Genomic DNA, 288,358 nt, shown 5'->3' with positions numbered 1-288,358 from the left:
GGACAATATTTCTTTAATTCAAAAGATTTTCTAATCTCTCCAGTTAAACGATTGACCTGTTCAATGGTGACATGATGTTCACGGAAACCAAATTGGTGTACTGGGATAATGTTTCCATCATTCAAAAAAGGTATTATCTTTTCCTGGAATATTTTCTCGAATATCTTCGACAAACAAGGGAGTAGGCTAATAGGTCTATAAGAAGATGGCAGGGTTGAATCTTTACCCGGTTTAGGTATCACTATTATTTGAGAAATTTTCCAATTTTTTGGATAAATTCTTAGTTTCAAGATCGCATTAAACAATATAGATAGCACAATTATTGCCACATTTGGTAGGTTCTTAATCATTGATGGCGTTATTAAATCATATCCCGGTGATTTTTTCAAGTCTAATTTATTTTTAATTACTCTATTAACATCCTCAGGACTAATATCGAATTGGGCTGCATTAGCCATTGTTGAAGCTGGCAGTTCTTCTAGTTCAAACTCATTAGCCGTGGAGTTGGGTTGAAATACTTCACTTAAATGTTCAGCAAATACTGAGGCTTTTTCTATAGCACTTCGTGCCCAGGTTCCGTCAGCTTTTCTTAAAGCGCTTTGTGCCTCTACCGGTGGCTTAATGTTCCTCGTTGCCTTCCAAAGAGAGAAATTTGTGTATTTTGTACTCGTCAAACTTTTAATATAATTTTCGTTTATGCGATCCTCTTCTAAATGAAGGGCTCTTTTCAGTTTTCGTACTGCTGCGGACAGCCTCTGCTTTGCAGCATGTGATCTATTATGTTGCCATTCTCTTCTGAGTCTTCTCTTTTCGAGAAGAAGTCTTTCAATATCCGAACTTGAAATAGGCGTATTAGTTTTTGGAGGGATCTGGCACGTAGAGTTTTCCAGAGCCGAAACAATCAATGACGTGAAGTCATTGACGGTCCTATCTATGTCTTCCTCACACTGTAAATTAGGATTTGTGTGGATATGACTGCTGATATATTTCGTATATTTTAGCCAATTTGTCTTAAAATACAAAGAGTCCTTAGGAAATCTTGGGATGTTGGGTCTCTCACAATAATTAATAATTACAGGAGAGTGGTCAGAAGATAGATCATAGGATATTTCTGTGGATATTGCATTCCGAATAATATTTCTGCATATGGCGAAGTCTATTAGATCAGGAATTTTTCTAGGATCAGTTGGCCAATAAGTTGGGTGTCCAGGAGACACAAAATCTAAGCAATTTTTGCGATCAACTAGAGCTTTATACAGCTGTCTACCTCTGGGATTTACCAATCGCGAACCCCAATATGTATGTTTGGCATTGTAGTCTCCACATGCCAGAAACCGATCTCCTAGTGTTATAAAGAATTCTTCAAATTTCTCCTTGGTCATCGAAAAACGTGGTGGGCAATATATAGAGCTCAGAGGTAAGTCTCCAGCTGGGTATTCAAGGCGAATAGATGTTGCTTGCATATAATCCTTTGAAAACGCATCTAGGGCATAGTGTCTCAATCGGTTTCTAATTATGATACCGGTACCGCCATGTGCCTTACCATCCGGATGGTTTGTGTAATAAAATGAGTATCCTGATATATTAAAGTTATATCTATTTGTAAGATGTGTCTCCGAAATTAACATCACATCGATGCTTTTATTTAACATAAAATGGAAAATTTCCGTTTGCATTCCAGAAACATATCTTCAAAAAAATTCATTTTCTTGTTAATAGAATTTGAATCATTTGGTTCTGTGCTCTCAGAAGCTCTTGTATTGTGTTTTGCATGGATGACATGAAGTTAGTCATATTTTGATTAAGAGAGGAAATATTCTCAGTAAGTGTTTGCATAAGGTTTTCCAACCCTCCCATATTTTGGGGGACTTTTGGCTTTTGATAACTCGTTTTTAAAATACTGGCGTATGAGATGGCTCCAGCATTAATTGTGGCTCCCTGGCCATTTTCCTGTGATACTGGATGAGCCGCATTTATTTTTTCATTTGAAAAATCTACTCCAGAGCTTAGTGGTCTAGATGTAGATACCGAATTTGTAGGTGTTGATTCAACTATTTCACCTCTCAACAGCTTTTGCCTCTCTCTTAATCTTTTTAGTAACTCCTTGTAGACTGGGCATCCGCGATAATTAGCGGAATGATCTCCACCGCAGTTACCACATTTCCTACTGAGACCATTCTCAACTATATCACATTGTGACGAAGAGTGCAGTCCTCCGCATGCAACACATACTGTGCGTAGGGTACAATAATTACGTGTATGTCCAAATTCCTGACAATTACTACACTGAACTGGACGATAACGCTTAAGAGGTTCCTCTATATTTACTCTACGATTCAACAAATATCTTAGAGTGTATATAGGGTGAGTTTCATTATTTTTTAATTTCCCATTATCAGGCTCTAACTCAACCCTAAACATTGGCTGAGGAACCTTGTCTCTATTAAAGATATTGACTACATTCTTTGTCTGATAGCCCAATTCTTCCAGGGCCTCCTTGATTTCGTTTGTATCTACACTGGACTCTATACCTTTTATGACCACTATCAAGCCCTTGCAATTCTTAAGTTGATATGTATAAAAGTTTTTCTTACTGTCATTTAGGTGTTGAGAGATTTTTCTATAACAATCCTCAGTGTATACAACTATTTTTGTCTCTTGCACACCTCCTTTTCTTATTGGAACAATATGAAATTATTTTTTCCAATGAGTTCAATAAATGATTTCACTAAGCTATTAGAGCTAGTTTCACGAAGGAATATTGGTGGTGGTTTTAACGGTTTACGGATGGATTTATCATCATTTTTTTGATGATTAGAATCTTCCTCACTCAAGAGAGCAAAACGGTTACTTTTCAAGGGGTTATCAGTAATTTTTTGCTTTTTCTCAGAAGGCAGACTTTTCTGGGGACTTAAATTTCGCTTATTAATTCTTATATATCTAAGCATGTTTTAAACTTGAAAAATTAATTATTTTTCAAACAAAAAACTTATGTCTTGAATTTATGTTTCATTTATACTCAATTCAAAATTCAAATGCTTTACTATAATTCAAGGCTTGAATTGCACTTGCTTTCAACTTGAATGCTTATTGGGGTGTATGTTTTAATAATAGTTTTGATACAAAATGATACAAAAGTAAAATAATCTACAATACAAAAATATGGCTCCCCATCCATATAAATATTGCCAAATGTAAACGAACTAGTAATTATCAAACAAATAATAATAATTTTATAACTAAAGGTTGCTCCAAAATTAATATCTTGAAACGATATCCAATTCTAAGACTGAATATCATTAAAATATTCTAAAAGTTTATTCTTATTACCCACATGTCTGGTTAAGTGTTAACTGTTACTGTCGGTTAAAATTATTTTTGTATGAAAACTGTCAGTATAACTATTAGTTAACACATAATCAGAATTCGTGTTAATGGGGGTATTATGATAAGAATAAGAAACAAAAGTTTAAGATCGTTATGAAGTAAACTCTAGTTGTGGTGGATTCTTTTCACAAAACGATTAAACACAGTAAGATATCCCAGAGGAATATAAATTTCAATATTACGTGTTGAGTTTATAAATGAAAATTCATTTGCTAGCAATACAGGTCGTCCAGATTTCATGACCATGTAGAAATCAAGTAAATATATATATTTTTAAATTATTGTTTTCGATATATACCGTTATTTCGAAAATGAAGGAGGTTGCACAACATAAATTCGCGTAACTCATAAACGGTTTAGTTTATTCAATAAACCAAAAAGGACAGAAATTCCGCAATAATATTACCTTTGAATAATGATAAACTTTTTCTAATATACGCACGCAGTCGTTTTAGAAACATATTTTTTTTGGCAAGATAAAATAAATTTTGCGTAAAATTTATAAAATAGATCATGACGGAAATTTTTACTGTTTTTAGGTAAATTTAATAATATTTTACTATAAATTGCACTATACTTGTATTTTCTAATGAATTAGTTCAAGGCGTATTAACAAGGTGAGTGCATAAAATCAGCTGTTTCTTAATTCGCTGTGGTTTTATGTACACTATATGTCAAACATTGTTTATGTTTACATTTGTTATTGTAAATAACATAGTAATATTTTAATTCGCCTTGATTTTGACATTTAACGTACATTTTAACAAAAACAAATTGCCTGTTGTTTTTGCATTGTTGTATTTGTTGCCGGGACGCACTCACCTTGTTAATACGCCTTGAATTAGTTCGAAAATGTTTGTATAATAGACATACATACATATTAGAGTGTCCCTTAGAATTAAATGTTTGAAATGTTGAAACGGTACCCTCAGAATACTTTCGCAGTGACCTATAATACTACCAAAATTTAGTTTAGCTTGTTCTAAGAAGGGCAACCAGTTCGCTCGTCGCTCAAAGTTTTGAGGTGCATTTACAAGGGGAAAAAATGCAATTTTTTTCAGTTTTTGTAAAAATGTTGCTATTAAGTTATTACTTTTGCAATTTAATTTAACAGAATCGAAATGTGTACGTAATTGTCGCGACATGTCGTTCTAATGAGATATAAAAGACAAAAAATGGTTAAAAGTTATTAAAAATTCGCCAGGCCACTAGAACAAGAAATGTAGGAACAACATTAATATACTTTGAGAAATGTTAAAATAAAAGCTCATTTTTACTTAAAATATATCCATATTCACTTGTATATGAGCTTTTGTCTTCGTAGGATACCTGTTGAAAAACATAGCAATCAGAAAATTTGTTTAAGAAAATTTTGTCAGAAATTTTCATTAGTTCAAAAAATATTGTAGAAGTTATTGAACTTATTTTTATCATATTTAATTAAATTGTTTTTTATAAAAATAAAATAACTGCCTTTTAATTGTTTAATATATACTGAGATTACAATAAGTTATGGGCGACTCAAAAGAATCTAAGGGTATATCACAGTTTAACGGCTCTGGTTTCGATGATTGGCAGTTTCGTGTCAAATTGCACTTGGACTCTTTGGGATTATTGGACGTTTTAACTGGCGTTCCTCCTACTGATGCTGGTGCAATTGCTAATTTTATGAAGAATGATAAGAAAGCAAAATATCGATTGGTTGGATTTTTACATTCAGATTGTTTGTGCTATGTTCGTGAACAGAATACGGCAAGAGATATGGGGGATAGTTTGCAATCGGTATTTGCAAAGAAGTCCTTGGTAAACCAATTACTTTTGAGGAAGAAATGATCAAGAATGCGTATGAATGAAGGTGTTAATGTGACTGCCCATATAATGGCGTTTGAAAATATGATTCGTCAGTTGAAGATGGCAGGTGCTACAATTGAAGAAGCCGATTTGTTAGCACAATTTTTTCTAACCCTCCCAGAAAAGTTTGATCCATTGCACAGTGGATCCGCTTGTATGGAGCCCGGCCAAAAATACTTCTAATGGTAGTAGAGTGCTGAAATTTTCTCCAAGGCTCTTAAGAAACATTTAAAAAATGTGGTAAAAAGATGGACATGATTTGTCGTTGCACACCGTCCCAACCTAAAACCCACCTATAACCATAACCAATATTTGAAGAATAAGGGAAACAAGCTAATTATAAAACAAATATTTTAACACTTTATTACAAAAATTTATAATGTATCTTCTAGCAACCCATATACAGATTCATGTAACGTTGAATTATCCTTTTTTCCAAGCTACCTCTATCCGGTTATAAATGGATCGGACCGTAAAAGGAGCGAATTCAAAATGTCGGTGTTTGTTATAATGCGTGACATTTTCCGGCTGTGATAAAGCTTCCTCTGAAAGCTCTCCAATTGATACTATTGCATGCTCTATCACATCAGATCCACGAACTAACACCTAATGGACTGTAGCTGGCAAATAGTACCATACTCTTTGATTAGTTCGTTCGCCGTATCTAAAGCATATTCATTACATTTGTAGGCATCAATTTTGTAGTAGATGCTATAGCTTGAAGTAAAGTGGCACAACGACGGATCAGATTTTCATTAACACCTGTAATTTCTGAAGCCAATTTTGGATTAGAAAAAAATTTCTAGCAACATTTTCGTCGTTGGATGATCCTCTACCTCCATATCTGGGCTTGTCTACTATTAAACCAATTTTTTTTCACGAAATTCCTTATACGAAAATGTAAAATGTATTCAAATAACCGTATTTTTGCATGAAGTGGAGATAGATAATTATTCGAAATATTTTTTGTTTACGACTTTGTTTAAACATTTGACCATTATTAATTATTCATTTCTGTTGGATTTCCACCACATATGTAACATTTGGCAGTGTATGATCACTTCTTGTAATTTTTCTGCGTTGGTGCCCTTTTTTGTGCACCATAAATTAGTATATTGTATATTACACGTACATCCGCAAATTTCCGCAACTAACCTCAGCACTTTTATTATCTTAAGAATCTGATTAATACAATGAAAAATAAAGCTAAGGGGGAATCTTTGGGGAACACAACTAAAAACTTAAGTAAATATAATGAAGTTTTATAAAAAAAGAACAAACAAATAGGTTAACTAAAACATTAATTTCACAATAATTACAACACAAGTTAGTTTTTATTATTTTATAAAGATAAAATAAATACCTTTAACTTACAAATCCATTAAAAATAATTTAATTTTGTAGACTACATCAATTACAAGACCGTTTTGAAGTTCACTTTTGCTTTGAATTATTCTTCCAGCGTTCAGCTGCGCTTTGTAAATGAATATGTGCTCATGCTTTTAATTTTATTTTTAAAAAGTCCCGTTAGATTTCCAGCAAAAACCGGTTTGCCATTAAGAAGATTGGATATTTAAGAGACAATTTTTTTGCATTTTGTCTAAATATTTTGTGATCGTGTTTTTGATTTTTGGCCTATGGGCGGAACCATTGTGCATTGGTAGGTAACAGCTTTACAAAATGTTGAAGATGGTAAGCTAACATTTAATTTAGTTAAGGAGAGGCTAATGTCAGAAGAAGCCAAAATGTCAGACAGAAATGAAGAAGATATTGAACAAAAAACAGGATTTGTTGGAAAGAAATTCCAAAAGTTCAATGGGAAGTGTTTTAAATGCAACAAATATGGTCATCTGGCTCGTGATTGTAAAACTACTGTTGCTAATGTTGCTAATGATAAGAATGTGTTTTTCATGGTTGGCAGGAATATAAAAGATAATCAAAACAAAAATATTGTGACCAAGTGACCATTTATCGAATGAAAAATGGTGTTTTCAAAATTTGAAAGAATTCAAAGAGCCAGTGGAAATAAATATGGCCAAAAATAAAGAATTTATTGTAGCAAAACATCATGGTGAAATAAAGGGTGTAACTAATAAGAGCGTTCAAGTAATTATGAAAGACGTTTTATATGTGCTGTCAGTTAGAAAACTTACAAATTCTGGTATAGAAGTAAAATTTATCCGTGATAAAGCAATTATTTTGAAAAACAAAGAAGTAATTGCTACAGCTTTTTTATGTGGAAATTTGTATGAACTGACCATAAATATAAATACATCATCTTCTTTATTAAGTACTACTAATGATATTGTCCTATGGCATCGTCGACTTGGTCATATTGGTGAAAGTGGCCTTCAAAAATTAGAAAAAACGAATCTTATTAGAGGACTGAATTATAAGTCGAAATCCCTTGGTTTTTGCGATGTGGGTGTTGAAGGTAAGCAGTGTAGAGAACCTTTCGAAGATACTCGGGTAAGAGCTAAAAGAGTGTTGGAGCGAATACATTCTGATGTTTGTGGTCCTATTGATCCAATTGCATGGATTTGAAGTTTGAAATCTCAAATAATATACCAATTGTTGGGTATGTTGATGCAGACTGGGCGACTGACGTAGTTAATCGAAAATCTGTAAGTGGATACGTTTTTAAAATATTTGGATGTACTGTTTCATGGTGCAGCAAACCGTTGCAAAATCTTCGAGCGAAGCTGAATATATTACTCTTAGTTTAGCTACTATGGAAGCAATATGGTTAAAGGGACTACTTCAGGATCTAGAAGTCATATCAGAAGATACGCCAGCTATAATGTATGAAGATAATCATGGTTGCATTGGAATGGCTACAAATTTAGAAAGTAAACGCGCCAAACATATTGACATAACTCATCACTTTGTTCGTGATTGTGTGGCTAATAACAAAATCAAGATTAATCCTATTGAAACAAATTATCAATTGGCAGATATTTTTACAAAGGGTACAGATCCAACACGTTTTCAAAACTTTAGAAGAATTCTTGGATTATCTGATTGGGAGGGGGTGTTGAAAAACATAGCAATCAGAAAATTTGTTTAAGAAAATTTTGTCAGAAATTTTCATTAGTTCGAAAAATATTGTAGAAGTTATTGAACTTATTTTTATCATATTTAATTAAATTGTTTTTTATAAAAATAAAATAACTGCATTTTAATTGTTTAATATATACTGAGATTACAATAATACCGTTAACCTATTCGCAGGTATGACTAAAAAAATAAAAAAATTTAACGCCAGTTTCAAACAAGATTTTCAAATTTTAAAAAATTTTATTAAACAAATTTCACAATTTTTTGATCATCTCGTTGGGATTTATTGAGAATATAATAGAGAATTAAAATATGAAAATATCTCCTATAGTTTTTCCTTACCTGCGATTTAAATTTTAAAATTGTCGATAAAAACTAATTTTTTGGGCATATTTTGGCGAATCAGCCTAATTTCCTTACAGTTATAAATTTTAAGTAAAACCTGTTCAGAATACTATAGTCCAGATAATTCTAAATTACTCTGAAAGTTTTACTAAAATTTGAAAACGTTAAACATTTGGAATTTCTAATTTAAAGATATCAAAATGTTATTTATTTTTGGGCCGAGCAGAAAGAAAATTAGTGTCCAAACAAAGTTAAGGATAGGCTCGAATTTTTAATTGGTGCGATGAAAAGAGAGTTGGAGATGATGAAAAGAGAGTTGGAGAAGCCTGAAGAGGAGCTGTTGCGAAGAGAAAACGATCTACTTAAGAAAATTGCCGAAAATTAAAATAAACAACAAAAAGAAATGGATAGAATGGAGTCTGATAATGAAAGGCAAAGAAATTTAACAAAGAATGCTGATAAATTGGGGAAGACTTTGAGTGTGGCTACACTGTGAAGGAAAGCTCAGATAAGATACTGAAAGAAATTATAGAAGTTTTCAGTACAAAGGAAAATAAGCTTATGATGAGACGCAATTTCGTAGCGCGCAAATGGAAATATGATGAATAATTTATAGACTATTACTTATAACGAGAAAGTTATGCTGTCTAACAAAATTGTAGTCGATGAAGAAGAGCTTGTTGATCAAATAATTGAAGGCATTCCCGATACTCAGTTGAGAACACAAGCTAATCTACAATGTTTTAATGACAGATCAAAGTTATTGAAAGCATTTTCTAAAATTGAACTTAGTCGACCACCTCAAAAATTTCAAGGAAATTCCGGTGTTACAATAAGGTTTTCTATATATCATACCGAAATCGAATACACCGTTTGATGTTGTACATATAGACCACTACGGACCGGTGGATAATGATAGAACTTGAAACATATTTTCGTTGTAATTGATGCTTCTACCAGTTCGTGAGATTATACCCGACGAAGACTGCTAATACGAAGGAGGCTATTATGGCTCTGAAGGAGTACTACAGATCTTATGATCGCGGTGCTAGTTTTACGTCCAAGGATTTTGCAGATTTTTTGTTAAGTAACAAAGTCGCCCATATTTTGGTTGATACTGGTTCTCCTTAGGCAAATGGTCAGGTGGGAAGGGTCAACAGGACGATGGTACCAATGTTGGCAAAATTGGTGGATCCTGAATGGGTAATATTTTGGGAAACTGTTCTTGAACAGGTTGAATATACGCTTAATAACACGGTTCATAGGGCTGTTGGGGAACACCCCAGTGTGATGTTATTTTGATCAAGTCAGAGGAGGAAGATAATTGATTTCGTAAAGGAGGCTTTGGGGGATACCTATGGTGTTTGGGGGGAAGATCTTGATACGATTCGACAGAAGGCGGCCGAGAGATAGAGGACATTACAGGATTTCAATGAAAGGTATCTTAATAAACGTCGGAAACTCCCAACTGAATATAAGGATGTCGACTATGTTATGGTGAAAAACGTTGATTCAACTGCCGGTGTATCTCGAAAGCTAATCCCAAATTTTAAGGGACCCTGTAGAATATCTAAAGTTTTTCGAAATGATCGATACCTTCTTGAGAACGTAGATGGATTTCAGAAATTATGTTATTATGTTATTTTAATTACTTTATGTTTATACTGTTACGAAATTGTACTTGAATTCAAATATAACGATTTTAAGGGCTGATTTAAAAGTAGCATAATGCTTTCAAATAACAGTGCTGTAATAGCAAACTGTAACATATCTGTGGGCATTATTAAATAAAAGCTTTCAGTTGACCATTGATCGTAAGTTGGCAACGCTGTTTGAATTCGAATATTCAGTTAAAGAACATTGTAGAAAGTACACCACAGATGGCGTATGTATTAGTAAGATCTAGAATATTCGAACTTTGACAGTTAAAGAGCAATCTAGAGTGCAGATGGCAGTGTTATAAATAGTGGCAGATGTTGCAGTCGTTAGTGAGTTTATCAGAGACGCTTTTCGAATAAACATCAACTGAGTGCCTTAAAGTGTGTTGTATTTTTCAAGTGAATTCGTATAAATTATAAATTGAGTATGTATTTCTGCGAATTTATAAACGTGTATAAAAAAACATTGAGTGAATATTTAATTCTGTTTTTGTTGTACATTTGAATAAATAAAGAGTTGTTACCATTTTCAAACTACTAAACGGCTTTTATTTGCAATCAAAAGTATCCGGTTTATTTAAAGGAAATAAACAAGCGTTTTGAAAAGGTTAAAACGTAACAATACGTATAACTTAACAAATATCATAGTTGATAAGTACCAAATTGTATCAAGATGGAATAATATAAAATTGTTTTATTACAATTATAAATTGTGTAATATATGTGTGTGTATTAAAAAAGAGTAAATATTTAATTGTTGTACCATTTTGTTTTAGTTTAGGGGTGTGCACTATGTGCACTTCCTCTCGGAGACTTTGAGGTCCATTGTGGTTCCCTTCAATAGATATAAACAGTGAGAATAGATTATGAATAGAAGAAGAGTCCAAAACCGCCATGTAAAAAACAAAAAAAAGGAGGAAAGAAATGAAACCTACTCAGCTTTTCAGCCAGCAACATTGCCAAGTTCGTGCAGAAATCTATTTACTAGCCATTTAAGTCTGTGACCCTGTAACCTAGGACAGTTGCACATGATGTACTCTACTGTCTCTAGCTCCTCTACATCCCCACACGCCCTACAGAAGTCCTGCGTGCTATTTACCCCTAAAGCCTCCGATTGAGCAATGACCGGTAATCACCCCTACTAGAATCCTGTGATTATACCTATCCATCTCTATCAGTGTTCTGGTTGCGTTTGCATTCAGTTTTGGCCACAAGGTCCTGGACACTTTGCAATCAGTCCTACTGCTCCAGGATTGAATTGTATAGTCACGGAATCTTTCATAAATTAACCTGTAGTAGTGACATATAGGTGGTTTTACCCCACGTTCCCTAGTATCATGATCTAGATCAGAACCATGTCTAGCCAGTTCATCTGCTTCCTCATTTCCCTGTATATCACAGTGCCCCTGTACCCAACATAATCTTACTGAGTAGTGTACCAATAACTCCTCGAGAGCTCTCCTACAGTCCTCCACTAGGCTGAAGGTAATTAAGTAACATTCCAGAGCCTTTAGTACCGCCTGGCTGTCTACGTATATAGTCACAACAGACCCTCTATTTACGTGTGCCTTTGTCAATTCTGTGGCTTTCAAAATCGCGAAGATCTCTGCCTGGAAGACGCGCTTAATATTATTGTCGACCAAATAAACCCCGGCCCCTGTACCAGAGTCCATCTAGGATCCGTCAGTGAAAACTGCGCACCCATCGAACAGTTAAACGGATCCAACCCAATTGTCCCTACTTGGAAACTCTACTGGGGGTGATGCACCGAAGTTGAAGGTCGCGACCCTATAGTCAGAGATTCCAGATGGAATAATGTCCTGACCTATAAGACCTGCCTCATACAATATCCTGCTGTCACCTGCCCGCAAGGTTTTTACCAAAGACTCTGATAGTCTAAGTAAATTCCTTGCTGCCACACTCTCTACATAGTTCTCAATGGGTAGTAGGTTTAGGATTATATCCAAGGCCACCAGCGGGGTGCTACCAAAGGCTCCTGTGATGCCCAGACATGCACACCTTTGACCTTTATTGAGTATAACCCTGTAGCTACGTTTCCACATTGTCTCCCACCACACTGCACAACCATAAGTAATAATAGGTCTAACAACAGATGTCTAGATCCAGTTAACCATACTTGGTCGCAAGCCCCAGTTTTTACCAATTGAGTTCCTGCATGTATAGTAGGCATTAAGACCCTTCTTTAATCTTTCCTGCGTATTTATTTATATTTATACAATAAATTGTCATGGAAGGTTCCTAAATATTTAGGTGATTTATACGGGTCTAGTGACTATTTCCTCAATATGTCTAGCGTCGTGTCTAATACACTCAGGCATATTAGCCGCCTGTTCGTCATCCCTAGTGCCTGTACCTTCATAACCAGGAAAGTGCGTTTCCATGAGTAGGGAGAGTGTTTCCGAGCTGGATTCCGTCCATGAATTGTCATCTCTTTGAATATACCCTATGACCTTAGGGCCTTTGGATAAAATTCGCCGAAACCTTGACAGCTCATTGACGCTATCAACGGATTCACAGTAATTCCTCGATGAACTCCGATTTGCTCTTTTCATATCTCCCTTGTACTTATTGAAGCACACCTTATAGTTGTTCCCGCCTACTTGTAATCCAGTGAGCTTCGCCCTATTAAATGATTTCCTAACCGTCGACCTCCGAACTCGAATTTCCTTAGACCACCATTTAGGCTGTTTACGCCTCCCTGGAAATTTTATTGGGCATGATGATTCATAGCTCTTATTAAGTAAACGAGTGAAATTGTTCACCGTATGTTCGAAATTGGATGGTACCAGTTCACGTGGAGTTGACTGTTCCATCCCAATGCGAACCTTGTCATGAAAGGTTCCCCAATTTGTCCGCCTAGGATCCCTAAATGATGCCCTAGCAGACGAATTGAAATCCAAGGTGAAGGTAATCCGACTATAATCCGAAAAGGAACAGTCCACGTATACCCTCCAATCTCTAACGAAATTATCCCTGTGGTTCGTCAATGTCATGTCTATAACCGCCTGTCTATCTTTGTACCTGAACGTGGCCATATTGCCTTTGTTACAAATTACTAGATTATTGACAGTTATAAAATCAAAGACGCACTCACCTCTTTTATTTATATCAGCACTGCCCCATTGGCTGTGATGGGAGTGTTTGTTTTAAACAAGATTTTTATAAAATTGTAAGCTTTTTAATTTTTATTTTTTCGAGCTGAAAAAAGTTATTTTTTGATTTTTCTTAAAGCAAACATGCAATTTTTTATTAGCTTCAAGTTTTTAAACCATAAACAACCCTTTGCCAAAAATCTCCATATTACAATAAGTATGTACGTTTTCTCTATCCGTCTAATTAAAAAAATAACACTTATTTCTGATCGAAAAAATACAAATTTTAAATATTTTTAGGTAAACAAAATTTAAAAAAAAATTATTTCAAAATTTAAAAAAAAAATTTTTGTCGAAGTTGTTTTTTAATTTTTTTTCCAATTTTCTTTTATTCTTAAAAATACTTACCCGATACGCAATTTGATTTTTAATTTTTATTAGTGAAAACTAAAATTTTTTTGAGAAGAAAAATTTGGTTTAAATACTATGGCCCATACGATGGGTAGTCATCTTGACGCGATGTAGAGGCTTAAGTGCGATGATTCGCGTTGGCCATGCTGGAGGGGACAGTTTAACTTGAGTTGGCTGTCTCTGGCAGGGTCTCCCATTCCAGAAGGGCACGCGTTGAGCATGATACTAAGAACTACCCTCCCTTTGTCTGATAGCGTCTGTTCTCCTCTGGGGCGGCTATCAGATGTTATTTCCATCGAACCATTTTCCCCTCATTGAGAGGGGTGGTTAAGGTGGATAGTCCGGCTGGTCCGTAAGGACTCTTTAATGTCCGTCCGAAATCCACCAGCGTCTGTTTCCCATATTGGGCGGCTGGTGGTCTGCGTCTGTTTCTCCAATGGGGCGGCAGTTATCTCAACACCTGGCAGCAGGTATAAAATGCAAGTAATTGTCCATCAGGACACATGGAAGAGGATAAGGCATGCCCCATGTACCCGGTCGGGGGCTTCATAATCTCCGGGGACCCTACTCCCACAGCGATGGTTTCGGGCTGTGGTGAGTCGAATGCTACTGCAACTCAGGCTAGTCAGGTGATCACACCGGGCCAGACTAGTCTGCATGCTACTGGTGTCGCAAGAGGTCAATCTGGCATACCCAGATTGGCTGATTGTAAAAAATCCAAGGCAATAGGTGGTAGTGACCTAAGCGGCGAGGTACCTCTGGACTTCTCTCCAAGTACCTCCAAAGCCGCGAAAGCCCAAGTCGTCAAGGCGGCTAAATCCCCTGTTTCGGGTGCCTCTAAGGGGGAAGCGACTAAGTCGCCCCTCACGGATGCTTCCCATATGCCAACTGTGCGCTCAGGTCTTGTGAAGGAATCCTCCTGTCCTGAAGACGCATCACCCCTGGCCAATCCCGGCTCTGAAACTAACCCCAGGCATAAAAACCCTGCTAGAAGGGCTGCTACCACCAGGCGTTCCGCTTACCGCTTTGTTGAGGCACTTGGCTCGAAAAAAGTCGAGGACCTCACTAAGGAGCAACAAGCTTCGCTTTCCTGGGCGAAAGCCTATATTGCTGGTCTCAAGACCGCTCCTCCTTCTGCTGAATTACCAGCGGGGCCTAAACGGCAACGTTCAGAGGAGGATACAGCGACCAAGAGCCAGCAACCGGGACCTAAACGTCCCAAAGCGGCACAAAGGTCGTTAGCTAAATCCTTTAGCGAGATTGTCAAAGACAGTCTTGTTAGGGCGGTTATCGACCGGAGTGCGAATGACGGATCCATATCTCAATTGAATTGGGATATGGTGAAGCAAAAACTGGTAGGGGTGTTTTGGAAAGTTCTCAAAGAGAACCCAGGCACTCCTCCACAATGCGATGACGCTGGTTGGTACCAGGGTCACGTAAAACTTATGTCTTGTGTAGATGAACGCTCAGCGTTGCTACTAAAGACTGCCGTCGCATCACTGGGTGAGGTTTGGCCGGGGTCTAGGCTTGAGGTGGTATCTGTGAGTGAGATACCCCGAAAGCCTAGATCCATAGCTAAAATACCAGCTGAGCCATCTAGCCCGGAGGAGATCTTGGAGATCCTTCAGTGCTGTAACCCACAGCTTCCAACTCAAGACTGGAAAGTTGTTAAGGTTACGGACGCTGAGGGCTCTTCAAGGAAAGCGATCGTTGTCCTGAATAAGGACTCTTTGGGGCCGCTAAGGAAGGCACAAGGGAAGGTCTACTATGGATTTGGTACGATCATCCTGCGTGTCTACCGTAGCGACAACAAAGGCGATACATCCTCAGGTGATGTAAAGCCCATGCTCTCGGAAGAGGGCATGGATTGCAATGACGCCACTGATCCAGCCGACACTGAAGATACCAACTCAGTCTCCGAACTAGTTGGTACATTCTTTGAACGGATGGATGAGGTGGTGGACGAGGACGCCCTCCTGAATTCTGACCAGGAGGACGCCGACGTCACTATTGTAAAAATGGAGCATGGTGAGGGTGACCCAGATAAACCTTCACCACTCTAAAGCAGCATCAGCTGCACTGCTCCTCCGAATTGCTCAGAACGGGGAGGAGCTAGTCATGGTCCAGGAACCTTGGGTCCATCAGGACCGTATCTGTGGACTATGTTTGAAGGGCTATAAGCTCTACTTCGCTAAAGGCGCAGGTAAAATTAGATCCTGTATATTGGCTAAAAGCTCTTTGAAAATCTTCATTCTGTCTGATTACAGTAATGAAGATACAGTAGCAGTCTCATGGGAAACTAATGAAGGCTGTTTGTTATGGCTGATATCCAGCTACATGGCGCATGACCACGGGGAGCATCCACCAAACGATGATATCCGTAGTGCTGTGAAAAAGGCGAATGAGTCCAGGATACCATTGGTTATCTGTGCTGACGCTAACTCGCACCACATTGTATGGGGTAGCAGCGACACCAACACAAGAGGTGAGAGTCTTTTCAGTTTCATACTTAATAGTAGTTTGGAAGTAGTTAATAGAGGTTCAGAACCTACCTTCATTGTTTCAAACAGAAGTGAGGTACTAGACTTAACACTTGTGAGTGCTGAGCACCACAGTATGATTAACAATTGGGCTGTCTCCGACGACTGCTCTTTTTCTGATCATCTATATATTGATTTCAATATCAGTGTAACTTATAGGAATGATAATACCATTCTAAATAGGAGGAAGACCAATTGGGAGTTGCAGAGTGATGTACTCTCCCGGTCTCTACCAAACCCGCCCACTATTGAAAATAGGGACGATATTGAGGTAGCAGTTGAGGCACTTACAGAAGCGTTCCAATCAGCTACTAATTTGGCCTGTAAGCCGAATATCTGCAGGGGTAGGAATAAGCCACCCTGGTGGAACCCTGAGATTGCACACGCAAGAAGGGCGTGTCGTAAATTGTTCAACGAGGCAAAGAGGCTGGGTAACTGGCCGGAATATAAGTCCTCAGTGAACCACTTTAAGAACCTTAAGAGGAATGCGAAAAGGAAAGCCTGGAGGGACTTCTGTAGCGGCGTGGAAGGATCCTCTGAGACTAACCGATTACGTAAAATTCTATCAACTTCACCGGTTGTACCAAGCTATATCCAGAAACCCTGTGGTAGATGGACTCTGAATAGTAAGGAAACACTTGAGGTCCTATTAGATACTCATTTTCCAGGTTGCCTTCCAGTCGATGATGAGACTATGAATGGGGCTGCCGATTCTGTTGCTCCGGGTGATAACTCTGTTCCGATAAACAGGGATAGAATCCAATGGGCAATCAAAAGCTTCGACCCGTTTAAATCTCCTGGGCCGGATGGCATTATTCCTGCTGATCTTCAAAAGAACGAAGAAATAGTTGTACCATGGCTCATTAGCATATACACAGCGTGTATTAGATGGACCTATATCCCCACATGGTGGACGAGATGCAGAGTAGTCTTCATTCCTAAAGGTGGTAAGGCGACTCACACTAAACCAAAGGATTATAGGCCAATTAGCCTTGCATCCTTCCTGCTGAAAACCCTAGAAAGGGTGATTGACGTATATCTGAGAATGACCATTCCGTCGGAACTCATCTCTAAATCCCAACATGCCTACACCAAAGGCAGATCTGTGGAAACAGCTCTACATTCGCTAGTTGGCTCCATTGAGGAGTCGCTAATACATAAGGAGTATTCACTTGTTGCCTTTCTCGATATTGAAGGAGCTTTTAATAATGTCAGGCCCGATGCCATCCTATCTGCGATGGATGAACTGGGAATTGATCTATGTGTTCGCCGACTAGTCGAAAAGATACTCGGTTATAGAGTCATTTGTGCTACTTTAGGTGGTGTAAGTGTTTTAAAAGTGGCCAATCGTGGAACCCCGCAGGGGGGTGTTTTATCACCACTTCTGTGGAATTTGGCTATGAATTCCCTGTTGATCAGGATGGACAACAGAAGGATCAAGACAGTCGCATATGCTGACGATGTTGCAGTTTTTATATCTGGTAAATTTCTGGATACAATATCCAGTTGTATGGAATCAGCATTAAGTACACTGAGTGAGTGGAGTATTTCATGTGGACTTAGTGTGAACCCACAAAAAACGGAACTGGTTCTCTTCACTAGGAGGTATAAGATCGATGACTTCAGACCACCTAGACTGAATGGAATCAGTCTTGAGATTAGAGATAATGCGAAGTATCTTGGCATCATTCTAGATAAAAGATTGTCCTGGAATTTGAATATTCAAAACAGGATTAACAAGGCTTATGTAGCCATCTACTCCTGTAAGAAGGCAATTGGTACAAACTGGGGTATTATGCCGAAGGGTATCAGTTGGATCTTCAAAGCAGTTGTTAAACCCATCTTGTTCTATGGAGTGTTGGTGTGGTGGCACGCCTTGGATAATGCTACTCACCGTAAGGCTGTGGAACGAGTTCTCAGGACTATTGCGATACTGATTACAGGCGCTATAAGGACTACCCCCTCTAAGGCACTTTTTACTATCCTGAACTGGTTACCAGTTGATTTGATGGTGATACAAATGGCTCTCAACTCTGCTGTGAGACTAAATGCTGGATGTTCGTGGTATGGTAAAGATCATGGGCACTCTAAGATACTGAACTACTATGGGTACTTACATAGTAATGTCGATTACTGCATCGCAAAACCATTTTTCGATATGCATTTCCATATTAAGATCCCGAATAGGGATTCATGGCAGCGCGGACTCTTACCCCCTGATGATGTCATAAGGGTATTCACTGATGGCTCAAAGAGGGGCAATAGGGTCGGTGGTGGTTTCTTTATTGAGAACTATGGGATTAAATCCTATTTCAGGCTACCTAACTTCTGTACGGCTCTTCAGGCGGAAATTACGGCCATTAAACGTGCATCCAACTGGCTGAGGTTTTATCAAATATCTGGTGATATATGTATATTTACCGATAGCAAGGCTGCCGTTAAAGGAATAGCGGGTGTCTTTACGACATCTAGGTTAACCGAGGAATGCCGGGTATCCCTTAATGAGATAGCGAGACATTCTAGGATAACGCTTATATGGGTCCCTGGCCACGATGGTAATCAGGGTAATTGTATAGCTGACGAACTGGCCAAAATGGGGGCGATGATGGATGATGATGAGATCGACCCCTTTTCTGGTATTTCCCTTGCTATATGCAAGATGGCTGTTCAGCGGACACTATATGAATCTGCACAAAGCAGGTGGACCAATGAGTCTTCCTGTGTTACAACGAGGTCTACTTGGCCCGTATATGATGCCAGCAGGACGAATCTACTTATGGAATTTCGTCGTGAGCAAATAAGGCTAATTGTATCCTTCATTACAGGACACTGTATAATTGGGACACATGCTAGGAGATTGGGCCTACGGTATAATGACTACTGTAGGAGCTGCCATAATGAAGAAGAGGATGAGACGGTGTCACACCTATTCTGTCAATGCCCGGCTCTGATAAATCTGAGGGAACGTATCTTCGGAACACCATTCCTATCATGCTTAGATGAGCTATCAAGGATAAGTCTTAGACGAATCTACTCTTTCATCAGAGAATCTGGTTGGTTTAGCCTGGAAACAACGGACGTATAATTAATACCAAGATGTTTACCCCTTGGGTATCACAATGGGATCAGTTTTGAATGGACCCAAGTGAGCTGCTTGAAGAGTGGCTACCCATGGAACCTAACCTAACCTAACCTATGGCCCATAATCATAGTCAAAAATAAAGTACATTTTAAGAGAATTAAACTCGACTTTACTTAAGAGTGGACTTTAGGTCTATCATAGACAAGTTACAAAGTATACAGAGGTGTCAAATTTGACAGTTCAAAAACACTAAAATCAGCTTTTTTTGAAATTGTTTCGATAGAAAGAGAAAACAAATTTGCGGTTTAATACAGACAGTGCGTTAAAACAAACAACTATATAAATAAGCACAAAACCAAACCAGTTGAAATTGTTTCGAGCGAAAGAGACAAATATATTTTTTTGCCGTGTCGCCTCTATACTTTGTGGTATACTTCTGACGCTGAAGTCGACTCTAAATATAAAACTAGCTGACGTTGTTTTTAACTCGTTTAACAACCATCAGCTGTTCTTCGCCGAGTAAAAAGGTTCGTCACAAAGTAAAAAATGTTTAAGTTACAAGATATTGGTAGAGATTTTGCAATTATAGAACTGTTATCAATAAAATTAGTACCAAAATATTCTAATTATGATATTCATCTTATATATTTCATTTTTCCACAACAAACAACTTTTTTTCTTTAGTTGTCCCGGTTACTTTTATTGCTGTTTACCTTTTTTGTTTTTTTTTTAATTTTATATGTCAGCTGTTCAGCGTTGCCACTTGTCTGTATTTTGTTGTATATTGTATGAAAACATTTTCTACATTTGCGGTGGCACCCAGTTAAAGTCGGTTCAATTTAAAACATACTTTAATTTTGACTATAGTTGCAAAATAATTAAAAGCAGGTTTTATTTTTAAAGTTGTTTCTAAAAAGAACCGACTTTAGTGTTTGACTATAATTATGGGCCTATATTTTTAGGTAAACAAAATTTAAAAAAAAAAATATTTCAAAATTTAAAAAAAAAAAAAATTTTTGAAATTGTTTTTTAACTTTTTTTACAATTCTCTTTTTATTCTTAAAAATATATACCCGATACGCAATTTGATTTTTAATTTTTATTAGTGGAAAAAAATTATGAAAACTAAAATTTTTTGGAGAAGAAAAATTTGGATTAAAAACTATTTTGACCCATTGTAGTTCCAACTTACTATATAGCCTTATATACATCGTTGCAATGGACTTTGAAATATCTATCATTAAATATCCACATTGTCTATATTACTGACTTAGTAATAAAGATATAGATAAAAAAATAGGTAAAAAATCGACGTTGTCCCGGTTTTTTTTATATCAATGTAGAAATTACAAACGGAATGACAAACTTATGTATACTCTTGCCACTCATGGTGAAGGGTATAAAAATAATTCTTATTTTAGCTCGAAAAATAAAAATCAGGAAATAACTTTTATTTCTGCTCGAAAAATCAGAAAATAACTGTTATTTCTGCTCAAAAAAATAAAAATCAAAAAATAACTCTTATTTGCTGACTTTTATGATAAAAGTCATTCCGAGTTCAATTTGTTTTACAGTTGAATTCCAACCAAAATGCGTATTGGGTATTTCAACAAAGTTTTTGATCTGGTAACACTGTATCAACGTAAACAAAAGTAGTTGTTGTTTTTGTATTAAACATATTTTATTTATTACTGTATTTGAAGAAAATCTATTGGCAAGAAAATAAATACATCCACCAATGGAAAATATATGTCGCACATGCATGCTGAACAAGGCAGAGCAGCCAGAAATGGAACAAGACCTGAATGATATCAAAATGATACCGATTTTTATTGTGCTGGAGGAGGCCAAAAAGGAAAAGCTCAGCGTAAAGGAATTAATTACAACCTCAGTACCACAAATAAAAATTGAGGAAAATGATCAGTTGCCAAAAAGTATATGCCAAAAATGCTTAGAAAAAATCCAAGATATTTATAATTTTCAGCAAAAATGTGTGAACATTGAAGAAAAATTCTATAAAATGTTATGTGAGGGTGATTCAATAGATTCATTGAATTGCCCAGAATATCCAGATGAAGAACTTATTAAAACTGAAATGGTAAAGAATTATTTAAGCCAGGATGATTCTATGGATTATATAGCTGATAATGACAGAATTATGGAAGATGAAATAAGTGGCGTGGATATCTGCAATAACTTTGTTGAGTCAGATTGTGATGAAAGTAACGGAAGTGATTGGGAGGAAATGCATCAACAGAGGTAAATATTACAAAAAACAATATATTATTGGTAAGAATCGGTCCAAGATTTCTCCAATATAGTTCTATATTATTAGCGGTATGCATTCAACGGCTAGGGAGCCTACAGTAAATGAATTATTATTGTATATAATATGTGTATATTATTTTAGCTCGTTTGTCTGCTCATTTTACTGATTTCTAAAATTTCCTTTTACTCTTTAAATTACAAATTTGTTAAGATTTATTTACTATATGTTCATTAAAATAAACTATTTTTTAAATGCTTTAAAAGTTCAAACTACTATAATGCTAATACCAGTATAACTACATTTTTAATTTTAAAAGTACATCTAAAAACGACACGAAGTCAAATTCTACAAAAATTAAAAAGAGGGAAAAGAAGACAAAAGAAAGCCCTAAAGAAAAATTAAAACAAACCTCCAAAAAACGCAAAGTTAGATCAAAAGAATCTAATACTAAAGACATTTATCCCTGCGGAAAATGTCAGAGAAAGCTGATATCTAAATTATCATTTATAAAACACCAAGAAATGCACTTGAAAAAGGACAAAGAAGAGCAAGAATTGAAATGTAGCATTTGCAAAGAAGGTAAATTTAAATAAAAATAAGTGAAACATAAACTAAAATTACTTTATTGTATATATAGAATTTACTGAAAGAATCGAGTTTAAAAATCATCAACAATCACATATAGGTAAGAAAATATATACCCATAAGTATATTTGTGTACGAATAATTAAATTAATAGCTTTAAGCATTAAATTTTTATTTTGTAGTCGATAAACCGTTCTTATGTTCTCAATGTGGTAAAGGATTTGCTTCAGCCGGAAGTTTAAAACAACATTCTTTTCGTCACTTAGACAAGAAACTATATCCTTGTTCAGATTGTCCCAAATCGTTTCCTACTAAAAATGACCTACTTTGTCATTATGAAATTCATAAAGCCAAACCACGAATTCACGTGTGTGATGTATGTGGACGTGGTTTTCACAAACCATTCCTATTGAAGCAACACCAGAGGTATCATAATGATGAAAGACCATTTGCCTGTGAATTTTGTGAAAAACGGTAAGCTTTTCATTTATCAAGTAAGTCAGTGTCAACTTAATCAATTTTAATCTTTGTTTTATGTAGATTTGTTACCAGTGAGAAACAACAGCGTCATATGCGAACCCACACTGGTGAAAAACCATATCGTTGCAAATACTGTGACCGAGCTTTTGCTCAAAGTAATGATTGCATAAAACATTTGAGACAACATCTGGGCGAAAATGTTTATCAATGTGAATTGTGCCCATTGAGATTTCCTTTGGCCAGAGATTTACGTGTGCATTTCGCCAGTCATAAAGATGACGATGACGAAACCCGTGCTCGAAATATTGATGCTCGGATAGAAGAAGAACGAAACCTGCAAATTAAATTAAGTGCTCAAGATATTTAATCGCCATTTAAACTTTTTTGTAAATTGGAAATTTTCTTAAGTAAACAGAATGTAATGAATGAAACGTATATTTTTAAGAAAGGCTATGTCCTCTTATACAACGAAGATATTGGAAGGCAGACAACGAAGTTTGTTGGCGAGGGTTTGAAGAGGTAGAGTGGTTAGTTCAAAAGAGAATGAGAAAAATGTCTGCCTTTCAATTTCTGCATTGCAAAATTGGACTATGATCGGTAGTTAAGTATTTTTTGTTTACCAAATATACGTCACAATTTTAAAAAATTTTTATTTTTCATTTACCAGCAGTTTAGAAGAGACAGATTTATTAACACTATTTTTCGGTTCGACCCACTGTGCCTAATATCATGGTTATTGGGATTAGCAGATGCTAAGAGACTGCAGTGAGAGAGGCAAATGATAATATTTATAAAAACAGAATTAACATTGTTCATTTTTAATTTTTTTTTCTCCAATTTTAATGTTATTATATCCTTTACCATGAGTGAGTGAGCCTCAAAAGTGAGTAAACACCAACAATTATTTGATTTTTTTTAAGATAATGAAAATCCTAAAATCTGTCCATAGATTCAAATTTAAAAGTTGAATAATAGATTCGGTCAAGGCGAATTTATACAAGGTGGTGGTAGTTCTACAAAAACGACAAATGGTCTTAACAAATGTCAAAAAACAGAAATTAAAAATTAAAAAAATATGTATTAAAACTAAATATAGTGTAGATAATTGAATAGTGAGGGCTTTACTTATTTATGCAAAATATAAATATTTTGTTAATTAGCTTAGAATATGTAGATATTGAAGTATAAAAACAAGCTTTGACAGGAGTTAGAACCAAACAAGCGAAAAAAGAGTAATCAGCAGATTGACTGACTCCACCTTGTATAAATTCGCCTTGAGATTCGGTTCTGAAAAAAAGATATAATTCGGAATTTAATGATTTTTATGATCTTAAATAATCAAAAAATTCACTGGTGTATACTCACTTCTGAGCAGAGTTCGAAAATAAACCGTACCTTATTCGTACCGTACATTTAAAGAACACATACATATACAATATACCGTACACTACATTTGTGAGATGCTGTTCGCAAACACTACGAGAAAGGTACGGAACATTCTACACAAGGCGAATTAATACAAGGTGGTGTTAGTTCTACAAAAACAACGATTGGTCTTAACAAATGTCAAAAAACCAAAATGAAAAATTTAACAAATAAGTATTTAAACTTAATATAGTGTACATGGCGTAATGATTATAAGGTGTATGCGTTACGGCAACAAATACAACAATACAAAAACAAATAACTTTTATAGTGTCAAAAACAACTGACATAATGTATACAAACTACAGCAAAAAAAAATTTTGACAAGATTGAAGTTGTAAACAAACTCGAGCAAAAAAATAATCAGCTGTTTGATTAATGTCACCCTGTATATCATTACACCATGATTGTGTAGATAATTGAATAGTGAGGGCTTTACTTATTTATGTAAACAATAAATATTTTGTTAATAAGCTTAGAATATGTAGATATTTAAATATAAAAACAAGATTTAACAATTGTTAGAAGCAAAAAGCGAAAAAAAAAATTATCAGCTGTTTGACTGACTCCACCTTGTATAAATTCGCCTTGATTCTACACATTCACTACCTCGTAGCGTTTATGTACTTTTCGAAATGTACACTACGTTTAGTGTACTTTTTAGGGTAGATTTTAGCGTACACGTAGTGAACTTTTTAGGGTACATATAGGTTTTCCATGTGTTTTTTGTTTTTTCCTTTTACTTGTATTGTCTATTAGAAATATATGCATGCCGTTGTTAAATTTTTCATTATTTATGTGAGTAAATAATTTGTTTTTAATTAATTTCTCCATTTCAATAATTTGGAAAATGGTAACAACTCTTTATTTATTCAAATGTACAACAACAGAATTAAATAGTCACTCAATGTTTTTTATACACGTTTGTAAATTCGCAGAAATACAGACACAATTTATAATGTACACGAATTTACTTGAAAAACACAACACACTTTAAGGCACTCAGTTGATGTTTATTCGAAAAGCGTCTCTGATAAACTGACTAACGACTGCAACCTCTGCCACTATTTATAACACTGCATTACCATCTAGAAAGCTCTATTTCTACAATGTTCTTTAACTGAATATTCGAATATGCCAACTTACGTTACGATCAATGGTCAACTGAAAGCTTTTATTTAATAATGCCCACAGATATGTTACAGTTTGCTATTACAGCACTGTTATTTGAAAGCATTATGATACTTTTAAATCAGCCCTTAAAATCGTTATATTTGAATTCAAGTACAATTTCGTAACAATATGTACATAATTTATGATACTGACAGCTGTAAAAATGTGTGGAAACCCCCAAACATGAATGAATGGTATTGATTTATTGCCTTTGTCAAACAAAACTCGTATGTGTAAATTTTTTGTGTTTTTTAGTTTCCGCTCTATGAACAGTTCTCTATAAAAATTCAAAATATAAATTATTTTTGATAAAAAATTATTTATAATTATCTAAAAAATAAAAATCTTTATATGATTTTCGATAATTCATTCCCATTGTAGAATTAGCAAGGTACAATTATTAGAAAGTATGCTCTCAATTATACATTCCCTATAACGTCAAACAAAAGAAAATTAAAAAATATAAAAAGGAAATGCCAAAAAAAAAATAATTGAATTTAAATTTTTGTTACGAAAAAATTCAATTTCAACCACAAATTCATTAATAATTGAAGAAAAACTATATTTTATTAAATAAATGTGTACTAATTTCAATTAAAACGTTAAAAATGTATAAAATATCGCGGTAACAAATTGAAAAAAGGTAAGTAATTAAACACATAGTTTGACGTTTTAGGGTTGAATAATGAAAACTCTAATAATTGTACCTGGTAACTGATTGTACCATGATTCATTCCCATATTTTATTCAAGTCCTATTCAAAAGCAAAAATCTACAAACATATCTTAAAAAATTATAAAATTTTTCGCAACATAAAAATACGAAATGAATTTACAATTAAACACATATATAAATACATATCTTTCAATTTTATTTCTTCTCTGTCATTATCTACAAATCACTACAAATTTACTATTGCCATTCCCTGCAGGGTATGAATTTGTTGAGTTTTTGCAACTGTTACTTGCATTAGGCTCCATTAGTCTTTGCGTTCTGTAACGTTTCTGTTCTGTGCCGTTCTGAATGCTGTTATATTGTAGTTAGTTTTTCCGTAAGATCGTATCAGCTGTTTTTAAAATGATTTTGTTACTATTTTTAGTGTTTTTTGTATTTAGACCTTCAACATATTATTGTGAACATTTTTATAAATACATACATATATTTTTTGTTAATGATTTAATTTAAACTAATTTTTTTACATACATAGTACATACATTAAAAGAAATTTATTTTATTAAATTTCAATGTTTTTTTGAAAATATTATATTTTTTATTCTTTTTTTAAAAAATGTTGGCACCACTGCTCTCATATTGTTGGCATTTTTGTGTATATATGATATCAGCTGTTTTAGCTGTCACTTAACGTTGCGGACAAAATTCTGTTTTCAACAGATTCATCCGCCTTTAAGGCCTTTAAGGCCTAGTTAGTTTGTACGTTCCGTTCCGAATCAGCTGTTTTGTTTTTAGCATAGGGAAAGTTGTGTATGTCGTTAGTTTTTCTGTAACGTTGCCGTTCTGTTGCGGATGAATCTGTTGAAAACAGAATTTTGTCCGCAACGTTAAGTGACAGCTAAAACAGCTGATATCATATATACACAAAAATGCCAACAATATGAAAGCAGTGGTGCCAACATTTTTGAAAGGGAAATATTTATTATTTACAAAAGAATAAAAAATATATTTTCAAAAAAACATTGATATTTAATAAAATAAATATAAATATCTTTTAATGTATGTACTATGTATGTAAAACAATTAGTTTAAATTAAATCATTAACAAAAAATATATGTATGTATTTATAAAAATGTACACAATAATATGTTGAAGGTCTAAATACAAAAAACACTAAAAATAGTAACAAAATCACCAAGATGGTTTTTTGGTTATTATTTTAAAAACAGCTGATACGATCTCACGGAAAAACTAACTACAATATAACAGCATTCAGAACGGCACAGAACAGAAACGTTACAGAACGCAAAGGAGCCTTAATTCGGCTGCAGCGGCAAAACCAATCGTGTGGCCGTATAGCTGTGCCACAAAGTATACAGAGGCGTCAAATTTGACAGTTCAAAAACACTAAAATCAGCTTTTTTTGAAATTGTTTCGATAGAAAGAGAAAACAAATTTGCGGTTTAATACAGACAGTGCGTTAAAACAAACTACTATATAAATAAGCACAAAACCAAACCAGTTGAAATTGTTTCGAGCGAAAGAAACAAATATATTTTTTTTTGCCGTGTCGCCTCTGTATACTTTGTGGCTGTGCTGTCGTCAAAAGAATCGTCTTCATATAAACGTGTGTATTCTAATTTTGACAGATTGTAGTTGGTAGCCTGCTGTCTTCAATGTGTTCAATGCATAGTTATTGGGTTAGTGCAAACGTATAAATGTGTTCAGTTACTTACACTGTTACTTGCATAGAGAATTATACATTGAGACGAGACACTCCGATTTGTCAAACAAAATTACAACAAATCATATGTCTGATAGAACAACAAAATACATTGACTAGCATGTATTTTGTTGTTGCCAGAGATAGGTTTTTGACAACAGACTTAGGTTTTTGACAATTACGTCTCGTCTCTATGTTACTCTATGGTTACTTGCATGTGTAAACGACAGGTTAAGTAAATTTGCCGCTAGTAAGAACACAAATGAAGAAACAGTGTTACCAAGAATGAGTTTTTTTTTTATCAATTACTAGAACTTACTTGGGGCTTACACGATCAATTTTTAATTCACTCACACTTTTTTACTAATACACTCACAATTTTATGAATTGAAACGAACTTGCCAAGGCGAATTTATACAAGGTGGTGGTAGTTCTACAAAAACAACAAATGGTCTTAACAAATGTCAAAAAACAGAAATTAAAAAAATATGTATTAAAACTAAATATAGTGTAGATAATTGAATAGTGAGGGCTTTACTTATTTATGCAAAATATAAATATTTTGTTAATTAGCTTAGAATATGTAGATATTGAAGTATAAAAACAAGCTTTGACAGGAGTTAGAACCAAACAAGCGAAAAAAGAGTAATCAGCAGATTGACTGACTCCACCTTGTATAAATTCGCCTTGAGATTCGGTTCTGAAAAAAAGATTTAATTCGGAATTTAATGATTTTTATGATCTTAAATAATCAAAAAATTCACTGGTGTATACTCACTTCTGAGCAGAGTTCGAAAATAAACCGTACCTTATTCGTACCGTACATTTAAAGAACACATACATATACAATATACCGTACACTACATTTGTGAGATGATGTTCGCAAACACTACGAGAAAGGTACGGAACATTCTACACATTCACTACCTCGTAGCGTTTATGTACTTTTCGAAATGTACACTACGTTTAGTGTACTTTTTAGGGTAGATTTTAGCGTACACGTAGTGAACTTTTTAGGGTACATATAGGTTTTCCATGTGTTTTTTGTTTTTTCCTTTTACTTGTATTGTCTATTAGAAATATATGCATGCCGTTGTTAAATTTTTCATTATTTATGTGAGTAAATAATTTGTTTTTAATTAATTTCTCCATTTCAATAATTTGTTGATCTATTTTAGGTCATGATTTATGATTTTTCGGATGTTATGTTCATCCCGTAAATGTTAGTTCCCTCTTTTAAAAGTGTAAATATATTTTAGATATAAAATGAAGGCAAAATAGAACAATTGGATTGCCTTGAAAATTATTTTTACTAACAAGTTTGTGGATTGCGTATAGGTATCTTGAATAAAATATTTTTAAAAAATGCAACTGAATACAAGAGAGCATTGTTGGGGAAAATTTAATTTTATTATACTACCTGTTTCAATCAATCCATTATTTTGTAACCATTTCAAAAGGGTTTTATGGTACTTGTAAAAATTCCCAATGCAAATTTCATGAAAAGTGTTTTTCAATATATTGTTACGTTTTAACCTTTTCAAAACGCTGGTTTATTTCCTTTAAATAAACCGGATACTTTTGATTGCAAATAAAAGCCGTTTAGAAGTTTGAAAATGGAACAACTCTTTATTTATTCAAATGTACAATAACAGAATTAAATAGTCACTCAATGTTTTTATACACGTTTGTAAATTCGCAGAAATACAGACACAATTTATAATGTACACGAATTTACTTGAAAAACACAACACACTTTAAGGCACTCAGTTGATGTTTATTCGAAAAGCGTCTCTGATAAACTGACTAACAACTGCAACCTCTGCCACTATTTATAACACTGCATTACCATCTAGAAAGCTCTATTTCTACAATGTTCTTTAACTGAATATTCGAATATACGGTCGCAGCAAACAGCGTTGCCAACTTACGTTACGATCAATGGTCAACTGAAAGCTTTTATTTAATAATGCCCACAGATATGTTACAGTTTGCTATTACAGCACTGTTATTTGAAAGCATTATGCTACTTTTAAATCAGCCCTTAAAATCGTTATATTTGAATTCAAGTACAATTTCGTAACAATATGTACATAATTTATGATACTGACAGCTGTAAAAATGTGTGGAAACCCCCAAACATGAATGAATGGTATTGATTTATTGCCTTTGTCAAACAAAACTCGTATGTGTAAATTTTTTGTGTTTTTTAGTTTCCGCTCTATGAACAGTTCTCTATAAAAATTCAAAATATAAATTATTTTTGATAAAAAATTATATATAATTATCTAAAAAATAAAAATCTTTATATGATTTTCGATAATTCATTCCCATTGTAGAATTAGCAAGGTACAATTATTAGAAAGTATGCTCTCAATTATACATTCCCTATAACGTCAAACAAAAGAAAATTAAAAAATATAAAAAGGAAATGCCAAAAAAAATAATTGAATTTAAATTTTTGTTACGAAAAAATTCAATTTCAACCATAAATTCATTAATAATTGAAGAAAAACTATATTTTATTAAATAAATGTGTACTAATTTCAATTAAAACGTTAAAAATGTATAAAATATCGCGGTAACAAATTGAAAAAAGGTAAGTAATTAAACACATAGTTTGACGTTTTAGGGTTGAATAATGAAAACTCTAATAATTGTACCTGGTAACTGATTGTACCATGATTCATTCCCATATTTTATTCAAGTCCTATTCAAAAGCAAAAATCTACAAACATATCTTAAAAAATTATAAAATTTTTCGCAACATAAAAATACGAAATGAATTTACAATTAAACACATATATAAATACATATCTTTCAATTTTGTTTCTTCTCTGTCATTATCTACAAATCACTACAAATTTACTATTGCCATTCCCTGCAGGGTATGAATTTGTTGAGTTTTTGCAACTGTTACTTGCATGAGGCTCCATTAGTCTTTGCGTTCTGTAACGTTTCTGTTCTGTGCCGTTCTGAATGAGTTAAGGGTCCATTAGTCTTTGCGTTCTGTAACGTTTCTGTTCTGTGCCGTTCTGAATGCTGTTATATTGTAGTTAGTTTTTCCGTAAGATCGTATCAGCTGTTTTTAAAATGATTTTGTTACTATTTTTAGTGTTTTTTGTATTTAGACCTTCAACATATTATTGTGAACATTTTTATAAATACATACATATATTTTTTGTTAATGATTTAATTTAAACTAATTTTTTTACATACATAGTACATACATTAAAAGAAATTTATTTTATTAAATTTCAATGTTTTTTTGAAAATATTATATTTTTTATTCTTTTGTTAAAAAATGTTGGCACCACTGCTCTCATATTGTTGGCATTTTTGTGTATATATGATATCAGCTGTTTTAGCTGTCACTTAACGTTGCGGACAAAATTCTGTTTTCAACAGATTCATCAGCCTTTAAAGGGCACCATACACACGCAGCTGAAGAAAACAAACAGGCCTTTTTGGCAAACTTTTTTTACAGAGTTGCAAAAAAAGTACTTTTGTTTACATTTTGTTCGAAATACATAAAAAATGTAAACAATAAAAGAACAAAATTTAGTTAAATTAATGTAATCACCAACAGGACAATTTTGAAGCTAATTAAAATTAAAAACTGGGAATCAAAAGTACAATAGCCCTATAATCAAATTCTGTGTTGGTCACTTTCGGCATTTGAACTATATGATCAATAATACACAGTTATTTGAATCATATAAAATTTAATATTTTTATTGATAAAACCAAAACTATTCCGCGTGCACATATCTCGCTAAGAGTCATCGATAGGGCACTAAAATACGAATCTATAGTGATATAGATCATTTTCCAAGAGACTTGGGTTTAGAAGTTATATACTAACAAACTTTATAAAATTGGTAAAATCGCTAAAAAAAATATGAAATATAGTTTTTCATTAATAACTTTGAAACTGTCCCGCGTGCACATATCTCGCTAAGAGTCATCGATAGGGCACTAAAATACGAATCTACAATGATATAGATTATTTTCCAAGAGACTTGGGTTTAGAAGTTATATACTAACAAACTTTATAAAATTGGTAAAATCGCTAAAAAATATGAAATATAGTTTTTCATTAATAACTTTGAAACTATCCCGCGTGCACATATCTCGCTAAGAGTCATCGATAGGGCACTAAAATACGAATCTACAATGATATAGATTATTTTCCAAGAGACTTGGGTTTAGAAGTTATATACTAACAAACTTTATAAAATTGGTAAAATCGCTAAAAAATATGAAATATAGTTTTTCATTAATAACTTTGAAACTATCCCGCGTGCACATATCTCGCTAAGAGTTATCGATAGGGCACTAAAATACGAATCTATAGTGATATAGATTATTTTCCAAGAGACTTGGGTTTAGAAGTTATATACTAACAAACTTTATAAAATTGGTAAAATCGCTAAAAAATATGAAATATAGTTTTTCATTAATAACTTTGAAACTATCCCGCGTGCACATATCTCGCTAAGAGTCATCGATAGGGCACTAAAATACGAATCTACAATGATATAGATTATTTTCCAAGAGACTTGGGTTTAGAAGTTATATACTAACAAACTTTATAAAATTGGTAAAATCGCTTAAAAATATAAAATATAGTTTTTCATTAATAACTTTGAAACTATCACCCGTGCACATATCTCGCTAAGAGTCATCGATAGGGCACTAAAATACGAATCTACAATGATATAGATTATTTTCCAAGAGACTTGGGTTTAGAAGTTATATACTAACAAACTTTATAAAATTGGTAAAATCGCTTAAAAATATAAAATATAGTTTTTCATTAATAACTTTGAAACTATCACCCGTGCACATATCTCGCTAAGAGTTATCGATAGGGCACTAAAATACGAATCTATAGTGATATAGATTATTTTCCAAGAGACTTGGGTTTAGAAGTTATATACTAACAAACTTTATAAAATTGGTAAAATCGCTAAAAAATATGAAATATAGTTTTTCATTAATAACTTTGAAACTATCCCGCGTGCACATATCTCGCTAAGAGTCATCGATAGGGCACTAAAATACGAATCTACAATGATATAGATTATTTTCCAAGAGACTTGGGTTTAGAAGTTATATACTAACAAACTTTATAAAATTGGTAAAATCGCTAAAAAATATGAAATATAGTTTTTCATTAATAACTTTGAAACTATCCCGCGTGCACATATCTCGCTAAGAGTCATCGATAGGGCACTAAAATACGAATCTATAGTGATATAGATCATTTTCCAAGAGACTTGGGTTTAGAAGTTATATACTAACAAACTTTATAAAATTGGTAAAATCGCTAAAAAATATAAAATATAGTTTTTCATTAATAACTTTGAAACTATCACCCGTGCACATATCTCGCTAAGAGTTATCGATAGGGCACTAAAATACGAATCTATAGTGATATAGATCATTTTCCAAGAGACTTGGGTTTAGAAGTTATATACCAACAAACTTTATAAAATTGGTAAAATCGCTAAAAAATATAAAATATAGTTTTTCATTAATAACTTTGAAACTAGTCCGCGTGCACATATCTAGCTAGGATTCATCAATAGAGTACTAAAATACAAACATATAGTGATTCACATTACTTTCCAAGAGACTTGGTTTAGAAGATAAATACCAACAATCTTTGAAAAATTGGTAAAATCGCTAAAATAAATACTAATTATATTTTCATAAATAACTTTGAAACTGTCCCGCGTGCACATATCTCGCTAAGAGTCATCGATAGGGCACTAAAATACGAATCTATAGTGATATAGATTATCTTCCAAGAGACTTGGGCTTAGAAGATTTATATCAAACAAACTTTGATAAATTGATAAAATCGCTAAAAAAAATATAAAATATAGATTTTCGTTAATAACTTTGGAACTATAGGGTACTAAAATACAAACATATAGTGATTCACATTACTTTCCAAGAGACTTGGTTTAGAAGATAAATACCAACAATCTTTGAAAAATTGGTAAAATCGCTAAAATAAATACTAATTATATTTTCATAAATAACTTTGAAACTGTCCCGCGTGCACATATCTCGCTAAGAGTCATCGATAGGGAGCTAAAATACGAATCTATTGTGATATAGATTATCTTCCAACAGACTTGGATTTAGAAGTTATATAGCTAAATATAGTAAAAATTGTAAAATCGCCAAAATCATTTTAGCAATTTCGTAATCTGTCGGTAATACTGTTCATGGTGAATTTCATTCCATTCGTTCTTATGTGTAAAGTGGCAACATAAGTAATTTATGGCAACATAAATAATGTATGGCAACCATACATTATTTGCGGTGGAACCCCGTAATATTTATTTTAAGTGATAAAGGGCGGCGTGGCCAAAAACACTTTCAACAGCAATCATTGCTATTCTATTACCAGCCTGAGGTACTGTATCTCATGTAGCTAAAGACTCGGAGGTACCAGTAGCGTAGTACATTTGCAAATAATGCTGGAATAAAGAATACCACATTATTGTTCTGTGCCACTCAAGACCTTGCTTACCATATTGACAGGATGGCAAATCAGGCCAAAAATAAGTGGACACATTAAGAAGTCTTATGGTTGGAGGCATCCTCTTGCAAACATTCTTTGATTTAAATTTCGGTATTTATAGAGCCCTTTGTAACAAATTTTTGGCTTCTTTTGCCTCAACTGCATATTGCTTGCCATACCAATAACTTTTTGGGAAAATTTTCTGCGTTTGGGTCCTAAACTTTTCTACAACATTCCCTCGAGCATCAGCAACATATAAATATTGACCCGGAAACTGCGAAAAATATGCCAGAACATACGTTTCATCATCCATTATGCAGCAAGTATATTTATACCGTTCACCTTCGTTTGTAATTTCTACATTTTTCATTTCCGACCCTATAAAGTATATATATTCTGGATCCTTATAGATAGCGGAGTCGATTAAGCCATGTCCGTCTGTTAGTTGAAATCAATTTTCTGAAGACCCCAGATATCTTCGGGATCCAAATCTTCAATAATTCTGTCAGACATGCTTTCGAGAAGTTTGCTATTTAAAATCAGCAAAAACCGCACATAAATAACGGAGCAAAAATCCGACAATTTGTTGCATGCTTTGACAAAAAAGCAACAAAACGTATGTTTGGATGTGTGTTGGTTTCGTTGCCTTGCGTATTTTGTTTCTTTTGGCGTTGTTGTTTTTTACCCTTCATTGTCATTTCGTTTGTTAATTATAAAAAACTAGCTGACCCGACAGACGTTGTCCTGTCCAAAGCTCTTTTTCTTGATTAAACGCTTATTGGCCAAGTTAATAACGGTTTTAGATATTGTGAGCTTTTATATAAAAAAGAACGATTTTTGGCCAGAAATATGAGTGATCACAGATCGAACTCCTTTTCTTGATTAATCGCTTATTGGCCAAGTTATTAGCGAATTTAGATATTTTAAGTTTTTATATAAAAAATCGATTTTTGTTCAGAAATATGAGTGATCACAGATCGAGTTTAAACGCTTATTGGGCAAGTTATTAGCGAATTTAGATATTTTGAGTTTTTATATAAAAAAATCTATTTTTTGTCAGAAATATGAGTGATCACAGATCGAGATCATTTTCTTGATTAAACGCTTATTGGCCAAGTTATTAGTTTTTGGGTTTTTAATTAAAAATCGATTTTTTTCAGAAATATGAGTGATCACAGACCGTGCTTTTTTAGTTTTTAAAAAAAATCGATTTTTTTGTCAGAAATATGAGTAATCACAGATCGAGCTTTTTTTTCTTGATTAAACGCATATTGGCCAAGTTATTCGCGAATTTAGATATTTTTTAGTTTTTATATAAAAAATCGATTTTTGGCTAGAAATATGAGTGATCACAGATCGAACTCCTTTTCTTGATTAATCGCTTATTGGCCAAGTTATTAGCGAATTTAGATATTTTGAGTTTTTATATAATCGATTTTTGTTCAGAAATATGAGTGATCACAGATCGAGCTCCTTTTCTTGATGAAACGCTTATTGGGTAAGTGATTAGCGAATTTAGATATTTTGAGTTTTTATATAATCGATTTTTGTTCAGAAATATGAGTGATCACAGATCGAGCTCCTTTTCTACATTAAACGTTTATTGGCCCAGTTATTAATGATTTAAGACATTGTGAATTTTTATATAATGTGTCGTTGGAAAATAAATGGGGGAAACCTGGAACTGGGATTCCTTGTTTCCGCCGTTGAAATTTCTTTGACGATTGATTCCAATATATATATATAAAAAAATTGCCAAATCGGTACAGGCGTTCTGCGATTTTAAATATGGGCATTTCCAGCGAAAAGTCCACGCAGACCGAAAAATTAAAAGTTAACCAACACTATTTCCTTTCTTGTATTATATAGGTACCTATCTATATAAATAAAAATCAGTTGTCGTTCGTTGGTAATTGCATCAGTTGAGAACGGCCGGACCGATTTAGACAATTTTTTTTTAAATGTTGGTCATAGTCCAACTTAGGTTTTTACTGAATGAAAAATTGACCACGCCCACTTTTATGCCCACTTTTTTCGATTTATCTAAAATAGGAAAACGGCTACACCGATTTGGCTAATTTTTTGTTTAAATGTTCGTAGTTATACAATTTAAGTTTTTACTGAAGAAAAAATTGACCACGCCCACTTTTATCGATTTATCTAAAATCGCAGAACGCCTGGACCGATTTAGCTATTTTTTGTTAAATGTTCGCAATAGTCCACAAAAGTTTTGTAAGCCCAATAATACGCTCACTAATACGCAGACTTATCAAATGCATCTGTAAATATGTGACCAAAGGTAGTGACCTGGCAATTTCATATGGGCCGCTATGTTTGCAGTAACGAAGCCATTTGTCACATTTTTTCATTTGCCATTCATGAAAGATCTCCAACAGTTGTTCATTTAGCCGCACATCTGCAAAGTGGTTGATTGACAGCCATCTACAACATTGACCAGATTTTTTGATATGTGCCGGAATGATAAATTTGCCCGAACGCTGCCATACTCCGAAATGCCAAGATATTATACTTGGAATCAATCGTCAAAGAAATTTCAACGGCGGAAACAAGGAATTCCAGTTCCAGGTTTCCCCCATTTATTTTCCAACGACACATTAGGTCTATCCGAGAAACGATGAGTGTTTCTATTTGCGTTTGCCAAAAATCGATTTTTTATATAAAAACTCACAATATATAAAATCGCTAATATCTTGGCCAATAAGTGTTTAATCAAGAAAAGGAGCTCGATATGTGATCACCCATATTTCTGAACAAAAATCGATTATATAAAAACTCAAAATATCTAAATTCGCTAATAACTTGGCCAATAAGCGTTTAATCAAGAAAAAGGGCTCGATATGTGATCACTCATATTTCTGAACAAAAATCAATTTTATATATAAAAACTCAAAATATCTTAATTCGCTAATAACTTACCCAATAAGCGTTTCATCAAGAAAAGGAGCTCGATCTGTGATCACTCATATTTCTGAACAAAAATCGATTATATAAAAACTCAAAATATCTAAATTCGCTAATATCTTGGCCAATAAGTGTTTAATCAAGAAAAGGAGCTCGATATGTGATCACCCATATTTCTGAACAAAAATCGATTATATAAAAACTCAAAATATCTAAATTCGCTAATAACTTGGCCAATAAGCGTTTAATCAAGAAAAAGGGCTCGATATGTGATCACTCATATTTCTGAACAAAAATCAATTTTATATATAAAAACTCAAAATATCTTAATTCGCTAATAACTTACCCAATAAGCGTTTAATCAAGAAAAGGATCTCGATCTGTGATCACTCATATTTCTGAACAGAAGTCGATTTTTTATATAAAAGCTCAAAATATCTAAAATCGTTAGTAACTTGGCCAATAAGCGTTTTATCAAGAAAAGGACCTCGATATGTGATCACTCACACTCATTCCGTTTGTAATTTCTGCATTTTTCATTTGCGTCCCCACAAAGTATATAAATTCATCGAAGCAACAATACTTAATGGATCGATCTGACAAAAAATCGATTTTTTATATAAAAACTCAAAATATCTAAGCGTTTAATCCAGAAAAAGAGCTCGATCTGTGATCACTCATATTTCTGAACAAAAATCAATTTTATATATAAAAACTCAAAATATCTTAATTCGCTAATAACTTGACCAATAAGCGTTTAATCAAGAAAAAGTGCTCGATCTGTGATCACTCATATTTCTGAACAAAAATCAATTTTATATATAAAAACTCAAAATATCTTAATTCGCTAATAACTTACCCAATAAGCGTTTCATCAAGAAAAGGAGCTCGATCTGTGATCACTCATATTTCTGAACAAAAATCGATTATATAAAAACTCAAAATATCTAAATTCGCTAATCACTTACCCAATAAGCGTTTCATCAAGAAAAGGAGCTCGATCTGTGATCACTCATATTTCTGAACAAAAATCGATTATATAAAAACTCAAAATATCTAAATTCGCTAATAACTTGGCCAATAAGCGATTAATCAAGAAAAGGAGTTCGATCTGTGATCACTCATATTTCTAGCCAAAAATCGATTTTTTATATAAAAACTAAAAAATATCTAAATTCGCGAATAACTTGGCCAATATGCGTTTAATCAAGAAAAAAAAGCTCGATCTGTGATTACTCATATTTCTGACAAAAAAATCGATTTTTTTTAAAAACTAAAAAAGCACGGTCTGTGATCACTCATATTTCTGAAAAAAATCGATTTTTAATTAAAAACCCAAAAACTAATAACTTGGCCAATAAGCGTTTAATCAAGAAAATGATCTCGATCTGTGATCACTCATATTTCTGTAGTGTGTGGGCTGGTGTGTCTGTCAAACGTCTGTTCATTGTTCATTGAACAAACAGAAAACAAAATAAACATAAAGAAACAAGGTGGCCAGATTGCCGGCGGCGCTGGTATGCTCGCGTTTGCCTGGCTGGGAACTCGCCGGAGGGGGTGGTCCTTGCCAGCAATCCGGATCGAAAACACACACTATCACAAAAATCATACCAGCAAAAGTATATTTAAGTTAAAGGGGCTCGAAGTAGTTTCTCTTGTCCTTTTTCTCTTTCCTTTATTTCCCTGCGTACCTATCTACCGAACAATTTCTTCTCCTGGCTGATGTTGTTGCCAGGAGATAACCCACCCACTCGGGATTGAATCCCGCCATGACATCCTATCGTAAGAATGTCCCAAACTTTCCCCGCAAACAATACCTTCCCTACTTACCGCCGCGTTTACTGAAATTTAGTAAATCATTTAAAAAAAAAACTTGAAAAATAGCAATTTCATTTAAACATTATAAAAGTTTCGGTTTATTAATAAAGAATGAATTTATACAAACAAAAAAATGAATTATTAACAAAATTTACTTTAGAAATAAAAATGTACAAAAATTTTGTTTTTGTTTAAAAATTTCAAATTTTAGCTTTAAGATTCAGTTTTAAAAATTTAGCTTTAAGATTTTAGTTTTAAATTTTAAATTTAAGATTTTAGTTTTAAATTTTAAATTTAAGATTTTAGTTTTAAATTTTAAATTTAAGATTTTAAATTTTAATTTTTTCTTTTTTGCTTTTAGTTTAATTTAATAAAATTTCTTTTAATAATAATAATTTATAATGTATCTTTTTAAATCTAGCGTTACTGCTTTCCCGCTCTATTCCCTGGCGGCCAACTAATTTTGCGGAAGAATCTCCCGGGTGAGGATAGGGTAGATGGATATTTCCTGTCAGTGACGTGTCTAAATGTCTAAGTGGTTCGAGGTACTATTAATATTTAGAATTCTCTAATTCCTTTTATTTATTTATTTATTTATATATATTTATTTATAAAAATTTTTTTTTTTTATAGGAGAATTACCTATATAAGATTTAGGAAAATCTTGGGTTAATTAACCTCGCGACTCACTGTTCCCTAGGCCAGAGCTCTAACCTAACTCGCGCACGCGTGGTTAAGGTTCACACGCGGGATGGACTTTGCGATACTTAAGACTTCCTATTTTTTTTTATATAAATATCTCACTAATCACCTTTTTTTTTTTTATAAATATTTCTTTTTGTTTTTTTTTTTTTTTTATTTTCTTAAAGAAAAGGAACCGAATTGAACGTCCGTCTATATGTCCCGGTGTATTTTACTGTACTTCGTCGGAATATCACCAAATATACCCTAGCACCCCAGGCGTGGTGGTGCTAATGCTGCTTCTCCCTCGTTGGATGGAGTCTTGTTGCAGTGGCTTTGCAGGTTGGTTTGATTAGTTTTTTTTTTTATTTTTTTATTTTTATATTTTAAGATTTAGTTTTAAGTTTAGCTTTAAGTTTAGCTTTAAGTTTAGCTTTAAGTTTAAAAAAAAAATCTTTTGTTTAATAAAATTTACTTATTTTGTTTAAAAAAAATCAAAAATTTAGTTTTTCTTTTATATGAGGCCACGGACTCCACCTTCTTCACTATGTGGAGCCAAAATCAAAAAAGGGACGACATTTTCTCTTCTTGGTATCGAGAAACCTCGTTTACCAATATGGCTTCCTAGCTTCAACAATTGTTCAGCAATTTGTTTGCCTACATCAAATTTTTTTTACAGGTATTTTGTTATTGTTTACATTTTCTCTACCTTCCAGCTGTCAAAACGTATGCCCTTAATCTTGAGTTGCCAACTATTTGCTCTCTTCTTCTTTTTAAATTTTTCGTATCGACAGGGTGCACATGACATTTCTGACAAAAAATAGATTTTTTTATATAAAAACTCAAAATATCTAAATTCGCTAATAACTTGCCCAATAAGCGTTTAAACTCGATCTGTGATCACTCATATTTCTGAACAAAAATCGATTTTTTATATAAAAACTTAAAATATCTAAATTCGCTAATAACTTGGCCAATAAGCGATTAATCAAGAAAAGGAGTTCGATCTGTGATCACTCATATTTCTGGCCAAAAATCGTTCTTTTTTATATAAAAGCTCACAATATCTAAAACCGTTATTAACTTGGCCAATAAGCGTTTAATCAAGAAAAAGAGCTTTGGACAGGACAACGTCTGTCGGGTCAGCTAGTTTTTTATAATTAACAAACGAAATGACAATGAAGGGTAAAAAACAACAACGCCAAAAGAAACAAAATACGCAAGGCAACGAAACCAACACACATCCAAACATACGTTTTGTTGCTTTTTTGTCAAAGCATGCAACAAATTGTCGGATTTTTGCTCCGTTATTTATGTGCGGTTTTTGCTGATTTTAAATAGCAAACTTCTCGAAAGCATGTCTGACAGAATTATTGAAGATTTGGATCCCGAAGATATCTGGGGTCTTCAGAAAATTGATTTCAACTAACAGACGGACATGGCTTAATCGACTCCGCTATCTATAAGGATCCAGAATATATATACTTTATAGGGTCGGAAATGAAAAATGTAGAAATTACAAACGAAGGTGAACGGTATAAATATACTTGCTGCATAATGGATGATGAAACGTATGTTCTGGCATATTTTTCGCAGTTTCCGGGTCAATATTTATATGTTGCTGATGCTCGAGGGAATGTTGTAGAAAAGTTTAGGACCCAAACGCAGAAAATTTTCCCAAAAAGTTATTGGTATGGCAAGCAATATGCAGTTGAGGCAAAAGAAGCCAAAAATTTGTTACAAAGGGCTCTATAAATACCGAAATTTAAATCAAAGAATGTTTGCAAGAGGATGCCTCCAACCATAAGACTTCTTAATGTGTCCACTTATTTTTGGCCTGATTTGCCATCCTGTCAATATGGTAAGCAAGGTCTTGAGTGGCACAGAACAATAATGTGGTATTCTTTATTCCAGCATTATTTGCAAATGTACTACGCTACTGGTACCTCCGAGTCTTTAGCTACATGAGATACAGTACCTCAGGCTGGTAATAGAATAGCAATGATTGCTGTTGAAAGTGTTTTTGGCCACGCCGCCCTTTATCACTTAAAATAAATATTACGGGGTTCCACCGCAAATAATGTATGGTTGCCATACATTATTTATGTTGCCATAAATTACTTATGTTGCCACTTTACACATAAGAACGAATGGAATGAAATTCACCATGAACAGTATTACCGACAGATTACGAAATTGCTAAAATGATTTTGGCGATTTTACAATTTTTACTATATTTAGCTATATAACTTCTAAATCCAAGTCTGTTGGAAGATAATCTATATCACAATAGATTCGTATTTTAGCTCCCTATCGATGACTCTTAGCGAGATATGTGCACGCGGGACAGTTTCAAAGTTATTTATGAAAATATAATTAGTATTTATTTTAGCGATTTTACCAATTTTTCAAAGATTGTTGGTATTTATCTTCTAAACCAAGTCTCTTGGAAAGTAATGTGAATCACTATATGTTTGTATTTTAGTACCCTATAGTTCCAAAGTTATTAACGAAAATCTATATTTTATATTTTTTTTAGCGATTTTATCAATTTATCAAAGTTTGTTTGATATAAATCTTCTAAGCCCAAGTCTCTTGGAAGATAATCTATATCACTATAGATTCGTATTTTAGTGCCCTATCGATGACTCTTAGCGAGATATGTGCACGCGGGACAGTTTCAAAGTTATTTATGAAAATATAATTAGTATTTATTTTAGCGATTTTACCAATTTTTCAAAGATTGTTGGTATTTATCTTCTAAACCAAGTCTCTTGGAAAGTAATGTGAATCACTATATGTTTGTATTTTAGTACTCTATTGATGAATCCTAGCTAGATATGTGCACGCGGACTAGTTTCAAAGTTATTAATGAAAAACTATATTTTATATTTTTTAGCGATTTTACCAATTTTATAAAGTTTGTTGGTATATAACTTCTAAACCCAAGTCTCTTGGAAAATGATCTATATCACTATAGATTCGTATTTTAGTGCCCTATCGATAACTCTTAGCGAGATATGTGCACGGGTGATAGTTTCAAAGTTATTAATGAAAAACTATATTTTATATTTTTTAGCGATTTTACCAATTTTATAAAGTTTGTTAGTATATAACTTCTAAACCCAAGTCTCTTGGAAAATGATCTATATCACTATAGATTCGTATTTTAGTGCCCTATCGATGACTCTTAGCGAGATATGTGCACGCGGGATAGTTTCAAAGTTATTAATGAAAAACTATATTTCATATTTTTTAGCGATTTTACCAATTTTATAAAGTTTGTTAGTATATAACTTCTAAACCCAAGTCTCTTGGAAAATAATCTATATCATTGTAGATTCGTATTTTAGTGCCCTATCGATGACTCTTAGCGAGATATGTGCACGCGGGATAGTTTCAAAGTTATTAATGAAAAACTATATTTCATATTTTTTAGCGATTTTACCAATTTTATAAAGTTTGTTAGTATATAACTTCTAAACCCAAGTCTCTTGGAAAATAATCTATATCACTATAGATTCGTATTTTAGTGCCCTATCGATAACTCTTAGCGAGATATGTGCACGGGTGATAGTTTCAAAGTTATTAATGAAAAACTATATTTTATATTTTTAAGCGATTTTACCAATTTTATAAAGTTTGTTAGTATATAACTTCTAAACCCAAGTCTCTTGGAAAATAATCTATATCATTGTAGATTCGTATTTTAGTGCCCTATCGATGACTCTTAGCGAGATATGTGCACGGGTGATAGTTTCAAAGTTATTAATGAAAAACTATATTTTATATTTTTAAGCGATTTTACCAATTTTATAAAGTTTGTTAGTATATAACTTCTAAACCCAAGTCTCTTGGAAAATAATCTATATCATTGTAGATTCGTATTTTAGTGCCCTATCGATGACTCTTAGCGAGATATGTGCACGCGGGATAGTTTCAAAGTTATTAATGAAAAACTATATTTCATATTTTTTTAGCGATTTTACCAATTTTATAAAGTTTGTTAGTATATAACTTCTAAACCCAAGTCTCTTGGAAAATAATCTATATCACTATAGATTCGTATTTTAGTGCCCTATCGATAACTCTTAGCGAGATATGTGCACGCGGGATAGTTTCAAAGTTATTAATGAAAAACTATATTTCATATTTTTTAGCGATTTTACCAATTTTATAAAGTTTGTTAGTATATAACTTCTAAACCCAAGTCTCTTGGAAAATAATCTATATCATTGTAGATTCGTATTTTAGTGCCCTATCGATGACTCTTAGCGAGATATGTGCACGCGGGATAGTTTCAAAGTTATTAATGAAAAACTATATTTCATATTTTTTAGCGATTTTACCAATTTTATAAAGTTTGTTAGTATATAACTTCTAAACCCAAGTCTCTTGGAAAATAATCTATATCATTGTAGATTCGTATTTTAGTGCCCTATCGATGACTCTTAGCGAGATATGTGCACGCGGGATAGTTTCAAAGTTATTAATGAAAAACTATATTTCATATTTTTTAGCGATTTTACCAATTTTATAAAGTTTGTTAGTATATAACTTCTAAACCCAAGTCTCTTGGAAAATAATCTATATCATTGTAGATTCGTATTTTAGTGCCCTATCGATGACTCTTAGCGAGATATGTGCACGCGGGATAGTTTCAAAGTTATTAATGAAAAACTATATTTCATATTTTTTAGCGATTTTACCAATTTTATAAAGTTTGTTAGTATATAACTTCTAAACCCAAGTCTCTTGGAAAATAATCTATATCATTGTAGATTCGTATTTTAGTGCCCTATCGATGACTCTTAGCGAGATATGTGCACGCGGGACAGTTTCAAAGTTATTAATGAAAAACTATATTTCATATTTTTTTTAGCGATTTTACCAATTTTATAAAGTTTGTTAGTATATAACTTCTAAACCCAAGTCTCTTGGAAAATGATCTATATCACTATAGATTCGTATTTTAGTGCCCTATCGATGACTCTTAGCGAGATATGTGCACGCGGAATAGTTTTGGTTTTATCAATAAAAATATTAAATTTTATATAATTCAAATAACTGTGTATTATTGATCATATAGTTCAAATGCCGAAAGTGACCAATACAGAATTTGATTCTAGGGCCATTGTACTTTTGATTCCCAGTTTTTAATTTTAATTAGCTTCAAAATTGTCCTCTTGGTGATTAAATTAATTTAACTAAATTTTGCTCATTAATTGTTTACAAAAAAAACGCACGTGCTTATGAAATACTACCTTTTTATACAACTCTGAAAAAAGTTTGCCAAAATTTGAAAAAAGTTTGTTAACTTGTTTGTTTTCTTCAGCTGCGTACCATACACTATCAAAATGCTTGATGTCACTTTCGTGTACGTGTAATTTGATGCTTTGATGTACACTTGATTGATGACTCGTCAATCTGCATTTTATTTTCGATTTTGTGGTGTTAACACCAATAGCTGGAATTATATTTAATTTTTATTTGCACTAAAATGTATTTAAAAATGTCAATATCGTATGCAACTTTAATTGCAATAACGAGAACATTTTGAGAATAAAGAAAAAAACCAAAATAATAAGCGAAATATGTAATATAAAAAATTATTCTCTTCATCCGACACGCTCATCAACCTCACGCCTTGAAATATTTTTGTAAATGACTTCGTGATTGATGAGAAAACACCATACACTATCAAAAAGTGACATCAAGCATGCTAAAAATCAAAATGTTTTTGATTTTCCATCAAGCGTTGTCGGTGTCACACATACAAACACATTTTCACTAATACTACCATAGAGCTTGATGAGTATTTTGATAGTGTATGGTGCGCTTAAGGCCTAGTTAGTTTGTACGTTCCGTTCCGAATCAGCTGTTTTGTTTTTAGCATAGGGAAAGTTGTGTATGTCGTTAGTTTTTCTGTAACGTTGCCGTTCTGTTGCGGATGAATCTGTTGAAAACAGAATTTTGTCCGCAACGTTAAGTGACAGCTAAAACAGCTGATATCATATATACACAAAAATGCCAACAATATGAAAGCAGTGGTGCCAACATTTTTGAAAGGGAAATATTTATTATTTACAAAAGAATAAAAAATATAATATTTTCAAAAAAACATTGATATTTAATAAAATAAATATAAATATCTTTTAATGTATGTACTATGTATGTAAAAAAATTAGTTTAAATTAAATCATTAACAAAAAATATATGTATGTATTTATAAAAATGTTCACAATAATATGTTGAAGGTCTAAATACAAAAAACACTAAAAATAGTAACAAAATCACCAAGATGGTTTTTTGGTTATTATTTTAAAAACAGCTGATACGATCTTACGGAAAAACTAACTACAATATAACAGCATTCAGAACGGCACAGAACAGAAACGTTACAGAACGCAAAGGAGCCTTAATTCGGCTGCAGCGGCAAAACCAATCATGTGGCCGTATAGCTGTGCCACAAAGTATACAGAGGCGTCAAATTTGACAGTTCAAAAACACTAAAATCAGCTTTTTTTGAAATTGTTTCGATAGAAAGAGAAAACAAATTTGCGGTTTAATACAGACAGTGCGTTAAAACAAACTACTATATAAATAAGCACAAAACCAAACCAGTTGAAATTGTTTCGAGCGAAAGAAACAAATATATTTTTTTTTGCCGTGTCGCCTCTGTATACTTTGTGGCTGTGCTGTCGTCAAAAGAATCGTCTTCATATAAACGTGTGTATTCTAATTTTGACAGATTGTAGTTGGTAGCCTGCTGTCTTCAATGTGTTCAATGCATAGTTATTGGGTTAGTGCAAACGTATAAATGTGTTCAGTTACTTACACTGTTACTTGCATAGAGAATTATACATTGAGACGAGACACTCCGATTTGTCAAACAAAATTACAACAAATCATATGTCTGATAGAACAACAAAATACATTGACTAGCATGTATTTTGTTGTTGCCAGAGATAGGTTTTTGACAATTACGTCTCGTCTCTATGTTACTCTATGGTTACTTGCATGTGTAAACGACAGGTTAAGTAAATTTGCCGCTAGTAAGATGACAAATGAAGAAACAGTGTTACCAAGAATGAGTTTTTTTTTATCAATTACTAGAACTTACTTGGGGCTTACACGATCAATTTTTAATACACTCACACTTTTTTACTAATACACTCACAATTTTATGAATAACTTGCATTCAATTTTATGAATAACTTGCATTCAATTTCTCATTTAAGTTGTTGTTTAATTTTTAATCAACAACAGCTGATTTAATTTTGTTTGCACAATTTGTACTAAAATTGTTTTCAAGTTGCGTGCAGCCCACGTAACAGCTTTCAATTTTTATAAATTTTGACAAACAGTATATGTAAAAGACTATCAAGAAAAACTTGAAACAGTCAAACAGCTGATTATTTTTCTTCGCTTCTTTGGTCTTACCTTCTGTCAAAGATTTTTTATATATTTTAATATCACCCTATTCCATGCTTATTAAAAAATACTAGTTCTTACATAAATAACTTAACACCATTATTCAAATATCTACACTAATTTAAGTTTTAATGTGCATTTAAGGCAGTGATGTTCAAAAATAAAAATGAAGATATTTGGTGAGAGAGCTACCCAGCAAACATAATGTCAAACACTTAAAATAACAACAAAATGAAGAAAGTTTAAATTTAGAATTTTTGTCAAATAAAACCAATTTATTAAATGAATATAATTTGAATTTTAAGGAAATGAAAGAATATACATTATACGGCCGAAATACTCTCAAATTTTTTATTTATTTTTAACTTTGTTTTTTTGTGTTCAATTGTAATTGAAACGCGTGTGTTTGCTATGCTTCATCCAAAAACCAACCAACAACAATGCTTATTGAATTTCTGAAAAAATGAGACATTTATTACGCTCTTTAAAAGAGCGTAACAAATGTGTTTAAATTTTTTAAACAATTGTTGTATGGGATGAACATCACTGATTTAAGGCAGCGAAATGCAAACTCACACCAATACAGTTTTTAGATATTGTAGTTGTATGAGTTGAGAATTATTCTCTGGCAAAAACAAAAACAAATAGCTGAAATAATGAAATAAACAATCATAAAAGCGTAACACAACCTGCTTCTATCAATGCTCATGCGAGACTGACTGTTTTTATACAATGTGTGTGCTTGCGTACATGTGAAAATAAAAACAAGAGAGCTCATTTGAGGCTCATTGCATTTCGCTGATTTAAGGTGATAGAAAGCAATCTTTATTTAAATTTTCCTAGTTTTTGCTTATAATCGTAAAATTTCAACAAAAACAAATTTTTATGTCTGGCAAGTTTTTCGGTTATGTTCATCCCAAAGTATCTTATATATAAATAGGCCACACGTTTTTTTGTGGTACACTTTTAAGTATGTTATTGTCCACCAATATTGATGAAAGAGTTTTAAATTTGCTTGAATAACAACAACAACATGTTTATGCACATCTAAATCAGAGGTTCGCAAAAATAAATCCTCTCACCAATACACTTACTCTCACCAACACATTCAATTCTTTATTTTATTCAGTGCACCTACAAACACACAAATACAAAAACTGAAAAAATAAAGAAAAAGTCATACACCAATGCTCATGCGTATTCCTAGTTGTCTCGTTGAGTGGACAACGACTACTAAAATGTAAAAGCATAAGAATACGTGTGATTTGATTCTGCACAATTGTGCTATGGGCTGCGCATTACTGATCTAAATCAAAGTAAATCAGTGATGTTCAAAAATAAAAATGAAGATATTTGGTGAGAGAGCTACCCAGCAAACATAATGTCAAACACTTAAAATAATAACAAAATGAAGAAAGTTTAAATTTAGAATTTTTGTCAAATAAAACCAATTTATTAAATGAATATAATTTAAATTTTAAGGAAATGGAAGAATATACATTATACGGCCGAAATACTCTCAAATTTTTTATTTATTTTTAACTTTGTTTTTTTGTGTTCAATTGTAATTGAAACGCGTGTGTTTGCTATGCTTCATCCAAAAACCAACCAACAACAATGCTTATTGAATTTCTGAAAAAATGAGACATTTATTACGCTCTTTAAAAGAGCGTAACAAATGTGTTTAAATTTTTTAAACAATTGTTGTATGGGATGAACATCACTGAAGTAAATTAATAAAGTAGCGACAGTACTACAACAAATACAACATTTACAAAAACCACAAGCAATTTTGTTTTTGGTTTAAGGTCTGAGCTGTCAAAGTTGCCTGTTGTTGTTTTTGCTTTTGGGCTTGTTGTATTTTTCGCCACAACAACCACAAGTGAATTGACAGTTCAGACCAAAGTAAAAAAAATAGTCAGCTGTTCTACTGAGTCTACTTTATTAATTTACTTTGATCTAAATCAGTGATGTTCAAAAATAAAAATGAAGATATTTGGTGAGAGAGCTACCCAGCAAACATAATGTCAAACACTTAAAATAACAACAAAATGAAGAAAGTTTAAATTTAGAATTTTTGTCAAATAAAACCAATTTATTAAATGAATATAATTTGAATTTTAAGGAAATGAAAGAATATACATTATACGGCCGAAATACTCTCAAATTTTTTATTTATTTTTAACTTTGTTTTTTTGTGTTCAATTGTAATTGAAACGCGTGTGTTTGCTATGCTTCATCCAAAAACCAACCAACAACAATGCTTATTGAATTTCTGAAAAAATGAGACATTTATTACGCTCTTTAAAAGAGCGTAACAAATGTGTTTAAATTTTTTAAACAATTGTTGTATGGGATGAACATCACTGATCTAAATACACATGTATTTGTACACAAACGTGAAAAATATTTTTGCGTATACTCAAAGTAACTGTACAATTTTGTTATTAGTGGTCGAATTTTGACCACCAGGTGATCCTAGTATTTATAAATATACTTTGTTTCATCCCGTAAATGTTAGTTCCCTCTTTTAAAAGTGTAAATATATTTTAAATCTGGCAGCACTCATAAAACAATATTTTTCCGAACCAAACGTCAAGAAAAATTTTCTACTTTGTTAGTTTCAGGAAAGAAAAACTAATTTGTAATTGTTTAAAAAGCTAATAATTGGTTTAAAAATAATAAATTAATGAAAAATGGCATTATCTTTTGAAAATATGTGTCGTACATGCATGCTTAACGAAACAAGCAGGAATAAAGTAAAAATGAAAATGACACAAATGGTGTCCATTTTTACGGTGCCGCAAGAAGCCAAAGAAAAACTTAATTTAATGGAGCTGATTAAAATCACTGTACCACAATTGAAAATTGATGAAAATGACCAATTGCCGAAAAATTTGTGCTTGGAGTGTTCGGAAAAAATCAAAGAAATCTATAACTTTCAACAAAATTGCTTAAACAATGAACAGAAATACTATAAAATGTTAGAGGAGGGGGATATCATTAATCAACCATTCAATGTGTCGGAAGGCCAGGAAGATGTCTTCAAGACTGAATTTGAAGATTCTTTCATTGAGGAAAACTCTATGCATACCGATGAAGAAATGATCATGGAAGATGAAATTAATAGAGCAGCTGAAGCAAAAGAAGAGTTCATTGAAAGCTGCAGTGATTGGAGTATCGATTTAGTATTTGATGATGATAATAGTGATGCAGATTGGGAAGAAAAAAAGATGCCAAGGTAATTAAAATGTTGAATACTACATACATAATTTAAGCAGGAATTGTACTTGCATGTACATTACAGTGCTCCAATATTCCTTAGATTTCTTTCCTCTGCTAAATATTAGGATAAAAGTATTGCCTTTAAGTAATTAATTTTACATTTTAATTTAAAATAATATATAAAAGGAAAGAATGGTTTAAATAATGCTAAAGTTATAACATATTCGCAAACAATGTATCTCAGACCATTTCAATACGACATGTGAAACAAATTGTACCTATGCTTTGTGAAAATTGTAATAAGTTTGTTTACTTTAAATCAGATACCAAATAAATAACTCGTCCACATCATCAAAATACCAAAATTGTGATTTACATTTCGTGATAAAAAATAAATCACTCAAAATAACAGTTATAAAATAATTTTTGCTTACATAGTTTGACATGACCTTTATTATTAGTTTATTGCTTTGTGAGAGGCAAACAATTTCAATTGTGGTTGATCTTAATAACTGTTACCATTCTTTCTCTTTTATTTGCATTATTTGTATTATATATTTTTGTAAATTTTTAACAAATTATAAAAAGAATATGATGAATATGAAGTAATGCTGTTTATTTGAATATAATGTAATGTTTTGAGATGTGTCAAAAAATAAGAGAATTTCTAAATTTTGTAAAATGGAAATTGCAAATTATTTTAAAAATTTATTTCTTAAAAAAATAATGTATGGTATGGTTTTTGACAAATTTTTGATTTTTTGAAACAAAAAAATTATAATCCAAAGAACAAAATTTTTTAAGTTATTTTACCGGTTATACTCAAATTAGAGATTTTTTCCTAGTATACCAATTCCAAGGTATGACCAGTTTCAGTTAAAATTTTTGTTAAATAACTATTAAAAGGACATTTTATAGGATTTATTGAGGATATCTGAGGGCAGGGATTTTATATCAACTTTATAAAGTGAAGGTCTAAAAAGACCTTCACGGTACCATTTTTAATATTTATTAAATAACATTGAAACTTAACAAAAAATTTATTTTTTTCCACTACACATCGAATATTGGTTGTAGACCCCATAACTTATATGTATTTATTTCGGATTCTTATGAAACTTAAAGATCCTCTATCAATTTCCATCGGTTTGTCTTTCTGTTGATGGCAAAAATATTTTTCATGTTTTTTTTTAATTTGTAACTAAATTTTTTATTGCAATCAAATTAACTTAAAGATTCAATTTAGATTTATTCTATTGATATCCATACTTCTTTCTGCATATATGTGTACTTTTTTTGGTGTTTTTTGCTTCCATATTTAAATATACAAATTAAACTTGCCCCATAACTCAAAAACTAAGAGATCTATCAAAACTAAAAATAACTAAAATACAAGATGTTGCCATGATCTTGATTTGTGGCAAAATTTATTCTATAGAAATATTATTTTCGGAAATATTAATTGGATTATTTTAAAATTGTACCAAATGACTCGTGGTATTACCAACTGAGTCCAAAATGTACTAAAAAAAGTACAATTGTAGCATGTTAGGTCAATACCATTTATAGTTTTGTCGTGTGTACGAATTTAATTCTGGGGATTTTGTGAAAAAATAATTTTTTGATATTCCGAATATGATTTTCTCAAAGCTTATACTATTTATTCCTACATTTCCTATTTAAGTAGTCTGAAGCACGTTAATGGTCAGGGGAATTTGTAATAACTTAAACATTTATAAACCAATTTCTGTTTTTTATAACATTTAACAGCGATAATTGCGTATACATTACAATTTTTTTACATTGAAATCAATAAAATTTACTTAGTGGCAAAATATTTGCAAAAAATTAATTGCTTAGATCCGTCTAATGTTATTGTATTGAAGTATATGGTTGAGATTAATTTGGTTAATGAGTGTTGTAATTATTTGAGTTTTATATTATATTTAGTTACATCTCGCACAAAATCTCTGAAATTGTAATTGAGTCTGTACTTATCAATTTGTCCGCAGGGTAATGAGCATGATTTTTTGTATTCAAAATTTTCTATCACGAAAAGGCTATATATCAGTGATACATTTAAAAATTAAAAAATTCAACATGTCACATTAAAGGCATGGAATTGATTTTTTGTTCGTTTATAAAATGTTTATAATTTTTTGACTGGCAAAATAGCGAAAATGAAATTGAATATTTTGTTAATAATGTTAAGTTTACTAATAATACATTATATGTATGTAAGCTGAGAATTAATTCTCAATTTAATAAAAGCGAAAAAAATATCTTCCCGCGTTCTGATTATATAAATTTTTTTCTTTGTGAAATAAAGTTGAAAAAAGTTCAAAAAAAAATTTTACTTTATTTTTCATTATTTAAAGTAAATTGAAAAAAAGTAAAAAACGCAAAAATGAACTGGTTGGTGATGAAATATTCAACGTTTTTTGTGTGGATGAAAAAAACGATGATGATAATGGTGATGGTGATCAATTTAAATCCAGGACACCAAAAAGATCTGCAATGACAAACGAAATTAATACTAAAGGACTTTTTCCGTGCAAACGATGCAAGAAAATATTAAAATCAAAATCGTCATTATTAAGACACGAAGGACGGCATGATCAAAGAGACAAAGAAGAACGCAGATATGTATGTAACATTTGCAATAAAGGTAACACATAATAAATGATTATGCTTGTAATTGTAACTACTAATTGTTGTATTAACTTTTAGCATTCTATTATGGTTCTGTATTGAGGGAACATCAAAGAACTCATATTGGTAAGAGTCACTACTAATTTACGAAATCTATAGACTTAAATTACTGAATTATATTATTAGGGGAGCGATCCTTTCTGTGTTCCGAATGTGGCAAAGGGTTTACATCGTCGGGAAGTTTAAAGCAACATTCACTGCGTCATTTAGAGGAAAAACTGTTTCCTTGTCCTGACTGTCCCAGATCGTTCCCTACCAAAACTGATATGTTGTCTCATTATGATATCCATAAGGCCAAGCCAAGAAATCACATTTGCGACGTTTGTGGTCGTGGATTTTACAAGCCATATTTGCTGAAACAGCACAAGATGTATCACAACAATGAGAGACCATTTGCCTGTGAATATTGCGATAAAAGGTAAAAACTAAAAAAAAACTAAAATTTGTATTCGATTTCATAATCTCATATTAATTATTGCAATTTATAGTTTTGTTACACACGAAAAAGTAAAACGACATACACGCATTCATACCGGTGAGAAACCATACAAGTGCAACTATTGTGCAAGAACATATTGTCAATCCAGCGAATTAATGAAGCATTTGCGATCGCACTTGGGCGATAACGTCTATCAATGCGAATTGTGTCCAATTAAATTAAAAACTGTAAAACTTTTACGTAGCCACTTTGCAACGCACAAAAATGACGACGAGGAGACAAAAGCACGAAACTTGGCAGAACTTAATGCATTGGAAATGAAAGGAATGTTTTTTAAATAAGATTTTAATGTAATAGATATTGCATAAAGTATAGTATATCAATCAATGGTTTAATGTAGAAAGGATTTATTTCGTACCTTATATAAATTAAGCTGTTTACATATGTATTTTTTTGGTTATTCTCTTTATGTGGTTACAACTTTGCAAGTGAAAATAATGACAAAAGAAATTTTATCTGCGAATCCTCTATCGGAATATAAACCTCCTTTTTATATTAAGCCAACGATTTGCTATTATTTTTAAATATCTTAAAATACTCAAAGCTCAAAAATGTATAGACATTTATTTTTTATTTCGAACGTGTAAAATAATTCCAAGATACAAGTAATTTATAGATTTTAGCACATATCTATAGTATGTATATGAATAAACAATCTTATTTTTATTTATAGATACAAATATATGTATATATACTAGGGTTCCTAAACGGGAAAAATTTCCCGGGAATTCCCGGGAATATTTTTTTGTTAATTTTCGGGAAATGTTTGTCGGGAATTTTCGGGAATTTCTTCATAAGTTTTCATCTAAAAGTTACAATATTCAGATACGTTTCGATGGCCAAATTTGTTGCGAATTGAATAATTCTATTATATCCATAGATTTTTTCGGTTCTAGCAACAGATAGTCTGTTGGCTAAGAAGTATTACTGTTGAAATAACCGAATTTTTTGTTCACTCAACTCAAGCCACAGCAGAAAAATTTGGTTGTTAAGAATGAAACAAATTTAAAGTTTTTTGTTCTTAAAGAAATTATTAAGATGCCTAACATAACAACTTTTAGGGATATTCAATGATTATTATTCATATTTAGAGAAAATAATAACAATAATAGTGGTTCAAATTTGTTTATCTACAATCAGATTTAATAATTTCTCTAACTACGCATGTTTTAGAGATTTAAATTCTTATGTTTTTTAATTAAACAAAGAATATATTAATTTTATATTGATTAAAACTACTAGAAACCCTTATAAAGGCTGGACCAACATCGTACAACCAAATATAGTTATTTTATACTTCATTTAAAACCCTGGTGAAATTATAAATCAATTAATTTGAAAAAAATTTTCTGGTTTTTGGTTTAATTTAGTGTTAAAAAATTCCCGGGAATTCCCGGGAACGAAACGATTTTTTAATTTCCTCCCGGGAAAGAAAAAAGTCCGGGAAATTAGGAACCCTAATATATACATTGTTCAAACCATAAAGAATAGACATAGAGCGGAAACTCTTTGGTTCAAACAGTCTTAAATAAACTATGATTTAATAATTCGTTTTAAAATTACATTTACTGAAAATAATGACTTTGGAAAATAAATATGTATAACAAAAAGTTTTGATTTTTTTTTTTAAATTTTTGGAACAATTATTTAGAATTTAATATTTAAGCGTTGATTTTCATCAAATGAATTTTTGGCATTTATTTTTCAAGAAAAAATTATTTTTTTTTTAAATAGCTGATTTTTAGAAAAATTTATAATATTTTGTAAAATTACAGATTTTTTAACATTTATGAATTTATAATTTTTTGAAAAATTGTCGATTTTTTTGAAATTGAAAATTTTACAAAAATTTATTAATTTAATATTTAGCGTTGATTTGCATCAAATGAATTTTTGGCATATATTTTTCAAGTTTTATAATGATTTTAAAGTATGTTTTAAAAAAACCTCCGGGATTTATTTAAAAACAAGTAAGAAAGTATGGTCGGTCAAGCCCGACCATATAATACCCTACACTAAGTAAAAGAGCAAAAACATTTTTCTTTTACAATTTCAATAATTTATATTTTTGAGTGATGGGGGCTATGACCAATTATGGACCGATCACCATGAAATTAGGTCGTGTGATTTATGTCTATATTAAAGTTAAGTATGTTGAATTTTGTGTGTATACCAACATTTTTAAGCGATTTATGCACGTTAAAGTGATTTTCGGAAGCTGGTCTATATGGGAGCTATGACTAATTATGGACCGATCGTAACAAAATTTGGTGACATGAATTTTGTGTATATAAAACTTATTTGGAGTGTAATTTGTGGAGATACATATATAAATTAAACATTTATGACCGATAAAATCCAATTTCGGGAGGATATTTGTATGGGGGCTAGGTGAAATAATGGACCGATTTCAGCCAGTTTCAATAGGCTTGGTCATTGATCCGAAAAAAATAATATGTACTAAATTTCATGGAAATATCTTCAAAATTGCGACCTGTACTCTGCGCATAAGGTTTACATGGACAGCCAGCCAGCCGACCAGACGGACGGACATCGTTTAATCGTCTCAGAGAGTGATTCTAAGTCGATCGGTATACTTTAAGGTTGGTGTTAGACTAATATTTTTGGGCGTTACAAACATCTGCACAAACGCATTACACCCTCCCCACTATGGTGGTGTAGGGAATAACTAGTTGACCGCCCCGGCTTCGCCCGTAGCATTTACTAATGTTAGTTCTTCACCTGCCTGTTCTTATTTATTTGCAAATAAAATATCTAAATTTGTACTGCATACTTTACACGTATACCTAAACAAAAGCGGCAATCGTTTTCTAGTTGTCAAAATTTCTCATGCCCATACAATTTGTATGCAGCATACCGAAATAACGCGGCGGCAACGCTTTGCAATTGGAAAATCCGATTTTGACAGCGCGTTTAATAGTAAAGTTAGTTGCAAAACACAATAAATATAAACACATATGTACATACAAAATCATTTTTTAAGCATTAATATTTAGTTTTTTTTTATAAAATTGTTATTTACAAATTATAAAACAAAAATCAGAAACACCTATATTGTAATGTACTTTATTGTTTAAATAATCCGGGTTGTTATATTTATTTTTTTTAATAAATTTGTTTTTTTTGTTTGAAGTAGCGTTGACGCTTTTATTTAGGTATGACATTTCAGCGTTAAAGCTAAGCGGAAAAAAACGTTCCGCCTTACGCTTTTGTTTAGGTAGGCCTGTTAGGGAGCTTTTTTATTACAGTTGACTGGACTCAAAAAAATCAGAGTTTTACCCGGAATTTTTGAATTTTTTTTTTCTTTACAAACCATCTCCAGAAAATTTCGAATCGAATAAAAAAAAAATAGCCAAATCGCTCCAGCCGTTCTCACGTGATGCCATTACATACATGGAACATTTCATTTTTATATATGTATATAGATGCAAGATTATGATTTATTATAAACTTACTTAATCCGGAGCGCGCTGCTTCAATCGCTGTAAAATAAACAATTATGTCAAGATTTAACATATTACTATGTATAATTTCGAAAAAATTTCACACCGCTGCATTATTAGTTTTGAACTATTTTATGATTTCACGGCGGTTTCATTTGAATTGTATATCAAACATAGAAATAATTTTTAAATTACCGTAAAGCAATGCCTGAGTATTGAGTGACTTAAACCATTTTCAATTTAGACAGAATTAAGTTCAACGATTATGCGACAAGAGACTATAAGATTAGAGATTAGAGCTGGCGGTCCACATAGAAGTGCTGTTGGACCTTCCCTCTGTTTAATTTATATTACCGACTTGCCGATACGTGCGATAGTTTAACTATTTCTACATTTGCTATTATTAGCTAACATGAAAACCCATATATAGAGGCCTGTTCTGAAAGCCACGTGATTTCAAATCACTAATCGTGTTAAGCCTTTCTTAAAGGTATATCTCAAAAATACGAGCTATCCTAAAAAAAAACGGTTAGCACCACTGAATTCAGCGTACCCGAATTAGTTTAATCCACAGGGTGCCCCGTTTGACAGTTTTTTCAACTAGCACAGTATATACTCAACAATACCCGTGTGCGTTCCCTACACTAAGAAAGAATAACAAAATTAAGCAAATTTTACTAAATATTGTATAATTCAAACCTAGTAATCCAATGGATAATAATAAAACACGTACTCACATGTTAAACGGAAATTTAAACAAAAAATTCGTATACTTTTGTGAGGTACCAGTGGCGACCTTTTATAGGATTTTTTCGCTGTTTCTTGGAAGTGCTAAATATTTGTATGTTACTAATTTTTTTATTTTGTAAAATAATTAAAACAACAATAATATGGTATTCCTACAATTTAAAAATTCCTTCTGTAACTATTGTTAGATCATAAAATAATTTGTTTAATGCTAAAAAACAAAATTCGTATACTTATGAGAGACACTATAAGTACAAAGGCAACAGAATAATACATGCACTATTATAGCTTACATGATATTCGTTAGTAAAATCTGGATATGGCTATTGCTAGATTAGGGACATTGCAAACAGTGATAAAGCCTTTTTGTAGCCAAAACGTAGCAGTTTCTACGTTAGTCAGACAATTTCGACAGACACACATAATACATAAAGTCATTTTTAGTCTTGAGAACTCAGTGTTTAAATTGATTTTAGTTTCTAAAAATTTGTCAAATCTTGTTTAGTTAATAACATGTGATGGAAAGTTTTAAAAAAGCAAAACTATTTTACTTAATTTCTCATTATTTAAAGTAAAACTAAAAAAACAAAACATTCAAAAACAGAGCCGATCGGTGATGATAAATTGAAAGACGAACAAAATGCAACGATGAACAGCGATAACCAACATAAACCAGCAGCAAGAAAAAAGAAATCCGTAAAGGAAAAACAAATCGATGGCCAACAACAGTTTTATCCTTGTGATAAATGCAAAAGAAAACTGAAAACAGAATTATCATTTATAAAACACCAAGAAATGCACGAAAATAAAGAACAAACATATAATTGTTCCATATGCAAACAAGGTAAATAATGATAATTAAACAAATTTAAAAAAAAATATTATTTACGTTTTAATTTTTTTTTTTTGCAACATTCATTTCAGTATTCGGTGACAAATCTGAGCTAAAAGATCATATGCGCACACATAGTGGTAAGTCACAATAAATTTCTTATTTTTAATTTGTGATATCACTGGCTTATTATTTTAAAGGTGAAAAGGTATTTTTATGTTCGGAATGTGGGAAAGGATATACAACAGCTGGAGGTTTGAAAGAACATTCATTCCGTCATCTAAACGAAAAAAACTTTCAATGTCCTGACTGTCCCCGCTCGTTTACTACCAAAACAGATTTGGTCTCCCATCATATAATACATAAAGCGAAGCCAAAGAAGCACATCTGTGACATTTGCGGACGTGGCTTTCACAAGCCTTTCCTATTGAAAAAACACAAAATGTATCATAACAATGACAGACCATTCGCCTGTGAATTTTGTGAAAAACGGTAACGCCTTGAATCAAATGTTTAATTATCTATGTATTTTAACCTCAATATTTTTTTTAGTTTCGTCACAAATGAAAAATTAAAACGCCATACTCGAATTCATACCGGCGAGAAACCATATAAATGCAATTACTGTAAAAATGCCTACTGTCAATCGAGTGAATTAATAAAACATTTACGAGCTCATTTAGGGGAGAACGTCTATCAATGCGAAATGTGTCCGTTACGTTTTAAAACAGTAAAAATTTTACGCGTCCATTTTTCAACTCACAAAAATGACGATGAAGAAACTAAAAGCCGAAATTTGGCGGAATTGAATACATTGGAAATGAAAGGAGTATTTTTTAAATAAGCACTTGCAATTAATTGCCAACTGCGAAAAGTGCTACAAATAATATATTTGGAGTTAAGATTGCAATGCCCTCACTACCAGAGTACTTAATTCAATCTATTTGTATTGTGTAAATATGTATAACATTTTCCATATTTAAAATCAAAGTATAACAAGTAGTCCAACTCTTTGACAGCAGTACCTAACTCTATACATGTGTTAGTGAAAAAGTACCTAAGTCTAAATATGTGTTAGTAACAAAAATGTACATGTGTTGGTTCCTTTTTAATTTTCACCAGACACACAGAGTTCTATAAAAAAGTTTAAATTTTAATTTATTTAAATTTTGTTCTATTTTCAATACCAAAAATTGAAACTCTGTTCTATATTTTAAACCTACCACAAACAAAATAAAACGTCAAAATTAATAAAAAAAAATATTTTTTAGTTTGTGCGAAATGGACGTGATTCGGAAAAGAAAAAGTGCTAAATGTGTTGAAAAAAATTATAAAATAGTGTGTGTGAGTGAATTTACGTGTATCAAACTATATTTATTCGACAATTTATAGTTAAAATCTCGAGACTTTTGATCAAGGTTGCCAACTCTTCAGCTCAGAAAATGGCTAGATTTAGAATTAAAAATGGCTAGAAATGGCTAAAACCCAAAATCACTGAATACAAATTCATAAATATTGTCTTTTTATTTAGTGAGATCGACTTTACTAGTATATAAAATATTACATTTCTTAGCAGATTAAATAATTGTAATATCAATATAAATTGGTTCCTTTTTGATAAATTAAACAAATTTCTGGGCACTTATAAACAAAATTGGATCCATTAAATAAATGCAAAATTGATTTTTGAATATGACTGATGTGTTTGCTTTGGAAATAATTTCACAGCCTGTGTGTAAGATTTTTTTTTAAAAAAGACTATTTCTTTGTCATTTGATTAAAAATATTGGTATATTTTTTAAAAAATTTCAAGAAAAGTTCAAAATAAAAAAGGCTAGGACAGAATAAAATGGCTAAATCTTCCGGCTAGATTAAATCTAGCCATTTTTTTATGGCTAAATGAAAATTAAATCGCTAGATCTAGCCGGAAAATGGCTAAATTGGCAACCTTGCTTTTGATGTGTATAATTCTCTCACAAGGGTGTTGAATTTACACAGTACACGTATATGTGAGAGAGTAATTTTAAAAAATAGAGAGTTGGACTACTTGTTATACTTTGTTTAAAATATTTTATTGTATTTAGTGCGTAAACAAAAGCAAATATTAAAAATTCGAACATTATACAATTACCAAATGTTTTGTTCCACTTCAATAGTATAAATACAAAAATTACAACAAATTTATGTACCTCCACAACATTGTTTTCAAAAATCGTGTATCCGTACCAAACAAAAATAACAAAATCTCGACCTAATATTGAAAATACATAATATTGAAATTTAAGAATACATAATAATGGATGTATTTGTATAATCTATATTCATATGTATATATATATTTTTCGCAAATATCAAAATGGCCCTAGCAAAGTCGAATAGACAGACCATTGAAAGTTATTTAAAAAAATTGTATCACTTTTTTTTTTTGTTATCAAAAAAGTTCAACCACAAAACGCACATATTTTTTTATAAATATATTAACCTGGCTCGAATCTATATTTAAAATTTATAAAAATTGATTTAGTTGTAGTCCTGCTAATTTTGGCCTAAGGGATTGTGGCATTTTTGAAATATAAGTAAAAAAAAAAAATAGAAGAAAAAATAATAAAAGTAATAAAAATTTGAGAAAATTTTGACTTTAAAAAATTTTTTTTTTGTTGGTGAGGTTTTTATTCCAAAATGTCCCAAAAAAAATGTTATCGTAATAATTCCTCTAGAACTTAAAATTTCTATTTGTATTACGAGAAAAATAATTGTTAAAATTTTTGTTTAGGTTTTATTTTAAATCCAATCATTTTAATTTAAATAATAAAACATACGAATTCAGTTTCCCGCTTATTAGAAAAGTTAATTTTATATGTATTTTAAAATAGTTTGGAACATATTTTAATTTTGTTTTAAGTTAAAATAAGTTTTTTAATCGTAATCGCTGTATTTAATGTGCGATTATAATTACGATTTAATGTTGAGATTACCCTTAAAATCGATTTTCAGTCCCTAGTACATATGTATGTAAATAAAAATTGTAATAATTTTATTCCATCCTTAATTTTATTTGAAAAAAATCATATCATTTTTTTTCAATCTTTTATCAAACATTTGAAATGCTGGAATTAAAATTTATTTTAATAGCATTCTTCAGAAAAAACGGCATTTTAATTTATTACATACATATTTCTTTTTGGATTTGAAAGCTCATACAACAAATTCCGTCAATGTAACGCAATAATTTTTATACCCTTCACCATGAGTGGCAAGGGTATATAAAGTTTGTCATTTCGTTTGTAATTTCTACATTTTTCATTTGCGACCCCACAAAGTATATATATTCTGAATCGTTATAGATAGCGGAGTCGATATAGACATGTCCGTCTGTGTGTTGAAATCAACTTTCTGAAGCCCCCAAATAACTTACATACACGAATGATACATCAATAACTCCGAAATTCTTCCGGCTCGGTTGTTATTTAAAATCGGTCCACAAATGGCTGAGATATAAGGAAAAAACCAGGACAACCTGGATTTTTGACCTATTTTTTACCCATATCTGGATTACTAAATCATTAATATAGACAATATGGATATCTAATGATAGATATTTCAAAGACATGTGCAACGACGTATATAACACCATAAATTTTTTAAAATTAAAAAAAAAATTTTAAAAAAATTAAAAAAAATTTCGAAAAAACTGGAAAACAAATTAAATTTTGTTTACCTAAAAATATTTAAAATTTTTATTTTAAAGTATATTTTGGTGAAGGGTATATAAGATTCGGCACAGCCTCTTACTCTCTCTTACTTGTTTTAATTTAAAAAGATTTGTTATCTCAAATGACTCGCTAACTATACAATTTGGGCATTTTTACATTCTCGCAAATGAACTGTCAAAAATTGTATGGAAATTTATTTGCACAACTCTTAGAAGTTTTCGGGACAATTTAGACTCGCAAACTTGAATGTATTGTGCATTTGATGATCCAATTTGCTATTGTTTACTTTTATTTTTAAGAATTAAAAATCAAATAAAATAAAAATACTTTGTATATGTGAAAATTGTGTAACTTCATTCGTAATTCAGCTCTGAGTGGAGGAAGAACTCGGTCTGAATTTTTTCGCTGTCTTCGATGGATTGCGTTTCACACGCATTGGTCAATGGTTGGCGTCGTCTAACTGTACTGCTTTACGGTTTCTCGAAGTTTTCGCATAACCAAAACGAATGAATGTGGTAGCATTCGTGCAGTGTTTGCTAAGTTGACAGCCCTTGGCCGAGTGAACTCGGGTCATTCCGGTACGTAGAACCGGCTGTCGTGGGAATGAGGAGTTGAGTTCGTGAATTCCGGCTTCCTATACGAAGGTATAGATCGATGTGGCAGTTCCTGGACGAGACTCTTCCTTAGGCTCAAGCCGTAATTGGTAATGGCGTTATTTTAGGCCAAGAATTAACTTAATCGAAACAATACAAAATAAATTGTGTAACTTTGAAACAGAATGATTTTATTGAATGGCATTGTATTGGTAGTATTAACCAACAGCTAGAACATAAGAAAAAGTTGTTCATGTTGGTTTGGAGTTTATTAGATATAAAATAATGTTTTTAGAAAAAAAGAGATAACTTAGTGAAATCAATAGGATTTTTTATTATCATATTTGCTTTATAACGAAAAGCTCTACAACTGTCAACATTGACAAACTTTAACTCACCCTATACTTCGTTTGTACATCATTTTATTATCACTTTTTTCGATCTAACCGATTTTAAAGGAATTATCAAACTTTGTAAACAGTATGTTGTGATAATCTTGGTCAATATCGCAACGATGTTATACTGATAATCTATTTCAGCCTCGGTATGTCCTGAGGAAAAGCATTACGCTGAATATTTTATATGCTTACCTCTGAAACGATGCATATTAATAAGCTAAAACGGACTAACTAAATTTTAAAATCAGGATCTCAGTAAAATATTGGGTATAAAATATTTAACTCTTAATTTTTTAACCTAGACAAATTAGATTCAGCTCAATTCACATCGTTTTCTTACGCTATACTCCCCTGTTATATAGTTCATTATAATAAATAATAGAGATTTAAAAAAGGAAATACTGCATATATTATGATGTCATATTACAAACTATACACAGTTTGTAATAAACTGCTTTTATTTAAAATAAAAAAAAAAAATATTTTTATTTAAGTTTTTATTTTTTCATAAAAATTTATATTGATGATACGTTTTTTGTTTCAGAAAATAACAATTCAAAAAAACGTAAGCCACATATCTTAAAGTGTGCTTTGAAAAAATTATTTTTTTTCATATAATATATTTCTGGAGTCATTGTAATTCCAATTTGAAAATTTTGTTTCAATATCTCAAGTAGTTTTCATTTTATATCGTTTTTTGCTTCTCCTATAAACTTATGAAAAGTGATGTTACGTTATTTTGCATTTTAGGTGACGATATACAAGTCTTTCAGATTTTATTTGAAAACAAAAATATGAAAAAACTCATATTATTTAAGAAATCAAATCATATTATTTATGTTGAATCTTTTTTCTATGCATGTCTGTAAAATGTATTTTTACCAATAAACTACAAATATAAACATATTTTTTAGTTAATGACAACAAAATTATATTTATTTAAATTACGGCACTCTATTTTTCTTATTTAATAAAAAAAGTAAAGAGAAGTGTAACTCCAAACAACGTTGTTTCTTTTTAAATGGGTTTAAATTTTTATTATTATTATATTGTAGATTTATGATATTTTTTTAATTGATTAACAATATCTAGTTATTTTTTAACCTAAAGTTATACTGACAGTGGTCATACAAAAATGGTTTTAACAAACAATATAACTTTAGTTAAAAACAACATTTGGAGGAGTCGTCAATTAGTTACCTTGTTATGTCAAAATACAACGAATCAAAATAAAATTAAATTTTATATTGCTTCCACAATTCACCACATGCATCACTCCAAACTTTTATCTGCTGGACATATCACAAGTTTTGGACAAAAATAAGTGCCCAACAGAATATTTACAAACACTCAAGGCTTTTTTTTATACCCTTCACCTTCGTGAGAACGGTATATATAAGTTTGTCATTCCGTTTGAAATTTCCACAATATAATTTTCCGACCCTATATAGTATATATATTCTGGATCCTTATAGATAGCGGAGTCGATTAAGCCATGTCCGTCTGTCTGTTGAAATCAATTTTCTGAAGACCCCAGATATCTTCGGGATCCAAATCTTCAATTCTGTCGACATGCTTTCAGAAGTTTCCTATTTAAAATCAGTAAAATCGGTCCACAAATGGCTGAGATATGAGGAAAAAACCAGAACAACCTCGATTTTTTACCTAAATATGGATTACTAAGTCAGTAATATAGACCTACAATGGACAAAATCGAAAAAAATATTTTTTAACTCGAATTTTTTTTTTCACCAAAAAAAAAATTTAAAAACCAAAATTTTTTTTTAAAAATTAAAAAAAAAAATTCCAAAAAATTTAAAAAAAAATTTTTAAGTATAATTTGGTGAAGGGTATAAAGATTCGGCTCAGCCGAATATAGCTCTATTACTTGTTTTTATCTTTATTTGTTTCAAATAGGTTTTTGAACATTTTTCTCCTTCAATTCAAATAATAAATCATATGTACATACATACATATATATTATAATTCATAGCTTATTATTAAATAGATAAGGAGCATTAGCCCTAAACTCTTTACCTTCTACGACAAATGTATATAAATTTAATATTATCGAAATAAATAAAATAAACACTAAAGGCCTTATTCATAATCAATTTTTAAATTTATCACAAGTTTATAAAACAATTTTGTAGTGAAATTCTGTTTTATAAACCTTTTATAAATTGATTATGAATAAAGGGGTAATCACAGATTATTACAGATATGCAACAAATGACATCGTCAAACAAGTTTACAATGGTTGTGATTTGCAGAGTGAGATAAAAATAAAATTTTCAATAGGCAAACCACAACCATTTTGACATTTTCTTTTGTTATTTTTTCTATTAAAACCAGCTGATTCATATCTGTATAATTTGTGCGGGTAATATTGTAAATAATATTGACGTTTGTATTTTCAATTTTCTTTAGTGTGAATGTATCGGAAATTTTAATTGAGAACATAATTTCTAATAATCGAGCCTTGTTAGTTCTGCCATGGGTTAAACAATAACCAGATATCGTGAAAATCGGGGTTAATCAAGTAAAAAACCTATACATAAATAATAATAATATTGTAGAATCCAAAGAGTAACATAGAGACGAGACGTAATTTTCAAAAACCTAACTCTTGCAACAAAAAAAAATACATGCTAGATCTGTATGTATAATTCTCTATTGTCGAACACATTATGTTTGACATTCAGTACAAGAAATCTCTCACTCCAAAAACAATGGAAATTTTAGTAAAAATTAAACTTCATTAGGTTTTTGGCTCTAACCCCCAGTAACACGAAGTCTGGTTATGTTTTAACTAATAGTTTCATACAAAAATAATTTTAACCAACAGTATAACTATTAGTTATGGCATAACCATGGGGGTAAGTAATATATCTAGTTGGAGTATATGGTACTCACTTTCAATAACAAATAAATTGAGTTATGACTACCGTGGCCAAATGTGTTTTTTTTATCAATAAACATGATATGAAAGAAGTAAGGAATCAAGGAATAAATTAAGAATTTTTTGAAATTAGTAGTTTTTGTGTTTATATTTTAAAATTTATTGTTTAAAAATTGGGATATAAATTTTGGCGGAATTTATCTTTAAAAAACTGTATAAACAATAACATTTATGTAATAATGTTTCACGATTGTTACTATAAGAAAAAAAAAATACCTCGTCAATAATAAAAATTTATTTTTTTTTGTTTATAACTCATAAGAAAATCTAACAAAACTGATAAATCTAAAATTCTCAAAAGAGAAGAAGTTGATGATGACGTATTTGAATCATTATTATATGACGATGATGAAGATGTTAAGGATGATGATGATGATGAAGACTACGAGGAGTTTGTCACACAAATCTCCGCATCAGGTAAAGAACAAATTACCGTGGAGCCCATTTATCCCTGTGACAGATGCAAAAGAAAATTGAAATCAAAATTATCGCTAAAAAAGCATCAAGAAATGCACACCAAACGAGATAATGAGGAACCGAAATTTGTGTGTAATGTTTGTGATAGAGGTAATTACAAATATATGTACATATGTAAATATTTTGTTTGAAATTTACCATAAGTAATTTTTTTTTATTTAAATGTTTGATTTTAAATACAACCTTTATTTCTTTTTAGCATTTTCACAAGGCTATATGCTAAAAGATCATCTGCGTACACACAGTGGTATAGTATATATTGTAAATTTGTATGCATACTTGATTTCTATAATAATTTCCATATATTTAAAGGCGAAAGACCATTTTTATGTTCAGAATGTGGAAAATCCTTTACATCATCCGGCAGTTTAAAACAACATTCATTCCGACATCTTAATGAAAAGCTTTTTAACTGTCCGGATTGTCCAAAATCATTTCCTACAAAAACTGATTTGGCGTCTCACTACGATGTTCATAAAGCGAGGCCAAGAACACATATTTGCGATATTTGCGGTCGTGGATTTCCAAAACCATTTCTATTGAAAAAACATAAAATGTATCACACTAATGATCGGCCATTTTCTTGTGAATATTGTGATAAACGGTAAGATATTGATAATTTTGTTTATGTATGTGAATAAATTACCCTTTTTATGTTCTAGTTTCATAACGAATGAGAAACTGCAACGCCACGTTAGAATTCATACTGGTGAAAAACCATATAAATGCAGTTATTGTGAGAAGGCATACTGTCAATCGAATGAATTAACCAAACATTTAAGAATTCATTTAGGAGATAATGTATATCAGTGCGAATTGTGCCCTCTAAGATTTCCCACAGTTAAAGTAGTCCGAGAGCACTTCTCTACGCATAAAAACGATGATGAGGAAACTAAATCCCGCAATTTGGCAGAACTTAATGCGTTGACTTTAAAAGGAATTTATTGTAGATAAATGTTTGCTTTCATATATGTATACATATTGTATGGACATACAAACGTTATTTAAAATAAATGTTTATTAGTTTATGTCACAGACTCAAAAATAATAGACCCATTTGTTTTCATAAATAACAATATGCGACAAAAAAAAAACCTGTGAAGTGTTCCATTTTTTCTGGTAGATGTTCATGAAATTTACCATAACTCAAGATTTTACCCATAATTGGGTAAAATTTTGGGGGTGTTTGTCAAATTTCAAAAACAGATTCTTGTTATACTAGATATCACCTACCAGAAAAATAGTATCACTTCCCAGGTATTTCTAAGTAGTGGTCACTTTAAATCGGGACGGATTAAAGCGACCACAACTTTTAAATGAAACAACATATGTTATCATTTTATAAACGAGATTAAAGGTAATTTATTAAGTTTTTTTAAAAAAATGTAACTGTAAATTTATATGCCTTTATTTTAAATAAATTTTCTGCTGCGAACCCAAGCCCCGATAATGTCTAACCGGGAATTGATCATCATATGAGACAATGCATAATTACTTCCACGGTAACAGAAAATAAAACAAAAGTAAAAAAGGAAACATAAAAGATTCAGAGGCCCTCAGCATCTAGATGTAGTTCAAGCCCGACCATATAATACCCTACACTAAGTAAAAGAGCAAAAACATTTTTCTTTTAAAATTTCAATAATTTATATTTTTGAGTGATGGGGGCTATGACCAATTATGGACCGATCACCATGAAATTAGGTCGTGTGATTTATGTCTATATTAAAGTTAAGTATGTTGAATTTTGTGTGTATACCAACATTTTTAAGCGATTTATGCACATTAAAGTGATTTTCGGAAGCTGGTCTATATGGGAGCTATGACTAATTATGGACCTATCGTAACAAAATTTGGTGACATGAATTTTGTGTATATAAAACTTATTTGGAGCGGAATTTGTGGAGATACATATATAAATTAAACATTTATGACCGATAAAGTCCAATTTCGGGAGGACATTTGTATGGGGGCTAGGTGATATAGTGGACCGATTTTAGCCAGTTTCAATAGGCTTGGTCGTTGAGCCGAAAAAATAATATGTACCAAATTTCATCGAAATATCTTCAAAATTGCGACCTGTACTCTGCGCATAAGGTTTACATGGACAGCCAGCCAGGCGGACATCGTTTAATCGACTCAGAAAGTGATTCTAAGTCGATCGGTATACTTTAAGGTGGATGTTAGACTAATATTTTTGGGCGTTACAAACATCTGCACAAACGCATAATACCCTCCCCACTATGGTGGTGTAGGGTATAATGAACTACCCTAATTGACCCATACCTCAACTTCACCTTTCGTAATTAAGATAATAATTCAAAATTTCATATTCGAAATCATAACAAAAAGGATAATTTTATTTATATTATTTAAATAAGCGATAATTAATATAAATTATATAATAAATTTAAACAATTATTAATCTATTTTTAATAAAATTAAAATTTTTGGTCGCCATTAATGTGTTAATTAGTAGAAAATGATTATTGAAACCAAATTGTAACAATTGACAATTTCAAAATATTAAATATATGTGTCACAGATTATTACAGATATGCAACAAATGACAGTTGTCAAAAAAGTTTTCAATGGTTGTGATTTGCAGAGTGAGATAAAAATACAATTTTTAATAGGCAACGAGTGTGAAATATATTTGTCCCTCTTTTCAAACCACAACCATTTTGACATTTTCTTTTGTTATTTTTTCTATTAAAACCAGCTGATTAATATAAATTTGAATTTATACTAATATTACACTCAAGGTGCATTTAATAAGGTGCCATCGGCAGCACAGCTGATTATAGAATTAGCACGCACAAATGTCAAACTACATATATAAAAAATATTCGCCCTTACGTCCGTATGTCAAACTCTATATATAAAAAATAAGTGAATTCGCCTGTATTTATTTCAATTCGCCACTGCTGTCACCTTGTTAAATACGCCTTGATTACACTTATAAAATTATAGTGTGTTTACAAAAAGATAAATGGTTGATAAGAATAAAAACATTTTCAAAACTTACATTTTTATCGTCCAACGTAGTCAGCAGGCGCCGGATGTCCGTACAAATATGTTTTTGTGTAAACTGAGGGGAGTTAAGTATACTATAGATGTAATAATAAATTAAACTTGTCAAAATATAATTTTTTTTATAACCGAAAATTAATTAGGTGACCATATTTTTTTTGGAAAATTAAACAAAAATTTCCAATTTAGTTAATAAAATTGAACAGAAATAAAATAGCTATATTCGGCTGTGCCGAATTCAGAATACCGAGCGAATTGGTTATATTTTTTTATATGTAGTTTGACATTGTGCCTGCACTTGAAGGCGAATTGGCTGTCAGGGAAAAATGCCAAAAACAGCTGACAAATAAATCAAAGCGAATTTTTGTTAAACAAAAAATGTTTATAAATTTGAATCGGTTTGTAATTTAATTTGATGTTTTTAAAAATAAAACTAATTTCGTGTAGTATTATTATTGGTTTTAAAACATAAACGAATTTAACAATAAAACAAAGTTTGACATTTACAAAATGTAAACAAAGTTTGACATTGATTCTGCACCACGGCGAAAAATGAACATAGTAGCAAAAAACGATCAGCTGTTCTGATAACACTACCTTATAATTAATATACCTTGGCCCAAAGTATAACAAGTAGTCCAACTCTTTGACAACAGTACCTAACTCTATACATGTGTTAGTAAAAAAGTACCTAACTCTAAACATGTGTGAGTAACAAAATTACACATGTTTTGGTAACTTTTAAATTTTCTACAGGCAACAGAGTTTTATAAATATGTTCTAAATTTGAATTTGTATGAATTTTTAATACCAAAAATTGTAACTCTGTCCTATAGTTTAAATTCTACAATAACAAAAAATTACGTGTCAGAATTTCCAAAAATATTTTTTTCTTGATTTGTGCAAAATATAAACTTTTTAACAATGAAAGTGTGCTAAAAGTGTTTAAAAAAAATATAAAATTATATATGTTAAAGTAATAATGTGTAATAGAACGTTATTTTATCAAAAATTAAAAGTTAAAATTTCAAGACATTTCATTTGTTTACATTTCTCTGAGCTCACACGGTACCCGTATATGTGAGAAAGTAATTTGAAAAAATTGAGAGTTGGACTACTTGGTATACTTTGCCTTGGCCCATAATCATAGTCAAACACTAAAGTCGGTTCTTTTTAAAAACAACTTTAAAAAAAACCTGCTTTTTATTAATTTGCAACCATAGTCAAAATTAAAGTATGTTTTAAATTGAACCGACTTTAACTGGGTGCCACCGCAAATGTAGAAAATGTTTTCATACAATATACAACAAAAAACAGACAAGTGGCAACGCTGAACAGCTGACATACAAAAAAAAATCCAAAAAACGTAAACAATAAAAGTAACCGGGACATCTAATGAAAGTAGTTTGTTGTGGAAAAATGGTAAAGATAAGATTAATATCATAATTACGATATTTTGGTACTAATTTTATTGATAACTGTTCAATAATTGCAAAATCTCTACCAATATCTTGTAACTTAAAATTTTTTTACTTTGTGACGAACTTTTTTACTCGGCGAAGAACAGCTGATGCTGTTGTTAAATGAGTTAAAAACAACTTCAGCTAGTTTTATATTTAGAGTCGACTTCAGCGTCAGAAGTATACTTTAACTTGTCTATGATAGACCTAAAGTCCACTCTTAAGTAAAGTCGAGTTTAATTCTCTTAAAATGTACTTTATTTTTGACTATGATTATGGGCCCTTGTGTATTACACAGGTTTAGGCAAGGTGCATTTAATAAGGTGCCATCGGCAGCACAGCTGATTACAGAAATAGCACGCACAAATGTCAAACTACACATATAAAAAATATTCGCCCGTATGTCAAACTCTATATATAAAAAATAAGTGAATACGCCTGTATTTATTTCAATTCGCCACTGCTGTCACCTTGTTAAATACGCCTTGGGTTTAGGTTCAATCTGGTACACCCAGGTTAGCTGATTGTAAAAATTCCAAGGCAATAGGTGGTAGTGACCTAAGCGGCGTGGTACCTCTGGACTTCTCTCCAAGTACCTCCGCCAATGCGGCTAAACCCCCTGTTTCGGGTGCCTCTAAGGGGGAAGCGACTAAGTCGCCCCTCACGGAGGCTTCCCATATGCCAATTGTGCGTTCAGGTCTTGTGAAGGAATCCTCCTGTCCTGAAGACCATTCACCACTGGCCAATTCCGGCTCTGAAACAAATCCCAGGCATAAAAACCCTGCTAGAAGGGCTGCTACCACCAGGCGTTCCGCCTATCGCTTTATTGAGGCACTTGGCTGTAAACAAGTCGAGGATCTCACTAAGGTGCAACAGGCTTCGCTTTCTTGGGCGAAAGCCTACATTGCTGGTCTCAAGACCGTTCCTCCTTCTGCTGATTCTTCAGCGGGGCCTAAACGGCAACGTTCAGAGGAGGACGCAGTGACCAAGAGCCAGCAACCGGGACCTAAAAGGCCCAAGATTGTTAAAGACAACCTCGTCAGGGCGGTTATCGATCGGAGTGTCGATGACGGATTCATATCTCAATTGAATTGGGATATGGTGAAGCAAAAACTGGTAGGGGTGTTCTGGAAAGTTCTCAAAGAGAACCCAGGCACTCCTCCTCAATGCGATGATGCTGGTTGGTACCAGGGTCACGTTAAACTGATGTCTTGCGTAGATGAACGCTCAGCGTTGCTACTAAAGACTGCTGTCGCATCATTGGGCGAGGTATGGCCGGGATCTAGGCTTGAGGTGGTATCTGTGAGTGAGATACCCCGAAAGCCTAGATCAATAGCTAAAATACCAGCTGAGCCATCTAATCCAACTCAAGACTGGAAAGTTGTTAAGGTTACGGACGCTGATGGGTCTTCAAGAAAGGCGATCGTTGTCCTGAATAAGGACTCTTGGGGCCGCTAAGGAAGGCACAAGGGAATTTCTACTATGGTTTTGGTACGATCATCCTGCGTGTCTACCGTAGCGACAACAAAAGCGATACCTCCTCAGGCGATGTCAAGCCCATGCTCTCGGAAGAGGGCATGGATTGCAATGACGCCGCTGAGGACGCCCTCCTGAATTCTGACCAGAAGGACGCCGACGTCACCATTGTAAAAATGGAGCATGGTGAGGGTGACTCAGATAAACCTTCACCACTCTAAGGCAGCATCCGCTGCACTGCTCCTCCGAATCGCTCAGAACGGGGAGGAGCTAGTCATGGTCCAGGAACCTTGGATCCATCAGGATCGCATCTGTGGACTATGTCTGAAGGGCTATAAGCTCTACTTCGCTAAAGGCGCAGGTAAAATTAGATTCTGTATACTGGCTAAAAGCTCTTTGAATATCTTCATTCTGTCTGATTACAGCAATGAAGATACAGTAGCAGTCTCATGGGAAACTAATGAAGGTTGTTTGTTATGGTTGATATCCAGCTATATGGCGCATGACAACGGAGAGCATCCGCCAAATGATGCTGCCCGTAGTGCTGTGAAAAAGGCGAACGAGTCCAGGATACCTTTGGTCATCTGTGCTGACGCTAACTCGCACCACATTATATGGGGTAGCAGCGACACCAACACAAGAGGTGAGAGTCTTTTTAGCTTCATACTTAATAGTAGTTTGGAAGTAGTTAATATAGGTTCAGAACCTACCTTCATTGTTTCAAACAGAAGTGAGGTACTAGACTTAACACTTGTGAGTACTGAGCACCACAGTATGATTAATAATTGGGCTGTCTCCGGCGACTGCTCTTTTTCCGATCATCTATATATTGATTTCAATATTAGTGTAATTTATAGGAGTGATAATATCATTCTAAATAGGAGGAAGACCAATTCGGAGATGCAGACTGATGCACTCTCTCGGTCTCTACCAAAGTAGGGAGGATATTGAGGTAGCGGTTGAGACACGTACAGAAGCGTTCCAAACGGCTACTAATTTGGCCTGTAAGCCGAATATCTGCAGGGGTAGGAATAAGCCTCCCTGGTGGAATCCTGAGATTGCACACGCCAGAAGGACGTGTCGTAGAATGTTCAACGAGGCAAAGAGGCTGGGTAACTGGCCGGCATATAAGTCCTCAGTGAATCACTTTAAGAACCTTACGAGGAACGCGAAAAGGAAAGCCTGGAGGGACTTCTGTAGCGGCGTGGAAGGATCCTCTGAGACTAACCGATTACGTAAAATATTATCAACCTCACCGGTTGTACCAAGCTATATCCAGAAACCCTGTGGGATATTGACTCTGAATAGTAAGGAAACACTTGAGGTCCTACTAGATACTCATTTTCCAGGTTGCCTCCCCGTCGATGATGAGACTGTGAATATGGCTGCTGATTCTGTTGCTCCGTGTGATAACTCTGTTCCAATAAACAGGGAAAGAATCCAATGGGCAATCAAAAGCTTCGACCCGTTTAAATCTCCTGGGCCGGATGGCATTATTCCTGCTGATCTACAAAAGAACGAAGAATTAGTTGTACCATGGCTCATTAGCATATACACAGCGTGTATTAGATGGACCTATATCCCTACATGGTGGACGAGATGTAGAGTAGTCTTCATTCCTAAAGGTGGTAAGGCGACTCATACTAAACCAAAGGATTATAGGCCAATTAGTCTTGCATCCTTTTTGCTGAAAACCCTAGAAAGGGTGATTGACGTATATCTGAGAATGACCATTCCGTCGGAACTCATCTCTAAATCCCAACATGCCTACACCAAAGGCAGATCTGTGGAAACAGCTCTACACTCGCTAGTTGGCTCCATTGAAGAGTCGCTACTACATAAGAAAGGCGTCACTTGTTGCCTTTCTCGATATTGAAGGAGCTTTTAACAATGTCAGGCCCGAGGCTATCCTATCTGCGATGGATGAACTGGGAATTGATCTATGTGTTCGCCGACTAGTCGAAAAGATACTCGGTTATAGAGTCATTTGTGCTACTTCAGGTGGTATAAGTGTTTTAAAAGTGGCCAACCGTGGAACCGGGTGTATTATCACCACTTCTGTGGAATTTGGCTATAAATACCCTGTTGATCAGGATGGACAACAGAAGGATCAAGACAGTCGCATGTGCTGACGATGTTGCAGTTTTTATATCTGGTAAATTTCTGGATAAAATATCTAGTTCTATGGAATCAGCATTAAGTACACTGAGTGAGTGGAGTATTTCGAGTGGACTTAGTGTGAACCCACAAATAACGGAATTGGTTCTCTTAACTAGGAGGTATAAGATCGATGATTTCAGACCACCTAGACTGAATGGAATTAGTCTTGAGATCAGGGATAATGCGAAGTACCTTGGCATCATTCTAGATAAAAGATTATCCTGGAATTTGAATATTCAAAACAGGATTAATAAGGCTTATGTGGCCATCTACTCCTGTAAAAGGGCAATTGGTACAAACTGGGGTATTATGCCCCCTCTTATGATGTCATAAGGGTATATACTGATGGCTCAAAGCGGGGCAATAGGGTCGGTGGTGGTTTCTTTATTGAAAACTATGGGATTAAATCCTACTTCAGGCTACCTAACTTTTGTACGGCTCTTCAGGCGGATGTTACGGCCATTAAACGTACATCCACCTGGCTGAGGTTTTATCGAATATATATATTTATGCATATTTACTGATAGCAAGGCTGCCGTTAACGGAATAGCGGGTGTCTTTACGACATCTAGGTTAACCGATGAATGCCAGGTATCCCTTAATGAGATAGCGAGACATTCCAGGATAACGCTTATGTGGGTCCCTGGTCATGATGGAAATCAGGGTAATTGTATAGCAGGCGAACTAGCCAAAAGGGGTGCGTTGATGAATGATGATGAGATCGACCCCTTTTCTGGTATCTCCCTTGTTAAATGCAAGATGGCTGTTCAGCAGATACTTTATGAATTTGCACAAAGCAGGTGGACCAATGAGTCTACCTGCGTTATAACGAGGTCTACTTGGCCCATATATGATGCCAGCAGGACGAATCTACTTATGGAATTTCGTCGTGAGCAAATAAGGCTAATTGTCTCCTTCATTACGGGACACTGTATAATTGGGACACATGCTAGGAGATTGGGCCTACGGTATAATGACTACTGTAGAAGCTGCCACAATGAAGAAGAAGATGAGACGGTGCCTGAGGGAACGCATCCTTGGATTACCATTCCTTTCATGCTTAGATGAGCTATCAAGGATGAGTCTTAGACGAATCTACTCTTTCATCAGAGAATCTGGTTGGTTTAGCCTGGAAACAACGGACGTATAATTAATACCAAGATGTTTACCCCTTGGGTATCACAACGGGATCAGTTTTGAATGAACCCAAGTGAGCTGCTTGAAGAGTGGCTACCCATGGAACCTAACCTAGGTTAGTTCAAAAGAGAATGAGAAAAATGTTTGCCTTTCAATTTCTGCATTGTAAAAGGGGACTTATATTAATGAACAGAGTAGAAAAAAAATCGGTGTATATAACTATAACAATAATGTTATCTATATATATAAAAGAGTAACGTTACTGACTGACTGATTCATCATCGCACAGCCCAAACGGCTGAAGCTAGAATCACGAAATTTTAACTGTGGGTTCCTCCCTCCCCAAAACGATCCGATAAGAAGGGATTTTTGGAAATTCGAACGTTTAGGGGGTAAAAAAGGGTAAATTCGGTAACCTTATATCTTCAAAACTAATAAAGATATAAAAAAACTTAAAATAGCATGTTACTCCATTTAAAAAATAAGCTGACAGGTGTTTCGTACTTTTTGGAAATTCGAAACTTTTAGGGGAGAAAACGGGTAAAAACTGTATTTTGGTACTTTTTTTGCACCCTATGTATCTTTTAAACCAATAAACATAGAAACAAATTTTAAATCGTATTCTTTAACTAACAAAAAATAAAAAATATAAGTTTGGTACTTTTTGGAAATTCGAACCTTTAAGGGATAAAAATTGTGTTAATTTTTGGTACTTTTTCATAAAATATGTTTTTCTATAATTTGACATAGACATACGAATATTTTATTATGAGCTCCCACCACGTTACAGAAATTTATTTCAATGAAATTGTACCACCTCAATGGGGATAAAAAAGGTACCAAAAAGGGGATAAAATCGGGAAAATACATTATATTTGAAATTATTAAGCCAATTTTGATAATTTTTTTTAACGTTGGTTCCTGGATTCATACAAAAATTAACTAACAGGGTGTTATTTGGAACTCGAGTACCAAGGTGTATATTGGGCCAAATCCGGGTAAACAGTTTGGTACTTTTTTTAAAACATATTTATTCTTGGGCACATTAACACAGATTTTAATATTTTGATACATGCCTGTAGCATAAACAATTTTGGCAAAATGGAATATTTTTAAATTTCAAACATGAGGGCTGTTCAAGTAAGAAAAGGGAAATTGGTACTTTTCTCCTAATGGTAATTTTTTAAAATTTAAATTATTTCAGTTATCGACATTAAAGTTAGCTGATATGTATTTGAGTGAAGTTAGTGTTAGGAATAGGGGATAATATTTAGGTACCAAAATGTGTGAACTGTACTATAGGTACTTTTTCTTTATTCGAATGGTACTTTTTGTAATTTCTTCACCAATGAACCTAAAAACATGAAATTAAGACCGGAGTGAGTGGGAATCTACAAGTGACTGCTTTTTGGTACTTTTTCTATATTCTAATGGTACTTTTTGAATTTTCAGTAATAATGGACATAGAAATATGAAGTTAAGCATATATGGTTCTAAGTGAGTGAGAATTCTAAGGGGAGAGTTTTTGGTACTTTTTCTTTATTCGATTGGTACTTTTTGTAATTTCTTCACCAATGAACCTAGAAACATGAAATAAAGCTTATATATAAACCGAGTGAGTGGGAAACCACAAGTGTGGGTTTTTTGGTACTTTTTCTATATTCTAATGGTACTTTTTTGAATTTTCTATAACTATGGACTTAGAAACATGAAATTAAGCATATATGGTCATAAGTGAGTAAGAATTCTAGGGGAGACTTTTTGGTACTTTTTCTTTATTCTAATGGTACTTTTTGAATTTTCTATAACTATGGACGTAGAAACATGAAATTAAACATATATGGTCCTAAGTAAGTGATAATTCTAGGGGGAGACTTTTTGGTACTTTTTCTTTATTCGATTGGTACTTTTTGTAATTTCTTCACCAATGAACCTAGAAACATGAAATAAAGCTTATATGGAACCGAGTGAGTGGGAAACCACAAGTGTGGGCTTTTTGGTCCTTTTTCTATATTCTAATGGTACTTTTTTGAATTTTCTTTAACAATGGACTTAGAGACATGAAATTAAGCATATATGGTCCTAAGTGAGTGAGAATTCTAGGGGGAGACTTTTTGGTACTTTTTCTTTATTCGAATGGTACTTTTTGTAATTTCTTCACCAATGAACCTAAAAACATGAAATTAAGACCGGAGTGAGTGGGAATCTACAAGTGACTGCTTTTTGGTACTTTTTCTATATTCGAATGGTACTTTTTGAATTTTCTGTAATAATGGACATAGAAATATGAAGTTAAGCATATATGGTCCTAAGTGAGTGAGAATTCTAGGGGGAGACTTTTTGGTACTTTTTGTTTATTCTAATAGTACTTTTTTGAATTTTCTATAACAATGAACTTAGAATCATGAAATTAAGCATATATGGTCCTAAGTAAGTGAGAATTCTATGGGGAGACTTTGTGGTCCTTTTTCTTTATTCGATTGGTACTTTTTGTAATTTCTTCACCAATGAACCTAGAAACATAAAATAAAGCTTATATGGAACCGAGTGAGTGGGAAACTAGAAGTGGGTGCTTTTTGGTACTTTTTCTATATTCTAATGGTACTTTTTGAATTTTCTATAATATAATGGACCTAGAAATATGAAATTAAGCGTATATGGTCCTAAGTGATTGAAAATTCAAGAGGATACTTCATGGTACTTTTTGTTTATTCTAATGATACTTTTTTTAATTTTCTATAGCAATGGACTTAAAAACATGAAATTAAGCATACTACATGGTCCTAAGTGAGTTAGAATTCTAGGGGAGACTTTTTGGTACTTTTTCTTTATTCGAATGGTACTTTTTGTAATTTCTTCACCAATGAACCTTGAAATATGAAATAAAGGTTATATGGACCAGAGTGAGTGGGAATCCGCAAGTGGCTGCTTTTTGGTACTTTTTCTATATTCTAATGGTACTTTTTTGAATTTTCTATAACAATGGACTTTGAAACACGAAATTAAACATATATGGTCCTAAGTGAGTGAGAAGTCTAGGGGGAGACTTTTTGGTACTTATTCTTTATTCAAATGGTACTTTTTGTAATTTCTTCACCAATGAACCTAGAAACATTAAATAAAGGTTATACGGACCCGAGTGGGTGTGCAACTACAAGTGGGTGCTTTTTGGTACTTTTTCTATATTCTAATGTTACTTTTTGAATTTTCTATAACATAATGGACCTAGAAATATGAAATTGAGCGTATATGGTCCTAAGTGATTGAAAATTCAAGCGGATACCTCATGGTACCTTTTGTTTATTATAATGGTACTTTTTTTTAATTTTCTATAGCAATGGACTTAAAAACATGAAATTAAGCATACTACATGGTCCTAAGTGAATTAGAATTCTAGGGGAGACTTTTTGGTACTTTTTCTTTATTCGAATGGTACTTTTTGTAATTTCTACACCAATGAACCTAAAGCCATGAAATTAAGCTTATATGGACCCGAGTGAGTGGGAAACCACAAGTGGTGGATTTTTGGTACTTTTTATATATTCTAATGGTACTTTTTTGAATTTCCTATAATAATGGACCTAGAGTTTCCAAAAAATCGAAGAATTTCAAAACCGCGGTTTCGGTTTTAAAAAATTAAAAACCGATCGGTTTCGGTTTTGTGATAATTTATTAAATCTTAATTATTATAGAAACAAAATTAGTTGATAATATAGGAAATGATATACAAATCTAAAATTCAAACTTGACGGGTTATGGTTTAGTGAATGCGAATTTAAAAGTGATAATCAATGGTACTATTTCCTTATTGCAATGGTACTTTTTGAATATTTTATAATAATAAACATAAAAATTTTAAATTTGGAACACATTTTGCATTTTCTATAATAATGGACCCAGAAATATGAAATTAGACATTTACAATTAGATTCACAAACGGAGACTTAATAGTACTATTTCTTTCTTCTAATTGGGGTGGCGAAGCGCCCATTTTTTTTCAGTGTAGAATTCTCCGAATAGCTAAATATTTCTACCCGCCAAATTGTTATTAAAATCGATCAATTTGAGGAGAAAACAGTTGAATTACCATCACTGTTTTTGTTTTCCCAAGAAGTGCAGGAAAAAGTTTGTGTTGCAAATATTTAATTGTTGATTATCAAATATACAGATTTTTATTATGAATAGTACAACTATTACACTCTTGGAAAACTTTTGTAGAACTTGTATGAATGGCGAAGTTGAAGATGAAAAAGAAACAAAAGGCAATGAACGCAAAACTATGTCCATTTTTAAAGAAACAGAAAGTATGAAATGCAAAAATATAACAATTATGGAATTACTTATGCTTACCACACCACAACTGAATATTGAAAGTGGCGACATGTTGCCCAAAACAGTGTGCGAAAGTTGTCTTGAAAGGCTCATAAATGCTCACGAATTTCAGCTAATGTGTATAAGAGTTGAAGAAAAGTTTCGACAAATGATTAAAGAACAGACGCCTGTAAATTCACAAATTATCACAGACCCTTTAATAGATAACTCCTCAGCCGTAACTCAGGCTATAAACGATTTAAGCAATATATTAAAAATTGAAATGGATGATCCAATAATATACCAGCATGAGTCTACGTTTAACAATAAAAACTTAAATGTGGACACGGAAGACATAAAATTTGAAACGGAAGAAAATCAGTGGGAGGACTACAGTGATAGTGACGAATTTTGCGATGTCGACAGTGATAAAGATAGTGAATGGGAAACTCCGTCTAATGTTACAAAAAGGTATGTTTATATTTCAGTGTTATTCTGAAAGCAGAATTATGAAGCATTTATCTTGTAGTAAAAAAGGTGTGAAGACTGCAGTAAAAAAGCTGAAAGATGTAACTACTAGCAATCTTGAAAATTCTAAAGATAAAGACGACGAAAAAGATGATAGTCCTTCAGAGGAATGTAAAGAAACTAAGAAAAATTCAAAGGAAGCAAGTAATAGTAAGGATAACGGAAGTAAAAACTTTGTATGCGATGAGTGTGGAAACCGTTTATCAACGCGCAAAAGTTTAAAACGACATAAACGAATACATCTTAGGCCAGCAGTAGGGGGTGAGGAGGGTGAAACTAAAACTAGAACTAAATATGAATGTGAAGTTTGCAAAAAGGGTAACTAACTAAAAAAAATTCTAGTCGCACTATGTTTTAAGATTGCAAACTTCATTTTGTAGTCTTTCAGCAATCCAGTTCATTAAAGGATCATATGAGAACACATACGGGGGAACAGCCTTATCTTTGCTCGGAGTGTGGAAAAGCGTTTAAAAGTTTAAGTAACATGAAGCAACATTTCCTACGTCACGGTACCGATCGACCATATGTCTGTCAACATTGCCCAAAAAGATTTCCTTGTCTAAGTGATTTGGCGTCGCATAAAGTTGTCCATAATAAAATAAAATCACACATTTGCGATATATGTGGTGCCGGTTTTACGAAACCATATCTTTTGAAAAAGCACAAAATGTATCATACAGGTGAAAGAAATCATAAATGTGATTACTGTGACATGAGGTAAATATAATTCACATAAATGATCACAAACATTTTGCTTATTTTTATAAATTCTTACGTTTTCCTTTAGATTTGTTTTAGCTGACCAATGCCGAAGGCATATGCGTACTCATACTGGAGAAAAACCATACAAATGTAAATATTGCGAAAGGGCTTTTGCCCAAAGCAATGACTTAATTAAACACATGCGTGGGCATATAGGAGATAATGTTTACAAATGTGATTTATGCCCACAAGGATTTCGTCTGCAATGTGATTTACGAGCACACTTTTATACTCATAAAGATGATGATGAGGAAACTAAAACTCGTAATTTGGAAGCTCTTAAAGAGGAAGAAAGAAGACTTCAAGTAAAATTCGGTCTTGTGGGAGGTACATAAAATTAATACATAACAAAAAATTTATGAGCATGTAAATAATTATGAAGATGAAGTCTACAACAAATTTTTTAATGAAGCAGGTGTCATTTATGAAAAAAAAAATTGGATTATTCTGGAACAATAACATTTTTCTCTCCCCACATATTAAGTACTCCCATTTGAAATGATTGATAAAGCTAAATTTAGATATTTGTTTGGCAAATTCGACAATAGTATTTTTATAAAAAAAAAATTTGTTTTGCTCGTAAAAACCCTAAAATCTGGAAAATGCACTCACATTTTTTTATAAAATGATAAATAACAAGATTGTTACTCTTAAAATAGGTATGTAACATGATAGAACCAACCAGGTACAATTATTAGGGAGAGTTTTCAATATTTACCCCTACAACGTCAAATAACACATTTACTCTCATCACTTTTTATTTTGATTTCGCAATGTTTTGCACGTTATATTAAAACTAACACATATTTATTTGGAAAAAATTTAATTTGAATATTTCACAAAAAAAAAAGTAAATAGACATTTCGTTTTGTTTTTTTACTATTTTTTTAATTTTCTTTTTTTTTACGTTATAGGGAATGTATAATTGAGAACGTACTTTTTAATAATTGTACCTTGCTTGTTCTGCCATGGTATGTAGTATACATTTTTGACACTTGTAATGCGAAACATTGAAAATATTTTAATTATGATGGATTAAGATTTATAGAACTGTTAAAAATAAGCTATATAGGTTATAAAGATTAATTTATTATTATCTATAATTACTTTTTGTTCTCAATAAAAGTAAATATACAATTAAAATGATTATCCCGCCATGCGGTTATCATCCAAACAGCTCCAATCGGGTACACGATCCAGTCTTATATACGCCTCTTTGGTTAGAGAACGAGTATTAACTAAATCAGTACCACCACACAAAGAACCACCCAGCCAGTTGACTATATTGGGACGACCGATAGTTTTATGAAACTTAAATGTTATGTCACCGTGTAGTTTTTCCTTATATTCCTTATCGTTTGCCACTAAATGTTGTAGCTCTTCCTTAAGTCTTGGCAATAAACCCATTATTATGGAACTGCCACCAACAACAAAGATGTTCTCAGTTAAAGCGCGGCGAACATCTAGAGGACACCGAAGAATAGATTTTATTATTAAATGTGGCAAAGTATCACGATCATTATTTTCTTCAAATAGTATTTCAAATGCTGTTTCACGCACTTTGCCTGGTATGGTAATGATTTCATTATCAGCTATTGGATAGTCTACGCCTGGTGGAACTTGAGGAGGTTTATTGTTTAGATAGTCCTGAGCTCTCTGCAGTTTCGTTACAAAACAAGCACGAACTTTTATATCCTCTAATACTGATTCTGTAAGATATTCCTCCTTTACTCCCTCTAGAAGTAACTGGCGCTTAATTTCCTCGTGTAAAACGCGTCCACCGAATTTTTGGTCTTGAAATGCTTGCATTATTTGAACACCACTATAAACAGGCATTACGGTAGTCTCACTATAACCCATATCTATGACCACACCATGAGGAATCGCCAATGTCGAGAGTGCAATCATATGTGAAGGCACATACAGAACAGAAGAAACTTCAAAGTGGCGAAATAATGCTTTTGCCAAAGTTTCACGAACTATTATTTGGCCAAAAACATTTTCTACTATAACTATTTTTCTTTCTTTAGGACTCACAAGTAGATATCTGTAAATAAATGATAAAAATGTGATTAAAGGTACGAAAGCATTCTAAAGTATTCATACTTAAAAAATATTGTTTGGAAAAATTCAATTATCTGATCGTAAAATTCAAGATTATCTCCATAATCAAAGATGTTCTTTGTTTTACCATTCACAGACAGAATGACTTCAGATGGTATAATTTTGCGTGGATATGCCTCTGCTGCAAAGCCAAGCCTATTTAATGATAGAAAAAATAATTTTGAAACCCGTATATGACGTCACTTGTATTGCAATTTTCCATGAATCATACTTAGTGTATGCAGTTCCAATGTCCAGAACAACTGGAGGTTTCTCTTGCATTACCGTTTCATACAAGGGCATTTTAAGATATTGTAAACTTTTAAGTTAATTACGAGATTTCTTTAAAATTATCAAATGTAAACAATCAAAATGTCTGCAGTGTTAAATTTTTGCAACATAAACACGTTGCAAAAACTCGAGTAACTTACTGAATAATAAATAGTTAACAGCAGGATGTTTCAAATATAATAAAAAATCAAAGGGATGAATGCGTATTCGTTAGTCTGCTTTAACACACAAATTTTAGGTTTTGACATACAACATTAAACACAGACTTGCTGTATGTGTAAACAAATTAAAAGTGAATTGAAGAGACATCTTCAAAATTTTTACCTACTCTACCTTTAACATTGGGAACCAAAAATTACGTTTATATGACACTATTTCAGAAACTTTTGATATGCAGCAAAAGTGTTTTCAGCGAAGACTAAAGTCCTATTCCCGGCAATTCTGAAAATATAGATATTAACATGTAATCTACCGTGAATGCAATTGTCACATAAGTAATCTAGAGTGTAGTCGGAGGAAGGTTTGTTTACAAGCAATCGTTTATTGGACTGTTTATGAGATGTATTTTTAACTGAATATTTGAGGTCAATTAGGTGATCAAGTAACCAGTTAGGTAGCTAGTAAGGTATTTAGTCTATATAACCGGTATGTGACTCCAATGCGTTGACTACTTTGGATCAGCTATCGGACAGCCACATTGTAATCAGACATGCAAATGTTAAAATAACTAGTCCCCTATCTAGTTATGTAACTAGTCACCCAAAACACTATTTACATACACATGTATGAATATACATGTGTTAATGGGGGTTAGTTTGATTTCGAAAATGGAATTAAGAATTTTTTCGTACCTTTTCAAAGAGCTTAGTCGCCTTTTACAATGTAGAAATTGAGAATGAGAAAAATGTCTGCCTTTCAATTTCTGCATTGTAAAAGGGGACTTATGAAAATATCCAAACAAAAATTTCTGAGTCACCCTATTTTTTATCAATAGTTAATTTTTATTATTTTAATACTTGTTATACTAATTGTTTACAATTTTATATTTTATGTTAATAAATACATTTATAATAAAATGAGTTTTATTCAGTTTGAAAGTGCACGGGAAAAAGATAAAGCAAGACAAGATCTTCGGGAGGCGAGAGAACACATGCTTGATGAAGTGAAAAAAAGGGCTGAGCAAAGAGCAGCGCGTGAAGCCGATAGGCTTTTAAAAGGTGAAACCAACTGGATGCTCCCTTCCGTCGAAGAAAAACTGAAGAAAAAAAACAAAGAAGTAAAGAAATCAAAAAAGGATAAAAAGAAAAGTAAAAAATCTAAGAAAAAATCAAACAAGAAACGAAAGTACTCTAGCTCTGAAGAGGAAAGTGATTCTGATTCCACATCTAATGATAGTGATGGTTCTTCGTCTAATGATGGCCACAAAAAGAGTAAAAAATCAAAAAAGTCAAAAAAGAAACATAAAAAAGGTTCGAAAAATAAGAGGACAAGTAGTTGCGATACGGACAGCGAGGATTCAGGCGATGAAAAATCCAAATTTGTGCAATTAAAAAAATCTGAGGAGCCACTACAAAGAGATAATTGGATGACCGATGCACTAATGCTAAAGACTTATTCACGGGAAAGGGTGGAAAATAAGCCAAATGAGAAGCAACAAATTGATTCATATGATCCGGCAAAAAGTTCACGGGAACTTAATCCCTATTGGAAAACAACGGGAACAGGTTTACCTGCATTTCAAAAACCAAAAGATGATGATGACTACAAAACCGCAAAATCTGAAAAATCAATATTTTCACAGAGCACATATTCATCAAAAGGTTGGAAGAAGCAAAGTGACGAAAAAGTATCAAACGAATGCTTGCTGCCGCAGAGAAAAAAGTCTCTTACACCTAGTGACGACGGATCCTCATCTAGTGAAGGAGAACATAAAAAGGGCAAGGAAAAATCCAGTTTATCCGCATCAGAATTTCTAACTGATCAACAAATGAACGAATTAGGTGCAAAAATTCTTAAAGCTGAAATAATGGGTAACATGTCACTTGCAGATGAATTACGCGAAAAGTTGGAAAAAGCACGAACACAAAGAAATATATTTAAAGAACGTAAAAAATCAGCATATCTTGTAAGCAATAGCAATTCTACTAATGGCGACAAGTGCAGCAAGAAGAAAGATGAGCATATTCTACTGACGCACACCGATCAAACGGGCCACACTAGACCATTGCAGGCATCAAAAGTTTTGGATCCAAGAGATTTGTACGGTGGCAAGAAAAAACAGAAGCAAAAGCGTGTTAACACTCACGATGAATCTGGTGAGAGAGTTCGCTATTTTGCCGATGACGATCGTTATGATCTAAAACATATGTTTGAAAGCGAAAAGTATACAAGCGCATCAGACGCCAATTTACAATTTGCCAATATTGCTGGCAAACACAAAAACCCTAATGATGATATGGAAGATATATTTGCCGAAAAAATATGTCAAGATGACTCTGTACGTTCCGAACGTAAAGATCGTGATAGAGCAATTCGTGAACACCAAAAAGTTGAGGCAGCGTTAGACAACTGTGACAAATGCTTCGATTCTATGAAAATAAAAAAGGAACTACTAATATGCGTTGGCGAAAATGTATATTTGGCTTTACCATGGTATCAGGGTCTTCAGCCTGGTCATTGTATGATAATTCCAAATCAACATGCAACTTGCTGTACTCAAATCGATGAGGATATTTGGGCGGAAGTTAATGATTTTCGTAAAGCTTTGACTCGCATGTTTGCTTCGCAACATAAAGATGTGATATTCTTTGAAATTGCCAACCGATTGCATAAACGGCCGCATTTAGTAATACATTGTATTCCCATCCGCGAATCAGATGGCGAAATGGCTCCATTTTATTTCAAGAAAGCAATAGAAGAATCAGAACATGAATGGTCTGTCAATAAGCAACTTGTATCATTGCGACAAAAATCATTGCGTAATTCTATACCAAAGGGTTTACCTTATTTTTGGGTAAATTTCGGTATGGACACGGGATTTGCCCATGTAATTGAGGATGAGGAAAGATTTCCCCCAAATTTTGCGCAAGAAATTATTGGTGGCATGTTAAATTTAGATGCAAACAGATGGCGTCGTCTACAAAAAGAACAAAATATTATAACCAAAGTGAAAATGTTTGCAGACTGGTGGAAAAAATACGATTGTACAAAGTAAGACAAATATAACAACTTCTTAAAGTATGTATTAATTAAAAAAAGTACACAAATAAACACAAAAAATTGGTTTTATACATTTTTTTCCTGATTTTAACTAAAAAATAGTTTCAAACATGATAAAAATATAGAAGGTAGTTTCAATCAAAATTTTTTTTTTTAAAATAAGGTTTTTTGAAGTTTCCTTTTTTTGTGAGCATTATAAAAAGCGTTGCCACATTCCAAAAAATTATTATGATTTCGAGAATTTTTTTACAAAAAATGTGTAATTTAATTTATTATTTAAATAAAAATGTATTATGTTGTGTTGGGAGTTATTGATTCAATTCCTAACGTTCGATTACTTATTAAAACACGTTGACTATTTTTATATGTATGCATTTTTTTTATTATGTTAATATTTTATATCTTTTAAATGGAGGTTTAATTATAAGAGACAAGTAGCACACGGAAGAATGTATTTTCAAGATCTAGCCGAGCACTCTCAGAAGATATAAAAAGTCTTTGAAATCGGATGGAAAACCAAAAATGGCACTCTTTTAAAAAATTTACATGTCGAAGGTGCCCTACTTTGGGTCCCATAGCGCCGCCATTGAAGTATTTGTGGGGTTCATTTTCAAATCTTAAACTCGAATATTCCTTGGGTACGCCGTTTAGAAATACGAGATTTATTTTCAAATAATTTCGATTCTACTCCAGCGTGCATAGTTAATGGATTATGATCGGTAATAATCGGTGATATATATCCCAAAATATGTTTACATAATAAATAGTATTTTGAAGTTACCTTGTGTTCATTGGGACAACATTCATATCCAATCTGACACGCTTTGTTTTAACTGAAATATTACTTTTAACTAAATGGTCGGAGCACACCATTGGCTGTTTTGGCAAATCTTCTTCGCAAGCTTTACATATATCCATAAACTGTTGTTGTTGTTGGGTAAATATTTTTTCTATTTTTTTAATAATTTTCAAATTAATGAAAATTATGTATTCCCAAAGGGAAAATTTGAAATTGATATGGCATTACTATTTTAACGAAAACGTCAAAATCCTTAAGCATGTCAGACGTAGAATTTTAAAAAATAAAGAGAGAATGAAACTACCTTCTATTTTTCTACTATGGTTTCAAACTTGTTTTTGTTATATTAAAAATCTGATTTTGAGTCGTATATGCGTATTATAATAGTTTAAAGTTGAACATTTAAAAATTTCATAATTACAGCGAATTAAAAAATAAACTAGCAAATATAAATTAAAATATTACCAATTCATAAAACGCCATAGGATCAAACACCGTATTACATATGAGTAGGTGAAATGCAAAACTCGCTCGTTACACATAAACAGAAATTTGGAAAAACACGGAAAACATGTAGCGGCTGATTAAATGGACCAAATTAGTCAAATGTATTAAATTCTTAGATGTTACTCCATTCTTGACTAAAACTCTACAGTTGAAAAATTAAATAAACTGCAACATAGAGAAGGACTGCCAGAATCAATAGTTATCTCAATTTATTTCAATTTGTGTAACGAACGAGTTTTGCATCTCACCTACACATATTTAATAATTACTGAAATATTTTATTATTTTGAACGAATTTTTTAATAATTATAAATAGTATAAATATTGTTACGTTTTTACCTTTTAAAAACGGTGTTTTATTTCCTTTAAATAAACCGTATTCTTTTGATTGCAAATAAAAGCAGTTTAGTAGTTTAAAAATTGTAACAACTCTTTATTTAAGTTTACACAAATTAAAAACTGGTTTATAAATCCGCAACTTTATTAGCGGAATTGTTTGGGGAGACCAAGAGAATTTAAAATTTTACTTTCCACACAATAAATCGGTTATTATCTGGTCACGCTTATGATGTGCCGGCACCGAGAATGCTTGTTCTACAAAACCAACTGTCTGGCAACGCGTCAGAGAGAATCAAACGAATTGACAGACGAAAACAGAATTTAATTAAATTATAGGTAAGGTTCCATGGGCTCTTCAAGCAGCTCACTTGGGTCCATTCAAATCTGATCCCATTGTGATACCCAAGGGGTAGACTGCAGAGTATTTACAATACTTCCGTTGCCTCCAAGTTAAACCAGCCGGATTCTCGGATGAAGGAGTAGATTCGTATAAGATAGGAATGGAAATCCGAGGATGCGTTCCCACAGGTTTGTCAGAGCCGGGCATTGGCAGAAAAGGTGATACACAGTCTCTTTCTCTTCTTCATTACGACAGCTTCTAGGCCCATTCTTCTAGCATGTGTACCAATTAAACAGTGTCCTGTAATAAAGGAGACAATTAGCCTTATTTGCTCACGACGGTATTCTATAAGTAGATTCGTCCTGCTGGCATCATATACGGGCCAAGTCGACCTCGCTGTAGCACAGGATGGTTCATTAGTCCACCTGTTTTGTGCAGTCTCATATAGTTTCTGCTGAACAGCCATCTTGCATTTAACAAGAGCAATACCAGAAAAGGGGTCGATCGCCTCCTCACTCATCATCGCACCCCTTTTGGCCAAATCATCTGCTATACAATTACCCTGATTTCCATCGTGACCAGGGACCCATATAAGCGTTATCCTAGAATGTCTCACTGTCTCATTTAGGGATACCCGGCATTCCTCGGTTAACGTGTAGACACTCGCTATTCCGTTAACGGCAGCCATGCTATCAGTAAATACGCAAATATCACCAGATATTCGATAATACCTCAGAAAGTTGAATGCACGTTTAATGACAGTAATTTCCACCTGAAGAGCAGTACAGAAGTTAGGTAGCCTAAAGTTTATCCCATAGTTTTCTATATAGAAACCTCCACCGACCCTATTTCCCCTATTAGAGTCATCAGTGTATATTTTTTATTTTTATTTATATATCCGTATGACATCATCAGGGCGGAAGAGTCCGCGTTGCCATAAATCCCTATTCGGGATCATAATATGGAAATGTATATAGAAAAAAGGTTTTGGGATGCAGTAATCGACATTACTATGTATGTGCCCATAGTAATTCAGTATCCTAGAGTGTCCAAGGTCCTTACCAGACCATGAACAACCAGCATTTAGTCTCACAGTAGAGTTGAGAGCCATTTGTATCACCATCAAATCCAATGGTAACCAGTTTAGAATAGTAAAAAGTGCCCTAGAGGAGGTAAACCTTATAGCGCATGTAATCAGTATCGCGATAGTCTTTAGAACTCGGTCAACGGCCTTCCGGTGAGTAGCATTATACAAGACGTGCCACAACACCAATACTTCATAGAACAAGTTGGGTTTATCGAGCGCTTTGAAGATCCAATTGTACCAATTGCCTTTTTGCAGGAGTAGATGGCCACATAGGCCTTATAAATCCTGTTCTGAATATTCATATTCCAGGACAATCTCTTATCTAGAATGATGCCAAGGTACTTTGCATTATCCCTGATCTCAAGACTGATTCCATTCAGTCTAGGTGGTCTAAAGTGATCAATCTATACCTTCAAGTGAAGATAACCAATTCCGTTTTTTAGGGGTTCACACTAAGTCCGTCAGTGTGCTTAATGCCGATTCCATACAACTAGGTATTGTATTCCTTGTAAGGTTCTTAAAGTGATTCAATGAGGACTTGTATGCCGGCCAGTTACCTAGCCTCTTTGCCTCGTTGAACAGTTTACGAAACGTTCTTCTGGCGTGTGCAATCTCAGGATTCCACCAGGGAGGCTTATTCCTACCTCTGCGGATGTTCGGCTTATAGGCCAAATTAGTAGCCGATTGGAACGCTGCTGTAAGTGTTTCAGCTGCTACCTCAATATCTTCCCTACTTTCAATAGAGGGCGGTTTTGGTAAAGACCGAGAGAGTACATCACATTGCATCTCACAATTGGTCTTCCTCCTGTTTAGAACGGTATTAACTCTAATATAAGTTACACTAATATTGAAGTCAATATATTGGTGATCGGAAAAGGAGCAATCGCTAGCGACAGCTCAATTAGTAATCATGCTGTGGTGCTCAGCACTCACAAACACCTCACTTCTGTTTGCAACAATGAAGGTAGGTTCTGAACCTCTATTTACTACTTCCAAACTACTATTAAGAATGAAACTGAAAAGACTCTCACCTCTTGTATTGGTATCGCTGCTACCCCATATAATGTGGAGCGAGTTAGCGTCTACACAGATAACCAAAGGTATCCTGGAATCATTCGCCTTTTTAACAAGACTAAGGACAGCATCATTTGGCGGATGCTCCCCGTTATCGTGCGCCATATAGCTGAAAATCAGCCATAAGAAACTGCCTTCATTGTTTCCCATGAGACTGCTACTTTATCTTCATTGCTGTAATCAGACAGAATGAAGACATTCAAAGAACTTTCAGCCAGTATACAGGAACTAATTTTACTTGCGCCTTTAGCGTAGTAGAGCTTATATCCCTTCAAACATAGTCCACAGATACGATCCTGATGAATCCAAAATTCCTGGACCATGACTTGCTCCTCCCCGTTCTTAGCAATTCGGAGAAGCAGTACAGTAGATGCTGCCTTAGAGTGGTGAAGATTTATTTGGGTCACCTTCACCATGCTCAATTTTTACAATAGTGACGTCGGCGTCCTCCTGGTCAGAATTCAAGAGGGCGTCCTCGTCCATCCGTCTAAAGAAGTTACCAACCAGTTCAGAGACAGAGTTGGTATCTTCAGTGTCGATTGGACCAGCGGCGTCATTGCATTCCATGCCCTCCATGCCGATGAGGAGGATTGCCTGGGTTCTCTTTGAGAACTTTTCAGAACACACATGTAGCTTTCTAGTCTTTTGTTAAATAAATGTTAATTCCTTTTTATAAGAATGAATAAATAGTTAAGTATTTTATATTCGTGTTTTATTCACCCACAACTATAATGATATGAAATTTTTGAAACAGAGATAGTTTATGCGATATAGTATGTAACATTGCTGAGAATGCTAAACATTTAATTTTTTATTGTTCTCTTTATTATGATATTCGTAGAAGATACAACATTTTTGACAAATGCATAAGACTGAATGATTTTTTCCTAAATTATATAAAGGATGATTTTTATGATTTTATTAATTAATGGCTCCTCATTTTTAAGATTTATTTTTACCATACTGTTATCTTCGCTTACTTAACATTTATACAGGATTTTGGGGCAACCAGGCAATTCGTGTGATGTTTAACAGACTCTCATGCTCTGGCTGCAAATGATTAAGCCAATAGAATAAAATATACATAAATGTCTTACTGCGAGACAAAAAACCTAAGTCTGTTGTCAAAAACCTAACTCTTGCAACAACAAAGTACAGGTAAATTAGCGTTTGTTGTGTCAGCCTTAAAATTTGAGAGTGTGTAACTATTTCTAACTGACAGTAGAAATAGAATAGCGCCTCTAGTTCTACACTATGATTATGCCCTTGAGCAAATCTTGTTCTCCATTCATTTTATGTTATTTAACATAAAATCTTTAAAATTTAGCAAGTAGGGTTTTTCATAAACTACCGAGTACTAGAATAAGACAACATTTAGTAAATACTCAGTAAATATTTTCTTACTTATTTACACCGCCAACAGAAATATAACAAAAAAAAGTCTACTGTAACCTTTTAGAATGTATTAGTAAAATGTATATAAGTATTGGTCAAGGTATATTTAATCTCTTTGGCCACTGCTACACGTTCAATATATATTGACCGCGATCCAGTATCATGACATTTACTGAACGTGTAGGATGCAGTATTGATGGATCGCAAAATAGCCTAATATATTGAACGTGTAGCAGTATCCTTTAGGTTGTTCGGCAAGGAGGATTGGAAAATATCCTCGAAGAGGGTGACATCGAAGGCCTTCTTCGATGTTAACCTCAGGACCGTTCGTTCACTTGGTTTTACTGATTAAGACATTTTAAGATATTGTAAGACAGCAATAGCAGCAGCAAAAACCATATCACCCCCGAGTCCTGGTCCGATTAACTGCACAACCTGGCGAGCAGTTATTTCTCTAGGATCAGACCATTTACCCATAATCGTTTGTCTGGATAGACCCAACGATTCCATCGACTCTGAACGCCGAATTTACATCAACCAAAAGAAAGCAGACTGGCACGGCTTCAGAGAATTCACCGACCGCATTTTCAATGGTCTACCGATGGTCTTCCCGAAACCGTCACCGCAGCAGCCGCTCGCTTCATTCCCGCTGGAAGAATATCCGTAGTGCGACCGCACTTCCCAGCAGAAGCAGGATCACACAGCTGAACCGCGATATAAGCAGCTTGGTAAATGACACATGGTTGGATCATTTGAAGAACTGCAACTTAAGATTTGGAGTTGGCAAGTTGTGGTCCACAGTTCGGTCTCCCTCCAACTCGATAAAGATGGATGTTAGGGTAGTGATTAAGTTTACAGATACCAAACGGTGCGTGCGTGCTTTTTGCCACAATTTATTGAGCGCCCCGAGAGAGACAAGGCGAAAAGAAGTATTGTCCGCAAACTACACGATCTTCCAGTCTCGGACACACCAGAACTTTACTCGCCAACTGAAGTTGCAGGAGCCATCAACACAACTAAGCCTTCAAAGGCATTAGAACCTGACGGGATATTCATGCTGATGCTAAAACAGCTAGACGAGCGGGGAGTCGAGTACCTGACAATGGTTTTTAACCTGTCAGTAAGGAGCTTAACAATACCCGATGTCTGGAACCCGTCAACTACCAGCAGCTCGTCACAAGCATGATCCCTCAGATCTCACAGGGCTTAAACCAGCAGAGGCCTTGTGAACGGGATATCCTAGTGACACTTGACCAGTCGAAAGCCTTCGGTCAGTCAGTAACTCCACACAAGATTTCCTGCAGTCCACAATGCCCAACAACACGAAGAGATGGATAGTGAACTATCTGATTGACAGGCAGTCAGTGACATATGCGGACGACTGCACCATATTGGTAATAAGTCAGAACGTTGGTGAGCTTTGCGGTATGGTAAATGGTTATCTCAATGAAATCCAAAATTTATTCACTGCACGTAACCTGCAGTTATCACCAACGAAGTCATCTTCACCACCTGTACGAAGAAGATAAAACTGAACCTAGGAATCATGATCGACGGCGTATAAATTTTTTGTGGTCATTTTTGATAGCATTTTTACCTCCTCGGCACAGCCACTGCAATCACGCATAAACTGCGAAATAGGAACGAGATTCTCAAAGCACTAGCCGGCAGTACTTGGGATATGGACAAAGAAACCTTGCTAGTTACAAGACGATTGGTCGGTCAGTGGTCAACAATGCTGCTGCAGTGTAGTCGCCTTCGTTGAGTGATACGCAGTGGAGAAATATTTAAGGACCGTCACAGGCTGCCTTCAAATTACCTCCGAACACCACCTTCACGAGGAAACCAAGATTCTACCGGTGAAGGAACACAACGTAATGTTGAGTCATTTAAACTTCAACATCACACAGTTGGAGTTCTGCAGCGTAAAACAAGAGTCGTTCTGCCACAACTTAGATCGGTATAGAGCAGGGAAAGGCAACCTATACTATTGCATTTTACGACTGTATTAGTTATAAACTCTCTCCGCTCTCACCACGAATCGGTGTTGCCAGTAAACTTTCGTCTCTTAACCCCAATTAAAAATGTTAAATCTCATATTGTTCATCATACATCTTCAAAAGTTGGGACATTTTTTTTTCACTTTTTTTCAACGCTGATTCTTAAATTGTGCGATAAAAAAACGATACACAACCTACTTGTTTGAGTTCTCAAGCTAGACTGATTAAAAGTTGTTTGTTTCTCTACAATGCGTGTGCACACGTACGTAAGAGAAGAGTAAATGAAAAACGCGGCGCCCATGTTTTGCCTTTCCCTGGTATAGAGCAACAGACTTAATTCCTGTTGGTACCGCATAGACCGTGCCGTCCTCAACTTATGACCAGCATGTGGTCAGTGTCCTTATGACACCCTACACATATATAACTATTCAGCCTACCCTACGTCCCATGGATTTATGGACCCATCCTGTTGAAGTAGCACAATTTCTTGGACTTGAACAACAAGCAGAACACCGAGATTGACGCCAAATAGAATATGGGTGACTGTTGTGAATAAAATTTCACTAGCCCCGGGGGCTAGTATAATTTTAGACATTTGATTTAACATTTCTGACAAGCAGCAAATTCAAAGTTTAAATAAAAACATTAAAATAATTTTTAAATAAAATAAAATTGGAAAGCGAGCCACCTGCAAAAAAATATGTTACATATAAGTATTATGTATAATTGTATTTGGAAAAAATGTTTTTAGCATTTTTGAAGGAAGCAAAAAAGTTATCATTTCACACAACAGAAAGATGAAAATTGTACTTTTTGTGAAAAAATCGATTACGTTATCCCAAAACCTTTTTTTATTCTAGAAATAAATCATAATAAATAAATCGCTTTCCCTGTTAAAAAAAATGTAGTAACAAGGTCTCGTGTAGTACTTTGCAGCGTATGAGTAGACTTTAAAAGTGTCTATAAATGTAATTTCCTGCACATTCGCACACTATAAAACAAAAAACATCGTTTATATTTTTACTAAAAGTTAAATTTATCGATTGTTAGCACATATTTAGCGGGTATTTAAGAAAAAAGTTAATGTCACTCATAAATAATAAAAATGCTGTTCTTATGTTTCAGTCATCACTGTATCAATCAGTGTTGTATTTAACTATATATATTTCCAAGTTTTCATCTACTGAATTCAATTTGATATTTGTTTGACAACATTAACTATTCATTTTAGTTATTTAATTGTGAAAATAATATTTAAATTAAAATGTTAATATGGACTTTAAATAAAAATGATTATAATTTTTTAAAAGCAAACGCACTTTCCAACCACTTCCTAAAATTACAACCCATCAACTGTCAAATTTCAACTACAGCCAACTTAACTCAACATGTCCTTTCTTCCGGTTCTCTTTAACACGCAAGGTATGATTATTGACAAAATTTGGAAAATGTACAAAAAAATTAAGTGTTTTATAAAAAAAAAATTCAAAATGTGAATTAAAATGTAAAATTAATTGTATTATGCACAATAGCAAATGTTTTTGATGTGAAATTATGGATTTTTCAGACTTTTTTGTGTAAATGTGCAAACGTGTGCTCTTTCATAGAACTTGATCATTTGTATACAATGTGCTTTTGATTAACTAATTGTGTTTTTTAAACATTTTTGTTTGCAGATGCCTGGCGTAACTGTAAAGGATATCGATCAACACCAATGTGTTAAAGCTGTTGCTGTCTTCTTAAAGAAGTAAGTTTTGTGAAACTTTCATAAAATTTGTAATTGTAGTTTATCAGGCATGTCACAGTTCTTTTGAACAAAATTAATTTTCGTGGCAAGCCAGCATAAATTATGAAATAAATTTTTTTTGATGTTATTGAACTGTAAATCTAATTTTTCTTTTTACATTTTAGGACTGGTAAATTGAAGGTGCCCGATCAAATGGACATCATCAAGACAGCCAAATACAAGGAATTGGCTCCATATGACCCCGATTGGTTCTACATTCGTTGTGCTTCAATCTTGCGTCACTTGTACCACCGCAGTCCCGCTGGTGTTGGTTCCATCACCAAAATCTATGGTGGCCGCAAACGCAACGGTGTCCACCCCTCTCACTTCTGCCGTGCTGCTGATGGTGCTGCTCGCAAAGCTTTGCAATCGTTGGAACACGCCCGTCTTATCGAAAAGCACCCCGATGGTGGTCGCAAATTGACCCCAATTGGCCAACGTGATTTGGATCGCATTGCCAATCAAATTGTCGCCAACCAACGTACTGCAGCCAAACTAACAGGTCCCATTGTTATTTCCAAGTAATTTGTATGTTGACTGTAAAGTCCGCGTTTTTGGTGGAAATAAAACAAAATTTTTTTAATTTAGTTTAATACAAAGAAGTTTTCTTTAATCGAATTGAGGATTATGGAATACAATAAACAATGAGAAAGTTGAATTAAACTTTGAAGAAAAAAAAAAAAAAATGTTTATTTACTAAACGACTCAATATGGTTTATACTTAAGAAAAGGTAGTCTTATATGTCAAAACTAGGTCTTGGTGTTTTAATCCAGTTTTTGCCAGTTTAATAATGATTTATTAAGATTTCCAATACAATTGTATTTACGTTGAATATTTATATCAGAAAAATAAATGTTTATACATATGAATTAAGATAGATGACAACTTTAAGACAATTATAATAAAAATTACTATGTAATATATATAAATTTATAAGGCCTTTAGACATGGAGAATTATACTCTATGCCTTTAGACTACGCTACTGAAAATTAAATATTGGAAGTCAGACTTAAATTATCTGTTTATGTTTTAATCTGTATGTATTAACACAAATGTACATATATAAACAATTGTTAAGAAACTTACAAAACTGATTAGTGTGTGTAGCACCCACTTTACATTGTGGATTCCATTAATCTTGTTTTTATCATCTTGAACTGAAACGTTTTTTTGAACGTTCGTATTATATTCATAATCTTTATAAAAGTTTCGGTATTCCACGATATTCTGATCAAATATAATCAGCCCAATTATGAATAAAAATTCCGCGGGAGCTTTTTCCCTTTTCTCATTTTTCCTATTCAATTTCAATGTGAAAAAACTCCCGCGGAATTTTTTATTCATAATTGGGCTGAATATATGCTAATGACCATAGTTGGGGGTAGTGCACTAAATGTTGATTGAAATCAGCATTGCACTCACTAAAATTGCAAAAAATTTAGTTTGCACTATTTTTTATCAGCTTTAGTGATAATGCTTATTTCTTAACTAGCACTAAAAAAATAGTGATAATTTTTTAAATATCACTAAACGAAGATTTAGTGCAAAATTCTTCACTACAATTAATTAGTGCAAAATTTTAACCTGCAATCAAAAAAGGCTGCATTAAACATACTATCACTAAATTTTCAAAAATGAGTAGTCATGAAATTGTTGAATCCAAATTCGAAAAATACAAATTTTAAATTTTTTTGTTATTTTTAATGAAATATTAGTCTTAAGTTTTAAATTAGTGTACAGGAATAAACTTAAACCATTTTGAACTTAAAAATTTAGTGCACAATTTGAAGTTACACTCAAATTAGTGCAACAAAAAAGTTGCAATAAACTGATGATTGCATTTTTTTAAATCAACTAATTTAATTTTAAGTGCAAAATTTTTTAACTCACTATCACTAATGTTTAGTGAGGCTGCTAATTTTCAACTCAGCACTAAATATGGACAAAATGATTGCACTAATTTTGCACTATCACTAAGTATTAGTGCAAACTGCAAATTTAGTGCACTACCCCCATCTATGATAATGACATATATTTTTTAATTTTAATAGTTTCCATTACTTTTATAACATTACAGTGATGTGCTTTCATTGAAAATAATAAATTGTACGATACTTGAAATTGGTCGAACACCGGAATCGCGGAATTAGAATATTTTCGTAGTGAATTAAAAGTTTTATAATACAAAAATATGCACAAAATTAAAGCTTAATATATTCATTTCAAAATTTTAATTACGCAGCCGATCTCTTGAATAAAATTTAAACAAGTCAATTTACTCCCAAAAGAAAAAAAGCATTGTCTGCCAAAATAAAATTCAGTAAGGAATTGTGACCTAATATTAGTTAAATAATTTATTTTGACCCCTAATTTATATTACTGAAATTAATAAACATAAATAATTACACAGTACAACACATGATTTTGGGACTCAATTCTGACAATTGCACGTGAAAGTAGCCCCAAAAATAAGAACTTCTGCATCATTAGTTTTGTCAAGTTGGCTGCCGTAATAATTTAATGGTAATACGAATTTTTTTCCTCAAGGTGGATTTTTATCACTTTTTCTATATTTTAGCACGGTATATCTCGTATACCGTACGGAATATCTCTTTTGTGGCTGAAGCAAAGTTGTAGATATTGAATAGTAGAAAAAAAGTACGGAACATACCTACCCGAAAAAGGTGCATCCAGTGCCTTAAAAATCGCAAAAATGCCCATTTTTTTTTTTTTACCAATTTTTCACCTTTTTTGCTAAATAACTGGATTACAAATCTAATTATGGACCGATAACCATGAAATTAGGTCGTGTGATTTGTGTCTATATGAAAGTTATTTATCATAAATTTTGTATGTATACCATCATTTTTAACAGATTTATTCACTTTAAAGTGATTTTAGGAAGCGGATCGATCTTATATGGGAGCTATGAATAATTATGGACCGATCGTAACAAAATTTGGTGACATGAATTTTGTGTATATAAAACTTATTTGGAGCGAAATTTGTGTAGATACATACATATATAAATTAAACATTTATGACCGATAAAATCCAATTTCGGGAGGACATTTGTATGGGGGCTATGTGAAATAATGAACCGATTTCAGCTAATTTCAACAGGCTTCGTCCTTGGGCCGAACAAATTATATGTCCAAATTTGTTTTTTTTTTTCTAGAGACAAAAACATTTTAAACCATATACTATGTATCATCAACATTGGTGGACAATAACATACTTAAAAGTTATTTATATATAAGATAATATATAAGATAATTCTGAAGAAAGTAAGACACCTAAAAGAAGAGCTTAATGTAGCATTACTTCAATAATATTATATCAACCACTTTTAATTGAATTGTCATTTAAATAATCATATGCTTATAATTTCAACAAAAACCAATTTCAAAAAGTATATACTTAGTTAAATATGGTGTAAAAATTTTTGGTAATTTATGAGGGAAGAAAAATATGTAATTTTATGCCAAAAGTTTTCCCATGAGGAAAGAACTTGTAAGAGTTCCGGACGAATGAGACTTGAAATGTTCGACGATATGTACATGTCGGAGGTATAATGTAGAAAGAAATATAACGTTCTATTTACGAAAAGTAATTCATTTAATTTTACTAAATACAATTGCCCAATTCACAATTGGTGTCGTAGCGTTGTATGTCGTCATTTTTTTATTGTTTTGTTTTTGTTTAGAAAAATTTGTTTGAAAACTATTTACGATATACAATGCTACAACGCTACGACATCAATTGTGAATTGAGCAATTTAGAATAACAAGTCTTTTTTAATATGTATATTGAAAATAAGATGTTACTTTATTACATACTATTATGAACTAACTTATAATTTACTATGATCTGTTTAAGAGGTTCTTGCAAGAACCACATTAAATTAATTTTCCATAAAGATAAGAATGGTATGTTTTAGGTTGCAAATAATTTATAACAAAATCTTGTCGGTATGTTTTCTATACTTGAATGACATATTTTAAAAAAAATTTATTATATTATCTGCTCCCCATATACGAATATAAAAAGTACTTTTAAATTTATGAAATCTGCTGCTCAATACGAATAATGGCACGAGAGCTACACCCTATCCAGCGCTTCAACCATTACAATGCTATTACCGCGAATAACTACCATACCAATATTGTTTCTGGTACTATCTTTACATTCTTCAACAGTTTCGTCCAATACAACATTCATGAACGGATCAAAACCACGCAATATACCGGCAACAGATCGGCCACCATTCAGCTTTAATAGCATACGTTTATCCATATATCTGAAAAATAGAAAAACACGAATTTGTTAGGAACATTGGAAAAATACTTGAGCATAATATTACTTTTTCAACTCTGGGGGATGTGCTTTCGACATTTTGTTATTTCGTTTATGTTAGACAAACTAAAAAAATAATATAAAATTTGTGGATTCTTCTAAAAAAATTTTCGTGTTTAGTACGGCGTGCCACAGTGTTGTATATTTTCTGGTATGCTAATTTAGTGTTTTCCTGTCAAATATAGAGATTTTGGGATCATTTAGGCGAGAAATTTTTTTAGCTGGTGTTCAAGCGATTTTCTATAATACGAGTACTAAAAAATAAACATTAACATTATTGGCAACAATTTTGATTTTTGTCTTCTCTTTATTGAGTTTGTCTATACCTGATAAATTTTTGTAATGATAAATATCAATATAGATGTCAAGATATCAGATGTAGTCACCATTTATTTGTACTTTGTATAGACAACCAACGCCATTAATTGTTATGTTAAGTAATTGCCAAGTATAAACAAGGGTTAAGGCCTAAACATTGCGTTTTTCATTGGTGGAACACATTTATTGTTATAGCATTGCGGAAGATATATTAAAAGATGTTGCAAAAAATTCAAATGCATAAATAATTTTAATAAGTAAATTAAACAAAACTATTCTTACGTTTTAACATATTTAAAATAAACCGGATTCTTTTAATTGCAAATAATTATTTTTTAAAATCTACACACACTTTAAAAACACACTGGAAATACAGTTGATGTTAACTATTCCAGCGCCAACGATATACTGACTCACTCACAACTCGCAATACTATCTATATACACAGCACCTTTTTCTAGAAGTCTCATGAATAATCTAAAGGAAATACTAGAATATTGTATTTCCACAATGATAACTTATTGCGTTTAAAGCTGCTTCACAGTTAATGTTGTGATACTTATAAACAGAGATCGAAGATAACTCGTCCATATACCAAAAACCCCAAATTGTGATTTATATTTTTGTGATAAAAATAAATCACTGAAAATAACAGTTATAAAATGATTTTTATTTAAATGATTTGGTATGACCTTTATTCGTTTTTGTTGTTTTTTAATGATTTGATGTGAGATAAACAATTCATTTGTTGTTCTTAATAACTGTTACTTTCTCTTTTATTTACATACAATAACATATTATTAGTAATTTTTAACTAATTATGGAAAGAATATGATATATATGAAGTAATGAAGTCTGAGTAACAGAAATGAGAATTTTATATATTTAAGCGTTGATTTGGATCAAATGAATTTTTGTGATTTATTTTTCATGTTCGCAAATAAAAGACACAAGCTTACCTTTACGAAAAAAATAAATTATAAATCACTCATCTAGATTACTTGTGTTTGTTTCTTTTTTGTTTCTCTCAACCCCAAACCTAAATGTTCACGAATAAATCACTCTCTCACTGATATATCACAAAAAAATATTTATTCGAATTGAGAAAGTCATTTATGGTGCGTTTACACATGCAAGTAGATTGAGGAAAGTTGAGAATACGTATTATTATCGAAAATGTCGAAAATACATCGAAATGTCTACAAGTTGCTTGAGCGTTTACACATGCAAGTAAAAGTTCATTTTAAAAATGTCGTCAAAACGTAAACACATTATTATTAAGAGTTGCCTAGGATACCACATACATATATTTGTAGGGAAATAATTGTTATAAATAATTATTATTATTACTTTAATGAGATTAGTGCTCTTAAATTAATTTAATAGCGTTCTTTATTCATATTTGAAGAGAAAAAACAATTTTTTTTACAAATATACATAAAATAAGTTAAAAATATAATAATTATTTTACCACAATCCAGTAATTTTTTTTAAATTTTTTTAGTTAGGCAACTCTGTTTGTGTTTTTGACACTTTATTGCAGTAAGTGTCAAAAAATCACTGTCCATCGAAATTCACTAGGCAGTGAGCAAAGTAAATTAATAAAGTAGACTCAGTAGAACAGCTGACTATTTTTTTTACTTTGGTCTGAACTGTCAATTCACTTGTGGTTGTTGGGGCGAAAAATACAACAAGCCCAAAAGCAAAAACAACAACAGGCAACTTTGACAGCTCAGACCTTAAACCAAAAACAAAATTGCTTGTGGTTTTTGTAAATGTTGTATTTGTTGTAGTACTGTCGCTACTTTATTAATTTACTTTGGCAGTGAGCTGTAAGTGGCTGCATGTGTGCTTGTGTTAGTGCAAAAGTGTGAATGTATTGTGTTTTTCGAACTGTTACTTGCATGTGTAAACGCTAGGTTAAAATAAATTGTAATGTACTATTGCTTAAAAAGTAGTGAAAATGACATTCACTTTTAATTACTGCCACATTTATTGCTGAGTTCGTCTTGACAAGCCATCTAATTATACATACAAGAACAAAACGTCGCCAAAATTGCAATTAGAAATTGGTTCATGTTTTTCTGTGTGGAGAAAACATATTTATTTACATATGATGTCAGACATAGTTGTCCGAACAATCGTTCTGATGTCGTTGTTCGAACAAGAATATAACATCGACAAGAGTTGTCCTCACGAGACAAATTCATATCAAGACAAAGGCTAATCGAAAAAGTATATTATCTTTTAAAGTTTGCCAAAGTGCCTTCTAAAATTCTTAATAGGTATTCGAAAATGGCAACACTGAACAAATCGCTAGAATTTTTATTAATGGATAAACATTTTTTTTCTCCGTTAAATTGTTTTTAAAGTCGCTAAATTTATCAAGAAAATAGCAAAATTATCATCACTGGAGGCCAATTACGGGAAAAAGTCAACAACTGCAAAACAAGAAAAACGAAGTTTATGTGCAAAAAAGCATTTTATTATTTAAGTTTTATTATATTTTAGTGAAATCATGTTTTCCAAGAAAAAGAAAAAACCTCTAATTTCGATGCCGAGTAATTTCGAACACCGCGTACACACGGGTTTTGACAAACGCGAACAGCGTTATGTGGGGCTTCCATTGCAGTGGGCATCGATTGTAGGCAATAATCAAATATTGAAATCAACAAATCGACCACTTCCATTGGTTGATCCCTCTGAGATTACGCCAACTGAAATTTTGGATTTGAAAACTATAGTACGGCCACACCACAATAACAATAAGGCGGATGCAACATCCTTAAATAGTAGCATAGCTATGCAGTCAGCAGGTGGAGTGGGTGCAGTCGCTAGTGGACCAGGGGGTATTGGCCAACACAATCATGCAATGGCTGCTGACAATGGCAGTGCCACAGTTGGAGCTGGAACGGGAGGTGGCATAGTTCTGCCTAAAACATCTCATGTAGCAAGGTCAAATTCATTGCGCAGCTCAAGTCCGCCCAGAATTAGAAGAGATCTGAGGGGAAACGCAAATGTGCCGCCAGCAGTTCCAGAGGAATCTATATCGCCTAGTACAGTTACCACTATGTCGGGTCATTTAATGAATGCCAATGCCATGACGGGCTTTAAACCAACGCAACAGTTACAACCGAACACTATGTCTGGTGGTGTTGGTCAGGGTGGGGCTGTCGGTCATGGTATGTATGGCTCGCAACCAACACAGAATGGCCTAACTGGAGGTGGGCCTTTAGCGGTACGAACTGATTTTAGTACACAACCTGCAGCTAGTACTCTCCAATTCCGGCAAGGAGCTACACATCTACATGCCCAACAAACTTCACCTGTAGGCTCCATTGCGAGCAATACTCGTTCGACCCATTCACATATATCTTCGCATTCGCACGGACATCACATGAATAACAATAACACAACAAACTTAAACAACTTACCGATATATCCTTCACCACAGGGACAAATGCATGCACCACCAGCTATACCGCCACATGGACAACATCACCATCATCATCAGCAGATGCAACATTTGACGCAGCAACAAACTGCTAAACCATTGGGCGCTGGTGGCAGTGTCGTTATGACAGCTGATCAGAATCAAAATCCACATCATCCACATTTACTTGCAAAAACTGCATCTCGGGCGTCCAGTTCGAGTGGTGGGGCCAGTGGTATTGGGGCAACAAGTGCAACAGGCGGTAGTACAGCAACAGCTGGCCAACCTAAACAAGAACCGCGGTTAACCCATGAACAGGTACATATATTTTTGAATATAACTAAAATGTAGAAAATGCCCAACGGATAGTGTAAGAGCAATCCAAAATATGCATTAATATTCTTTCTAAGATTTAGTTAAATATCCGTTTAATACAATTAATTGTTAATTTACTGTTAGAGGATTTTTTCTCGAAACTACTACTTTTACTACATAGTTTCCCTTTCCCTCATTACCAAAATGTATAGTAATGTTTTTAACCTAAAGTTATACTGTTCGGTTTTTAAAATCCCTCGAATGCGTACATAATGCAATAACAAATTCATAACTTTAAATATTTATACTAATTGCCTGTTTCACTAAATGCAAACCAACATTTTCTTTCTCATTTTATATAGAAAACCACAAGAAATCAAATTTATTTGCTGTTTTTAATATAAAATAAACAAAAAATACGAAAGAAAATGTTCGTTTGCATTTAAATAAATATTTATTAAAAATTTTAATAAAAAATATGTATTCCATAGTAACAAAGAAATCCTGAGATATTAACTTTACTTAGTAAAAAGGAAATAACAATAAAATAAATAGCCCTAATACATTCATACAAACAAAATTGGCTCCCCAGCTGAATAAACATTAAAAATGTAATATTTTAGCAATAATATATAAGAAAATGTAATCGCAATTAGCAGAAGTTCCTGCTTAAACCAAAACCGACGAAAATATACTGTAAAAACCGAAAAATATGCCATTACATTTGAAAAAATATGCACTAAAAAAATCTATATAATTTTTATAGTCATAACTAGGGGCGGATTTTCATGCATTTATTATTGGAAAATATGCGCCTAAAATATGCTTCAAAAAAATCAAAATATGACCTCAAAATTTAAAAAATATGCACTTATATTTTTTAGTGCAGAAACATAAAATAATTAATTATGGAATTCGAAATGTCCAAAAAATACACAACACTGTTGCCAGCAGTTAGAACTCTTTAAATTATACCAGGAATTAAACAAATAAAGTTCTAAAACTATTTTTAAAATAATTTTTCTTCTGAAAAAACAATGGACGATATATTAATTGTAATATCTTGTTATGAATACTTGTTTAAATCCATAATCTTTAGAGCTTCTCTATTTTGATCGTGCTGTAAAGTAGCATCCAACCTTAATATTTATCTCGTAATAACCAAGCAATTAAGCAATTAGTAAATGTATCCCTTATAGAGGGAAATAATATCTGATCACTTGGCTGACTCCAATTTATATATTTTGGGCCATTTAACGTGCTATTTGTAATGCAGAGAGAAGTCAATTGGTTACTTTATACATCCCATGGAATCTAGCATAAAGGCAATTATCACTTTAGTGTCTCTATGTAATCTATAGTGTCTCTAAGTTATCCAAAATCACTAGTTTACGACAGTCTCGTAGAAATTACTGTCAGGAGCGGTAACTGTGTATGTGAATCTTTCGATAACGAAATCTCTTATAAATCGAATTTGCAATTAAAACAAATATGAATGTTTTTCGATACATTTAATGATTTTTTGATACTTAAAAAAACTAAACTTTTTTGAAGAAAAGTGTTTTGAAATGATAATTTTCAATTACTGTTAAAGAAATGAAGAACTTAATGCCAGTTTCTCGATGTCGAAAGAAGTTAGTTAGTAAATGTTATCTACTGCTATTTCTATAATAAATTCGACAAAAAAATGTCGAAATAATGTATTGCCCATTAATGACAAAAAATTATATTTTTATTAAAAATTGGCATAATATGCATATAAATATGCATTTTGAAGTAAAATATAACAAAATATGCATTATCAATAAAATATGCAAAAATATGCACTAACAAATCGATGCCATTTTGCAGCAAAATGTGCGATTCAGATAGATAATTGGTCTACATTGTATTTGGACGTTCGAGAAAAAACATGCATTTGCATATAAATCCGCCACCTGGTCATAACATTATTATTATTATTAAATCAATACAATTTCATAAATAACAAAATTACCTTATTGAACCCATTGCAATTTTTTGATTTTTGTACCCATCATATATACTACACCTATGTATATTTTGATGAAAATAATAAAATGGAAAAACTCACGGGAAATTTTTATTCCTAATTGGGGCTGATAATTTTTCATAAAGTGTAATTTACCCGTTTTGATAAATTTTTTGTCCCTCTGTAAAAAAACATATTTATTTATTAATGCTTTATTTTTATAAAACAAAATTTGTCATTAAATTAAAAATATTTTTGTAAAAGAAGTACCAAAAAGTAGGATCAGTTGGACCCCATTGACATTTTTTTAGAAGGACAACAATTCCATTTAAATTTAATTTCTGAGATATGGGATGCAAAAAAGTAATAGCACTGGGTTTTCGCTCGTGGTACCATCAAAAAGTACCACACTTATTTTTGCATAAATTAAGAATAAGTTGAATTTTTGATGCTAGCTTTATTAGTTCCGGAGATGTAGAGATACCGATTTTACCCGTTTTTACCCATTTCCCCCCTTAAAATTAGAATTTCCTAAAAACCCTTCTTAGTGGTTCTACACATCGGGAGAGGTGCCTATATACAAAATTTCAAGACATATACATTTTCATAAGTTCAGAATTGGTAAAAATGTTTGTATGGGAAAATTTTAAAATCGACCGAATGGACCTATGTAGTGTTTTAGGTGTCTAAAACCATTTTCACCAAATTTCATTTCTGATGAAATCGGTTTGGTGCTCATCGGTTGGATGGTTTCAGAGTCAATAACGGACATAGCACTTTGGTTTAGAAAAGTTTTTTTTTTTTTAATAATTCGGTATCTCGGGAACTATTAGATATATTACGAAATTTCACATGGTTGGAGCTGTGTTGATTTCCACTTTCGAGTTGATTTGCACTTGTTCAGCTATCTAGCGCTAATGGGGGCCAGTGTGTTGCCCCTCAAAATTGGTCACCTCGGGTCTCAATTTTTTTAAGAATCGATTTTAAAATTATGTAGTTTTACCTCACCTATTATAGGCCATAATTTATAATTTTTATTTGCATAAATGAATTTGATGTAAATCAACTCTTAAATTATAAATTAATAAATCATTAATTGTAAAATTTGCAATTTCAAAAAAAAAAATTTATTATTTTTTTAAAAAAAAAAATAAATTTTGAAAAAAAACCGCAATATTTTAAAAAATGATAAATATTTCTTTTTTAAAAAAAATCAAAAATTTTTAAAACATTACAAATTTTATAAAAAATTTACAAATCGTACAAAAAAAATTCTAAATTCATATTCTTTCTATAATTTGTTAAAAATTAATACAAATATGTTATTGTGTGTTATTAAAAGAGAGATTAACCACAATTCATATGTAGCCCCAAGCCATAACAGCGGGAAATGACCTTACTAGAAGCATGAATGGATCTCAAAAGAGACTGAAGTGTGCCAAAACTTGGTAAAATCGATTATAAAGCGATTACAGGCCATTCTAGACAACAAAGGATATACAACTAAATATTTATCGCACACTTTTGAATACCTATTTTACTTTGTCCGATTTTGCGCCAAACGCAAGAAATTGAGTTATTTTGGTTTCAATTATGCAAATTTTAGTTTTTGTTATTTTTATTAGAGATATTGCTATGCTATTTTTTGGTATATCCTCTTATGTTTAGATAGAGCACATTTATATCAGACAAATTCTTGTCCGATTTTGCGATTGAGTCACTGTATTTCAGATGTATTTTTTGTATTATAATTCAATTATCAAGACAGTTAAGTGATTAACTGTAACATGAGCAATGTTAAAAATGTGGTTTTTGCCTGCTAGTTAAATACGAATTTATCATCACACACATATTTTTAACAACAATCTAATTGAGTTTAGTATTGCGACACTATTCATTTAATAATATATTTTTTATTTACAGTTTCGTTCTGCACTACAAATGGTAGTTTCGGCCGGTGATCCACGTGAAAATTTAGACAATTTCATGAAGATAGGTGAAGGCTCAACAGGCACAGTTTGTATTGCCACTGATAAATCAACGGGTAAATTTAAATTAAATTGTCTACTTCTAAACATATACATACTAACTAGTTTGTTCGTTTACCAGCTATTTAGTATTTCCAAAATTGTATTTAATTTTTTAAAGTAAAAATTTCCAAACCTTGTTAAAACTAGCCAGTAAATGAACAGACTTTAACAGCCTGGCCCACGATGTTGAAAGAAAACATAAGCGAAAGAAAATCAGTCACTCACTTTCATTCCAAACAGTGGCCCACTATCTTACGACTTATGTTGTTGTTGTAGAAGCAGTGGTTGCTGAGTTAACAGCCCTTGGCTGAGTGAACTCGGGTCATTCCGGTGCGTAGAACCGGCTGTCGTGGGAATGGACGACTTATCGTTCGCTTTGCTTTACGTTTCAAATCTAATCCAAATAAGTAAGCAAAATAAAATAACCAGAACTATAAATGAATCATTATTAATATTTGAATTAATTCGCGAATCATTCACACAAAAAAATTAATTGAATGAAATTTGAGTCAATTCAAATGAATTTGTTAAAGTGAATTGCAATTCATTTCCAAATCGTTTGAATTGAGTTGATTTTGAATTCGTTTAAATGAATTAGAACAATGAAATCAAAAATGAGTTGCAATCAATCAAATTCAAGAGCAGATCTAGGGGGAATGAAAAATAAAAATTTAAGATATAAAGGATTACTTTTGGGTAGAGATGCTAAACGGGACTGATTTTTAAAAACCCCTGGTTCGGGATTTGGTAATCTAAAATCCTGAAAATTATAAGAAAGAAACGTACATAATTATGTCTTTACAATTGAAAGTAAATTTTTTATTTAGCAATTAATTTTTATTAGACACTAAAAAGCATAAAATACTTGCATGAGTACATTATATAAAAAGAAATAACAATAAAGTATGTACATTAGGCCGGGTCGATTTGTATGGACGATCAAAATGTAAAAAAACGTATAGCAGAAACGCAATCTACGCAAAATTCTATGAAATTAACCCCAAGAAACCATAGGTCTAAAATCAAATCCTATCTTGCGCATTTAGTCTTTTATCTAATAAAAAACTATTAAAAAAATATACAGTGTCGGACAAAACATATTGGACTGAAATAACATTTCATTATTTTGTGCATTTTGTTTTGAAATGTCGAAACAGGATGCGTGAAAATGATTTTAATTTATACTATATATTGTAAAAAAGCAAAAATATTTTGAAAAAATTAAATTTTTATTGCATTTCTTACTTTTATTATATAAAAGAGCTCAAATTGTATAAAAATCATGCGACAAAACATATTGGTTTTTCGACAATGTAATCATAGTAAAGCTGTAAATGTGTCGTTATTATTCTAAAGAGAAAATAATAGTACAACAAATTAATATTGAAGCTCTGGTGTTACATTATTTATTCTGTAGTCGTATAATTACTTTGTTTAGACAAAGGTGGGTGTTTAAGGAAGCGAAAGTGAAATCTTACTTCATTTTCCTCATTTTTAGTGTGAGATCACCGATGGCTGGAAACAAATACAACGTTCACTTTAAAAAGTTAATAATTAAAGATTTTAAAGACGGCCTATCACAAAAAAAAATTTGCGAAAAGTATTCCTTACCAAAATCCACTGTCAGCATTATTATAAAGAAGTTTATAACGTCTGGAAAAGTTAATAATGTCCGCCGCGGGGGCCGAGCAAGTGACGCAGGACTTCATAGTTATCGGGCTGCAAAGAAGCCATTTATTTCGGAAAAGATCCGAAGAGCTCAAATAAAATTTGCAAAGGAGCACATCGATTGGTCAATGCAGAAGTGGAGTACGGTTTTATTTTCAGATTAATCAAAATTCAACTTAAAAAACTCTGATGGCATGAAGAGAATACGCATACCGAAAAATAAACGATTGGATCATAAACACGGAGGCGGTAATGTGATGGTCTGGGGTTGCTTTTCCCGAAATGGTTTAGGGCCCTTACACAAAATAGACGGAATTATGGACAGGTTCATGTATCAAGGAATCCTTGAAAGTGTAATGCTTCATCATGCAGAGTGGAATATGACACTTTTTTTTGGCAATTTCAATAGGACAATGATCCTAAACATACCTCAAGGTATGTAAAATATTGCTTTGAGAAGGAAGGAATTCGTGTTATGAAGTGGCCAGCGCAATCTCCAGACCTCAACCCAATTGGAAACCTTTGTGAAATAGTGAATAAGAGGACCAATAGATAAGGTGTAGGAGGAGATAAAAAAAAAACATTATTTGATGCTTTAAAAGCTGCTTAATTTGCTATAGAAAAAACTACAATAGATAACCTTATTGCTTCTATGCCAAAAAGATGTACAGCCGTCCTTAAAAACAACGGGTATTCAACAAAATATTGATCTCAACGTTTAGTTCAATATGTTTTGTCGCGTGAATTTTTGACAAATTTTGTTTTTTTTTTAATAAATATGTTTAAGTTATGAATAAAATGTAAAAATATCGTTTAGATTTTAATATTAAAAGAATATATTTTGAATTTAAATTCATATATCGTCTTTATTGTATTTAATTGATCATGTTTTTAAGGCTTAACAAAAATTGATCTTCAGTCCAATATGTTTTGTCCGACACTGTATATACTGAAATAGCATTGGATAAAAGACGAAATGCGCAAGATATGATTTGATTTTAGACCTATGGTTTCTTGGGGATAATTTCATAGAATTTTCCGTAGAATGCGTTTCTGCTCGACCCACCCTAATGTAATGGTAAAAAACAGTACCTTAGTTAAAAAAATAGTGTTTATTTTAAATAGCTTCTTAACAATACTATTGCATCTATGGTTTCATCTGTCATTCTGAAACGAATTTTGTTTCCGACATATGCTGCTGCCGAAAAACATCTTTCACATTGGCAAACCCGTTTGCAAATACTTATAACAAATCTGCAAGTATTTTCCTCTTGTTCCTTCAGAAATAAAATGATATATTTCTTTTGCAAGTTGAACATCTACATTATAATTTGGTTTCGTTATTGTTATTTGGGGTTTTTACATTTATTAATAATATCTTTTAGCCTTTTAGCAATCGAAATATTTTCATTTAGTTCGAGCTCTTCATCTGAGATAAAATCAATTTCATTTAAAGAGGATTTAAATTGAGTTTTGTTAGATAACTTACAAAAAAAGGTGAAGAATTGATTTCCCCACTCAAGGAAAACCAAAAATACCGTTTTCCTTTATTAACTATGTTGTAGCAGGAGTTGAGCTTAACAACTTTGCGATATACGGGCATGTAGAATGTCAAAATGAATGAAAAAGGCACACAAAAATGACAATTTCCCCTATTTATTTATGAAAAACGGGATTTGGAAAATCCCGAAAAACCCGGGATTTAAAATTAAAAAATCCCGTGATTTTCGGGAACGGGATTCCCCGTTTGGCATCTCTACTTTTTGGACATCTCGAACAAAAATAAGTAGTCTTTTCGTCAAATTATACTTATTATTCTACTACAAACCAGTACGTATGAGTGATACTATATGTAATTATGTTATACGCATCCGTTTTGTAGTAGATTCTTACACAGACGACAATAAATAAAAAGTGAATGAATTTGATATTTCAGTTCGTACAAATATCAGAAAATGTAAATAGTGAGCCGCAATTTTGTATTGAGTTGCTTACGTTATCGTTCGTATTTGTTTTCTTTCGAACAGCTGTTTGTCGTTTAAAACGACAACGTTCGACATCATGGGCCAGGCCGTTAATCTCTAATTAAAACAAAGAAGAAGGGACCTTAAAAATCTTATTCAGGAAAGTCTATATACTAATTTAATTTTAACTCTGTTATTTTGTTAAGGCCGACAAGTTGCGGTTAAAAAAATGGATTTACGAAAACAACAACGCCGTGAGCTACTGTTCAATGAGGTTGTTATCATGCGAGACTATCACCACCCCAATATTGTGGAAACATATTCAAGTTTTCTGGTCAACGATGAACTTTGGGTAGTTATGGAGTATTTGGAAGGCGGTGCCCTAACCGATATCGTAACACATTCTCGCATGGATGAGGAACAAATTGCAACAGTGTGCAAACAATGTTTAAAGGCATTAGCTTATTTACATTCACAGGTGCGTGACATGAATTTGAAAGTTGATACTTTTAAATTTTATTATTATTAGTTTTATTGTAGCTAAAATTTGTTTTATTTTCTTTTATGAAGAAACTTTTTTTTTTCTTTATTTTTCTTTATCGTTTAGCTTCTTAGTTAGTTTTGCAAATTTTAATTGTTTGTATGTAAAGGCGTGGTACATTAGGGTGGCCCTTAATAAACGAAAGTTGGATTTTGGCCATTCTCACCCCCCAGTTTGGTGAACATTAGTAAAAAAATCATCCTGTAAAAATATTAGGTAAATCGGTTGGGATTAAGACGTGCCGTGCCGCAAGACCTCTGAAGTTTTGAGATGCATTTACAAGGGGAAAAATGCATTTTTTTCAGTTTTTGTAAAAATTTTGCCATTACAAAATGAATTTTGCCATTTAATTTAAAAGAATAGAAATGTGGACGTAATTTTCGTAATGAGATATAAAAACATAAATTGGTCAAAAAATGTTAAAGTTATTAAAAATTCGCCTGGCCATTAACGTGTCTCAGGCAACTAGAACAATAAATGTAGGAACAAAATTAACATATTTTGAGAAATATTAAAATGAAAGCTCATTTTTACTTAAAATATATCCATATTTACTTGTATATGAGTTTTTGTCTTCGTAGGATACCGTTAACTTATTCGCAGGTATGACCAAAAAAATAACTTTTTTTAACGGCAGTTTCAAAACTCAATTTTTAAATTTTTAAAAATTTTGTTAAACACATTTCAGAATTGTTTGATCCTCTCATTGGGATTTGTAGAGAATATAATAGGGAATAAAAATGTGAAAAAATTATGAAAATATCTCTTATAGTTTTTCCGTACCTGCGATTTAAATTTTTAAATTTTCGAGATAACCCAATTATTTGGCCATTTTTTGCGAATGAGCTCTATTTGCTTACAGTTATGAATTATAAGTAAACTTAAGAAACTTAAGTAAAATATAATATAAACTCTAGGGTTTATGATAACAGCACACGGATGGAAATTAACCCTTAATGGTACTTGGGGTTAAAATTACCCCAAACTTTTAAAATCATAATTTTTTTTTATGGTTTTAGAAGTTTGGGGTCATTTGAACCCCAAGTGCTATATAGAGTTAATTTTAATTAGTCTGCTGTTTTTGTAAATACTAGGCTTTGTGTTATATTTTTGTTAAGTTTCATCAAAATTGGCCCAAAAATATACATTCGCTTTCTTTCCAAGAGAAATTCAAAATATTGAAAAATTTGACCTTTGATCTTCACGATTTAAGGTTTACGTTTTCCAATTTTAGTAAAACTTTCAGAGTATATTTAAAATTACCTGGACTATAATATTCTGAATAGCTTTTACTTAAAAATCATAACAGTATGGAAATAGCTCATTTATTGTTCTAGTTGCCTGAGACACGTTAATGGCCTGGCGAATTTTTAATAACCGTAACATTTTTTGACCAATTTATGTTTTTATATCTCATTAGAACGAAAATTACGTACACATTTCTATTCTTTTAAATTAAATGGCAAAATTCATTTTGTAATGACAAAATTTTTACAAAAACTGAAAAAAAATCATTTTTCCTCTCAAGTGCATCTCAAAACTTCAGAGGGCTTGTCTTAACCCCAACCGATTTACCTAAAATTTTTTCAAGATGATTTTTTTACTAGTGTTCACCAAACTGGGGGGTGAGAATGGGCAAAATTCAACATTCGTTTATTAAGGGCCACCCTAGTGGTACATACATTTGTATCTATGTAGATTTGTCTAGAATAGTATGTTATAGAGAAAACTATCATTTACAACGTTGTGGCAAATATTTAACAAAAAAATACTTGACACATTTATCTTCATCAAAATGCATAACAATTTTAAATTAACCAAAAAAAATGAGTAATTTAAACAGTTATTCCACAAATTTATTAGAATTGTTTAAAATCTGATTTGTGGACATATGTATAGTTATTAGCCATTTTTATTATTTCACTGTTTTAACATGCGACATTGAATTGGTCAACAAAATTTTAAATATAACTGCAGTTTAAAGTCTACTTTTAATTTCAAGATCATGATATAAGTTACAGTTATATGAATTTTATTGTCATTGTCGATATCCCAAGAAAATCCACTGTCTCCAAACAAAATTGGCTCATTGATTTATCAAAAAAAAAAAAAAAAAAAATAATAAATGATAGCTAATAATATTTTGAAAATAATGTGCTGTTTTTCTACAGCGGACGAGTACTTTGAGTGGAAATTTACATAAGACTTCTTTTATACAAAATTATTTGGAAGTGAAAAATTTCTTTCATTAAAAATGAATGTGCTTTGAGTGGAAATTTAACATGTGTTTTGTTATTGTAACAAAAACAAAATACATGTAAAACGTCCACTCAAAGCACTCGTTCTCTATAGAAAAACAGCACATAAATACATAATAAATTATGAAAATTTTGTTTTAATAAATCCTCAATTACAAAGACTTATGGCATAGAAAAAAGTATGATAAATAGTATGATTTGATTTCATTGATTTCAATTCATAACATTTCTAAATAATTTCTTAAATAGTCCGATTTGTTCATATTTTTTGTTTCAAAAAAATCTAGAAAAAAAAATATTTGTGTGTAGTTGTTTTAACAACAATTATAATTGTTTAATATTAAAAAGCTCTAAAACACGCTATTTTATAGCCACGAGTGAAATTCTCTATTAATACTTTTTGTTTATTATAGGGCGTTATACATCGTGACATTAAATCGGATTCAATTCTGCTGGCAGCAGATGGGCGTGTTAAACTGTCCGATTTTGGCTTTTGTGCACAAGTGTCACAGGAGTTGCCAAAACGTAAATCCTTAGTTGGAACACCATATTGGATGTCACCGGAAGTTATATCGCGTTTACCATATGGGCCGGAAGTTGATATATGGTCACTTGGCATAATGGTTATTGAAATGGTCGATGGAGAGCCACCATTCTTTAATGAACCACCATTACAGGCAATGCGACGTATACGCGACATGCAACCACCAAATTTGAAAAATGCTCACAAAGTATCACCGCGGTTGCAATCTTTTCTGGATCGTATGTTAGTGCGTGATCCAGCACAAAGAGCAACTGCAGCTGAATTATTGGTTCATCCTTTCTTAAGACAGGCCGGACCACCTTCATTGTTGGTACCGCTAATGCGTAATTCAAGGCAACATTGATTTGCTTATTTTTTATAATTACATTTTATCTACACTTCATTTTATGGCAAGTTTTGTTTTAAATCTAATACATTTTCCATATCGTCAAACCCTTCCGTCCCTTTTCCCTTAAAAAAAAAACATTCCCCTTTTACAAAAAGTATTTTTCTCATTGAAAATTAAATGTATTCATTTTGGCAGTATGTACTACTCTTATAAATAATAATTATAATAATAATATGTACTCGTATTAAACAATTATCGATTTTACACGAATTATTATCTATTTTTGTTTTACTTATTTTATTATACATATACATACATATATATTTTTTAATTATTTTTATTTATGATTTTATTTGGCATTTATTTTGTTTAGTTCTTAATTTATATAAGCATATAATATGTGTGTGTGTATTTTTTTATTATTATTTCCTTTATTAAGTGCCGTTAAGAAATGATTAAAGTCAAATATATAAAAACCAATCACATATACATACATACAATATACTATAATAAAATATTTTAAATAGAATCCAATAACAATAACATACTTTTAAAAAAATAAGTATGAAACAAGCATCCTTTTGAAATAGAGTGCCTTTATGTTTGTGACTTCTAAATACCAGATACATACATATGTATTTACATAACACAACAACGAATAAGTCTTTTTTAATGTTTAAAAACAATCGTAAGAATCTTAATTTTCATACATTCCTCGAATATATTGTAAAAGAACTTGTTTTATTGAAAAGTTTACATTTACATAAACATACAATCATTTCGTTTTTTTTTTGTTTAGATTTACAAAATTTAATTGTGTATCTTTGAATAATGTTTTACAAACATTCCTATTGAGCCTGTGAACACTTTTAGAGAATCGGCTTTAAAAATTTGTTATATATCGCTTAAATCAAGTCAATTATTGAAATTCTTATGTATTGTTATGTTCTTTATTTAAGAATTTAATTATTCTACATATACATATAAAAAATAAAGTTTAAGATTTTATTAACCCTTATATAAATTTGATTTTTATTTATTTATTTATAGCACCATTATTTATTCGTTAGCTTGAAGTGCCTTGCGGTTCTGTTTGTGGTTTAGCCGTCTAATTTTTTTTCTTTAAATACAAAGACTATTATCGAATGCTTTTCGTTTCGGAGATAACGTCTATCATCGAATATGCTAATTTAAATAATGAAATATTCATGTGAGATCCAACAAAATAAAGGGTATTTCATTAAGTACTACCTTTTTTAAATTTAAATTAAACAAAGTGTAAGATATATACAGTGGCTCCAACGCATAATCGCACAAGATAGACAAATCTAATGTAAATATGCTCTAAACATCAAAATAATGCATCAAAAAAATAGTTTTTTTTTGCTTATAATTACACTCCACGTTCCAATATATCTAAAAATAACAAAAATTAAAGTTTGCATAACTAAAACTGTAAATTTTTGCAGAAAAACCAAAATAACTAAATTTCTTGAGTTCAACACATAATCGGACAAAGTAAAATAGGTATTCCAAAGTGTCCGATCAATATTTGGGTCTCAGTTACCTATCTAGTTGTCATCTATGGTTTAGGAAATACATACATTTTTATTTTCGGAATACAAAATTTTATTGCAGATAAAGCTAATAGTGTCAAATTTCAACACTCTTGAAAGATCAGACAAATATTTCAAAGCATCCACCAAAATTATTATATGTACTCAAAAGAAACATAATTGGGGGATTCAAACGGTCTCCTATTAGGTCGTATTGTCATAATGTCATAAAATATTTTTTTAGTTTAAATACATTTTTGTTGGGTTTCAAACAAAAAGTTATAAACTAATAAGACTTGTAGAACTATGTATGTTTATTGGTTTGTCATAAAATAACACTTTTTTTTTTGCAGCACAACAAGAATTTGTTTAAACTAAAAAAATATTTACGACATTATGACAATACGACCTAATAGCAGACCGTTTGAATCCCCCAATTGTTACGAAATTGTATTTGAATTCAAATATAACGATTTTAACGGCATAATGCTTTCAAACAGCAGTACCTCTCAAACTGTAACAAATCTGTGGGCATTATTAACATTGAATAAAAGCTTTGAGTTGAACGTTGTTTGTAAGTATGGCAACACTAAACGATTAATATCGAAAGCTCTAAAATTCGAATATTCTAGTTTGAAGATCAATGTAGAAATATAGCTTTCTAGATGGTAATGCAGTGCATATAAATTGGCCGTGAGAACACCAAACGAGTGAGTTTATCAGATGCACTGTTCGAGTAAACATCAACGCTGTGCCTTAAAGTGTGCTGTATTTCCAGTGAATTCTTGTACATTATAAAGTGTGTGTGTGTGTATTAGAACACATAGTGACAATTTAAATTGTTGTTGTTGTTGTTGTACATTTTAAATAAATAAAGAGTTGTTACAATTTTTAAACTACTAAACGGCATTTATTGCAATCAATAGTATCCGGTTTATTTAAAGGAAATAAACCAACGTTTTGAAAAAGTTAAAACGTAACAATATGTTAACGTAGATGACTTTCATGTTAAAAAATATGTAATGTATGAAATGAGGAAATAAAAACCGCGATATGTCGAAAAATTAATTTTACTCCAAATGTCACCTATTGATGAATCACGATTGATGCTATGGTAAACATCTCATAACTAATTATTTTCTCGATTTTTTGTAATTAATTGTACATAATTAAGTTAAATGTTGTAGATGACTTTTTAAAATTTTGTCACGACTTAATTTTTTAAATAGAACATTATGACATGATAGGATACCTTGTGGATCCACCAAATACATATATCGTATAAGATGATAATATTGCAGTTCATGGTGTTGGCAGTGTGATGGTTTGGGGTACTGTCGCTGCTTCTGGAGTGGGAAAGTTAGTGTTTATTGAGGATAATATGGATCATTATCAGTTCAAATCCATTTTGGAACAAAATTTGAGAGCATCCGTTGATATTGTTACGTTTTAAGCTTTTCAAAACGCTGGTTTATTTCCTTTAAATAAACCGGATACTTTTGATTGCAAATAAAAGCCGTTTAGTAGTTTGAAAATTGTAACAACTCTTTATTTCTTTAAAATGTACAACAACAACAGAATTAAATAGCCACTCAATGTTTTTTATACACGTTTATAAATTCTCAGAATTACAGACACAATTTATAATGTACACGAATTTACTTTGAAAACACAACACACTTTAAGGCACTTATATGATGTTTATTCGAAAAGCGTCTCTGATAAACTCAACTCACGACTGCAACCTCTGCCACTATTTATAACACTGCATTTCCATCTAGAAAGCTCTTTAACTGTCAAAGTTCGAATATTCTAGATCATACGCCATCTGTGGTGGACTTTCTACAATGTTCTTTAACTGAATATTCGAATACAGCGTTGCCAACTTACGATCAAATCAACTGAAAGCTTTTATTTAACAATGCCCATAGATATGTTACAGTCTGCCATTACAGCACTGTTATTTGAAAGCATTATGCTACTTTTAAATCAGCCGTTAAAATCGTTATATTTGAATTCAAGTACAATTTCGTAACAATATTTTAACTCTTGGTTAAAGTTGTATTTTTCAGCAAAATAACGATTTGAAACATTTGTCTCAAATTGTCAAAGATTGGCTACTCTACCATGCCCCATGACAATTGTACACACCACCTCAAAGCCCGGACTTAAATGTTATTGAGCACGTGTGGGAAATCTTACAACGGAAGATCCGAAAACATCTTATTACTTGTGCACCAATGTTAAAGTAGAACCTTCCAGAAGAATGGCAAAATATAACGTCCGCAGAAGTGGAAAATTTAGTTGCGTCGATGCCCAGACGCTTGTGAAAATGTGTATTCGCTAACAAATGTTTATTTAGTGTACAGATCGTATGTAGACTTTTGTCAACATATTTTTTTAATTTTTTGTGAATAAAAGTTAAATTAATTATAAATTTAGCGATATTTTTTTGTTATATTACTAAAAATGCATTTGAAATAAAACTGCATCATTACTTTTACTTATTATGGTTTAGAAGTCCGCGAGTTACGAAAATAATGGTCGTATGTAGACTTTTGTCGGTCACTGTATATAACATGTTTACTAGGGTGACAGATTTTAGATTTCAAAGAGTGCCGTGTGGAATATTGTGACACTATGTCTTAAAGTTAAGTGCTGAAAATTTGTGCCAAATCGGACAACGATTTCGGGACGAGCATCAAGGTCAACGGTCAGATATATGCACAATTTTACTATTTATATGAAATAAATTTGTGAAACTTCTTAACATTCTTCATTATTTTAAGTATGTAGATTTATTTATATTAATGAAAATTACAGTAAAAAAAATCTTTTGGAGATAACTCTATATCTACTTTGGGTCAAAATGATCCACAAAATGTATTATCGCAAAAATTAAAATTTTTCAGTTTTTGTAAAAATTTTGCTACTAAATAATTACTTTTGCAATTGAATGTGTACGTAATTGTCGTTCTAATGAGATATAAAAAACAAAAATTGGTTGAAAAATGTTAAAGTTATTAAAAATTCCCCAGGCCATTAACGCGTCTCAGGCCACAAGAACAAGAAATGTAGGAACAAAATTAACATATTTTGAGAAATATTAAAATAAAAGCTTATTTTCACTTAAAATATATCCATATTTACTTGTATGTACATATATGAGTTTTTGTCTTCGTAGGATACCGTTACCTATTCGCAGGTATGACCGAAAAAATTAAACGAGCTCAATTTCCTTACTGTTATAAATTTCGAGAAAATCCAGAAAGTTAAGGAGTTTCACAAATTTATTTCATAATAGTAAAATTTTGCATATCTCCTAATCTATAAGAGATAATTTATAGCTACGACGAGGTTTTTTATAGTGCTCGACAAGGAGATTCTTTATATGTAATTTTTTTAAATCGGAACCCAAACGAATGAATAGGATCGTTTTCAAAATGTAACATACCCGAGGTGTCCTACTTTGTGGACCCCTGGAAGCGCATCTGGAGGTCCAAATTCAAAACTTAAACTTATTTCCCACTGGAATGTATTGCTTTCTCCGCTAACACCAAATAATTCGTTTCAGAGCAGTATAGTTCCTTTTTGAAATGCGGTATTTTCAACCTGACATTGTAGATACAATAGTGTAGTGGTGTACAAAATTGGCACACAATTTATTTCATTTCTAAGAGAGCATATAATCCAAAAGATTAATAAAAACAAACGATTTCTTAAAATACTATGTACTTATAAATTTATTAATTACAAAAAAGTTTACAAATTAATTTTTTTTAGTAAAAAAAAACAACAAAAACATTTACACTTTCTTTTGCTTAGCTAATTTAATACTCTGTTGCAACTTACTTAAACAACTGCGAATTCGATTATCTTCGCCAGCACCACGTTTTGCCTCAACAACACGAATTTCATCGACTAAAAATGGCATTATGTCATCAATTAATTCATAGGAAATGGAACACAGTTTCATTAGAAGTTCAAAAAAGAAAAACGTATAGAATGATAAATGTTTTTTGGTTAAAACGCGTAAATGTTCCCTGAACAATTCCTTTGATGCATTTGATTTCTTAAAAACGGGACTATGGATTAGGCGTTTAAATAAATCCAATAGTAGAGCGCGACTGGGTACAATTTCGTCAACCATCATTATATGCTCCAAGGTGAATAAAGAACTTCCCTTCATAAATGTTAGCAAACGTGCTGCGGAATTTTCATCATCGTGCTTTGAGGAAATCGATTCAACAACTTCTTGATATATGGTAATGACTAAACATGCATTTGCATCGGCTTGTCGCCGTTGGGTCGACAAGAACAGATTTGTTAGTTTCTCAAAAACAAACAGAGACAAATCGTGGTTATCACTCTGTAGGCAGTTAATGAATGGTCGTGCAACTTGTTTGGCATTTGGAGAAATTTTGAAATGTGGTGTCCATTTTTGTATGAGATCCGTTAATGTTTTGTTTAAATATGCATCAGACTTGAAATTTAAACGTCCAATGCCTTGCACAACCACAGGCCATATTTTATGTATGAGTTGGGCCAGTTTGCCTTCTGGCGGTTTTCCCATTTGTATAGTTGTGGGTAAAATGTAACGTGTTATTGCTATGTGAAAGAAACATGTTATCTTCGATTTGGCATAAACTATGTGAGGACAATTAAATATGACAATAGCTAAAAAGCTGTAAAAACGAAAGATCAATTCAGATTTCTCCGTTTTAAAATCTGGATTTAGCCATTTGTCGAAGTTGCGTATATACGAATTGAAGTTATTTGATATTGTATTACGTTGATCATAATCGGCGGTGTTATCGTATTTTTTACCAACTGCTGCAATAAAAATGCATAAGGGCTCCTTGGCTTGAAGTAACTCATCGGCATCAGTATTCGTCATTGCGATAAATTCGGGCAATTTCACAACGATTTTAGTAAGTTTAGCGACATCTTCATTGCTTGCTGTCAACACCACCAGACTCTTGAGCCAAATTTGCATTATGGTAGTGTGATCGACAAGAGTATGACGATTAGATTCGAGTATTTTGAGTAAAAATTGAGGTACCGCTTGGCGATTTGCAGGCTGATGTTCCGTAAAGTAGTTGAACAGTCTTTGAAAACTTTGTACATCTGTTATCGCAAACGAATGCGTGCAGAAATCAGCAGCCAACGTAGGCAGCCAATGGCTGAAATTATTGAGATACTGTTGCTTGATAAACGGTAGTATGGTGTTATTTAGAGCCTTCAACAGCTCATTATTTGAGTCCAAGAATTGTTCTGTACTTTGAACTTTAACAAATATTAAGTGTATGGCTTCCAATGTTCTTTCTTGCTCCACCGGTGTACAATTGTTAAGGAAGTTGGGTATCCAAGAACCAACTAAGATGTGTTCTCCTCTTTGAAAATTATCGGCTTTATCAAATATATCCAAGAGTGTGTCAGCGATGATCTTGGATACCGAAAGATCATAACGTATGGCCGATAATTGTTGAAAAAGTTTCGTTGCATAATCCGTTAAATCGTATTGATGTTCGGCATATAGGATCCATAAAGCCATGTGACCTTTTGCCACAGCCACCTGCTTCGGGCCAGTCACTTTTTCAAATGCAATAGACAATAGTTTGTCTCGCAATTTTGCCGACAAGTCACTAAAATCACCACAAAGTGATAATACTAGAAATAGTTCAATCAAATGATGTATACCTGTTTCATTCAGCGTTAGAAATTTTTGTGCGCTAAATTTTGTGTAGATCCGACCAAGCAGTTTAAGGGCCTGATGATTGGCATTACATGACATTAATCTCTCCAAACATTTTCCCATTAATAAGATGAAAAGTGTATAACTACTTAGATTAGCATCTGGATGTTTATTTAAAAGATTTCGGTATTTATCAACATATGCCCGTCCACTATTACATGATACGGCCAAATTGCTGGGTGCTGTTCCCGCAATATAAAATGACGAGTTCAATTTCTTGTGAAAATGTTCCCACATTATCATGGGAATGTTTACTTTGGGTTGCCACCACTGCAGCAAAGTTGGTGTTAGTAGTGCAATAAATACTCGCAGTTGATCTTCATTGGGATTGTTATTCAGAAATTGTTGAGTTGTACGCTCGCAAAATTCAAAATTTTCTACATCCTCTCCAGTAGCTCTGGAATAGTTCGGCCCTTCATATTGACCATTAGAGCGAAAGCCGTGTAAACGAACTAAAGCTTGTAACATCCAGTTCGAAAATTCACAGTAACTAAGTGTTGTTAGAGAAAAATCATCTAAGGGGATACAGAAAACAATGAATTACTTAATGAAGAATTCGTAACTAGTATGGTATTTACTAGAGCCCTGCATGAGTGACTTAAATTATATTTTAAAACAATTAATTAATTTTATAGCGAGATTACAAATAAAACGCATTATTGTTTACATGTATATTTTATTAATGTAACTCATGTAATAATTATATTTAAATGTTATTCAGAGATGTAAACAAAACTACTGTAAAGTGAATAAAGTGAAAAATGTGTAAAATGTTTATAATTATATATTAGCACTGAGAGCATCTATTACTTGTGAAACTGTGTATTTTTTGTGATTCATGTGTAAAAAAATAATTTGATTTACCGCAATATCATTTGAGGCAATGGAGCATATTTTTTTCAGAAATTACGTTACGGGCACAAGAGAAAATCCGTTCTGATGGTGCGTACACTTTGTAAATAATATTAAAAACAAAAAATGAGTTGAGTGCGTGACAAATAGAGTCACTCCTGCAGGGCTCTAGTATTTATGTTTGAAAATTTTTAAAATTGTTTGTAACTAAAAAAATATTTGTATTTTTTCCACATCGAGGGACTATATCCGAAACCCCCTATCTTTGATTTTCACGAAAATTACTTTTTGATGGTAAAATGTTCAGTAAAACAGCCCTCATCTATGGTGTGAATTTCATAACCAACATATTTTTTTTTGCTGTTTTATTTGAATTTTTGTTATTTCTCTATCTTATACAATTAATTTTTTTCATTGATATTTATCGCTATGAAATGTAATATGATGCAGAGTGGGATACTCCATCATTGTAAACATGGCTTAAACCCCAATAAGCATTTTTACTGGAATTCAAGTTGAAAGCTAGTTTAATTTAAGCCATGAATTATAGTCAAGCTATTGAATTACACTTGTATTACACTTTATTTCAATAGCATTCTCCAGTAAAAAGGAAACATAAATTCAAGCTATACGTTTTTTGTTTGAAAAATATTAAATTTGTTCAAATATTTTTCAAGTTTAAAATGAGTTTCATTTGCATTCAAGTCAAATTCCAACAAAATAGTGCTTATTGGGAATGTTATGAATGAAATCAAATCATATTATTTATGTTAAAACTTTTGTCTGTGTTACAAAATAAAATTGATTGTATTTTTGTTTGAACATTTTTCAAATACTTGCTACTTTTTGGATTTACACTACAATACATTTTGAAATTTTGATTTGTATTAATACAAAGTATTGTAGTGGAAACCCCCTTCTTCTAAAGTTCTAAACCGCCGTTAACAATATCCCACAAGTAATAAGAGCTGTCATATTTTTGTGTAGAAGAGTATGGGATCGTCATTTTTTGGGCATATGAATGAATTTTCATTTTATTTTCTCTTCGTAAAGTCGTAGCGTCTAAAGCTACCATATACGAAAATCTACTTACCCATTTTAGTTTTTATTCTCTCCATAGCTTTGTTAAATAATGACCAAAATGTAATGTTTTCTTCTTCCGTTTGTCCCTTCAATGACCACTTTTGCAAGGCCAATTGTAAAAGTAACCACATTTCTTTAACACAAGTACATGGAAATGGCGACGAAAATAATAATTCAGCATTTCGTTTCTTAACATAAACAAATATCGAACAGATTACCAAATCATTTACAAGCCGTTCAAATTGATTTACAAGGGAATTGTGGGATTTTGAAGAATTATCCAATCCATATTTATACAAAATGCATAAATCTAAAAATTTCCACTCGAGAATACCATGTAGTAAATGATATGTTGGTAGATTGCATTCGTTACCCTTACAACTGTTTGCAAAGTACACAAGCTTCCAAGTCCCTGTTTGTATACAATTATTCAGAAGTGTTCGAAGACGAGTCAGATGTGGCTTAAGGAAAATCCATTCATCTGCAATGGTAGTTTGAAGAACGACATGTAGTAATAGAGTAATTTGGCGACGTCTGCGATAAAGTGATATTTCGTCAGATACTGTTGCCAAAGAGCCATGAACACTAGCTATTAAATACTGTACATTTGTGCTGTAAAGAAATATGACTATTGTTTTTCACTCATTACAAATTGCATGTTGTACTACTTACCAAGCCTCACCAAAAACAAAACTTGTTACTGTATTTCCCCTTAGTTGATGTCTTTGAAATTCATAAGAACTTAATGTTACCTCTTCAATTGCTTTATTTCTATTTGCCAAATTAAAATGCAAAAATGCATTTTTAATAAAACCTTCCAAAGAAAATTCGGCATTTAATGAATCATCTCCCTGACATTGGAGTTCTGGTATAATGTCGTTGATTAAGGCATCGTTGGGAGCTTGTGTTGGTTCAATATTGAGTGCGGACAGTATATCGTCATCTTCATCGGGTTCAAATAAATCAAAATCCATATTAAATTACAATTAGCTGAATAATAAATTTAAAAATTAGTTTAAACAACAAAAATGAAAACATAAACAAAATTTTAAAACAGCTGACTAAACATTTTCGCGCTATTGCGTTGTACGTTCAGTGTTAGACTAAATCGTTAGCATATATTACCGGACTTTCAGAAATTGAAAATATATTGAAATAATATTGTTTAAATAGTTTATGGATAATCAGTTAATGGAGGCTTGGAGGTTATCCCATAAACCTCGCATCTTATCGAAAATTGGTTTTTTTATATTTGGGTTGAAATCTTCTAGAAACAATCAAGTCAGCAAATTTTTTTTAATTTTTTTAATAAGTAAATGGTTTCTAAAAAAATTGTACTTAATAAAACGTACAACACTAGAATAAAACGAAAAAAAACAAGTATATACCCTTCACCAAATTATACTTAAAACAAGTAAGAGAGCTATATTCGGCTGTGCCGAATCTTATATACCATTCACCAAATTATACTTTAAAAATTTCTTTAAAAATTTTTTTAAAAATTTTTTTTTTTTGGAAAAAAAATTTATGACAAAAATAATTTTTTGATGAAAAATAAAATTCGGGTCAAAAAATATTTTTCTCGATTTTGACCCATTGTAGGTCCACGTTACTATAGCCTTATCTGCATCGTTGCAATGGACTTTGAAATATCTATCATTAGATATCCATATTGTCTATATTAATGACTTAGTAATCCATATATGAAAAGTAAATGCTCTAAACTATATCAAGATAGTTTTAGTTTGAATCATCATGTTATTTGCTTCACCGAGACCTGGCTTAACAATACTTTTTTAAATATGGAAATTTTTTGCAACAATTTTCAAGTCTTCCGTCGAGATAGAATTACAAATACGACTGGGGGTGGTGTATTAATAGCGATCTCTAATCAATTTTCAGCTGAGGAATTAAAATTTGATGCAGCCTATAACATTGAGTTTATTGCTGTGGTCATGAAAATAAATCACAAGAAAGTTTTTATTACCTGTTCGTACATTCCTCCTCAATCGGATTTATTAATTTATCAACAGCACATTGCTTCAATTAAAATTGTCTCTTTAAAAACAAATCCTGATGATCTCATTTTTGTTCTTGGTGACTTTAATTTACCTCAAATTACCTGGCAATTCTTCAATGAGAATAACAATTATATACCCATAAGATCTGATGGAAATGGCGACGATGTATTTAGTGAGATTTCAAATTTATGTCTACACCAAATCAACGGATCATACAACATTTTTGGAAAATTGCTTGATCTGGTATTTGTAAATGTACCTAATGAATGTACAGTAAATCGTGTTGATCCAGTTACTCTGCCGGAAGATCGTTACCACCCCACAATTGAAATAAGCTGTAATATTCAAGGTTTTTATTGCGTTAAAAATTTTATAAAAAAGGAAAAAATGTTTTGCTTCCAACGTACGAACTATACTGACTTTAATAACCTTTTATATAATACTAATTGGCTTCAACTATTAACCATCCCAAATGGTACGCCTCATTCTGTCGACAAAATGATTAAAATTTTTTATGAAACCATGTACCAATATATGGATGAATGTATTCCAAAACGTTTACCACGTTCTCAGACTGGTCCACCCTGGAACTCCCAACTACTTTCTTCCTTAAAAAATTCAAAAAATAAGCATTACAAAAAATACAAAATATCTGGCCACGCACTCGATTATAGAAAATATTCTGTTCTTCGTGCTGAATACAATTTGTTAAATGCTAAACTGTATAAAAACTACTTAATCAAAATGAAACGTAATTTTAAACACAATCCGAGGTCGTTCTTTACTTTTGTTAACACAAAAAGGAAGATTTGTGGCACCCCGAAAGTTATGAAATATTTAAGTACAGAGTCAAGTGATGAATCGGAAATTACCAACTTATTCGCTGAATTTTTTGCATCTACTTACTCTAATGCCGAATATGATGATGATGAAATCTATCCATTTAATGTTCACCCCATTCAAATGATATCATTCCCATTACTCGACACTACACACATTATAAAATGTTTAAAATGCTTCAAATCCTCATTGTCGTGTGGACCAGATGGCATACCAAGTTGTGTTTTGAAAAATTGTTCTCCAGCTATTGCAACACCTTTATCAATTATATTTAATACATCATTAAAATGTGGTTACTTCCCTAAAATTTGGAAAGAATCGTTCCTCATTCCTTTATTCAAATCTGGAAATAAATCAAATATAATAAATTATAGAGGCATAGCTAAACTAAGCGCTATTCCAAAACTTTTTGAAAAATGTATTACTGACTCTCTCGTTCATCAAGTATCTCCCTTACTAACGACTTGTCAACACGGTTTTCGCAAAGGATCTTCAGCTATGACTAACATTCTACAATTAACAACTTTGGTTAATGAAGGATTTACTATTGGTCAACATACTGACGTCATCTATACGGATTTCAGTAAAGCCTTTGACAAAGTTAATCACAAACTTCTGTTAAAAAAATTGGATACAATGGGTTTCAACAATACTTATTTAAGCTGGTTAAAGTCATATCTTTTATGCAGAACACAGTCCGTAAAATTCAATTCTACAATTTCGAAAAATATTTTGGTAAAATCCGGTGTTCAGCAGGGAAGTCATCTCGGCCCTATTTTATTTTTGCTTTTCATCAACGATTTGCCTGAAGCAATAAACTATTCGAATGTACTGATGTTCGCAGATGATGTTAAAATATTTTTAAGCCTCAAACATTCACCAGATCATATTTACCTTCAGAAGGACTTGGATAACTTTTATAATTGGTGCAGCCATAATTTAATGGAACTAAACCTGAAAAAATGCAAGCACATGACTTTTTCGAGAAGGTGTGATGTTTTTGATCACTACTACATCGGTGGTTATAAACTAGAATCGGTAAAAGCAATTATGGATCTTGGTATTTTGTTAGATGGAAAATTAAACTTCATACAACATATTACGATGGCTGTTAACAAAGCTCGAGGAATCTTAGCTTTTATCAAACGATGGGCAAAGGAATTTAATGATCCCTTCATCACTAAAACATTATTTACATCACTTGTAAGACCGATTTTAGAGTATGGATCAATTGTGTGGGACCCCTACTATATTGTTTACATTGATCGTATCGAATCTGTCCAGAAACAATTTTTGCTATTTTGTTTAAGAGATGTATATCGAGGATATTCTTCGCTTCCATCATATTCTTCACGACTTACTTTGATTCGACTGCCAACATTAAAAAGCCGAAGAATTATGCTTAACGTTTCATTTCTTGTAAATCTTTTAAATGGAAATGTTTTGTCCGATTTTCTTTTAAGTAAGATATCATTAAATGTTCCTCAACGCTCATTACGATTTAATAACCCACTTTATGTTAAAACTTTTCGAACAAACTACGAAATGGCAGATCCGTTTAGGAAATTATGTTGTAGTTTTAACGAAATGTTTAACTTTATAGATTTCACTTTAAATGTTGATGTTGTAAAACGAAATATTATTATCAATTTAAATAACTAACAATCTTTACATTAAGAATACATTGTACAATTTAATTTAACACTCAGTCTGTAAGGATAATATCCATAGACTAAATTAAATAAATAAATAAATAAATAAATATATAGATCAAAAATAGGTCAAAAATCGAGGATGTCCCGGTTTTTTGCTCATATCTCCGTTATTTATGGACGGATTTTGCTGATTTTAAATAGCAAACTTCTCGAAAGCATGTCTGACAGAATTATTGAAGATTTGGATCCCGAAGATATCGGGGGTCTTCAGAAAATTGATTTCAACTAACAGACGGACAGACAGACAGACGGACATGGCTTAATCGACTTCGCAGTCTATAAGGATCCAGAATATATATAGGGTCGGAAATGAAAAATGTAGAAATGACAAACTTATATATACCCTTCTCACGAAGGTGAAGGGTATAAATATATTTTTATTTAAACAAAATCAAATTTTTTTTTTAATGTTTTAAAATTTAAAAAAAATTTTTTTTTCCAAATTGTTTTTTAATTTTTTTTAAAAAAAGTTTTTTAAATTTTTTTTTTTAAATTTAAAAAATATTTTTTCCGATTTTGACCCATTGTATGTCCAACTTACTATGGTCTTATATACGTCGTTGCAAAGGTCTTTGAAATATCTATCATTAGATATCCATATTGTCTATATTAATGACTTAGTAATCCAGATATAGGTCAAAAATAGGTAAAAAATCGAGGTTGTCCTTATATCTCAGCCATTTGTGGACAGATTTTCTTGATTTTAAATAGCAACCGAGCCGGAAGAATTCCGGAGATATTGATATATGAATCATGTATGTATGTTATTTGGGGGCTTCGGAAAGTTGATTTCAACACACAGACGGACAGACTATATATACTTTATGTTGCGGGTGGATTTTAATATTCTCCTTGCCCAATTTTTGTTTTATGTTGTCTGCTATGTTGTGTTTTATTTATGTATAGTCCTCTTGTTTTTCATGTTATTGACTTTATTTTTGGATGCATATTATGTTGTGTTTTAGTTTTTTATATATATTTATTTAATTTTTGTGTAATTATTTCTTTTGTTTTGTTTATGTTCATGTGCCTATTCCTTTCTTCATTGTCGTACTTAGTATATGTTAATGTGTGTGTCAGCTGTTTGTATACGAATATGTAGTGGCTGTGTTTAGTAACCATAGTAGTAAAGTTACAGTGTTGTATTTTCCATTCAGTATGGTTATTTTTTTTTGTTATTTTATTTTTATTTTATTTTAAATTATGAATGAAAATATTAGCTTGCTAAATTTTATGAGAGCCTAGTATCAATGTTAGGACACCTAGACAATTTAGGACCATTTAAGGGAAATAAATAGGTGTAGGGGAACTTAGGAAATATGGCGAAATTTCCAATTTTGCGCAAAATAAATAAATGTATTTGAAATAAATATTTATTATATATTTTTTTTAAACAATATATGTTTTCCAATATCTCTATATATACATATATGCCGCTAGAAATTGTAATTAAGACGAGAGATTGAAGTCAAGATTAAAAACAAGTATAAAGTCGAACAAGAAACATTCAAAAATAATAGTGCGAATCTGTGTGGTGACAATAATTTTTGTTCCTTTTATAATAATCAAGGAAGTGTTGTTTAAATTAAATTGTGTGTTGAAGAAAACGTAAGTTCACTTAGTGATAAGGAAATATTTCAGTGAAAATATATAGTTATTCCTACATTTTTTTATTGTTGGACACAGCTGGCTAGGTCTGGAGGATTTGTTATATGGACTTCCTCAACACCACACAGGACAGAATAGCCAGGTAATATTTTTCTTCTTCAACTATAAAAACAATTAAATGATTTGACCAGACAAATAATTTAATGGCAAACGAATGGCATAATGATTGGTCTGTTTCATTAAAATATTGGCAGCCAAGTTTTGAAATATATTTATAATATCCATAAAGGCAGAAAATAATAAACAATTAATGAATATGAAAACAACAATAAATTAAGTATAAGTTAGTGTTAAGTGTAGTTGTGATTGTGTGACAAGAATTTATAAGTGTATTGTTTAATGTGATAGTTTATGTGTTTGTGTTCATTTACTTAGTTACACTAGTCCCTCGGATGCCGTCAAAAGCTGAGAAGAATAAAAAAGTAAAAAATATATGAAATAACATCTAGAGCCCAAATATATCGTAAAAATAAAAATTATGACCGTGTGATGGCCGGCCGCTAGTCTACAATTTAGGGAGCTCCTTCATATGTAGAAAATAATATTAAATTAGCGAAAGTTTTGAAATTAAGCTGAAATATTTGAGCCCTAGAAGTAAAGATAGAAAGAATAAAATGCACAAGCAGAAAATAGATACAGAAAGAAATGAGATTAAATTAACAAAAATGTAACGGCTAAAAGAAAATATGAAGAGGTGATGTTAAATAATATATTTGTGTTTATTGTTTAAATATGTTTATTTTATATATTTTTGTTTAGATTTAAGAAAATTATTAATAAAAACATGTAAGGATTTTATAATCTGATTTCTTTGATTTAGCAAATGTAGAGGCAATGATGGAGAGGTAAGTGGAGATGTGTCAAGTGGATTTTGGGTCATAGGAATAGTGAAGCGGATGCGCCTATGACATGGTTGGGTGGGCATCATAGGGACCAACACCTGTCCCTGGGTATTCTTCGTGTGGTATAGTGAGTGTAGTGTCAGTTTTGTTGTAGTTTTCCTTTTTTTTGTTTACTGTGCGGGTTCGCGGCTGGTGAGCAGGGTTGGGACCTCCCTGAGGTCAAACACATGCCAAGAGCTAGTGGGAAACCTCGCCAGGCCAACCGGACCGTAACATTTATCCAGAATATATATACTTTATGGGGTCGCAAATGAAAAATGTGGAAATTACAAACGGAATGACAAACTTATATATACCCTTGCCACTCATGGTGAAGGGTATAAAAATATATTTTTATTTAAACAAAATCAACATTTTTTTTAATGTTTTAAAATTTTTTAAAAAAATTGTTTTTTTCAAATTGTTTTTTAATTTTTTTTAAAAAAAGTTTTTTCAATTTTTTTTTTTTAAATTTAAAAAATATTTTTTCCGATTTTGACCCATTGTATGTCCAACTTACTATGGTCTTATATACGTCGTTGCAAAGGTCTTTGAAATATCTATCATTAGATATCCATATTGTCTATATTAATGACTTAGTAAAAATCGAGGTTGTCCTAGTTTTTTCCTTATATCTCAGCCATTTGTGGACCGATTTTCTCGATTTTAAATAGCGACCGAGCCGGAAGAATTTCGGAGATATTGATGTATGAATCGTGTATGTAAGTTATTTGGGGGTTCGGAAAGTTGACAATATGGATATCTAATGATAGATATTTCAAAGACCTGTGCCGCGACCTATATAAGACCATAGTATGTTGGACCTACAATGGGTCAAAATCGGGAAAAAAAATTTTTAACCCGAATTTTTTTTTCACTAAATATTAAAAAAAAAAAGTTTTTAAATTAAAAAAAAAATTATAAAATTTAAAAAAAAATTTTAAAAAAAGATTTTAAAAAACAATTTCGAAAAAACAACTGCAAAAAAAATTAAATTTTGTTTACCTTAAAATATTTAAAATTTTTATTTTAAAGTATATATTGGTGAAGGGTATATAAAATTCGGCACAGCCGAATATAGCTCTCTTACTTGTTTAACAAAAGGTTCTTTTTCCGATATTAAAATGGTTTTATATCAAACATCCTTAACATTTAATGTGGTGACTTATGGCAGTTAGATAAGTAAGAAACTTATTACCATTTCCAGGTTCATGCAGTTTTTTAAGGGGCGAAATAAAAAAAACTCATTTTCCCAAAAATTTGAAATGTGCGAAAAAGTACCTTTTGTTCTGCGGCTCCTCAAATAGTCCAATATCGACATATAGCAGGCGCTTAAATCTAGTTTAATCAAGCTTGAGGTATAAATTTCAGAATTTTAGAACTAATAAAAATTTTTGTTTTGAAAAAAATAGTTTTTTTTTTATCATTCCCGACTTCCCGACTTTTGGGCCACTAAACTTTAAATATATAATTTGATATCTATTAAATATTAGTTATCCAAAGTGGTCGATATTGGTGTCAATGCTGGAAATTTGTCCTGAGCGAAGTCATTACTGGACATACCATAGATGATAAAATCCTTTCAACAGGCAGCAGACCGTCTATACAGGTAATCTGTATTGGGCAAAGCCAGTGTTGGAAATATCATAGAGGAAAAAATCCTTTATTTAGTCCCCTTTTACAATGCAGAAATTGAAAGGCAGACAGACGAAGTTTGTGGGCGAGGGATTGAAGAGGTAGAGTGTGTTTTACACAGGTTTAGGTTAGTTCAAAAGAGAATGAGAAATGTCTGCCTTTCAATTTCTTCATTGTAAAAGGGGACTTAGACCCCTTTCACACTAGGCAATTTAGTTGCGTAAGTCTCTTGTCCAACAACAAAACAGCATGTAAAATTTTCTTCTCCTTATCCTGACATTACTTAATCTTTTTTTAAATCAAACTAAATATCCTCTAAAAGTATTTTGTTCGTTCATGATGTACTTCCCAACTCTATCCAAAATCATGGCAGAACAAGCAAGGTACAATTATTAAAAAGTACGTTCTCAATTATACATTCCCTATAACGTCAAACAAAAGAAAATTAGAAAAAAACAAAACGAAATGTCTAATACAAAAATAAATTAATTGAACAAATTTTTGTGTATTTACTTTTTTTCGTGAAATATTCAATTCAAATTAATTTTTTTCTAAATAAATATGTGTTAGTTTTAATATAACGTGCAAAACATTGCGAAAACAAAATACAAATTTATGAGAGTAAACGCGTTATTTGACGTTGTAGGGGTAAATATTGAAAACTCTCCTCATGATCCAAAATTTATTGAGACTTCAAAATTTTATAATATAGTATTAAATAATATTTCATAGTATCATTAAAAATTTGGGTCTCCCGACGTTTTGTTCTTGTGCGCACAAAATGATGGCTTGTCAAGACGTGGTGTAAAATATATATTTCTTACAAATATTTTTCAGTGTACAACCTTTTTTCTAATTTAAAAATAAACATTGAACGTACCCACAAATCAGATTTTTCCCGCTTAAAATCTCGTTGTGGATCGTTTCTGCATACAGAAAAAGAGAAAAAATTGTTTTTGTTTTTTGCACACAATAAACATATTATCATTTATTTTTTGTTAAAATTACTAAAAGAAAACACTGAATAAAATGTAAAAAAATGTACAATGTTCCAATATTAAATTAAACCATTTAAATAAAAAGACAGTAAAATTATTGTGTTGTTTTGTAGTGAACCGACGACAATTGTTAGCCCTCTGAAAAACTTACCTCTAAGAAAATCTAACAAAAACTATGTTTATTCAAGATTTACGGCAAGGTTTTTATAATCAATTGATTGGCAAAAGGATTTTAATTATTGTCAATTATGATATCGATGCAATTTGCGCTAGTAAAATTCTACAGGCTCTATTTAAATATGACCACATGCTGTATTCAGTTGTACCCATTATGGGCTTGGCAGGTCTGCAGAGGGCATATAATGAGCATCAAGGTGATGTAAAGTTTGTGTTATTGTTAAATTGTGGTGGCTGTGTTGATATTGTGGAATTGCTGCAACCAGAAGAAGATGTGACATTTTTCATATGTGATTCTCATCGACCATTGGATGTGTGCAATATATACAGTGATCGCCAGGTAAATACATGTGTATATTTTATAAAGCAAATAAACGTGGAAGTCGTCTCGTATGTATGATTTTATATGAAGTCAATTCTGATTGACTAAAAATTCAACAAAATTGAATTTAATGCTAGCTAGGCTCATTTTTAAATCAGGAGTTGCTGGTACATACAGATTTTCACATCAGTATATGAATTTTGTAATACTATGGAAACAAATGCGATATTTTTTTTTTTACAAATTTTACAAAATACTGTATTGATTCTTGTTCTTTTGTCTTATAAATTTAATTAAAATCTTGAAAATTCTTATACTTTTGTGAGGTAATCTTTAAACTTTTTTTGGAAAAAGTTCAAAAACATTGGTGTAAAGCAGATTTTTTTTATGCCCGTAATGCTCGTAATTTCAACAAATAGATTACAATCAGTGCTTAGTTACTTATGGAGTAAAAATATTTGGTAATTTTTACCCGTAGATATTGATTTGAAATTAATGTCAAGTTACCTAAAGGTAATGACTTAGTTACCTAAAGGTAACTTGACCTGCTAGGTATTTTACACCGTAGATTTCTACTTGTTGAAATTACGGGCATAAAAAAAATTAGCTTTACACCAATGTTTTTGAACTTTTTCCAAAAAAAGTGTGAAAGATTACCTCACAAAAGTATAAGAATTTTCAAGATTTTAATTAAATTTATAAGACAAAAGAACAAGAATCAATTATTCTTGGTTTCCTGATGATCTGGCCTAAGCAACCAGTGAAATGCGCATAGAAACTAGCTTATCCCCAACAATAAATTTCAGTGAATTTATCAATTATTGGGAATTCAGCACACTAATTCTTAACAAAAAAAAAATAATTTTGTATTCCCGTATAACTTTTTGATAAGAATCAATTATATTCCTTACTATAGCAATTGTTTTTGGAACTTAGGACAATTCGGTTGAGACTACTTTTATCTTGAAATATAAACAAATATTCTATCGGGACCAGTTGAAATATTGGGTAATCTACATGAAATGTTTTTTGTTATAAGGAACCCACATTTGAATGTTCTGACACAACAACAAAATACAATGATTTACATTACATGTATTTTGTTGTTGCAAGACTTGGTTTTTGACAACAGACTATTGGTTTTGGCTCTCAGTAACGCTTCTATGTTACTATATTTATGCTTAGAAGGTTGCTTAGATCATATCTAGCTATATCCCCTAGTTCATCGATAAATATATCTGAGACCCTTTAATCTTGTACAGTTATACAAAACGTGTTCTACTGTTTCTAGCTCATCTGTTACTATTCCATTTATCAATGAAGATTCCAATGGAGCCGTGACCGGTTATAACTCCCACTAGAGACTTTGGCATCCAACTTTGGCCAGATAGCCTTGGACGCCCTGTAATTGATCCTACTGTTCCAGCATTGGTTTGTAGAGTCACGGAATCTTTCGAAGATCAATAAATAAACATATAGGGGGTCCCTACTACTATGGTCCAAATCTGAACTCTATCTGGCCAGTTCATCTGCTACCTCATTACAAGTGTCGCCTGACTATCTATATAAATTATCACTGCAGACCCTGTTGTGACGTGTGCTCTTATCAAGTCCGAGGCTTTTCAGATCGCTAAGATCTCTGCCTGGAGAACCTGCATTAGTCCGGGAGTCTGTATAACACTTTGATGTCTCTGTCTACTACATAAACTCCGGCCCAGTTCCAAATTCCTTCAGTAAAAACTGCACAACCTTCAAATAACAGTCCAGATCCAATCCACTCGTCACTACTTGAGAACACAATTGTGGGTGTTGCTCCGAAGTCTAAAGTCGTTAACCTTCCCTGAAATCACCGAAGGAATTCTAGTCTGACCATAGGTTAATAAAATACGTGCATCATCTGTAAAGCATCCGCATAAACTTTTTATGTCATCAGCAAAAGCAAACGGTTGACAAATATCGTGGTTTGCTCCTTAAATAATATTTGAACAACCTTAGATACCCCTGCCAAAATACTAATTGGCCTCATCTTATCAAATGTTAGGTTAGGTTCCATGGGCTGCTGCTCCTCAAGCAGCTCACTTGGGTCCATTTAAATCTGATCCCATTGTGATACCCAAGGGGTAGACAACAGGGTATTTATAATACCTCCGTTGCCTCCAAATTAAACCAGCCAGATTCCCGGATGAAGGAGTAGATTCGTCTAAGATTCATCCTCGATAGCTCGTCCAAGCATGATAGGAATGGAAATCCAAGGATGCGTTCCCTCAGGTTTGTAAGAGCCGGGCATTGGCAGAAAAGGTGATATACAGTCTCCTCCTCTTCTTCATTATGACAGCTTCTACAGTAATCATTGTACCGTAGGCCCAATCTTCTAGCATGTGTCCCGATTAAACAGTGCCCTGTAATAAAGGAGACAATTAGCCTTATTTGCTCACGGCGGTATTCTACAAGTAGATTCGTCCTGTTGGCATCATATACGGGCCAAGTCGACCTCGCTGTAGCACAGGAAGGTTCATTAGTCCACCTGTTTTGTGCAGTCTCATACAGTTTCTGCTGAACAGCCATCTTGCATTTAACAAGGGAAATACCAGAAAAGGGGTCGATCGCCTCCTCACTCAACATCGCACCCCTTTTGGCCAGATCATCTGCTATACAATTACCCTGATTTCCATCGTGTCCAGGGACCCATATCATAATATTAATAGGCAAGTCGATTTCTTTAGACCCCTTTTACGCTCACATTATACATTCAATTTGGACATAAAATATACCATTTTAAAGGGATTTGTTCACAGATGTGCAGAATATATATTTTATTGAAATCGGTTCAGTTTTTTAGGAGTTATAAGCGTTTAAAGATGTTACTAACACATATGCAAAAACGTGTACATGTGAACCTTAAGCTAAAATGTAAACAAAGCAATGAATGTTTGTCCAATTTGTTGTTGTAAATAAATAAGAGAAACAATTAAACAGTATCATTTCACTCTGTTTTAAGTGAGAGTTATAGAAAACAAAGAAGAAGACTTTAGTAATTTAAATTCGCTTTAATAAATATATTTTTAAGGTGTTTTTTATTTCCATTCAAAATTGTTTTTATAAACCTTTGACAAATTTAAAAACTGTTTGTGCATATTGGGGTAAATATGTAATTGTACATAAGTTAATACTTTTATTTTATAATATGGGCAGAACTATAATTGTGACGGTTTCAAACTTCATACGAATCAATTTCTTATCACTGCATGAAGTTTAATCAACAATGGATGGTTCGGAACAATAGTACAAAGTAAATTGTTATTTCTTAATATTTTGTGAACTATAATTGAAAGATTTTTAATTTTATCTAAATAGCTCTTTTATGATTTTGCATAGTTTCACTGAAAATTGCCAAATACAAAGTAAATATTTAATTTCGAATATCTGGAGAACTATAATTATAAAAGTGTTTAAACTTTTTACGAATTAATTTCTTATTACTGTGCGAAGTTAGGCTGAATATAGACGGAATTAGATTAGAAGGCGTAGCATCTCCCATACAGAGTAAATATTGATTTCGAATATCTGGGAACCAAAATGGGAGGGGTCGGAAAAGGAGGTGACTCACTCCCATACAATGTAATAATTGCAAGGTTCTTCAAACTTTGTCCACATAGCTCTCTTATCATTTTACATAAAATGATCGGGATTGTAGTAGTGGTCGTGGCACAAAGTAAATAATTAATTTTGTATATCTGGAGAACTATAATTCTAAAAGTATTTAAAATCTCTGGCATACCTAAACACGGGCGGCAAGCGTTTTTTAGTTGTCAAAAATTCTCATGCCCATACAATTTGTATGTAGCATACCGAAATAACGCGGCGGCAACGCTATGGCAACGCTTTACAATTGGAAAATCCAATTTTGACAGCGCGTTTAATAGTGAAGTTAGTTGCAAAACACAATAAATGTTAACACATATATTTGTTATTAGAAAATGGAGGTAAGTGTAAATATTTAAAATAGTATACATATATTATTTTATACCATTATAAATATGGTTATTGTCTAAATAATCAGGGTTGTTATATTTATTTTTTTGATAACCCTGTTTTTATTGTATGACGTAGCTTTACCGCTGTTGTTTAGGTATGTCATTTCAACGTTAAAGCTAAGCGCAAAAAAACGTTCCGTCTTACGCTTTTGTTTAGGTGGGCCAGTCTGTCTTAATCAATTTATTACCATTCTACCATAGCTAAAAACGAATTTATTCCTGATCGCTGTTCGAAGTTTAGCTAAGCATGATCGGCTTAGTAGGAATGATCCCTCCCTTATAAAGGAAAGTTAAAGTAAAGCTTGATATTTACATAAAAGGTTGAAAAACGGGTGGGATCAGAGCAGTGGGATCAAGCGAACTGTAATTGAGAGATCCACAATATTTTGTATGTGATATTTACCATTGTAAGTAGTAATGTTTTATCAGAAATCCATTTTTTTAGATTTTACTAGGGTAGGGGTAGCGAAGTGCACCGGGTTATGCTAGTAAGCGTTATTTGACCATAATTTTTAGGGATATGAATGATCCTTGATGTTTTCCAAGCATTAGACTGTTTCAATGAAGTAAAAGTATTTTTAACCCTCCGTTAGTCGCAATCATTTTCAATCAAGACTAGTCGCAATGTATCAAATTGATATCAATAAAAAAACGCGCGTTTTAAAATAATCTCTTCAGTTTTTATTTGGAAAACATAAAAACTATATTAAATTCAAAAGAATTGTAAAGCCAACTTCACTCCTATTAGAGAAATGTTCATAACAAAACACAAAAATTCTTTGAGATTCCTAAAATTTTCTCATACTCAAAAAAGTGAGAAGTTGTTATTTGTAAGTTGTAGTTTCTTCAAAAAATTGATCTTATTAAGAAGTGAAAAGGAGGCAATATATCTGTGGTCATAAGCAATAACCACCTAAATCGACTTAAGAAAGATTCATTCCCACGACAGCCGGTTCTACGCACCGGAATGACCCGAGTTCACTCAGCCAAGGGCTGTCAACTCAGCAAACACTGCTGCTACAACAACAACAACAACTTAAGAAAGATTTGATTTATATATGCTACATTATTCTGTTCATATAACTGTATGTGTATGTGAAATCCCTACCTTCCTAACTTTCTTATTTAAAAAGTTATTAATTAGAAACATATTAGCTTAAGTTCCAAGGAAGACTATTGCATTTACAATAAGCGCAAAAATATACTTAAGAAAACATTCAATTGTATTTTATTTTGTTTAAATAGCTTATAATGACATTAGTTTTTATTGTATATTTTTCACGAAATAAATTTTCATAAATAAGAGTGCTGTTATAAGAGCCAAACTAAAGATAAGCGATTATTGCAAATTGACTTAATTATTTGACATGTCAATTTTTAAATATGTAATAACAGCTTAACTCAACATATGCCATGCAACAATCAAAACACTTATTTTCAACAAACGCCTAATCCGACATTAGCATTTTCAATTTAGTATTTCTGAGTTGCATTAAGCGTTGATATTTGTTTTTATTAAATATTTCTCTAATAAATAAAGCGTTTGTTATAATTTTTCATTTTAGCATTGTGGGGGTAAGAATTTTTGATTCTGCATTATACTTTTTCTAATGCACTCTTTTAGAAACGCTTTTATAAATAAAAATTGCTTTTCTCAAAAACATGTTTTTTGAATTAGGCGGTTATTGCTTGTGACCACAGATATTAAAAACATAAAATTTACAAAGCATCTCCTGAAAATTTCGAATCGAATAAAAAATATCAGCCAAATCGTTCCAGCCTTTATCACGTGATGCGATTAATGAATGATTTCCATATATATGAAAATAAATCGAATCAGACATTTACGAAAATCAAAAGAAACCCATTATACTCGCTTTGCTATGGTGGCATTAATACAAAAATTAACATTTTTACACATATGTATGTATACTTGCATACAAAGATATCTTGCATGATTTCAAGTAAATAGTTGTGATCATAAAACATTTTTTATTGTACCTTGATATTTTCCAGTTACTACAATTAATATCTTTTGATTTAAGGTTTGCATATTAGGCGATCCTTCGTCTGAAGAAAATATACCATCATTTGAAACAATATTTTGTGAATCGGATTCCGAGGAAGATGACGATGGTGATGACGAAGATGAGGAAATCAACGACAGCGGTGCTGGAGAATCGGATGCCGAAAACGAAGATGTCAACTCGCGGCCTGAGCGGCCAAAAAAATTAACTCGCATGGAAAAACATGAGCAGCGTATAATGAAACAACGTCAAAGACGTGCTTGGGAAAACGAACGCGATCGCATAATGTTTGAATACACACAGTACAGTTTCTATGGACGCTCCTCGGCTTTAGCCATATTCGAATTGGCCTGGAAACTGTCTAAGGATAATATGGATCTGTTATGGTGGGCCATTGTGGGCATTACGGAACAGTTGATTTTGGGCAAGATTGAAAGCAGTGCGTATACTTTAGAAATTGATAATATACAATCACATGTCTCTCGTTTAACAAATAAAACTAACGATCAGAGTAATTTGAGTGCATCGAAGATACATTTTGAAAATGATTTGCATTTGGTTTTGTATCGCCATTGGAGTGTGCTGGAATCGATGCGCTACTCCATGTATGTGGCGTGCAAATTGAAATTATGGACTTTGAGAGGTGAGAAGAAATTACACGAGTTGTTGGTGGAAATGGGTTTGCCCTTGATACATGCCCGTCAAACTTACACATCCATGGATTTGGTATTGCGACACGAATTCTTTTCTATGATAGAGCGCTGTGCTGAGAAGTATGGTATACCAGATGTTATTTATGGTTCCTTTACATTACAATACGGTTATCGTAATCGTTACTCGGCCGCAGATTATGTTTATTCCATGTTGGCCATTTTAGAGCCAGTTAAGAAGGACAAGACACCCGAGGATTGTTTTCTCGAGACTTTAGATGGCCTGGGTCGTAATCACAAGGATATTTTAAATGCTGGCATAGAAGGAGCTAAACTTTTACACCAAGCAATTTTTAAACAAGTACAAAGTAGTTTAGAAGCCCATCAAATTCATTCAACTGGTTCGTTTTTCTACTATATACTCAATGAAGAAAATACCTACTTCTCGTATCCGTATGGCTTAAGCATGCTGGCAAAATTTATTTTAAACGGTCATGTTGCAGTCTCACGCAGCCGCCAGGCACGCGATCTACCAATGATTGCTAGCTGTCCCATAGACACCGATAGTGGCCTTTGCCTTTTGGTTGGCATACCTCCCGTACGCGAGGATTCGCCGAAGAATTTCTTTGGCAAAGCATTCGAGCAGGCTGCTCAAAAATGCAATGCAGCTACGTTACAGGATCATTTTGAAAGTTCCCTTATACAAATACGTCAAAATGATCTAACACGATTTTTTGACGCGTTGACCGTACTTCTAACGTAATTTAATGTTTTTTTTTAATGCTTTTCTTTTTAAGATTTTTTTTTACAAAATTAGTATAATATTCCACTTGAAATCTTGAATCAAATCTAGCATTTGGAAATTCTTAAACAGCTTTTGATAAGTTTAGAATGACCAACTGTTATTTATAAAATTTAATTTGTTTAGTTTATACATATATTTAATTAAGATACTTAAGGGACCTTTTCTAAGAAATGCATAATTGTTATTTGCCAGAAATTATAAACTCTACACTACGAAGCAAATTTCCACATTTAACTTATTGTTTCTTATATGTTTTAGGATTAATGGACTTTAGTTTTTAGTGAACATTATTTGTTAAACGATTTAAAAATAACCTTATACATTTTAGCTTTTATTTGTTATTATAAAAACAATCATATGTCATATTTAACCACATACAGATAAAATACAAAACATTTACCATTATTTCATCACAATACTTATTGCTTTTCATTTGAATGTTATGCAGTTATGGGAAGGCGGATAAAAAGGATTTTACTATACATACAGCTGGGTTAAAAATAATAGGATTGATGGTACCCAATATTTTATAAGTTAAATTTAATAGCTGGGGGATTACTCCCTAATTCGATTCGAAAGGAAATCTTTTCGAATTACAATGTATTTAGCACACATTTTCGAACATTTCCGTTTTCGGATTGAGTTACGCAGTAACCCTCCTGGTTCCAGTAATATGGCTTCGCACAATTCCTGCTGAATGGGTAAGTCAACAAAAAAAATTGTACACTTAGCCGCTGGAGCACTAATAGTGGTGTACATCCTGGAAAACGGAGCTTGTGCTCTTTTCATGTAGGTACAAAATAACTTCCTTCTCATTACCGCGCCTCAATGGGTTGGAACCCTACTCAAAGTCCATACTAATATATGGAGTACTAGTATGGTGGAGGGTTGATTGAGAGAATCCTGCGAATATATGTACTAATGATTACTGGTGCACAGCGCAGCATTCCATCTCGTGTTTTATTTGTCATGTTGGTTTGGCTACCGGCTGATATCATGGCCCTACAATCGGTGGTCAATCTCAGTACTGTATGAGCATGGAGGTTTCGCTGTCTTCGAGAGTTTTACGTTTCGCTCTGGCAATGTGACAGTGATGCATTGGCGATTTGAGAGAAGATGGAGCGGGGGTTGAAGGAGTGGGACTGAGAATCATGGGTGAGTTTTTGCGTTCTATAAATTGTGCGTGTTGTTAAATGCAATAGATGGATTTTTGATAGTATACCATAGCATTTTAAGTCTATTTAGTAATGGGTGAGGTGGTCTATCCATTTGTTGTGACAATGTTCTCGGAACTGTCAATGTGCAGATGACGTTTTGATTTATAATAAAAGCAAGTCCGCCGCGTCGGCCACGTTCTCTATCCCTCCGAACGATGTTATGATCGTAGTTCAAGATCGAAGATGGAACGATACTCGGAATGATAAATTTATATTTTTTCACTTAACAATCTTGATGGCTATAAAATAAAAAAAATTTTAAAAGGTTGTTTTTCTTAAACAGCAGCTTAATTTTATTCAATAAATACAACTTTCACTTAAGGCCATTATTACAACTTGCCGTTATAGTTAAAGTTACCTTTAACTTTAACGGCAAGTTGTAATAATGGCACTTAATCGATTATTTAAAAATTGTCATGAATTTTCCAATTTGCTACTAAATAATTCGGTTTCTTTTATATTTGTGGCAGTTACAATGCGCGCTGATCCTAGACACCCATTATCACTGTAAAAAACTGCATATTGACCGGGGGTAACAGCTCTTAGTGGTTTATCTAGTAATACAATTAGTTCAACTTGATTTTCTATAGATTTCCTATAAATTCTACATTTTACTAATGGTTTCGTGTGTTGAAAACGAAATCGACATTCCAATATATTGTCGGGATCTTCAAATGGATCTTGGCACAACCAATTAACGTTGCTTGCAAATATTTTATCACTCAACATGGCTGGGTGGTCATGGCCAGAAGCAACAAAGATCGTATTTGTGAGAACATCTTTGTGTGCCACAAAGTACGGCTTAAGGAATGAGGCTAGTCGGCAACGTTGTCCCACTGTCCACTGATGTATGCCCTCATGTTGTCCTACCACTTGATTTGTATCAATATCGATAAATTGACCCGGTTTTGAAATAATATACTAAGAAAATTTACATTTAGTATTACATATTAAAGTAGTATATTAATAGTATTTTACCTCTTTAATAAATTCTTTAAAATCTCTATTGCCTACAAAACAAATTCCTGTACTTTCCTTCTTCTGTGTAAGACGCTCCAAACCAATTTTTTTCGCCTTCAGCTTTACTTCGCTCTTTAGAAGCTCACTTAAGGGAAACATCGTCTTCCTCAATGAATTTCTTTCAATGCCCGATAGGAAAAATGTTTGATCTTTGAATTTGTCTCTTGGTATAAGTAAATTAACATCTGTAAGTTAATATTTATTGATTATGTGATTTTAAAAATATGTATGTATGTATATTATAGTTCATTTTTAATAAACCAACCTTCATTATGCTGATAGTTCTCTAAAAAGGAACCAAAATTTGTTTTAGCATAATGTCCAGTCGCAATGGCATCATATCCTAGATTTTCGATGGCATGTTTATAAAACAAGTCAAATTTGATGTGTTTGTTACAAAGAATATCCGGATTGGGAGTTAATCCATTTTGATAATCTTCCAGGAAACTCCTGGAAATACAAAAAAGAAAAACTCAGTTAAATCAAAATTAATTTTCATTCATGTTTAGTTTGTTCCAGTATTAAACATGCTCCATATCAACTTACGTAAACACAGAATTCCAATAATCTTTAACATAATTGACCTGACGCAACTCAATATTTAATTTATTGCAAGTGTATTCAGCATCCAACAAATCCTGTTCGCCTGAGCATCTTCCCATTTCATCAAATTCATCCCAATTCTTCATAAATACACCCAAAACGTTAAAGCCTGAGACAATGAAATATACAATTTCTAAATGAAAAAAAAACAAACTGATTTACCTTTTTGTTTTAGTAAAAATGCACTAACAGCACTGTCAACACCACCGGAAATTCCTATCACAATGTTGCGAAACATTTTCGAGGATTCTTTTTTTGGACTCGAATTTTTCAAATAAAAACAAAAAGATCTAACAGCTCAATAACAAATGCCAGCTGATAACACAGCTGTTTTTTTAATCATGCTGTGGGGTATGTTCAGTGATTGTATTTCTTTGATAGGGCATACAGTTGAAACAAATGTCGAATTTTTGACATTTCGAACTTTTTATATTTTTTAATAGTCGACTTTTAGTAATTTAAGAAAAGTCGAACTTTTATTTAAATTTACTGTTTTCGATATATATCTTTTTACGCCCATTTACACGAAGTATGGTTATGTGTTAACTAATAGTTATTCTCTCGTATGAATTAAATAATATCACTTTTATTTCTTTAAATTTATAAAATAGTAAACAAATTTACATTACTGATTTGACATGTGTGTTCGCGTACTTTCCAGTAATAATTATCCAGTAACTTTAATTTAGAGCGTAAAAATACATTTACTCTCAATCTAAAAAAATATCCAAAAAGTACGCGAACAACAATTTGTAAAAATAAGTTGTATTTTATTATAAATCAATTTAAAACGTTTGTTTTGTGTTATTTTACTTCTTTTCTTTGCAAGACTTGTAAATTGTGTTAATTTTAATTTTTTTTGTTTTGTTTACATTTGCAACAATTTGTTTTAAACATATTTTTCATGTTGATATTTTTTACTGGAGAAAAAATGTCCAGTAAAAAATATCATGTTCTCTATCTACGAACTGTCACTTTTAACACTCTCTTGCTCTCTCGTTACAAGTTTTTAAAAGTAAACGGACGTACAAATTATTACAAATTATCAAGTACGCGAACACAACTAATATAAGTAAACTTGTATAAAAACACTGAGTGATTATTTAAATTGTTGTTTTATATAAATAAATAGTTGTTACAATAGTGTCAACAATGAGAAGCTGTTAGCTGAAGTTAAAGAAAAAAAATAATGGAAATGAAATTGCAAGAAACTTCTATAACCAACAACGAGAAACTTCGTGCTGAGGTTAAAGCTGAAGTCAAAGAAACTATTAAACACTTAGCTGAAATGGAAGCGAAACTTCAAGAATGTTCTAGAGCCACAGATGAGAAACTTTATATTTTTCAACATTCACTGGTAACGTTTTTGAAAAATCATTGGAACAACTGTAGTAAGTAACAGGTACTTTTAATATCGTTCTTTCACATATTTCAACAAACTGTTAAATGTCGTTCTTTTGTATTTTTAACATTCATAGTTTTTAACATACTGTTAAAGGTCGTTCTTTCACATAACATATTAGTTATATGTAAGGTGCATTTATAACTAAAAGTATGCGCCTAAAAATGGTTTATGAAAAAAAAATTATTAAAAGATGAAATCTACCAAACAGAACAAGTGTTGATCTATTTTGTTTTTATCGTTTTTCGTTTTAGTAGCTGTTTTGTTTACCAAATTTCTTTTAGACGCATAATTTTATTTATAAATGCATGAAAATCCACCTCATAATTATGCGTTTGCTTAATTTTGTTATTTTCCGATGTTTTTAAATAAGAAAATATTAGTTTTATAAGAGCAGATTTAAAAATGAAAATAATATTTAATTGTTGTTATTTTGCTTAACATAGACAAAACGTGATCACGGTCACTGTTTAAAACAACAGTGATTTATAAATCATGTTCACTGAGAACGACGTTCTTCAAAAATCACGGGATCGCTCATCTCTAGAACCAATTAGCAATAGAAATAATTATGATGACATAATGGAGGCGCTACAACCTATGTACGGTGCACAGTGGTATAGAAAAAAATAGAGGGAAATATATATGGGGGATTTCATGTCAAGTGAACCAACTTTTGAAATCGATGTCTTCCGATCGGGATGAAATTTGCACCAAGGTTAGCTCTATTGGATAGTAACTCAGACACAATTTTTCAACAACATCGGTCGAGAACTCTCTGAGTTATAGGGGGTAAAATTTTGACAATTTGGTCAAACAGGGGTTTTTTCTTATCCATGTAACTTATTACCTATTGTTCTTAGCAAAATGTGTTCCAAATAGTATAGATAGCTATTTCTTCGATCTTTCGAAAAAAAATATTTAAAAAAAAAAATAAAAAATTTTTAATATTTTTTTTCCGAAATCAAAAACTTTTTTGACTTTTTTTTAAAATACGCTATTTTTTTTTTTTTTTTCTTAAAATAAAGTTTAGATATTTTCCTTGAACACCTACTTGGTCGCTTAGTGGGATGCGAGTGGGATATCTATCAAAATAAATATTTTGTAACTCAAAACATAAAATTTTTGACTTTTTTTGCAAAATCAAAAACTTTGTTGACTTTTTTTTTTCAAAATGGACCCTTTTTTAATCTTTTTTTTTAGGTCAAACAAAAGCTTAGATATTATCCTTGAAGACCCTTTTGGTCGCTTAGTGGGATGCGAGTGGGATATCTATCAAAATAAATATTTTTTAACTCAAGACTTACAATTTTTGACTTTTTTTTTTGCAAATACGATTTTTTTTCCAAATGGGCCCTTTTTTTAAAATTTTTTTTGTAGTCAAAAGAAAGCTTAGGTCCATTCCTTTAAGATATTTTTAGTCCCTTAGTGGGATGCGAGTGGGATATCTATCAAAATAAATATTTTTTAACTCAAGACTTACAATTTTTGACTTTTTTTTTGCAAAATCAAAATTTTTTTCCAATATGGGCCCTTTTTTAATTTTTTTTTTTGCTCAAAAGAAAGCCTAGGTCCATTCCTTTAAGATATTTTTAGTCCCTTAGTGGGATGCTAGTGGGATATCTATCAAAATAAATGTTTTAACACAAAAATTGTATGTCTTGAGTTACAAAACATTTATTTTGATATATATCCCACTCGCATCCCACTAAGCGATCAAAACCATCTTAAAGGAATAGGCCTAAGCTTTCTTTATAGCAAAAAAAAAAAATTACAAAAAGGGCCCATTTTAAAAAAAAGTCAAAAAAGTTTTTGATTTTGCCAAAAAATCAAAAATTGTATATCTTGAGTTACAAAATATTTATTTTGATAGATATCCCACTCGTATCCCACTAATGGACCTAAAATATCTTAAAGGAATGGACCTAAGCTTTCTTTTGACTAAAAAAAATTTTTAAAAAAGGGCCCATTTTGAAAAAAAATTCGAATTTGCAAAAAAAAAAGTCAATAATTGAATGTCTTGAGTTACAACATTTTTATTTTAATAGATATCCTACTCACATCTTCCTAAGTGACAAAATAGGTCTTAAAGGAAAAGACCTAAGCTTTCTTTTGAGCAAAAAAAATTTTTAAAAAAAAGTCCCATATTGGAAAAAAATTTCGATTTTGCAAAAAAAAATTAAAAAATTGTATGTCTTGCGTTACAAAATATTTATTTTGATAGATATCCCACTCGCATCCCACTAAGGGACTAAAAATATCTTAAAGGAATGGACCTAGGCTTTCTTTTGAGCAAAAAAAAAAAATTAAAAAAGGGCCCATATTGGAAAAAAATTTTGATTTTGCAAAAAAAAATTAAAAAATTGTATGTCTTGCGTTACAAAATATTTATTTTGATAGATATCCTACTCGCATCCCACTAAGGGACTAAAAATATCTTAAAGGAATGGACCTAAGCTTTCTTTTGACTACAAAAAAAATTTTAAAAAAAGGGCCCATTTGGAAAAAAAATCGTATTTGCAAAAAAAAAAGTCAAAAATTGTAAGTCTTGAGTTAAAAAATATTTATTTTGATAGATATCCCACTCGCATCCCACTAAGCGACCAAAAGGGTCTTCAAGGATAATATCTAAGCTTTTGTTTGACCTAAAAAAAAAGATTAAAAAAGGGTCCATTTTGAAAAAAAAAAGTCAACAAAGTTTTTGATTTTGCAAAAAAAGTCAAAAATTTTATGTTTTGTGTTACAAAATATTTATTTTGATAGATATCCCACTCGCATCCCACTAAGCGACCAAGTAGGTGTTCAAGGAAAATATCTAAACTTTATTTTAAGAAAAAAAAAAAAAAAAAAAAAAATAGCGTATTTTAAAAAAAAGTCAAAAAAGTTTTTGATTTCGGAAAAAAAAATATTAAAAATTTTTTATTTTTTTTTTTAAATATTTTTTTTCGAAAGATCGAAGAAATAGCTATCTATACTATTTGGAACACATTTTGCTAAGAACAATAGGTAATAAGTTACATGGATAAGAAAAAACCCCTGTTTGACCAAATTGTCAAAATTTTACCCCCTATAACTCAGAGAGTTCTCGACCGATGTTGTTGAAAAATTGTGTCTGAGTTACTATCCAATAGAGCTAACCTTGGTGCAAATTTCATCCCGATCGGAAGACATCGATTTCAAAAGTTGGTTCACTTGACATGAAATCCCCCATATGTAACTTCTTAACGGTAAGTCCGTTACATTTTTAAAAGGATCCTATTTCTTCGTTTGAGTTCCGATTTCAAAAAAATTGCATACATAGAATTTCCTCTTCGAGCACTACAAATCAATTAGGGAAAAATTAACAACTCTCGGAGAATTTACCTTACCTATCACTGTTATTTACATTCATAAAAATTCTGTTAGGTAGGCAACATACTTTTTTACAAATTTCTATGTTAGGTAAATTCTCTGCGAGTTGTTAAGTTTTCCCTAATTAATTTGCCTCATAAAAACATAAGGCAGACATACAGTGATGTGAAAAATAATAAGGATAATAATGTGCCATAACAATATGTGATGATAAATTAAGTAAAATGAGAGAATTGCCGATTAATAACTGTACTTATTTTTAGGTAATTTAGTACAAAAACCAATTCTATTGCGATTTTATTAAATTGTTGTTTTTATTTTATTTATTTAGATAAATTAACCTTAAAATACAGATTCACCCTGTGAAAAAATAAGGACACTGTGGCCTGCACAGTCTACAGGCCAGTCTAAAAGATCTAACCACTTCTTAGTACACTTTGCGTTGTGTTTGGGGTCATTATCCTGTTGGAATACCCATCGAAGTGGTTTATTTTCTTCGGCATATGGTAGCATATAATTCTGGAGGATTTCCACATAATCAGTTGCTTTCATATTGCCCTGTGTATACGATATAATGGCCCAACACCATAGTAGGAAAATGATCCCCAAACAACGATATTACCACCGCCGTGCTTCACCGCCTTAAGAGTGTACTTGGAGTTGTATGCTGTATTAATAGGTCTTCTTAGAGTATGAAGACCTCGATCTGAATTAATTAAATAAATTAATTTTCGTCTCATCCGACCAAATAATATTTCGCTATTTCTCTTGAGACCAGCGAGAGTGGAATTCAGGAAATGTTAACCTTTGTTGCACGTTCTTTTTAGAAAACATTGGTACTTTTCTAGCACTGCGAGCTTTTAGGTTCTCTTTAATAAGTGTTTTCCGAATTGTTGATGAGTCGATGTTAATGTTTAAATCATTTTTTATTTGTTTAGATGAAATAAATGGATGCTTTTAACACATCAAATGATCTTTCCTTTTACTGCTGGTGTAATTTTCGGTTTTCTACCACGCGTTTATTTTAAATTGAATTTAAATTTTTATTTAGTGAAATTTCACAGTTATGCATAACAAAAATAAAAACAAATTTTGAAATTCATTATCAGCAATCCTGCAATTCCCAAAAAAGTGTTGAAAAATCCCAAAAATGGGAACTTTTAGTTTTTTGGCTATAATATACATACCAGGTTCGTGGTTATCAGAATACAATAATTAATAACATATTGGGCCATCTAAAATCGGTTACTATATTTTGATATCGAATATGCGATTTGAGAATGTTTGCCCCTGGTGAGCCCATGTTGTCCAAGTTCATAACTTTAACTCGACAACACTTCCTCATTGTACATGTGAAATTTCAATCAAATCGAACTTACCGTTTAGAAGTTAAATATTTATTTTCCTCTTTTTTTATACCCTTCACCTTCGTGAGAATGGTATATATAAGTTCGTCATTCCGTTTGTAATTTCCACAATATAATTTTCCGACCCTATAAAGTATATATATTCTGGATCCTTATAGATAGTGGAGTCGATTAAGCCATGTCCGTCTGTCTGTTGAAATCAACATTCAGAATCCAATAAATAACTCTTACATACACAATTCATACATCAATATATCCGTAATTCTTCCGGCTCGGTTGCTATTTAAAATCGAGAAAATCGGTCCACAAATGGCTGAGATATAAGGTAAAAACCAGGACAACCTCGATTTTTGACCTATATCTGGATTATTAAGTCATTAATATAGACAATATGGATATCTAATGATAGATCATAGTAAGTTGGACCTACAATGGGTGAAAATCGGAAAAAATATTTTTTAACCCGAATTTTTTTTTCGCTAAATATTAAAAAAAAATTTCAAAAATACAAAAAAAAAATTTTAAATTTCAAAAAAACAATTCGAAATTTTTTTTTACAAAAAATTAAAAAAATAATTTTGTTTACCTAAAAATATTTAAAATATTTATTTTGAAGTATAATTTGGTGAAGGGTATATAATATTCGGCACAGCAGAATATAGCTCTTTTACTTGTTTTTAATTACATCTTGACATCTTTTTGGCATTGAATCGATAAGGTTATTGATAATTTCCATTGGTACTTTCAACCAAGCTTCCTTGATGGCAGTAAAGAGAGTGAATCTCTTAAGGAAATCTCGGCCCCAGCCTATGAATGCAACAAATATATTCATGAAACAGAACGATTTCTAAGAAGTGTGTATGAATTTAAATCATTTTTGTAAAAAATCGTGATTGATGATTCTGACTATCCAGAGATTTTGTTAAAAGAGGTAGAAGTCAGATTCAATGATATGCAGATGGATTTCAATGCAAACGTGGCCCCAAAACGTGAAGGCTATGCAAGACTGATTAAAGCGGAGATTACAAAGGGTGAAAAACAACTTCTCAAAGAGTGGGAAGAAACACAGTATGAGGATATACTGTTTGAAAAGGTTTCACACAGTAGTAGTGGAGCCATCGCTGCCACAAGTAAACAACTTCCCAAAGAGTGGGGAGAAACACAGTACGAGGATATACTGTTTGAAAAGGTTTCACACATGAGGAGTGGAGCCATCGCAAATAAAGATCTTCCCAAAGAGTGGGAAGAAAATCAGTATGAGGATATACTGTTTGGAAAGGTTTCACACATGAGTAGTGGAGCCATCGCAGTCGCAAATAAAGATCTTTCCAAAGAGTGGGAGGAAAATCAATATGAGGATATACTGTTTGAAAAGGTTTCACACAGGAGTAGTGGAGCCATCGCATCCACAAATAAAGAGCGTCCCAAAGAGAGGGAAGAAAAATATGATGATACATATGTTGATTTTATAAAATATGTACCCGATGACGCGGGATCACCTATGCACTTATGCTCGGGAGAAGACAGTAGTTGCAGCGTGACAATAGTTACCTGTATTGCTGCTGATAAGGTGTACGTCGAACAGGAAGATGATAATCCGTCCACTAAAGACGTTGGTTATGAAGGAGATGAAAATAGCAACGAATTTGCTGAAGAAGACCCTGATGCTGAAACCAAAGATGGAGGTTACACCACTGATGTCAATAATTGCGGAGTTGACGATCAACATTCTACTAAACCCGCTGATGATGAAGAAACGGTAATTTGTGATGTTGCCGCAGATGCTGAGATCGTAGACGTTAAAAGAAGAAATCATACCTCTGTAAGTTTCACAGTTAATGAACATGCTAATAAACAAGCTGCTGATGAAGAAACGGTAGATGATGAGATCGTAGAATTTAGAGATCACGAATGCAATAATTTAAAGGAGAATGCAGCACTGAGAAGCCCACGTAATAAGCCAGAGAGAGAACGGGATAAAGATACTGCGAAGAAGGGGCAGAATATACAGAATGCCGATTCCTGAAGAAGCTATTGAAGGATGTTGTATTTAAGTATTTACTTTTCCCCTGGCAGAATGTTCAAATTATTGAACATGGTATATAAAACTATTTTATATTTGTTTATGTATAATATTAATAATATGTTCTGAGTGTTAAAAGTATCACTTGTGTGTAGATGATAAATAATATCCTTTTCATTTCACACATTTGGTTTAGTTAAATATTCTTATCAATCGTGTGTGTATGTTTACCACACGCATTAATAAGGATAATAGATAAGTCGCATGTATTCTAGAATCTAATAACTAGATTTTAATGTTTAGCTCTTAAGGTTTTAATTTTAATAAATAAATCAATGTCTTACAAACATTCAAGCTGTAAAGATTTCTTTTACTCCGCAAGTTTTTGCACACCAATGCAAAATATTTATTTTCAAGTAAAATTTTAGTTTTGTAAACAAAGTTCATGGTTTTCTTACCAGCTAGGTTCAATCATTCTATTACAAGACATATTTTAAAAAATATATACCTTTTTCTTTCTTGCTGTACGGATTGACTGTAAAAGTAAGATTTGTTCAGTTAGTTTTGTGAGACACTATACATTGTTAGCAGTGCTGATACAATACAATAGTACTTTTCAACTCCCTGCTACAATATTGCTACAAAAACAATGCCAAGCCAAGGTGAGTGTAAAAAATTAAATCTTGTTTTCTTATCTCAAACTTCCTGAAATAATGACAACAAAAATAATAATTGAAAAAAAACAAGTAAGGGAGCTAGCTATATTCGGCTGTGCCGAATCTATATACTCTTCACCAAATTATACTTCAAATTACAAATTTTAAATAGTTTTAGGTAAACAAAAATTTTTTTTCAAAGTTTTTTCATTTTTTGGAAAAAAATTTTTTTTCGAATTGTTATTTTAAAATTTTTTATTTTTTAAATTTAAAAAAAAAATTTTTGTTTTAAATTTTTTTTGTTGAAAAAAAATTCGGGTTAAAAAATATTTTTCCGATTTTGACCCATTGTAGTCCAACTTACTATAGTAAAGGTCTTTGAAATATTTATCATTAGATATTTCTATATTATTTGTCTATATTAATGACTTAGTAATCCAGATATATGTAGGTAAAAAATTGAGGTTGTCCTGGTTTTTTCCTCATATCTCAGCCATTTGTGGACCGATTTTAGTGATTTTAAATAGGAAACTTCTCGAAAGCATGTCTGACAGAATTATTGAAAATTTGGATCCCGAAGATATCTGTGTCTTCAGAAAATTAATTTCAACAGACAGACAGGCGGACATAGCTAATCGACCCCGCTATCTATAAGGATCCAGAATATATATACTTCATAGGTCGGAAAATTATATTGTGGAAATTACAAACGGAATGACTAACTTATATACATATACCCTTCTCACGAAGGTGAAGGGTATAAAAACACAGAAATGCATCATGAATTGATTTGCGGATACTGCGCATAAAACACCCCACACAAAAGTGTGTTGTTCCACAAGGTATGAAAAGAAAGCAAAAGAGAGAATATGTATTTAAAGTTTATGTCCCACATAAGGATACAAACAGGTTGATACAAACGATGTAACAGACACAACTGAGAGGACTACAGCATCAGTTTAACTAGAACTTTGAAACTTAAAACTTGTCGAACGGCAACAAAACGCATTAAACGAAAAAAATAAAATAAAAGAATAAAAGTTTAATAGAAATATATAGATAAAACGGAAACAAATTAAAGTGTTTTACGAAATTTAAATTTAGCAAAAGTTTAAACCGTGAAAAAGTTAAAGTGTAAGAAAATTGTGTTTTTTTTGTTTGTTTGTGTTGATGTCAAAAAAGGATATTTGAAATTTTTATACACACATATGCTATACATACATAGATACAAATGTACCTCAAAATAAATGTAAATACATATTGTACATACATATTGTACATACATACATATGTCATACATATATAAAACATCTAAATACTTTTACTAAGAAATGCCATTAAAATAAAAATGTAGAAAAGGATTTCTAAATTCATTTCAATTCTCACAGCCTCTACAAGTAAGACAAACATATTTATTCGCAAACATGTGTGTAACCGACCCCTACTTTAAAGACCCCACGATTATGTTTATTTATTCAGTATTCAGCTCTATGGGCCCACACTCATTTACAGTCAGCATAAGAGGAATGCTTGGCGTGGCTCCATTATAATAAACCGTTTATTATAGTTTCTGTTCCTTTATCTTCGTACCGCCCATCAATGAAAAGTTTATTTTGGCAAATTAAAAGTTTAGAAAATTGTATTCCTCTTATTTGTAAGGTTATTGTTATTACAAGGATCATTAAGCGCTTCCTATTTTTAAATTTAAATAACACAAAGTGTGTGTGAGATATCATCGACATTTCTTATTCGTTTGCAAGGCCTATCGATTCCATTACGTATGGTATATAACATCGTGCAAATGTCCGCCTAAGCTTCGCTGGTTGGAGCGCTTTACAAATGTAGCATTTTCCATGACTATGGCTCATAAATCAGCCTGCATTTTACTTATGGCATGGGTTATTTTTGCTTTGAGGGCCGATGTGATTTGTGGCAAATCGCTCAATCTTAATGACCAGTTCACATCACCCTAAAATCACTCGTGCAGAATGTTTAATCTAGCATGAGCTGTGTGTCACATAGTGCCTGTTGAAACCACAGGTCGTAGGTGGTCATTTCATTCAAAATCAGTCCAAAAGAAGTTGGTAATCATCGACCTATAGCGCTCGCCGTTGACGGTGATGGCCTGGCCGCCGCCAGGCCGGTATAGAAAAAAAAGATGGAAATAAATCTGTAACTTCTATTTCCTTAGTCCGATTTGAATGAAATTTGATATTCGCGAAGAAGTAGTCGAATTTGGATCGCATGAGCCTACAAGGGGTGTGGCCAGGGGTCTCCAAAGTAGGACACCTTCGACATGTTCAATTTTTAAAACGATCCTATTTCTTCGTCTGTGTTCCGATTTCAAAAAAGATTACAAATATAGCATCTCCTCGTCGAGCACTACAGAAAACTCTCTTATAACTTAGGAGATATTGGCATTTGAAAATTAAATTTTTACCTACCCTACTCCAGTTTTTTTCATAACGATTTTTTGATAATTTCTATGGAAAATACTGTTATACACAATATTTTCTATTGAAAATACTGGTATACAGAATATTTCCTATGGAAAAGACTGTTATTCACAATATTTTCTATAGAAAGTACTGTCCTACAAAATGAATGTACATAAGTAGTCAGCCAAACTTGCGCATAGAACACATTTCAATTGTAAGATTGTTGCAATCATCTTCATTGATGATCAAACACACTTACCATATATTCTACCAAAGAAAATACGAAATATGAACCAATCATCTGAATATCTGCAATTATACTGGAACTCTTAACAATGCTACCAATATCCTATTGTCTATATTAATGACTTAGTAATACAGATATAAAATCGAGATTGTCCTGGTTTTTTCCTAATATCTCAGCCATTTGTGAACCGATTTTGCTGATTTTAAATAGGAAACTTTTCGAAAGGATGTCTGACAGAATTATTAAAGATTTAGATCCCGAAGATATCTGGGGTCTTCAGAAAATTGATTTCAACAGATAGACAGACGGACATGGCTTAATCAACTCCGCTATCTATAAGGATCCAGAATATATATACTTTATAGGGTCGGAAAATTATATTGTGGAAATTACAAACGGAATGACAAACTTATATACATATTCCCTTCTCACGAAGGTGAAGGGTATAAAAATAATCGAAAGGTGTACGTAATTATCGTATTCATTTGCAAGAATAACGTCATAACTCAAATATATATGTTTAGAAAAATAGCCCTTTTTATATTAAGGTAGCGATATTATAATATATCAACGAATTTAGTTCCAAAAATCGTACACTTTCAATTATGACAATTATTAATTAATATATTTGTATGTATGTAAGTTGATGTGTGCAATTGTAAAAAGATTTTAAGTTTTTTTCTCCTGTGAAAATTACTAAAGAAAACTGAAAAAAAAACATAAACACAAGTACATAATTGTTAAATTGATTGAGTGACCTCGTCTCAAGTATAGTGTTCCATACTTATTTCAATTGAATGAATACAAATACACCGCAAAAATAAAAAAAACAAAAGTGAAATCAATTTGAGGATTTATTTGAAATGTTGACACAGGTATAAAAAGTAAGTACATAAGTAAATTCAAAACATACTAGGCCGTATTCATAAACGAATTTTAAATTTAAACAATGTTTTAAAATCAAATTTTGTATGGAAATTTAGCTTTAAAACATTGTTTAAATTTAAACTTTTTTTATGAATACGGGGGACTATGTATAAATAAAAATATTAAATAGTTATTTAATTTTATTTGACCTTTTTTTATTTAACTTTAATATTTTAATTAAAATATTAAAGGAAAAAAGTATTATGTACGATATATTTATAATTAAATAATCGAATATTTAACTCTTGAAACCTATGGTTCGAAAGAATTAATTCTTAGTTTCATTTTCGAAATCAAATTAAATGTTATCTCATAACCATTCCGTTAATGAATTCATAGGCTTAATTCCTTTGTACTTACTGAATCATTAAAATTTTCTTTAATTCAAATCCATTGCAAAGTAGTTTTAAAAATGTATTGAATGATTAAATATATGTATGTCTTCAATTTAAATCTATTACAAAAAGACTTAAGTCAATTATTTTCAAATGATTAAAAGATAACTGAACGAAGAAAAAATATGTTAATTGAATTTGTATTAAATTTGAATTACTAAAAATTTACCCCATGTTTTTATAAAACTTTTAGCTTTATTGAATTCATCACAGTAACGAATTTCCAGAACAAACTTTATTTTCTAAATTAAAAATTATACTAAAAATTATTCTATTCTTTTGAAAACTTAATTTCACTTAGTTTCCTCGATATAGATTCTCATTCCTAAGATATTCCAAGTTTGACATAGTGTCCATATTGCACAGGTAATGTTCCAGAGTTTCGTCCTGGACTTCACACGCTCTACAGATCGTATTGTTAGATATACCTATGCGAGCCAGAAGAGATTTCAGATTTGTATGTCTAGTTAATACATTCACTAGTCTGCTGAGTGTTGGTCTATTTAGGTTCGCAATTTCCTTCATATTATCCGGGTTTAGGTTTCCCCATAGAATGTCAATCGTTTTTCCGATGGTTTCTGACATGGTCACTTTTGAAATTGCATGATTTTTTAAAATTTTTCACAATTTTCCAAATTTGGAGTGGGTTTTTTTTTGTGAAAAATTAAAAAAGATGGCCCATAATCATAGTCAAAAATAAAGTACATTACTTAAGAGTGGACTTTAGGTCTATCATAGACAGTAAAAGTATACTTCTGACGCTGAAGTCGACTCTAAATATAAAACTAGCTGAAGTTGTTTTTAACTCGTTTAACAACAGCATCAGCTGTTCTTCGCCGAGTAAAAAAGTTCGTCACAAAGTAAAAAATGTTTAAGTTACAAGATATTGGTAGAGATTTTGCAATTATTGTTAGTTATCAATAAAATTAGTACCAAAATATCGTAATTATGATATTAATCTTATCTTTTCCATTTTTCCACAACAAACAACTTTCTTTCTTTAGATGTCCCGGTTACTTTTATTGTTTACGTTTTTTGGATTTTTTTTTTTAAATTTGTATGTCAGCTGTTCAGCGTTGCCACTTGTCTGTTTTTTGTTGTATATTGTATGAAAACATTTTCTACATTTGCGGTGACACCCAGTTAAAGTCGGTTCAATTTAAAACGTACTTTAATTTTGACTATGGTTGCAAATTAATAAAAAACAGGTTTTTATTTTAAAGTTGTTTTTAAAAAGAACCGACTTTAGTGTTTGACTATGATTATGGGCCGATATGTTTAATGAAGAAATACACACTGATTTCTTAAATAACATACGGTGAATTCCAAAATGTATGTATGCAATGCAACCTTAAAAAGTCGAGCAATTCTTAACGCAACCGTGTAAACTTTGTAAAAACAGTTAGTATGATAAGTGCTTTGTCTTGATAAAGATATGACTGCATTGCATACATACATTTTGGAATTCACCCATACTTATATATCGAAAAGTCCTAGTTTCTTCTTTCTAAATTCGAAGAGAAACTTAAAATAAGTTTATGTTAAGATTTTGGAAGTGTTTGCAAATTTCAAAAACTGATTTCTATTATACTCGGTTACACCTACCAGAAAATAGTATCTCTTCCCAGGTATTTCTATTTCATTATTGAATCACTATGTAATTGATTACTTTGGATCATAAATATGTTTACTTTGGATCATTGCACTTCACAATACTAATGTACTTTTTCTGTCGTTTTCAAAACCGATTCCGACAATAGGCCAAAAATAAATAAAACGATCAGAAAATATTTAGACAAAATGCAACAAAATTGTCTCTTAAATATCCAATCTTTTTAATGGCAAACCGGTTTTTACTGGAAATCTAACCGGACTTTTTAAAAATAAAATTAAAAGCATGAGCAAATATTCATTTGCAAAGCGCAGCTGAACGCTGGAAGAATAATTCAAAGCAAAAGTGCACTTCAAAACGGTCTTGCAATTGCTGTAGTCTACAAAATTAAATTATTTTCAATGGATTTTGAAGTTAAAGGTATTTATTTTATCTTTAGAAAATAATAAAAACTAACTTGTGTTGTAATTCTTGTGAAATTAATGTTTTAGTTAACCTATATGTTTGTTACTTTTTTTGTAAAACTTCATTATGTTGACTTAAAGTTTTAGTTGTGTTCCCCCAAGATTCCTCCATAGGTTTCTTTTTCATTGTATTAATCTGATTCTTAAGATAATAAAAGTGTTGAAGTTAGTTGCGGAAATTTGCGGATGGGCGTGTAATCGTAATATACTAACCCGCCCCACAGAGGGATGGCTTCATACATTTTTTTGCAAAAATTATAAGGAGTGGTTGTAGAGCTCTGAAATTTGACACAGACATGTACCAAACTAAGAAACAAATAAAATTTTATCAAAATCGACCACGCCCAACGCCCATACAATCCAAATAGATTTGTTCGCATACAATTTTTCCTATTCAAGTAAAAGTCTAGAAATTTGGTACATATATTTTCTGAAACAAAAGAAGAACGTATGCTAAGTTTTATTAAAATCGGCCATGCCCACCGCATATCGCCCATGCAATCCAAATGCAATACATTTTTGTGTAAAAATTATAAGGAATGGTCGTAGAGCATTGAAATTTGGCACCGAGAATTATATGAACTAAATTAAAAAAAAAAATAAATATTATTAAAAAAGCCCACGCCCACTGCACATACAATCCAAATTGATTTTTTCGCATAAAATTTTTTATATCAAGCAAAATATTTTATTAAAAAAGAGCTTGGGTTAAAGTGGGCACATTTTTTTTCTCCAAGGAAAATCAAAAATACATTAATAATTAGAGTCTTATAGATTTGGGCATATCTTCGTAACGGTTTATGGTTTCCCCATAATTTTTTTTTATTGATGTTGAAATGTTATATTTTTCAAATATGTTAAAGGCAAATGGTATTATTAGGAAAATTATACCACTGAATTGCGTGAAAATATAAGTAAATTTTTGCATGGACTTTAGTTCAATTTTCTAAAAATAAAATACATTTTTTCTTAAAACTATAAGTGTACATTTCATCTGTAAACATTTCTCTACATAATTGCATCATTTGATTGTTGAAATTAAGTTTGACTTTTTGACACCAAAATCCCTCTGTGCACCGTCTTATTTTTGCATCGGTACATAAAAATCTGATCCATGGAGCTGAGGTAAGCAAGCATGTAGTAGTGTCAATAGGTGAATTATTGGAGGAAGCTGCTGAAGCGAAAAATAAGCATATAAAACAGTTTAGATTGCAACATACCCGAAAAATTTCGTGCAATGCTACAAATACAGAACTTATAAATAGCCTGTTTTAAGTTCAGATGCTATTTAAAATCGACAAATGGCTGAGATATAAGGAAAAAACCGGGAAAACCTAGATTTTTGGCCTATTTTTGATCTATATCTGGATTAAGTCATTAATATAGACAATACGGATATCTCATGATAGATATTTCAAAGACCTATGCAAAGACGTATATAAGACCATAGTAAGTTGGACCTACAATGGGTGAAAATCGGAAAAAAAATTAAATTAACCCGATTTTTTTTTTCATCAACAAATTTTTTGTCATAAATTCTTTTTCCAAAAAAAAAAAAATTTTAAAAAATTTAAAAAAAAAATTATAAATAAAATTTGTTGAAGCGGTATATAAGATTAGGCACAGCCGAACATAGCTCTTTTACTTGTTACTTTATATCATTTATCCCTTTCCGGAATTATGGTGAAGCAGTTAGTGTTAATATATTTTGTTTGAATTCTATCTCATAATTTATTATCTTTTGGTGTTTGGTTATGTTATCAATTAATTATGTTAATTCGCAAAAATAAATATTTTTTTTTTAATTTTGAATTGACAATGTTTGTTTATTAAATCAGCCCAATAATATTAAACAAAATTCAATTCAACGGAAGGTGATTTTATTCCAAAAATTTTCGTTTTACTCTTTGTGACAGCTCCGAACATTCATTCGTTTTTGGAATAATTTGAATAATGAAGTAGTTATTGTTCTATTTGGGTTAAATCTTCTTTGTTGTATGAATTTTCATCTTTTAGAGAAAGTCAAGTTCAAAAAACATCACATATAACTAAGGAAAATAATTCCTGGGAATTCTCGCACAATTTCCCAGCTTTTAGGTATTGAAAATTTTACGGAATTTTCCGGTATTTGCCGTCCCGGGTATTCCCGTAAAAAACTGTACAATAAGCCTACATAAAATGTGGTATACAACTTCCTGTAGAGCTGTCTCTGTGGATCTGAACTTTATATATGTATGCGTGTTGTTAAAATTTCATTGCGCTGATTGGTATTTGTCTTTTTACCATTGTGTCGAAAATGCGATCCAGGGGTTTCAATAAGATGATGTTAATCTTAGGGGTTTCCGTTCATGGTTTTGGTATGAATACAACTCTTGTTTCCCTCCAGACACCAATTGTCTGGACGCATATTTCAAGCAAGTGGTATAAACGCCTGCTAATTCCGATATACTTTTTTGAAGTAGAGTAGGGAAAATACCATCCGGTCCTGCTGCTTTGTACGGTGAGAAACTATCAACCGATTCGTTTACATTTGAGTGGTTTTCATTATATTTGTCGTGGCATTCCTTTCATGAGAGTTGTTTCAATGGCTTCCGACCTCTTGCCATTAGGGTTGAGTGTAGATTTTTGATCGAAATTTCTTTATTATAGCAACGTTGTTTAATTAATCCACCTGTTCGCAGAAAAGCTTGCAGGATTCAAGTTTGGCGGTTCGTATTGCTTTTTTGTATGCTCTGAGTTTCCTGTTATACTCATTCTAGTATATTGAGTGTTTCTTTTCTGAGATTTATTAATTCCCCTGTCATCCAAGGATATACCCTTTATTTCGGAGTTGACGTTCCTCATCAGAATCTATCATTCATATACACATGATTATAGTGATTATCACTCTACGGCTAAGACCTAACCTAAATTTTTGCCAGTCTCTTTTACCACCATTTTCTCAAAAAAATGTTAATTGGAGGTTTATCGTTACGAAAAACGATAACCAGATATTGAGAAAATGGGGGTTAGACTTATTCCTAAACATAATAAGGTCCGGTGGTGGATGTGCCGGTGTTATGCAAATATAACGATGATCTGATAAGGAATGTGAATCTATTTATATTCTCGACTGTAATATTATATGTTTTTACGTAAATAACAACTTAGAGTAACTAACTTATGCTTTAAGATCTACAAGCAAAAAACTTAAACATTATAAATTATAGCATCATAGAAATTCTAACACATGAGAAATAAAAACTTTTATAATTAGCGAGTACTTGTTAATGTTCTTTTGAGTTTGTAGTGTCATTAAAACGATTGTTTCAAGCTGTATTTAAGGTTTTTATGTTTAAATAATGACTATCCAAACGTAGTTTCAATATTCACAATTTTTTGTTTACATTATTTTATATTATAACTAGCTGACCCAGCAAACGTTATTTTGCACTGGGAATTGTAAGCGCTTGAATTCAAATGGCATGTATGCATGTTGGTTTCAGTGGAATACGCGGTATAAGCACAATTTCGCTTTGCCGGTCAATATTGTGGCTTCAATCAAATTCGGCATCAAGTCTTGTGCCATTGCACAGTTTAGGTGCAATGAGCCGACCGTTCCAATGAATTCAAAAATTCAACTGGATAATTGACTGCGATATCTTGAATTTTGCCTTTTCCGATTTCTAACAATTGCCTCGAGAACCGATCTTCGGATTGATTACTGTGCAACTGAGTACGCAGTTTATGTTCAATGTCAATTTTTGACCATGTCGCCACAGAAAGCATGCATTGATCTCATCCGCCATGTCGATTGTGGAATCACGGGCAATGTTTGAAGAAAATCACCTGTCAATATATCAATGCACCAACAAAAATTTGTTGATTAGTACGTAGGTCTTGCATTGTACGGTGTAATGCTTTCAATGATTTATAAATTCGAGCGAGAGGTAAAGAAGGTAAATCAGCAAAATCGGTCCACAAATGGCTGAGATATGAGGAAAAAAACAGGACAACCTCGATTTTTGACCTATATCTGGATTACAAAGTCATTAATATAAACAATATGGATATCTAATGATAGATATTTCAAAGACCTTTGCAACGACTTATATAAGACCATAGTAAGTTGGACCTACAATGGGTCAAAATATTTTTTAACCGAATTTTTTTTTTCATAAAAAAAATATAAAAATCTTTAAATTTTAAAAAAAAAATTAAAATTAAAATAATTCGAAAAAAAAGTTTTTGCAAAAATTTTGAATATTTAAAATTTGTATTTTGAAGTATAATTTGGTGATTAGGCACATCCGAATATAGCTCTCTTACTTGTTATATGTATAGATTATTATTCATGAAGAGAATATTGTAATAAAATTACCGTCATGATAAAAAATAACCGGAAATTAAGAAAATGGGGGTTAATACTTAATCGATAAAACAAAATTAATTGCCAAAGCTAATTTAGTACTCGTTAAAAATTAATTTATTAAACCTTTGGATTTCTGTAAAATACGAGGTTTCATGTAACATGAATTTATATTAACTTTCTATTATATTTACAATATATTTTATCACTTTTCATAACTAGATCGAGTTGCTTATTGTTCAATATTAAAGCAAATCATTTAAAAACTATCTCGCTACCTTAATATAGAAAGGCCCTAACTAACATTTTCATTACTTTAGAGGAGAAGAAAACAACTTAATGAAACTTAAAGTTCTGTAGTTGCAATTTTTTTTAACACAGACTTTTATGAATGCCTTCAACCAATTTAATGTTGTGACATTTAATTTTATTTTATTAATGGTGTATCACGGGATTATCTATCGAAGTATGCAAAAAATTAAATTTTGGGAAAAAACGAGTTAGGGCGTTTCTATATTAAGATAACGATCTGTAAGACTAAATTGAATGCATTGAATTGAAACCAAATGTATTTGTAATTATTTATAAATTGAAATATTTAAAATAATAAACATAACTTAAGTCTAAAAGCAAGCAAAACAAAAGCAATTCTAAAAACAAAACCAACTTTAATTAAAAACGACTTATATGTGAAAAGAACATTTAAAACCTCAGGTTTCTATAACTAATCTCGATTATAGATTGGCCTTTTATCAACTCCTTTTATGAGGCCCTATGCTCCTTATAGGAACAACAGGAACCAATATATATATTATTAACTCCCCTCTCTCTCCCTATATAAAAGAAAATTCTAAATAAGCTTTAGCTACTTATTTCAATGATATTAAATTAAAATCACTTCAAATTACATAAATCTGAGTTCAAAAGATTTATGTTGCTAATATTAAATAATATGGAAAATATTAAAATTGAAATAAAAATTTGTATAATAAAAAGATATGTTTATTTTGTTTAGAAAGCTTAGAATAAAACATTCATAATAAATTGTTTGTAAGAAGAGTATGTCAAAACGTAACAACAAAGAACCTTTATTATTTCAATGTTTTCAACATAGACATGAAAAAGGACAACGATATAAATGAACAAATGTTAAAATTATTATAATACACATGTATACGCACGCACGCACACACATACACAAACACCTACGAGTATTCATTTATAAAAAGGACATACAACTACATGTGCAGGAGTGTATGTGTGGATGTGTGTGTGCAAAGCCTACTAAACGTTTCCGCAACCGTTCAAATAATGGCAAGTGAATAAACCTGATGTGAGAGTGAACCAATTATGTTTCTCTTTGATTAAAAAATTCAAGGTCTTCTCAAAATTGTTCATCTGACATGTAGCAACCAGACTACAGCCCAAGGACATACATTCATACGTATGTGTGCAGGACTTTAGTCATTTGATGTTTCCATTCTTTTTCATTTTCTCTTGATTTTAAATTTTATACCGTAATCAGTTTCACTTTAGAATATCGCCAGTGGCCTTCATTGCGTCTTAACTCTAATTCTAGACTTTGTGATCTGAAGTGTGTGTTCCTGTGCAAAAACAAATTAGTTTATGACATCAGACCAGGGTTAAACTCATAGAGAAAATATACATACAGCGAAAACTGGATAAAAACTCAAACAAATATATAATCGCACATAAATACGAGTGTTGCTTTTGTTTTTACACAGTTTTTTTTTTATTTACTAATACATTCTCACCTCTTCGACTTTCGACAACAGAGTTAGGTCTTTGACAGGACAGTTCAAAATAGTCACACATACGAATATGGTTTTTGTTTTCACACAGTTTTTTATACTAATAAATTCTCATCACATAATCTACACCACCACAATAGTGTGGATGGTATTTGTACTGATGGTTTTTAACAAATATATTAGTCTAACGCCCACCTTAAAGTAAACTGATCGACTCAGAAGCCATTTCTTAGTCGACTGGATGACCCCTCCAGTAAGAGCATACGTTAAAAAGATAAATAATTAGATTTATTACTGTTTATTGGCCTAAAACATATACAATACCAGGCCACGAAAGTCTCTCTGGAAAGTTTATTTTTCGTCAACAGCCTAGATGTATCTTTTGTGTACTTGAAACTTTCTTTGGCATATCTTATGAATATTGTAGAGGAAAGTCCGGTTCCTGGTTTGAGTTGGAGTTTGTGAAGCGTTTTTTCACTTCTTGCAAAAAGTGAAATTTTAAAAATTTTGAGTTAATACCCTGTTGTTGATCGTGTGCGATATGTATTTAACCTCTCGAACAGAATTTAAGGCTTCATTTATGTACTTAACTTGTTATGCTTAGGTTATGTTTTAAGGATGACACGAACTCAAATATGAAACCAGTGCCAATAGAGGCCAATAAGGCCCATTTGTTTTCATCTTCTCCTTCGCGTCATTTCCCATTCTGAATCATCGTAAAACTCTTATTTACTCTCTATTCATTTCATTCAGTGTTTCGGTGAAAATGGTTTAAATACATATAAACAAAATGATACTACCAATACATTCTTTGGGTTAGATTTTTTATGGCAACCGACTTCTTTCCGAATTTAATTTGTCAATGTTTTGTATATAAAAATAAAAGTCTCTTATTTAAAAATTTGGGGAAAACTAATTTCAATACCACTTAGAAAACCGAAACAAATGTGTGAATTTCATAACAAACATATTTTTTTTTGCTGTTTTATTTGCATTTTTGTTATTTCTCTATATTACAGAATTCATTTTTCTGAATGCAAAATCCTCTATCTTTTCAAATATTTAATTTTCCAATATTTGTTGGAATAATTTCTTCTGTTATATAATAGAGATTAAATTTAAAAATCAATCTATGCATTTGCCAACTGATTACGTTAATCCGTGTGTCCACTACCAAGTTTTCTTGCGGAAGTTGCTTCCAGAAGTGACTTCCAGAAGTTTTTTGTCGTGTAAACACTTATTAGAAGTCGACTTCCAAAAGTCATGGCTTGCTGAATTTACTTGCAGCAATTAGGTGGAAAGACGTGTTTTTGCTTGCTGGAAGTAACTTGAATGACTTGCTGTGAACTACAAGTGTTTTGAAGACTTGCAGAACAAGTCGGGTAAACCGTTTGTGGTATTCTCTTCTGTTTTCAATTTAGTTTTCTGTTTTCTTGGAAGAGTTGCTAAAAGCCGGTCTGTTGGTGGTATAGCCAACCAATCTCATTTTAGTATCCTGCTTTTGAATATTTGTTTGAATTAAAGATAAAATGTATTCAAAATCATCATAAAACATTCTCAGGAAATTTTTCAGCAGCATGGAATCTTCGGTCTGTAATTCTTCAAATGATGTATTTTGGAAAAATAAATCTATACGCCCAAATTGTCACCTAAACACTTCTTTTTGTATTTGTTTCTTTAATTTGATGTTTCTTTTTAGTTAAATATGCTGCAATTTTTATATTGTCATTCGAAAAAAAGGCAAACTCATCTGCAATTTCTTGCAGCAAGTTTGTCGTAATAACTTCTACAAACTACTTCTGGAAGCAGACTTCCGCAAGTTCAGATTTGAGTGGAAACACTTCAGCAAATACTTGCAGAAGATCTTCCGCAAGTGACTTGCTAGTGGATACACGGCTTTAAAGCAGACTTTCGCAAGTTTCGGTTTGAGAGGAAACACTTCAGCAACTACTTGCAGAAGTTCTTCCGCAAGTGACTTGTTAGTAGACACACGGCATTTTAATTTTACTAGAGACCCCAGAAATATTTACAAATACATATTTAAAAATTTCTTTAATAATTGCAATTATGATAAACTTATGCGTCAACCTTATACAGGACATTTTGAATCAAAATCTAGAGGTCCACTGGAAGTGTAAGAGGAAGATTTTGCAAGATTTGAAGAGCGTAATACCATTATTTTTACTATAACTTATCTTAAATAAATCACGTTAAAAACTGACAAATTCAAAATCCTCTATCTGATAATATCCATTTAAAATTTTAAAAATCAATTATATTTGAGATTCATTTTAATAAATCAAGTAATATGCGAAAAGAATTTTTATAGAGGGTTTTGAATATAGGTCCTCGATATGTTATAGTAAATTATTCGAATAATATTTTTTATTTTTATGTAGCTAAAAAGGTGTATTCGTATAATTTGTACACACATGTTTTAAAAATTCAAAATTTTCAATATTGAAAACATTATCTCGGTAAAATATAGACCAGTTTAGCTGGTTTTGCTTTGCATACCCAATATATTGGCGACCTATGTATATGTGTCCATTAGTTATCTACAATCTTCGAAAAATATGTTTCTTTAATATGAATTTTGCATAAATTACAAACGAAATTAAATACATTTATAGCCTTTGCACATTGATGAATGGTATTAAAAAATCATATTCTCTACTTTTATTTCCGCGTCAAACATTGTTTCCGCTGCAAATAATTCCACAAATACATTTAAAGTTTTTATAACTGTGAATAACCACAAAATAAAATACCAGATTGTGTTCATTTTACATCCATATTTACATCCTGATGAGCACAGCACACCAACAATTGCAAATAAATCATTTTTAAAACTGAATTGGCGCTAGAAACTTGTTAAACATATTATTGTATTGACACAAGAGTGCTAGAGATAGACACTCGCATAAACGAATTCTAAATACCCTACTACAAATGCTTATAGCATTTTTACTCGAAATTCCTTACTGGAAGTCTATTATTAATTGTTTTGTGTAAAACAAACACATCAATATTTTAAAATATTCAAAAAGTATTTGCTTCATTTTAGAAAATTCACAAATTACACAGGTCAACAGCAAAAAAAAGGCTTCACTAACCACTATATAGATTTGATGCATCATGGTTACCTAAGTACAAAAATGGTAAAATTTTTTAATTCTATGGATTGATATTTTTTAAAAAATTTATTTTTCTAAAATTGTGAATTTTGTTAGATGTTTCTTTCTCCACATAAATTATGATAACTCAAAAAGGGTTAGACCGATATTATTGAATAACCTTAGAAATGTTCAAATTTATATAGCCTTTAATCTGTTAATATATTGCATTTTAATCGGCTCAGTAGTGAGTTATAATACCAAATTGGAGCAAAAAAATTCACAAATCAGTGAATTCGCTCATTTTCACAAAATTTTACTTTGTTGTTTGATATAGATAAAATTGAGTAGTTAATGTTCTTCTTTCGATTGATTGAATATTGAAAACATTTTCCCCATGCTATGTACAAATTTTAACATATATATTGCGTTTCAATCAGCTCAGTACTTTCTTAGTTATAATAACAAATTGAAGCAAAAAAATATATGTATTTTTTATGTGAATATAACAAATTTTTTTGTTTTTTAAAAAAATCATGAAAACTCGAAAACGGCAGAAATTGTTTAAATTTATTTTGCAAAGCCACATCTAATGGGAACAAAATGAGATATCGATCATAAAAATCGATGGATTATTTTCGAATTTATTCACAATTAAGTGGGTTTGTTTTTGTTAATATTTTTGTTACAATAACAAAACACATGTAAAATTTACACTCAAAGTACACGCTTGTACGCACATACAATTTTCTGAACATAAGCGAATTCACTTAATTGTGAATAAATTCGAAAATAATTCATCGATTTTTATGATCGATAACTTATTTTGTTCCCATTACATGTGGCTTTGCAAAATAAATTTAAACAATTTCTGCCGTTTTCGATTTTTCATGATTTTTTAAAACAAAAAAATTTGCTATTTCCTCGTAAAAAATATATTTTTTTGCTTGAATTTGTTATTATAACTCCGAAACTAATGAGCCGATTGAAACGCAATATATATGTGAAAATTTGTACATAGCATGGGAAAATGTTTTCAATATTCAATCATTCGAAAGAAGAACATTAACTACTCAATTTTATGTATATCAAACAAAAAAGTTAAATTTTGTGAAAATGAGCGAATTCACTTAATTGTGAATAAATTAGAAAAGAATAAATCGATTTGTATGATTGATATCTCATTTTGTTGTTATTATATGCGGCTTTGCGATAAAGTAACAAATCTAAACAATTTCTGCCGTTTTCGATTTTTCATAATTTTTTTAAAACAAAAAAATTTTATATTTTTACATAAAAAATATATTTTTCGCTTCAATTTGGTATTATAACTCCGAAACTACTGAGCCGATTAAAATGCAACATATTAACAGATTAAACGATTATGTAAATTCGAACTTTTCTAAGTTTACTTTAATAATATCGGTCTAACCCTTTTTGAGTTATCATAAATTATGTGGAGAAACATCTAACAAAATTAACAATTTTAGAAAAAAAAATTTTTTTTTTAAAAATCTATCCATATATATAAAATTGATGAATGAAGACAACAAGGAAACAGCAATGGGAATTATTTAGAAAATTATTCTAAACTTCTTTGGTAATAGCTGAAATTCTGCATTTAGAGAAAAAGTTAATATTATTAGGTTTTTAACTTTTAAAAAGGTTGTTTTAAACCTGATTATTTTTATAGCTACCAATAATAATAAACATCAGTTACAATCAGTTAAAAATCAACACAACAATTTTTAATAACACATTCTGTTGTTACGCTAATACAATTGTATAATTTTAGACTAATTTTACAATTTAATAACAATACTTATATTACAGTTTAAATTTAACTCGATCATATGTGCAAATAACAATAACAAAAATCGGAACATGGGGGGCATTTATGGGAGAATTATTTCGGTCTTGACTTATAGTGGCATGATATAATGGCACAGGATCGAATTTTATGAACCCACTTTAACGAAATGAATATCTACTCTCTGACAAGTAGCAATACATTACTGTAGTATCTGCACATAAAAAGCTGGTATAACAATATTCTCCTGCAGCTGAGGCCAAAGTGAGGTGGTTGGGTCGTCAATTACATGAGGGATTATAAGATGTGGGGAGCTGTTGGTTAGATGATATCTTTGACTGCATTAATTATGTTATGTTCGAGATGGCAGTTACCTTTATTATTCTCCAGATGTTCTATCCTTTTAATTCTAGTATCTATTCTTTTCTGTTTGTTTAATTCTTTCTAGAAGGGAATCACATTGGACCCTTGTTTTAATACCACTAAACAAATCATAATGGCATTGTTATTGAATATTGAAACTAACGTTGGAAGCCGTTAAAACCAGTTAAATGCAATTTCGTAACAATATAATTCAATAAAAACTATAATAATTATCATTGTTTAGTTACAAAACTATTAAATATTTTAAATTATTACAACATATTGTCACATTTCACTCAAATAGCATAGAACTATATCGCGTCAAAGATGAAAGTGTGAGTTTATAATATGGGCAATTCCATATCGTCGTACGTGACATTTGTACGCCCATAGAGTGGAATAGATTTTGCAAAAATAAGAGTATCTGAAAAATAATTTTGTCTTTATGTTTCATTCAGAGGATACTACATTTTAAAATAATAAATATTGTTGTACAAAATATTGTGCGAAATAAGGGTATATCGTACGTGACATAAAACGGCACTCATTTTGAGGAAATATGCAAAAATATTTGAATCGGGAGAGGCGTTATGTTTTCTTTTAATTTCTTACACTAAACCAAATATTTTTCCTTTACAATCTGTCATATTTAAATAAAAACAATCTTTGGATGATTTTATAATAAATAAAATTTAATATCGTACGTGACACGTACGTGATAGATTTTTCTCCTATAATAAAACAATGTACATATATTCTGTAAATATATGTATACAAAAACTAAAAAAATTAATAGAAAATATACATTCGGTTTCAATAAAAAATTTGATAATAGCAAAAAAACAGTTAGAGTCAAATTCATTTCATACTACATGCTAATTGGGAGCATAGTTTTCGCCGCAATTTTAGCCTAAAACATACCAATTAAATTAAAAAATTAAATATACTCAGTTTAAACTATTATTTTTGCCATTAAAATGTTGTAATATGATCTAAATACATTCACATAGTAATATTTTAGTGTTTTCTCTTATTCAAATCATCTTGAAAAAAAGTTTCAAGGCTTTTTGGTTTTTCGGTCGTGGTAGTCATTCTCGTGGAATTCCCCATATGGAAGCAATGACTGAGAACAGCAAGAATTTGATTCAATTTGGATTAGAATAAATGCCAAGAACTGGTTCAAAATTCAGTTACAAATTTTTACCTAAAAAACACACTTACAAATATTGCAAATTAAATAAAGGCTTGTAAAATGTTTATTTAACGTAACCTCATAATAATAAATCCAATGACGATAAATCGCATGAACTTGGTGTCAATTCTATGGGCACTGCTACACGTTCAATATATATTGTGATATTTGGATCGCGATCCATTGTAATGGATCACGCAAAATTAGGTTATTCTGCGATTTGGATTGCGATCCAAATATCACAATATTATACATATATTGAACGTGTAGCAGTACCCTATCAGATCATTTCTCGACTACAGTACTAAAACCAGAGAAAATATATACATAGTTGAACATGTTTACTGTAAATATTTCAACACTTTTACAAGACCTTCCGTCTGTCTGTTGAAATCAATTTTCTGAAGACCCTAGATATCGGGATCCAAATCTTCAATAATTCTGTAAGATTCGGCACAGACGAATATAGCTCTCTTACTTGTTTACTAAATTCTTATATATGATTTACAACAATCTGTGAATCGTAACTTAAACAGATTATGGTTACCGCGATCATACAAATAATTACAGTGAATAACGTTGAAAAACTTTGAAATGGTTACAGTAAACATGTACAACAATATTTTGTCTCTGCGTGTATCCACAATAGAACGTTTTAACATTTATACACATGTAGTATGTATATTAAAATACTAGTGTAGGGTATGGAAATAAATAATACTTGTACATATTTATAAACTGTTTTTGTAACAAAATGTATGTGTAAATCAAATTAAAAAAACATCCATGCGGGAACAATTGCTAGGTCTTCACTTTGTAGGCCTTCTAAAATAACTGTTTACACATTTCATAGGATTCGATACGCAGTCCAATCATTCCACATATTCAAAATTGCATTTCAAAATAATGCCTAACTAATCTTTATGTAATTATTCCTACATATATATCTGTTGTCTCTCTATAATAAAATTTATTTTGTTGTCTTTATTATAAACCAGAAGAAGGTACAAAATCGTTTGAAAAATCTTCGCTATGGCTACGGCTATGTGTCCTTGTGTCTGCAAAATAAAGGCCTTTAGGGAGGCCTCTTTACTGTAGTTTCTTCCCACTGGGATGTTTCATTTGTGTAAAAGTATGTACACATGTGCTTGTGAAATTGTAATTTATTACCTGATAATGTGCAAAAACTAAAAATTACATTTACGTGACCAAAAAGAAAACAAATTTAAAAACAATTTTATTCGATTTCGTTTATACTACGTACTTCTATAAATAAATATTTAACATATTTAACAAATGTAGACTCTCAGAAAATAAACCGCTGTTTCTAAATGTGACAAGGCACCTCTTTTTAGGACGTTTGAAAAGAGCCTGATCACAGTATAAGTTTTTTTTGAACAATTTAAACATTTATACCAGTTAAAAAAAAAATTACATAAATTTCCCGCTCGGAACTGAATAATTTGTATAAAAAATTATAAAAATCTTTTTTTTGTTGTAACAAATTTTAGGACAAAAATGCTTGACCCTGATTTTCTTTAAAATTTTAATGTTTTTATATATACATAGTTTCATATCATTGTGTATGATTTCGTAAACACATATTTATTAAATACAATAATTTATCAATTAAAATGATTTAAATCTCAATATCATGGATGGCTTCTTTCAAGTCATAAATCTGATATAATGATGATGATAATATATTATAATTAATGTTTTTATTAAGTAATAAATATTCGCATGAAAACTAAATGTATTAAATTATAAACTATTAATAAAATCATTGCAAGAAACTATTATGAGTAAAGATAGCCAGGAGCTAAGAATAAAATATTCCAAATTTGACTTAAATAAATAAGAGAGCTATATTCTTATATACCCTTCACCAAATTATACTTCAAAATACAAATTTTAAATAGTTTTAGGTAAACAAAATTATTTTTTTCCAAAGTTTTTCATTTTTTGTATATTTTTTTTTCGAATTGTTATTCTAATTTTTTTTTTGCAAATTTTTTTTTTTTTTTTGAATTTAAAATTTATTTTTAATTTTATTTTTTTTGGTTTTTTAATTTTTTTTGGTGAAAAAAAATCGGGTTTACCGATTTTGACCCATTGTAGGTCCAACTTACTATGGTCTTATATACGTCGTGCAAAGGTCGTTGATATATTTATCATTAGATATCCATATTGTCTATATTAACGACTTAGTAATCCAGATATAGGTCAATAATCGAAGTTGTCCTGGTTTTTTCCTCATATCTCAGCCATTTGTGGACCGATTTTGCTGCTTTTAAATAGGAAACGTCTCGAAAGCATGTCTGACAGAATTATTGAAGATTTGGATCACGAATGTATCTGGGGTCTTCAGAGAATTGATTTCAACAGACAGACAGTTCTGACAGATAGACCGACATGGCTAAATCGACTCCGCTATCTATAAGGATCCAGAATATATGTATATACTTTATAGGGTCGGAAAATTATATTGTGGAAATTACAAACGGAATGACAAACTTATATACATATTCCCTTCTCACGAAGGTGAAGGGTATAAAAATGGGCTGTAAAGCAAAAGTTAGTGAGAACCCTCTGTCTAGACAACTACCATATGTCTGTGCCTGATGCGGAGAAAGTGCAGCAACTTTGGCCAGAATATGAAAAACTTCCCCCATTTTCTCAATATCTGATTATTTTTATCGTGAAGATAAACTGACAATTCTCATACAAAAAAAATGTTAATTGGAGGTTTATCGTTAACCAGATATTGAGAAAATGGGGGTATGACTTACCTTTTTGGTTGACAAATTTCATTAATCGATTACCCAACACATTACAATACATTAAATAGTAGCTACTGAAAAGATATAAAATAATGATTGAATATGTTTATAACAAAAGTACTTAAAAAAAAGTATAATCATTACCTCCATTGACATCATTGTCTTAAAATAACTATGTTGTTTAAAATAGCTATTTTAGGCGGTCCAACATATCCAACAAATCAACAACATACTGACAATTTACGGAATCTTGCCGTTTTGTAGTAAATTTTGCCGACTAATGTATTACCATACATCAGACAAAACTAAAAGATGAAGATAATTATTGCGAATTATGTATTTTTAAGCCATTAAGGAATATATTATATTATATATCAAAGTTTAGGAAATAGTGTTTTATTATTTTTAAAAAAATATGTATATACAATTTAAAAGTATTAAAAAACAATACAAACATTTTACTTAATATTTTGGGGAAAATTTAAATTTTTGTAATTCAATAAAGGTTTTGTTTATGAATCATTTTTAATTAGAGAAAATTTGGCATAAATTTTAAATTGACATAAAAAATAGGTCTAGTTCGAAAGGCTCTGGAAATCGCAAAGAAATTTTTGATTCACTATGGATTTCGAAATAATTAGCTTTTGTGGAAACTTATGAGATTTGCATCCGCTATTATCAAAATTCCAGACTAAGGTAGGTAAAACAACTGCAATTTTAATTTTGAACTTTTTAAAGATTTCGTGAGCAGGGTATACATATATGTATAAGTTTGTCATTCCGTTTGTAATTTCCACAATATAATTTTCCGAGCCTATAAAGTATATATATTCTGGATCCTTATAGATAACGGAGTAGATTAAGCCATGTCCGTCTGTCTGTATGTCCGTCTGTCTGTTGAAATCAATTTTCTGAAGACCCCAGATATCTTCGGGATCTAAAGTCTGTCAGACATGCTTTCGAGAAGTTTACTATTTAAAATCAGCAAAATCGATCCAGAAATGGCTGAGATATGAGGAATTTTTTTTCATCAAAAAAAAAAACAACAATTTTTTAAAAATTTAAAAAAAAAAATTTTAAATTTTAAAAATTTAAATGAAAAAAATATATTAATAACCAGGGAAACCGGAAATATGCTCTAAAAAAAGCGTTTTAAGCGCTTTAAATATGCAGTAAAAACTTTACAATATGCTCTTAAAAAAACAAACTTTTACATAATTTTTGACCAAAAATAAAAAATCAATACAATTCATTTCTAAAAAGGTAAAGTAACATAAAATATACAAAAATAACATGAACTAAAACAAGTATAACAAAAAATAAATACAACATAAAAACAAGTAAGGAAGTATAATACCCTACACTAAGTAAAAGAGCAAAAACATTTTTCTTTTAAATTTTCAATAATTTATATTTTTGAGTGATTTTCGGAAGTGGGCCTTATATGGGGCTATGACCAATTATAGACCGATCACCATGAAATAAGGTCGTGTGATTTATGTCTATATTAAAGTTAAGTATGTTGAATTTTGTGTGTGTACCAACATTTTTAAGCGATTTATGCACGTTAAAGTGATTTTCGGAAGCGGGTCTATATGGGAGCTATGACTAATTATGGACCGATCGTAACAAAATTTGGTGACAAGAATTTTGTGTATATAAAACTTATTTGGAGCGGAATTTGTGGAGATACATATATAAATTAAACATTTATGACCGATAAAGTCCAATTTCGGGAGGACATTTGTATGGGGGCTAGGTGAAATAGTGGACCGATTTCAGCCAGTTTCAATAGGCTTGGTCCTTGAGCCGAAAAAATAATATGTACCAAATGACATCGAAATATCTTCAAAATTGCGACCTGTACTCTGCGCACAAGGTTTACATGGACAGGCAGCCAGCCAGCCGATCAGACGGACGGACGGACATCGTTTAATCGACTCAGAAAGTGATTCTAAGTCGATCGGTATACTTTAATAACAATTTTCCCTGTTAATAACAATTCGAAAAATAAGAAAAAAAAATTTTGTTTACCTAAAAATATTTAAAATTTGTATTTTGATGAAGGGTATATAAGATTCGGCAAAGCACAAGCGATACGTGCCGCCTGACCCCCCTTTCACTTCTTTTTCGTTTATGCCACTGTGGAGCATTAGGTAGAAATGTTCAAACATTCTTAAAGTTGTGGAAATTGTCTATTTTTATCTGAAAAGGTATTTTCGGTATTTTCTGTTTTAAACAATATTTGGACAAGTGAAAAAACACAAATAAATACAGAGACTATTAATTTATTAATTAATTATTTACTTCAAGTTTACAGGTACATACATATTTATTTATTACGCAGTTGAAGAAAACAAACAGGCCTATTTGGCAAACTTTTTTTACAGAGTTGCAAAAAAAGTACTATTTATGTAAACATAAGAAAAAATGTAAACAAAAGCATGACAAAAATATTGCTATATTTGTGGAATCATTAGCTGGTCATTTTAAAAGATATTTTAATTTTAACAAGTAAGAGTGCTATATTCGGCTATGCCGAATCTTATATACCCTTCACCTTTGTTGTGGATGCATTATTATTTTTTATAATTAGTATATATGTAGGTATGTATGTACATTGCCCACTTTCAGCTTACAGCATCCTAAATTTATCAAGAACACAAAAAACAACAACACCGCCAAACGAAACAGAACTCCAAAAGAAAAACAAAAACAAAATACGCAAGGCAATGAAACCAACACACATCCAAACATACGTTTAATTGTATAAAAAACAACAACAACGCCAAAAGAAACAAAACACAAAAGAAAAACAAAATACGCAAAGCATGCACATTCAAACATACGATTTGTTGATTTTTTGTCAAGAAAACCAACACACAACCAAACAAAAGTTTAGTTGTATAAAAAACAACAACAACGCCAAAAGAAACAAAACACAAAAAAAAAAAAAATACGCAAAACTTGCACATCCAACCATACGTTTTGTTGCTTTTTTGTCAAAGCATGCAATACATTGTGTTTTTTGATGAAATTTTCAGAGGTTGTCTCGGATTTTTGCTCATATCTCCGATATTTATGGACGGATTTTGCTGATTTTAAATAGCAAAATTCTCGAAAGTATGTCTGACAGAATTGTTGAAGATTTGGATCCCGGAGATATCTGGGGCCTTCAGAAAATTGATTTCAACAGACAGACAGACAGACAGACAGACAGACAGACAGACAGACAGACAGACAGACAGACAGACAGACAGACAGACAGACAGACAGACAGACAGACAGACAGACAGACGGACATGGCTTAATCGACTCCGCTATCTATAAGGATCCAGAATATATATACTTTATAGGGTCGGAAATGAAAAATGTAGAAATTACAAACGGAATGACAAACTTATATATACCCTTCTCACGAAGCTGAAGGGTATAAAAACTGGAATAAATTACAGAATGACCGTAGAATCAGATTTCGTGGTTGTCACTTGCGCCATTTTAGTACACCACGTGTTATTCAAATTTCAATTTAATCATCTACATTGGTGTTTCGTAGCAGACTTTTGCTCCTAAAAACGAAAATATTCGTTGAGCACCAATATGGAAAAAAGTTCTGAATAGAGGACCAAAATATCTATTAAATGATGTATCGATCATTATCCCAAGTGCATTCAGAAAACTTTTGAAAAATAAAAAAATAAGTAAATTTTGTTTTTTTTTCCTAAAAATTAAAATATTCGTTGAGCACCATTATGATTTCTGCATAGGGGACAAAAATACCTATTTATTGAGGTATTGAACATTTTTCTAAGTACTTTCAGTCAGAAGTTATAGGTCAGCAAACTTTTGAAAAGTAGAAAAATAAGTAAAAAGTTTTTTCGTTCTAACACATAGGGGACAAAAATACCTATTTATTGAGGTATTGAACATTTTTCTAAGTACTTTCAATCAGAAGTTATCACTTTTTAAACATTGAAAAAATCTAATGTGATTATGTGTGTGCACACATGTGTAAGCATAGCGGCAAACCGTATATAAAAAATGTAAACAAAAAATTAACAAAATATAGCATTATTCATTTAATCACCAACAGGTCGTTCTAGGAGCTATTTTAATTTTAAAAACAGGAATTAATTACTGGATGATCCTAGTATCAGATTTCGTGGTTGTCACTTGCGCCATTTTAGTACACCACGTGTTATTCAAATTTCAATTTAATCATCTACATTGTTGCTTCGTAGCAGACTTTTGCTCTTTGAGGACGAAAATACCTATTTACTGGTGTATCAATCATTTTTCCAAGTGCTTTCACTCAGAAGTGATAGGTCAGCAAACTTTTGAAAAATAAAAAAATAAGTAAATTTTGTTTTTTTTTTTCCTAAAAATTAAAATATTCGTTGAGCACCATTATGGAAATGAGTTCCGAATAGGGGACAGAAATTCCTATTTATTGATGTATTGAACACTTTTCCAAGTACTTTCAGTCAGAAGTTATAGGTCAGCAAACTTTTGAAAAGTAGAAAAATAAGTAAAAAGTAAGTTTTTTCGTTCTAAAAAATAAAATATTCGTTGAGCACAAATATGGATGTGAGTTCTGCATAGTGGACAAAAATACCTATTTATTGATTGAATATTTTTCTAATTACTTTCAATCAGAAGTTATCACTTTCTAATCTTTGAAAAAATCGAATTAAATATACGTCTTATCTCAATGTGACTAAGCATAGCGGCAACCGTATATAAAATATTTAAATATATATATGTATATATTAATTTATTCTTATATATATACACTAAATTATTAACAAACAAAATGTTATTTTTATTAATAAAATTTTTGGTGCTCAACGAATATTTTAATTTTTAGGGAAAAAAATAAAAATTTATTAATTTTTATACTTTTCAAAAGTTTCCTGTCATATTACTTTTGAATGAAAGTACTTAGAAAAATGTTCAATACCTCAATAAATAGGTATTTTTGTCCCCTATGCAGAACTCATTTCCATATTCGTGCTCAACGAATATTTTATTTTTTAGAACGAAAAAACTTTTTACTTATTTTTCTACTTTTCAAAAGTTTGCTGACCTATAACTTCTGACTGAAAGTACTTGGAAAAGTGTTCAATACATCAATAAATAGGTATTTCTGTCCCCTATTCGGAACTCATTTCCATAATGGTGCTCAACGAATATTTTAATTTTTAGGAAACAAAAACAAAATTTACTTATTTTTTTATTTTTCACTTCTGAGTGAAAGCACTTGGAAAAATGATTGATACACCAGTAAATAGGTATTTTCGTCCTCTATTCAGAAATTATTTCCATATTGGTGCTCAACGAATATTTTCGTTTTGAGGAGCAAAAGTCTGCTACGAAGCAACAATATAGATGATTAAATTTAATTTGAATAATATGTTGTCGAATGAAATGGCGCAAGTGACAACCATGAAATCTGATTGTATAGATTTGCAGTTATTCATTTCCGTTTTTTATTTTAAAATATCGTTTAAAATAACTCTATGATGAGTCCACAAATAAAGCAATATTTTTGCCATGCTTTTATTTACATTTTAATGACACGTGCTCACCCATATATACAAAATACTACCTTTTTATACAACTCTGAAAAAAGTTTGCTAAAAATGAAAAAAGTTTGTTAAAAAGTTTGTTTTCTTCAGCTCGGTAAAAAAGTTTGTTAAAAAGTTTGTTTTCTTCAGCTCGGTTTATTTATTTTTGCTTATAGAACTAATAACAAGACATTGAGAAAATTGGGGTTATTATCAGTGTTGCCAATTCTTGGTGATGTTGATCATTAACTTTAAAATAACGTAATATGTGGAAATACGTATATCATATGCGATGTTTTTAAAACCTCGATTTTATCACCTGGCCTGCAAAATTTATTAGTAGTTAGTAAACATATCAAAACTAAGGTAGCCAAAATATTTGGTGAAAATATTAGAAATTACGGGTGTGGCATCCTATAAACATAAATATTTAATTTAATTTTGGAAAAAAGTTAATTTTTATATTTTATCAGATATTAATGATCATAACTAAACTATTATCTATAATGAACTGAATTTTTCTTTCAAAAAATACATCGCCCAGATAAAGTTAAAAGTATTCTCTTTAACCCTATATATAATTTTATAAACGCCCGGACCCGCGCGTAAAACATTAACATTACAAAAAAATATATTAAAATAACGCCAATTTTCTCTATATTAGTTATGGCATTTTAATTTAAATCTTTGTAGTCGTTTTTATTTTACCTTCTTATATTTGTGAGTCTAATATATGATTTTATGACCATTTAACTATGGGTGTTCAAGAAGTTATCTGTACATTAAAAAAATATCTCAATCGTTTCAAAAGTTACAGAGTTTTTGCTATTGAAACACAATTCTGAGCAACCATGCAAGAATACAGCATTTTGAATGCTTCCTTGATGCAAATAATAAAATGCTTGAGCAAAAATTTAAAGATATAGTTCCAATAATTTGTATGTGCTTAAATTGTTTATTGGTTCAACATTTTTAGTTGATATTTGTCATAATATTCCTGCCAATTTTTTTGAACTGATTTTTACTAATTTTCAACACCAAAAATTTCAGATCTTAGAGTAAATATATAAGTTTTGATTTATGGCTAAATGAAAATAAAAAAGGCTAAAAATGGCTAAAGGCTAAATTAATTTTTTGTGGCTAAACAAGATTGAAAAGGGCTAAATTTAGCCAGAAAAGGGCTTAATTGGCAACACTGGTTATTATATACATATTTGATATAATCAGTATTTAATTAAAAAAAATTGCTCACCGTAATAATAGACCAAGAAATTTTGCAAGGCCTATATATATGTACAGTAGCCCAATAAAGTCTACATACTGGAATTCAAATTAAGTTTCTTTCGTTGAAAGCTGTATTTGTAAGTTAAAAGTAATGAAATATATTTGTTAAAAATATAAATTCACACTAAAAAAAATTAAAACAACATCACTTAAGTTCGGTTTAGCAACATTTCCTATCACGTCCAAAATTTCACCGTTATTAGAATTTTTGATTCTGAGTCAAATATCGAAATTTTTTTTGGTTTTTTGGGCTTTAATGTTCAAAATATTATGAAACTTAATAGCCCCGTCCACCCAAAAGTAGGCGTCACCGAAAATGAATTTTTCGTTATTTGACTCAGAATCAATAACTCTAATAACGGTGAAATTTTGGGCGTTATTTGAATTTTTTTTTTGCTAAAATCGCCATAAGACATGTATTATTATATATCTCATAAAAACTGCTTTAAATTAAAGTAACATAATCATTTTTCCTGTATGTAAACTTTCTTGGGCTACTGTATGTATGCTATCGAATAAATATAAATTGGTAAAATGTTAATAATATAATGAATATTTTAAATGGGACATATGCTCTTTTCGGAAATGCATCACTGCGCTGCATCTGATGCGCAGTACGTTCTAAAATTCAAAAGTTGGCAACAGTGCAAATGTCTTGAGTTCTAAAAAGCAACAGTGAAACAGATGATGCGCAAAAAACCATCAAACAAGCATCACAAAAATGGCTGATGCATTGTTTGCGCATCAGCATCAGCTGATTTGCATTAGCATCACAAACTAATCACAGATGCGCATTAAATGCAGCGCAGTGATGCATTACCGAAAAGGCCCATATATTAACCAATGGTTGTCCAAGGATTAAATTGTGTTCTTGCAATACGGCGTTGAACCACTATAGTTAGGATGATTTACAATATCTTTTACTTTATCAACAATAATTTTTTCCATAGATTTCAGGTTTTTCTTAACAGCTAAATGTAATATTGAATCACCCGAGCCCAACACCTCACTCTCTAGGACATTTATTTTGAATTTTAAACAAAACTCCAACATCACCTTCACCACCTTTTGCATATTGTTTAAAACAGCCAAATGTAGAATTGTGTAGCCATCATGATTATAAACCCGAAACATTTTTCTCAAACTTTCTACAAGTTCCTCCTGTTCATTTTTCTTATTGTTGATTGTAGATTTTAGTAAAATTTCAAATTGTTCGATGCATTTGCAATGATTTCTTTGTATTGCAACATGTAGCGGAGTTCTGCCATAAAAATCTTGTTTGAAAACTGGACATTTTAAATTAATCAATTCTTCTATATGTTCGGGTTCATCGTATTGGCACGTCAAGTGCAGTAGAGTTTCTCGTGCCTCATTTAGTGCGGCGGACATTTTTTCTTTGTGTTTAGGATCTTTTAAATATTTTCGAAATGTCGAAAGGTCGTCATCGTACATTTTGTGATAATTTGTGTATTCTGTTAAGACAAAAGAGATATTTGCATTTGTTAATTGGTTTAATATAATGGTCAAACACGAACTCTTAGTTATATCGGATAATCGGATTTTTATAATAATTTATTTTCATAAAAATATATCACATACATATACATACATATTTTAATAAATTATGAAAATTTTAATAAATCCGGTTGTTTTGCAAAAGTTTCTTTGCAACACCAAAATGGGATGATGGGACGATTTATAATTTGTCTAATTGGTGCGCTTCGCCACCCCAATTAGAAGAAAGAAATAGTACGATCAAGTCTCACTTTGTGAATCTAATTGTAAATCTCTAATTTCATATTTCTGGGTCCATTATTATAGAAAATGCAAAATGTGTTCCTAATTTTAAATTTTTAGGTTTATTATTATAAAATATTCAAAAAGTACCATTGCAATAAGGAAATAGTACCATTGATTATCACTTTTAAATTCGCATTCACTAAACCATAACCCGTCAAGTTTGAATTTTAGATTTGTATATCATTTCCTATATTATCAACTAATTTAATATTTAATAAATTATCGCAAAACCGAAACCGATCGGTTTTTAATTTTTTAAAACCGAAACCGCGGTTTTGAAATTCTTCGATTTTTTGGAAACTCTAGGTCCATTATTATAGGAAATTCAAAAAAGTACCATTAGAATATATAAATAGTACCAAAAATCCCCCACTTGTGGTTTCCCACTCACTCGGGTCCATATAAGCTTAATTTCATGGCTTTAGGTTCATTGGTGAAGAAATTACAAAAAGTACCATTCGAATAAAGAAAAAGTACCAAAAAGTCTCCCCCTAGAATTCTAACTCACTTAGGACCATGTATGCTTAATTTCATGTTGTTAAGTCCATTGCTATAGAAAATTAAAAAAAAGTAACATTAGAATAAACAAAAAGTACCATGAGGTATCCGCTTGAATTTTCAATCACTTAGGACCATATACGCTTAATTTCATATTTCTAGGTCCATTATATTATAGAAAATTCAAAAAGTACCATTAGAATATAGAAAAAGTACCAAAAAGCACCCACTTGCAGTTTCCCACTCACTCGGTTCCATATAAGCTTTATTTCATGTTTCTAGTTTCATTGGTGAAGAAATTACAAAAAGTACCAATCGAATAAACAAAAAGGTCCACAAAGTCTCCCCCAAAGTACCATTTGAATAAAGAAAAAGTACCAAAAAGTCTCCCCCTAGAATTCTCACTCACTTAGGACCATATATGTTTAATTTCATGTTTCTATGTTCATTGTTATAGAAAATTCAAAAAAGTACCATTAGAAGAACAAAAAAGTACCTATAGTTCAGTTCACACATTTTGGTACCTAAATATTATCCCCTATTCCTAACACTAACATCACTCAGTTACATATCAGCTAACCTTAATGTCGATAACTGAAATCTGTTTCAGTCTTATCTGTGTTTGTTTATTCAGGCCGAATTTGGCCCAATATACAACTTGGTACTCGAGTTCCAAATAACACCCTGTTAGTTAATTTTTGTATGAAAGCTTGTTTTTATATTTAAATATCTAGATATTCTAAATAAGTAAAGCCCTCACTATTGAATTATCTACACTATATTAAGTTTAAATACTTATTTGTTTAATTTTTCATTTTGGTTTTTGACATTTGTTAAACCAGCGGCTCTGTTAACATTATAAAAACGAACAAACTTAAGTAACGTAACTAACCATACTTATGTAAGCGTTTCAATGTTTTTTTACATTCAATTTGTTTTGTTCTCGTTGTTGTATTTCTTTTAATTGATTTGAATGGCATTTCGTTTACAGATCCCCACGATTCCGCAATACTTTTCGACATTGTTGTTTTCGACATTAACTGTATGTAGACTAGTGAAAAACTAAACTTGTGATCAGTGCATGATTCTTATATATAAAATATCAAAAATATTAGGGAATTTCCCGCGTAAATTACCAATGTATATGAAATGCATACTATGAATTAATAATAAATAAAGAATGATGCATTAAAGTTTAATGATTAAACACATTCCAGACAACAGGCTACACGAACACAAATTCTGCTGGTTATAGTTGTAGTCGTGTGGCAGCTACTGAATTATTTTAAAAACGACAGCTACAAAGTAAACAACTGATATATAATTCAGTGGTGCCACTTTAATAAAAAAACAAGTAATAGTGCTATATTCGGCTGTGCCGAATCTTAAATACCCTTCACCAAATTATACTTCAAAATTTTAAATATTTTTAGGTAAACAAAATTTAATTTTTTTTACAGTTGTTTTTTGAATTTTTTGGAAAAAAAAAATTTTTTTTTGTTTATTTAAATTTTTTTTTTTAAATTTAAAAATTTTTTTTTTTTAAATTTAATTTTTTTTTTTTTAAATTTAAAAAATTTTTTTTTTTTAAATTTTAAAATTTTTTTTTTTAAAATTTTTTTTTTGTTTTTTAATTTTTTTTTAAAAAAAAAAAAAATCTGGTTCAAAATTTTTTTCCCGATTTTGACCCATTGTAGGTCCAACTTTCTATGGTCTTATATACGTCGTTGCAAATGTCTTTGAAATATCTATCATTAGATATCCATATTGTCTATATTAATGTCTTAGTAATCCAGATATAGGTAAAAAAAATAGGTCAAAAATCGAGGTTGTCTTGGTTTTTTCCTCATATCTCAGCCATTTGTGGACCGATTTTGCTGATTTTAAATAGCAAAATTCTCGAAAGCATGTCTGACAGAATTATTGAAGATTTGGATCCCGAAGATATCTGGGGTCTTCAGAAAACTGATTTCAACAGACAGACAGACAGACAGACAGACGGACAGACAGACAGACAGACAGACGGACATGGCTTAATCGACTCCGCTATCTATAAGGATCCAGAATATATATACTTTATAGGGTCGGAAATGAAAAATGTAGAAATTACAAACGGAATGACAAACTTATATATACCCTTCTCACGAAGCTGAAGGGTATAATAACCGTACAAAATTCCAAAGTAATTAAGATTGAAACAATTATTTTGAGTAAAAATATATATATGGTTATAATTAATGTTGTACCTGTTGTTAATTTATTTCAACATGGTTATCAGCAGGGCAACCAAAAATATGCAATATCATATTTTTTGCAGTGCGTCGTATAAACATATGAGTTAGTTATTTATCCGTTTCAGACAATTTTAAGAATTTTGGCATCGATTTGTTAGTGCATATTTTTGCATATTTTGCTCTTTACTGCATATTTTACGGTTTATAGCATATTTTTGCATATTTGACTCATAACTGCATATTTTTGTTGCATATTTTCTTTTTTTTCATTAGTTTGTTTTCTTAATACAATTTTATTGTTTGTATTGTAATTTTTTATTTCTATATTTTACTATTTTGTTAAGGTCCAATGATAATTGGCCTAGGCTACTTAAAGAAAAAATGAGAGTACCCATAATCGACTTATCTTAAATGAATTTTCGTTGACTCAAATGAGTATAGTTTCACACAATTATTAAAATTGTACAAATAGTAAAAATACGTAAAAAATTAAATGTAAATTTCTAAATTGTGTTATGGGTAACTTCTTAACAAAATTTTGGATACATTTAAAAAAAGAAACTTAAGGTTGAGACAGTTATGGTTGGGCGTTAACAGTTTACCACTCATATAAAATTAAACAAAACTTCAGAATATTAAGATCCATCGAAAATCTTGCGTTCAAAGCACGTTGATGGATTTAGACAAATTGTAAAAAAGATATTAAGAAATCAGAAAGAAATTTTGTGTCCCAATCACAAAACTCCAACAAAAAAATTTCTTTAATTGTCGCACTAGAACAAATCATTCCACTATTGTAAGGATTTTTTATAATTCTATTTAAATTTTGGAAGCCGAATTAAAAAAATATATTGCAATTTTTACCAACAACTTACACACGTTCTCCATAGAGTTTTTGAAACATAATTCAAATGATATAAAAGTGATTTTTAAAGCTTTATGTAGAATAGAAATATTTCGAGAAATTTATCTGGAACATCCGGAACATGGGGCACATGGATTGAGCAAGTAAAATATTATGCTACTACTTACAAAAACAAAGTTTGAAGTATAAGGCAGTTTAAAAGATGAGATAAATCAATTCTACGGAAATCTAAAACAATCATTTAGTTTAAAACTTAAACTTTAAAACAGATAGTAATTTTTGCTAAATATAATAAAATGAATTGAATCAAACTATTTTTATGTAGAGAAAAAGACAGTACAATCGAAATTTAATCCTATAATAAACAATTTTAATTAATCAGCTCAATATTTTATTTACTTCTTATATATTTTTTAATAAAACGTTGAAATTAAACAGTAAAAAAACTATTTTTAAGTGCATATTTTTTATATTTTAAGAGCATATTTTTCGTTTATAAGTGCATATTTTATGCGCATAAAACACTTTTTTTAGAGCATATTTTTGGTTGCCCTGGTTATCAGAAACTTCTCTTTTTTTAAGCACTAATTTGATTTACATTTTTTTATTATATTAGCAACACTATTTCTGTTTTGTAGTTGACAAAAATAGAAATTAGTCTAATTCGGCTACATCGGCATGAGTAGTCGTGTGGCCGTGTAGCTGTGCTGTCGTCAAAATAATCGTCTTCATATAAACGTGTGCATTTTATTTTTGACAGATTGAAGTTGGTAGCCTGCTGTCTTGAATGTGTTTAATGCAGTGATGTTCACCCCATACAGTGTAGCCAGATGTGGGGATTTATCTCCAATTTGGGGATTACAAGATTTTTTGGGGACAGAATTTCGTGGGGAGGAATTTGGGGAATTTATTGACAAACATTTCAATTTCTAATCTATTTGGTTTTATATTTTGTTTAAATAACACTATACAACAACAAAACAAATTACGAGGTCCGGCAAAAAAAAAAGATACGTGTATCGGCGTTTTGAAAGTTTACATCTGAATTTCATTTGAGGGCGGGTTAAAGTTTCCCAACTCTGGCACATTTTTATTGTTAATCGTCATAAGAAACCATGTGATCCTTACATTTTAGGTATAAAATGAGTTCAGCAAAGTTATGTAAAATGTTACGGAGAATATTTTTGTAGAATATGTTAACCCTCTAAATCCTCAAGGCATGGGTCTTTTTTGTCCTTCTTTTAAAAATGAGCAAAAACACCATTACAACAGGGATTTAAGGGGTTAAAATGTTCCACAAAAATATTATCCGTACAATTTTACTATAAGTCGCTAAATACACCAAAACGGAAAATTCAACCAGAAAGTATGAAATAAGACACAACAAAAGAGAGCTTAGGGTTAATTTCGCATTTATTAAGAATTTTATTTTAAATTACCCCAAAAATTTAACATGCGCACCCACTGAAGAACGCTTATAGCTGAAATATGCGTATGGCAATGATGTGGAATTGCCTAGAGCTAAATAAATGTAATTAATGAAGACTTCCTATCCAAATTCTTAATAAATACGAAATTAACCGTAAGCTCTCTTTTGTTGTGTCTTATTTCTCAATTGAGCGAAAGTGAAAAAAATGTCAAAAAATTTCAGAAACATCCTCAAATTCAGAATTTATTCTAAAAAAAAAGTTTTCAATGATGTTCGTCAACTTATCGTCGACCTGTAACTTAAGCTGACCACATGGCTGATTTGTGATTATGATTTGTTCGTGTTCGACATCTTGTTACTTGCTACTTGTTATGGGGATGTGCGCGATAAAAATCACAAGTAATTGAAAATTTTCAATCACAAATCAGGCGAACAAATCATTCCGTGTGGGCCAGCTTTAGTCAGTTTTTGTCCGACTTTATATTTTTCAACGGGTTTGGAAAGAAAACTGTATCTTTTGATACATTTGTAAGTTATTGTTTTTGTTAAGAATATCTAAAACAAAAAAACAGAATTTGATTTTAATAGCATTTCAATACTTATTTTGATATGAAAGCTTATACCAATGCATTGATATACATTTTTATTGCAATGTATAAAGAAAATTTAGTTCTTAACATGTCTTCTGTATATGTATATGAATACTATTTGTGTTGCATTTTTCGATTTTCGGAAGTGGGCATTATATGGTAAATTTGGTGAGGCAGGTTCGGCATATATAAAACTTATTTTTGCTGAATTTGTTTTTTATATCTATATAACTAAGATATTTATGACAACTTAACTATTTTCAGATAGGGCAATCGTATGGGGGCTATGAGAAATGATGTACCCATTCTAATCAAATTCAATAGGCTTCGTTCTTGGGGCAATACAAGAGCTTGTACCAAATTATCTTTGAAAATGCGACCTGTAGTTTGATTACAAGGTTTACATGGACGGACGGACATCGCAAATTCGACTCAAAAAGTGATCCAGAACATATTGGTATACTTTAAGGTGGGTATTGGGACAATATTCTTGCACGTTGCAAAAATCAGCTCTAACTCAATATACTTTTCTTTGGAACTTTTTTCGAAAAAGTTTAATAACTTTTGCAAATATAAACCGATTTCGACAAGTAATGTTTATTTCAATATATTCTATTGTCTTTAAAACACTGTGTAAAAAATAGGTTTTCATAGAAAAAAAAAATTAAAAATTAAGTTCTATTTTAATACGACAATGAGTTTTTCAGTGCTTTTTTTAAATTATACTTAAATGGATTCCCCTTCGATGCGGTGAAATTATGGCTTATTTTGTCCATTTTTTACAGAATATACTTTCTTTTTCTGGAATAAAAAATCTCTTGATTTCTCAAGGAGTTATAAAAACTAATTCATACAACTTGTTCCAAAATCGATGAATCAACATTTTGAAAACTGACAATGAGGTAAATAGATGTAAAATTGCTTGTCGTATGTTATTATGCCAGATTGCAACATTAGTTTGTTAAACTCAATTTAGTATTAACAATATAATTTAATTTTTTTTATGGTGACAAAATTGGGGATTTCAATTTTGAAATGGGGATTTTTTGGGGACATCGACTTTCAGATTGGGGACATAAGGTAAACTTTGTCTGGCAACACTGACCCCATACAACAATTGTTTAAAAAAATATACACACATTGGTTGTGCTCTTTTAAAGAGCGTAACAAATGCCTCTTTTTTTTAAAGAAATTCATTAAGCATTGTTGTTGGTTGCAGTGATGTTAACTTTTTAATTTCGATTACCGTACAGCCCTAAAAAAAATTACCGTTTTTTAGGTAAAATTACCGTATCCAAAGTTTAGTACAAAAATAATAATATTTTCTTATTGAAACAGGTTTATTTTTATAATTCAATATATCGAGGGCCTATATTCAAAACTCTCTATCTTAAAAAACAACTTTTCAGGAAAGTAAAAAAACTGCGTATTACTTGAGTTATTAAAATTCGGTATGCTAGAGGGTTTTTCTTCTCCAAATATTCAATGTGTATATAAAAACAAGTAAGAGTGCTATATTCGGCTGTGCCGTATCTTATATACCCTTCACCAAATTATACTTCAAAATTTTAAATATTTTTAGGTAAACAAAATTTAATTTTTTTTTAGTTGTTTTTTTTAATTTTTTGGAAAAAAATTTATTTTAAATTTTTTTTTTTTTAAATTTAAAATTTTTTTTTTTTAAATTTTAAAAAATTTTTTTTGGTTTTTAAAAATTTTTTTTTTGAAAAAAAAAAAATCGGGTTAATTTATTTAAAATTTTTTTTTTTTAAATTTAAATTTTTTTTTTTTTAAATTTAAATTTTTTTTTTTAAAATTTAAAAAAATTTTTTTTGGTTTTTAAAAATTTTTTTTTTGAAAAAAAAAATTCGGGTTAAAAATTTTTTTTCCCGATTTTGACCCATTGTAGGTCCAACTTAATATGGTCTTATATACGTCGTTGCAAATGTCTTTGAAATATCTATCATTAGATATCCATATTGTCTATATTAATGTCTTAGTAATCCAGATATAGGTCAAAAATTGGTCAAAAATCGAGGTTGTCTTGGTTTTTTCCTCATATCTCAGCCATTTGTGGACCGATTTTGCTGATTTTAAATAGCAAAATTCTCGAAAGCATGTCTGACAGAATTATTGAAGATTTGGATCCCGAAGATATCTGGGGTCTTCAGAAAACTGATTTCAACAGACAGACAGACAGACAGACAGACAGACGGACAGACAGACAGACAGACAGACAGACAGACAGACGGACATGGCTTAATCGACTCCGCTATCTATAAGGATCCAGAATATATATACTTTATAGGGTCGGAAATGAAAAATGTAGAAATTACAAACGGAATGACAAACTTATATATACCCTTCTCACGAAGCTGAAGGGTATAAAAATGAAAAGATAGAGTATTTTGCATTTTAATAGAATTAAATTATTTTGATTTCATTTATGCCATCTGTCAGTTTTTAACGTGATTTATTTAAGATAACGGCTAATAATACAACATAAGATAAAAAAAAACTTTAAAAGTAGACACTTTTTAAGCAAACTCCAACTTTAACCATTTATTTTTATGCCATGGAAATTATATTTTCCAAAAACAAAATGGTAAAATATTTTCATGATAATTCATTTTTTTAAATGATTGAAAAATGTAAAATTCATGTTTAGCATTCAAAAATTAGTAGGAAAACATGAATTGCAAGAAGAAATTATTCCAAAAAAATATTTGAAAATTATTTGAAAAGATAGAGGCTTTTGCATTCGGAAAAAAATAATTGTTTAACATAGAAAAATAACAAAAATGCAAATAAAACTGCAAAAGACAATAGGTTGTAAGAAATTCACACCATAGATGACGGCTGTTTTACTGAACATTTTACTATCAAAAAGTAATTTTCGTGAATATCAAAGATAGTGGGTTTTGAATATAGGACCATGTTTGTAAAACAGCAAAATGCCATTTTTATCAACATCATTTATTTGCCTTATAATATAAATTCCGTATCTATTTATTTAAATTCATCCATTTCAACAACTTCTGGGAAATGCAAAACTAAAGGAATTATAGAAATATTGGTATCGAACAATTGGGGATTTATTACGATCAGTTTTTAATACTAATTTGTATGTTGAAATATCAATACTTGAAAGACTTGCGATTACTTTACCGCGTAGATATATTTTGTCTAGTGGTAGTTGGTTATCATCATCCTCAAAGTTTTATGATTATTTTAATGAGAAATATGTACATTATATGTAGACACATTATGGAAATATAACGTTTGGGATATAATTTTTAAAAATTTAAACTTTTTAAAATTACCGTACAAATGTAGAAATTACCTTTGCTTACCGTACGGAGGTCTAAATTACCGTACAATACGGTAATTACCGTACGGTTAACATCACTGGTTGGTTGGTTTTTGGATGAAGCATAACAAACACACGCGTTTCAATTACGATTGAACACAAAAAAGACAAAGTCAAAAATAAATAAACAATTTGAGAGAATTTAGGCCGTATAATGTATATTCTTTAATTTCCTTAAAATTTATATTAAATTCATTTTATAAATTGGTTATATCTGACAAAAATTCTAAATCTAAACATTCTTTATTTTGTTCTTATTTTAAGTGTTTGACATTATGTTTGCTGGGTAGCTCTCTCACCAATACAATGACAGTTTTAAGGCTTCATTAGTCTTTAGTTTTTGGATCAGTGATGTTCACGCCATACAACAATTGTTTGAAAAATTTACACACATTTGTTATGCTCTTTTAAAGACTTTTGTTCATTCATCGCTGAGCATGCGAAGAAAACACATATGGCGGGCTATCGTCATTTTTTTCAGAAATGTATTAAGCATTGTTGTTGTTGTTGTTGTAGCAGCATGAACAATTTACAATAATCAATCTGGATGTTCTGGTGGTTCTGCATGTTGTTCAAGTCCAAGAAATTGAGCTACTTCAACAGGATGAGTCCATAAATCCATTGGACTGAGTGAAGTAGGGTTGGCTGAACAGTTAAATATGTGGAGGGTGTCATGAGGACCCTGACCACATGCTGGGCATAAGTTAAGGACGGCACGGTCTATGCGAGACCAAAAGGCATTAAGCCTGTTGCTCCATCCTGATCTAAGTTGTGCCAGAACGACTCTTGTTCCACGTGGCAGAACCTTCTCGGCGTCTGCTATCGGTGGTGGGCGACCTCCAAGTACGACATTCATACGGTATCCTGCTACCGCGGAATTGATGGCGTCTCTGTGAATGTCGTTCAAAGCTGTCATATACGAGCGGCGATCAAATGGATCCTGCACATACCTCTGTATGTTCTCCTCGTATTTCCGAAGGTCCTGTCTGACATGCCTCGGGGGAGATTCCAACTGTGTGATGTTGAAGTTTGGATGACTCCTCCGATAACATCCCAGAAGGAACTGTTGCGTCAACATGACGTTGTGTTCCTTGACCGGTAGAACCTTGGTTTCCTCGTGAAGGTGGTGTTCGGAGGTTATTTGAAGGCAGCCTGTGACGGTCCTTAAGGCTGCGTTTTGACAGCTTTGAATATTTCTCCACTGGGTATCACTCAACGAAGGCGACCACACTGGAGCAGCATAGTTGACCACTGACCGGCCAATCGTTTTGTAGGTAGCAAGCAAGGTTTCTTTGTCCATACCCCAAGTACTGCCGGCTAGTGCTTTGAGGACCTTGTTCCTATTTCGCAGTTTATGCGTGATTGCAGTGGCGTGTGCTGAGGAGGTAAAAAGGCTATCAAAAGTGACACCCAAGATTTTCGGGTGGTTCACTGTCGGAATTTGTACGCCGTCGACCATGATGCCTAAATTCAGTTTTACCTCCTTCGTCCAGGTGGTGAAGAGTGTTGCTGATGACTTCGTTGGTGATAACTGCATGTTACGTGCAGTGAAGAAATTGTGATAACCATTTACCATACCGCAAAGCTCATTAACGTTGTGACCTGTTGCCAATATAGTACAGTCGTCCGCATACGAGATTATCTCTACGCCCTGTGGGGGCACTGGGAGTTTAGAGAGGTAGAAGTTAAACAAGAGCGGCGACAGGACCCCGCCCTGAGGGACTCCTTGTTTAACTCTACGGGGTTTTGAGCATTTGTCTCTAAACTCCACGAACGACTGCCTGCCACTCAGATAGTTCACTATCCATCTCTTCGTATTGTTGGGCATTGTGGACTGCAGGATGTCCTGGAAGAGTGTGGCGTGACTGACAGTGTCGAAGGCTTTCGACAGGTCAAGTGCCACTAGGATAGTTCGTTCACAAGGCCTCTGCTGGTTTAAGCCCTGTGAGATCTGAGTGACTATGGCGGATAATGCTGTGGTGGTACTATGCATTTTACGGAATCCATGCTGGTGAGGAGCAGCTGGTAGTTGACGGGTCAGCTGGGGGAGGAGAAGAGCTGCAGGTGACAGGAGGGAAATCGGCCTGTAAGATTGTCCCTCACTCGCGATTTTCCCAGGTTTTAGCAATGGGATCACTCGACCCATTTTCCAGACATCGGGTATTGTTAAGCTCCTCACTGACAGATTAAAAACCATTGTCAGGTACTCGACTCCCCGCTCGCCTAGGTGTTTTAGCATCAGCATGGATATCCCATCAGGTCCTATTGCCTTTGAAGGCTTAGCTGTGTTGATGGCTTCTGCAACTTCAGTTGGCGTGTAAAGTTGTGGTGTGTCCGAGACTGGAAGATCGTGTAGTTTGCGGACAATACTTCATTTCGCCTTGTCTCTCTCGGGGTGCTCAATGAATTGTCGGCAAAAAGCTCGCGCGCACCGTTTAGGGTCGGATATGGTGGTATCTGCAAACTTAATCGCGACCCTATCATCCTTCTTAGTTGGATTGGAGAGAGACCGAACTGTGGACCACAACTTGCCAACTCCAGAACTTAGGTTGCAGTTCTTCAAATGATCCAACCATTTGTTTCGCTTGTCCTCATTTACCAACCTGCTGATATCGCGGTTCAGCTGGGCGATCCTAGGGTCGTCAGGGTTGGTACTTCGGATGTCATCACGCTCATCTGCGAGTCCCGCTGCTTCTGCTGGGAAGTGAGGTCGCACTACGGATATTCTACCAGCGGGAATGAAGCGAGCGGCTGCTGCTGTGATGGTTTCGCGAAACTTCCTCTCTGATTTGTGTACGTTGGAGGGAATCGGTAGACCATTGAAGATGCGGTCGGTAAATTCTCTGAAGCATTCAGAGACGATGAAATCGTTGGGTCTATCCAGACAAACGATTATGGGTAAATGGTCTGATCCTAGAGAAATAACTGCACGCCAGGTTGTGCAGTTAATCAGACCAGGACTCGCTATGGTGATGTCTGGCGAACTTGCGCAATTACCCATAATCCGTGTGGGGGCATCATCATTTAGTGTGCAGAAGGTGGATTCGTCAATCTGTTCCGCCAGTGACGCTCCTCTCTGGTCTTCCCCAAGACTTGAGTGCCAGAGCTGATGGTGAGCGTTAAAATCCCCTAGGACCAAACGAGTATCACCATCTAGTAAGGTCCTAATGTCGGGATGGTAGCCTGTTGGACAACTGGCTACTGGCGGAATGTAGACATTATAGAGCTCCAACTCCGTATCTCCCGATCTGACCGCAATATCACTCTCTTATCAATTTCGATAAAAATCTCAAAATGGCTGCTCAACATGCTACCCACACCCCCTGACAATTCAGATATAATAGAATTAATTCTGCAGATGTCGAACGGCTCTTAAATGAAAAAAGAAGATTTCGAAGAGAGTGGCAATTGCACAGATCCCCCCAACTAAAATCGAAGCTTAAAGATTGTATAAAAAGACTTAAAAAGCTCTTGGAATTTCGAAAAATGGAATCATTGAATAAATATTTAGAAAGCCTGGACGCAACCCCGCAATCGGATTACTCATTATGGCGAGCAACAAAAAGTCTTAAAAGACCCGTTATATGTAAGTCCCCCTTGCGAAATTCAAGTGGCGGTTGGGCAAGAAATGATACTGAAAAAGGGAATCTGTTTGTTAATCATTTAAAAAAAGTATTTACACCGAACACATCAAACGAAGCAATTGAGTTGCCACCTGTTGCACCCCATTTTGGAGCAGCCGTACCCCTACGTTTTGAGATTCGAGAGATCGAAAATGCTATTGTTGATTTAAATCCCAAGAAAGCGCCTGGTATGGACAAGATCAGCAACAAGATGCTTATGGAGCTACCCCGGATAGCAATAAAAATAATTCTTTTTATTTTTAATGCTATATTACGACTTGAATATTATCCTCCAGAATGGAAGGTTTCACTGGTTACCATGATACCCAAGCCGGGAAAAGATCACACAAAAGTAGAATCATACAGACCCATCAGCCTATTGTCTAATATATCAAAGCTATTTGAGAAGATACTTATGAACAAGTTGTACCCGATGTTAACTGAAAACAATTGTATTCCGAATCATCAATTTGGATAGACTTGTAAATATGGTGAGAAAAGCGTTTGAAGAAAAGAAATACTGTTCTGCACTCTTCATCGACATCTCTCAAGCGTTGATAAGGTATGGCATGCTGTATTAATATACAAATTGAGTCAAAATTTACCGCCAAACACACATAAGCTGTTGGAAAGCTAGTTCAAACTTTTTAAGTACTGCACAACCCATTGAAGCTGGAGTCCCCCAAGGCAGTATCCTGGGACCTTTTTTATATATGATATATTCGTCTGATATGCCAACTAACAATCGCACTCATACATCAACATTTGCTGATGATACTGCTATTCTAAGCATTCATGAAAACCCTCAAGAAGCGTCTCGTTACTTACAAAACCACATATTTGAATTAGAAAAATGGTTAAAACAATGGAAAATTAAAGTCAACGAGCAAAAATGTACACACATTACATTTACATTGCGTAGAGAATCATGCCCCCCTATTCATATCAATAACCAAACAATAATTCAACAATCGGAAGTGAAATACCTCGGAATACATCTCGATCGTCGCCTTACATGGAAAAGTCATATAGATGCAAAGTTGACTCAAATGAAATTGAAGTCAATTCAAATTAATTGGCTTATTGGCAGAAACTCCACGCTTAGTTTAGATTGTAAACTTCTACTTTATAACATGATCATAAAACCGATATGGTGTTATGGCATACAGTTATGGGGCACGGCCTCAGCGTCAAATGTAGAAAAGATTCAAAGACGCCAAAACGAGTTTCTAAGAATGATCACAGTTGCCCCCTGGTATATCAAAAACGCGAATATACACAAAGATCTAAACGTGCCCATTGTAAAAACTGAAATCTCGAAAAATGTACAAAAATATTTTAAAAAAACTTGAAGTTCACCCAAACCCGCTGGCCCGCAACATATTAGATAACCGTGGCCACACTCGATTAAGAAGGAGGGACACAGCAGACCTAACCTAGAAGGAAGAATGCCAATTGCCATGAACACAAAATTTTTCGTCCGGCACTGGCTGGACTAATTAAATAATAATATTAGATATAAGATTTGAACCACTTATTGTTAGTTCATTAAATAAATGATGAAAAAAAAAAATCTTTTGAACTAACTTTACCTCTTCAACCCCTCACCAAAAAAATTCGCCTGTCTTCTTTTCAATTGCTGCGTTGTAAAATGGGACTTAGCATTTTAATCCTTTCACGCATGAACAACACACTCTATTTCGGGGTATTTTAAATATACATATTTATTAAGAAAAAATTAAAAAAATCAGTTAATTATTAGAAATGTGTCCCAATATGACTAAAAAAAATCAACAATTCTCGTATTATAGTCAATTTTAATTGTTAATTACAATAAATTACATTAAAATTATAATTCCTACATACCATTTTTATAATTTCTATCAAAAAAATGTTTTGAAAACTACAAAAATAAAAAGTAAGTAACAGAGCTATATTCGGATGTGCCGAATCTTATATACCCTTCATCAAATTATACTTCAAAATACAAATTTTAAATATTTTTAGGTAAACAAAATTTATTTTTTTTCCAAAGTTGTTTTTTTTCATTTTTTGTAAAAAAAATTTTTCGAATTGTTATTTTAAATTTATTAATTTAAATTTTTTAAATTTAATTTTTTTTGTTTTTTAAATTATGTAGGGATTTACTACAATTTAAAACCATGTACTACCAAAAAAATCATAATAAAAATTAAGTTTTGTTTGTAAATATTTGGTTAGAGTAACTAACTAACAACTCAAAATGACGCTATATGTATTTGAATAAAAAAAAATACATATTTAACCTTAGGGACACCGGTGTCCCATATGCAGCAAAGGGTTAATCAATTACTTTGTTAATAAATAAAATAGTTTGTTTATTAAAATGCGCAAAAAACAACAATAGAGGGTGCTGTGGCTTAATTGGTTAGCGCGTTTGATCATTAAGCATGATATGGTATTTGTGGCCTGGGTTCGATTCCCAGCCGCTGTCAATCAATCATCAGTTTATAATAATTATTAGTTTACTAATAACTAATATTTATCACAGATCCCTTTATCGGTGGTATAACACTAAAACGCCACCGAAGTAAAATAATAAAATAAAGGTTGATGGCTTGACTAAGGCGCCATCTCACCACCAGAGGCGCTGCAACCTGCACTAATAACAAACATAACGCGCAATTGCAGAGTTGTCAATAAAAGCTTTTCTCCTCCTTTCACCACCTTTTCTTCTACACTCTACCCCCTTTCCAAAGAAAGTAACACATTTATATATAGGCATATTAATTGCCTGAGTGTTACTTCTCTTTTTTTTTTTAAAAAAAATTACAATTAAAATTAATTTTGTGATAATGAAAATACGTGATAATGCAATTTATAGGCTGTTTATTATACAATAAAAAAATAAATTTCATAATTCTATAAATATAAAGGAAAGTTCGATAATCTGTTCAAAAACAAGGGAATTTTCCTGCCACAATAATTACTTATCACTTAATTAAAATTAAATTAAAATAGGAATTAAAAATGTTATTCGAAATTGTACATAATTTGACACGTATAAAACGCCATTAATTTTTAGTTATTGAAGAAACTTAATTTTTAGATGTTATTCATTCATAAAATTTGTAAATTGTTTTCCGGACATATTTCTGAATCAGGCATTAAATTAAATGTAAAATGTTTGATTTCGCACGAATTGCTTTGTTCAGTAATGATTAAGAAAAATAAATAGAATTTGTACTTATTCAACTTCATATAAGCTGACGCATATATAAAACAAATTACAAAATTGTTGAAATAGAGCACCGATTCTCCGGTCACTCCTCATATGACATACCAAATCGATGCACAGTGGGTTGAATGGTACCCAAAGTGGCGATTAATTCATAGAAGCCGTAGCTTTAAAATATTATATTTTTTTTTATTGATGAGTTATTATAAGCACATAAAAACACAGCATTTTAGAAAAAAGGGTTAAAAAAAATGTTTTTTAACCCTTTAAGCGCATTATTGTTTTTTGGAAAAAAAGACCTTTTTTCACAATTTCTGCTGTAACTTTGGAATGGAAAGCGATAAATTAATGAATTAAATTGGAAATAAAAGCATACTTAATATGCTATTAAAAAATTCAAAACATAAATTTATTTTATGTATTTACATTAGCATAAATTTAATTTAAAATCTAATTTTTGTATTTCACAAAATTTTATAAATGTACAAATTTTTAAAAAAAAAGCCACAAAAGACAATATTATAAATTTTTGTAATGAACAATCATAAATACATAAAAACACAACTTTGAAAAAAATGTAAGAAAAAAATGTTTTAACCTATTTTGTATCAGAATATGTTTTTTAGCAAGAGGAGTTCTTTCACTATAACTTAAATAAGTAAAAAACCTCAATAAACCCGCACGATTTTTTTTCTGTATATAGAAGCTGAAAGTTCATATTTTAAGAGCATTTAATGGAATTTACCCGATCTCGCCCTGATTTTTTTTAAACTCAATCTATATATCGAAAAAACCCCAATAATGGAGAACTTTAAAAAAAATCTTAAAAAATATTTTCAAAACATTTATCTAAACAAAAATTATTTATTTATGTTCTCAAATACCTGAAGTTGATGATTCCATTTTAATATTTCTACTTTTAACAGATTTAACAAAAAATATAAGCTCTCGAAATATCACAATTTTCAATTTTAACCACAGCACGCAAAATTTGTAACAATTATTTGACTTTGACCGCTCACTGCCAATAAAGTAAGTTACTCACAACTGTAATTTTAGCAGTTTGTGATGTATTATTTAATGCACTTTAACCCAATACCAAACATGACTGAAACAGATAAAGTTCAGCTTTTGAATTAATCGCCACATTTGGTACATTTCAACCCTCTGTGCGGTGGACCGAATGCACTGTGATATTTATTCCGAAAATAATGGGATTCCACTTCTGTGGAATCTGGCCATAAATTGTCTGCTCAGGAAATTGGTTATAAGACTGACGTACCAGTGGCAGTCTCTGTGATCCACTTGTGCACGAATATACTAAGTCGATGGAGTACTGACAGTGGGCTGAATATGAACCCAAGCAAAGCCGAACTTGTATTGTTCACAAAGAAGTACAAGATTCCTTATTTCTCGCTACTCCTATTAAATGGTGATGAAGTATCACACTCGGACAGCGCAAAATACTTGGGAGTTATTCTTGGAAAGTAAACTATCTCCCAAACCCAATACTCTAGCAAGGACATCCAAAGCCTTAACGGCAATACATGTCTCGAGGAAGGCCATATTATTCTCTGTATGGTGGAAATCACTAGATAAATGCTTAAATTGCATGCTATTCGAGAAGGTATTAAGGAGAATGGCAATCCAGATAGTACTAGTCCTAAGAACGACTGCAACAAATAGAATGGCGAGACATTCAACTGCCGTACTTACTTGGGTACGTGGACACGGAGATATTTTGGGCAACTGTGTTGATTGTGATATGGATCTATGCATCGTTCCTTCAATAGTATTTCTGATCTATCGGATATGAAGTTAGAATTCATCAATGCACGGTGGTAAATTCCGGCCAAAAATGTTTTTTTGTTTTTTTAATTTTTATAAAATTTTGATGGTAAATTTTTCTTAACACTTTAGAATATACAGTATTATTATTATTATTATTAGAATATACAGTATTATTATGCGTGCTCATAGGTCTGATTATACAATAAGAAACTATTGCATTAGCAGAAATAAAGTTAAGTCAATAATTCGTAGAATAAGACGAATAACATCCATTAATTCGTTTGCGGGCTGTAACCAGAAACAATTGTGGGAGAAATTAAGATTGAGCGGAGTTGTGGCTAGGGACCCATCTGTAGCTTCTATTGATCCTGATGAATTTAATCAATTCTCAATGATGCCACCGATACCAGAGTCAACAGTCACATTTGACTACAGACGATATAACAATGCTAATGGGTTTGCATTCAGGAATGTGGATGTAATAAACGTATTTAATGCTATGTCAAGATTGAAATCGAATTCTATCGGTGCTGATGGAATACCATTAAGGTTTATAAAATTATTTTTTTCCGAGATTGACTCGCACCTTACACATATAATAAATTCATGTATAACTAGGTCGGTTTTTCCTACAGATTGAAAAATTGGTAGGGTGATACCCATACCTAAGGTTAGGAATCCGAGTTCAGTTGAGGATTTTCGACCTATTACTATTTTATCATGTTTTTCAAAAATGTTTGAAATTATTTAAAAGGATCAGATTCAGCCGCACTTGGATGAATTACGAATTATCAATCCTTTTCAGTCCGGATTTCGCAAAGGATATAACATTGATGCTCGATATCGTTGAATCCATACGCTCCTGTCTTGATAGGGAATCATTGTGTACTTATATTTCTAGATTTTCTTAAAGCGTTTGATTCCTTGAGCAGTGATTTGTTGGCTATTAAGTTGATTGAACAATACAATTTTGACCCACTATCAAGCAAACTTATATTTTCTTTTCTTAATAATCGTACTCAATTTATTAGAGCTGCGGATCAGAACTCTGAGTTGATGCATCTTTATAGAGGTGTTCCACAGGGATCTATATTGGGACCATTGCTTTTTTTATTGTACATTAATGATATATTTGATATTTTTCTTACAGTCAAGTGCTACACTTATGCGGACGACATACAATTATTGGAATTTTCTGACTTAAATGACTTTGGAAGATTTGAAGAAAAAATAAACTGTGATCTTGGCAGGGTTTTTGACTGGTCCAAACGCAATTTCTTAGATCTTAATCCAACCAAATGTAAAATGATGATTTTTTCTGGGAATAATGATTGTCGTTTAAATATTTTTTTGAATAATGAAAGAATTGAGTTAGTTGATGTTCATAAGTCACTTGGATTTTATTTAGATAATAAATTGAGCTTTGATCGACATATAAATTTTGTGGTCTCACGAGTGTCTTTCACTTTGCGTAGATTATACAGTGTTTCAACTTACTTACCATTGGCGATCAGACGCAGAGTGGGAATGGCTTTATGTTATCCCTTACTTCTGTATGGATTGGAAATGTTTAGCTGTACATCACGTGATAATATAAATATTCTAAAGTTGTGTTTTAATAGGGTTATCAGATATATATACAGGCTCGGAGTAAGAGAGCACGTTTCTGGACATAGATTAGATTTACTAGGCTATGATTTTGAAGACTTCATTAGTTCCAGACAAATGATTTTGTTTTACAGGATCAATAAGATTAACTCTCCTCCCTATCTAGCTGATAAATTTGATTTCGGTACTTCAAATAGGACTCATTCAGTAATATATCCAACATTTTCAACATTAGCTATGAACAGATCATTTCTAATAAAAGTAGCTAGGCTTTGGAATTCAGTAATTCCATATTCAGAAAGAAAATTTACGCATAAGGTGACAGATTTTGCTAATATTTTTAAAATGCATCTATAAGTATAAAATCTTATTGCTGATGACCAAATCAGCAGCAATAACCCCCCAAATATTTTTGGGGGGTTAATTTTGTAAAATGTAAAGGCATATTAAAACATAAATTTATATATAAAATTAAAATTAATTATAATGTCATATTATAAGATTTATCTGCAGTTAATTGGCCTTATAGGCTTACGACTGACATTGAAATAAATAAATAAAATAAAAAAATACAGTATCTTTATTGTTTTGGCTATAAAGTAAATATGGTTATTTATAGTGCTGTAAAGTCAAAGGTTTTTTCTTGTCATTTTAATATTAGAAAAATGCAAATTAGCACATGTTTTTATAAAACAGTTAGTAGTTAACCATTCCACGTAGTTATTACGGAGTTTTTCCGTGTTCTTCTATATATATAAAAATGAAATGGTCCATGTATGTAATGTCATCACGTGAGAACGGCTAGAGCGATTTCGCTGATTTTTTTTAATTCGATTCGAAATTTTCAGGAGATGAAAAATTAAAAAATTACGGCTAAAACCGGCTTTTTTGAGTACAGTCAACTGTAATAAAAAAGCCTCTAAAGTTTGCAAATAAATAAGAACAGGCAGGGTTGGAGAAACTTGACAAACTAACATTAGTAAATGCTACTGGGCGAAGCCGGGTCGGTCAACTAGTTTTATATAAAAGTGAAGTGATTAGGAACTAGTTTTAAATCTATAGAAACTAAATTAAAAAAAAGTTTGAAAGGCCTGAACAAATTAAAAGGGGCTATTAGAGGTTAAGTGTAAATTACATCTAATACTGTAAAGTATCAAGAATAAGTACTATAAATTTCACCTGCAATTATCTGCCATTCCAATAACCAGAACGATTTCAGTGCCTTCATATTTTACACCATTTTTTTGTATTTTTTTGGTCAATTTCAAAAATTATGAAAGTTTGAGAGCTATTTACGTATACTGATTTGGCCAAACCATATATTTGTATGTCGAAATTTTTTCAATGGATGTTATTTTTAATTATAAACCTAATTGAAGCCGTTTGCAAAAATTACTTACTTCTGTCGATACTTTTATAACGTCAATGTTTATTTGGCCAACTCCTGTATGTAATTTCTAATATTTTTTGCGATGGATCGATCAAGTGTGTTGATCTTAAATGTACACCAAATTTCAGGCATTTACATGAAAACCTAATTTTCCCGATAATTTCAAAACGTCCATGATTGTTTGGCCAAACCCTGTATATGTATTCCGAAATTTTTACGACCATTTTTTTCAATCACTTATGCTATTCTTAATTTTTCGACTAAATTTCTGGCATTTACATGAATAACCTAATTTTTTCGATACTTTTAAAACGTCCATGATTGTTTGGCCAAACCCTGTATATGTAATCCGAAATTTGAATGACCAATTCTTTTTTTCGATCACATATTTTATTTTTTATTTTTGGACTAAATTTCAGCCACTTACATGCAATTTTTTTGATACTTTTAGAACGTCCATGCTGTTTTGGTCAATCCCTGTATTTGAACATCGAAATATTTATCGATCGGTTATGTTACAAATACCAAATTTCAAACATTTTTATGAAGACATAAAGAAGTTATGGATTTGCCTTTATTAGGTATAGCAATTGGTTACTCACGCCAGACACGGAAAACTCCACTGGTATGACCTGGTATCCGTAAAATTACTGGTGCTCATTAATCTCCTTACTTCTCCTCTACTGACCTCCTCTTTAATTCTTCTACTCCTTTACTCTATCTGACTTTCCTCTTCTCTTCTCGTTCCATCTCTATCTGGCCCTCTCTAATTTCTTTTTCAGGTAACACAAAGGGACTTATTGTATGGATCCAAATTATATTTCTGTCTCTACCAGACGGCTAACAGTTAAAAAAATAAACATAATGCTTAATTATATAAAGTAACTTCTTAAAAGCTATCTCGTAATTTTTTGCTGGGATACATCAATATGTATGTACATGTAGTTGGCAGTTGCCTTCGTGTACAAACAAGCACACATTCTATTTAATTCAGTTATTTAATAATTAATAATTTAATTAAATATTAAACATTCTGTTTGTGCATTCGACTGTAGTGGAGTGGCTGCTACAGTAACGTCCTTTGATGTGCCATCATCATAAATTCACTTTAATTTAATAAAATTCATAACGATTTTTGATCATTTAATTTTATGCGATAATTTCTTTACAATTGTAATTAAGTTGCATTCCCTAGAAGCTATTGGACTAAATAACCATAAGTACAAAAAAAATATATTGAATGAAACTTATTTATATCGTTTTCATTATAAGGTGGTGTCGATAGCACAGCTGATTATTATACCCTTCTTCACCTTCGTGAGAAGGATATGTATATATAAGTTTGTCATTCCGTTTGTAATTTCTACATTTTTCATTTCCGACATGACAAAGTATATATATTCTGGATCCTTATAGATAGCGGAGTCGATTAAGCCATGTCCGTCTGTCTGTCTGTTGAAATCAACTTTCCGAAGCCCCAAATAACTTACATACACGATTCATACATCAATATCTCCGGAATTCTTCCGGCGCGGTTGCCATTTAAAATCGAGAAATCCACAAATGGCTGAGATAATAGAAAAAAAAACCAGGACAACCTCGATTTTTGACCTATGTATATCTAAATTACTAATTCATTAATATAGACAATATGGATATCTAATGATAGATATTTCAAATACCTTTGCAATGATGTATATAATACCATAGTAAGTTGGACCTACAATGGGCAAAATCGGAACAAATATTTTTTAACCCGAACTTTTTTTCACCAAAAATTTTTTTCGCTAAATAATAAAAAAAAATTTTAAAAACTAAAAAAAAAAATTTAAATAATGTTTTTTAAGTTTTAAAAAGTTTTTTATTGAAGCAGGCGTACCCCAAGGAAGTATACTGGGTCCCTTCCTATATTTGCTATATACTTGTGATATGCCTACAAACAGTAGAACCCACATATCAACTTTTGCTGATGACACAGCTATACTAGCCATTCATGAAAACCCCCAAGAAGCATCTGTACTGTTACAAGACCATAAAGGTAAACGAGCAAAAATGTATACATCTTACATTCACATTGTGTAGAGAATCGTGCCCTCCAATCCTAATAAATAATTATATAATACCTCAACAAACTGAAGTTAAATATCTAGGTCTGCATCTAGACCGACGTCTTACCTGGAAAAAGCATATAGATACGAAATTGACTCAAATGAAGTTAAAATTACTACAAATTTACTGGCTAATTGGTAAAAACTCGAGATTGAGTTTAGATTGCAAACTTTTGCTGTACAGCTCAATAATAAAACCCATATGGTGCTATGGAATTCAATTATGGGGCACGGCCTCAGCTTCTAATATTGAAAAAATTCAAAGATTCCAAAATAAAATATTACGAATGATAACAGCAGCGCCTTGGTATGTGAGAAATATTAACATTCATAAGGACCTAGGTGTCTCCCTGGTGAAAAATGAAATAAAAAAACAAGCGGAGTCATATTTTAAAAAGTTAGAAGTTCACCCAAACCCACTTGCACGAACATTAATGGGAAGTAATGGCTACATCCGACTAAGAAGAAGGAATCCAACAGACCTGCGCTAATGATAGGATCTATAAATTAAACAAAATTTTTCGTCCAACTGTGGTGGGACGTAAATAAAAAAATAATATTTAGATTTGAGATTTGAACAAATTATTGATAGTTCACATTATTTTGTGAAGATACAATAAATAAAATATGAAATAAAAACAAAAAAACTTTAATCTAAGTTAATATTTTGATTATTAATTGCGATTCTGCTAATATTTCGCCATATGTCCACACCACTACCGCAAAGTCATGTTTAGACCTAAAATTTCTGTTTAGAAATTCTGTTTGGCTCAAGTCCTAAGTTAAACATTTTGAAAGATTTGTTTTTAAAATTGTAACTTTTTGCAGTAAATTTATATATTTATAGAAGGAGCTATCGGACCACTTAGACTCCCTTTATCTTTAGTTATTTGTCGAATTTCAGAAACAATACAATTTTTGTAAGTCATTATTACCCAATAAGCATTTTCGCTGGAATTCAAGTGTAAAGCAAGTTTAATTCCAGTCATACATTCACATTTCAAGGGTTGAAATACACTTGTATTACGCTTTAATTCAATAGCATTCTCCAGTGAATAGCATTCTCCAGTATTTATACAGTTGAGTGCAAGTCTTGAATTAAAATGCAATTCAAATAGGAATAATACTTGAATTCAAGCTTTCAAATACAGTTTAATTCAATCCTTTAATTATTGTTTAATTCAAGTCGAAAAAATAATCGGATTCAAGCTTTGATTTATTTATTTTTCTAATTAATTAATCTCAATTTTTTTTGGATTCTATTTATTTTGCAAAAAAAAACATGTTTTATATATTATTAAAATACAAATCAATTAAAAAAAATCAGCTCATTGTAAGATTTTGGAGATACATTCTGAAGTTTTATTATTTTCGATTTCCTCTGGGAATCTAAAACAAAATAATTAAGAGTTTCATCTACTGACGAGTCTTTCATTTTTGGAAATTGGCGATGGATTCTGTGTGATATGGAAGGAATTTGTTATACAGTCCATAATGCTTTTTCGAATTTTACTTACTGATGTTTGATTTGATAGAAAAATTGTTTAATCTATTTTCAATTGTTTCTTAATATTTTTTTTTAATTTGATGAATTTTATTTGTTTGACAAAAAAGAATAAATTAACAAAATATTGAAATATTTCAAAAATAATGTTTGACTTGAAAAATAATTGAAAAATGGACTGGAATTCAAATTGAATTCAAATTTAATTTCCAACACTTGAAATTAAATTTTTGAGTGCTTATTGGGTATACATAAGTATGTACAATGTACATTTATTCGTTTTATTCGATTATTCTACATAAAATTTTTCGAATTATTCGTTATTCGAAAATGGTAATTTTTAAGGTGTTCGAATAATTATTCGTAAGAATTTATTCGATTAATCGAACGATCATTATTCGAATGAATACCCTAGTACATACCTTCTTTCAATAAATTTGACTTCATTAGTGTGTTTTGTTCTTAAAATTTTATTTTATTAATGATTTCGTTAGCTTAGTGTACAAAATCGTTTTCAGAAATATTACAGGAGAGTTCTAAAATCAATAATTTTAAATATATTTGAAATCTGATAAGGGAGTTTTATTACTTACATATTTGGTATGATTTACATATATATAATGACAAATAAGCACAGCTAAGAAGAAGTGCATTTGCATCCTATATGTCCTTCATAGGGACTTGTGACATTTTCTGTTTCATATCAGAAAGTCGAGGTGATAATAAATTTCAAAATTATCAAATATTTATTTAAAAAAATTATTGAAATTTTTTGGTTTAAATTTAATGAATAAACCAATAATTAAAACAAGTATTACATATTTAATAACATATACATATATACTCAATTCCATTTGATTGAAATTTTTACAAAATAAAATGGACTTATCACTTTTGTATATTTATAGTTATTTAATATTAACCATTCCTTTTTTTAACGCTTTATTGAATTATTGGATCTGTCTGTTATCGACCTTACAATAAGTATTTAAATCTTATAACTAAAATTAAAACTATTTGCTCTTCAACAAGAGAGCCTTAATGGTAAACTGTCACTCATCTTAGCGGGGTGGTAGATCTGCTCTACGGAGCCTGGATCGGGTTTGGGTCTGCACAAGTTGTCTTGCAAACGTATTGGGATGGTTTCGCAGCTTCACAATATATTTCTCACGGACTTTCTTGAACTCTTCCTTTACCAATGTCACTTCTAGGTCTCTGTGGATGTTTTCATTTCGTATGTACCATGGTGCTCCCGTCATGGTCCTAAGAATTTTAGATTGGGCCCTCTGTATAAGATCAATACTAGTGTTGCTAGCCATTCCCCATAATTGAATTCCATATGTCCAAATTGGTTTTAAAACGGTCTTATACAGGATGACTTTATATTCAAGGCTCAACCCTGATTGGTCACAGATTAACCAATGAAAGCTAGAGGCTTTTAACTTCATGTGAAGTCTCTTGGTTTCTATGTGTTGGCGCCAAGTAAGCCGTATATCTAGATGAATACCAAGGTAGGTGACATAATCAGGCTGCGGTATATTAACGTTGTTGAGTGTGACAGGTGGGCAATTTCCTCTCCTTAGAGCGAACGTAACATGTTTACTTTTCAGCTCATTTACCTTTATTCGCCAGTTTTTCAACCATGACTCCACACGTACGAGGTAATTCTGTAGTTGACTAGATGCCATGAGTGGGTTTTCGTCTGAGCTAATAATGGCGGTATCATCAGCAAATGTTGAAATTGTTAGTTTATCGCGCGTAGGGAGATCGGAGGTGTAAATCAAATACAGCGTAGGTCCTAGTACACTTCCCTGTGGAACGCCAGCTCTAATCTTGTATTCTCTCGTCACATAATCATTGTACTTAACTCTGAAAAGTCTATTCGATAAATAAGACTCCAGCAATTTATGAGTACATAGTGGTAATAAACATTTGATTTTATGTACTAGACCTTTATGCCACACCTTGTCAAAAGCCTGAGCAACGTCTAAAAAGACGGCAGAACAATATTTCTTTAATTCAAAAGATTTTCTAATCTCTCCAGTTAAACGATTGACCTGTTCAATGGTGCCATGATGTTCACGGAAACCAAATTGGTGTACTGGGATAATGTTTCCATCATTCAAAAAAGGTATTATCTTTTCCTGGAATATTTTCTCGAATAGCTTCGACAAACAAGGGAGTAGGCTAATAGGTCTATAAGAAGATGGCAGTGTTAAATCTTTACCCGGTTTAGGTATATAAATAATAATGATATTTGAGAAAAACCGGTTTTCTAAAAAATGCTAATTTTCGGTTAACCGACAACCGGTTTTTTAAAAAGTCGGGTTTTTATAAACACTATTCCCTAGGCCAAAACTGGCAGATGGCAGGCCCCTTTCATGAGTATTAATTTTCTGAGTGTACTCGTATTATATAGCAAGTTTGATAACAGCTGTTATATTTATAAATGTTTTAATATTTATTTAGGATATTGTATATGTTTGTATGCATTGCAAGTAAAAATATAAATATTTATTTATTTATCTTTTAGTAAACTTTAAATGGATTTTATACAACAAACAGTTTTTATGACTTGCAACATTTTTTCTTCGTTGATAAAAATTGTCGTAAAAATAATACATAATAACAATAATAATAATAATAATAAAACTCATATTTCAACACATTTGATACCTTTTGTTGTTCCATTTATAATCATCATCCTCTAACTCTGGGCAGAACATAAATATTTAGTAAACTTTCGTATTTTGTTCTTCCACTTTAGAAATTATGTTATGGATGAAGTTCTATTTATAACTCGCTACATATTTCTTTTAAACAAATGGACTAAAAAGAACAAAATTATATGAATTATTCGTCCTTGGGGATGATATCGCTTAAAATTTTAAAAATTTCATAATAAACTTTGAAGTTTTTTATTCTTACAGGAAAGTTAACTTTTACTATTACGAACTTAAAGGCAAGTACAGTATTCCACACATACAGTATTGGCCATAACTAAAGCAGCCCCTCAATGATTTTTTTTCATATGGTATTTTTATATATAAAATCATAGTTTTAAATATCTATTTTAAGGTAGAAAATGAATCGGACAAAACTAAAGCACCCCTTCAAGGATATACTATAAAAAAAAATTTTAGTTAATTTTTTGTTGCAAATCCTTTGTTTTGGATGGCACAAGAACATCTCTTGGCATAGAAGATATTATGTTTTTATGGCGTTTTTCGATATTCCTTCCCAGGCTATTTTAACGGCATGAAATAAATCGTGAAAATTTGCGATCCTTATTTCAACAATTTTCACGATTTATTTTCATATTAACAATGTGCCACAAGTTCTCAATAGGATTGAGATCGGGAGATTGACCAGGCCAATGAAGAACTAGAATCTAATTGCTGTGTAGCCAAGTCTTACAAACTTTGGAGGGGTACTTAGGATCGTTATCCGCTCCCTATAAATGGCATCTCTTCACTGGCATAAGGCAACATTACAGCTTTCCATACATCACGGTACATGAACCGATCCATAATCCCATAAATTTTATAATTTGGCCCAAATCCTTGACCAGAAAAGCTACATCTTCCTATATCACTACATCTTCCTATATTTTTATCTTTTGGAATTGTTAAGTCCATTCATTGTGATTCCCGATAACTCACATTGCAAATATGCAGTACCGAGTCAAATTTTTAAACATCTTATAAGAGGGTGCTTTTGTTTTGTCCGTTGCGTTTTGAGTTTTTATATGATTTATCATTTTAAATTAATTTTTAATAAAATTATTTTTTACTAAATGAATATTAAATGAACATTAACAATATTAGTTAATAAAATATATACATAATACATCCCAAAAAATACACATCAAAAAAATTATGATTTGAAAAAATCCATTGCGGGGGTGCTTTAGTTATGGCCAATACTGTACATATCGTCCCCTTAATAAAACAATAGTGTATATTTTTTTTCCATTTTGAAATATTTTTTTTTTGTTTTTATTTCATATTTTATTTATTGTATCTTCACAAAATAATGTGAACTATCAATAATTTGTTCAAATCTTAAAACTAAATATTATTTTTTATTTACGTCCCACCACAGTTGGATGAAAAATTATGTTTAATTTATAGATCCTATCATCAGCGCAGGTCTGTTGGATTCCTTCTTCTTAGTCGGATGTAGCCATTACTTCTGATTAATGTTCGGTGGGTTAGGATGAACTTCTAACTTTTTCAAATATGACTCCGCTTGTTTTTTATTTCATTTTTCACCAGGTCCTTATGAATGTAAAAATTTCTCACATACCAAGGCGCTGCTGTTATCATTCTTAATATTTTATTTTGGAATCTTTGAATTTTAGAAGCTGAGGCCGTGCCCCATTAGTAAATTTGTAGTAATTTTAACTTAATTTGAGTCAATTTCGTATCTATATGCTTTTTCCAGGTAAGACGTCGGTCTAGATGCAGACCTAGATATTTAACTTCAGTTTGTTGAGGTATTATATGATTATTTATTAGGATTGGAGGGCACGATTCTCTACACAATGTGAAAGTGAGATGTATACATTTTTGCTCGTTTACTTTTATTCTCCATTGTTTTAACCACCTTTCTATGTCGAGTATATGGTCGTGTAAAAGTACATATGCTTCTTGGGGGTTTTCATGAATGGCTAGTATAGCTGTGTCATCAGCAAAAGTTGATATGTGGGTTCTACTGTTTGTAGGTATATCACAAGTATATAGCAAATATAGGAAGGGACCCAGTATAGTTCCTTGGTGTACGCCTGCTTCAATAGGCTGTGGTGAACTTATGAAGTCTCCCTCTTTAAGAACGAACTTTCGATTATTTAAATAACTTTGTAGAAGCTTGTGGGTGTTCACTGGTAAATATTGTTTTATTTTTATCGATAATCCTTCATGCCATACTTTGTCGAAGGCTTGCGAAACGTCGATGAAGAGTGCAGAACAATATTTTTTTTCTTCAAATGTCTTGGATATGATATCTACCAACCTGTGAGTTTGTTCTATGGTGTTATGTTTTTCCCGAAATCCGAATTGATGAGTTGGAATATAATCAAAATGATTCACTATCGGCTTTAACTTGTGCATTAACAGTTTTTCGAATAGTTTTGATATATTTGACAATAGGCTAATGGGTCTATATGATACTATGATTCCCCCCCCAGTACATTACAATTTTTCGAAATTTTTCCATAAATTTTGTTAATAAGGCTTTATAACTTCTAAAATTTGTATGAAAATTAAAAAAACTAACAATGCAGTTTGAAAGATCAATTAATTCTTAATAATTTAGGGACAACAATTTTCATAAAAATTTTAATAGTTATAAAGCCTTATTTACGAAATTTATGGAAACATTTCGAAAAATTGTAATGTAGGGCACCTTAATGATCCAATTCATAACAAAAACTTAAAATATTTGCACTCAAAAATAAAGCTCGGACATTTTCTTTTAAAATGTGTCCTCAAAAGTAATGAAAATCTAATGTACATTAGTGTGTCCCAAAAAAAGTATTTTTTCTTATTTTCATGGTTGCTCAAGCATAATTTGAAAGCTTATAGGGTAGAGTAATTTTGAGATTTTTTTCAGATTTTTCGAAAGGTCGCTCAAGTCGAATTTTTGCCAAAAATCGGGTTTGTCGGCCTTTTTTTGAGTTTTCTTCATAACTTTTTCAAGATCCACGATTTTCATTACTTTTGAGGACACAGTTTAAAAGAAAAATGTCCGAGCTTTATTTTTGTGTGCAAAAATTTTTAGGTTTTGTAATGAATTGGCTCATTAAGGTGCTCTACATTACAATTTTTCGAAATTTTTTCATAAATTTTGTTAATAAGGCTTTATAACTTATAAAATTTTTATGAAAATTAAAAAAACTAACAATGCAGTTTGAAAGATCAATTAATTCTTAATAATTTAGGGATAGCAATTTTCTTTTAGCAGTTTTATTTTAAAATATACCAACAATGTTTGTACTCAAAAATAAAGCTCGGACATTTTCTTTTAAAATGTGCCCTCAAAAGTAATGAAAATCGTGGATCTTGACAAAGTTATCAATAAAACTCAAAAAAGGTCGACAAACCCGATTTTTGGCAAAAACTCGATTTGAGCTAAAATCTCAAAAATACTCTACCCTATAAGCTTTCAAATTATGCTTGAGCACCCATGAAAATAAGAAAAAAAAAACTTTTTTTTGGGACACATTAATACATATAAAAGAAACGCCCTAACTTGCCAAAAACTTTAATTATAAAATAAGCTGAAAATAATGAGAATTTGACGAAAAAACTACTTATTATTGTACTAGAAACACCGTACGACACTCAATATTAGACACGAACCGGATGATATACGTCTGAAACAATAAATTAAATGGAGAAAAACTGCGTTTTCAGTTTTTCATTTCGTGATCCTGTTTCCTTTTAAAAGGACTTCAAATTTTCAGAGGAGTACATTTTTAAAAAAATGTTTTAAAATACTTCTGATTATCCTACTATTTCAAATGATCAAGAAGAGTTGTAAAATATTTCGTATTATTTTTATTTTATCCTGTAAGGATCAAAAGATGTCAAAAATGTCCTTTCAAATTTTGACTAATTATGGACCAATCGTCACAAAATTTGGTGGGATGAATTGCGAATATATGAAACATATTTGTGTTGAATTTTGTTTGGATACTGACATATTTCAGAGATTTATGTATATTAATGACATTTTCGAGAATGTTGCTTATATGGGAGCTATGGAATATTGTTGACCGATCGTCACGAAATTTGGTCGAGTTCGGCTTACATAAAACTTAATTGTGCTGAATTTGGTTTGAATATGTTTATGATTAAAATATTTATGAGAGCTTAACTATTTTCAAATAGGCCAATTGTATGGCCTATATATGGGCTAGGATAAATAATGGGCTGATTCTAACAAAATTCAATAGCCGTTGTCCTTGGGGCAATATAAAGGTTTGTGCCAAATTTTGTCGAATTATCTTTAAACCTGCGACCTGTAGTTTGATTACAAGGTTTAAATGGATGGACGGACAGACGGATGGACATCGCTTAGTCGACTCAGAAAGTGATCCTGAGCAGATTGGTATACTTTTAGGTGGGTGTTGGAACAGCCCTAACCCATTATACCTCCCCCACTACGGTGGTGTAGTTTATAAACATGCACTTTTCTTAATACAACTTTTTTGTATACTAATACATTTTTTTTTATATTTTAATTTGATCTTTATATATATAAAGGATGAAATTTTGACATTTAGTATAGAATATTTGGGTCTTTAACGCACCATTTTTTTAAAAGGAATTTATTGGCAATCTTAAAGGATAAACATTTTAAAGGACATTTTTGACATCTTTTGATCCTTACAGGACAAAATAAAGATAATACAAAATATTTTACAACTATTCTTGTTCTTTTGACATACAATTTGTCATTGTTGGAATAGTAGGAGTATTTTTAAATATTTTTTGAAAAATGTACTCCTTTGAAGTCCTTAAAAAAGAACACAGGATCACGAAATGAAAAACTGAAAACACATTTTTTCTCCATTAAATTTATAATTTCAGACGTATATCATCCGGTTCGTGTCTAACGAATTTTTTCTCTATTTGTCGTACGGTGAAATAGTACTTATTTTGGTTCGCGATGTCCCAAAAGTAAGCGATTTTAACTTGTTCTGCAATAAAGGATTTGATAAGAGATTTTGTTTGGCTGAGACACGAACTCGAACCCAATAACATCAATAAATATAAAAAATTAAAAAAAAAATTCTCCTCCAGCCGTGAGTTGAACTCGGACCTCATGTTTAGACTGTTATTTGACTTGATGAAGAAGTCCCATTTTCTCAATCCATGGTTATTTTTTATGGTGATTTTATTAATTGGAAGTATGTATATCATTACAAAAAACGATAACCAGACATTGAGAAAATGGGGCTAAGTGCAGTTTTTGCTAGGAAATGATGATGAAAATATTTAAGCATATTGCATTTTCAAACAACAATTTTAAATGAATTAAATATTCAGCGAACATGCATTTTACATTTATTATTATTATATTTTTTTTTCAGATATATTTACAGAAAACCATTAAATACTATTTGTAAATGCATCAGAGAGCCACTTTCAATTATTAACAGACGGCCATGATGTGTGGATGTGATAAAATTCAATTAAAAATTTAATAATTTACCAGCACATTTAAGAAATTATAAATAAAAAGGACACGTGTCTTGCCCATCAGCAATGCAGCAATATTCGACAATATCAACAGCAACAGCAGCAGCAGCAACAACATTATTTAAAATAAAAACCTGTCAACTATTTTATTGCCAATTAGTAAAATATTTATTGACACTGGCCGAGCAATAAAATCGTATGTACAACGAATATTGAAAAAAAAAACAAAAGAAAGAAGAATATTAAATTTATGTACATAAATCATTTGTAAAACAAGTGGTTGTTCGTGTTGACACGTTGTTCTGTTCCTGGATGCTGCTCTGGCCACGAGAGTGCAACATATTGACATAAAATTATAAAATTATTAAACAACAATTGACGGCTGACAATTAAAAGCTTCACGATTGGATTTATGAAATTTACTGCTCCCTCAAATTGCCGTTAATTGTATTTTGCATTTGCAGTGAAAGTGCCTGTCATCCTGTTCTGGGTTTTGCGAGAGTGTGACGAACATTTTATCCTCAACGAAATTCATTTTATACCGTCAAGTTGGAAGGAAAAAATCTGTTTACAGCAGTTAATCATTTTTTCACTGGTTCATCATTTGCCAGGGAAATTCGACAGCTAATGGTGAGTGTTTGTACAGAATTATTTAAATATGTTGTTTGAAGTTATTTTAAAACATGTATTTACGTTGGTCATACCAGTGAATTGAAATAAATTATTTTTGTTAGGTTAGCTTATAAGGATGTCATTGGTGAGTCCATTGCGGTTCTTTTACCCTCTTCTTCTTTCTTTTTAATTTATCGATAGACATCAAAAAAGATTCCGTTTGTAACACATCGAAATATTCACCGCAGACGCAGATCATAAGATACTGAGACGATCTAGCTATGTGCTTCCGTCCGTCTGACTGTGTGTTGAAAACACTATAGGGCCCAAACGAAAGAATATAGCTGGCTGAAATACTCCCTATTTGGTATTGAAAATGGGCAATATCGGTCCATGATTTAAGCTAGCCCCCATACAAATGTCCCCCCGGAATACTGTTTGAGCAGTTATAAATATATTGATTATGCGGTAATTCTGATAATATGTTGCACAAATTTGTTGTAAGTACTCTGAAATTATACTGTATAGTATGGCGCAAATCGGGCAACATTTGTCCCTAGTCCCCATACAAGGTCCCCCTCAGAAAATGACTTGAACATTCATAATTGTCTTAAACTAATTAACATTGGATATAAACAAGTTTTATATAAACCTAAATCATTCTACCAACTTTTATAAGGATGGGTCTATAATTGACCCATCCCCCTTATAACCCCTATATCAGAAAAATATTTTATTGTCGCATATTGATTATGGGTATACACTCTAACTTGTTTTATATTGCAACACTGATTCATTCAATTTCATTAGATCCTGAAATAAATAAGATCCAAATACAGTGTAGGGCATTCTACTCCACAAAAAACCATGGAATTTTTATTTTAAATTTATACAGAAACAAGTAAGAGAGCTACATATATTCGGCTGTGCCGAATCTTATATACCCTTCGCCAAATTATACTTCAAAATAAAAATATTTTTAGGTAAACAAAATTTATCTTTTTTTGCAGTTTTTTTAATTTTTTGGAAAAAATTTTTTTTTTAATTTTTCTAAATTTTAAGAATTTTTTTTTAATATTTAGCGAAAAAAAACTTTGGGTGAAAAAAAAATATTTTTCCGATTTTGACCCATTGTAGGTCCAACTTACTTATACTATATCTTTATATACTTCATTGCAAAGGTCTTTGAAATATCTATCATTAGATATCCATATTGTCTATATTAATGACTAGGGGGCGGATTTATATGCAAATGCATGTTTTTTCTCGAACGTCCAAATACAATGTAGAATAATTATCTATCCGAATCGCACATTTTGTTGCAAAATGGCATCGATTTGTTAGTGCATATTTTTGCATATTTTATTGATAATGCATATTTTGTTATATTTTACTTCAAAATGCATATTTATGTGCATATTATGCCAATTTTTAATAAAAAATAATTTTTTTTTCGTTAATGGGCAATACATTGTTTCGACAAAAAAATTTTTGTCGAATTTGTTATAGAAATAGCAGTAAATGTTATCGACTAACTTCTTTCGACATCGAGAAACTGGCATTAAGTTCTTCATTTCTCTATCAGTAATTAAAAATTATCATTTCAAAACGTTTTTCTTCAAAAAAGTTTAGTTTTTTTAAGTATCAAAAATTTATTAAATGTATCGAAAAACATTCACATTTCATTGCAAATTCGATTTATAAGAGATTTTGTAACACATAAACAGTTACCGCTCCTGACAAGTAGTTTTACTAGACTGTCGTAAACTAGTGATTTTGGATAACTTAGACCCAAATGCACTACACAATTAACATTTAAATTCCCTGCATTATAGATTACATAGAGACACTTATGTAAGTGACAATTTTATGTAAGTGACAAACTTTATGCTAGATTACATCGGATGTATAAAGTAACCAATTGACTTCTATCTGCATTACAAATAGCACGTCAAATGAACCAAAATATATAAATTGGAGTCAGCCAAGTGATTCGGTATTATTAACAATTTCCGCCTATAAGGGATACATTTACTAATTGCTTAATTGCTGGGTTATTATGAGATAAATATTAAGGTTGGATGCTACTCTACAGTACGATCAAAATATTGATGATTTTAAAAGGAAAGTCACAATATAGAAGCTCTAAAGATTATGGCTTTAAACAAGTATTCATACCAATTAAAATATCCATCGTTTTTTTAGAACAAAAATTATTTTAAAAATAGTTTTAGAACTGTAATGGTTTAATTCCTGGTATAATTTGAATAGTTCTAACTGCTGGCAACAGTGTTGTGTATTTTTTGGACATTTCGAAATCCATACTTAATTATTTTATGTTTCTGCACAAAAATATAAGGTGAAGGGTATAAAAAGCGTGGCTGAAAGAGTTAAATTAAATTAACATATACATATTTTCTTAGAACAAATTCTACTGTGAGATAGCAAAATCACAATAAATAATATTAAAATCACATTATTACTTCCGTTATTTCAAATTGACTTTCCGACCATGAATGCTCGATTGTTGAAGAACAAGTATACAAGTGAAAAACTTCGGTTATTTGCAACAAGTTCCCTAATTTCAGCAGAACACATTCCATTGTACTCAAATGTTCGAAAAAATTAATTCTTAATTGCATTTTTAAATCAAAATAAATTTTATATCTTAACCATTCCGTTAATGAATTCATTATGAATTAATTCATAGGCTTAATTCCTTTATACTTCAAAAGTATTGAATGCATTCATTCATTTCAGTCTTCCATCTTTATAGAGTTAATTCCGAATTAAATCATTAAAATTTGTTTGAATTCAATTGCATTACAAAATAGTTTTAAAAATGTATTTGATGGTTACATTTTTCGTCAATTCTATTCTATTACAAAAAGGTTTAAGTGAACTTTTTTTCAATTCATTTTGTAATTGATTCAAAGCAATATAAAAACAAATCTATTTAAATAAAAGCCTTTGAATGAAGCTAAATAATTAGATGCTAAATAATGGGCATACCAAGGCGAATTTATTGTACAGGTGGCGTTGATATTACAACAAGTACAACATAGCAAAAACAACATTGTGTTTTATTGTTGCTTGAGGGGCAAATGTGTCAAAACAAAATATGTCAAACAATCAAAAATTTGTGAAAACAAACAAAAATAATAAATTTAGTAAAAAATAAAAAAGTAATTAATCCTTGTTATAGCATTTTTAAAATGGTTTGCTGTGCAAAATAAGAGAACTCCAAGGCGGACAGCTCCAACAAGATGTGCCTCCAAAGAGGATGTGCCTAAGCCTGCGAAACGCAATGTGGTCCGAGCAAACTAGAGCTTGTCGGGAGAAGTCCAGACAGCAAATTTTGCTCCACTTAAGCAGGCGGTCATCACTTGGAATGCGAAAGAAGCTACCGTTTCCCGGTTTTTGTTTTTTGCATATGCAGCAATTGTTGATTTTATTTTATTTTCACAAAAATAAATTTCAAATAATTTAATTTTGAAAGTAACATTTTTTTGAAATTGAAAATGTAAACAAAAAACAACTTTTGACATAAAACAAATTCGCCTGTATACAACTTTTGACAAGTCGACCCCCAAGGCGAAAAAAAAAGTAGATCAGCTGTGCTGTTAACGCCACCTGTAAAATAAATTCGCCTTGGGGCATACCAGGGCACACTTAGAAAGGTGACTGCGATGAAACAGCTGATTATTTTTTTTACTCAGTTTGAATTGTCAATTCACTTGTGGTTGTTGTGGCGAAAAATACAACAAACCCAAAAGCAAAAACAACAACAGGCAACTTTGACAGTTCACCTACTTTTTAACAAAAACAAAGTACCTGTTGTTTTTGTATTGTTGTAGTGATGAAGTCACCTTTCTAAGTGTGCCCTGGGGCATACATTCGATAATTTCGAATTAAGATTTTAGTGAATTAAGCTCAAATTGAATTAATTAAGTCGAAGCCCTGATTGTAGTAATGCTGGAACAGTGGAATCAATAGAGTTGATGTAAATTATTTAATCGTAAAAAAGCAACACGAATCCGCTTACATGACTTCTAGCACTAAGCCAAACTCGATCAAGACTTCGTAGGGGCGATCTACTACTTCTTTAGGTATTGTTTTCAGTTCTAATCTCATTCAACTCGAATAATGGGTCACAAATAGTGTTGGTCGTCTCAATACATCTTATTTCGTATCTATTTCGCTCTGATGATTATTTTTACGAACTTATGTCTTTTTGTAACTCATTACAGACACGAACTACATCCGCAAGTGTCGATGACACTGCCGACGCATTTACAAACGTTGACCAGATAACTGGCAGTAACGATGAGACACAGACAGACATTTCACATGCAATTGAGACGGCAGCCACTGAACAAAGTACATCGATAGCACCCTCACCCTCGGTAGAAGGGATTTTAGCAAAAACACATCCACCCTTGCGGCGACGTTCACCCAGACAACGTAAAAAAACAATTCTACATGATGGCAGTGGCGACGAAGAGCTAACAATAGCCGATGCATTAACAAAATCCAACAAACGTCATAAAGATAGCAATACTAGACCAGAAATAAATAGCCAACGAAATCGTCGACAGAGAAATCAACGTAACCAGAGACATACTTCAGATCCTGACACGGATTCTTCGTGTGATTTTACAACCACCACTAGTGCAGCACAACGTCAGCAATTTCCAAATGTCTTACCAAATATCCGTAACTCATATGTCAGAGATTTCGATGGGGAAATCGTTTACGAACACAACGACAATGAAGAAGACTACTGCAGTGATCATGAAACAAAACGAGACGATGACGAAGACGTGGAATACGATGAAGAGGATTACGATGACGAAGATGAAGACGAGGAGGAGGAGCTGGAAGAGGGAGATAACGATTATTTTGGTGAATCTCCATTGACGGAACGTAAACGTAGTAATACTTCAAGTACGGAGGGTGGGAGTTTGCGGTTCAGCTCTACGCGTGACAAACGTGTCAAACGCAAATCAAAAATACGTCAATTTTCAACACAACGAACGTATTCAAATGATTCTAATGAAGGAGGCAGTGGTCGCATCATATCAAAAGGACAAATGAGAGGTAAATGGATTGCATTTTATATACTAAGAAGTGATTATATTCAAATTTAGTTCAAAAACAACATTCGTATGTGTGATTATTTTGAGTAATTTTTTTGTTTGAGTTTTTTTCTAGTTTCCGCTCTATGTTCTCTATGCATACATACATATTTTGGTTGACTTTTGGAATTTTTTAAAATATCTGTTGTATTTCTGATATAATTTCAAATAAAAATATGGTCCCTATAAAAAATAAATTCGAAACATCTAACATAGTACTCATTTTTAAGATTTTTTCCTAAAAACTATTTCACTTATATATAATTGGTCAATTCACAAGGGATCCTTCATGTCTTATTGTCATAATGTCCTAATATTTCACAATGGTTTGGAAATGTTATTGCCTTTCAAGCAAAAAATGTCCTAAAATAATATTAGTTTGCATGCTATGTATATTGTTATCGTAACCAACCAGCAAATACCTGAGCCGAACGCCTATTAGTCGGTTAAGCCGAGCCGACAAGTCTTGAAATGTTAGGACATTATGACAATATGACATGATAAGAGACCTTGGGAATAGACCAATTATATATATTTTGTTATGTTATGCTTGGACACTTTTGACGAAAATTTTTTCAGATTTTTCTAAAACGTCAAAGTCTTTATTATGAAAGAAATACAATTTTTCCATTTTATTCAGTTATGAAAAAACTAAATTTTTGGAGTATAATTTTCAGGTTGGAATTTTATTCATTATGAAAAATCACTAAAGCTGGGTTTCCGCATACAACGTAATCGGCGCCGATAACGAAAACTGAAACTGAAAAACATTGGTGTTCGTCACCGTCTCGTTTCTGAATTGTTTTCGTTTCAGTTGGGTGCGTTGCGGCATAAAACAGAAACGAAATTATTTTTTAATTTTGGATGTCGCACATTAAATAGAATTTCATTACTTTTGACAAAATCTATTATTTTTTCATCTTCCAATACAGAAAATTTATTTTTTTATTCATTTTGATTTTTTTAAATTTGAAATAAAAAAATAATTAAAATAATTTCGTTCCTACAGCACCGTTTCGTTCCCAATTTTCGTTGCCGATTTCTGAAACGAACTTTTTATCGGTGCAAATATATGAAATTCCGTTTTCGGTGCCGATTACGGTGTATGCGAAAACGTAGCTTTATTAGGGTGGCCCTTAATAAACGAAAGTTGGATTTTGGCCATTCTCACCCTCCAGTTTGGTGAACATTAGTAAAAAATCATCCTCAAAAAATTTTAGGTAAATCGGTTGGGGATAAGACGTGCCGCAAGCCCTCTGAAGTTTTGAGATGCATTTACAAGGGGAAAAAATGCATTTTTTTTCAGTTTTTGTAAAAATTTTGCCATTAAAAAATTACTTTTGTAATTTAATTTAAAAGAATCGAAATGTGTACGTAATTGTCGTTCTAATGAGACATAAAAAACAGAAATCGGTCAAAAAATGTTAAAGTTATTAAAAATTCGCCAGGCCATTAACGTGTCTCAGGCCACTAGAACAAGAAATGTAGGAACAAAATTAACATATTTTGATAAATATTAAAATAAGAGCTCATTTTTACTTAAAATATGTCCATATTTACTTGTATATGAGTTTTTGTCTTCGTAGGATACCGTTAACCTATTCTTAGGTATGAACAAAAAAATAAAATTTTTTTAACGGCAGTTTCAAAACTCCATTTTCTCAATAGGTTTTACTTAAAATTCATAAGAGTAAGGAAATAGAGCTCATTGGCCTAAAAATTGCCAAATAATTGGTTTTTCTCGAAAATTTCAAAATTTAAATCGCAGGTACGGAAAAACTATAAGAGATATTTTCATAATTTTTTCACATTTTTATTCCCTATTATATTCTTAATAAATCCCAATGAGATGATCTAAAAATTCTGAAATTTGTTTAACAAAATTTTTAAAAATTTGAAAATGGATTTTTGTTCATACCTAAGAATAGGTTAACGGTTTCCTACGAAGACAGAAACTCATATACAAGTATATATGGACATATTTTAAGTAAAAATGAGCTCTTATTTTAATATTTATCAAAATATGTTAATTTTGTTCCTACATTTCTTGTTCTAGTGGCCTGAGACACGTTAATGGCCTGGCGAATTTTTAATAACTTTAAAATTTTTTGACCGATTTCTGTTTTTTATGTCTCATTAGAACGACAATTACGTACACATTTCGATTCTTTCAAATTAAATTACAAAAGTAATTGTTTAATGACAAAATTTTTACAAAAACTGACAAAAATGCATTTTTTCCCCTTGTAAATGCATCTCAAAACTTCAGAGGGCTTGCGGCACGTCTTAACCCCAACCGATTTACCTAAAATTTTTTCAGGATGATTTTTTTACTAATGTTCACCAAACTGGGGGGTGAGAATGGCCTGAAAGATACATTTACATCTAGTCCTAAGGTTTACAATAACTCCAAATACATACTTGTACATAGTGTTTATATCTACCTATCAGGAGACGTACAAACTTTGACTTCTCTGGAATTTTGAATGATATAGTTTTACTATCCGAGACTATTCACAGTTGAACATGTGATTCAAAGTTCCTGTGATTTCAAACTTCTTTATTTAGTTATACATTTCCAATTCGTAATAATTTGATTACAGAATTCCGAGAAGCTTTCCGTTTATTTGACAAAGATGGAGATGGTTGTATAACCAAAGAGGAACTGGGAACAGTAATGCGTTCTTTAGGTCAATTTGCTCGTGTTGAAGAGCTACAGGAAATGTTGCAGGAAATCGATGTTGATGGTAAGTACAATTTGCACATAAACATTTATCTATTGTATTTAATAGGAATATTTAAATTTTAAACAAAATTCCTTATTTGCTAAAATAAAACGACAAGCTATCGAAGAACTTTTTTTAAATTTAAATCTTGCCTAATCCAACTTAAGCCTTGACTATAAAGTCATGCTGCATAAACCCACCTTAGAATCAATTTAGATTGTGGAAAACTACAAAGAACCCAATCGAAAATATTAATGACCACGGGTCAGGTAAAACATGGAACATAAGAAATGAGAACATCCACATAAAACCAATTTTCTGTGGAAATTTTGTTTTATAAACCTTTGATAAATTTAAAAATGGATTATGAATATGGGACTCAAGCTACAAAGCCTTCCGAACCCGCTGGCGTGACATCAATGATTCGTGGAGCTTATATATCTTAGCCAGATAAGCTAGAGATTTCCGGGTACCGCTGCTAGTTTTCTCTTCCTTCGTTTGGCTGGTAATGAAAATATCACGTGGGGGGCACTCGGTAACTACTACACGGCGACCTGCCGAACAAGCTTGGTCGCCATGTGGGCGACCTTCTAACGATCGACTGTTTTGGATTCCCTTGTCCTTATTGGTGGGAGGTGATCCCTCTGCCTTCTGATGTTAGTAAATATCACAGTGATATCTAGCACCTTGTCAGAGAGCAGAGCCATCTCCTCGAACTTTTCAATGGAACTTTGGATTCCCTTGTCCTTATCGTTGTGAGGTGATCCCTCTGCCTTCTGATGTTAGTACCTCTAGCACCTCGTCAGAGAGCAGAGCCATCTCCTCGAACTTTTGAATGGAACTATATTCACCAAGAGAGTCTCTCGACAATCCCAAAAGACCTTCCACTTCCAAAATCCTAACCAGCTCCATTATACTGGCATGAACCTCCGTTAGGTAATTTACCATCATCCTCCACGGATTCTTCTTCGTACTTGAACACCGTAACTTCAAACCCAGCTACCTCTTCATCAGTACTCATTACCGTGCCCTCTACTACTACCACATCCTTTCCAATTAACCTTCAATCTTGTTCCCACGAGTATGGATGTATTAACGGACCATCTCACACGCACAGACTAGGCAACTAACATACAACATCGATTTGCCCTGACACTGAGGGGAGTTGTTAGCGGTTAGATTCTTTAAGCACAAATTACCAACCAAGTTGGCCTTAAAAGTGCATATATAACGTTCCACCCATCGGTAGAGCCCCTACGAAACAAGGAGCGAACGTAGTGCTCCCGTTGGGAGTTTAACAAGTGCTAACCGACTTTCATATGATGGTAGATTAATGTTACTATTCCATAGAAGTTTATGGAGACAAATTAGTTTTTTGATGGATCCAATTTTCTTTATATGGATTTCGAACTGTGGATCCCAGGCAAAAGATGCCTATTTTAAAATTGGTCTTACAAGTGACGTAAACAATTGCTTTGTGGCATAAGGATTATCAAATCCCCAGCACTCTAATGAAACTTAAATAAGGATATAATTGTGCATAAGGAAACATTTAAAAGTTCACATTATCCGTACATATTATTTTAAAAATCTTACCAAATGTTCTGAGACCTAAAAGCAAATATCGTAATCGTAATTGGTTTTCCTTTCATTAATTTAATTTGCAGGCGATGGCAATGTTAGTTTCGAAGAATTTGTTGACATCCTGTCGAATATGGCATACGAAGATAAATCAGGACTTTCGTCAGCCGACCAAGAAGAACGTGAATTACGAGATGCATTTCGGGTATTCGATAAACATAATCGTGGTTATATTACCGCTTCAGATTTAAGAGCCGTATTACAATGTTTGGGAGAGGATCTCGATGAGGAAGAAAGTAAGTAAAAATTAACTGATTTGTAAAACCAATAAAGATCCGAAAATAGTTAAATAATGGAATTTGGTGGCAAAGCATCTGCATTTATGATTGAAAATATAAGATACTTTAAACTAGATACATAATCTTTGGAAATATATAATAAATGAATATATTTCGTTATACTGCGAGTCAGCAGGCGATATTATAATTGTGAGTAGAGAAATTAAACATATTATAGAAGAATAAGAGAGTTGTACAACTGGTCAACAGCTAAAAAAAAGGTTTCAATAATCACTATATAGATTTAATGCATCATGGTTACCTAAGTACAAATATGGTAAAATTTTTTAATTCTATGGATAGATTTTTATACCCTTCACCATGAGTTGCAAGGGTATATATAAGTTTGTCATTCCGTTTGTAATTTCTACATTTTTCATTTGCGACCCCACAAAGTATATATATTCTGAATCGTTATAGATAGCGGAGTCGATATAGCCATGTCCGTCTGTGTGTTGAAATCAACTTTCTGAAGCCCCCAAATAACTTACATACACGAATGATACATCAATATATCCGAAATTCTCCGAAATAGGTCCACAAATGGCTGAGATATAAGGAAAAAACCAGGACAACCTCGATTTTTGACCCATATCTGGATTACTAAATCATTAATATAGACAATATGGATATCTAATGATAGATATTTCAAAGACCTGTACAACGACGTATAGTAAGTTGGACCTACAATAGGTCAAAATCGGAAAAAAAAAATTTAACCCGAATTTTTTTTTTCACCAAAATGTTTTTTCACTAAATATTAAAAAAAAAAAAATTAAAAACTAAAAAAAAAATTTTTAAAATTAAAAAAAAAAAAATTTAAATTAAAAAAATTAAAAAACAATTTCGAAAAAACAAATGGAAAAAAAATTAAATTTTGTTTACCTAAAAATATTTAAAATTTTTATTTTAAAGTATATTTTGGTGAAGGGTATATAAAATTCGGCACAGCCGAATATAGCTTACTTGTTTACTTGTTTTTTTCTAAAATTGATAACTCAAAATGGGTTAGTCCGATATTATTGAAGTAAACTTTCATATTTACATAGCCTTTAATCTGTTAATATCAGTGTTTGAAAAACTAGACTACAAGTAGCAGTAGCAACGAAAAAACACAAGTAGTCTAGTTTAAAAATTAATAAAAACTCGGAGTCAATCAATTACTACTACTACTGCTACCTTCACATTTTGGTAGCAGTAGTTGTAGTAGTACCAATAAAAGAAAAATTTAAAAGTAGCAGAGTAATTTATTTTCTACTAGGATCGCCTGGTGGTCAAAATTCGACCACTAATAACGAAAATATACAGTTACACGAAACAATTTTTCACGTTTGAGTACAAATACACGTGTATTTAGATGTGTATAAACATGTTGTTGTTGTTGTTTTTCAAGCAAATTTAAAACGCTTTGTACCACTTTTACGAAAAGAATTTTTTAAAAAAAAATTATATTGTGCACATCTAGAGAAAATTACCTTTTAAACCATATATGTTTCATCAATATCGGTGGACAATACTTAAAAGTGTACCACAAAAAAACGTGTGGCCTATTTATATATAAGATTGCTACCTTAAAAAAAGTTTTCATGTAGCAGAGCCATTAGTTTTTTTATTAATTCTGCTACTTTTAAAATTTAGTAGTAATAGAAGTAGCAGTTAGGTAGTAGAAGAAGTAGCAGTTAAGTAGCAGTTGAGGTAGCAATAAAATAAGTCAAAACAAAAATCTTCAGCCAAAAAAGTATATTGTGTTTTGTTGTTGTGAATGTACATTTGTGTAAGTTGGTCATGTTGTAAACAAAAGTTCGGCTTTTTTGTTATACACACAGACAACACGATCTTTCTGTTAGCAACACGAACATCTGAGACGAATAAAAACGAATAATTCTTTCAAACACTCTCTAAACTTTTCTTTTTTGACTACTTTTATTGCTACCTTAACTGCTGCATCAACTGCTAATTAACTGCTACCTTATTTCTAAATAATAAAAATTAAAACTCGATATAGAGCAGTAGCAATGATTTGTATTTTTATGCTACTACTCCATTTACAATTCATGTTTTATTACTACTGCTCTGTTAAGAGTTTTATATTTTGAAGGTAGCAGTAGTTTTAAATAAAACAAGAAAACGAAAAAAGTCAAATGCTACTGCTACCGCTACATACACTTTTTTGAAGCAGTAGATGTAGCAACAGTTAAAAATTTGTTAGTTATCGTAGCTTTTCAAACACTGGTTAATATAATAAATTGAAGCAAAAGATATATTTTTTATGTGAAAATATCTTTTTTTTGTTTTAAAAAAAATCAGGATAAACAGAAAACTTAAGAAATTGTTTAGATTTGTTACTTTATAGCAAAGCCACATGTAATAGGAACAAAATGAGATATCGATCATAAAAATCGATGGATTATTTTCGAATTTATTCACAATTAAGTGGGTTTGTTTTTGTTAAAATTTTTGTTACAATAATAAAAAAACATGTTATGTAAATCTGAACTTTTCTAAGTTTACTTCAATAATATCGGACTAACCCTTTTAGAGTTATCATAAATTATGTGGAGAAACATCTTAAAAAAATTCACAATTTAAAAAAAAAACTTCTCCATAGAAATAAAAATTTTTTACCATTTTTGTGCTACTGGAACCACAATACATCAGAATTGTGTAGTGTTTTAAAAAGCCTCTAAATTTTTTTCGATTTTGTTGCCCTGTGTAATGTTTTAATGGATAGAAGTACGGACATCCTTAATTGAATTGAATGTTAGTCATCCCAACATGTATTTAAAATACTAAAATTTATTATATTTTCGTTTTTTTTCTTTCTTTATTTGCTATACAAACAGTTGAGGACATGATTAAAGAAGTGGATGTCGATGGCGATGGTCGTATAGATTTCTATGAATTTGTACATGCTTTAGGTGAACCAGAGGATTCACAGGAAAATGACGAGGAAGAAGAAAACACAACATCACCATTGCCAACACCCAAATCAAACGTTTCTATAACGTATGAATAAATTTAAAACAGCTAACAAACAACAAGAAAACTATTAAATTTTCTGCAACAAAATATTGAAAAACTTGTTTTTTTTCGCATAGTAATTGTAATTTTCTAGGAAACCATGAATTATATTAAAATTTTTAACTTTAATGAAAAAAAAAAAGAAAAATTACAATCAAAATTGATATAAAACCTATAAAAATCATGAAGTAGAAGGAAAAAAACCATTGATCTTTTAACAAATACTTAAACTAAATTCAAACATAAATACATACAACTTATTATTAAATCATAACTTTTTTATAATAATAAAAATTACAATTTAAATGCAAAATTCTTAAATAATTTTTTGAATTTGTATGTTCTCAACATGGAATTGCAGCATTTATAATTTTATAAGGTCTACTTGTAATGGATCAAACTATTGAACGAAATTTTACATTAAAACAAAACAACGAAAATGAATGACATTCATTAGTTAATAAAGATTCCGGTTTGATTCTCTATATTTATTGAAGGCTATTGATTGAATTTGTTCTTTTGTCTTGAAAATTCCCAATATTGGTTGGACAGTTATGACATTATGTCATCGAATTTCTACATTTTATTCAAGTTATTAATTCTATGAAAATCTAACCCCCTGTCTATACCTGATAAATTTTTATCATGATAAACGCCACAATGATTGTCAAGATAAAAAATTATCAAGTGTAGTCACCATTTATTAGTATTATTGCTTCGTTATGACACAATTGTTAGTGCTTTTGCTCAGACAACTTTGTCTTGACAACAAACGTCAACAATTGTTATGATAAATATTTGTCATGTATAGACAGGGGGTAAATACGTTCAATCAATTTCAACTGAGAATATACTACTCTACAGTCTATGTTCTAATGCTTTATTCTAATTTAAATTACATGAAAAACAAAAAATAAAAAAAAAAACATATCAATTACTTTTAGACTTGAAATAATCGAATATAATCAAATGAAAACGACTTAAATCAAATTTATTCACTTTATTTAAAATTGAAACATTGGATCTAAACAAATATTTTGTATTTATAATTCTTTTTATTGTTTTATACAAAAACTCTTTAAATTATAGCAACTAATTACTTAAAATAAATAAATAAATACTCGTACATATATTAATTACATTAATTGTAGTAAATGTTCAACTACTAATTAAAACAATAAAATTAAATTAAAATAAACATTAATTAATTACACAGGTCAACAGCAAAAAAAAGGCTTCACTAACCACTATATAGATTTGATGCATCATGGTTACCTAAGTACATAAATGGTAAAATTTTTGAATTCTATGGATAGATTTTTTAAAATTTTTGTTTTTTTTTAAATTGAGAATTTTTTAGATGTTTCTCCACATAATTTATGATAACTCTAAAAGGGTTAGTCCGATATTATTGAAAACTTAGAAAAGTTTGTATTTACATAGCATTTAATCTGTTAATATATTGCATTTTAATCGGCTCAAGAGTTTCGGTGTTATAATAACAATTTGAAGCAAAAAATATATTTTTTACGTTAAAATAGCTAATTTTTGTGTTTTAAAAAACTCATGAAAAATCGAAAACGGCAGAACTTGAATTCGATCATTTTCACAAAATTTTACTGTTTAGTTTGATATACATAAAATTTAGTAGTTAATGTTCTTCTTTCGATTGATTGAATTTTGAAAACATTTTTCCCGTGCTATGTACAAATTTTCACATATATATTGCTTTTTAATCGGCTCAGTATTTTCGGAGTTATAATAACAAATTGAAGCAAAAAATATAATTTTTATGTAAAAATATGAAATTTTTTTGTTTTAAAAAAATCATAAAAAAATCGAAAACGGCAGAAATTGTTTAGATTTGTTGCTTTATCGCAAAGCCACATGTAATAGGAACAAAATGAGATATCGATCATAAAAATCGATGGATTATTTTCGAATTTATTCACAATTAAGTGAATTCGCTTATTTTCAGAAAATTGTATGTGCGTACAAAACAAAAATTTTAACAAATAATATCGGACTAACCCTTTTTGAGTTATCATAAATTATGTGGAGAAACATCTAACAAAAAATCACAATTTTAGAAAAAAAAATCTAAAAAAAAACTTCTCCATAGAATTTAAAATTTGTACCATATTTGTACTACTGGAACCACCACAATACATCAAAATTGTGTAGTGGTTTAAAAAGGCTCTAACATTTTTTCGATTTTGTTGCCCTGTGTTATACCTAAATAAATATTTAAATAGTTTTGCTTTTAAATGAATTAACATCTATAAATATTCATAATTATGTATAACAAATAACATTATTACGAGTATCAATAATGCAATTATTTAACAACTAATATTTATGATACATATTTAATTGTAAGTATAATTTTATTTAATTAAAACAACAACTGCATCAACAACTTTCAAATATTTAAATAAATATTCCAAAACTAATAATCCTACAAATATATTGTCTATTTTTTTATTTTATGTTCAATTCAACAATTGAACATCTACAAATAATCTAGAATTTAAGATTTTATACAATAAAAATCTTAAAATGTGAATTTGGTAAGTAAGTAAATTTAAAATGAAATAGTTTTATGCGGAATTTTTACATGCATTAGAGCCTTTTGTGGGTAGCTCGTAGTAGCGATTTACATTATACTGGCATTCTTGAATTACACATAATCTTGGTTGTGACAGTATTAACCATATTCCTAAATCATTTATCAGCTACTACATATAAAATTCACGATTATTCAAAGATATTGTTACGTTTTAACCTTTTCAAAACGCTGGTTTATTTCCTTTAAATAAACCGGATACTTTTGATTTCAAATAAAAGCCGTTTAGTAGTTTGAAAATTGTAACAACTCTTTATTTATTTAAAATGTACAACAACAACAGAATTAAATAGTCACTCAATGTTATTTTTATACACGTTTATAAATTCTCAGAAATACAGACACTTTATAATGTATACGAATTCACTTGAAAAATACAGCACACTTTAAGGCACTCAGTTGATGTTTATTCAAATAGCGTCTCTGATAAACTGACTAACGACTGCAACCTCTGCCACTATTTATAACACTGCCATCTGCACTCTAGATTGCTCTTTAACTGTCAAAGTTCGAATATTCTAGATCATACGCCATCTGTGGTGTACTTTCTACAATGTTCGAATTCAAACAGCGTTGCCAACTTACGATCAATGGTCAACTGAAAGCTTTTATTTAATAATGCCCACAGATATGTTACAGTTTGCTATTACAGCACTGTTATTTGAAAGCATTATGCTTTTAAATCAGCCCTTAAAATCGTTATATTTGAATTCAAGTACAATTTCGTAACAATATATTTTACAGTTATTAAAAACAGAGTACACAGAGTAACTACAAATGGTCCCTAGGTTCACGTATTGGTTGCCGTTTCAAACAATTCGATTCTATATGTCCAAACCGGTTTTAGTTAAAAGTCGATTAAATAAAATTTGTAGAAAAGTCGACTTTTTTTAGATTGTTGAAAAATATTTATTTGCAACAGTTTACTAAAACTTAAATGCATTTTGTCTTGTGTATGCAAAAACAAATAAAATAATAACACTGTGCACGAATCTGAAAATTTTTTTCTGTCAAGAGGGGCACTAATTCAAGTACGCTGAATCCAGTGGTGCTAATCGTTTTTTTAGGTTAGCTCTTGTTTTGGAGATATACCGTTATTTCGAAAATAGAGGAGGTTGCATATATATTCGCGTAACTCAAAAACTGTTTTGCTTATTGAATAAACTAAAAAACCGAAATTCCTCAATAAAATTTCGTTTAAGTAATGCTCAAACTTTTACTTAATCTGCGCAGTCGTTTTAGAATAATAAACCTGAAAGGCGTAGAACCCTTTTCAAACACTCATTATCATAGGCTGATCAACTATCTATCATATTATGTCTTTAAAATTTTTTGATTATCTCATTTGGTTCAAAAGTTATGATATTTGCAACGAAAAAAACTCAAATGGCGCCACTGTGCAGCTTTTAAAAACCAATACATTCATTCAAATTCATGAATACAATTTCGTAACACTATTTATAAATATACTTGTTATGATTGAGCAATGTTACTCATACGCACTGTGGTTCCAATTCCAAATCTAGCTGGACAAAATTATAAAAATTTGTATCATCAGACTAAAGCGGAATACATATATTTTTTATAATAGCTAAAAACTTTCTCTTATAAAATGTAAACTAGTATTTTTTAATAGGTCGTTTGGTTTCATAAGAGAAGAGAGAGAGAGAGTTATTTAAAAAATCGTCGCCAGTGTTGCTATTTTGACGCTTTTCGGGTATTTTATGACGCTTTTTTGGTCTCGTTACCCTTTTATTTTTTCAAAATACCCTTTTTCAAAAAATGGTATTTTTTACGCTTTTTCCATATTTTGTGGTGCTTTTTGTTAAAACCATGTAAAAATCAAACCTATAAAAGATCTGGGGGCTAATTACCGCAGTAGAACACGATCGAATACATATTCGAACGTGCGTTTTTTTAATTTTTGGTATTCTCCTTTTTGATATCGAATAAAATGTATAGAAAATTATAATGACTGCGTTCGAAATTTATTTCGATAAGGAGTGGGACATTTGCCCCCTGAGTATTTCATTAAAATCGTTTTGTGGCCCGGTGATGATGATGATTGTTAAAAAGATGTATTTGAAAATGAAATTAATTTTCTATAAAAAGTTATCCTTATTTTGTTTTTATTGAATTGTTATTTTATTTTAAGGTTTTGTTTACTCCTAAGTAAATAATAAAATAAATAATTTAATTAAAAATTTAAACCAGCTTTTTATATTTATAGTTTTTGCTTTTTATCCTTGTTTTGAGTGTCAATTTTATTACACTTTTTACCCGTTTTTAATGTGTTATTTGCAAATCGAAAAAATTAATTTTAAAATTTTTTTGTTCAAATTTTCCTTTTTTCTCTTGACGCTTTTTACTCTTTTTATCCGTTTTTACTATACACTTGACGCTTTTCTTCATTCTAAAATGGCAACACCGTTCGTCGCACACATTTTAGTTTCAAAATGTCTAACAAATCATTATTTGATATTGTATTTTAGAATTTTCTAATTGAATTTCAGAAATTTTCATTTGTATTTCAGAAAATTCTAATAGCAATGGAAAGGTGTGAAATACAAATGGAAATTTGTGAAATTTGGTGTATGTAGGCTATCAAATAATCATATCTACAGTGAAATTAATTTATTAGCAAAAATATCAATTATTTTTTCCCAGAAAATTATTGTTTAATTTTGTAGTGTGACAACGTATTTTATTTCTTATAAACTTCAGTCTAAAACAAGTAAGAAAGTATGGTCGGGCTTGAATACCCTACACTAAGTAAAAGAGCAAAAAAAAATTTTCTTTTAAAATTTCATTAATTTATATTTTTGAGTGATTTTCGGAAGTGGGCCTTATATGGGGGCTATGACCAATTATGGACCGATCACCATGAAATTAGGTCGTGTGATTTATGTCTATATTAAAGTTAACTATGTTGAATTTTGTGTGTATACCAACATTTGTAAGCGATTTATGCACGTTAAAGTGATTTTCGGAAGCGGGTCTATATGGGAGCTATGACTAATTATGGACCGATCGTAACAAAATTTGGTGACATGAATTTTGTATATATAAAACTTATTTGGAGCGAAATTTGTGTAGATACATAGATAAATTAAAAATTTATGACCGATAAAGTCCAATTTCGAGGGGACTTTGTATAGGGGCTAGGTGAAATAATGGACCGATTTCAGCCAGTTTCAATAGGCTTGGTCCTTGGACCGAAAAAGTAATATGTACCAAATTTGATCGAAATATCTTCAAAATTGCGACCTGTACTCTGCGCACAAGGTTTACATGGACAGCCAGCCAGCCAACCAGACGGACGGACGGACATCGTTTAATCGACTCAGAAAGTGATTCTAAGTCGATCGGTATACTTTAAGGTGGGTGTTAGACTAATATTTTTGGGCGTTACAAACATTTGCACAAACGCATAATATCCTCCCCACTATGGTGGTGTAGGGTATAATAAAAAAATAAAAGTTCAACTTTAGCTTTAAATTTCTCAACAACTGCTGAACCGATTTTAATGAAATTGAAACTGGAGAAAAATTCATGTCTAAAATATCTCTATCGGTTCAAAAGTTACAGAGTTTTGCCCGATGAAAAACGATAATGCGATGATCAATATATTATTCGCTTTGCGATGCTAATGTAAACGCGATAAAACTAAAGCGTCAGCTATAACAATGGATTTCCAGTTCTCGGTACAACCATTGAAATACTGGAACAAATGGTATTACAATGAACAAATTTTATTTCTTGTTTTACAAACAATTTTTCATATTTAAAATCTTATGTATGAAATAATTTTTATGAAATTTCTGAGAAATATTCCATGTGCTCTAAATATTAAATTTAACTTGAAATGAATCCGATTTTTAAAACGTGAGATTTTATATCTGCTATAGAGTATTATGAGGTCGTTTTTTTTAACAAATATGTACATTTTCTGAGTTGTTATCATTTCGAAATATTTATTTACCACGTACAAGTGAATGGCTTTTCTCGTGTTTCTCCAATTTCATTCATACATATTGTACCTTTTATACACTTAGCTACATATGTACAAATACATGTGTGTGTAGCGTTTGATTTTGTTCTAGAATGAATATTTATTTCCCAACAGTTTTACAAGTAGTAAGTGTATCCCTTATTGTCACTACACGCAGAGAAAAAACATGGTTGTGGTAACCATAAACTAAGAGCAATATATTATGATCAGATTTTTGCTTGTAGTCCAAAACATATTATGATCATTATTAGTATCATAAAATATCATAATATGTTTTGAAATAATCATATTATGATATAAATCAATCATAATATGACCCAAAGTCATCATATTTATGACCCAATTAAATCATATTATGATCCAAAATGATCATGTTATTATTATACAAAATTTTAATAACTTTTAGTTTTAAAGTACGTAATTCACAATTAAAATATTATTGATTAATTCAAATTTATTGTTATTCGCTCTAGGAAAGTTTAAGATAATATACAAATAAAACTATAGAGCGAATGGGAATTACAGACACTCAAAATTTTCTTGTAAAAATAACATAGCTTAGACAAACACCAACACTCACAAATGGTGGGAAAACAGACTATTAAAAGTAAACATATTTTGTTTGCATGTTAAACATATTATGACTACATTTATTATTATTTAGTTGTTGTAAATATATTCTGTTAACATCTTAAACATATTATGACTACGAGTATATAAACTTAACATTTAATGGTTGTACATAAAAATAATATGTTTATCTAATTATCATTATTTAGTTGTTCGAAAACCATATTCATATTTATAATTGCGATGAAAATATAAACGTTTACAGTAACTATAATATTGTTGAAATTAAATTAAAACAATAATTATATGTTTACGACAACAATATATTGTTACAGAGAACATAGTATAGTTGTCGTAACCATGTCCAACCACGTTTTTTCTCTGCGTGTAGTTTCTGATCAGTTGGCTGACATCAATTTATATGGAGCTGACGAAAAAGAGTTACGATTTCTTGTCAACCACTCATACAAACTTCTGAACAATATCGTTCAGGCATCGGATAAGAAATCGTAAAATTGTGCGGAATATAGGTACGAAATCTTAACAAATTCTGCAAAAAAATGTTTAGTGGGAAAGTACATGTGTAAACTTGTTTTTTGTATGTGAACAAGACAAGATCTCATCAGGAAAAGTAAAAACATAAAAGCATATGTACGAGTAGTAGTAATACATACATATATTACACACACGCACATGAGAAATTTACCACAGACCCAGAAAAAAAGGTCAGCAATGTAGAAAATTGGTTGTATCAACATTCATCCATTCAGTCAGTCATTTTAGTCCTTTTGAATAATAACAGTTGCTGAGGCTGGAGGTAAAATGAAAAAAAAAACAGAAAAAGTTTTTTTTTGTTTCCTGTCATTGATAAAGGCGGCCAAAGGAACACAAAGCAGAGACAGAAACATCATCATTTATGAATGTTCATTACAAAAACAGAAATCCCAACAGCAATGAATCGGTTGATTGTGTGTGAGGTCAAAAGGCAAACAGGCAGACGGACTGAATGGCAGGCTGGGGGATAAATTTTGAAAAATCTTTTAAGCACTAAACGTTGCCACTCATTCAGTTGTTCACATCCATTTATAGGTAAAACGAATCTAACATTGTTCAAACTTATACTTACCATGCTAATGATGCCTTCTTTATTTATGATTTGTCTATGATTTACATACATATGTATCTATGTAGGTACATTTTTGATTGGTTTTTATCCATTTACATATTTTCATAGACTATTTTTGCAAACATTTATTACATTTGTTGAAATCTAAGGTCTAATATGTCTAAAATCTAATATGTAAAATATATTGTTACGAAATTGTACTTGAATTCAAATATAACGATTTTAAGGGCTGATTTAAAAGTAGCATAATGCTTTCAAATAACAGTGCTGTAATAGTAAACTGTAACATATCTGTGGGCATTATTAAATAAAAGCTTCCAGTTGACCATTGATCGTAAGTTTGCAACGCTGTTTGAATTCGAATATTCAGTTAAAGAACATTGTAGAAAGTACACCACAGATGGCGTATGATCTAGAATATTCGAACTTTGACAGTTAAAGAGCAATCTAGAGTGCAGATGGCAGTGTTATAAATAGTGGCAGAGGTTGCAGTCGTGAGTGAGTTTATCAGAGACGCTATTTGAAGAAACATCAACTGAGTGCCTTAAAGTGTGTTGTGTTTTTCAAGTAATTCGTGTATATTATAAAGTGTGTCTGTAATTCTGAGAATTTTTAAACGTGTATAAAATAAAACATTGAGATCTGTTGTTGTACATTTTAAATAAATGAAGAGTTGTTACAATTTTCAAACTACTAAACGGCTTTTATTTGCAATCAAAAGTATCCGATTTATTTAAAGGAAATAAGCCAAACGTTTTGAAAAGGTTAAAACGTAACAATATAATGTTATGTCACTTTTAATGTATAAATCACTTTTCTCACAAATGTGTCAAGATGCCAGAATTAAAATGCTACAAAATATGCACAATGTTCTTTATGGATCTGAACAACGCAATCCAACATTTTAATTCAATAGACGTGAAATTTAAACATTTTGTGTTTAGAAGTCGAAGGTCTAATTACACTGTCCAACAGCATTTTTGAAACAGAATAGCGACCCTATAATTCTGAAAGGACATGTTGAGTAGATTCAGCTGGGCTGAATTTTTTTTACAGTGGGTCAAAGTTTTAATTTTTTGTTCGAAGGGAGCATTGTACTAACTGAAAAAATGTATGGGGATAATTTTTGTGGAAGATCCTAACCCTCTAACTCCACTCTTTAGGGGTCAATTTGACTTTTTCTTCGAGAAAATCAAACGTTAAAAATACGGTCATTTGAACTTGTTCCAACTTTGGATTCGTGTAACTTTTTATAGGGACGAGATAACTGTTAGCAAGTTGTTTTTATAGTATTCGAAATTTTATCGGAAATATAGATGATATTTAAAAAAAAAAATCGAACCTCCATAGGCCCGAAAAACGTTGGGTTGAATCATGTTCAAAGTGGCGCTTAAATGATTTTTTAGAATTAATATTTATTTATGAAATTTGGTACCGGATAAAAGTAGACAAAATTCTACATCACTAATAGTTGAAATCGTTATGCTAGGTTGCATACTTTTTCTGCAGTATACTGTCAAAATGGATAAATTTTTCGAATTTTTAGATAAAGTAATAAAAATTTAAATTAAACACTTAAACTATTTTTTTTTTGTTTAAAACATTTAAAAGCTAACTTTTTATGATGGAACCATCAACTTCAGATATTTGAGTATATAAATAAGAATCTTTTATTTAGATTTTATTTGGAAAAGTATTTTTATTTTTTTTTTCTAAATGTTCCAAATTTAGAGTATTTTTAATTTTTGATGGATAATAAGTAAATATGTTTGTAGTTGTTTGTTTTTAAACTATATAATAAAAAAGTACTATATTTAGGCTTTTATTTTAACAAAAAAAATGTTTGCTCACCTTTCTTTAAATTAAGATTTTATTAAAAGACTCCAATGTGGTGGAAATGAAAAACTGGAAATAAATCTGTAAATTCTAAACGTATTGCCCGCTTTTAATAAAATTACCCATGGCTATAGAGGAGGTGCAGCTAAGTTTAAGTTTTGAATTTGGAGTTAAACTACTACGCGCCGGAGCCTCAAGGCCTTAAAGCTAGGTAAATCGGGATGAGAAAAAACACCTGATTGGTCAAAGTGTCAAATTTGGAATCCCTCTAACTCAAAGACATCAGTTTTAAAATTTTTTTCTTTTGTGAAAATTTTTTTTACAAAATTTGTTATTTAAAATTTTTTCAATTTTTTTAACTTAATAAGTCATAAATAATCCTTAAAAAAAATATTTATAGAAAAAATCCAACATTATTGCCTGAGATAAGTAAGCATCAGGCAATAATGTTGGATCATATGTATGTCTCTTTCTTTCAGAACAGAATATATAGTGATTTACTTTTACACATAATGAATAAGGTACGAAAATTATTGTATCTTTCTCTTTCGAAACGTCAAAATTGTCACGACTGTATACTTTGTGCCGAATTACAAGCTCTAAAGATGAATAATTTAGTATTTATACCAGAATAGTTTCTCTGATTCTCATAATATTAAAGAGGATGATATTTATGATATCAAATATGATTAAAAAAAACTTAATAAAGATCGTATTAACAAGTTGTAATATAACATCTTTGTTTGTTTTTTTGTATTTCAACCAGGGATTGCAAATAAAATTTAGATATCAAAATGATATTCAAATAGTACATTTTGCCAACCTCAAAGTACTAAATTTATTAAACATTTTCTTTATAAAATACTATTAAACACAAGATTTTTTATAGAACACTAGCGGATACCCAGCGTGTGCTACTACGCTAAAAATTCTTTATTAATAGAGGGGTTTTATAATAAACATTTTTTTACCATATTAATGTACAAAAAATATATTTTTGAAAGAAAAGTACCAAAAAAAATTATCAATTATATGTTTAAATTTCAAAAAAGTTCATTTGAATTTTATTTAGAAAGACTAACATTCCTTTTAAATTTAATTTCTGCAATATGGGATACAAAAAAATACTAAAACTAGTTTATCCCCTTAAAAGTACAAAAATCAAAAAGTACCACACACCTGTCCACTTATTTTTGGCATTAATTTAGATTAAGTTCGACTTTTAGTGCTAGTTTTATTAATTTCGGAGATATTGAGAATTTACACGGTGTTACCCATTTTTACCCCCTTAAAATTCGAATTTCCAAAAATAACTTCTTAGTGGATCTACACATCGTGTGAGGTACCTACATACGAAATTCCAAGCCATACTAATTTTCAAAAGTTCAAATTTGGGAAAAATGTTTGTTTGGGAAAATTCGAAAATCGGATTTACGAATGGGCCTAATGTAGTATTCTGGGTGTCTGAAGCCATCTTTAGAAAATTTCCTTTCCAATGAAACCGGTTTGGAGCTAATTGGTTGGATGGTTTCAGAGTCAATAACGGACATAAATAGAAACAGTTTTTGTGTTTTATATATATAGATAGAAGAAGATACAGTTATACGCCTGATTTTCTTTGGAAAATAGTAGCAGGAAATAATTTTGAGTCTATAGAAATTTGTAAATAAAATACTGAAAATTGATTGCAAGAATCAAATGAGGGTTGGGAGTACCATAGAATTTGACAATATGAAATAGTAGAAAGAAGAAAAAACGATCGTATAAACATTTTCGTCACTGATTCCAACTTATACATTTATGTAGATGTCAAACATGTTGAAACCTAGTTATTTACATACAACTTAAACAAAAGTGAGTTCGAACATGATGTGGCCTACTTATTTGTATGCAACATAACTCATAGATTTACACAAACAAACTTATAATAAGTAGAACGAACGATCAGCTTTCAAACCAAGGTTCAATGAAATTTTAATGTGTTTTCGGATTTGTCTTTTTGTGTTGACGTAATAACAACCGCACTGTGGGTCCATACTATACTAAATAAAGTTCAATATATAAATTTTATAAACTGATTCGAAACGGTTAAAAGATAACTGTAACGTTAATTTTGATAATATCGGTAACGTTAGCCAACCTCGATTATAATAGTTACAAATTGTTGTTTTGAAATTGTTTATTGTTATACATACTACCACCATCTTTCAATATTAATTCCAGAACAAAGCGTTCTCTAATTTAATATAATTTTCTTAGAAGTGTTTAGAATTACCATTAGGTGTAAATTGCTTATTGGCAAATACATACTTCATTTATTCAGGTGTTTGAAGTTTTAAATAATAGAAATTTAATTAAAGAAGACAATTGAAAGACAAATTAAAGAAGAACAAATAAAATACTCGTCTGTTTATTATTAAATTTTTTATTTGAAGTACATAATAAAGGTGGTGAACATATGTATACTTTAGGTTTAAATGAAATGTTGATTAGATACAATAGCCATAAACTCTTATTGTGAAAAATTACCACTTTAAAAGTTTATGTAATCAATCAATTTAAAAAAAAAAACTACATCTAGCTTTAATATAACTTAATGATTAAACTTTTTACTGACTTGCATTTTTTACAATATTGATAAATATTGGAAAGGAATAAAAATATTTATTATTAGAGAACGCTTTGTTCTCGAATTAATATTGAAAGGTGGTATTTATTGTTACTCATAGATTTACACAAACAAGCTTATAATATGTAGAACGAACGATCAGCATTCAAACCAAGGTTCAATGAAATTTTAATATGTTTTCGGATTTGTCTTTTTGTGTTGACGTAATAACAACCGCACTGTGGGTCTATACTATACTAAATAAAGTTCAATATATAAATTTGATAAACTGATTCCAAACGGTTAAAAGATAACTGTAAAGTTAATTTGGATAATATCGGTAACGGTAGCCAACCTCGATTATAATTTACACAAATTGTTGTTTTGAAATTGTTTATTGTTATAACAATTGTTATGAAATGTTTTGAAATTGTTTATTGTTATAACAATTGTTATAACAATAAACAATTGGAATCAGTTTATCAAATTTATATATTGAACTTTATTTAGTATAGTATAGACCCACAGTGCGGTTGTTATTACGTCAACACAAAAAGACAAATCCGAAAACATATTAAAATTTCATTGAACCTTGGTTTGAATGCTGATCGTTCGTTCTACATATTATAAGCTTGTTTGTGTAAATCTATGAGTTAGGTTGCATACAAATAAGTAGGCCACATCATGTTCGAACTCACTTTTGTTTAAGTTGTATGTAAATAACTAGGTTTCAACATGTTTGACATCTACATAAATGTATAAGTTGGAATCAGTGACGAAAATGTTTATACGATCGTTTTTTCTTCTTTCTACTATTTCATATTGACAAATTCTATGGTACTCCCAACCCTCATTTGATGCTTGCAATCAATTTTCAGTATTTTATTTACAAATTTCTATAGACTGTATCTTTTTCTATCTATATATATAAAACACAAAAAATGTGTCTACCTATGTCCGTTATAGACTCTGAAACCATCCAACCGATTAGCTCCAAACCGGTTTCATTGGAAAGGAAATTTTCTGACGATGGCTTCAGACACCCAGAATACTATATTAGGCCCATTCGGTCCATTCGTAAAGCCGATTTTCGAATTTTCCCAAATACATTTTCCCAAATTTGAACTTTTGAAAATTGTTATGTCTTGAAATTTCGTATGTAGGTACCTCACACGATGTGTAGATCCACTAAGAAGTTATTTTTGGAAATTCGAATTTTAAGGGGGTAAAAATGGATAAAACCGTGTAAAATCTCAATATCTCCGAAATTAAATGGACAGGTGGTGGTACTTTTTGATTTTTGTACTTTTAAGGAGATAAACCAAGTTTTAGTACTTTTTGTATCCCATATTGCAGAAATTAAATTTAAAAGGAATTTTAACTTTACAAACTCAATGAGTAACATGATGCAAGAAATGCTTAAGATGCAATCAATGTTATTGCAGGCTGTGCTTAACAGACCATGAACTGCCTAAGAATATGTTTTTGGAATGCAAACGGCATACGCCAACACAAAAACGAACTCGAATATTTTTTAAGAAACCAACAAATTGATGTAATGCTGGTTTCTGAAACTCATTTGACGTCCAGAAGTTCCTTTCGAATAAATGGATATGTAATATATGACACCAAAGATCCCAGAGGTAGAGCATGCGGAGGCTCGGCAATTTTAATAAAAGCTCGAATAAAACACTACTTAATGTGTGATTTTTGCGAAGATTATCTTCAAGCTACTACAATCTGTCTTGAAGATTTTCATCGAAACTTAGTGATTTCATCGATATACTCACCCCCAAGATTCTCAATTACAGAAAGTCAATATAATAGATTTTTTAAATCACTAGGCCCCCGTTTCCTGGCTGCTGGCGATTATAATGCTAAGCACACATTCTGGGGATCACGACTGATTACCCCTAAAGGTCGTGTTTTGTTCGACTCAATTTCTAAAATGGGTTTGCATGTGCTTTCGAGCGGCCAACCTACTTACTGGAATACTGACCCACGAAAAATACCGGATGTTATTGATTTTAGCGTGATGAAAAATATCCCTAGAGAAATGATTCAAATTGAATCCTCGCTGGAACTATCTTCAGATCACTCACCCACAATTATTACTTTATTGAGCCCCCTAGAAATTGTATCCCCGACTGATAATTTAGCGATGGCAGGCACAAGAATAAATTGGCTCAAATATAAAAAATACCTCAGTACACATTGCTCGGAAAACATACCGCTAAGAACACCAGAAAACATCGATCACTCTCTTATCAATTTCGATAAAAATCTCAGAATGGCTGCTCAACATGCTACCCAAACACCCCGAAAATTCAGATATAATAGAATTAATTCTGCAGATGTCGAACGGCTCTTAAATGAAAAAAGAAGATTTCGAAGAGAGTGGCAATTGCACAGATCCCCCCAACTAAAATCGAAGCTTAAAGATTGTATAAAGAGACTTAAAAAGCTCTTGGAATTTCGAAAAATGGAATCATTGAATAAATATTTAGAAAGCCTGGACGCAACCCCACAATCGGATTACTCATTATGGCGAGCAACAAAAAATCTTAAAAGACCCGTTATATGTAAGTCCCCCTTGCGAAATTCAAGTGGTGGTTGGGCAAGAAATGATACTGAAAAAGGGAATCTGTTTGTTAATCATTTAAAAAAAGTATTTACACCGAACACATCAAACGAAGCAATTGAGTTGCCACCTGTTGCACCCTATTTTGCAGCAGCCGTACCCCTACGTTTTGAGATTCAAGAGATCGAAAATGCTATTGCTGATTTAAATCCCAAGAAAGCGCCTGGTATGGATAAGATCAGCAACAAGATGCTTATGGAGCTACCCCGGATAGCAATAAAAATAATTCTTTTTATTTTTAATGCTATATTACGACTTGAATATTATCCTCCAGAATGGAAGGTTTCACTGGTTACCATGATACCCAAGCCGGGAAAAGATCACACAAAAGTAGAATCATACAGACCCATCAGCCTATTGTCTAATATATCAAAGCTATTTGAGAAGATACTTATGAACAAGTTGTACCCGATGTTAACTGAAAACAATTGTATTCCGAATCATCAATTTGGATTTAGAAGAAAACACAGTACTATCGAACAAACCCATAGACTTGTAAATATGGTGAGAAAAGTGTTTGAAGAAAAGAAATACTGTTCTGCACTCTTCATCGACATCTCTCAAGCGTTTGATAAGGTATGGCATGCTGGATTAATATACAAATTGAGTCAAAATTTACCGCCAAACACACATAAGCTGTTGGAAAGCTATTTAACTGGTCAAACATTTAAGGTTAAAGAGGGAAACTTTTTAAGTACTGCACAACCCATTGAAGCTGGAGTCCCCCAAGGCAGTATCCTGGGACCTTTTTTATATTTGATGTATTCGTCTGATATGCCAACTAACAATCGCACTCATACATCAACATTTGCTGATGATACTGCTATTCTAAGCATTCATGAAAACCCTCAAGAAGCGTCTCGTCACTTACAAAACCACATATTTGAATTAGAAAAATGGTTAAAACAATGGAAAATTAAAGTCAACGAGCAAAAATGTACACACATTACATTTACATTGCGTAGAGAATCATGCCCCCCTATTCATATCAATAACCAAACAATAATTCAACAATCGGAAGTGAAATACCTCGGAATACATCTCGATCGTCGCCTTACATGGAAAAGTCATATAGATGCAAAGTTGACTCAAATGAAATTGAAATCAATTCAAATTAATTGGCTTATTGGCAGAAACTCCACGCTTAGTTTAGATTGTAAACTTCTACTTTATAACATGATCATAAAACCGATATGGTGTTACGGCATACAGTTATGGGGCACGGCCTCAGCGTCAAATGTAGAAAAGATCCAAAGACGCCAAAACAAGTTTCTAAGAATGATCACAGTTGCCCCCTGGTATATCAAAAACGCGAATATACACAAAGTTCTAAACGTGCCCATTGTAAAAACTGAAATCTCGAAAAACGTACAAAAATATTTAAAAAAACTTAAGTTCACCCAAACCCGCTGGCCCGCAACATATTAGATAACCGTGGCCACACTCGATTAAGAAGGAGGGACACAGCAGACCTAATCTAGAAGGAAGAATGCCAATTTAACCAAAACAACCATGAACACAAAATTTTTTCGTCCGGCACTGGCTGGACTAATTAAATAATAATATTAGATATAAGATTTGAACCACTTATTGTTAGTTCATTAAATAATGAAGATACAATAAATAAATGATGAAAAAAAAAAAAAAAAAAAAAAAGGAATGGTAATCTTTCTAAATAAAATTCAAATGAACTTTTTTGAAATTTGAACATATAATTGATAATTTTTTTGGTACTTTTCTTTCAAAAATATATTTTTTGTACATTAATATGGTAGAAAATTTTTGATTATAAAACCCCTCTATTAATAAAGAATTTTTAGCGTAGTAGCACACGCTGGGTATCCGCTAGTATTCCATAAAAAAGGTTGCGTTGTATAGTATTTTATAAAGAAAATCTTTAATATATTTAGGACTCTGAGGTTGGCAAAATGTACTATTTGAATATTATTTTGATACCTAAATTTTATTTGCAATGCCTGGTTGAAATACAAAACAAAAAAAAAAAATGTTATATTACAACTTGTTAATACGATCTTTATTAAGTTTTTTTTAATCATATTTGGTATCATAAATATCATCCTCCTTAATATTATGAGAATCAGAGAAACTATTCTGGTATAAATACTAAATAATTCATATTTAGAGCTTGTAATTCGGTGTAAGCACAAAGTATACAAACGTGACAATTTTGACGTTTCGAAATGTCATAATCAGATCAGAAAGATACAATAATTTTCGTACCTTATTCATTGTGTGTAAAAGTAAATCGCTTTATTCTATTCTGAAAGAAAGAGACAAAGAAAGAGACATATTAGGGTGGAGCGATTTTTATTATTTTTCGTAATCGCTTTGGAATACCTGTTAAAAGTTGCTTATTTAACTCCTAAATATACACAAAAAAATTCATTTGGTGGATCGTATATATAGAGGTTCCCCCATATCATTATAATAATACAAAAATAAATGGCTCTAGAAAACGGGGGGAGTGGAAGTCCCCAATGCCCTCCTTATGTCTAGTAGCCTTGGATGTCCTCTATCAGTAAAAAAATAACCAAGTGATTAGGCCCACTTTCCTAAGCTACAAGTACGATTTTGTGGATTGGGTATAAAAATACCCACTTCGGCATATGTGGGTTGGAAAAAAATACTTGGAAAACGACCTAACGTAGGTTATAGGTCTTGCTGAGTACATTACAAATTGTGCCGAAAATTTCAGAAACACCCTCAAATTCCAAAGTTATTCTAAAAAAACCGTTTTCAGTGATATTCGTCAACTTATTGACCTATAACTCAGTCAGTTTTTACATTACATGCATTTATTGATACATTTGTAAGTTATAGGTGTTGTGTTTGTTAAGAGTATCTGAAAACAAAACAAAATTTATCAACTTTTTTAATTTTAGTCGCTTTTCATTGATGATTTTGATATGAAAGCTTTTAAAAATGTATATCAATGTATAAAGAAAATTTAGTTCTTAACAAGACATGGTTTAATTTATCAAATCGGATGAAAACTGTAAAAGTTATTCAACTTTTCATTAATACGTTTTTTAGTATTAATGAAAAAATCGGTCAAAAAATATTTTTCCCGATTTTGACCCATTGTAGGTCCAACTTACAATAGCCTTATCTACATCGTTGCAATGGACTTTGAAATATATATCATTAGATATCCATATTGTCTATATTAATGACTTAGTAATCCATATATAGATCAAAAATAGGTCAAAAATCGAGGTTGTCCCGGTTTTTTGCTCATATCTCCGTTATTTATGGACGGATTTTGCTTCACCTTCTCACGAAGGTGAAGGGTATAATAATATTTGTAAAATTTTTTGAACATTTTTCGAAAAAGTTTAATAACTTTTGCAAATATATACCGATTTTAATAAGTAATGTTACGTTTTTGTGTAAATAAAATTGTCTTTAAAACGCTGTGCAAAAAAATTGGTTTTCATAGAAAAAATTTAAAATAACTATTGTTGAATTTGAAAAATTACGAAAAAAAAATAAAATCAAATTTAAACTTTTTATAAAAACTTAAACAATTTCTTGAAATATACATTTCATGCCTACATAAAAGGAAAGCTTAATTAAATCTTTGTCTATCCACAGTTCTTTAAAATTTTGAAATCGGTCTAAAAATGTGTGAGTTAGAGGTACTAAAGTACTACGACCAACCCTAAAACCGTTTTTTTCAAAATAACTCCAAATTTTGAGGGTGTTTCAAAATCTTTGAAGACGGTTTTAGTATGTCCTCACCTAGGCCTATAACACCCATTAGCTCACTTTTCAAGTTCTGACAAAAAGTGTCATTTTGTAGCAGAGTTTTTCAAGTAAAAATGTGTTTTTTTTTTTAATTATTGGATAAAATTATATTGACCTAAAAATACATAAAAATATTTTTTATTCAACATAAACTAAAGTTTATAAAGTATAAGGTTGTTTAATGACCATATGAAAAATAGGCAATTTTTTGATTTTCAATTGTGTTGGGGCACCTCAAAACATCAAAATATGTAAGTAATCTTTCGTACGTTTAACTTACTCATTATAAATCAACTTTATATCGCTATTCCATTGAAAATTCCATTCATACGTTATCGCTACACCTTAATACATACAGTGAGTGTCACTCAAAATCGTACAACATATTTTTTTTTAAATATTATGAAATTATACGGGCAATAATAGGTGATTATATAAAAAATTAAAAGTAATTTTATTAATTGGAACAAAAAAATATGTATTTCAACAAAAAAGTTAACAAAACCTCAATTCGTTAAAGAATATTGATGAAAATTAAAGAACATCACAAAATTCATATTTCACTTAAATTCGTACAATTATATTAAATTATAATTAAAACTTTAAAAATTAAAAAAAATGTTAATATTAAATAATCCTAATACTTTGTAGGGTATCATTTGCTATTTTTTAGTGCTTTTACGATTTTAAATGAAGCGTTGATATTCTGGGCACTGACAGTCTTACCCAATTTTTTTATTTGTGGATAAGGGCAATTAAAATTATACCCAATTTTCTGATAGGTAATAGCACACACAATATAAAAATAGCATTTTAAAATATTTCCAAAACATCAACTTACTAAAACTAATGACTACGATGGTGTACGATTTTAAGTGACATTCACTGTATGTAGATAAAACATTGTCGTCATAGCGCTGTTTATATGGATTGGGACATCGTATTTATGTTAGTTTATTTTATTCGATATTAGTACATTATATATTTGGTCAGGTATCATGTCATAATGCCCTAAAAATAAAAAATTAAAGTGAAAAGTTTGTCACCAAATGTGTCTTCACTAGGGGGCGGATTTATATGCAATTGCATATTTTTTCTCGAACGTCCAAATACAATATATACTAATTATCTATCCGAATCGCTAATTTTGCTGTAAAATGCCATCGATTTGTTAGAGCATATTTTTGCATAATTTATTGATCGTGTAAGATTTTAACCCTCTATCTCCTCTCTTTAGAGGTCAATTCGACCCTTTTTTCGAGACAAACAAAAAAGTCCTTTCAAACAGGACATTTAGGGATTAATATATTCTACGAAAACTTTTGCAGAAAAATTTCAGTGGGGGTCAGCAAAGATACCAAAGTTGTAAATGAAGGTCTTTACGCAAAATTAGCAAAATTAAACGCCACCTCGGGTCTCACATTTTTTAAAAAAATCGCCAAAAATCCAAGTATGATCCGAATGAGTTGAAATTTAAAATATAAATATTCCTTAATCCCCTTTTACAATGCAGAAATTGAAAGGCAGACATTTTTCTCATTCTCTTTTGAACTAACCTAAACCCAAGGCGTATTAACAAGGTGAGTGCGTCCCGGCAACAAATACAACAATGCAAAAACAACAGGCAATTTGTTTTTGTTAAAATGTACGGTAAATGTCAAAATCAAGGCGAATTAAAATATTACTATGTTATTTACAATAACAAATGTAAACGTAAATAAAGTTTGACATATAGTGTACATAAAACCACAGCGAATTAAGAAACAGCTGATTTTATCCACTCACCTTGTTAATACGCCTTGCCTAAACCTGTGTAAAATACACTCTACCAAGGTACATATGTATATTAATTATAAGGTAGTGTTATCAGACCAGCTGATCGTTTTTTGCTACTATGTTCATTTTTCGCCGTAGTGCATTATAAATGTCAAACTTTGTTTACATTTTGTAAATGTCAAACTTTGTTTTGCTGTTAAATTCGTTTATGTTTTAAAACCAATAATAATACTACACGAAATTAGTTTTATTTTTAAAAACATCAAATTAAATTACAAACAGATTCAAATTTATAAACATTTTTTGTTTAACAAAAATTCGCTTTGATTTATTTGTGAACTGTTTTTGACATTTTTCCCTGCCAGCCAATTCAAATGCAGGCACAATGTCAAACTACATATAAAAAAATATAACCAATTCGCTCGGTATTCTGAATTCACCGATGACACTACCTTATAATTAATATACCTTGCACTCTACCTCTTCAACCCCTCGCCAACAAAATTCGTATGTCTGCCTTTAAATTTCTGCATTGTAAAAGGGGACTAAAGCATGCACACCAAGATGTATTAACAAGGTGGCAGCGTAACTACAACAATTACAACAATACAAGAACAATAATCATTTTTGTTTGTGCAAAACCGTGTAAAGCGTCAAAAAAAAATTCACAAAAACGCACTTTTATAAATGAAATTGTTTTTTTTAACACTTTTAAATATTTTATACACATAACTCGGTGACAAATACTCACTTTTTTAAATATAAAATAATCTTTTTAATCTTATAACAAATTTAAAAATTTTTGTAAACAAGCTTTTGACATTTCACAAGGCAAAACACGAGTAGAGCAAAAAATAGTCAGCTGGCGTTACGCTGCCACCTGGTTAAATATGCCTTGATGCACACCAGTGTTGCCATTTTGACGCTTTATTGTGTATTTTATGACGCTTTTTTGGTGTCGTTACCCTTTTATTTTTTCCAAATACCCTTTCTAAGAAAAGGGTATTTTTTTACACTTTTTCCATATTTTGTGGCTCTTTTGGTGCTTTTTGTTAAAACCATGTGATTTTGTAACAAATCAAACTTATAAAAGACTGCTAATTACCGCAGTAGAACACGATCAGATACTTATTCGAACGTGCGTTTTTTAATTTTTGGTATTCTTTTATTTGATATCGAATAAAATGTATAGAAAATTATAATGATTGCGTTTGAAATTTATTTCGATTACGAGTAGGACAATTTGCACCCTCAGTATTTGATTAAAATCGGTGATGATGTTGATTATTAAAAAGATGTATTATTTCGTTTTTTATTGAATTGTTATTTTATGTTAAGGTTTTGTTTAATCCTAAGTAAATAATAAAATAAATAATTTAATTAAAAATGTATCATTATTTTGAGTGCCAATTTTACCCCTTTTACCCGTTTTGTTTGTGTTATTAGCAAGTGAAAAAATAAATTTTCAATTTTTTTTGTTAAAATTTTACTTTTTTCTCCTGGCGCTTTTTACTCTCTTTTTCGTATTTTTTTTTACCCTTCTTACCCGTTTTTACTATACACTTGACGCTTTTCTTCATTTCTAAAATGGCAACAATGATGCACACTAGAGTGCTCCAAGATTGTATGGACGAAAAAAACTTTCTAGGTACAGGCCGTCCCCCCCTCTAGAATTGTTCTATGTATTGTAGAAACACGTTGTGTAAAATATTAGGATGATAGGATAACGTTAACTGGTGGCGCAACGACGCTGAAGTTTTGAGGTGCATTTACAAGGGGAAAATACGCAATTTTTTCAGTTTTTGTAAAAATTTTGCCATTAAATAATGACTTTTACAATTTAATTTAAAAGAATCGAAATGTGTACGTAATTGTCGTTATAATAAGTTATAAAAGACAAAAATTGGTGAAAAAATGTTAAAGTTATTAAACAATCGCCAGGCCATTAACGTGTCTCAGGCCACTAGAACAAGAAATTTATGAACAAAATTAACATATTTTGAGAAATATTAAAATAAAAGCTTATTTTTACTTAAAATATATCCATATTTACTTGTATATGAGTTTTTGTCCTCGTAGGATACCGTTAACCTATTCGCAGGTATGACCAAAAAAATTAAATTTTTTTAACGGCAGTTTCAAAACTCCAATTTCAAATTTTTAAAAATTTTGTTAAACAAATTTCAGAATTTTTTGATCATCACATGGGGATTTATTAACAACATAATAGGGAATAAAAATGTGAAAAAAGTATGTCAATACCTCCTATAGTTTTTCCGTACCTGCGATATAAATTTTGCGATTTTCGAGAAAAACTAATTTTTTGGCCAAATTTTGGGGAATGACCAGAATTTCCTTACTGTAATGATTTTTAAGTAAAAGCTATTCAGAATAATATAGTCCAGGTAATTTTAAATATAGTATGAAAGTTTTACTAAAATCGGAAAACCTTAACGCTTAAATCGTGAAGGTCAAAGGTCAATTTTTTCAATATTTGGAATTTTCATGGAAAGATAGCGAAATATTATATATTTTTGGGCCGATTTTGATGAAACTTAAGAAAAATATAAAATGAAGTCTAGTATTCACAATAACAGTACAAAAATTGAAATTAACCCTTAAGAGTAATTGGGGTCAAAATGAATGTGTTTTTCGTGATTTTAAAAGTTGAGGGTCATTTGGACCCCAAGTGCTATTAAGGGTTAATTTCCATTTTTGTACTGTTATTGTGAATACTAGACTTCATTTTATATTTTTCTTAAGTTTCATCAAAATCGGCCCAAAAATATATAATATTTCGCTATCTTTCCATGAGAAATTCCAAATATTGAAAAAATTGACTAAATATTGTTAGTAAAAAACAAGTAAGACAGCTATATTCGGCTGTGCCGAATCTTATATTTTTAAATATTTTTAGGTAAACAAAATTTTTTTTTCCAAAGTTGTCTTTTTCATTTTTTGGAAAACATTTTTTTTCGAATTGTTATTTAAAAATTTTTTTTTTAATTTTTAAAATTTAAAAAAAAAAATTTTTTTGGTGGAAAAAAAATTCGTATTAAAAAATATATTTTGATTTTGATACATTGTATATCCAATTTACTATGGTCATATATACGTCGTTGCAAAGGTCTTTTAAATATATATCATTAGATATCCATATTGTCTATATTAATGACTTATTTATCCAGATATAGGTCAAAAATCGAGGCTGTCCTGGTTTTTTCCTAAGCCATTGTGGACCGATTTTGCTGATTTTAAATAGGAATCTTCTCGAAATCATGTCTGACAGAATTATTGAAGATTTGGATCCCGAAGATATCTGGGGTCTTCAGAAAATTGATTTCAACAGACAGACAGACAGATGGACATGGCTTTATCGACTCCGCTATCTATAAGGATCCAGAATATATATCGGAAAATTATATTGTGGAAATTACAAACGGAATGACAAACTTTGTATATATACCCTTCTCACGAAGGTGAAGGTTATAATTAGGAGTCCCTGTAAGTCTGTTCAATCATATTAAACGTATTTTAAATTTAAAATAGAAAACAATGCATGAGGAATAAAATGTCGATATAAGATTACAAATGTAATTTGAAAATTCTATAAAACTTAATGTTTATGTAAAAGGTTTTGTTAGCTATAAAATAATTTATTAATTTAAGGTTTATGTGTGACATCTGATTGTGACGAATGCACGATCAGGTTGCATGAAAATGCACTCAATATATTTTGATTGTGTGGTATTATGGCTGTCCATAAAATACACAATGTATTACCGGAATGTTTTCTGATAAGACTTTTCACACACATTTTTTTCTACATAGTTGATAAGTTTTTATGTTAGAAATTTTGTAAATAAAATTTAGTTCCTATTTAGACCACAAACCATCAGGTCTTGTTTTTTTCTGTCTGTAATTCTAAAAAATTTAAAAAAAAAGTTTCTTCCCATATTTTTTCAATAAAACTCACTCAGCAATTTTAATTTATTCAAACAACAATTGAAAATTTAATTTTTTCAAAACAAAATATGTATAAAAAAAATCAACTAAAGGTTTTTATTTTTTGTATAATAATACTCCTTCGTATTTAACAGAATTTTGTTAAATGAAACAAAGTTTATATAATTTTGATCAGATCGATATAATGTGGTGATTAGACATGCCCCATCATCTTTTACATTTAATTACAAATATTATCGGCCTGCAAATGGCTATGATTCTTTTTGAGGCATGGCAAAAAAAAATATTTTTTACATTTCTGGCATTACCTTTAACTAATCTTTAATGATAGGGGGCTGACAGGCTCAACTTTATTTTTGTGTATGAAGACCGACCCACTCTAATGTGCACTCACGGTCTGAAGAGGTTAAAGAATTATATTAAGTGTTTGAAATTTCCATGGAAATAATTTATTAAATATATTTATTCAAGTGTTTGAGATTTTGTTATTCAATTACATGTTACAAAAAAAACTCAACACAATGAGTGACAATTGTACTCGTAATAAAGCACTTTGTAGCAATAAAAATATTTAATACTTTTCAGTCACGACAATTCATTTTTTTACAGTGGGGAAATTGGAAAAAAGTGGAAATAAATCTGTAACTTCTAAGCGGATAGTCCGATTTTAATAAAATTTTTTCTTGATGTGAATTGAAAGTTATATATAGGTTTTAGATATTAAAATTTAACAATTAAAATTTAGTTTTTAGTTAGACAACTAAATTTCCAATTATATATAAAAGATTTCAGATCAATATCTATTACGGATCTAAAAATAAACGATTTTCAAATTAAACATTAAAAAATAGATAGTAGTGGGCGAAAAGGTGACTTAACTCTTTTTTTATTTAAACAAAATGTTCTTTATGAACGTAAAACAATTTTATGTTTTTCTGTAAGGTATCTTTACGGAGAACATTTTTGTATAAAAGACATGTCATATTTTTGCCCTTTGGAATTTGATATATTTTTTTTATCAAAATTTCAACTGTTGTAAAATCCTAAATCTGGTATCAGAAAACGTAATGCAGCTCTGGAAAGCTTGATGTATTCCCTATTTATCGCCAAAGTATTTTCCCAGCCCCAAAGAAAATGTCGACCCTATGAGCAAAATTGTAAAAAAATAAAATGTTTGGGATTTTCGCTTCAATTTTGAGGAATTGCGGTATTCTCTTTGATCTTTTTACAAGTTTTTTTACACTTTGTTATTAAGAATTACAAATTTAACAAAACGTTGAAAATTTCATTGAGTTTGGTTAATAAATAAATATTTTATTACATATTACATATTTATTGAGTTTTAAAAACTAAAATTTATATAAAAATTTTAATACGATTGCAAATATTAGGAACAATTTGATCCACATGTATTGCGAAATATTTTTTTATTTAGATAAGTTAATTTTTGGTCTTACAATTAGATTAGATATCTCATTAGATTCAAAAATATGCCACTTTAAAACTACGTCCTTCAAAAATATTGCATAAGCGAATTCTTTCCGAAAATATAAAAATCGGATGGGAAACAAAAAAATTTTTTTTGTCGATGTTACCCTGTAGCATTTGTAGGGCCCATTTTAATAACATAAACTCTCATAGTCCTTGTCTATGCCAGATTTATTTCCAACAATGTTCTTCTTTCTATGGATTGAATGTTGAAAACATTTTCCCCAAGCTATGTACAAATTTTTACGTATATGTATTGCGTTTTAATCGGCTCAGTAATTTCGGAGTTATAATAACAAATTGAAGCAAAAAATATATTTTTTATGTAAAAATATCCAATTTCTTTGTTTTAAAAAAATCATGAAATATCGAAAACTTCAGAAATTGTTTAGATTTATCGTAAAGCCACATGTAATAGGAACAAAATAAGATATCGATCATAAAAATCGATGGATTATTTTCGAATTTATTGAGAATTAAGTGAATTCGCTTATTTTCAGATTGAGGGAAATTTTATTAAAATCGGATTAAAATCCGTTTAGAAGTTACAGATTTATTTCCAGTTTCCCCACTGTACCCCGTTCCATACTTGACACAAATGTTTTGCTGGTTTACACACAGTTTAATTTGATTTGATTGTCAGTCAGTCATTCGTTCATTCAGTCAGTCATTCATTGATGTCTTTGTCTTAAAGTAGTCATGCATGCATTCATTTGTTTATTTTTCATTTAATGATTTTAAGTATTTTTTTATGTTTATTGTCCTATATTTGATTTGAGTCCTGAGACTTGAGTTTGGGGAAATTATAAAATACAAACAAACAAATAAATAAATAATACAAAATGTTTTCATTCTCATACAATGTTAGTTTATTGTTGGGAATTTATTTCAAGGATTATGCCACCTAGATAGAGATGTATGTACGAGTATCTAGTATCTAAGTATATCTATATTTGTATTTGTATTGTCGTAAAATGAGTATTTTATATTTATTGTCGTTAGTTTATTGGGGTTTTTTTTTGTTCTATTGGGTTGTTTTGCTACGATTTTGCCGCAATTGAGATTTATAAAGGAAGATTTTTTCTTATTATTATTCATTAGTTGACTTAACAAAAGGATTCATTCTTCTATAGTTCATAGTTCCAAAGGGATTTCAGTACAAATAAGTTTAGTTGTTTAAGGAGTGAGAAGGGGGCGGTAGGTGTTTATAATATCTATTTTCCTATATTCAAATGTACTGGTATCAATGTGTAAAAAAGGGTTTGAAAGTTTATTTTAAGAATACAACAAAAATGAAGAATTTTTTATGTAAATGACTTTATGGCACAAGTAGAAATGTGCACGTGTTTGTGTAAAATGTATGTTTGTGTAAGAAAAGGTTTGAGTTTTGGTTGGATTTGAGAAAAGGTTGGATTTTAGAATAGTTAGAAAATGCTCTTTTGAATTTTTTATTTAAAGTGTTTGACCTAAAGGATGTTTTTACATTTGTTAGGAAAAGTATCATTAATTTTTGGTAAAAAAATATGATTTTGAAAATTATATAGATGATGTCTGTAGATGGCAAGATATACTTCCATATCTTCACAAATACAAAAATTGTTTCTGTATTTCATTTACCCATAGATATTTAAGTATAAAATATAAACATTTTCTGACATCGATAACCCATGTCTGTCTGTTGGAATCAATTTTCTGAAGACACCAGATATCTTCGGGATCCAAATCTTCAATAATTCTGTCAGACATGCTTTCGAGAACAAAATAAAACAAAATAATTTTTTTTTAAATTAAAGTTTAAAATAACAATTTAAAATAACAATTTAAAATAACAATTGGAAAAAAAAATTTGTCCAAAAAATGAAAAAAAAACAACTTTGGAAATAAAAAAATAAATTTCGTTTAACTAAAAATATTTAAAATTTGTAATTTGAAGTATAATTTGGTGAAGGGTATATACGATTCGGCACAGCCGAATATAGCTCTCTTGTTTTTAAACGAAATTTCAAAAAATTAAATATTTTTTTTTATCTTAATAATATAGTCTCCTTTGAGCTATATACACTTTATCCAAAGTTTCTACAATTTTGTTATCCCTTCCAAAAAAAACAAGATTTTTCGAGGTCATCAAAATAGGCATTTGATGACCGACTCACACCGAGAAACCTACTGTTTTGACTGGTGTATGGTCTCTGGTGTATTGTGGTTAGAGATTCTAATCGGGACTGATTTTTGAAAATCCCGGGGATCGGGATTTGGTAAAGAATCCCGAATTTATACATTTATTAATAATATCTTTTAGCCTTTGAGCAATCGAAATATTTTCATTTTGTTCGAGCTCCTCATCTGAGATAAAATCAAATGGAGTTGCGCTTAACAACTTTGCTGAACGTCACTTTGCGATATTCGGGCATGTAGAATGTCAAAATGCATAAAAAAGGCACACAAAAATGACAATTTCCCCTATTTATTTATGAAAAACGGGATTTGGAAAATCCCGGGATTTAAAATTAAAAAATCCCAGGCTTCGGGGATTAAGAAATCCCGGAAACTCCGAGATTTTCGGGAACGGAATTCCCCGTTTGGCATCTCTAATTGTGGTGGATCCACGGTTCGCCCACTGTTAGGAAACGGTACAAAAACTCGTCCATATTGCGGTAGAACAACGCCAAACACTCCTGCGAAGTTGTCACACGATTGCACAAACGCAATCAATTGTGAGCACCAATCTTACAAAACGCTTTCTCATACCGACGTTATCATTCAAAATTGAAACCTTGTGAGCCTTGTGAGATGCCTATGGCTTCCATAATCTGAAGCTTTTCATTTGTTTCGGGTAAAAGACCACTCTTTTACCATTGAAATTGATGGTGCAGAGTTCCCATAGTTTTTACCAGGTTTAGTCATGGTAATGAGCACATGAAATTCACTTTTTTCCATTTTCTACTCAAGTCACGAGGTAGTATTCTTTCAATGGCTGTCAAGCACAAAAGCCACGCTTTTTTGTGTATAAGTTTAAAATCAAAACAATTGCATTTTTACTTTAATCAAGGTTAGTTTATTATAAAAAGTAAGAAAAAATTAATCAAAACATGAAAAAAACACCCCATTCCAAGGTTTTTTGTGGACTGAAGTGGATAGTTTACTAACCACCGTGGCGGTTTGGCATTAAAAATAACTATGATTAAAATTTTTGTTTCGTATAAATTTTTTTGAAATCGAATATTTTTTACTGAATTTTCTGACCAAACAACCGAAATATCTAAGTAACACTGAGTTCGATGAACAATAAATACTCTGTGCTTTTTTTTAATGATTGCGTGAAAGTCTCTTAAAAAAACTGATTTTTACAGAGCACCCTGACGGCAAAGTTTTGCAAAAAATCATAAACGATGACTTCAAAAAATATAATTGTTTAGCAAAATGGCAATAGATGCCAATAAACTATGTTTTAAAGACTATTGAAAATGTGGTTAGTAAACTGACCAGCCAACCGCAAAGAGTTAAAATTTTAACAAACGTCAACTGATAGATGTCTGTTGACAGGAGTAATGTTGTGATTTTAGTTAAGAGGCGGGAAATTTAAAAAGTCACGGACTTATTGCACCGCCCTCGTCTTATTTATATTGTTTATTTAGCTTGCTTATTTACGGTTTTGCAATTTCTACGATATTGTAAACCATTTTAAAGCTATGCATTAAAAAATATTTAAAAAATCAAATAGATGAAATTTATTTGTTATTATCAATTCTTATAAACTATTGAACTAGTACTTAGTATATCTATAAAGAAAATAATATGTTTTTATTTGGAATTTAGTAACCCATATTAACCCGAAGTCAAAAATATATTAAATTTTTACGCATTACACGTCAACTAAAACTCATCCAGTGGACCGCGCAGTTTATTGTGTAATTGTTCTTTAGCTGCAAAAGTCCTTCCTTCCATTTTCAATGTAGGGAAATTAAGGGAATCCTACCTGGCATAACCTGTTTTTCTAGTTCAAATACAATGCAAACATGACAAAACCCGAGAACTTGTCCTCCTTAAAATTTTTATATTAGGCTTCTGAGGTAGAAGACAATATAACTTTTTATATAGATAAATAAATTAATTACAACGTTAAATGCATCAGAAAATGAATAATTCCAAAATATACCATGTTTTTTGTCTCTTGATTCGGCCTGGTTTAAAGGCAAATTGCAAATCTCAATTACAACAAACTAAATTAGTTTCGATAAAATGAAATCTTGAAAATTAAAAATAATACTCCTACTTGAAATACTAATTGTTGCATCACATCACGTTAGAAATTGTTGCAAACTTTTTTATTATTGCTGCTGCTAGTTTCTTTATTTTTAAGTAGTTTTTGTATCGTAAGCAATCTTAAATGAAAATTGTTCATTCATTTTGTATTAATGAATATGTATGTATGTTTGAATGTAGAATAAAGAGTTTGTATGTATGTGCAATGCAATTTACTGTCAAATGTACATGTAGTTATGCAGAGTTTGTACGAGTAAAACTTAGGAAATGTCCTTGTTTGCACAACACATTCATTCAACTATGCCCTGCACATACTTAGACTTGTAAGCACATACACACACTACACATGTACATATATTGTGTGTATCTATGTATGTGTTCAAATATGTGCAAGTGCTACAATTAAGAAAAAAACAACAAACAAGATTGAATGAAGTCTATTAAGTATTACTTTATATTTGGCCCATTGCCCTCTTTTATGAACCAAGGAACGTTGGTTGATACAACTGCGACTACTAAGTAAATGTGTATGTACCCAGCAGTTTTTCACTAATGTCTGGTTACTTGGCTGGTCCTTTGTAATGCAAAGAGAAATCAATAGATTACTTTACACATCTCAAGTACTATAACGTAGTGTTAATCGTCATTTTGATGTCCTTAAATAATCTAGAGTATCTGCTGTTTAAATCATTATATTCCAATTTACTTTAAGAAGTCGTTATTTTACTCGCCAGAAGTAATCAATTGCCACTAAGGCATAGTTTTGATAATGAATGTCAGTTAACTTTCTTGGTAGCCAATGGTGTCCCTAAATGGTAGGACAAATCTCTAGTTCGTGGAGTTTCATGAGAACTTCTGGGTATGAATATATATATGTATTTTTTGTATGTACGTTAACGTACATGTATCAGAATTTGTACGAATGATGAGAGTTCAACGAAAATCAGTGTTGGAAATTGTGCTACGATTGTAAATTAGAAATATGTACTTATTTGTAAGTTACAATTTCGTACTAGTGGCTTTTTAACAATGTGAAAATTCAGTCCTACATGATTTGTGGCTGGTTCAGTTAAATGTACCAGATGCCTTCTGAACTATAGGATCATCCGATCTAAAATTGAAACTCCAAAATGGCGTTCTATCTCTTACTTCTGGATTTCATGAACTACAAAACTGTCACAAATATTTGGACGATGCACGGTGCTTTGTCTCATAGACAAAAATCAACAAAAAAAATAGTCTCAAAATATGATAAAATATATATTGATCGATAGCTAACAACACAACTCAAATAAATTTTTAGGAAATGATTTGAATTGCTTCAAGAAAATAAGTCTCAAAAATTATTTTTTTTAAAAAGAAGTTTAAATTTTAGTACAATTTCGTAACACTGCCCCCCGCTTAAACCTGTTCGTCCCGAATAGGCACAGATTCACTTCTGCCATAGGCAGCTAGTCGTTTCAGATGTTCAATCTTAATTCCCGATATCGATCTTCCACATTTCCGTATTCTATAAACCATGTCGTCCAATTTCTTAACTACCCTATGTGGTCCTTTGCAGTGATTCGTTAATTTGGATGACAAACCCTTATTACGTTGTGAGCTACATATATCTGGTTTTCATTTGGTCATTTGTCATTCGTCTCCGAAGGAGTTCATGCATTTTTTTTTCTGCTGAAGCACCTTCATTCATCTTGGAACCCGGCCTGATGATCTTTTCACTGCGGGACAGACCAAGCAATCCAACAGGAACCATTCCGCCGCTGCACTGTTCAACGGGGGCCTCCATTGTTACATGGCCACTTAACACTTCTGATGGTTCCAACACCAACAAACCATTGTCTATACAATCCTCCACTTCCTCACGGGCCCATACCAAATCCTCTGACTGCGGTGGCAACCTTTTGTGCACAACAAAAACTAACTTTCTTACTTGAGACTTGCTCTCATATCCGACGTCAAGGGGTATTTTAACATTTCGCCAATTCATTACTTTTTGTCCCATATCCAAAGTAATGCTGTGACTAATCATGAAGTCTGCACCAATGATTACTTCGCCCACAATATCGGCAACAACAAAGACATGATTTACGCTAATACCACCAATAGTTAGTTTCACATTAACTTTACCATGGACAGCGGCAGGCTCTCCAGTTACATTGCAAAATGGTTCCATCGATTTATTTACTAAATCTGTTCTGATGATAGACTGCGACGCTCCCGTGTCCATAGTAAGGATGTGCTTCCGACCGTTGATGTACCCACTAGCAGTAAGATTGTTATTTTCCTGCTGCAGTACTGATATGGAGATGGTAGGGAAATCAGGTGTGGGTGTCAGATCCCGTCCCTCAGTACAAGCTTGCTTTAAAGTTGGCTCCTGTAATACTTGATGATTCGCCATCTGGTTATTTCTTGATGCTGAAACACATCTGATTCGCTTTATTGTTGCTCTGCAGTTTCGCTGAATGTGACCCATTTTTCCACAGTTATAACATTTAACTTTGGATTTAGTTTGTCTCCTACTTAAAGCCTTTAAAACTGCCTCTATTAATTCCTTTAATTCGTTGACCATACTTCTATCATTTTCAGCGACAACCTCGATCTTCCGCACATTATACACCTGGGGCTTTGAAATTATCTTTGCTGTTTCTTGTACCAGCGCGAATGAGATGGTTTCAAAGAATGATGACTTTGGGGTGGCACATACCGCATATTTTATCTCTGGATCGCGTATACCATTCACAAATGCCTCTATCTTCAAATTAAGCTGTAGCAAACGCTCGATTTCCATCGCAAAATCTTGTAGCGTCTCATTGGCATTCTGCACTCTACCACGCAATTCCATTCGGTATAATTCTTTTTTATGTTCGCCACCGTACTTACGTTGTAGCGCCTCCATTATGTCATCATAACAATTTCTGTTGCTTGCTGGCACGCTTTCAAGAACTACTGCTGCATTCCCTTTTAAGGCCAATATCAATTCTATAGCTTTTTCTTCATTGTTCCACATGTTTCTAATAGCAACTGTATCAAACTAGAACTTGAAAACATTAAATGGTGTGCTGCCATCAAAACTAGGGGCCTTTATTCTGCTATATGCTTCTAAAATAACTCGAACCGGTCCATCTTGACATTGAAGATTATTAACTTTTATTTGCAGATCGTGCAGTTTATTGTCGACACCAATCTCTAAGTCGGAGAGTTTTTTATTGACGTATATGTCCACTCTGCTGTTTATAACTTCCGATATTTGCTAAAGCTTCTCGTCTGTCGCTCTAGAAGTTTCTTGAAATTTCATTTCCATTATTTTATTTTCTTCTTTAACTTCAGCAAGAAATTTCTCGTTGTTTACTTTGGAAGTTTCTTGAACTTCAGCTAACAGCTTCTCGTTATTAGCTCTAGAAGTTTCATTGGCTTCTTTAAATTTCTCCATCATAGCAGCAAACATTGTGGATAAATCCATGCTGCTTGTTGTTGCACGAGTAGAAACTTCCATTTCTTCTTTATACTCAAATGTCAATATCTCGCCGCTTGAATTCATCTATGAGCCTTTTCTGCAACTCTGCTTTGGTACCTGCAGTTGGTAGCTTTAACTTACTCAATTCTTTCTTGAGTTGTTCCTCAAACTTTATGCTTATTATTTTGCAATCCCACTTCTGACACCAATTGTTACGTTTTAACCTTTTCAAAACGTTTGGTTTATTTCCTTTAAATAAACCGGATACTTTTGATCATCTTGAAAAAAAGTTTCGAGGGTTTTTGGGTTTTCAGTCGTAGTAGTCATTCTCGTGGAATTGCCCATATAATAAAAGTTTTGCTTATGAATCGTTTTTATCGAAATTTGATGCTTATATAGAAATTTTTGATCCAAATGCATTTTTAATTTTTCATATACCCAAAATACCCCATTTTGGGGCCTTGAGGCTTCGCCTTACTTTAGTCTTTAAAGTCCAAATTCAAAACTTAAACTCAGCTACACCTCCTCTATAGCCGTGGATTTTTATTAACTTCAGACTGTTGGTTTAGAAGTTACAGATTTATTTTCACTTTTTTTTTCATTTTCCCCACTGTGCTCGAGAGGTCATTTGTACGGGGGCTAGGTGAAATCATGAGCCGATTATGACCAAAATTAGCCAAGTCTTTCCTTGGGTCGAAAAAGTGACCAAATATCATGGGAACATGTTTAAAATTGCGACATATACCTTGATTAACAAATTTACATGGACGGACAGATAGATGGAGACGGACAGACTGGTGGACGGACAAAGCTTATTCAACCCAAAAAGTTATTCAGTAAATACAAATATACATACCAAGTTTCATTACAATCAGATCACTTTTGTATAAGTTATAGAATTTTCACAATTAAGGATATATGGCAGGACCAAGAGTCCTTGCTGAAATCACAATTAAAATTAACATAAAGATTGTACGATTAGGGCATATAACAAATGCAGATTTTCAAGATTTTTAAATCAAAGGGACCAACCAAATCGACCCACTAAACTAAATTTTGCAAAACAATTTTGTATAAATTATTTTAGATTCAGCTCATAATAAGAATTTAATTCACCTCACATTTCTTTGTTTTAACAAATGTTTAACTAAATCCCATCTCTGGCGTTAGCTCCATGTCAAAACACACATGTCAAAACACACTCGTACAAACGTTAGCATGAACGTGTTTGCGAGTAAAGGATGAAGTTTCTACATGTTTTCTGTGTCTTCTTAATGTCTGAAATCCTTCCTTAGTTCTGCTGCTGGTTGTCATTGTCACCATTGTTGACTGCAAGTACGTGAGTGAGTATGAATGGATGTGTGCATCTCTAAATGTTTAAGCATGTGTCTATGATCAAGGGTCGTGGCTGGAATGCATTTTCAATTCCATGTACGATATAAATATGTGAATAAGTATGAATGCATACATGTTTGTATGCATTAGAAAGAATAATAAATATACAATTCGAACGTAAGGCGACAATTTGAATAAGCTTGCCGTGTGCTGTGCTTAATTTCAAATATAATGCCGAACCCACTACTTATCTGGTTAAAATCCCAAAATATTTTCACATTAATAAAACTGACTTATACTAAATAGCACATAATTTCTAAATTAGAGAATTACTGTCTGTTCCACAATGTCGAAAGAAAACTGAGTCGAACAAATTTGTATGAAAAACACTCAGTTTTTAAAATTCTTCCGAATAGTTTTCATACAAATTTGTTCGAATAATTTTTCTTTCGACATCGTGAAACAGGCAGTAATTTTCTAATTTAGAAATTATTGTTACGAAATTGTACTTGAATTCAAATATAACGATTTTAAGGGCTGATTTAAAAGTAGCATAATGCTTTCAAATAACAGCGCTGTTGTGGCAAGCTGTAACATATCTGTAACATATCGATCAATGGTCTGCTTTCAGTTGACCATTGATCGTAAGTTGGCAACGCTGTTTGAATTCGAATATTCAGTTAAAGAACATTGTAGAAAGTACACCACAGATGGCGTATGATCTAGAATATTCGAACTTTGACAGTTAAAGAGCTATCTAGAGTGCAGATGACAGTGTTATAAATAGTGGCAGAGGTTGCAGTAGTGACTGAGTTTATCAGAGACGCTTTTCGAATAAACATCAACTAAGTGCCTTAAAGTGTGTTGTGTTTTTTTCAAGTAAATTCGTGTACATTAATTTATAATGTCTGTATTTCTGAGAATTTACAAACGTGTATAAAAAACATTGAGTGGCTATTTAATTCTGTGGTTGTTGTACATTTTGAATAAATAAAGAGTTGTTACAATTTTTAAACTACTAAACGGCTTTTATTTGCAATCAAAAGTATCCGGTTTATTTATAGGAAATAAACCAACGTTTTGAAAAGGTTAAAACGTAACATTATGTTACATTAACGACACTTTGATAACTAAGTTTCGATAAGTCGTTAAATTTAAAATAATTGCGTTAAAGTGAAACGACCAGTCAAAGTTGAACTTTCTCAAAAAATGGGTTGACCACCAAAGAGTTATCTTCTTCTTTATATATATAATTCTTCTGTACGTGTGTTAGTAACTAAACTCCTCCTTAACGGCTGAGCCGATTTCGATGAAATTTGTTGTGTGTGTTTGAGTGGGTCCCTGGATGGTTTAGATTCACAATTGACCTATATAGGAATAATGGGCACGTAACCTCCCATAGAAATTAAAAATTTATTATTGCATGTGTGGAGTACTATTATAGTGGTAGTTTTCAAACTTTGTGTGAGCTATGGCAGAACAACGTTTGCCGGGCCAGCTAGTGTAGTAATAATTTCGTGAAACCGATTTTTTATTTTCACAAATAACTTTTCATAAAATATAAAAAATTATAGATGAAATTTACCAAAACCCAATAAATGTCTGTTTTTGAGATTTTTGTAACAAAATTTCGTATTTTATCAAAAGTTTTTGAATTTTTTAGATTCTCAGATTTGAATTAACCCAAATGAAAAAATATAAGATATAACAAGTAAGAGAGCTATATTCGGCTGTGCCGAATCTTATCTACCATTTATCAAATTATACTTCAAAATACAAATTTTAAATATTTTTAGGTAAACAAAAAATTTTTTTTCCAACGTTGTTTGTTTTTATTGGAAACATTTTTTTTCGATTTTTTATTTTAATTTTTTTTTTAAATTTAATTTTTTTTTTTTAATTTAAAAAAAAATTTTTTTGTTTTTTAAATTTTATTTGTGAATAAAAAATTCGGATTAAAAAATAATTTTTCCGATTTAAATACGTCGTTGGGTCGGAAAATTATATTGTGGAAATTAAATTTAGATGTACCCGAATACAGTATTTCGTGTTCCTGTTTAAAATTGAATAAATTAAATTTTTGTATACAAATCTTATAAAGAAATTACCGTAATCATCCGACAACTGAACCGTGAGCAACTAAAAAAAATATTCCCGATTAGGAAACCTAAGTTTTATTAACAAGTAGAAAAATAACGAACTTCATGGTCCTTAAACTTTCGAAAATCTGTACTGATCTCAAAAGATGCAGACTTAAACCATGTAATTTAAATAGCGATAATTAGGCCAACATAATACTTTATAATTCTTGGTTTATTCTGTTAGTAGAATAATGTGGTGTTAGGTCTTAATTTAGATTGAGAAATATCCATAAAATATACTAAATATTAGAGGATCCGTATACTCTTCGTTGATATGAAAATATCACTTAGAGAATAGACTGAAAAAGGCTTAGGAAGTGAGTAGCTTGACAGACGACTGAAGAGGAGATTTTCACTTACACTGTCAAGGACCTGCATTATAATGCAATTTTCTGAACCGATTAACCTAAACAGTGATTGTGATTGTAACTTTCTTGCAAAGATCAGATTAATACTTTCACAAGAACTAAATAGCGGAAAACATCTATGTAGGTCGAGAAATATTCATAAAATTTCTATGACTTCGTTATTTCTGTAAAACGTCATTGGAATGGTCAAATTAGTTGGACTAATATTCATACTTACTATGACAGTCAAATGAAATTATGTATTTTACGCGACTGCCAATAAACACCTTATTTTACCCTGTTGACAGATAGACACACCATGTCTATTTGTCAGCGGAAAAACATTGATTAACAGCTCCTGGATTTTTGGAATACCATAAAGGATCCACATTTCGTCTACGATCATGAAACTACATTGTAAAAGTCTTCTTGTAATTTGCTTGACATAGAAGTTCATGTTCAAAATTTAAATCTAAACAATATTAAATGATGGCAGCCCTAAGAAATTCAGCAGTAATATCTATATATGTTAGCAGATATGTATGTAGATAATGTAGATAGGATTACGAATATGTATTATTTATTTATAGATGTATATGTAATATATACCAGTTATACATATGAAACGTACAAGCTCAGCGGGAAAAAATTATAGGAATCAGTTTGTAGGCCTTCTAAAAGGCATACTTACACATTCTAAAAGATCCTATACTCATTTCACTCTGCCTGCTATTAGAAGGTGTTCAAGAAGCCCTGGGAATCCCCTTCTAACAACAAGTGAGTAAATGAAAATAGTCTACATCAAAAAATAAAATACTCTGCATCTCATTGATTAACTCTCCTTACAAATATAAAAACAATAAATTGCTTGCAGCCCATCATAAGTAGCCTTCTAACAGCATCGAGTATACAAGGCCTTAGCTCGCAATGACACACCCGTGTAAAATTGAAATGATTTTGCAATGCGGCTAGAAGTCCTTGTGTCTGCAAAATGAGGCATTTAGGAAGGCCTCTTTACTGCATATTTTTCCCGCTGGGAGTAAATTGTACATTTTACCAACGTCTGCATTTTGCATTTTAAAAAGTTTAAAGTCATACAGGCAAAACCAACTACATACATGCCAGCTATTTATATGTTCAAAATACTAGACACATAAACAGAATTTCAAATAAAACATATTTTAAGTTTTATCTTTAATAAATTTGTACAAGTTTTAGTGTAAATATGCAAGCATGCATGAATGTATTCGCATGATTGTCAGTTTATTATGTGTATGAATATTCAAGCATCTGTTATTCATAAAACTTGAACAGAATGTTTAAAAAGATTTTTGAAATAGATTTGAATTTTATGTTTTCAGAAATTTGAAATAATTTACATGCACGTTAGTAGACTAACTAGCATATCCTCTTAAGTAAATATAAATGACATATTCTTATTAATGAATAACAAATTTTCAAGATTTTGAAAATAACAGAAATTTGCGTAGATAAATAAATAGCAAACATTGTTAAAACACACCAGGAAACTTGAATAGCCTGCTGCATGTTTAATTCTGTCTGAACAAGACATGAACTTTACGAAATTTATTTAATCAATTTAACTTTGAATTTGTGTATTGAAAAAATTCTGAAAAATAGTTGGGTATTTGTATTCAATAAAATGTCATTATCTTTTACACTGAGGGAAAAACGACGTTGCAAAATCGACAAAGATTGGTGTCATTTTGACACCATGTCACTTTTTGACACTTTTTTTGACACCGTACGTTTACAATTTGTAAACTATTCGACAACGCAATGTTTTTAAATTATTCGCCGACGCATCCCAACATGAGTTGCTCTGCTTTGTTTTAATATATAGCAAAGAATTGTTTATTTTCAAGAAAAATAATATATATGTGAATTTTTGGGTATATTTATTTAATTTTGGTTGAGGAAAGCGCCAAATAAATTCGTATACGTTTTTCCATTTAAGTATTTGGATTTAAATAAATATTCATGAGAAAATATTTATGTACCATTTTGTGTGTTTCAATTTAAAAAAAATATATATAAACTACCTTCATTTTAATTTTTTGAGTGTGACATAAATTTTGATAAAAAAAATACACTTTGCTTGTCTGTTAATTAAATTCATTACTTCATTTCTTTTGTTGTTTCAAATTCAAATTAACTAAATTATTTATTACAATATTAAACATGCTCCTTAACACCATTTTTCCAAATGGCCAAAGACACACACTTTTTTTATTACTTAGATTCTTAAGTTTAACAACTTTTTTTTTTTTAAATGGAAATGTTTTTCAATTTTCTGCCACATAACAAGTCTTTTAAATTTGTTGTCCATGTATTTTCTTATTATTTTTTATTTTTTTATACTCGCACTCGTACATGGAATTTTAATGTTTAATGGCGCACAAATGACCATCGTTGGTTGTCCTGTTTTAAAATACGAGAAGAGCGATGAAAACCAACATCATGTTAAAAAACTTTTTTCAATCTTACTCTACTCTTACGACTTCATGTTTAAACGGCAACATTTAATTGGGGTATTCACATGGTCTGCTAAAAGTCATATTGTCATAATAGTTGTTGTTGTGTTTTAAACAATAAAAGTATTATTTTATGTGAAAACAATGAACATAGTTCAAACAGTGTTATTAGTTTAGAACTTTTTTTGTTTGAAATACAACAAAAATTTGTTTAGACTATCAAAACATATTAGAACACTATGACAATATGACCAAATAGTAGACTGTGTGAATACCCCAAATGTATAATAATATTGCGCTATTGTTCATCATGGTCCTTCAATACAATAACATGAAACATGTTTCTTAGGAATTTTTCGTCACTTTACTATATAAATCTATATGTATTATTCAAAATTCAAGTACAAATTACGTGGCTGGAATTTGTACTTGAATTTCGAATAGCGGAATCAGGCGAATCAAAATAGGCTATTTATATTGTAATAATTTAAAGAGGACGATTCGAAATTTATAGACAATCCGAATTAGATTATGTCCTATTTCTAATATATTCGACGGCAAATTAATAAATATAAATCATGTACATAGTATGTCCCAGTTACTAAATATATTCTAATAAACACCAGATGCCCGTTTTTCTAATATATCCATTATAACTCCTAACACCTTGATGACAAATACAACATTAATTAATTTTATAATTTTAATTTATGTATGTCCAGTGTAGAGTACATTTAATTATTTATGTAAATAACTATCAAACAATACGTGTATTCATTATTCATTTATCACCTAAATGTAATAAAATTTACATTTATGTAAAGAAAGATGACAACAATTTTTAGTCAGCCACCCAATTCTACTACTCCTTATAAATATTTCATTCCGTTTTTGCTTCATATAAGTACTACATACTATAAATCTCAGCTTATTTCGTGCATATGATTTTTTATAAAAGATTTCGTTATATTTTTATAATTATCTTACATATTAAAAAAAGAACACCGACAAATATTTGAAAATATGGTATTATTTATTGTATTAACAAAAAAAATTAAAAACAATTCATTTATTAAAAATATTTAACATAAAAACGAAATTTCCCATATATATGGGGAGAGCAGTGCAAGTTAGTGGTTACTTTTGGTTAATTGAGGTAGTGGTAACATTTACTAAAGGGTTAAGCGCTTTCTATTTTTAAATTTAAATAAATAAAGTGTGTGTGAGATCAGATCATCCACATTTTTTTATTATGTATCAAATAATAACGCGCATCCGAAATGTCAAATTGTCTATGATTCTGGAGCATAAATCTGGCTGAATTTGACAGATGACATGGGTATGTCCAAAAAAATAAAATTTTTTAACGGCAGCTTCAAAACTCCATTTTCAAATTTTACAAATTTCAGAATTTTTTTATCATCATTGGGATATATTGAGATAGCGAATAAAAATATGAAAAAATTATGAAAATATCTCTTATAGTATTTCCTCCGTACCTGCGATTTAAATTTTGTAATATTCGAGAAAACCCAATTATTTGGCCATTATTTGGCGAATGAGCTCTATTTCCTTACTGTTATGAATTTTAAGTAAAACCTATTCAGAATATTATAGTCAGATAATTCTAAACATACTCTGAAAGGTTTACTAAAATTGGAAAACGTTTACCTTTCAATCATAAAGGTCAAAGGTAAATTTTTTCAATATTTGGTATTTCGCTTGGAAAGATTGCGAAAAGCCTAGTATTTACAAAAACAGCAGAAAAATAAAATTAACCCTTGGGGTTAAAATGACCCCAAACTTCTTAAACCATAAAAAAATTATGATTTTAAAAGTTTAGGGTCATTTTAACCCCAAGTGCCATTAAGGGTCAATTTTCATTCTTGTGCTGTTATTATAAATACTAGAGTTTATGTTATATTTTTCTTAAGTTTCATCAAAATCGACCCAAAAATAAATAACACTTCTATATATTTAAATTAGAAATTATAAATATTGAAAAAATTTACCTTTGACCCTCACGATTTAAGGTTTAACGTTTTCCAATTTTAGTAAAACTTTCAGACTATATTAAGAATTATTTGGACTATAATATTATGAATAGATTTTACTTAAAAATCATAACAGTAAAGAAATTCGGCTCATTCGCCAAAAAATTAGTTTTTCTCTACAATCGAAAAATTTAAATCGCTGGTACGGAAAAACTATAGGATTTATTGTCATACTTTTTTCATATTTTTATTCCCTATTATGATCTCAATAAATCCCCATGTTATAATCAAAAAATTCTGAAATTTGTTTAACAAAATTTTTAAAAATTCGAAAATTGAGTTTTGAAACTGCCGTTAAAAAATTTTATTTTTTTGGTCATATAAAAAAATTTTTTACAAAAACTGAAAAAAATGCATTTTCCCCCTTGTAAATGCATCTCAAAACTTCAGAGGGCTTGCGAAATTTCTTAACCCCAACCGATTTACCTAAAATTTTTTCAGGATGATTTTTTTTTACAAATGTTCACCAAACTGGGGGTGAGAATGGCCAAATTCCAACTTTCGTTTATTAAGGTGTCCATATCATCAAAAGAAGTTGGAATTCATCGACATATAGCGCTCCCGATGACGGCGATGGGCTCGCCTATGTCGGGATCAGAGAAATATGGACCGACGACGCCGCCACCCTAACTCCACACCACATAGTGACTTTTTTCGGGATGCATTGGACGCTCTTTGCTCTTATGGTTTGGTATCGTCCAAAATTCTACAATTTTATTTGTTTATCCAGAAATAGGACCCATCACTAAAGATGAGTTTTTGGAGAAAATTAGAGTCAGTTCCCAACCCATTCAGCGAACATTTGACGTTGTTGTTGAACACTATATTCCTCCATGGTGATTTGGAAAAACAAACTGAAAAAATCTATACCGATATCATATCTACTCGTACATCAGCATAAGTGCGAAAAATAATATGAGTTTATAGTTTTTCCACACATTTTTTTTATATTCTTACGTTTTTACCTTTTTAAAAACGGCGATTTATTTCCTTTAAATAAACCGGGTACTTCAGTTGCAAATAAAAGCAGTCTAAAGTGGTAACAACTCTATGTTATTATCACTCTTTACTTATTTATCCGCTTGATGTTGTCTCTCCAAAGCTTTAAATGTGATTAAATTGCATTGCTTTGGAAATGGGAAGCATTTTTCATTAAAAACCAATATGGCGCATTCCTCAATGAAGTGAATATCACTGTTGGCAACGTATTTTCTCACTCTATTTGTTTGTCTTTTGTTTTCGGCGAAAGGTTTTGCATTTTTAAACAGGAAACATTGTAAATGTGCATATTAAATATTAATTTTAACTTTCTTAAGTTTAAGTTTTTATAAATTGTTTTTCTATTCACTTTGCCGTCGTTTTTAATTCGAAATGTTTTAAAACAGAAAAAAACACATTAAAACATCAAAAAAAAAATAAAAAAACTTAAAAACACAACGACAAAAAAAATCAACTAAAAATTTATTAAATTTCTGTTGTTGCTAGATTTAGCTTTAAAAACTTTGTTGGACAAAAAAGGACCAGAATAGAAAACTGTTCAAAATTTAATGGTTGGTTGTGGTTGACCAACATTAATTCATGTTGTTGGCAGTTTGACAAGCCTTTACAAGATGAAATCATTGGAATTCCCACTAAAGGATTTGTTGAAAATATTTTTCGGTTTTTTTTCTTCTTTTTCTGAGTAAATTTTTAATGTGCGTAACCATAATTAAAAACTTTTTAATTGCTAATAAAAGACGGTAAGAGATTGAGTAAGGGGAGACGGAGAGGGAGGAGTTGAAGTGAAAATTGAAACAATCAAATGCAAACTATAATTATAAAAGGGATAAACTTTTGCGAGAAATTTGCCAAAACTTGAACTAAAGGAGGTACATAAAGACAAATAAAGATGAGTTTTGAATATCAGAAATTAAATGTAACAAATATTAATTTTAAATCAAACTAATTTTTTAAGCAGATATGTTATGTCCTTAAAGCTTAAAGCCTTTTCTTGGGAACAAAATAGTTTTTGTGGGCATTAGATTTTTACTATCCTACATGGTAATTGAATGGAAAGTGTTTATTCCACATACGATATGATTACAGTACAGCGGAAGAACGAAATTTGGCTATAAGATGTGGTTTGGTAAGAACCCTGGGCACTCCTGCATTTTGGAATACTATGAGACTATACATAGCTATGTCGACTACTTCTATGGTAATGAGGAAGAAGAAGGAACGGTGCATCATCTATTCTGCCAGTAAAGGCAAATCCCGGTATAACGAATCTCACTTTAACGAAAATCCGATTTAACGCACGGTCAAATTCGTAACATTGACTACCTTATATAACGGTGAGAAGAAACGAACAAAATTAACCTTTAACTCATGACTTGAAATTTTTTAACGTATGTATATGAAGATGTGGTGTAAATTATACACCATATTTATTTAACATATAATTTTCAAGGGGTATGTATTCTAATAATTTTATTATTATATTATTCAAGTTTTATTGTTTCTAAAATAATTATTAACAAAAACAAATTTATTAAAAAACAAGTAAGAGTGCTATATTCGGCCGTGCCGAATCTTATATACCCTTCACCAAATTATACTTCAAAATTTTAAATATTTTTAGGTAAACAAAATTTAACTTTTTTTCCAGTTGTTTTTTGAATTTTTTGGAAAAAAAAATTTTTCGATTATTTTAAATTTTTTTTTTTTAAATTTTAAATTTTTTTTTTTTTTAAATTTAAAAAATTTTTTTTTTTTAAATTTTAAAATTTTTTTTTTTTTAAATTTTAAAATTTTTTTTTTTTAAATTTTAAAAATTTTTTTTTTGTTTTTTAAATTTTTTTTTTTAAAAAAAAAAATTCGGGTTCAAAATTTTTTTCCCGATTTTGACCCATTGTAGGTCCAACTTACTATGGTCTTATATACGTCGTTGCAAATGTCTTTGAAATATCTATCATTAGATATCCATATTGTCTATATTAATGTCTTAGTAATCCAGATATAGGTAAAAAAATAGGTCAAAAATCGAGGTTGTCTTGGTTTTTTCCTCATATCTCAGCCATTTGTGGACCGATTTTGCTGATTTTAAATAGCAAAATTCTCGAAAGCATGTCTGACAGAATTATTGAAGATTTGGATCCCGAAGATATCTGGGGTCTTCAGAAAACTGATTTCAACAGACAGACAGACGGACAGACAGACAGACAGACAGACAGACAGACAGACAGACGGACATGGCTTAATCGACTCCGCTATCTATAAGGATCCAGAATATATATACTTTATAGGGTCGGAAATGAAAAATGTAGAAATTACAAACGGAATGACAAACTTATATATACCCTTCTCACGAAGGTGAAGGGTATAAAAATTACTGTATTTTACACAAACAAAAAAAATAGATATATCATTTACTTGTACATTAACAAAATAAAGGTTGAACAAAAATATTAAATGGGATTTTCAATAGCCTAAGTTATATACTTATTAAAATAAAAAGGAACATTTCAATATATTATATATATAAAAAAATAACCATCAGTCTTTTGAGATAAAATAATAATTCGTCAAATTCAGTCTTAGTACAATTAATACATAGCCGATTTCTACAGCCCAACATATAAATCTCAACGTTACTGTAAGATTCTAAAAACAAAACGATTCTGTCAATAAAAGCATGGTATAAAATGAGGGCATAAATAAATAAACAAAGATGGCGACATGGCTCTCTTAAAAAAATTCTCTTAAGCTCAGTGACGTCAACAGTGACCCAAACTGATTGTATTATATGAAAAATGTATGTGATTTAGAATGGAAAAGTCAATAATTATATTTAAAAGTTATTTATGTTTAATAAAATAAAATGTAGTTTAGGTTTTATGTTATTAGACATATTTTACTTTATTAATTTTCAATATTTTTGCTATATTTTAGTTCACGATTTTGATTTTTTATTATACACACGTTTTTTTGTGGTACACTTTTAAGTATGTTATTGTCCACCAATATTGATGAAACATATATGGTTTTAATGGTTATTTTCTCTAGATTTGCAAAACATAATTTTTTAAAATTCTTTCCATAAAAGTGGTAAAAAGCGTTTAAAAGTGGTCGAATTTTGGCCACCGGGCGATCCTAGTTATTACTATTATTGCAATTTTTGACTGCACACCACATTTTAATTTTTAATTATTTTTTTTATTTATTTTTCACTATTTGTTTTGAAATTTCATATAAAAAGTAAGTATTTTACATTCAAAACATAAGAAAAGGGTCACTGTTGACGTCACGAAAAAAGAGTAAACGAGTACACTAAAATAAAGGAATTGTCGATGTCGCAATCTTGTTTATTTCATTCATGATATGAGGGTACTGGCAATATCCGCTTAAGAGAATGAAACACAGAGAATTTATTAGAAAAATAAAAAATAGAGTGTAAAATTTACTACCACATCATAAGTTAAAGGTTAATCCATAAGGATGGATCTAACGGTTAGATTCTAACCTAACTTGCCAATCGATCGCAAATGAAAGCGAGCTTTTAGAGTAACGAGTATTGCTTAATTGCACGCGAAAAATCTTTTTTTTCGCATTAGTAAAAGACTTCATTGTACGATATCCGAGAAATGCTTATGTAAAAAAACGATTTTTATGACCTTTGACTTCCAAAATCTCGCGATGTGACATATCGCTTGCTTAACATGCAAAGGCTCTAAGTCAACTTTTTTTAGAAATTGAAATTTTAATGCAGTAATGTACAATAAGTAAAAATACATTGATTACATTGTTTGTTGTTGTTTTGTAGTGATGAGCCAAAGCGCTTAGACCAAGGAGGACATTTGTATGGGAGCTAGGGGAAATAATGGACCGATTTCAGCTAGTTTCAATAGGCCTAAAAAAGTGTATATACATATGTTCCACATTTTATCGAAAAAAAAATCGGGTTAAATATATTTTTCCTGATTTTGACCCATTGTAGGTCCAACTTACTATATATAGCCTTATATACATCGTTGCAATGGACTTTGACATTTCTATCATTAGATACCCATATTTTCTATATTAATGACTTAGTAATCCAGATATAGTAAATAAGAAATGAAAGACAAGTTCTAAGAAAAAGACCTAAGTCCATAAAAAAATACAAACTAGGCAATAGAAAAAGCTCTAAGTCCAAAAAACCTTTTATCTCGGCAAATACTTATTTTATCATTTTGCTTTTACGCACATAGAAAACAAAGAAAAATACAAAAAAAAATTGCGTTTACAGAATTCAAAAATATTTTTTTTTTCTTTATTTAAAACAGTATAAATTGACTAATACAATTTTCATAAAATACTACGACTAGTCAATATAGACTAACTAGCAGTTTAAGTTTAGTTTTCAAATAATTTCGTTATTAACAGCAATTTAAATATTTTTTATTTTTCAAAACATTATGCTGGTTGAAGCGTCTAATAAGGTATCGATTGTATCGATTTAATCGCCTTACTAAACTTGAGGTACTAAGTAAGGACGGCATTTCTTCATTTGGGTGGAGGATAAGTCTTCCCATATGATGTTTAGCTTGAATAGTGATTTCCTCTGCAACGGTGTTGATGTTCAAAAATATTTACGCAAAAAAAAGTTTGAATGTTTTTTATCTCTCCGGTAAAATTTTAAAATATGGCCTTAGAGCCTTTCCATGTTAAGCCAGCGATATGATTTATGGAGACATGTAGCATCTTATTTAGAACATTAAAATGAAGGTTATTCAATGCTATTGAAAATCGATTGGAAAAATATGAAATGTATGAGAAAGGATCATCTAAAACTAAATTTAACTAATCCAAATTGCTCAAAAGATTAATTTGCACATATTCTACATTACCTCAACATAAAATTACTTTGTAATAAATTTCTTTACAACTTGACAACGATTTTTAAGGAAACACATTCAAATTTATGGTTTTGTAAAGTTTTTTTTAGTATTAACATAAAATATTCCAGCACAATGCATATCCTGCAAACAATTTAATAAATAATGTATGATAAAATGTATAACAAGTAAAAAAAGTTATAGTTAAATAAAAAACAGTCATATGGTTAAAATTTGTAACTCACATATAGAGTTTTCCTTTCGGAAATTCTCGGGATTTAGCTTATGTGTTGTTCCAAAATTCCAAGAAAATATATTCAAGATTTTTTATGATTTTGTGAGAATGGTAACTCAGCAGTTTTGGAGTAATCAAGGTATCCATTACACTACTATACAAAGTGAATCGTTTGAGAAGGACACCTCGTACAAAACATATTTTTTATATACATAACTTTTTCATGCTGATCACAAATATGACAAACATTTCAAAATCAAACCATGAATACAATATTATTAAATAATAATTATTAGATATAAGATTTGTACCACTTATTGTTAGTTCATTAAATAATGAAGATACAATAAATAAATGAAAATGAAAAAAAAAATAAAAAAAAAAATTTTAATCGAAAAAAAATTAACCTACCATCCTTAAATATCATTAGATTTTAAAAGCATAAACAGTTTTTAACTTTTTCAATTAAATTGCACGTTCCTGAAATAAACTGTTAAATCAGTAGAAGTGTGTGAAAGTATTGAGTATTTGGGTATTCTGTACTCAATACTGTCTATTTTTTTTCAGGTACTTTTAAAATTACTTTTAAAATTATTTTTCAGTACAATAAGAAAAACCATTTAATATTCGTTAGTAAAAAGTGTAATTCTGTTTTTGAAATAAAAATTTTTAAAAGTTCAATTCAGCTTTTAAAAGTACCCAACAAATATATTAGCGGTATTCACAATGTAGAGTACTTGGCCTGGTAATGTAGTAAAAGAGCACAATATCAGAAATCTAAAAACAAAATACATTAGAAATTGAAATGTTTGTCAATAAATAGCTTTTTTGCTTTATTACTAGGCCAAGTACAATACCGCTATTGAGTATAGTATTGAGTATTCACTTTTTTTAACTTTTTTTAATAACCAACACACAGTTTCATCACCTATAAGATCAACTGCCCTTCTTTGAACCCGGTCCAGCAGCTCTAGACTTGACCTTGCTGCTCCGGCCCATATGTGGGAGTTATATTCCATTTTTGGACGAATGAAGCTAGTGTGTGTACGAAGAAGGTCGGAAGAGGAGAAATATGACCGACACCGTCTCAAAAAACCCAAGCACCTAAAAGTTTCCTTCGCAACATCGAATATATGACAATTCCAACGGACGTCACATTGTATTCTCGTACCTAGAATCAAAAGGTTATCTGAAACTGCAACAGTTGTGTTACCCATACGATGGATTGATTGTGGTGAAATCTCAAGACGTTTGTGTGTCAATAAGCAGCACTTGGTTTTGAGTGCGTTGAAATTAATACGGTTCAATTAACCCCATGTGGAGATTCTTATAAGATCACAATTTATCGAGTCATCCATATTCATTCTTGAGAGTTTAATCTCAGAAAGAGTTGGTCTATGGTATAATAAATATGAGTGACAGCTATTACTGTCATCCGCGAAGGAATAAATTGGATTGGAGGTGATTGTTAATAAATCATTCATGAAATTTAAAAAAGGGAAGGAGAAAAAACAGAGCCCTAGGGGACTCCGGAGCTCAATATGATGTTCTCGGAGCAAACCCCATCTGTTAGTACTCTTATAGTACGCCCACGAAGGAAACTAGAAATAAAACGAGAAAATTCGACCCCGACGCCGAATTTCATTCCACCCGGTCAAATGCTTTCGAAATGTCGAGTGCGACTACCTTACTCTGCGGTGTATTGATTGACACCACTATTCTGAAAGAAACGCCATTATTGTCTGTCATTCAGAAGATTATTCGATTTTAAATAACTGACAAGGTGATAATTTAACATGCTTTCCATAACCTTCGAGAGCGCCGAACAAATTGCGATTAGTAGAAAAGGTTCCTAAAACAAGTGCTGGAATACAATCAGGACCAGGGGATTTGTTCACGTTGAGTCCGGATCGAACTTTCTTAACTGAATGAGTTCTGAAGAATATTTTAGGCATAATACAAGATACAGTGGGTATCACAAGCACCGATTGATTGCAGTCGGGAAGAAATTAATTTGCTGAGAAGATTTTTGCAAAAGGTTTGCCATTCGTTTACAATGCAATCATCCGTAAGAAGGGGAGGAATTGAAGCACCGGTGTTGTTCCGAATCCTCTTGACAAAGGACCAAAAACTTTTGCTGTTTTGTATCAAGTATTCTAACTCGTATACGATGTTCATAGCTAAGTCTTTCGCGATCGAGTATGTTCGTACATTCCTTACGTGTCTGTTTACGGAGTCGATAAGTATGAGAATTTTTGTTTCTGCATCAATTTCGAAATGCCATATTTTTGGTTCTAACTGCCTCACGACAAGTTCTATTGAACATGTGTTCACTACCATCTCGGCAATTGTATTTGATTAATCCTTAGCAGACAAAAATAAAGACGATTTTAAATGTTTATATATGTACATATCGCTCATTTGCTGCAACAACGTCGAGAAAAACGGCTTTGAATGTTTTATGACATTTTACTATTTCTTAAATAAATTTTCAACAAATCATGCGATTTCAGAAATAAACCCTGATTTAAATAGTAGCTGTTAATATCTTTCTAATATGTATTTAACCCAAATGTTTACTAGTCAAATATACGAGAAAACATGAATTTTAATTTTGATGTTTACAACAAAAAAACATTCTCACACACAAAAACAATTGACTTTTTGGCTATCAATTATTGTTGATAGCCAATTTTGATAGTAAAGTGTTTCGGCTAGATTCGGATAAGTACGAAAATTAATTTGGTTTCCCCTCTTCGTGGTTCGATTTTGGCTGAACTCTATTTACTTTGCAATGCAAAGTTTGCATGACCTACAATGAATATTGCACAGTTTACTTAAGTAATTCCCCAACAAATTACACAATTTTAATTAAAATATTTTCACAAAGAAACATTTCATAAAAAATATGAATTATTTTGGTGATATTAAGACCACAATGCTGCAACCTTTCTTAACACATGTTAATATATCAAGACAAACACTATGTAAGTACGAACGTATGTATGTATGTTTGAATATGAATGTAGATTGAATGAAGAAAATATTCACGTTTTCATAATGTTACTTTCATACAACAGAAAGATGACTTTCAAACTTTTCAAATTTATGCAAATAAAATTCAAAAGTAAATAAGAAAAATTCAAGGATTATGAGTACGAGTTAAGATTAGTTTGCATTACAACACTATTCAGACATAAATATTTTTGAAGTTTTAGTTTTCGTATTTTGAACAGCAACAGCAAAAATATGAAAATGGAGAGGGTTTTCTTTTCATATTTTGCATATCATTTTTGTGTTATATGTATGTATATTAAATCGATATATGTACATATCTAAATTTTAGAATATGTATACTGATTAGTATTGCCAGGAATTTCTTTGATTAATAAAATTACTGTGTTTAAACCTTAATAATAACACTGAAATCTACCTCATTACCATCCTAACCGGATAATTTACATATATCTGTAGACCATTAATGAATATTGCATTATGCATTAAACACATTGAAGACAACAGGCTACACGACTACATGAACACAAATTCTGCTGGCTGCAGTTGTGTGGCAGCTACTGAATTATTTTAAAGACGACAGCTACAAAGTAAACAGCTGATTTATAATTCAGTGGTGTCACTTTAATTTTTTTCTTTAATAAAAAATAATCATACGAAATTCCAAAGTTATTAAGATTTAGACAATTATTTTGAGTAAAAATATATATGTATGTGGTAATAATTAATTATGTACCTGTTATTAATTTATTTCAATATGGTTATCAGAAACTTCTCTTAATTAACTAAAAACTATATATATTTTTTAAGCACTAATTAATAAGCATAAGTCTAGATACCTAGAAACGATATTATGTTGCAGCAGTTGCAGCACTATTGAAAAACTAAAGGCCCAACTATAATATGCATAAGCTAGCTTAAGGTAATGTCAAAACCGAACGAAAAGTCTGTCAAATGCTTAAGGAAATTCAAAGAAACTTTTAGGTGGCTATAATGTACTTACGTGCATTCAAAACTATTTAGACCCATTTGAACATTTATGTGCAACTTGCAATTAAAAAAATACGTATTTCTTATTATTTTATCAAAATATATAAATTTTCTTCATCCTTTTCATTTATTTCTTTATTTTCTTTGTATAAAATAAATAAACAGCTGATTCCGTACGGAATGTGCGACCAGCTTCGCACTTTGCTTAAGCAAATAAAATTCGACGAAACTTGACGAAACTCTCTTAAGTACATTATAGTTTGTCACATACGTTTTATATGTATTCGCACATTTGCTTAAGCTGACTTAAGCTAGTGTATGCATATTATAGTTGGGCCTTAAAGCAATAGCTACGAATATGTTCAATCTTCAGTACTATAATATAGTAGTTTTTGATTGACAAATGCTCTTGCATTAAACACATTTAAGACAGCAGGTTAACAACTTCAATCTGTCAAAAATAAAATGCACACGTTTATATGAAGACGATTATTTTGACGACTGCTGCTGCCCAAACAGAAATAGTGTTGCTAATATAATAAAAAATGTAAATCAAATTATTACTTAAAAAATATATATATTTTTTACTTAATTAAGAGATATTTCTGATGACCATATTGAAATAAATTAATAACAGGTAACATAATTAATTATAACCATACATATTGTTACGTTTTAACCTTTTCAAAACGTTTGTTTATTTCCTTTAAATAAACCGGATACTTTTGATTGCAAATAAAAGCCGTTTAGTAGTTTGAAAATTGTAACAACTCTTTATTTATTTAAAACTAGTTGACCGGGCCGGCTTCGCCCCGTAGCATTTACTAATGTTAGTTCGTCAAGTTTCTCCAACCCTGCCTGTTCTTATTTATTTGCAAATAAAATATCTAAATTTGTACTGCATACTTTAGGGTATTTTTTATTACAGTTGACTGGACTCAAAAAAGCCGGTATTAGCCGTAATTTTACAAACCACCTAATTTTACAAACCACCACTTTACAAACCACCTCCTGAAAATGTCGAAACGAATAAAAAAATCAGCCAAATCGCTCCAGCCGTTCTCACGTGATGACATTACATACATACATTGACCATTTCATTTTTATATATACAGAATGTACAACAACAGAATTAAATAGTCACTCAGTGTTTTTTTATACACGTTTATAAATTCGCAGAAATACAGACACACTTTATAATGTACACGAATTCACTTGAAAAATACAGCACACTTTAAGGCACTCAGTTGATATTTATTTGAATAGTGTCTCTGATAAACTCATTCGCGACTGCAACCTGTGCCACTATTTATAACAATGCCATCTGCACTCTAGATTGTTCTTTAACTGTCAAAGCTCGTATATTCGAAGCCTAGAGCTTTCGAATACACACGCCATCTCTGGTGAACTTTCTACAATGTTCTTTAACTGTCAAAACTCGAATATTCGGATTCGAATATACGAGTCGCAGTAAACATTCAGCGTTGCCATACTTACGATCAATGATCAACTCAAAGCTTTTATTTAATGTTAATAATGCCCAAAGATATGTTACAGTTTGAGAGGCACTGCTTTCAAATAGCATTATACAACTTTAAAACAGCCGTTAAAATCGTTATATTTGAATTCAAGTACAATTTCGTAACAATATATATATTTTTACTCAAAATAATTGTTTCAATCTTAATTACTTTGGAATTTTGTACGATTATTTTTTATTAAAGTGGCATCACTGAATTATAAATCAGCAGTTTATTTTGTAGCTGTCGTCTTTAAAATAATTCAGTAGCTGCCACACGACTACAACTGCAGCCAGCAGAATTTGTGTTCGTATAGCCTGTTGTCTTGAATGTGTTTAATGCGTCTCTGATAAGTCTTGTATTTTCATAGGAAATATGAGTGTTATTAAGTTACATAGTATGATAACCAAACGGTAACTCTGATATTGATATTATAGTACTTACATATCTACAAGTATGTATGTAAGTAGTTAAATATTTATGCATGCAATTAATTGAATCATTGCAAATAACTTGTGTTGAAATGGCAATATAATCAATGAGTTTTGTATGTCAATTATGACATTTGAAATCATCATGATCATCATCATTACATTCACTTTATATTTGTGTTTGCAAATGTACTTCATGCCACAAATTCAATCAACTAATTGATTCTCATATTACAGTTGTGGAAAATTAACAAGGCCAACAAACAAAGCAATCAGATCAAATAATTGTATAACCCATTTCATATCACAGGAATTGTAAACCTACATAAATTCGTGTTATGTTCTGGTTCGGGAAACTTTTTCATAAGTCTTATTATGACGAAAATGAATTCTGACATCTAAGTCCAAATATGTACTTTAGGGTGGGTTGATTTTTTTCACCAAAAATCGTATAGCAGAAACGCATTCTACGGAAAATTCTAAGAAATTTCCCCTAAGAAACCATAGGTCTAAAATCAAATCCTATCTTGCGCATTTCGTCTTTTATCCAATGATATTTCAGTATAGGGTTTCCAAAAAACCGAAGAATTTCAAAAATTCTTTAAAAAAATTGAAAACCGATCGGATTCGGTCGGTTTTGTGATAATTTATTAAATATCAAGTGTTGTACTGAGGGTATTCATGAGGATAAAGGAAAATTTGTACATTTTCTTTTAATGGTACTTTTCTAATATATTAAATTAGTTAGCTTATATACATTAAAGTTGGCTAATATGTTTCACAGTAAAGAAATAATCAAGAATAGGGGGCTCAATGGTATTATGATACCAAAAAAGGAGAACTAAACCAAATTAAGGAGTACTTTTTCATTCATTAAAATGGTACTTTTTTAATTTGCTATAATATTGAACCTACTATAATCAGGAAACTACTTTGATTTCAAACTTGACGGGGCCCCGCGGGTGTTCAATTGTGGAAAGTACTTTATCTTCTAATTGTACTTTTTATTATATTAAATTATTTTACTGATGTACTTAATAAATAATTGGCTATAGTACTATTTCTTTATTGTAAAAGAACTTTGGTTAGAATTCGCAAAAGGTGACTTTAGTGGTACATTTCTTTTGCATTTTCAATAATAATGGGCCCAGAAATATAAAATTAGGCATTCATTAAGACAAAATGTGGGTCTTTATGGTACTTTTTTAATTCTAATAATACGTTTCGAATGAGCTAGAATGATTAGAGACATGTTATCCTGAATTACACTGTGCTCGAAATTGACACTTTTTTTCTGTCAAGAAGGGCACCCAGTGCGAGATATACCGTCATTTCGAAAATGGAGGAGGTTGCATAACATATACATATTTGCGTAACTCAAAAGCGGTTTAGTTTATGGAATAAAATGAAAAATCGAAATTCCACAATTTTATTCCATTCCATTCTAAAAAAAATTACCTTTTAGAATGGATGAATATGTTTTTAATCTTCACAGTCGTTTTACCAAAATTTCGAAATTTTTGTGAAAAATTTAAAAATGAAGCTTCGCTGTTAATTTTTTTTCTACCCATATAGAAAATAAATTTCCATGCCGTTTTAAAAAAAAAAAATTTCGAAATTTTGCTAAAAAATAATTTTTTGTTTGCCAAAAAAAATTTATATTTCTAAAACGACGAGTCAATTTAACCCAACGGGTGGCCGGCTTGACATTTTTTTCAACTAGCACAGTGTTATTATTAACTCACAAAGGGAGACTTAATAGTACCATTTCTTTCTTCAAATTGGGGTGGCGAAGCGCACCGGATCAGCCAGTACTCCATACTTTTATTAGATATTTGAAAATAACGAAGTCTTTGTTAAAAACACTTTGTATTCTTTTTTATAACCTCCACCACCATAAGTGGTGAATGAGGGTATATATAAGTTTGTCATTCCGTGTGTAACATTGAGAAATATTCACCTGAGACCCAACAAAGTATATATTATTGATCCTTATGAAATTCTAAGTCGATTGAGCTATGTCCGTCTGTCTGTCTTGCAAGAAAAATGTTTATTGTTCTCCTAAGCAGTTTGGTATTGAAAATCAGCAATATCGGTTTAGTGGAACTAGAGTTATGAACCACAATGTGAGACAACCTATAAAAAAACATGATAATTTTAAAATTGTTTTTGTTATTTGTGCAAATATATTGCAGATAATACCATAAAATTTCACACACGTTATTTTTATGTTCAAAGGACTAACTCAGGTAAAAATTATAGGAATCGGTCCATGAAATTTCAAATTTCTTCCCGAAATATGGTTCTATGGTCTGTAAATGCCTACCAAATTGCAGTATCCACACAAAATTCAGGAAAAATAAGCTTCGTGCTTAAAAAAATCACAACACCAAATTGTTTGTATTTCGGCCCATATTTGACCATATAAAGTTCACTTCCGAAAATCACTTAAATAAGGATAAATGTCTTATAAATATCGCTATTAAGTTTAAATTCGTCATAAATAGTCCCAATATATATCAAAATCGCTATACCTAATTCTATGAAGATCGGCAAATAATTGGTTATAGCTCCCATATAAGGACCACTTCCGAAAAACACATTAACCTACATAAATATCTGAAAAATATCAATATCAAAACAAAATTTTATACGAATCTCTAATTTATATTTAGAAATCATACTACAGGGTTTTGTGAATATCGGAATATCCACTTCTGAAAATCAGTTAAGTACTCATAAATATCTTATAAATAGCTTTATCATGCTAAAATTCGACAAAAATAATAAGCATATTGGTCATAGCTCCCCTATAACGCCCATTTCCGAAAAA

At 31.4% G+C, this 288,358-nt stretch overlaps 13 protein-coding genes across 17 annotated transcripts; 8 read left to right on the top strand and 5 right to left on the bottom strand.

Moving 5' to 3' along the window:
• Nucleotides 1–13,922: 13,922 nt before the first annotated feature.
• On the top strand, nucleotides 13,923–16,727 carry LOC135957581 (uncharacterized). Its single transcript, XM_065508358.1, has 2 exons — nucleotides 13,923–16,025; nucleotides 16,090–16,727. The coding sequence occupies exon 1, from the start codon at nucleotides 14,326–14,328 to the stop codon at nucleotides 15,883–15,885; it is 1,560 nt and encodes a 519-aa protein (XP_065364430.1). The 5' UTR covers nucleotides 13,923–14,325; the 3' UTR covers nucleotides 15,886–16,025; nucleotides 16,090–16,727.
• Nucleotides 16,728–21,145: 4,418 nt separating this feature from the next.
• On the top strand, nucleotides 21,146–23,213 carry LOC135957583 (zinc finger protein 235-like). Of its 2 annotated transcripts, none has more exons than XM_065508359.1 (5): nucleotides 21,146–21,703; nucleotides 22,030–22,292; nucleotides 22,351–22,398; nucleotides 22,460–22,772; nucleotides 22,839–23,213. In XM_065508359.1, the coding sequence occupies exons 1-5, from the start codon at nucleotides 21,183–21,185 to the stop codon at nucleotides 23,143–23,145; spliced, it is 1,452 nt and encodes a 483-aa protein (XP_065364431.1). In that variant the 5' UTR covers nucleotides 21,146–21,182; the 3' UTR covers nucleotides 23,146–23,213. The 2 variants fall into 2 exon arrangements, with proteins under 2 accessions (XP_065364431.1, XP_065364432.1); XM_065508360.1 differs by having other exon boundaries at nucleotides 21,149–21,703; nucleotides 22,481–22,772.
• A 26,531-nt stretch (nucleotides 23,214–49,744) lies between these two features.
• LOC135958614 (uncharacterized) lies at nucleotides 49,745–81,992 on the top strand. The gene is made up of 11 exons (XM_065509511.1): nucleotides 49,745–50,409; nucleotides 66,576–66,880; nucleotides 66,990–67,037; nucleotides 67,103–67,394; nucleotides 67,453–67,741; nucleotides 71,779–72,689; nucleotides 73,185–73,402; nucleotides 80,211–80,838; nucleotides 80,897–81,213; nucleotides 81,276–81,612; nucleotides 81,683–81,992. The coding sequence occupies exons 1-11, from the start codon at nucleotides 49,865–49,867 to the stop codon at nucleotides 81,990–81,992; spliced, it is 4,200 nt and encodes a 1,399-aa protein (XP_065365583.1). The 5' UTR covers nucleotides 49,745–49,864.
• A 734-nt stretch (nucleotides 81,993–82,726) lies between these two features.
• Arp10 (Actin-related protein 10) lies at nucleotides 82,727–84,181 on the bottom strand. The gene is made up of 3 exons (XM_065508361.1): nucleotides 83,993–84,181; nucleotides 83,764–83,916; nucleotides 82,727–83,704 (listed from the first exon to the last, which is right to left on the bottom strand). Exons 1-3 carry the CDS (start codon nucleotides 84,061–84,063, stop codon nucleotides 82,804–82,806), a joined length of 1,125 nt encoding a protein of 374 aa, XP_065364433.1. The 5' UTR covers nucleotides 84,064–84,181; the 3' UTR covers nucleotides 82,727–82,803.
• A 921-nt stretch (nucleotides 84,182–85,102) lies between these two features.
• Nucleotides 85,103–87,341, top strand: LOC135957771 (CWF19-like protein 2 homolog). Its single transcript, XM_065508571.1, has one exon. The coding sequence runs from the start codon at nucleotides 85,127–85,129 to the stop codon at nucleotides 87,263–87,265; it is 2,139 nt and encodes a 712-aa protein (XP_065364643.1). The 5' UTR covers nucleotides 85,103–85,126; the 3' UTR covers nucleotides 87,266–87,341.
• An 8,807-nt stretch (nucleotides 87,342–96,148) lies between these two features.
• Nucleotides 96,149–97,283, top strand: RpS19a (Ribosomal protein S19a). Its single transcript, XM_065508112.1, has 3 exons — nucleotides 96,149–96,233; nucleotides 96,488–96,558; nucleotides 96,723–97,283. Exons 2-3 carry the CDS (start codon nucleotides 96,488–96,490, stop codon nucleotides 97,120–97,122), a joined length of 471 nt encoding a protein of 156 aa, XP_065364184.1. The 5' UTR covers nucleotides 96,149–96,233; the 3' UTR covers nucleotides 97,123–97,283.
• A 3,118-nt stretch (nucleotides 97,284–100,401) lies between these two features.
• SNRPG (small nuclear ribonucleoprotein G) lies at nucleotides 100,402–101,098 on the bottom strand. Its single transcript, XM_065508123.1, has 2 exons — nucleotides 100,963–101,098; nucleotides 100,402–100,899 (listed from the first exon to the last, which is right to left on the bottom strand). The coding sequence occupies exons 1-2, from the start codon at nucleotides 100,992–100,994 to the stop codon at nucleotides 100,701–100,703; spliced, it is 231 nt and encodes a 76-aa protein (XP_065364195.1). The 5' UTR covers nucleotides 100,995–101,098; the 3' UTR covers nucleotides 100,402–100,700.
• Nucleotides 101,099–103,676: 2,578 nt separating this feature from the next.
• mbt (serine/threonine-protein kinase PAK mbt) lies at nucleotides 103,677–117,368 on the top strand. The gene is made up of 4 exons (XM_065507853.1): nucleotides 103,677–105,024; nucleotides 108,935–109,055; nucleotides 112,880–113,151; nucleotides 115,886–117,368. Exons 1-4 carry the CDS (start codon nucleotides 103,792–103,794, stop codon nucleotides 116,357–116,359), a joined length of 2,100 nt encoding a protein of 699 aa, XP_065363925.1. The 5' UTR covers nucleotides 103,677–103,791; the 3' UTR covers nucleotides 116,360–117,368.
• A 4,313-nt stretch (nucleotides 117,369–121,681) lies between these two features.
• Nucleotides 121,682–126,596, bottom strand: LOC135958910 (protein MMS22-like). Its single transcript, XM_065509854.1, has 3 exons — nucleotides 126,263–126,596; nucleotides 125,601–126,202; nucleotides 121,682–124,170 (listed from the first exon to the last, which is right to left on the bottom strand). The coding sequence occupies exons 1-3, from the start codon at nucleotides 126,562–126,564 to the stop codon at nucleotides 121,706–121,708; spliced, it is 3,369 nt and encodes a 1,122-aa protein (XP_065365926.1). The 5' UTR covers nucleotides 126,565–126,596; the 3' UTR covers nucleotides 121,682–121,705.
• An 8,722-nt stretch (nucleotides 126,597–135,318) lies between these two features.
• Nucleotides 135,319–143,779, top strand: Cdc45 (cell division cycle protein 45). Its single transcript, XM_065508608.1, has 2 exons — nucleotides 135,319–135,865; nucleotides 141,927–143,779. Exons 1-2 carry the CDS (start codon nucleotides 135,524–135,526, stop codon nucleotides 143,319–143,321), a joined length of 1,737 nt encoding a protein of 578 aa, XP_065364680.1. The 5' UTR covers nucleotides 135,319–135,523; the 3' UTR covers nucleotides 143,322–143,779.
• A 1,194-nt stretch (nucleotides 143,780–144,973) lies between these two features.
• Nucleotides 144,974–186,667, bottom strand: LOC135957214 (mitochondrial tRNA-specific 2-thiouridylase 1). 4 transcript variants are annotated; one of them, XM_065507910.1, is made up of 7 exons: nucleotides 186,511–186,667; nucleotides 176,614–176,774; nucleotides 176,479–176,543; nucleotides 146,147–146,336; nucleotides 145,866–146,050; nucleotides 145,559–145,785; nucleotides 144,974–145,501 (listed from the first exon to the last, which is right to left on the bottom strand). In XM_065507910.1, exons 3-7 carry the CDS (start codon nucleotides 176,528–176,530, stop codon nucleotides 144,995–144,997), a joined length of 1,161 nt encoding a protein of 386 aa, XP_065363982.1. In that variant the 5' UTR covers nucleotides 176,531–176,543; nucleotides 176,614–176,774; nucleotides 186,511–186,667; the 3' UTR covers nucleotides 144,974–144,994. The 4 variants fall into 4 exon arrangements, with proteins under 4 accessions (XP_065363982.1, XP_065363983.1, XP_065363981.1 ...); XM_065507911.1 differs by having other exon boundaries at nucleotides 176,479–176,540; XM_065507909.1 differs by lacking the exons at nucleotides 176,479–176,543; nucleotides 176,614–176,774; nucleotides 186,511–186,667 and adding an exon at nucleotides 146,366–146,571 and having other exon boundaries at nucleotides 146,147–146,312.
• Nucleotides 186,668–196,477: 9,810 nt separating this feature from the next.
• On the bottom strand, nucleotides 196,478–202,725 carry LOC135958613 (uncharacterized). Its single transcript, XM_065509510.1, has 2 exons — nucleotides 202,414–202,725; nucleotides 196,478–197,371 (listed from the first exon to the last, which is right to left on the bottom strand). The coding sequence occupies exons 1-2, from the start codon at nucleotides 202,723–202,725 to the stop codon at nucleotides 196,478–196,480; spliced, it is 1,206 nt and encodes a 401-aa protein (XP_065365582.1).
• Nucleotides 202,726–217,463: 14,738 nt separating this feature from the next.
• Nucleotides 217,464–231,220, top strand: LOC135957180 (reticulocalbin-2). Its single transcript, XM_065507869.1, has 5 exons — nucleotides 217,464–218,184; nucleotides 222,417–223,266; nucleotides 225,908–226,051; nucleotides 227,698–227,907; nucleotides 230,793–231,220. The coding sequence occupies exons 1-5, from the start codon at nucleotides 218,182–218,184 to the stop codon at nucleotides 230,963–230,965; spliced, it is 1,380 nt and encodes a 459-aa protein (XP_065363941.1). The 5' UTR covers nucleotides 217,464–218,181; the 3' UTR covers nucleotides 230,966–231,220.
• Nucleotides 231,221–288,358: the final 57,138 nt, after the last annotated feature.

The sequence above is a fragment of the Calliphora vicina genome, chromosome 4 (assembly GCF_958450345.1).
Source record: "Calliphora vicina chromosome 4, idCalVici1.1, whole genome shotgun sequence".
Classification (NCBI taxonomy): Eukaryota; Metazoa; Arthropoda; class Insecta; order Diptera; family Calliphoridae; genus Calliphora; species Calliphora vicina.
Note: the sequence above shows the minus strand (reverse complement) of the source record. Positions and strands in the feature narration are given on the sequence as shown.

Excerpts from the sequence above, each read along its gene's own strand:
- LOC135957581 (XM_065508358.1), top strand. The coding sequence starts at position 14,326 with ATGGAAGAGGATAAGGCATGCCCCATGTACCCGGTCGGGGGCTTCATA.
- LOC135957583 (XM_065508359.1), top strand. The coding sequence starts at position 21,183 with ATGGAAAATATATGTCGCACATGCATGCTGAACAAGGCAGAGCAGCCA. Across the intron at positions 21,704-22,029 it reads GAGGAAATGCATCAACAGAG|TACATCTAAAAACGACACGA; the intron begins GTAAATATTACA and ends TAATTTTAAAAG. Across the intron at positions 22,773-22,838 it reads TGTGAATTTTGTGAAAAACG|ATTTGTTACCAGTGAGAAAC; the intron begins GTAAGCTTTTCA and ends TGTTTTATGTAG.
- LOC135958614 (XM_065509511.1), top strand. The coding sequence starts at position 49,865 with ATGGCATTATCTTTTGAAAATATGTGTCGTACATGCATGCTTAACGAA. Across the intron at positions 67,395-67,452 it reads TGTGAATATTGTGATAAACG|TTTCATAACGAATGAGAAAC; the intron begins GTAAGATATTGA and ends TTTATGTTCTAG. Across the intron at positions 81,214-81,275 it reads ATGTGAAGTTTGCAAAAAGG|TCTTTCAGCAATCCAGTTCA; the intron begins GTAACTAACTAA and ends TTCATTTTGTAG.
- Arp10 (XM_065508361.1), bottom strand. The coding sequence starts at position 84,063 with ATGCCCTTGTATGAAACGGTAATGCAAGAGAAACCTCCAGTTGTTCTG. Across the intron at positions 83,917-83,992 it reads ATTGGAACTGCATACACTAA|GCTTGGCTTTGCAGCAGAGG; the intron begins GTATGATTCATG and ends ATCATTAAATAG. Across the intron at positions 83,705-83,763 it reads TTCCAAACAATATTTTTTAA|ATATCTACTTGTGAGTCCTA; the intron begins GTATGAATACTT and ends ATTTATTTACAG.
- LOC135957771 (XM_065508571.1), top strand. The coding sequence starts at position 85,127 with ATGAGTTTTATTCAGTTTGAAAGTGCACGGGAAAAAGATAAAGCAAGA.
- RpS19a (XM_065508112.1), top strand. The coding sequence starts at position 96,488 with ATGCCTGGCGTAACTGTAAAGGATATCGATCAACACCAATGTGTTAAA. Across the intron at positions 96,559-96,722 it reads GTTGCTGTCTTCTTAAAGAA|GACTGGTAAATTGAAGGTGC; the intron begins GTAAGTTTTGTG and ends TTTACATTTTAG.
- SNRPG (XM_065508123.1), bottom strand. The coding sequence starts at position 100,994 with ATGTCGAAAGCACATCCCCCAGAGTTGAAAAA. Across the intron at positions 100,900-100,962 it reads CATCCCCCAGAGTTGAAAAA|ATATATGGATAAACGTATGC; the intron begins GTAATATTATGC and ends TCTATTTTTCAG.
- mbt (XM_065507853.1), top strand. The coding sequence starts at position 103,792 with ATGTTTTCCAAGAAAAAGAAAAAACCTCTAATTTCGATGCCGAGTAAT. Across the intron at positions 109,056-112,879 it reads TGCCACTGATAAATCAACGG|GCCGACAAGTTGCGGTTAAA; the intron begins GTAAATTTAAAT and ends TATTTTGTTAAG. Across the intron at positions 113,152-115,885 it reads TAGCTTATTTACATTCACAG|GGCGTTATACATCGTGACAT; the intron begins GTGCGTGACATG and ends TGTTTATTATAG.
- LOC135958910 (XM_065509854.1), bottom strand. The coding sequence starts at position 126,564 with ATGGATTTTGATTTATTTGAACCCGATGAAGATGACGATATACTGTCC. Across the intron at positions 126,203-126,262 it reads TTTGTTTTTGGTGAGGCTTG|CACAAATGTACAGTATTTAA; the intron begins GTAAGTAGTACA and ends ATTTCTTTACAG. Across the intron at positions 124,171-125,600 it reads GAGAATAAAAACTAAAATGG|ATGATTTTTCTCTAACAACA; the intron begins GTAAGTAGATTT and ends GTATCCCCTTAG.
- Cdc45 (XM_065508608.1), top strand. The coding sequence starts at position 135,524 with ATGTTTATTCAAGATTTACGGCAAGGTTTTTATAATCAATTGATTGGC. Across the intron at positions 135,866-141,926 it reads ATATATACAGTGATCGCCAG|GTTTGCATATTAGGCGATCC; the intron begins GTAAATACATGT and ends TTTTGATTTAAG.
- LOC135957214 (XM_065507910.1), bottom strand. The coding sequence starts at position 176,530 with ATGTATTGTAATGTGTTGGGTAATCGATTAATGAAATTTGTCAACCAA. Across the intron at positions 146,337-176,478 it reads GAAATTTGTCAACCAAAAAG|AAATTGTATATTTCATTGTC; the intron begins GTAAGTCATACC and ends TTTTTCATTTAG. Across the intron at positions 145,502-145,558 it reads TTAAAGAATTTATTAAAGAG|TATATTATTTCAAAACCGGG; the intron begins GTAAAATACTAT and ends AAATTTTCTTAG.
- LOC135958613 (XM_065509510.1), bottom strand. The coding sequence starts at position 202,725 with ATGCATAGATCCATATCACAATCAACACAGTTGCCCAAAATATCTCCG. Across the intron at positions 197,372-202,413 it reads TTTCCAAGAATAACTCCCAA|AGTGATATTGCGGTCAGATC; the intron begins GTATTTTGCGCT and ends AATTGATAAGAG.
- LOC135957180 (XM_065507869.1), top strand. Across the intron at positions 223,267-225,907 it reads ATCAAAAGGACAAATGAGAG|AATTCCGAGAAGCTTTCCGT; the intron begins GTAAATGGATTG and ends ATTTGATTACAG. Across the intron at positions 226,052-227,697 it reads GCAGGAAATCGATGTTGATG|GCGATGGCAATGTTAGTTTC; the intron begins GTAAGTACAATT and ends TTTAATTTGCAG.